Below are 288,358 nucleotides of genomic sequence, written 5' to 3'. Positions count from 1 at the left end.
AGCCCACAAAGGTTATGTAACTCATTCAAGGTCACACACCAAGTGATAAACCTCAATCAGGATTCAGCCAATCGCACTCTCTGTTCTTTGACCCAATGTGCTAAGCACTGGTCTGTACTAGGGAGCATCAAAGGGCAAGAGAGATATAATCCTTGTGCTTGAGAAACAGTGTAATTAGGAACGACAAGCCAGATAGACACGAAAAGTCCCAAGAAGATTTAAGAGAACACTAACACATACAAGTGTAAACAAAAAGGAAGCTGAGGAGCTACGCACAGCAGTGCTAAGTGAAGGCAAGTGAGTAAAGGAGTAGGCTGGGGGAAGCTCTGTGGGCGAAAGCAGTTCTGAACCATTTTGAAGAAGGGAGATGTGCTTTGGTGAAGGAAGAGGTAGAGAAAATGATATGCAAAAAGGCATGTAAGGCATGTCATGTGGGGCACCAGCAGGCTGGCCTGCCTGAAGGGGAGAAGGGGATGAGATTAGTGGAGGAAGCCATCAGAAGAAGGCTCTGTAAGATAGGGATCTCCTGTTTGGTAAACAGCCTGCCCTGGCAATACGAGGCAACTGCCATCTCATTTGGAAACGCAATACTGTACCTGGGACCTCTGGCATGGTTCTGATTATCAGGCCCCAGAGCCCTCTCTGGCGTCTCCCCACGGCTTGACCATGATCACCTTCAGTGAAGCCCTTCCAAGCATCCTCTGTGATCAGTTCTTGGGATATTATTTATCCTGCCCCAACAACTGACTCTTGGTGCTTCTGGTCTCTCCATGTGAGAGCCACATGAAAGAGTTCACTCCTGTGAGCTGTTCTATCAGTTCCAACCCTCGAGGGAACAGTCAGCAATCATTCTTCACCAGGAACAGCACAAACTGTGACCCCAAATTTACTAATGCATGCCAGGAGTCCAAATTTGGTTTGAACCTGCCTCTGGTCTTTTCCAGGACTTCCCTGTGGCCTCTAAACATGATCCATGGCCCCAGAAGCCAGGGCAGCTCTAATGACCTCAGAGTGCTCCTGGGCAAGACCCACGGTCCTGAGAGGCAACTCAAAATCACTGCTAGAGCCTGAGAGACCAAACTGCGACTTCAGGAAGGCAAGTCCGAATCCTTTCGAATGGAGACATGTGGAGATATGGAGGCAGATGTAGGAATGCAGCTTGAACAAACCAACATCTGGATCAGGGTAACCGTGGAAACAGCTATAGTGGATTGACTAGCAAAATGACAGGAAAGAGAATTAAGACTACACTGAAGGCTGGATGTGGGCAGTGAGGTAAACTCCTAATGGTGGTGGGAAAAGAATGGACTACAATAAATGCTGATGGCTTAGTTAGTTATCCATATAAAAAAACACATCTCATGTAACACACAAAGATAAACTCAAGATAGTTTAAAGCCTAAATGTAAAAAGCAAGACTTGAAACTTTCTGAAGAAAATACAGGAGTGCATATTATGACTTCAAGTTAACAAAAGTATCCTTAAACAAGACAAAAACCGAAACTACCCCCCCAAAACCCTACAAATCACAAAATAAAAGACTGATAAACCTGACTACAATAAAACAAAAAGCCTTTTTACACCAAAGGCACAACTAAACAACGACAACAACAACAACAACAACAACAGGCAGAGACTGGAAGATAACTGCCGCAGATAACAAAGGACTAATACCCAGAATATATAAAGAACTGCTACAGATCAACAGGAAAAGTCAAACAAAGCAATTTTCAAAACTGGCAAAGGACAGCTGACAGAAAATAAAACCCAAATGGTCAATGAATATATGAAGAGACACTCAACTTTACTAGTACTCAGGAAAATCCAAAATAAAAATGACATCATATCTCTTCCATTAGATTGACAAATATTTTAAACTTTAAGGATGAGGGATTCATGGCAGGCAAAACAATGGTACCCAAGGGATCCTGAGGAAGACTTCCAGGTTCTACTATAGGACTGCCTTTGGCTCTGTGTTTTAGTCAATATTTTTCAAAAATCAACTGATGATTATGAAATTTGCACATGATTCTGTGCTCTAGTGAATTGTTAGTGTGATTGTGCCATAAAGCAAATATTAACATTTTTCATTTAGGCTAAAGTAGTATGACAAAATTTGTCAGGGATAAGAAGCATTCTGACTTGAGATTAAAAAAAAAAGTCAAATACACAATTATAGAATGGCATTCAATTTTGGGAGCCATCTGCTAAAGGTACCCTACCAATTAAAGGTTTCCCCCAATAAACAGGATGAACAGGATGACTAGGAAAGAAGTCAAGTTATGAAGAATGGTCAAAAGAGCTAGTGATAATAATCCTCTGAGAAAAGATAAGAAGAAACAAAACTAAACTAAAAGGGGGCAGCTGGTGCTCTTCAAATATCTACAGATGAGATATAGGAAAGGAGTGGGCCTGCTCTCTGGTGCTGCTCCTTAAGGGAGACCCAGAACCAAAAGGTGCAAATTTCAAGATGACAGATTTCAGCTCAACACAGGGGAAAAAACATGAACAATTCTCAACCGTCTCTTCAAGAAAAGGAAACAAAGAGTTCCGTGTTTAAACACAGAGTATATGAACTGCCTTGGGTCTTCTAAAGGGTCTTCCTGACCAAAGTGAGTTGGAATGCCAGATCTTGCCGGTCCCTTTCAATTCTTAAATTCCGTGAGGACAGCAGGAGAGATGATGCCAATACCCACAAAACCCTATGAACACTCTTCAACTGGCTTTTACTATTTTCTAAGCTAAAATAGATAACCTTTAAATTGCAGGGAAACATTATTGACTTACATCCAATCTCTATTTGCTCTGAATAAACTGGAAAAGATATAGCTAAAAAAGTGATTCCAATCTCTACATTTCATGCCCAAGAGGAAATAAATGCAAAACAGCAGAGCAAGTATGAATGGCATGGTGGGAACTACCATATACCAAGTGGCAAATCTGTTTTATACTGAATTAGGAATTCAGACAACACACTTGAAGTCAATAAGGAACAGTTGATACACAAGTATAACCTGACAGCGTAGACCCTAGAAATCAGAAGTCCTAGCCCTGCCTAGTGTGGGGTCAATGGTGAAAACACAATCAACCAGAGACTGAGCAGCAAGTAAGCAAGAATCACTGCTGCTGATTTAAAAAAAAAAAAAAAAAAAAAGTCTGCAGAAGATCTAGGAAGAATTCTAAAACAGAACTGCTTTTTAAAAGTCCATGGAACTACTGCTCCCATCCCCACCCCCTCATATACACCCACTTTGCATCCGTGCTGCCTCTGACCAGCTGGAGCAGGGGCAGGGTTTTGGAATTAAAAGATCTGCGCTGAAGTTCTAGTTCCACTATTGTAGTAGCTGAGGGACACTGAACAAGTCACTTAACTCCCTGGTGCCTCAGTCTCCTCAACTATAAAACAAAGTACTGATAATCACAATTATTTAAAGGGTTGTAGATCCAAATGCAATATGAAATTGCTGTGCAACTCCTAAAGAATCATACAGAAGTTTGTTGTTTTTACTTTACTTAAAAGTAGTGGGAACCATCTGGGCATTTTCGCCTCACCCACTTTGCCTCTACTATATTTAGCCTCTCATCAGAAGGCAAAATCAAAAAAAGGAAAAACTGGTCTTGAGATAAGGTAATAGTTTTTAAACCCAGCTGTTCATCAAAATCACCTGGAGAGCTTGTTAAAAATAGAGCTGCTTGTGCCCCAAACCTATTGAATAAGAATCTCTAGTGATAAAAAGGTCTGGGACACTGAATGATCCTGGACAAATATGGGCACCTTTACAAGCACTAGGATCTCAAAAATAGAAGCTTGGCTATTAGCTCCTCTATAAAGTTCATCCTAATGCAGTGTTGTTTAAGTGTAAAATGTTTACTGTTTTTCATCTTTCTTTTTTCATTCATTACTCAGGTAGTTCAGGAGTTTTCAGGATACGTAACTTTAAAATGTTGATGTAATTCCAATGTACTTTCAGGAACATGGCAAGAGATAACTACAAGTTGGGTTCAAAGTTCCAGTAAAATTAAGATGTCCCATTACTATTGTGTCAGTTCAGCTATAATCATTAATTTCTGCAATTGCAAAAGTGAACTGCTGATGTGCACAGGATTCTGTGTTTCCTTTTAAAGACAATCACTGAAAGAAGCCTTACAGTTTAATCAGCCCCAAGCTTTTATTTCATACATGAGGAAAACAAGGTGAAGCAGTCTAGAACCAGAATTCTGAGTTCTGGTTTAGTCCTTGAGGGGAAAGGAGGCATATCAGAATATACTGCAGCATGGAATGAGGTAAAATCCCTGAGGGCAGGGCTGTACCGTCTGCACCGGGAATGGTGCCTGACATATAGTAGGTGCTCAATAAATATTCACTGAATGACTGAGCAACTGTATAGTAAAGGGTCTAACAGTGGTTGGCTAAATCTGGCCCACTCTGTTTTTGTTTAAAAAAAGGTTTTATTGGAATACAGTCACATCTATTTGTTTAAATATCATCTTATGGCTGCTTTCACACTGCAATGGCAGCACTGAGTAGCTGCCACAGAGACCGTATGGCCCGCAAGGCCTAAAATATTTACTACCTGGCTCTTGATAGAAAAAGCTGGTGAGCCCTGCTATAGAGCCCAAGGGTCTACAGAGTCTGAGTGTAGGTCATTTGAGGCCTGCAGAGGTAAGGAGTTCATTTACAGTCCACAAAATTGTTTGGGACACCATTTAGTATTCCTCCTCTAAGTTTACATGGAACTGAGCTACCTAGTTTACTCTGTGATCAGCTACCTGCTGCACTAATAATAGGCTGACTCTGTGAACAAAATTATTCTTAAGACTAAACTGGGTCACAGCCTCCTTAGCAACATCCTTTAACCAAATTAACTAACCAGATGAGACTGTACATCACAGATTAACTTCAAAGCACTACTCAGTCCACTGTGCTTTGCTATTGTAAAAGATCTGCCCTTTCTTAGTAACACGAGCATAATTTTTATGAGAATAGGGTACCCCAGTGTAAGACCAATTTTGTCATTTCAATACTATTACAGAATAGGCTCTATATTTTCACCTGCCCAGACCAAACACTTCATCAATAAAGCAAAAGAAAGAAAAGTAGAAAGTGAAATAGTAACTTAAAGAAATGAAAATGAAACATAAACTTAGAAAATGAAATAAGAGGATCATTATCCTTTCATTCTAATGCTTCAAAGTACTCCTTTAGTTGTGAATTCATTAGGGAGGCAGGTCCCCATTTTATTTCTTTTCCACGTTCTGGGGGTGTGTTTAAGTGTTTTCATCAGCACAAAACTACAGCATAAACTTGGAAGTTGTTAAAATAGAATAGGTATAGGTATACACTCCAAAAAATTGAAAACAGAGACTCAGATATTTGTACACCAATATTCTTAGTGGCATTATTCACAACAGCCAAAACGTGGAAGCAACCCAAGTGTCCTTCAATAGATGAAAAGATAACAAAACGTGGTATGTGTGTATATCCACAAAAGGATATTACTCAACCATAAAAAGGGATGATATCCTGATACATGCTATGACATAGATGAACCTTGGAAACATAATGTTAAGTGAAATAAGCCAGACACAAAAGGACAAATACTGTATTATTCTACTTATATGAGATATCTAGAATAGGCAAATTCAGAGACAAAGTAGAACGGAGGTTATCAGGGACTTGGGGAGGAATGGGAAGGTACTGCTTAATGGGCACGAGTTTCTGTTTGGGATAATGAAAAAGTTCTGAATATGGATAATGTTGATGGTTACACAACATTGTGAAACTACTTGATGTCACTGAACTGAACACTTAGAAATGATTACAATTTTAAATGGTAAATTAAGTGATAATGGTAACTTAAATAAAAATTAAATGATTAACTTTTAAATGGTAAATTTCTGTTATGTATGTTTTACCACAATAAAAAATAAATCATAAAAATCCAAACAGGATAGATATAACCCTATTTCCATATCACACCAAGTTCCAAAAATTCAGGACAATATGAATAAAGGATACTACCAAGAAATTTAAGTTATGAGATGCTAAACCAAAATTCAGTTTCCTTAAAGGTAATCTGTAACCAGATATGAATACCAAGTACTGTAATAATACTGAACGCTATCCGTAAAGCGATTTCTTTGTATAATAAAAACATTGTCTTAAGTATAAACCAAAATCAGAATAAAAGAAAAAAATCACAGTGTAGCAGCAACAAAATGTGGGTCAATCAAGAGTAGACTGACATCATACAGAAGCTGTGAGCTATTGATTAAACTTTGTCTGACGACCTTAACCCAGTGATGAATCCTTCTAAACTGCTTAAGGAGATCCTGTTTGTACTGCTAATTTACCTTCTATCCCATCGTACCACACATGTCAAATCCTTTTTTGTACGTGCCTCGACTCACTAAATTGTAAACTCCTGTGTGCAGGGGCCCTGACTCCCCAACCAGCTCTACCACCCCGGACCACACAGGTGGCAGCTTCTAAACAAAGTATTATAACCTGTAGGTGCGACTTTCCCATCACCTAGTCTACCCAGCTGGTAGTCACGGCCTCGAAGATTCCAGGAGGCATTCGGCCCAATGTCCTCAGGCATCAGGCCGGACCCTCTGATCGCCGTTAACCTCGACATCCCGCCAGAGATTAAGCACTTCCAAGCTGCCCCCACGGCAGCGCCCGAGCGGAAGGACTCAGCCTCCATACTGGCAGATGCCCGAGGCCCCAGCCCCGGGGGGCAGGCCTCGCCCAGCCTGGCTTCGCCCCAGCCCATGCCCGACGCGACCCTCACTTGTGTGTTTGCTGGTACAGCGGCTCCATGTTGCCGGCCCCGCCGGGTCCGCTCTGGCTTCCTCGGAACACGTAGTCACAAACCCGCTTCCGGCTTCCGGTCGCAGGACCCTCCCTCCTCTGCCGGCTAGGGCTGCCTCAACGCGCGCCCGACTGGTGGTGGCTGAGAGAAAAGAAGGGAAACGAGAAAAGAGGCCTAGAGAAGAAGGATAAGTGTATTCAGAGGTTCTGACTCATTTAGGGGACGAGGAAGTATAGATTTTGGCAAGACGCTGTCTTCAGCATTGAGTCAGGCATTGGCAAGGGCAGTCTTAGAATACTGACGTGGGGTCCTCAGAGCAAGGTTGGAGGCCCGCGATGGAAGGCTCTTCCCTGCTGGAGAACGTTAGGAGGGTTCCTGCTTGACTTCGAGTTAAACTGTTTAACTGTGGGCCTAGAGATTTCACTCTTCACTGGAGTCTGTGGCACAAACATCTCCTATTTAGTCCCCTACCCCATTTATCCATGTAATAAACCCACAGTGAATGAGTGGTTACCATGTATCATATGTGCTGTGGGGGAAACCGGTTCTTCCCGCCCTCAGAGAGGTCGAGATATAGAAAAGGAAATAAGATTTGTGTACAAATAAATATCTGCTAGGTGGAAGTCGAAAGAGACTGAGCCGAGCTAAAGTCCGCTCTGGTAGGAGATTCATGAAAGACTTAATGCTGGGGGTAGTATTTGAGTTAGGACTTGAAGGATTTGGTCACTTCGGCCTCTCCATGTAGACTTAATCCGTTTCCATGCTTCCAGGCTTATCTGCAGTTCCTCCCAAGGGAGGAGATGTTCCTCTTCCTTTGACAATTGATGCTTCTATTTTCCTGTATCCTGGATCCCACCCAGTTTTGTATCCCAAGAGACTGTCCACCCATGTATGTTGTTTCCCTAATGTTATTTTTCCCATTTATTCTAATGTTTATTAATAAGCACCTACTATTACCTGGCACAGATATTGGGGGGGGGGGGAGGAATACGAGTAAGACACAGCCCTCAAATCCCTCATCTCTCATAGTCTGTTGAAAGGGCTGATCATGTCATCAAGCTATATTATTAGGTAGAATAAGTGCTAGAATTAATACATAGTATCATTTATCCAGAGAAGAGCAAGAAGGGTTCATGGGCTAAATAGCGTATGAAGAGGGCCTTCAAAATCAACAGTTTTAGCAGTGTCTTGCACACATTAACCACTAACGCTAACTCTGTAAATGTTTATTTGTATGGGCCTGGTGGAGATGAAGCGGAGGGCAATGAGGCTGAGGAGATAGCAGGAGCAAAGGCAAATGGGGGAAAGAACATGGATCTTCTGTGGCTGGGTTTCGGGAGCTTGGGGCAATAATAATACTAGAAGGAAAGTTGGAGCCAGATCATGGGGTATCTTAAATGCCGGTAGAGTTAATCAGTAACTATTGGATGACAGAGAAGGGACACTTAGTATAGTTTGGGGGTTCAGGAGGGCTTCAAAGAGGAAATGATACCTGAAACTGAGTCTTGAGTTATTTATTTAACGCTAGTTACATCATTTCTCATGATGCTGCATCATCCTTCACGTTGCCCATGAATACTGACTTCCGGTGACCCATAGCTTGTTATTGTCCTTTGCTGATGATGACACTAATGGCAATTTTTGCCCAGAGTATACAGTAAAATAGAAATAATAATTCATTGTTCAGAATTTTGAAGTATAAATGTACAATAATATGTCTTTCAACCATGTATTTTCTTGAATTCTTTAGGCTTTAATCTCTGCTTTCCTAGAATATATCTCCTTCAGTGTTGACTGCACCCCTGACTTACTCATACTGAAACCAGTTGGCAGGGGAAAAGGATGGTTAGTCTAGGGGCCCATGAGTGGAACAAGAAGAAAAGTCCCACTCATGCACAGAATACATGGTCCTCACCTGGCCCTGCTTAAGACCAACCCAGTGGCTCATGGGGTTACTACATTGATCAGAAGAAAGAGAGGACATTGAGTGTAAAAGCCAGTTGGCAGAGTAATGGTTTTGAGTTGGGTAGATATGCTTGGCCACTTCTGGAGGACTGCCTGATGTGGTGCAAAGCCTGCAGACAGGATGAGGCGACCACCCTTACTAGGTAGAGGTAGGGATCCCCACACAGGGCAAAGTATGCGGCTACCCCCACTATTTTGGTGTGCTGTAGACCTGAGGCAGCCTAGTAGTGGTCAAAACATAGGCTGGCAAGAGCCATGGCATGGACCCACACAGGTGGCTCAAACCCAAGGCTCACTGGTGGACTATCAGTAGCCCAGAATCCTAAATTCATTCTGTATTCAATGTGAATGGAAATCACCCGAAATCGGCAAGTCAGTACCACTCTGGTGGCCTGATCTGATAGAGTGCCACAAAAACCATACTGTTCTGGCCAATAGAAGCAATCTACTTGTTAAGTTGCCCTGGACAACCCACAGGTATGAGCCTGGAAGCTTTTCAGGGCACCTGGTCAACCCCATGCATGGAGTGAAGAGTTGGAGAGTACCCTGAAGAAAAGAATCAGTCCAGAATGATCCCAGCCACTTAAGGGGGACTTAGAAAAACTTAAAATCATACTCCAAAGTGTGGGACTCCCTGAGGCCTGGGACCTGGGCCAGGCATTTTGCTTGCCTAGGTCTTAGGACAATCTTGTGTGGTAGAATAAAGATGGTTTCATATTCTTTGCTACTGCTCCCATTAAAAGATAGTCTAATTCCATTCCCTTTGAACCTTAGCTGGCCTTAATGATTTGCTTGACCAACAGAATGTGGCAAAAGTGAAATTCTGGGATTTCCAAGGCCAGGTCATAGAAGCCTTGCAGCTGCCACTCAGCCATTTGGAGCACTCATTCTGGTGATCCTGATTCACCTTGGAAGAAATTTGACTACCCTGAGGGCATCATACTGGAAAGGCCAAGTCTATACATACTCCAGTCAATATACCCAGCTAAGCCCAATGTTCCAGCCACGCCACCAGATTTGCAAGTGAAACCATCTTGTACCCTTACTATTAGTCTATCCATCAGCTGAATCCCACCAAGTGACCTCTGTAGACTCCACATAAGACAGAAAAACTGCCCAACTGAGCTTATGCCTGAATTCCTGTCCAGTGGAGGATATTTTAAGCCACTGATTTTTAGGGTGGTTTATTTTACAGCGATAGATAACCCAATCTCAAAAAGTTTATCAACTAGTTAGAGAGACAGGGTACAGGGATTATGAAAAGGTAACAATGCAAGACAACATATGATTGTGTAATGAGTAGTAAAGACAGTTAGGTTCTGTCATAATGTAGGGAAGGAAGAGATCCCTTTCAATTTGGATGAAGGAAGACTTTCCAGAAGAGATGAGATTTCAGCTGACCCTTGAAGTAAAGGAAGGATTAAGATGTATGGAGAGGCAGGCACAGGGAGTTCTTGGCAAGCAGAGAAGTGAAGTTCAGAAGCTATAGGTAGTCCCAAGCAGTCTGTGTGGTTCCTCTTGGCTTCCACAGTAGAAGATGTTGCAGACAGGAAAAATGCTTATGCCTCCATCCTGTGGCCATGGAGAATATCTAGAGGGCTTTGAGCCTTGGGTGATGTAATCAAATAATATTTCAGGAAAATCAATATGATAACCTTACGCTCTCTCCTTTTATTTGAACTTCAGGAAGTGTCCCGCAGTTCGACAGTCCCAGGATTTGGTCAGTTAATCCATAGTCAGACTGCTTGTTCCCTTTGTGGTATGATAGACTTCAATATTCTGAAGAGTATTTTTGATCTGTCCACTTTGATGGAACTTAATTCTTATCTCTGAAACCATTAATCTGTTGTGTTTCTCTGGTCAACTCAATCAGATCGAATAGAACAATTCTGTTATCCCTTCTGCCAAACCATCACAGCTCCCTACACTCTCCCTGCCCTGGTCTCTACCCCTCTCCCAGTGCACCTTCTGACCCTGTTTCCTCCTAAGCCCCCCTTCCTTCTATCTCACTTGTGCCTATGCTCACGCATTACCTTGCACAATTGAGGCCAGCTATAAGTATGTCTCACTTCCCCTCCCAAACCCTCAGAGCCTGTTGGGAGGCCCTCATCATTCCTTAACCACTCCCTCCCCTTTCTGATCGCTCTCTTCAATGTTGCCCGCAAAGATCTTTCTAAGACAGAGATTTTGTAATAGAGGAGAACAACTCTGACTCTGTATTGGATCTGTTCCTTTAGTTTTGACCACTGTGCCCTGTTTTCCTAGGCTTAGTCTTGCCAGCTCTGCACCTTTTGTAAAACAATGTTGTCTTTAGCCTGAAATAGACAGGAGAGCCTACTCTCGGGGCTCTGACCTTTAAGGATGTTAGCACTTCTGCTCTTATGTAGAGATGGCAAATTGCAAAATAGAGAACAACCTTTGTTTTGTTGGAGGTTTACAGGGACACCATGGCCTGACCCACACGGACGATGCAAGAACAAAGAATTCCTGCAGCAAGAAGTTTGCAACAACCAACCACACCCCCTCCCCTGTTTTTGTTTGTTTGTTTGTTTGTTTTGTATAAAAGGAGCCTGTGTTCTGACTGGAGTAGGATGGTTCTCCAAGACATTAGTCTGCCATCTTCTCTGTCTACCAGCTTTCTGAATAAAGTCGCTATTCCTTGCCCCAACACCTTGTCTCCCGATTTATTGGCCTGTTGTGTGGTGAGCAGAACGAGTTTGGACTCAGTACTCATGTCATATGTATGTTGAGCTTTTTGATAGCTCCCTGATGCCTAAAGAACATAGTAACAAATTCTTGTCTTGTCAGACAGAACCCTCCTTACTGGCCACATCTCTGGCCACTTCCCCCATCCTAACTAGAATAATTATAGTTCTTCTCACAAGGGCCTTTGTGTCCTCTGACCTTTGCATGCACTGTTCCCCGTGCTTCAAATACCCTTCCCTCTGCCTCAAGCATGATTAACTCATTCAAGTCTCAGCTCTGGTTTCACCTCTCTTGGGGAGTGTCTCTGACACCCAGGCTGGGTAGGAACTCCTCCCCCATGCTCCTCTGGCACCTGGTGCTCCTTCTCAGCCCTCATCACAAGTATCCCAATTCTCTGCCCACCGACTTGAGGACAGAAGATGTGTTTTTCATCCCTGTATCTACCTAGCTTCCAGCTCAGTGACTGGTATAAAGTAGATGCTTGTTAAGTATCTATTGCCTTGAAATGGATATTTATTTAATCAACTCACTCTCCTAAGTATTCTACCTGCCTGCCATTTCAGAAGCCCAGAATTATTTGAGAGTTGACTTTTAGGTAACTATGAACTGCCTGGATCAGAGGAGCCATTCTTGCTGAAAGACTCATCACTTGAAATCAGTGCAGAGTGCTGTACAAAGTACCTTCTCTCTAAGTGCGTTCACAGCAGTTTCTCATTCTGTGCTCATAACTACAGATCAGAGGCAGGCCAGGCATCACCATCCCGGTATTCTAGGCAAGCATACTGAGCTTCAGAGACGTGAACCTGCTTCCCAAGCTGACCTTGGGAGAGGGGAAATAGGTCCAGGCTGCAGTCACACGCTGCCCTCCAAGTAGCTACTCTACCGTCCTGCCTTTTTGACTCAAAGAGGGCCTTGCACAGATAAGTAAGACACCTCTGATGGTTTCTGCTTTAAACGGCAGCAAAACCCTGGTCACCCCTCAGTACCCAACGCCAGAGAAACATAATCTCACTGCCTCTGGGTTTTCTCCCCAACCCCTTCGATTAAATCTGAGCAGACAAAAAGGGTAACGTTTCTGAATTCAGAGGCTGCAATGAGCTGAGGAAAACAAGAATCTGTGGCCCCTTCCAGGACCCACCAGGTGGAGGGGATGTTGCCCCGGGTGCTGTGGGAGGTGGTGGGGGGCAGTCCTCCAAGGAAGCTGCCCTCCACAGAGAGTCCATCAGCAAATTGTCTCATGTAGCCATAACAGCCCGGAGCAAGACGGAGGGGCAGGGTTTTGTCCGAGGAGAGCCAGTGTATTGTAAACAGGATAAAAGGGGCTGCAAAGCCCCACTTATCACTGACTAATGTATCCCCAGGTCATTGGGGAGCTGGACCCCCACCAGCATCCCTGAGTGAGGGAAAGAGAATTCCCGATTAACCCCATTACCTGTGAGTAGAGCTGGGGCAGAGGTGTGGCCTTTCCTCTTGCTAGATTCCCTTGGTCATTAGGCATTTGTGGGGCTCAGCAAAGTTTCTAGGAGGCCCTCTGTCTGACTGGAGAAATGCCTTCTGAGCCCCTGCTCTTTGGAGCCACCTAGGACAAGGCATACATGTGGGCATCCTGGGGAGGAGAAGAGGTTTGAGGGAGCAGAGGTTGCAGGAGGCGGAGGGCAGTTGCAGGGGAGAGTGGAGGTCTCCTGCTTAACCATGGGGGAGAAGGAGGCTTGGGTGTCAGCTCATGGAGCAATGGATTGGCTTAATTTAGACTTGAGGGAGGGACTGACAGAGCTCTGTCTCTCTGGGCTCTATTGATCTCATTCATTCCTTCTAAACCCCTTGCATGCAGGTTAATTAGTAGATGAGAAAACTGAGATTCAGAGAGGTTAAAAGTTCCAAGTAAACGGTGGTAAGTGTCCAGCTGAGACCTGAACTCAGGCCTCGCTGACTCCCAACCCGGAAATGTCAGCGGCAGTTGGACCAGACTCACATCAGTATTCAAGTGTGAAGACTTCTAAGGGGATTCTTAGATCAAGTGAGTTCAGTTTTTCTCTCAATATACTTCACTCCTCCAGGGAGCCTTTCTGTTGTCTCTGTCTCTATCTTTTGGGCCCCCATTTTCCTGGACCCCTGAGCATGGGATTGTCGAGTTTGATACAGAGAGCCTGGGTTTGATTTTCTAACTTGGTCTCTTTGGCCAAATCAGTTAATTCCTCTGAGCCTCAGTTTCTCCATCTGCTAGATGGGAGCACTAAACCCACCCTTGGTATTTCACCAGGTTGAAGGAGGATTAAATGAGAAGGACTTTGCATGTGATTTGAGTGTTAATTATTTTCACAGTAATTGTCACGGGACTGCTGAGTGAATTTCTGCTTCCAGTTTTCACCCCCTCACCCACCTGCATCTCCAGGAATATTGCCTTCAGATTCACCTGCCTAAAATACCACCTAATGCACGTCTCAGGAACCATCAGTGGCTCCCTGCTGCTGCTTCATTGGCCTGGAACTCACCTCTCCAGGCTTACCTCCCGCTCCCAAACCTGGAGGAGCCCACCATGGGCTCGAGTCACAGATCCTACTTGGGGTGTCCAGACATACTGTGTGTTCTCATACTTGTGGGCCTGTGTGGCTTCTTGAAGAGATCTGTCCCCTTTTCCAAGCTGGCTCAGATCCCAACTCGTCCTCCAGCTGGCTTCCTGATCACCCATCCTATTGCACCCTCTCCACCCTCTTGTCTTTATCATTTTCTGCGCCTTAGCATTAACCTCCTGGGAGTGTTGGCTTTCCACGTATAATCAGTCTCCACATTAGACCATAAGCTTCTTGAGGACAAAGACCTGCTTGTGTCTTTCAATCAATCTGCTCAACGAATCTAGGCTAGAGAGGCAGTGGGCTTAAAGGGATGTCCTCAGGAATCCATCTATCTACAAGCCAGGAGAGAGTGGCCACCACGTGCGTCCCTGAGCAGTGCCACCTTGAGGACCTGGCTTCCAGGGGGGTTCGGTGTACATGCATGAGCTGACTCTAGCCATGGCGGGCCAGTGTGGAGCGGGGGATTGTTTTCGGCAGGTGGTAACTTTGCAGGACCTGGCCGAGAGTGCCAACCTAGAAGCCCTCTATTCTGCAGCTGCCGTTCCCTGAGCACACAGGCGCCTCTGTGCCATCCTCATCCATCCCCACCATTCAGTGACTCCTCAGGGCTTCAGGTGTAGGGTGGGAGGCAGGAGTATTGAGGAATTTTCCTTCCATGCCCTTGATAACCAATGAACTGGTGACGATTCAGCCTGCTCATCTTCCTAGAGAGAAACTGAGGCCCAAAGAGGGGGGTGACGTGCCCACATCACACAGAGTTCAAAGCCCAGCTGCATGTCCTGACTGCAGTCCAGTGCTCAGCTCCCTACCTCACACTGCCTCTTGGGTGACACATACAGGTCAAGGACCTGCAGACAGAGATTCTGGAAGTACAGGCCTGGGAACCAGGCCCCCATCGAAATTGCCCTCAATCTGCCAGAAGGTGGAGTAGGCCCACCCAGACTGAAAAGTTTCTAAGAAGGAATCTCTATGCCCCACTCCCAGGGCCCCTTGGTGCATCCTATATCCCCGCTCCCCCTGCCCCAAAATGAAGGCACTATCACCATAGCCCAAGCCACCTGGTCTAGGGCTGCCCTGCTCAGTACGCCAGCTGCAGGTCACACGTGGCTGTTGAGCACTTGAAGTGTGACTAGTGCGGATCGGCTTGTGCTGTAAGTGTAAGATAGCCACTGGCTTTCAAAAACTTAGCACAAAAAAATATAAAATTCCTCAATCCTTTTTTACATTGATTCATGTTGAAGCAATAAAGTTTTCGATGTCTTAGTTTTAATAAAATAGATTATTAAAATGAACTTGACCTGTTTCTTTTTCCTTCTTTCACGTGACTGCTAGACACTATAAGATGAAATCTGTAGCCCACCTTTGTAGCTTTGTGCTGTGCTTCTGTTGGACAGCACTGATCTAGAATGTACCCTTTGGCTTCCCTAGGAGACTGCAGACTCCTGAGGGCAGAGCTCTGACTTGGACAGCTCCTCATCCACCCAACTCACCCTGTCCCAGCCTGGCATCCCAGGGCTGGCACATGCTGATGCACAGATTGGGTCCCCAGTTCTCCAGATTGAATAGCTCCTCCACATGGGCTCCTCTGAGGTCCCTTGGATCCAAAGAGTCTCAGAATTAGGGTATGAGGGCAGTAAGGCAGGCTTTCTGCTGGAGGCAGAGAGGTCTTTGGGACACGAGGAGGCAACCCAGATACCCAGGGCACAAAGTTTAAGGAGGCACTCCCTCTGTGGGTGGCACAAGGGCTGACCCTAGGGGCTTTGCTTGCTGCCCACCCTGCTTCCAGCCTTGTCAGGCTCCTATATGGTCCCTTCAGGGGGACCCAGGCAGGAGCCACATCACCGAGGTCCACAGCTGGACTCACCGCAGTCCCAGGGTGGTCCTAATGGCCCCAGCCTCCCATGGGCAAAAGCCCCACTCAACTGCCACCAAGCCGGCCCCAAATAAGCCAGATCAAGCCGGAGATGCTCAGTAGCCAGGGCCTCCTCACCCCACCTTCAGTGCCTCCAGGAGACAAGCTGCACTAATGGCGATAATTTTGCAGCTTTGAAAGAGAAGAGCCCAAACTTGAGCCCTGGGGCTAGAGGAACGCTGTGAGGAGAGGGCCAGACAGCAGGCATCCCTCAGAGGCCTCCATCCCGCTGCAGGCCATGGGGCTAACGTGTCCCAACACTGACAGGCTTCCTTGCACAAGCCAGACCTCACAGAGTGAGGGGGCGGGTGAGGAGGGGGACAAGGAGGCTTGATAGGAGGGTTGGGGGCTCATCCATCAAGAACCGTCAAACAGCAGGGCCACAGGCCTGCCTGAACGTTTGGCTTTTTAAAGAGGCCTTCTGCAGCCCCCCCACCCCCAAAACCTTAGCCTCCTGGAATCAAGCACATTCCACTGGTGGGGGGGATTAGGGGGTCGGCAACCCAGGCTGGGCTGGCCCCCCCCACCTGCTCACCCACGGTGCAGGAGCCCATCTCCTATACACCCACTCCCAGCTGGAGCTGCGGTTAAGGGGCCCAGGGCAAAATAGAAATTGGCGGGGCCTTTCTGTCTGCCCCAGCTTTTAAGAAAATAGCACACACAGAGAGGGACTCTTGACTATTTTTTCTTTTTTGAAGTTGGGAATGCTGGCTTGCACTGGGGGTCTCCAAAGTCTTGTTTATGCCAAGAGCTGGGGCTGGAGAGTGGGAAGGGTCCCTCAGACAAGAGCAGAGGCCCACCAGTCCTCCCCACCCAGCCTAACACCTGCACCTGGCTTGCCCTCCTGAAGTACCAAGAGTCAGCTGGCCTTAGGGGTCCTGCATGCTCGAGGCCACAGCAGGCCCTCCCTGCCAGGTGGGACAAGAGCATGGACTTCCCCTCTCTCCTCCCCTCCCAAGGGAGCCCTGATTGAGGGTCTGCAGTCCTGACTACAGCAGGGCCAAGAAGAACCCAAAGCCTTGGCTCATTGAAGCATTAGAAAGGTCTGTGTTTGAATCTTGACTCAGCCCCCAATGCCTTTTGACCTTGGCAGGCTACCTGAAGTCTCTGAGCCCCATTTCCCTAATTGGTGTGCACCTAGTATACTCCTGGTATAGTAGAAAGCCATCTGGGCTTACTATCAGAGAGTGTGGGCTGGGCCAGTGGCTGCTATGCATCCTTAGGTAAGTTTCTTGACTACTTTGACCTTCATTTTCCTTATAAGGTTTCTGCAAGGATTCAGTGAAATCACATATTTGGGAGTACCTGGCACAATACATAGTGAGTTTTGCCATCAGATGGAATTCATCCTTTTGTCTCCTGCCTTCCTACTTCCCTTGGTACCTTCACAATATAGCTCTGGTCACATTCACTCTAACCACAGTGTAGCTGTGGCATAGTTTTAGACTGGGCTTCCAAGTGGTGGGCTCCAGGCAAGACCCTGTGACAGTGCCTAGCACACACTTGGTGCCCAGGCAATACTCTTATTTTTATTTCTTTAGCAGGGAGAGTTGCATATTTGTTCAGAGCATAACTCTGCAGCCTGAGTTCAAGTACAGGCTCTGCCACTTACAAGCTGGGCAATCTCAGGTCAATTGCTTAACTTCTCTGTGCCTCAACCTCCTCCTTTGTAAAATGGGCATAATGAGAGCACTTTCCTCATAAGGTTGTTGTGGGGTTTAAGTAGGTAATAATTATAAAGGGCACATGATACCTGCTATAGGAATGTTTTGTCAAATGAAATTTATCGACCACCTTCCTGGCCCAGAGATGCTCACCTTCCATTTTGCAGGCCCTGTCCTGTTAGTTCAGGGAAGTCCCTTCTGACCCTGTGTCTATTTTCTTATAGGACGGGGAGGGAGCCAAGCTTCAGTAGAGGCAGGGTGAAGGCCTTGGCTTCGCCATCGGTCCTTGCCTCCCACCCCTCCCATCAGCACTGGTCAGAAGCCAGGGCCTGCAGCTCCTTCTCTGGGCTGGCTTTCTCGTGAGTGGGGGCTGGGCTGGGCTGGGCTGGACCAGCTGCTCTCACAGCTCAGGAAGAGACCGACAGGCAGGGAACGCGCTTGTAACCGCCCAGTGGTCAGCACAAAGGTGGCTGCAGGAGGAGCTTCCTCTCTAGGAGGAAGGGAGAAGGTCAGCAGCCCACATCCGGCCCTGCCCATTCCTCCCAGATGCTGTGGAAAGATGTCCTAGCCATTTCGTCATTACTGGGCGGGGTCTTTCCTTCACACTGGGGCAGGTCCCTTGGAGGACTCTGGTCTGCAGGGCTGAGCACACACTCACAGACACACAATCCACCCCCCAACCCCCACCACATATGCACAGTCCTGGGGCTGTGGGGTGAAGCAACCAGTTGTTGACTTGGCTGTCTGCTCAACACTGCACTGGGCTGTCCCAGGCTGCAAAGCCCCACGTCTGGGTGCAAAGTGGGTTGTTGAGAGCGATGGCTTAGCTGTCAGGATTCATTGCCCAGGAGGTCAAGGTCATGGGTCAATCCTTAGTTAGGACCATGGATTTCCTTCTCTCCTAGCCACAGACATCACCCTGCACCAAAGCCTGCTCTCTCATACATGGGCAACATGTCCAAACGGGATCAGCTCATGACTCTGCAGAGGGAGAAAACTGTCTTCTTGCTGCTGCCCACTCTGGCTGGGGGTGGGTTGTTTCAAGCTTCATCTTCACAGGGGCCTTTTGGATTCTGGGATGCAGACTATCTAAGAAGGTCATCTCACTAGGACCACTTTGGGTCCCCTTTATCCAATGTAGAAACAGACGCTTTGGAACATGTGGAGACCAGCTCCAAGATCCCAGAGCTGGTTCCTTTGTGTCAGAGGTGGGCAGCTCCTGCTCTGCATGTTGGGAGGTGGGGGCCCAGGGAAGGGGCCCCAAGGGGACATAAGTGGAGAGAAGCAGAGGGCAAAGGGCTCTTTCTGAGATCTTTGCTGGGAAGATCATGGTTTTCCCGGCAGCCCCAGGCAGGGTTCAGGCCCATGTTCACGTGAAGGCTGAATGCAGGTTTCCTGAGTTTGGGACTTTATGCCTCTTTAATGCATTCTGACCTTAATCAAGGATAAAATGAGAACTAGAAGAACAGATGCTGGGATGAAGGTGCTGTGAGAAATGGTGAGCTCTAGCCATCTGTCCTTCCTTCCATCCATCCATCCATCCATCCATCCATTTGCTGAGCACCCACGATAAGCCAGGCTTGGCATTGGGTGCTGGAGATCCAGAGGTAAGGAAGCCATGGTCTTTACTTTCAAATTGTTTTCCAGTGAGGAAGACAACATTGATTAGGATAGAAGTACCTGGAGGTCCTGCCTTAAATGACTTAAATAACAAGGAAAAGTTATCTCACATGGCAAGAAGGCCAGAGGGAGGAGGCTCTGGGATTGGTCAATTTAGGGACTCAGTGGTATTTTTGAGAACTTGGGATTTTCTTTATCTTTCCTCCTGGCTACCCCCCAAGTGCCTGCCAGCTCACCTCCTGGTGTCAAATGTGGCTGCCACACATGCAGGTGCTGCAGGCCAACACTGTACGTAACTGAAGCTTAAGAGGAACAGTTTCTTCTCGCATCCCTTTTTAAAGGAGAGGAGGCCTTTCCCATAAGCCGCAGCAGAAATTGCCTTCAACATTCATTGGCCGGCATTTCATCACCTGCCCAGGCTCCAATTAGTCTCTGAGAAGCGATGACCACACCTGGCTTAGGTGACTCAGGATTTACCCCTGAGGTGGAGATCCCTTCCTCAGGTATGATGGCTATCCCGTCAGAACTGGGGTTCTCTTTACCAAGAAGAAGGGGGAGCTGTCTACTCACGGTGCCTGTTGGCAACCAGGTAAAAGATCCCAGGGTTTTGTGTTTCTTCCCCCACCTCAGGAGCAGTTTGGTAAGCCCATCCCTGCCTTTCTCAGCCCCCTGCTCTGTTTGTTTTTCCCTCTAGACTGATTGCTTGGCCACAAACTGTTCTTTGTTTGTTGTTAAAACTTGCCCATGTGAAAACTTCCTGCCAGAGTGATCTTTCCTCCCTCTCAGTCTTACAACACACACATACTATCTAGGTGTCCATTGAATTCCTCTAAATCCCACATCTGTATGAAGGAAAATTCCCATTCCAGTGCATTGTCCCCAGCCCAATACAGACATCCATTCCTGACCAGGTTTGCACAAGTAGGCACCTCTGAGCCTTCCATTTCTTCACAAACAATTCACAGGCAGACTGGGCTTGATCTAAAGCAAAGAGACAACACTTAACCTCATGTGCTCCACGTGGCCCATCAAGACGCAAGATGCTTACGAGGCAGTATTCAGGGAGGGAGGCTGCTTATCCAGCCGGGTCCACAGCAGGCACCAGAAGGAATTTCAGTGGTAAAAATCAGAGACAGTGCACTGTAGCTGGACATTGTGGAGAAAACCAAAAGATTTGTCACAAATGACTCAACCCCCACCTCATTGCCACAAGCATGATATAGCCCTTGGGATTCTGCTGTTCCCTTCCGGTTTCCCATCACAAGAAGTCTGAGAGAAGCTTCCTATGGCAGACAAGCTCACTAGATACAAAACTCAGTCCCTCATGCAGACCTGCTTGCTGTGTGTGACAGGGCCGGTGCCTACCTCGGATTTCCCCTTGATTACTCCCCCTTGCTGCCTTAGCTCCAGCCACCCTGGCCTTCTTGCTGTTCTTAAAACATGCCAGGCTTCTTCCCTCCACCTCAAATGCCCTCCTCCCTTCTTAGCTCAGACGCCAGCTTTTCAGAGAAACCTTCCTTGAACACCTATATAAGGAAGTCCTTTCCATTTAGTTTAACTGCATTATCGCTGATCAGAAGATACATTCTCTATAGATATACTTCTTTATGATCTGCCTCCTCCCACTAGAGTAGAAGCCCCATGAGGGACAGTCCCTGGACTTAGTCCCTCGACTATCCTAGAACACAGAGCTTGGCCTGTAGATAGTACTCAACAATGAATGAATTAATAATGTCTCCAGCCTGGACCACCTTTCTGGGATGAAATGAAAAAACAAACCAAAAAACAAAGAACAAACACAAATCTGCTTCAAAAGCGCCTGCTAGAGATTAGCTTTGATTGTAGTCTCCCCAGCCCGCCGTGTCCTGCCATGCTGATCATGCAGGAGTGAGGTGACGAAGAGAAGTTGATGTAAGACTCTCTTATAAATACTTTTCCTTCTCCTCTACAGGTGATTGCCCTTCAGGGGGCTTGAGAAGTAGAGAATGATGGGAGGAGGGCGTGAAGGAAACATCTCTAAGATTAACGATGCCTACGCACTCCAGGCACTGTGCTGTGTGTGTAACGTACAGATCACTGTGCCCATTTTCCAAATGAGAATGTTACCTAGTCTGAACTCGTTCTGCTCGCTGCACGACAGGCCAGCAAATCAGGAGACGAGGTGTTGGGGCAAGGAATAGCGACTTTATTCAGAAAGCCGGCAGACCGACAGGATGGCAGACTAATGTCTTGGAGAACCATCCTACTCCAGTCAGAATACGGGCTCCTTTTATACAAAAAAACAGGGGAGATGGTGTGGTTGTTGCAAACTTCTTGCTGCAGGAATTCTTTGTTCTTGCAGTCGTCCATGTGGGTCAGGCCATAATGTCCCTGTAAACCTCCAACAAAACAAAGGTTATTCTCTATTTTGTCAACTTGCCATAAGTGCAGAAGTGCTAACATCCTTAAAGGTCAGAGCCCAGAGAATAGTCTCTCCTGTCTATTTCAGGCTAAAGACAACATTGTTTTACAAAAGGTGCAGAGCTGGCAAGACTAAGCCTAGGAAACAGGGCACAGTGGTCAAAACTAAAGGAACAGATCCAATACAGAGTCAGAGTTGTTCTCTATTACAAGAACTCCAAGTCTCAGGAAGGTTGAGGGGCTTGTTCAAGGTCCCTGAACTAGTAGAAGTTGGAGTTGGAGTTTATACATTAGCGATCGCCCCTATTCCCTCCTCCCCCGAATCCTAGGCAAGCACTGCTCTATTTTCTGTCTCTATGGATTTTTCGGTCCTAGCCATTTCATATAAATGGAATCATATGTTGTGTGGTGTTTCGTGACTGGGTTCTTCTATTCAGTAGAATATTTTCAAGGCTCATCACGTTGTAGCATGCATTGGTACTTTCTTTTTTGATAACCTAGTAATATTCTATCATATGCCTGGACCACATTCATTTATTCATTCACCAGCTGGTGGACTCTGGGTTTTTTTTCCTTCTCTCCATTATGAATAACACTGCTATGAACATTCTTTTGCAAGTTTTTGCATAGACATATGTTTCAGTTCTCTTGGGTAAATACCCAGGAGTACAATTGCTGTCATATGGTAACTCTATGTTTAACATTTTGAGGAACTATCAAGCGTTTTCCACAGCAGCTGCAGTTCCCAGCAGCAGTGCCGGGGGGTTACAGTGCGTGAGGGATGCTGGCTGCTGTTATTATTACTATTGAAATACACAGTTGTCTGTCTCTCTGTCAAGCCTCCTGGATTTTGAAGTTCCACAAGGCAAGAATCCCCGGCCTGACTTTTATTTTTTGTTCGATTTTCTATCCCCTACACCTGCTTCCTTACTTTCCTCTTGCCCTCATCTCTAACTCTCCTCCTGTCCTGTGATTCCCCACAGTTCTCACCTGAGCCCTTGTCACATCCTGAGGGGTGGCCAAAGGCCCTGGTGGACCAAGGATGAGGCCAAGTCTCATGAGAACAGGCATGGGCACGGACCATGGTCAGTGTGGGAAGAGAACAGCCAAGCAGCCCACTTCCTGGGGAACCCTTGAACTGGGCAGTGGAAACCTTTGGGGCAGCAGACCAAGGCACCCCATGGGATTTTAAACGTACAATTTAAAAATCAGTATTACTAAGATTTCAGTTAAGAGCTTGGAACTTTTTCTGTGCATATTTGTGATATTCTGAAGCCCTGTGTGTTGGCTGGGGGAGGGAGGGGACGTGGAAAGAGAAAAGTCCTTTCATTTTCCTTAGGGTATCTCAACAAGGTCATAATACTGCCCAAGGCTGAAAAGTGTGGAGAAATGCTGGCCCTTGGGTGGGTGGGATGGAGAGGGTGTGATTTAGGGAGGCCCTGGCCCCAGTGACCAGTCCCTGATAATGTTCTGCTCTGTCTCTAGGGCATTAATGCTGCCTCCTCCAGGAAGTCCATTGATCCTACTCCCCAAAGTACTTTCTGGAAAAAGAGGGGACCACGTCAGGAAGCCAAGCCCTCCCTCTCTTGCTGGACAGGGCTTGCTTAGGGACAGACCTTGGGTGTGCAGAACCCACTTACGTGGTACATACCACCTCTTCTTTTCTCTTGGAAAGTTCACAGTGAGAATCCAGGACCCAAGTCAGTGAGGGACCCTTTGGTTCAGGCAGTGGAAGAAGTAGCCCAGGAATCTTTGTGGTATTTCATTGCCGAGCAGAGTCAGCAAAGAGAAATATTCCCAGAGCCTATCTGAGGAAAGCCATTCACTTAGTGCCACCATGAACTTACTACAAAGTTCCTCAACCCGGTATGTGTCCAGGGATGGACCACACGTTGGTAACTCTGTGGTTCAACATGCTGGCTCACGGTGACCCTAGAGTTCTAGTGTATGGCAGCCCTGGGTGGGCTCTTCTGGGGTTCTAGGTGCCTGTGTCCTGTGGGTCTAGATGGCTCCAGGAGTCAACAGTGCCAGGTAAAGGTAGCCCTGGGTTTCTAGGTGAAGTGGCCCTGGCTAATGGTAACCTCTGGTTCTAGGCATCAGCTGCCCTGTTTGTGACCCTGGGAGACAGTGGCCCTAGACTCTGGTAGCCTTGGGCAATCTAGGTGCTGGTGACCCCTGTGGCATTAGTGATGGAGACCCATGGTTCCAGGGGTTGGCAGCCTCTGGCACTAGGTGACCAATGAGTCTGTGGGCATTGGCCCCGGCTGGTCAGAGAAGAAGGGAAGAGGAGCTTAGCCAGAACTGCCCCGTGCCCCTGGGGTTCAGCACCTCAGCCTGCACGGTTAAGCCCTCGGTTGTGGCTACCTCTGAGCCAAACACTTAGAAGCACTTCATAAGGGTCCAGCCCCGAGCACAAGTTAGTTATTCTAAGTCACTGATGGGGCGGGGCTGGGGGGAATCCCAGTCAGCAGCCTCTGCACTGACCGGTGGCTGAACCCAGGCTGGGCTCCCTGCCCTGGAAGCAGGGCAATGCCTGGGGACAGATGGCCCCATGTCCTCTTGGCCTGGCCCCACAGGAGCCTAAGGCTACCTCCCAGTGGGCTCTGTCCAGGTACAGGAAGGCGCTGCCGCTGAGGAAGGTGGGATTCAGCAGGTCTGGGCAGGTCTGCTCTGCAGAGGCCGGGCCCTCTCCCGGGTGGCTGGGGCACCCCAGAGCAGGCAGGCGAGCACGTCCCCGAGGACAGGCCCCTCCCCGGGGGGCCCAGCTAATGACCCCGCACATTCCGGCCTGCATGGGCCCAAGAATTGGCTGAGGGCAGGCCCATTAGCTGGAATTCTCCCAATGCTCACACATCAGAGTGGAAGGGGGGAGAAGTGAAAAGTTGAAAAAGAGCTAATTATCGCTTTTATCAGAGCGGGTGGGTTGATGGGTCCTGCCTGAGGGCAGCTGGGGCTGCATTAAAGATTAAACGCCAGGTAGTGGGGAGAGGGGCTCGTCATTCCACAGGGAGGAGGCCGGCAGGCCGCCCTATGGAGACCTGGTGGCAGGCGGCAGCCTTAGATCTGTCAGCCGAGCCCGCTGTCCCAGCACCCACCATGGCCACATTCCACCAGGGGACCCCCGCGGCGCCCGGCACTTCCGCCCACCACTGTAGGGAGGGCAGCTGAAGTCCACCTCTGCTCCCTCAGGGATGAGGGGTCGGGGCAAGTCTAATTATCCAATTGGTAGGTTTCCTGGCACCTGTCTTAGGGGGACTTAAATGATTCCTGCACATCACCCGGTGACCTTACGTGTAGAACCTACATTGGAATTATATGAGGTCTGGCAAGGACTCAAGGTCAGGGAATCTGATCCTCCTCGTTATTACAGAGCAGGAGCCCAAGGCCCAGCGAAGGAAGAAAGGGACTCAGTCAATCAGGTTGCTGTGTGGTTAGCCCCATACAGTTCTAAGTCCCTTGAGGATGGGGCTGCGACTTTAATTGTCCTCTTTATATCTAAAGTATTGAGGTTAAGGGAACTGGGGTGACTAGCCTGGAGTAATCAAGGCCAGGGTGACTTCATTATGCCATTGAACCCAACAGTGTTTTGGGCGTGCTGGGTGTTCAATGAGCATTTGTTGCTTGTGTGGATGATAAAAAGATAGCCCCTAAGAAGTATGATGATCATTTGGAACATTCTTCAAATCTTGGGAGCTAATTCACTGGCTGTGAAGAACAGATGTAGGTGGGCACCATGATCCTGAGTTACCAGGACAAACCAAGGCACAGGTGGCTGAGTGCCACAGGCAGACTGACTGTAGGCAGGTGGTACCAAGGCAGCCAGCTCTGCCAACCCAGCTCTGCTAGTTTTCATTGTGTGTGTCTTGACAAAGACATCCACTAACACATTTCCGCCCCTACAGAGACCCTGGAAGCATGATGGCCGCTATCTGGCCCCACTAGGGATCCACAGCTCTGTCTGATCTGCCCTTGCCCAGGAAAATGAATTTGATTCCTTGCTTCTTTCTCTCCTCCCAGCTACTAGAAGCTTTCGAGCTTTCTAGAGCCTTTCCAGTTGGTTTCTTCAGGCGTCTAACCTCAAATCAGAATTTTATGCTATTCTCTTCCATCTCCTTGGTGAGCAAATCCCACGAATGACATGTCGATAATGACCTGTCAAAGTCAAGAGGCCCTGGCCTTCCCAGCACTTCCCAGACACTGTCCCACAGGGAGACACCCTTTATCCCCAGTGATCTGGTCTAGACCAGGCTAGTAGATCCTCTATAAATGCCTGGTGGGAGGAATGAATCTGAGCGAGAATAGATAGAAAGGATCTGGGTTTCATAAAGGACCGCAAGCTGAAACTACACTGGCCACATGGATGTTCTGAAGTCAACCCAACAGGATGCTGGATAGCTAGGAAAGATTTGAAGGTTGCAAACTGCTTTTTACTATCAGGTGCTTCTTAAGAAAGCTCAGGTATTCCTGGACTGTATACTCCAGCATGCTGTGGTTCTGTTACCGAGTCCAAACTTGTTCTGCTCACTACACGACAGGCCAATAAATCAGGAGACGAGGTGTTGGGGCAAGGAATAGCAACTTTATTCAGAAAGCCAGCAGACCGACAGGATGGCAGATTAATGTCTTGGAGAACCATCCTACTCCAGTCAGAATACAGTCTCCTTTTATACAAGACTAGGGAGGGGGTGTGGTTGGTTGTTGCAAACATCTTGCTGTAGGAATTCTTTGTTCTTGCAGCCGTCCATGTGGGTCAGGCCATGGTGTCCCTGTAAACCTCCAACAAAACAAAGGTTATTCTCTATTTTGTAACTTGCCATTTCTGCATAAATGCAGAAGCGCTAACATCCTTAAAGGTCGGAGCCTCGAGAATACGCTCTCTTGTATATTTCAGGCTAAAGACAACATTGTTTTACAAAAGGTGCAGAGATAGTGAGACTGAGCCTAGGAAACAGGGCACAGTGGTCAAAACTAAAGGAACAGATCCAATATGGAGTCAGATTTGTTCTCCTCTATTACAGTTCTTCAACAGAGCACTTACCACAAGCCAATCAATCTTTTGATTAATTGTATGAGTATTTGATTATCTACCTGCATCCTCCACTAGATTGTAAACTCTGTGATTACTGAGACTGTGTCTTTGTTGTTCGCCCCTGAATCCCAGCACCTGGCTTGGCACATTACAGGACAGTAGATACGTATTGAAAGAGAGAAGAGAGGAGAGAGGAAGGGAAGAAGGAAGAAGGAAGAAGGAGAAGAACTTTGGTAGAAACTGAGGTGGATGAGAGTCACAAGATGCTCACAGCCCAGTGAGTGAGAGAAGGGTGGCCGCACATTTGCCCACAATGCAGAGGGGTTAGTGCGAACGGAAAGGAAAAACAGTCTGATACTGGGGACTCACAAGAGAGTGATTCACTCTGGGGAGTGTGGGAAGATTTCTGTAACTGAGTCTTTAAGGCGGGGCAGGATTGAGTAAAGTGGACAAAGGGAGGAGAGTCATTCTCAGCAGGATTGGATGGCAGAGACACAGAAGTGAGAAAATGGGGCCACATTCAGGGACAGGGGAAGTGGCTCAGCTGAATGGGGTGTGGAGACACAGACTGTGTTGGCAGGGGAGGGCTGAGGAGCTCATCTGGAGATAAACAGCCAAGGTTTTCAAATAGAGGTGTGACATGTCCAGCCACCAAGAAATGTAAAGGGAGGGACTTTGAAACTCCGAGGACTGAAATTAACCTCCAGTAGAAACAGAGACCATTTCATTTAGAGCCAGCTAAGCTCTGGGGTCCCTGAGGCCCCGGCAGAGAGTGAGCAGAGCACAGAGAAGGGCTGGGACCCGCTGGCAGAGGGAGACTGGGCCACTCATGAGGACATTTCTGGTGGGAAGGCTGTAGGGCTGGGTGGAATGAGAGATATTCCATGGCAATTTTTCCCCTGGTGTTCTCTCCAGGCAACATGACATCCTCCCGACTGAACTGATGGACTGGAATGGGAGAAGGTTGGAGCAGCCCAGACAATATCCCACCCCTAGTTGGGTGCCCACTGGAAGCTTCCCAGCTCTTGGGGCAGTGCAGCTGGGAACCCTGCAGAGGGTGGAGAAATTAGAGGACAGGGTCCCCACTCTGCACATCTGGGCTCTGAAGACGTTGGTTTGAGTTCTGGTTCAGTCATCTTCTGCCTGTGACCTTGGCAAGGTGGTTTTCACCTCTCTGAGCCTCAGTTTCCTCATCTGCAAAAGGGGATGATTAGTCCCTGCTGACCCTGTGAACTACAGGGGGTAACGGGGAGCTTGGCAAAGGATTAATAGCCATGGAAGACACTTTGTAAATGGGAATGCCCTACCCAAAAGCCAGATGTGATCATAAACATGTCATACTTGAGTCACAGAGCAGGGAAGACCCAGAAGGACAGGGCTCTGCTAGCGGCTGGGACTCTGCTGGGGGCCCTCCTGTCTCTCCTTGGCAGATACTCTGCAATGGAGACAGACCTGAATTTCAATCCTGCTTTTCCCTTTCCGGCTGTGTCACTTTGAGCAAGGCGCTTGATTCCTCTACGCCTTAGTTCCCTCACCTCTACAGCAGTGACAGGAGTGCCTGCCTCAGGGGGCTGTTGTGGGGACTGAGACAGGCCTGCAAAGTTGGCCGCTGACAGCACTCACCAAAGTGCTTGTCTTCCTCCCTCCTGGCGGCCCTCCCACGCCCCTGCTCCCACTTCTGTCTCTTGCTGGTAGCCTTGGCCAGGTTCCTGAGGGATCCCCATGGCTTGGGAGATCCCTGGAGCTGGGGCCAGAGGAAGGCAAGCTGAGGTGAGGGCTAAGAGGAAACGCCACACCCGTGGCAGAAGGAGATGCACCCTAAGGCAAGGGCTGGGCCTGGTGGTCTTGCCAGGAGCCCCCAGGTGCAGGATTCCACAAGTCTGGGACTTTCTCAGACTGAGTGACCAAGACGCCGTCCTCAGTGTGGTTCCATCTGTCATAGACACAGGGCTGGGAGTCTATCCTGGAACATTGAGGCCAAGATTCTAAGACCCCCAGTTCTCTGGTCTCCTGAGTGCAGCCCACAGAGGGGCTGCTCCTTCTGGCCCCCACCCTTACTCCAGCCCCATCTCCGTTTGACTGACCAGTGGCAGGAATCCAGGAAAGCCCACCTGGGGAATTCACAGACCTGCATTCTTTCTATTGAAGCTTCCTCCAGCTGGGCAGCCATTGCCCCTTGTGGAGCACTTTAGGCAGAGCTGGGAAACCACAAAAATTTTAAGCTGAGATGAAGGAACGTAATGGGCTCTAATCTGAATTGACAGTAGCATTATTAGCCAGCCAAGGGCCGCGGGAGCAGCGGGATCTCAGGGAGGGAAGGGGGACAAAAGACAGAAGAAAACAGACAGACACAGGGATGGAGACTCCAGTGGGGCTGAAGTCATGTGAGAGGGGCTGCCCAGGAGCCTGGGGGACAGAGAATTATAACAATAGCAGTGATAACAATAATAATAACAAGAACAATAATAATAACAATAATAATAATAACAACAACAACAACAGCAGCTAATGCTTCTGTAGAGCCACAAGGAACCAGGCTCTGTTCTAAGCTCTCACATTAACGTTAGTAATCCTCACAATGTAGGTGTCAGTATTACTACCCCATTTTATAGATGATGTAAAAATTATGGAACAGAGAGGTCCATCAATAAAGAACACACATCCTGATTGGAAGGCTGGGGTCTGGTTGCTCCCACAGGCATTCTTCTGCTCTCTAAGGGTCAAAAGTCAAAGGTCTCGTTCAGGAGTCAATGAGATGCAACTCCCACATACTGGGCTGTGTGGGGCCCCTCTGTCCAGGGTCCAGAAGGGAAGAAAGGACATGCGTTCATAACCACCACCCAGGCATGGATGATGGGGGCCAGGTGAGTGCCAGGGAGAGGAGGGGCCAGGAACACAGAGGTCAGAGGTCTCAATTAGCCTTTATCAGTCAAAGGTCAGAGGTCCACGTAGCCAACCAGGGACTGGAGACCATGACCACTGATAGTGGGCAGAACTCTGCCAGGGCCATGACGAAGGGTTAAGAGGTGACTCCCACTTTCTTCCAAGAAGGAGAGAGGGGACATGGTCACCAGCAGGGCTTCCCTGTGGCTCTCTCGCCCACAGCTCTCCTGGGGTCAAGGCTTTTCCTCTCTGGCCCTCAGCCACCAGGAGACATGCTTCTCCTGAGGGAAGCACTTCCTGTCGGGCTAAGGCTGTCACACCCCAGAGAGCCTGATTCTGAAGGGAACACCTCTAAGTGAGCGGTGCACCCCCACCCCATCCTGCATCTAGATGCAGCCAACTTCTGACCATCCGGCCTCCCTGGAAATCAGATGTTCACAATTTTATTGATGTCATCATGGGCTCTATGTCCAGAACACAAAGAAGATCTCAGTTCTGCTTAGTGGGCTCTACTGAGTTGGAGGAAATGGTTTTCTTCCTGTTGCTGGGAAGAGCTACGCAGGCAAGCAGGGAAAATTTGAGATATGGGAGCTCTGCTTCAGGGCCCTTAAGTGGCTAAGAGGCCCCCTGGGGTCAAAGCCTGACCAGGTGAAACTCATGAAGGTTCCTTAACCCTTGCACACCTCAGCTCCCTCCTCTGTAAAATGTGGGCAGTACCTGTAGTTCTTCGCTCCTGGTAGAGCGGTTTTGAGGGTGAGGAGTGAGTTAACACACTGTTTGCGTTCACAGCACTGGTTCTGGTCGCTGTGCGATGCACCACCTTGGGCCTATGGCTGGAAGGGGATTCTGTTCCTTCTCTTCTCAGCATGGGGAGGTTGCTTGGTCTGTGATGTGAAATGAAAGCCATCCCCCACGTCAGACAGTCCAGGGTTCTTTTGGTCCTGTGTCTGAGGAGGAAAAGATTCTAGAAGAGCCAAGGCCTCCCCTGAACAAGGCACCCTGAGCTCAGGCCTTCTCTCTGCCTTCGTGCACCCGGGGCTGGATCCATGTAAACCATAACGTGCTGCAGCAGTGCTAGGAGTTCCTGTCGCCAAGGGACTCCCAGATGCCTGGGAACGTACCAGAGTCGGTGGTGGCACGAGGGCCCCCTCTCCCTGGACTCTGCCAGTGGCAGTGACCATAACTGGGGAGTAGCAACAGCAGTGGCCACCCTACTAAGCACATCCTGTGTGTCAGGCACTTTCTAGATTCACCCTCTAATGCTCCCAATGACCCTGCAAGGCTGATTTTCTCACCCCATGCTGTAACCTTCCCACTGACACCTACATCACCCGCCCCCTCAAACTCCTCACCTGGCCAAGACCTCATTAAGCTTTGGGCTGAAGCTGGGCTATGACTCCTCTGGGGAGCCTTCTCTTGCTTCCCCTGGGCCAGGTCTGCACACACTGCCCCCTCCGCCCCACGGTTCCCGTAATCACCTGTACTTACCCCTTGTCAACACTCATCACATTTTATTTTTATTCTAATTTTAATTGTTTATATTTTGAGGAGTAAGCAATGCATTCACATGGTTCAAAATCCAAAAGCCACAACAAGGAATACAGTGGGAAGTCTCCCTGCTCTCCCACCCCTGTTCCCCAGCCACTGAGTTCAGCTGCCCGGGGCGCCCAGGGCTGTCAGTTTCATCACACTGAATGGTGATGACTTGTTTATCTGTCTAATGTCCTCCAGGAGCAGGGACTGTGCCTGCCTTGTTAACTGCTTCATCCCCAGGGCCCGGAACAGTGCCTGGCATATAGCTGAAGTACTATGTGTGTAATCCATTTATCTCTATCTATCTCCTTGTCTGTCTGTCTGTCTATCTATCATCTATCTAAAAGATATCTATATAGAGCTTTTTGGTTTTTTGCTGTTTTAATGAATGAGGCTCCGAGAGGAAAGTTAACTTGCCTGCTTGGCTCTAACTTCCAAGACAGTGCTCACCCAGGAACTCTGTTTATCTGACTTTCAAAGGCTGCTTGTTCCTTCTTCTTGGACATTTGACCATCCTCTGTGAAATGAATCCTGATTTCATTTTTTAAAGTTTAATTTGTAACTCAGGACTGGAATAGCACCCTTCTATAAATTACCACAAAGCGAAGAGCCGTATTTCAGGAAACAGAGCATCACCACACTTTACAAGTCCCCCTGGTCCTGGCCCTAGTGCCGTATTCAGGATGTTATTGCTGCCGCTGCTGCTCACCTTGGGCCTCAGCCTCCTCATCTGTAAAATTGGAAGGGGCCCATAAGCTCTGCAGTTCTATGGATTTTTGTTGTCTCCTCTATTTTTAACCCTTCTGGCTAGTACTGCTTTATGCCAGCACTAAACGAAATGACAGCCATGACAGCCTTTTGATTAAAGCTAACGTTTGATACCAAGGCAACAAATGCATGAGGTGGGTCTGGACAGTTTTCTCCACACCAGTCAACCTGGCCACATCCCTAGCTCTGGCTCAGGCCGAGGGTCAAGCATGCACAAAAGCCATGGGTTCTCTGAAGGGTTGGAAGGAGAGGCAGCAGGGAGAAATTCATCCTGGGGAAGCAGGTGGAGCTGAGAGGTGAGGGCCACCTAGGGGAGGGTGGGTTGGCCCATGTGCCATCTCTACCAGGGGACAGTAGGCTGCTTTCCAGCTTCATTAGCTCATTCCCTGCCTGGGACTGCAGCAAGCAGCCCTCATTTTGTGGAAGCTCGAGGTTCAGACTTCTGCATAGCCTTGCTCTTGGTGATTGAGGCAGCCAGGGATTCTGGGGGTTGGGAAGGGGAGGCAAGAGGGAGTGAGGAGAAGGAAAGGGAGGAAAGAAAAATCAGGGAGCCCAGCCAGTGGGGAGCCAGTGCATCCAGGAGGGACAGGGTGCCAGGAAGCCTGCTATGGCAGGATGCTGCCGGGGAGGGAGATGGAGATGGGGGAACAGTACAGAGAGCAAGATTCATAAATTCACTTGTTCATTCACCTTTCCATTCATTCATCCAATAAAACCAGGGATGCCAGCGTTGTGATAATTGCTAATCAAGGTACAGGTATAAACAAAATACTAAGAAAATGTAAAAGAAAAAGCACATAACTATTTTGTGGATTGCAGGAGTGGGAAAGTTAGGGAAACAGGCAAATTTCACTGAAGATACTTAGGTCAAGCCATGAAGCAAGCAAAGGAGAAGCCAGCCCCCAAGTTCTGTGGCCCATCTCTTCCCAGACCTCCAAATCTGAGTCTGGCTGTTGTCCTCACTGGATCTGGGTCTGAGCTTTTCCACATACTTGCTGTGTGACCTCGGATAAGTGATCTAACCTCTCTGAGCCTCAGTTTTCTCAGTTGTAAAGTAGGGACGACATCCATTTGAAAGGTGGTCATGAGATTCAAATATGATAGTGCATAAGGGGCACTTTGCAGGGTACCTGGCCCCGGTACAGAACATGCTCAGAATGACCTGCTGTTAATATTGTCAATACCAATGGCAACAGCAACTCCATTTCCCCAACTCAGGGCCTCCGTCTTGGGCAGGAGAGGAAAGCAGAGGCTGTTCCCAGCATCCCCCATCCCTGGCCCCCCTGGCCCTTGGGGAAATATGAGAAGCAGAGCTTGAGGATCTAATGTGCGCCCCCCACGCCCCTTAATCCTTCCTGAACTTGGGGGGTTGGGGCGGCACCGCCGTAACACCTGCGCGGCTCTGACATCTCCTGCCTCTGGGCAGAGAAAGCAATTTCAGAAATGACATGTTGCCAACAAGCAGAAATCAGCTTCTGAATTAAAATGTGTCGGCGTCAGGTGACCCCAGGCTTGGAGGGCTGGCTGCTTGAAGACAGCTGAGATTAGGGCCTGTCAGCCAGGGGAGGGGCTGTGCGGGAAGGGGTGTGGGGACCCCAGGGGCTACTGTTGGCTGCCCTGGACTTGTTCGGACAGGGGGGCAGGAATTCGGACGCTGGGTCAGGTTCTCCTGCCACTCTGACTGGCCACCAGCTCTCAACTATCCGCTCTCTGTAGTGGGGGCAGGGCAGGGGAGGCCAGGCTCAGCTCCCCTTAAACACACTAATGGGCCCGAGAGAGCCAGGGAGGAATTCGGGCCCCACAGCCCCTGGGGACTCGAGGAGGGATGGGAGAAGAAGGGATAAGACACCTAAGAGGTAGTCAGCCTCAGCTCTGCAGGTATGCAGGGAGGGGAGAGAAGGAGAGGGGAGAAGAGGAAGACGAGAAGCCAGGTGACAGGAGAGGGAGGAAGGTACCATGGGCGACAACGAATCCTTCTGATTCCCAGACGCCACCTACTCCCTGTTGCCCAGGCCTTTGCACAAGCCATGCCCTGCACTGTGGGGGAAGCAGATTGAAGGGGCTGGTAAATTTCCAGCGCTGCTGTTTATTGTAGGGCATTGCTCATGGCAGGGAGCCTCTCTGAGTTTTACCTTCCTTCTCTATAAAGTGGGAATCGTAGTTGTTAAATGAGATGATCTGAGAAGCCGGCACCCAGGTTCCGGTGCAGTCAGCTGCCTCTCACAGCGCTTGACCTCTAGCGCTCCCTTTCCTCGTCTGTCTTGTCTGCAACTCCCCAAAGGCGGGGCCTAAGTCTTGTAACTGCGGCACCGGCACCGCAGCACATGCCCTGCACACTGTAGGCGGTGAGTCAGTGTTTGCCGAGTGAGCAGTTACATGAAGGGACCAGGTGTGAGATGTGTACGCAAAGAGTGGGAAGTGAAAGGGAAGGGAAGGGAAGGGGCAGGTGGGGTCCCCACTCCAATCACAGGTCATCCCTCTGGCCTTTCTTCTGCCCTTGCTGGCCAGACCGTGACCATATTTCCCCAATGGAAATCAGACATAGGGATCATTGCATGTGTCTTTAGGAGTCAGTAGGCAGTTTTCAACCTTGGGCCCATATGAGGAGCTCTGGGACTTGGGGTCACCACAGTCACGTTCCACAGCGTGGGGAGCCCAACAAGGACAGGGCAGGGCTAGGAGAGAGGGGGCAAGGGCAGCATAGAGGGAGGCTCTTTGCTGAGCCTCTAAGGTGGGAGGCAGTTTGGGGAGGCTGGAGCAAGGCTGTGTCATGATTTCAAGAGAGGAAATCTCCCGCCCTGACGCCCCACCAGTGCTGCTCTAAACGCCTTGCCCACCTCCTACAGGAATTTCACTGGGAGAAGGCACAGCTTCTCACCCCCTGCTCCGGACTAAGTCATCAGAGAAGAAATTCAGGAATTTGAGAAGGTTCTAGAAGGCAGTGGATATGAGCTCAGGCATGACAAAGGCCTGAGTTTAAGTCCCAGCTCTGCCACTGACACAATGAATATTTTAAGCTTCCTGAACCTCAGTTTCCTCATCTGTAAAATTGGGGGGGGGTAGCATTTCTTGCCCTGCAGGGTGATTGTGAAGATTAAAAGGAATAGCATGAGGGTAACAGAGAAGAAAAAGCTCTTCTTTAGAGAAGAATGTCAACTAAAAAATAGGTAAGGGATGATAGAATGAGAATAATCACCATTTTCAATTGATTTGGGTGAGGATCACCAAAGGATGCTGAAACTATTGGGTAAAATGTTGCTGGGCAGCAGGATGGTCCCACGGTCTCAAAGCATCACACCACAGATGAGTTATGAACCACAAAGGGCAAAAGGCAACTTTACGTGGGAGAGAGCTGGTGGAAACCACCTCAACCAAGTGATGAAATTCAACATCACCACCAATGTTGACCAACCGTGGCCCCTGGCAACGCGTGCAGGGAAGGACGCGCACCACCAAGTAGACCTCTTGCCAAAATGTTTAACCAGAATCGAATCATAAGGAAACGATCAGATAAATCTCAGTTGAGAGACATTCTATAAGACATCTGCCCTGAACTCTTCAAAATATCAAGGTTGTGAGAGCAAAGAAGGCAGGGAGACTATTCTAGATTAGAGGGTGTTAGAGAGACATGACAACAAAATACAATGCCCGATTCTTCAGTAGATCCCGGATCAGGAAAAAAGTTATAAAGGACATTTTGAGGGACAATTGGGGAAGTTAGAAGAAGGAATATATAGTGGATAACATTGTGTAAGTGTTAAATCTCTCAGATTTGGGAGCATGTTGTAGTTCTTAGATTTGTGATAAGATATTTAAGTGTCTTGGTGCAATGTTCTCACAAATGGGTCAACAAAATAAATACACATATATACATATATATATGTATATACAGAGAGAAAGAGTGAGAGCGAGCGCAAATGTGGCTGAATGTTTTTTAAAGCGGGGTCAGCACAGGTGAAGTATCCACGGAGTGATTGGCTCAGCAGGCCCTGATCCCCAGGGAGAGTGGAAGGCGGCACTGAGAGTGAAGGGGGCCCAAGGGCCTGTTTGGGAACCAGCTTATGGGCAGGAGCAGGGAAAGGCTCAGATGGGGGTGGGGGAAGGCTGAAGGCAGTGTGGGAGAGGAAAAACACAGAGTCTAAGAACTGGGTCTGCAGTGAGCCACTTCACCATTTTGTGCTTCAGTTTCCCTATCTGTAAAAAGGGAAGGGTGCCTGCCTTATGAGGTTCAGATGAGAAAAATATGAGAAATCCCTTGGTGGGCGGGAGCCGCTGCTGCATGTGGACACTTCAGCTCCAAGCCCAGGAACACAGGGTAGAAGGAACATGTGACGACATACCTGCAGGTGGAAATGCGGGTGCCCTCATGGTTGGACTGCAGACCTCCCTCCCAGGGGACACCATGTGGGTCTCAGCAGGATTGAAGAGCTAGGGCAGGGCAGGGACAAGACTTCTCTGGTCCCCTTTGCTTCGAAAGGGGACTATCAGATCCGCCAGGAGCAGCAGCTGCTTGAAGACACTTCCCAAAGCATGCTGGGGAGGCAGTGGCCAAAGGAGGGACTCTGGGGCTGGTGCGTAAACCATCGCATGGCCGTGCCTCTCATCTCTCCTACAGGACCGTAGGTCCCTGAAGGCTCCCACTTTGCCTCAACCTGCCCCCACCCCAGCCTGCATTGCTGGCCATAGGATGCGAACACTAGGCATACTTATCATTTCCCGGCGAGCACCCAAGTCTGGCCTCGTCTGACTTGGTGTATGACATTGGTTGGGTCACCTCCTTCCTCTAGGCCACAGCTTACCTGGAATCCGTAAAATGGGACACTCCATCTCTGTGCTACCTGCATCTGAGGGGAGGCAGCAGTACTGAGAGGCAAGAACTCACACTTTGGGGGCTGGCAGCTCTGTGTTCTAGTCCTGACACCATGGCTTGCTAGTGGCATCCAGGAGCCTTCACAGCGTCCATTGCCTTGACCGCGAGATGGGGTGGTTGTGTCCAACGTGCAGGGTTATGGCAGTAATCGAGACAAAATAGGTACACAGAGCTGACATGTACTTTATTGGTTTATCATCTCTCTCTCCCACTAGAGTGTCAGCCCCATGGGGCAGGGACTTGGTCCCCTTCACTGCCGCACCGCAGCACCTGGGAGGTGCCCGGTGCTCAGGAGGAGCTCCCTAAGCCATTGCTGATTGGATGAACAGAACAGGTGCTCCATATACGATAGCTCTCATTGTAAGTCAGTAAAATGTGCTGAGACAGAAAGCATTCGAAGTTCATGGCTGTTGAGAAAGGAAACTCTGAGAAGCAAGAAATACCCTTCAGGGCTGGTGTGGGTCTGTCACTCTGTCTGCCAGGCAGTGGAGGACACCAGGGAAGCTGGGCTTTTCTGGACCAGGGAAGAGACATGACATGCCCACAAGAGCCAGGAAGGAGCATCGTGAGTGAGGTGGGGGTACTGGGCAGCCCCATGCGTCCCGTCTGATAGGGGCCCCCTCTCTAGCTGACTGTGGCCGGGGGGTGGGAAATGCAGGCCCAGGTTGCCAGTGCAGCTGATTTTACAAGAGAAGCCAGAAAATCCAACGGAAAACAAATCATTTTTAAAAGAAAAACACAAATGAGAGCAAACAAAACCCATCTTTGGGCTGGGAGGGGTCCTGTGAAGTAGCCCAACCCTCTCAGGCAGTGTGCACGGGAGAGAGGGCCGGATGGTGGAGCCCCGGGGTGGCCTCCCTGGGTCCTTGTCTCTCCAGGCCTCTCAGACAGCCCCAGCCCCTGACACACAGCTGACAAGCTGTCCAGATCCAAAAGGCAGGGTCACATACAGCCAGGGAAGCAGCCACTTCCCTGGGTTCTTGGGCTCAGGGTGTCTCCAGACTTTGGAGCTCCCAGGCTTAGGGTAAGTCACCTCCCATAGTGCCTGGCCCATGGAGAAGTTCAGTAAATATTTACGGATAATGGGGAAACCAAGTGAGATTATAGGGACAAAAGTGTTTCTGAAGATCAAAAGTGCTTTACAAAAGCAAAGTGTGGTCATCCTCGTTATCAGTGTTGTCATGAGCGAGACAGTTTTACCAGAGCAGGAGGGGGGGCCTGGGACCTGGAAGAGCAGAGAATTTACAGTGACTTCCCAAGAAGGATCTGGATCAAGCCCATCAGAGCTCACACTTGGAGGGGATGCAGCTCACTGGCTCCTGGACAGACCCTGTCAAGGGACATGAGAGCCTACAAGACCCCCTCCCCAGCCACCTGATGTCCAGCTCAGTGGGGTCCCAGTCAGGCCAGGCTGTTTCTCCCCAGGTAGATGGCCTCCAGTAGACCGCACAAACCCCCGCCCCAGCTGCTGCCCATAAAATATAGACACTATATAAATAGCATAAATACTTTCTCATATATCTTAGCTATATAAATTATTCTCTTTTGCCCTAAAAACTGTATCTGTGAGGTAGACCAAAAATACCCTGTGAGTGTTTCCCTTAGAGCTGTAGAACGAGGGGTCAGTGGTCACTGGTCCCAGGGGCCACAGCAGGGCTGAGGTGGACCTTTGGGGATAACTGGAAGAGAAGGAGGTGGGAATAGGGAAAGAGAAGAGGGGAGAGGGCTGGACAGGAAAGACCCCATAGGCCAAGGCCCTCTGAGCCTGCCCTTGGCCTGGTCAGGGTTAGTGGCCAGCCATGGCCTTAGTCCCTCAGTCTCCCCTTTATCTTCCTGCAAACCCAGCATTGCCCACCATGGAGTTGGCATGCGGACGGCGTGTTGGTGGATCAGACCCCCTCTTCCTGCTGTCTTTTGCCCAGGGCTGAGCCAGGGTGGAGGAAGAGTTGGGGTCCTAGAGGAGGAGGATGGATCAGGCTGGCAGGGAGAAAATCTCCATGTAGTGAGGCAGTGGAAGAAACTAGAAAACCAGCTGTCTATCCTTTTTTCTCTTCCTGCCAAGATGTGGGCTAGCTGCTTGGGTCAGCAAAGTCAGTCTCGGGGGTGGTCGCAGGTCAGTTTGGCTTCTTATCAGAGCCTCTGCAGCCAAAGATCCTTGCAGTGTCCCTCCAGAGGCCGCCTGATCCACCAAAGACAGGGCAGCTTCTCGTCACCCTTGGAGATCACAGGGAGCCCCAGGGGCTTCTTCCTGGGGCTTGCACAGATGGTTTCTCAGCATTTGGCTGATTCTGAAGTTTCCTGTCTCAGCAAAGGGTCAGCAACTCTGGGTTCAGGGAGAAAGGAAGCTGACAGAGGGCGCGGCAGGGCCAGCAAAGCAGCCAAGGGCGTCCCGGAGGAGGTCACTTCCTCCCAGCTGGCATTGGGCCCTGCTCTGGGAAAGAACACAACCTCCAGCAAAGTGACCCCTGCAGAGTCTTGATTCTGAACCAGAGAGATGTGTGCTGCTGAGTGAGGGCCCTCAGCCTGGCAGGTCCAAGGGGTGTGCATGTAGGGAGGTGGGGAGGTGCCTGTGGGGAGTACGTGTATGAACCAGCTTCTCTCTCCTCCTCCCCAGGACCTTGGTAGCACTGGAGATGTCTGCAGGATCAGAGGAAATTAGCAGTCACTTCCGTTCCTCAGGTAAGAGCCAAAGTGAGGGGCCATTGGTTAATGAAGGGCCAGGCTTAGCAAAGACTTCCCCACGCCCATACCTCCAGGCAGGGCAAAACCCTGAATTAGAAGAGTAGCCGGAAGAGTAGAAGTGTAACCAAATCAGAACTCATAAACCAACTCTTCTGCATCACGAATGCCAGCTGTGCTGGGGCCTCAGCACGGGTGGACCCCAGCCACAGCGAGCTGACCAAAGTGGGCTCGAAGGGAGGCTGAGCAATTGAGGGGTCACTGTCTCCCCTGGCGACCTCGGTGTGCTATCTGAGCCCCACTCCGGGGACTGGCTCCTCCTACCGGCCTTGCATCCACTGGTGCTTTTACTGAGCAGGGCTGGGTAGGTGTGGATAATTCAGCTCTGGAGGTAAGAATGAAGGCTCCATGGAGGCATATTTTAAAAACCAAATTGAGCACACAAGGATCCAGGGCACACATCTGACTTAAGCTTTCCTTTCTCCAAACCACCTGGCCTTTCCCCTCATCTCTAGCACAGCACAGCCAGGGTTGGGGAGTGAAGGGTTGTGGCCCTGGGGGTTCACTGTGATCTGAGCAGGGCCCCAGGGCTGGCTGACCCATCCCAGCCAGACTCCAGCCTCTGCTTCTAGCTGACACTGCCTCCCCGGGCCTTCTTGGTCCGGAAGCTCACCTCCCAGCATCTTGCTGACTTTAGGCCACTCAACCCAAGAATCAAGATGGCAGGATATTCCCCTCCCTCCCCTCCAAATCCTCAGTCCTGCCTTCCTCTTGGTCTCCCTTGTTTCCCTCCACATCCTTTCCATTCTGCCTCCTGCTCCAAGTCCTCAACAAGGCTGGGGACCCTCAGGTTCAAGGACAAGGCCCGCACCTCCTGTTGCTGAGAGTTGAGGGAGGAAAGGCTGCCAAGGCCCAGTGGGGAGAGGAGTACGTGTGCACGGCACGGAGGTTGGTGAGTGCATGCGTGCTGCGTGTACCTGCCCGGAGGGGCTGGCTGCACAGCTGGGTGGACTCAAGGTGGCCCGGTGCCGTGGGAGGTCCTGGCAGTGCCAGGCTGGCATACTGGGCAGCGGGCCTAGTGCTTACAGGTATACACAAGCTCCTCCTGCACACACTGCTGGCACTCCACGTAGCAGCACCACTGCACCTGGCAGTGGCAGGAGAAGGCCACCAGGCGGCTCTGGGTGTCGTAGCCCCGCCCGCAGCACAGGCTACTGCAGCTGGCCTCCCGGGAGCACACCCTGCCCGCAGTGCCAGGGGAGTACTTGCTGGGCCGGCAGAAACTGGGTGAGTCCTCCATGTAGACCAGGTCCCCAGGCCGCGGGGCCAGGCCCTTGGTGGGGCTGCCCGGCTTGGCAGGTGCCCACAGCTCCAGGCGGCCCAAGGCCTCGTTGGTGGCACTGGACACCTTGACAGCTGAGTCGTAGCGCAGCTTCAACACCTGGCCTGTCTCACGGAATGGGGAGAGCTGCTTCCAGCAGGTGCGCACAGCACAGGAGCCTGACACACCATGGCACTTACACGTGGTCCTGAGGCCACTCTTCACAGCCTGCAAGGAGAGGCAGAAGGGAGACATGGTTAGAGGCCCAGGACCTGTGGCCCAAGCCTGCCCTAGGAGCACCAGCCCTGGTGGGGAGTGGCAGGAGGATGGGAAAGAGGCCAGGGAAAGTCCACCTGAGGGGGCAGACAGGACTCAAGCTGGCCCATGTGACACCTCAGTGCACACCAGCTCCAGGCGCCCCTTCCCCTGGCAGTCCTCATGCCTTGGTAAGAGCAGGGTAGCCCCAGCTTCAGCCCCAGCTCTTCCCTGGCCCAGAGTTCTTGTGGAGTACACAGCTTGCACAACTGAACACAGCAGCCCTGGTTTACACCAACTCTGTGATGAGGACACAGAACATGGAACTCAATTTCTTAAGAAAATGGAGCCCTTGCCTCTCCCAGCCTTCTCGTCCCAATAGACCTAGATACATTTTACCCTCCAGCCTTCCCTCTCCTGTGTGATCTCAGCTAAATCCCTTCCCCTCTCTGGGCTGCCTCTGTCTTCCCATCTGTAAAATGGAGGAGGGGTGAGGATTGTACCAGGTCAGTTTTCAAACTATGCTGGCAGACATCCAGGAAGGCTCTTCCTCGGAATGGAGACCCTTCTCCAAACATGTTCCTGTCTCACCAAGTCCCCATCCTGCTGCCCAGCCGCGGAAGATGGCCCAGGACCCTCCCCTACTTCCTGGTGCCTGGTAACTGTCCAGAGTAGATGCCCAAGGAATGTCGGTTGAAAGGATGAGGTTCATCCAGGAATGTCTCTGTGTGTGTTTGCTGGGGGCAGGGCAAGTCCTGGCTTCCTATCTCCTTGCTCCCCGGCCCTGTACCCTGGCTGGGAAGGGCTTTGGGTCACCTGGGAACGTGCTCACCTTGATCCCCACGTGGGTGTTGTGGGCGTCTGCCCGTGCCCGCAGGTCTTTGCTTCCTCTCTTGGGCCCCAGGAAGTTGTTCAGGAACTTTGTGCTATACTTGAGATTGTCGCCACACACACCCCACTGCCAGGCCTGCCGGCTTTCCAGGCCTGGAGAGTCATCGCAGGTGCAACGCTCCATGCGCCCGGCGCTGCAGGCCCGGGCCAGGGTGTGGGTGAGGGCAGCCGAAGACACCGCGTACAGAAAGGCCGTCTCCTTGAAACCTGGGCCGGGCCCCGGGGGGGGTCAGGAGGGAGGAGGAGAGTGGACTCAGAGGCTGCCCACTGCCCTCCAAGGACAGAGACGGTGTTGGGAGCCACCATAGTGAGCAGTGGACGAAGGGCGTGTGAACCTGAGGACACAGCTCAGGGCAGCCTCTCTGTCACCTGCCCCTTAAACTCAGGCTGCAAGTTGCTGTTTAAGTAGAACTTCCAGCTCCCTATGGAGTGTGTGTCCAGGTTCTCAGGGCAGCAGGACAGGAGGTACCCCCTCTAGTGATCACAGATGCAGAGAAGAGACTTAGGCACGTGGTAAGCGGTGAAACTGGGCTAAACCACAGACCTTGACTCCAAGCCAATATGGGAGCAAGTTGGACCAACCCATTTCTGAGCCCCTAATCCTCTGAAATATGCCCTGTGGGCTTCCCGTGCTTCCTCATGCCTCTCAGAGGTCATCCTCTGCTACCTATTGGGGAGTAGGTCCAGTGACAGAGTGACCTTGGGTCTCCCACCTTACTAGTCCCAGACTGACTATCCACCCACTTGGGGACTCTTGCACTTTTGGGGTACAGCCTGGACCTGGCCTTCCCCATGAGCTCACTACCTTCTGCCTGCTCTCCAATACACCTGGCGTGTTGGGGGACATCAGTGCTGCCCAAGACCCTACCCAGCCACAGAGAGCAGCTTGCCTAGAGGGGCGTGGACTGCTCCAGTCCACCATGACTGCCACTTTGTAAAAGCCCCTTGTTGCTTGGTGATACGGTTGCACGATGACCTTTTTGTGCCCTTGGGCTGTATGCTTTCTGAGGGCAGATGGGGTCTTGTTTGGCTCTGTACCTCCAGCATCCAGCATAGTGCCTGCCTCGCTGTGAGCCTCATCAGATGCTTAGTGAAGGGAGAGCTGGGTGGACGCATGAAGAGATGCAGGGAGACAGGGAAGGAGGGAGGGTGGGAGTGGAAGGGAAGGAGGGAATGATGGACCAATGAATGTGATGAACAGAGAAACAAGTGAGTGAATTAACAAGAGGAGTCAGCCAGTCTCATGTCACTTGGCCAACTATTAACTTCCTTCCACATTTATCTGCTCTCATACTTGTGTGTGTGTGTGTGTGTGTGTGTGTGTGTGTGTAGGAGGCTGAGGGAGGGAGCTGGGGGTCACCCATCTCATCTGTGAGCTCCTCCAAGAATAAGCGGTGCCTCCTCCCCTCCTCTCTCAAGCATGTCTTCCTTGCTCCCCTGCTCCCCAAAACCTGAGGGAAAAACTGGGCCTCATTAACTCCCAGGACCTTTCTTACTCAGGACAGTGCTGGGTTCACAAGGCAGTGTGGCCTGTGGACAGGGGCCTAGGGAATGGGAAAGGCAGCCTTCTCCCAGCCCTCCTCCTCCCAGTCCCCCTCCTCCAGGCCCCCCTCCTTCCAGCCCCCCTCCCTACCTCTCTTGAGCAGCCCTGTCCTCCCTTCCAGGCTGCAGTTCCAGCGCTCATGCCGGAACTGAAACTGGCACTCGAGCAGGCTGAGATGTGCAGCGTCCTGCAGGGTCTCAGCCAGGCCTGGCTCCCTCCGACAGAGCTGCTTTTGCCGGCGGGACAGCTTCAGGAGGTCACACTGCTTCAGGTGGGCCCCACCTTGTGCCGGGGCAGCGGCGGTGCCCAGCCCCGGGAAGGGCGTCAGGACCTCCCGCCCAGTCAAGCTAGAGGGGGTGAGAGAAGAGACATCAGTGACCCTTGGGGGTTGTGACAGTGGAGGATGAAAGAAGACAACCCCTAAAGATGTGGGGCAGATGAGGGGAAGGGGCCTTCTTGGGGGCTTCATTATTTGTCCTTCTGGGAAGGAGGCTGGCCCCATGGGGTTATGCCCCTATTTTACAGAGTAGGAAACCAAAGTGCTTATAATAATAAGGGCTAGTGCAGGATCTCAGATCCAAGTTTTTCAGAAGCCAGTCTCTGCTCTGCTTACCCACTTTATTTCCCAAACTTGCCGAAACAGAAAAAAAAATATCATTTGGGGGGCTTATTAAAAATACAGATGCCCAGGATTTATACTTAGCAATTTTGCTTCCATTTGTCTGGAATGGGGCCTGGAAATCTGTATATTTACCACATTCCCTAGGTAGCTGGGGAACGATCCGGGCAGTTTGGGAAATATTGCATGTAGCATTGGCTGCTGCCTGGAGGGGAGAGCTGTGTTCCTAGGAGGGAGGCAGGCAGAGGAATGTAGACATTGAGAAGACAGCCAGCCAGTTTCCCTGGTTATCCCTCTCTCCCTTACGTTATGTTGCTGCCCAAGTAATGTCATGCCTACCTAACTTGTTTCCGTAGTTCCCAGACAGATCTTTAAACATCTGGCCGCTCCATGCCTGTTACAAAGTGATGCTTGGGGAATACCTGAACGGATGGAAGCAGGGAAGGATAGAGAGATGGGAGGAAGGAAGGATGAGTGGATGGACTGACAGGTGGATGAAGGTGAAGGAGCTACATTTCCATCAGGCCATCAGCTCCAGACTTCTTGTTCTACTACATCTGAAGTCCACGGATTCTGGAGTCAGGCTGCCACGTTCTAAGCCCAACTGCTGCCTCCTAGCTGTGTAACCTAGAAGCTTTGATTTTCTCCTCTGGAAAGTGGAGAGTGATCTTGTCTACTTCGTGGGGCTGCTGGGAAGATTATATGAAAAGTTACTAACCACCGTGCCCTGGGACATGCTATTTCTCTTTCCTGCTAGCTGGAGTTTCTCAAAATTCTTTCCTTTTGCAAGATGCTTTACTGTCTAACCTGGGCAGAGTCTTCCCTTTGTCTAGACAAGGAAACAAAGGTTTTATGAAGAGGCAGCGACTATCCCGAGTGTTACAGCAGATCAGCAGCAAGGTAGGGGCTACAGTTAGAGCTCAACATCCCTCCCTCCAGAAGCAATCTGTGAGATGTTTCTCCCAGTTCAAAATATCTGCCATCTAGTACCCTAGTGGCCCTCAGCATGGGTAGAATATACAATATACTAGCACCCAAGCTGGAGGAAGCAGTCCCTTTCTGGAATATGCTGGCCTCAAGACCATGGTAAAAGAGCAAAGGTGGAACCAGGCAATGGCTTTTGAAGCTCCTGCTTGGATGGGACACTTGTCACTCAGGCTCGTGTACCACCAGCCAAGGCAAGTCCTGTGGCCAAATGCTGAGTGGTCAGAGAGGCCCTCATCCCCCAGGGCTAAGGGCATGGCTCTCTTGTTTGGAGCCACCTGCTCCAGCCCGGACATTTGGCTGGATGCCACACCCTCCCTGTCTGCCCCGGGAGGGTGTGGGTTCTGGCCAGGCCCCAGGTGCCCCAAGTAAGTGCCCGTAGATTCCACATCCATCAGGTGCAGCCAGCCTGCTGTGGAGCATAGCTCTGAAACCCCCGAGCAGAGACAGATGCTATCAGACTCCTCCCGGCCCAGCTTGGCCCTGGGCTCCCCTCCCAGACAGGGTGAGGGCAGGGACCCGTTAATCATTAATCTGGGGGCAAATGGGTAAATTTCCAGTCCACCAGGTCTACACCCAAACCCCTCCCTGCAGTCTGACAGGAAACCCTTACAGCTTGACCCTTGGCAGGTCCAGAGCAGAACCCGATGTCAGCTCCAGCCCAGGAGACCCCTCCCTGATGGGCCTCCAGGGTGGAGAGCAGCTCGGGGGCTGCAGGAACAAAGGGTACAGCAGCCGTCCAGCCCCTCAAATGTCTCCCTCCCCACAGCAGGGGCTGGTGTGAGGGACAACTTCTGTTCACATAGTTCCTGTGTTTCAGAAATTGGGACCTTCTGTGTAGCAGCTGATTGACAGATGAGAGAACAAGCAGAGAGTGATGGGAATTTTGGCCAACAGGGCTGTACATCCTTCAAAGCCTGTCTTAAATTTCATTTTAAGAACAAGAGCTTTTATATTATGATAGCTGTGTTATATAATGCTATCTACCACATTTTTGAGTGCTTATTACTAAGCCCTTTAAATTACTCTTGCAGACACCTGTTGGGTTGACTGCCTACCTGCTCCTTCTGTCTATATGGTTACCCTGTTGGCCGTTTTATACCACATGATCTTGCTGCTCTAGCCTGTTGATTGGACCAATGAGGATCACATGACCCAAGCTGGGCCAATCAGTTCTTTCTCTGAGAATTTGGAAATTGACTAAAGAGAGCATACAGCAGTTACGTTCTCTCTCTTTCTTTAGGTGACTGGGCTTGTAACTCAGGAGATAAAAAGAGAAAGCTGGTCCAAAGAGACAGAAAAAGAATAAACCAAACACAGAGAGAAACAGAGGTGAGAATGGGAGGGAGAACTGGGGGAGCTTTTCAGCCCCTGACCTCAGAGTCTTCCTGAGTCAGCTATGTTCTTGCTTGAGACACTCTGATGTGTAGTACAGTGTCAGGGCTGGGAGTCAGTTTGTCTAAGGGTGCCGTCCCTGATCACCACCTTCTGACAGCTGTGGAGTACAGTACATACCCCAGGCTGCACCTGTGAGCCAGGCTCAGCAAACACCTTTTCCCCCCATCAACAGGCACCTGTTTTTTTAATTTTGTGTAATAGACCCTGTGATTGATGGCCCCAGGAGTCCAGTATAAAGTCGGTTAATTTTATTAGCAGTAATGACACTTAGTAGCGATTAATGGTCAGGAAAGGCAGCCAACCGCACAGAAGCCTCAGGCTGCCCTGGGCCCTGGTCTGCCTAGGGATGCTCTTGAAAAAGGCCCCCTTGCACTGCCTCAGGGACCCCCACAGGGCCTAGGAAGACAACTGAGAGAACTTCCAGGACCCAGTTTCTCTTTTATTTGTTTTCTGTTGTGGTTTGGGATCATTTTTCCTTTGAAGAAATAATGCCATGACATCAAATTTAGAAAACATCTCAACTGATTTCCTTAAACAAATGCTAGCGAATGCCCTGCAGATGCCATGGCGTCTGCTAGAGATGGTTTCTTCTTGGATTTTAGAATTCTAGTTGCTCCAGATTCCAATCTGTTCCAGGGCCAGTGGGCATGATCACCTCCCCTTGAAGAAACTGTACTCTCTGGCACCCGGAGCCTGAGAACCTCACCCACCAGGCCCCTCTGCAAAACTCTCAGTTACGCATGTGTTAGCTGAGCTCCTTGAGGGTAAGATATACAACCAGAGAAGACTGAGTGAGCTTCATGAGTCTAATGAATCCAGACAAAATCTGGGGTTTTAATGAAGACACTGCTCCATAGTCAGATGAGATGCTATCAGCCAAGCAAGTGACCAGTGTTCTGAACCAAAGACCAGAGGACGGATAATCTGCGAACTTGCTAACTGCCCTTCTGGGCTGGCGGACAAGATCACCCTCAGGCCTCTGCCTGACTTGAGTGCCCCTGGGCTGCCTGGGGCGACCCCCCACCATAAGTTGCACCTGCTATGACCCAGCTGGTTTCCCCCATTCCTGCTTCCTGTTGGGCTCTCCCAGACTGACTTCCAGCCTCTCTTTTCCCATCAGGAAAGCAACAACCCCACGTGACCAGCTCCACTTTCCTCTTCTTTGCCTCCAGCCTGTACCCCTCTACTCTATACACCCTCAGCCCGTGGCCCTTGGCGGTCAGGTTGATAAGAAGACCGGTAACCCCCATGCCACACAATGAGATGCCTTTGGCTTTGACCCCAGAGCCTCCCCAGTCACTTCCCAAGCCACCTCGTCTCCCTCCAAAGTGGGAAAAGTCCAGGTGCCCTTAGGACTTCATCTCACATTCTACCCTCTAGACCTGCTCTGTCCACACCTGACCCTTCCGGCCCCTGCCTCCTTTCACACTGTCCAAGGCCCACTCAATCTACAATTTTGGCTAAAACTGCCCCATCTGGGATGACCTTGAAGGAAACAAAAGTAAGTTCTCCCAGGCTTTGGCGAAGCTTCCCAGCAGACTGCTTTGGTCTGTCGTCAACAGGATCTCAGGGACCACCAAACCCCTCAAAAGAACTACAGCCCACCCTGGAATGATCACCCACCACCTGTTGGAGTGTGGGAATCCAAGGACCTTGGGCCCCCAGGGCTGTTGTTGCCTGGGGTAGTCTGGTCCCAGGTCTGCCCTCACCCATTGGTGAACCCAGAGATGTCCGCTCACCCCTAAGCTCGTTCTATCTAACAAGTACACATTGACTAGTGGGAGATCATGACCAGAGCCAGACTGCCTCAGTTCAAATCCCACCTTTACCTGTTACTAGCTGTGCTACCTTGGGCAAGGCATGTCACCTCTCTGTGCCTCATCTGTGAAATGCAGATAATCATAATACCTACTGACATGGTTATTGTGAGGATTAAATGAATGATCATTTGTAAAGCTCTTAGAATGGTGCCCGGCATGCAGTAAGCTCCAGGGAAGTGTCGTTCTTAAGCATCTACTCTGTGTCAGGGGCTGTGCTGGAGGGAACTTGGCTGGATTCAGGAGCACTCCAAACTCTCCCCAGGCCCCAAGGGCTAGGGGAAGGAGAAGGCTTTGAGCCAGAGGAACAATCAGTAGCCGCTCAGGGACCCAAATCAGGACTCCTTGGCTAGTCCTGTTCTGCCTGTAGTGGGGGGCCTGGGGTGGGGAGGGGCAGGAGGGAGGTCTAGGGGGCAGGCCCAGCTCCCTGGGGAAAGCCTGGCAGGTGCAGAGCACTTCCCATCACCAGGGGTATCCTGGCTCTGCTCTTCCATCCCCACCCCCATCCTTGTTTCTGCTCCAGAGGGTCTGATGGTTCCAGAGGAGGCCGCCCCCACACTGTGGTGGGTGAGCAGGTGGGCGGTGCAGGACAAGACTGGCAATTCCCAGGGCACCAGGTCGTGCCAGCCTGTCTGGACCCTGAGCTGGAGGGTCCAGGAGCTGTGCCTGGCACCATGGTCCGTGCCAACTGCAGGTAGTTACCTGGGAACCAGGAAAGCCTTGCCCTGCCTGGAGCATTGGCCTTGGCCCCACAAAACCCTGTTAGATGATCCTGATAACAGGCTTCCGCTGCAGGGCCATTTGTATGGTAAGTGCTTCTTTTGTGCTTTCATCTCAAATATCTCAGTCCACCTTTCCCGCCCTCACTAAATCCCCCGACACACACACACACACACACACACACACACACACGCTCCCCCCCACACACACACTCACACTCCCCCACCTGTTGCCCTTTCCACTCCCCATGTCTTCCCAGCAGGAGAGAGCTAGCGAGGGCAGTGTCTGGCCCAGGAAGAGAGGGCACATTGCTCCAGGCAGTCCCTTTTCAGGGAGGGGGGCCCCTCAGCACCCACCTCTGGCCCCCTTCCCCTCCTATCATCTGAGGGACCCCGAGGTTTACATGCTGAGAAGCACACCCCTCCCTCCATCTCTCAGACTCCTTTCTCCTCGACAAGACTCGCTGTCCCCTCATACCTCCTCCAAGAAGATGTCCTTAGTGAGCATCCTCAACAGTTACCATTTTCCACCTTTACTCTAACTCCCCCTAACCACTCCTTTCACTCACTCACTCATTTATTTAAATAGCAATATAAAGGATTTGACTGAGTTTCAGATTGAGGCCAAAGAAGACCACTCACTAATTCCCTGTCTGGGTCCCCCTCAGTCCCTCCTGGGTCCAGCTGTCTTTTTCTCCCCACTCTTAGCCTCAAAACCCACCTCAGGGACTGAATCATCACACCTCCCCCTACCCCAGAGCCCACCCCAGAGCTCGTCCCCCACCCCACTCCTGGTGCAGAGAGAAAAGAGCCTGGTCCAGCTGTGGGCTTTGTCTCTCCCAGAACAGCTCCACTTCCTGTTTCACAGCCACCAACCGGACTGCCTGCTGAGGATGGCATCGTGGAGACGTGTGCTCACGAGCTAAGTGGGCAGCCAGCAGCCTGTCCAACAAGCGTGCTTTGCATCTCAACAATCTTGGGTATTTAGAGCATGGCTTAGTGCAACATCTGTGGAGGAAATGCTTCCCCCTTCCTCCCTCCTGCCTCCCTCCCACTCCACTCTGGCTCAGGCTGAAGCTGACTAGAGGAAGCCTTTGTCCCTGGCATGCATGCATCAGGTGGCACGGTGGTCACAGAGGGTACCCAAAGTCAATCCTGTATGGAGGAATCCCTTCCTTCCACGTGTCTGAGATTATAAACATCTCCCCCAGTTCCCTGGCTGGGTCCAAATGTACACCATTTGAATCACTATATTCTAGAGCTGGGGAAATCCAAGATCACCCAGTCCAGAGATTTTGCCTTGATGGCACCTGGGAAGGTATCCCAGAGGCTTCTAGGGGCAGGCAGGAGGGCAAGAGGTTTGCCAAGTATGCAGGTCTCTGTTTTGACTTGCCTGGTGCCCTGGAAGTTCACATAAGATTTTTTGGTCCAAGATGACCCAATGAGTTAGTGGCAGGGCTACGACTGTGCCTCAGGTCTCCTGATTGCTTCTGTTAAGACTGGTGGTCTCCGCTTTCAGTTTTAATGTAACACTTCAGGGAAGAAAAATCAGCCATCACCATAGCAAACATCTAGGGTGACAGAAACACAAGACAGGTAGGACTGAAGGGAAGGAAGCCTGGTCAGGACTCCTCTGGCCTCCTGGGCAGTCAAAGGGAGAGAAGGACTCTGGTCTAAAACTCTGTTTCTTTTTAGTCAAGAGTCAGAAATAAAGTGTAGAGAAGTGGCCTGTCAATCCATACTCAAGTGTGAGAGTCTGATATAATTACGCCAGTGCCTGAGGACATAACTTTGCTAAAACAGAAGGAAGCTCAAAGGAGAGGTCTGGGATCATGAGAAGAAGAGAGAAAAGGGAAGCCTCAGGGGAGGAATGGAAGGGCAGGAGAAGAGGGGAGCTGGAAGCCTTAAGACAAGCTTCCCCAGCTTCTTGGGTTCACAAACCCAGCCCTGACCCAGGGGACGAATAGTTTAGGGGGCCCAGGGTGGGGACTGCAGGGAAAGGCGAGTCATCATCAAGGCTATATCATCTTGGAGCAAGCAACACCCTCACCCCGTTCTGCTCTAACCATGGGATCCCGGCTCATGGGCTGTGTAACTTTGGCCCATTTTTTTCAACCATAGTAAGTTGACCAACTAACAAGCGTGGCAGGCTCTGGAAGAGCCAGGCCCCTGGGGAATGCCTTGTGTATGATCATCCTGTGATGAGGACAATTCTATTGTTTGCACATGCTCTAGGAGGAGACGTTCCATGCTGCAGACTCCACTTGTCCTCCTGCAGATCCCAGCGATGGCCCACCCACCCCCACACCCCTCCCCTCAGCTCCAAGGATAGCAGGAATCTCCTACCTGGTCAAGGAGCCACTCCCTGAATATGCCTAGTAGGGCCAGAGGGGTCAGGACAGCCCCGGGTATGGATGGAGTTGTAAGGGGCTTCTTTGGAAACAGAGCAGGGTCCTCCAGAGCAGGGTCCTCCAGAGCAGGACCAGAACAGCTTCCCACCTCAGACTGTCCTGGACTCAGAGCCAACCAGGGCTGTAGCAGAAGGTCCCTCCCCTCGGGCCAGACAGATCTCCTCCTTGTCCTCTTGCCATGGCCAACTTAGTCCAAACTCCATGCCTTTCTTCGTGCTGTCACTGCTACCTGGGTTTCCTTTCCCAGATCAGAAGCCCTCATGGATCCCCTGGACTCTTTTATAGCCACAGCCTTTTTCAAGAGTTGACTCAAGAAAATGTAGGGAATGGGGAAGGTGATCATGAGGCCCCATTCAGCTCTAGTAGGCTAAGATACTTATCTGCCTCTTCCAGGAAGTCCTCCTTACTTGCCAGCCCCATCCTACTCAACCATCCAATTTCTTTGTTTTCTCCCACTTTTTTGAATATAGTACCATTAGATCTGCATGGTTCACACTTTTTTTATTCCTCCTCAGGGCTGTACAGTCTCTCCAAGTAGCCTGGAAGCCCTTTGGCAGAGGTCCTGGTTTCTCACACACTGAGGTCCCCCAGCGCAGACACCTGCTGACTGCATACATTTCTCAGATGTTAACCCCAAGCAGAAAGTATAGCTCCAGGCTCTCCCTCAGCCTCTCCCACCCCTAGACCCATACCACTGGCCTCCCTGCCGCCTTAGTCCCAGGTTACAGGGGTCACCTAACGCCCCCCACTGCCACCAAACCTTCCCAAACTCAAGCAGGCTCTGGAAGGGTGTGGCTCTGGAGTAGCTTGCCTGAGGCCATGGCCTCCCCTGCCCTTAGACTGGGATGGGCAGCGTGAGCTCTCCCCAGTGCAAGATCTCAGGACAGCCTGGCCATGGTCAGTCAGACTCTGACTCCTCCGACCAGCTCAACCCCCACGGGACAGGGAGAGCCAGGCTGATTCCCTATGAACCTCAGTTTCTAGGGACAAGCTGGGCTTGGGCAGCCAGAGCCTCCCTTTGCTACACAGTGAGAACTTGGCCCAAGACTTTGTTTAGAACGGCTTGCACAACCTCTTGTGGTGACACGTGCTGAAAGTTTACTGCAGGTTCACAAAATTTTATCCACAATTCCAGACTCCAGAAAGCTCAGACAACTACAGTTTTTTTTTTGTTTTGTTTTTTGTTTTTTTTTGCCCATTGGTGGTGAATTCATATGGCAGCAAGACTTGACTTGAACCAAAGTGAGAATATTTATGGTCTTTATTTATCCCAACAGGTAAATGTTTTTCTGCAAAACTAATTGTGTCTGATTACTGGGGACTACCTATACCTTGCTAGGGATGTTATATTCTACGTGGCGTATGTATCATATGATCTTTCTAAAACTTGAAACTTCTTGAATTCTGAAATGTATCTGGCCTCAAAAGGATTGGAACTATGGGGAAAGCAAACCTTCTCTACTCTTGCCCTAAAACCCGTCTCTGGGGAATTTTCAGGACTGACTGAATATGGCGGTTCAGTTCTCCCTTGGCTCTTTGAGACTCTTTACCTTCCCTCTCTGGTCTCTCCAGTGAGAGGGTCTGGGCTTGAGGTGTCTGTCCCACCTCCCCGCTCATCTCCGCTGCCCCCAGGGTTCCCACGGAAGGCCAGGTGTGGCTGACTTCTGAAGTCTGATGGGAGCAAGTGTCTGCTCTCTGCTTTGCTTCTAGGTCTTATCCTGCCTGACAGAGGCCAGGTCATGACCAAGCAGTGTGTCCTTGAGGGAGTCAGGCAGAGAGAGCAAACATGATGGGGCAGAGAGGGAGGTTCTGGGGGAGAGGAAGGATCAGCAAAAGGGAGAGGGGACAGCCCACCCAGACATTCACTGTGGACTAGAAGGCAATGCTAGGTACTGTGGGAGGAGTCATCCAACAACAGGGCCCCAAGACTTCTGTTTAAAGGGAGCTATGCATGGACTGGAGACATAAGCGTGTAAACCATTGGGTAACAAGCCAAGAGTTTAAGACATGCAGTGCAAGAGATACCTGCAACATATGCCAAGTGAAAGGTGTCGGCTACAGGGTGGAGGGCTGCTCAGAGAGTCAGAGCTGCCCAGGGGAAGGCAGGCCTCAGCAGGGGATCAACAGGCAGCAGGAGGCAGGGATGGAGAGGTTGGCTCTGGATTCTAACAGACTGGATTTCAAATCTAGGTGCTGCCAGCCACTAGCTCTGTGACTTTGGGCAAGGCACTTGGCCTCTCTGAGCTTTTCTCCCCCATCACCTGTAAATGAGGATGATTATATCAGCACCTACCTCCTGGGATGCTACAGTGGTTAAATGAGATTATGCACAAAGTATTGAGCCTAGGAAGGATTCAAATTACACAGTGACTGGGATAAAGATGAAGAGAGGAAGGAACAGATGTCAAAAAGATGCTCCTTTAAGTTGGGATGCTCTAAGACAGACCACTAGGTTTCTCGGACTCCATATATATGGATAACATTTCAGCACTTTTATATACATAAAACCATCATAACTACCCAATGAGGTAAGGATTAGCCCATTTTATTGGTGGGAAAACTGAGGTCAGAGCAGCTAACTGATTTGCCCTGGGCTACAGTTAAAGTAGCTGGCTGGAGGATTTGAACTTGATCTGTGTGACTGAGTCCAGTGCTCCTTACACCACAGCAGGGTCTTGGGCTGCCTCCCATCCTGCTCAGGCTGATGCCCGGGTGAGGGTCTCCCTCACAGCACCTGGCCTACCTCCTCTTGAGCCCACCTTCTATCTGAGGCACCAGGACCTCTCTTCCTTAGGAGATTCCTTCCCCCACTTTGCTTCTCTCACCTCTGTTTTCCCATCCTCAGCCTCAGAAACTCCATCACCTTCCACTGAGGAGGCTGGTTTGACCCTGACTCTAGAGCCCAACTCCTCAGGGGTTACAGCTCAGCCAGAGACAAGCTAGTTTAAATTCCTTCCCCAAATACAATGATTCTTATCAGTGATGTTTGGCTTACAGTCTACCATCTCAAAGCAATAAAATTTATTTTACCCTTTCTTCCCTCCAACTCTGTTTTTCTCAGGACTCAGTCAATTCCTAAAACTGTTTTTAAAAAATCCAAATACATGAAACACTTAGGAATAGTTTTTTAAATGTTTTCAAGACCTGCACACTGAAAATTACAAAACATTGCTGATAGAATTTTTAAAATCCCCCAAAAGAGACATATGGCTGGTTTATAAATCAGTAGACTCAAAATTGTTAGAATGCCAATCTTCTGTAAATAGATTTATAGATTCAGTGCAATCCCGATCAAAATCTCAGCAAGCCTTCCTGTAGATATTGACAAGTTGATGCTAAAATTTATGTGGAAATTTAAAGGACCTAGAATAGCCAAAACAATTTTGAAAAAGAAGGACGAACTCATAGTACTTGGTTTCAAGTCTTACCATGCAGCTACAGTAATTAAGACTGTGGTACTGGCCTAAAGATAAATTTGTGGAACAGAATAGAGCCTGGAAATAAGCCCTAATATGTTGGATCAATTAATTTGCAACATAGATGATGATGAAAGGATCATCTTTTCAACAAATGGTGCTGGAATAAGGGGATATCTACCTGGAAAACAATAAACGTCAACCCTTACCTCACACCATCCACACAAATTAACTCATAAAAATCAGAGACCTAAGTGTAAAGCTGAAACTATGAAGTTTCTAGAAGAAAACACAGGAGGAAATCTTTGCAACCTCCAACAGGCGAAGATTTCTTGGATAAGACAGACAAAAAGCACAAACCATACAAGAAAAAGTTCAAAAGTTGTACTTCATCACAATTAGATCTGTCCTTCATAAGGTAATAAGAAAATGAAAAGGCAAGCTACAGATAGGGATAAAATATTGTTAATACTTTCTGATGAAGGATTTATATCCAAAATATGTAAAAAAAAAAAACTCTTACAACTCAATAATAAAAAGACAAAGAATCCAATGAAAAAGAAATCCAAATGATCAACACACACATGAAAGATGTTCAACTCACGATTCATCAATGGAAAAACACAAATTAAAACCACAATGAGATACTAATACATATCCACTGAAGTGGCCAAAATTAAGACTGATAGCTGACAAGAATATGGAGCAACTGAAACTGTCTTACATTACTGTGTAAAATGGTACAACCACTTTGGAATACCATTTGACCATTTCTTCTAAAGTCAAACACATACACATGATCCAAAAATCCAGTCCTAGATATGCATCCAAGGGAAATAAAAACATATGTCCACAAAAAGGCATGTACATGAATGTCCATAGCAACTTTCTTTGGAATAGCCCCAATGTGGAAGCAATCCAAATGTCCATCAACTGGTGAATAAATAAACAAATTATGCTACATCCATACAACGGAATACTACTCAGCAAGAAAAAGGAATGTGCTACTGATACATGCAATGACATGGATGCATCTCAAAAACATTATTTTGAGCAAAAGAATTCAGATACAAAAAGCTACATAAGGAGGGGGAGGTATAGCTCAGGGGTAGAATTCATACTTAGCATGCACAGGGTCCTGGGTTCAATTCCTAGCACCTCCTTTTATAACAAATAAATAAACAAACAAACCTAGTTATCCCCCCCCAAAAAAAATATCCTTAAAAAGAAGTCATAAGGTCAATGAGTGCATGGCCCTAAATTAGGTAGATTAATAGATCAAGAAAGAGTCCCATTTTTTTAAAAAATGGCATAAAAAAAAGGCTATATACCATATGACTCCATTTATATGAACTTCTACAAAAAGGCAAAACTAATCTAAAGTGACAGAAAGCAGAGAAGTGGTGACCTGGGACTGGTGGGAGAGTGTTGACTACAAAGGAGCAGAAAGGATCCTTTGGGGTGAAGTCACTGTTCCATACAAAAATTGTGGTGGTGGTTACACGGGAGTATACATTTGTTAACACCCAAACTATGCACTTAGAATGCATGCATTTTATTGTATGTAATGGTGATTTGGAAAAAATTAATACTGTGTTTTGCTTCTTCACAGTGATGACACCTCCACAACCCGAGAAGACGGTTAGAACCCCAGCAACACCACAAGTGGGCCTGTACTGAGTCATTAGTATGCCAGGTACCCTATCAGGTCCTTTCATTCATTGTCTCAATTAAGCCTCACACCAGCCTTTAAGGATGGGTATTATTATCACCCAAAGCCCCAAAATGCTAAGACATGTGTCCAAAGTCACAGCTAGCAAGAGGCAAAACTGGGACTCAAACTAAAGTCTGCATGACTCAAAAGCCTGTGCTTCCATAAATTTCTCTGTACTATCCCTAGATAGGAAAGAAACCCAAACAGTGCAGAGGTCACACATATAAAAAAGCACCACCAAAATCAACTGTAATTTTAAAAGTTTCATCCACAGGAACTATTTCTGGTTATAAAATTCATTAGGATGACTAAATGACTGGATTGGGTGACGACTACTATCATGTACCCAGCTCATCATATAATACAGTGAATGTTCATTTATAAAACACCACAGAAGTTAACATTTGCAGAATTCCAAGCCATCTGAGCCAAAATATGAGCTCTTGAGTAGTCCTAGACTTCCAGGACCAGTGGTTAGGGAACCTTAGGCCCCCCAGGTACTAAAGACCTTGGAGGCAAGTGACTTGACCATGGACTACACAGAGAGTGGCGCAGAGCCAGGAAAAACCTGGTCTACCTCCCATCCCACGGTCATTGTGCCATCCTCTTGAAGCCCACCTGATACCCAAGCAGGGCTCAGTGCATCTTGTCTCACTGCTGAGGACAGAGGAGAATGTTGTGGCCTCACCCATCCCACTGCAGCCAAGAGAGTCTGACAGAGTTAACCAAGCAGGGGAGGGGTCAACCCGGTACCCCCTCACCCGCTGCAGCTCCTTTGCAGCTGCGGCTCTCCTGGGTGACCACACAGCATTAGCTCTGGTGGCTGTTCGCCCAGACTGGAGGCGAGACCTGGTTTCTATCCTGCCTCTCCCATTAACTTGCTGTGTGACATAGGGTGAGTCACTGAGCCTTTCTGACCCTTGGTTTCCTTTTGGGAACTATTTACACCCATCCTGTATACCTCAAGAATGGGCCTGGGGATCAGATGACAGAGGGGCTGGATTAGAAGATGATTTGTAGACTGCAGTACTAGTTATGTTATTATCAGCATCAACAGAATTAACAGCATCAATATGACCTGCTGGAAGCAGGGAGTTAGACCAGAGAAGCTTTGGGGGTCACTTCCAACTCTTAAGTCTGTGATTCTATGAGTTCAGAAACCCCAAGAAGATTGGCCTCACCTGCTCTTCTCATGTTTGAATTTCCTTTTATCAGGATGCCAAGACACTTGACCTTACTATCAGAAGTGAGCCTTCACACACAAATGACCTGGGGCAGAGAGAAGCGCACTGCCTTCAGTTCTCACTGCAGTGTGAGTAACTGGCGTAGTCCTTCCAGAGAGCATATTCTGATAGGAAGATGGGAAATCTGGCCGGACTGAGTCACAAAAGGGCTTTCTCAGTGAGAATTCAGGATCAATCCTGTGCGTTCTCTGAGGCCAGACACATAACAGCATGAAACCGCAGTTTTAGTTTATTCTCTGAGCATTTGTCCTCCTTCCCAGACTGAGGTGGTGGTAGCTTAAGTGTACTTTGCCAGCTCTGTCCAGGGGGGGCTCACGACTTGGAGAAGGGGGCTCACACATGATCCCTCTCAGCCCTAACCCATGCCTGATCCACCATCTCCCTTTCATCTCCAAGGCTGAGCCCTTGCCTACCACCCCCAAATTCTAACCCTTGCACTGCCACAAACTGCTTTCTCTTCCAACCACATCAGCCTGGGTGGTCCTGGCCTATTGGAGCCCCTCTCCTCCCACCTCACCTGGCCCTTGCCCCATCCTCAACCCCCAAATCCAAGCAAACAAAGGGATTGTGGAAACCAGCTGGTATCCAAGAAGATGCAAGCACCATATGCCTTCCCACAATTTGTGCTCTGCATTTCAGTTCAGAAATCCCTGTCAGGGCTGGGATATCAAGGCAGTGTACCTGGTCTCCTTAATAGTACTAATTACTAGTATTAGTTGAGCATTTACTATGTGTTAGGCCCTGTTGTAAGTGCTTTCCATGTACTAACTCACATAATCCTCATATGAAATAAGCACTATTATTCTCATTTTACAGATGAGAAACTGAGGTACAGAGAGGTTAAGTGACTGGGCCAAGAGCACACAGCTCACAGGCAGATGGATTGGGGATTGAACCCAGAGTCTGTGCCCCGACCACTTTCTCCTGTTTGTGGATGCAACAGAAGTGCCTTTTCAAGCCTGAAGTCACTGGGAAACAAACATGTATGCACAGTACTCTTGAAATGGATAGAAAGGCTCAGTCATGTCAAGTTCAGCCCCTACTTTTTACAAAAGGGGACACTGAGGCCAGAGACTGAGTGGTCCTCCCAGGTCACCTGCAAGCTGAGCCCAGAGCTAGGGGCTGGACTGACACCACCCCCACCCCACCTCCTATATATTTCAGGAGAGGCCATTGCCCACAGCCAAGGCATGTTTTAACCAGGGGTCATGACCTGGAAATTAACCCACAGCCCTTATTCCAGCCTGTGTGGGACCTCTCAGACACTCTCAGGCCCTTATTCGCCCCTCCCTCCAGGTCCTCAAAAGCAGTCCCTGGCAGGTCACTTGCATGATTTGTTTTTTGTTTTTGTTTTTTGCCTTTTCTGGAGTCAAACTGTAAACCTCACTCTGACTTGGGGTGAGGATCACAAAAAGCATAATTGGAATGATTTAAACTAACAGACTGTACCTATTTGGAGCAGGCTTTGGGTGGAGGTCAGGAAAGTGCCTTCACACCAACGACCCCATCTCCTACCCCATCCCTGCGGTTCGGGGTCAGAGAAGGAGGCACAATTGCCTTGTAACTTGCTCTCCAAATACTGCCCGCTCCCATCCCATTCTCTCCCCAGTTGTCACCCCAACTCTTATCCTCCTTTTCCAATCTTATTTACCGCCTTCCCTCTCACTCTTTGTCATCTCCTGAGAATTCACCCCACGCTAGGCCTGCGATTTGATCGGGTTTTCCCCACGGACGGTTCCCTCTCGCATCTCCAGCTGACACTCCACACTGTCCGCAAGTTCCTCCATCCCTCTTGGGTCGGCGCAATCCCCTCCCCCGCCTGGGTAACAACCCACCTCACCTATCCACCCACCCTTTCGGGTCTCCGTTCTGGGGGGGTGAAGGCAGAGGGTGGGGAGGGAGCCCCAGGCAAGGACTGTGGCTGGACAGAATCCAGGACGGGGCCGACAGGGAACCGACTGAGGATCGGAGAGGGCAGGAGGGACGCCTTGGGCCGGCAAGGACAGGGCGCGCCCGGGAGGATGGGGACAAGATCTGAGACCCGTGCAGAGTCCGGGAGCTTGGGCCGGGGACTGAGGCCCGGTAGAGTGAGCAGGATGAGGTCTCGGACAGAGCTGGGTGAGAAGAGCGGCGGTGAACGGGCCCAGAGCTCAGACTCTAGAAGGTGCTATCTGCCCAGGAGTCGGGGAAGCCAGGAACTGAGCTCGGGGAGCGAACTCCGACCCCCAGGTTGGACCTAAGGTCTGAGTTCGAGATCCCTCCCGGGCTGGGGCCAGAGTAGGGAAAAGCTGGCCGTGCTGCAGCAGGAGGAAGGGGAGGCAGGCGGGCCGGGGCGCGACGGGCACTGACCCGAAGTAGGCGGCGGCGGCGGCGGCGGGCAGCGCCAGCAGGCAGAGCGCGGCCAGGGCCAGCGCGGGCTGGGGGCGCATGATGCCGGCGGCGCGGCGCCCTGTCGCATCTCCTTGCGCTGCTCGGCGCTTGCAGCGCCGCCACCAGCAGCCCGCGGGACTTTAAACCCGGGCGGGGCGGAGCGGGTGGGGGGGCGGGGCGGCGCTGGTGGCACCCCACCCGGGGCGGCGAGTCCCCTGTCTCATTGGCCCCGCCTACTTGCCCCGCCCCGTCGCGGGTGGGGCCGCTGGCCGGGGTCCGCCCCCGCCCCGCCCCGCCCCACCCCCAACTCTCCCGCCCACCCGCCCCAGGTGAGAGCTCACCTGACGCCGTGCGGGCCCGGGTACGCAGGGGCTGAACGTGAACCAACCTCCCTCCGCCCCCGGGCGTGGAGAAACTAGGATGGGGAGTTTCTGCCTACCCAGCCGGGGTGGAGGGACGCGCAGGATTCCCTCCCCCAAGGATCAAGGGGTCTGGGGCGTAAAAGGAGGGAGGAGCCTGGAGTCTGCGGAGAAGTCGTGCGGCTCTCTTGCCAGGTGGGTGCGGGTCCCTCTTCACTTCCGCTTCTCTGAAAGCAGGGTCGGGTGCGGACACAGAGCCGCTCTTCAGAGCGGGAAAAATGCAAGCCTAACGGCAAAGGGTGTCCGGGGCGGGGGAGTCCCTTGGTCAGAGCCAAGGAGGGAAAAGGGAGCCTAGTTTCTAAAAGGGAGACTGTCAAGGAGGAGGCCTCAGTGAGCATTGGCTGATATTCAAAAAACAAAAATCCAGATTCTCTAGTCAGTGGAGCAGACAGAGCTCGTGTAGGGGTGAGGGAGGAACCCGCTGTCCAAAGTGTGTAGATACAAGAACTTCTGTCAGACAGGACGGAAATGTCCAATGTTGGGCCACAAAGCTCTGTCTTGCTTATTCTTTTTTAAAGTTTAACCCCAATTCCTGCAGCGGAAGTGCACTGATCAAGGCAGTGGGTGGCACCCATCTAGGAGGGAGATGTGCAACAAATTACACAAGCAAGATTTAATATGTTTTTGAGAGTCTTGAACACTGGGTGAAATTAAACAAAACAAAACATAACTTGCACTGAATGTCAAGATCTGCGTGTAGAGTTTCCCAAAAAATCAACCATGCATGCAGAACATCAGGTGACAGCGACCTTGGCTTTGTGGACACAAATGGGCTGGGAGACTGATGGGAAGATGGGAGCTGCAATATTAACAGAGGAAGCCCCCAGCCATAATGAGCCTCTCTGAGCTCAGCTTCCCTGTCAAATGAGCAGAGTGATTAGCTAATCAATGATCTTTAACAGCTCTGCCAGCGCTATCCAGTCTCATGGTTCTGGTATTGAATGCATGGCCCAGTGTGGTAGGCAGAGACCTGAAGTCAAATTATGTCAATTATGAACCTCAGATATGAAATGGGGATGATGACAAATACCTCACAGGATTTTTGTGCTGATAAGAGTGATGCCAAATGCCTAGCAGGTGCTGTCACTCAGTATCAGGGATTATTATAACTGCAGGCAGGACCAGTAGTGTGCTGGTGCTTACAACAGCTTCACAGAGTGGGTGGGTGTCTTGATTTATATCATTTGCCAATTTCTGTGCTGTAAATGTTGCCACCATGGTTGATTTCAAGCTATCAAAGTGGCATCATCCCTGATCTCCGGAGTTAAGAGGTTTGCACAGGTGATTCCGCAAGCCAGTCCAAACTGGTTCCAGTGCACCACTGGTTAAGACCTGAACCAGGCTCAACATGGCTCAGAGAAGGGGAAGCCAAGCTGAACCAGTGTGAGTCAGAGAGGAGGAAGAGCCCCTTCCACAGGTCCCAGGCACCCTAATGGGCAGCTAAGTTCAGGCAGGTGAGGAGGGGGCTGCCCCAAGCTGCCCCTCCTGTCCTCATGCCCATAAGCACCCGCCATACACACAAAGACACACAAGCAAGCATGTGCCTGGAGAAGGTGGGGGGAGGGGGAGGCACATTCTCTGAAAGTGATACATTTTCAACATTTCATAAAAGTTACATGTTGACATCTGATACTTAAGGCTGTGATGCAGGGAAGTTGGAGAAAACACCAAAGATTCTCCAGGGACATCAGCAGTTGGACAGTGAGATACACATGGAAATATACAGATAGAAGTCCTTAAGCCTCCACCAGCCAATGGCGTGTACCCCACCCTGGGGCTCCTTCCTCCTGATGTTAGAATTATGCTGATCTCTGCCTGCTGGGGTGACCCCCAGCTTGCCCATGGAGGCTTCAGAGTTCTGCTTCTGCCTTACTGGTCAACAGGGCTTCACAGTACTGCCTGGCTGACAGCTCCTCTTGCCAATAATAATTCCAGTAGCAGTTCTGTGTGTGTACGGGTGTGTGGGTGTGTGTGCGCGCACGCGCATTCGCTCATTCGCGCGCTCCAGGCCCAGCACATGTCTCTCTGAAGCCTCATGTCCCAGTGAGGTTACAGCAATCATTACTTGCATCGCACAGATGAGTTAACTGAGGCTTAGGGAGCTTAAGCAGCTGGTGCATGAGACCCAGCTGTAAGCAGCGGGACTGGCACGCTGGTTGTGGCTCATGATTGGCCATGGCTGGCTGAGGGCGGCCCAGGCGTAGCCCGTCTCACAGTTGCCTCTGAACAACTCACCTTTATGGAGTATCATATACTTCCTAAGTGCCAAGCATTAAGGGCCTAGTCTGGAGGGGAAGATGGCGGGGAAAACAGATCATCTCCACAATTGTGATACTGTGGGAGCCCTGAGGAAGGATATGAGGGTCAGCACTCGAAACTTACAGCCTTGATGATTTGTTCCTCCCATCTCCCTCTCTGCCCTGTGAGCTCCTCGAGGTGAGGGGTTGACTTTTATGTCTTTCTGTATCCCCACACCTGGCACAGGCCCCAGCATATAGTAGGTGCTAGGTAATGTGTGTTGTTGCCTTATAACTTATAACTTAAGTCTATGGCCTTTTTATGAGGCTGTAGAAATAGAAAGTATCATTGTGACACGAAGCATGCTCACAGAAGCACCCCCTCCCATGGCCAGACACATGCTCCATCACACACACACACACACACATACATACTTTGACATTCTACAACACAAGTCCAGGCATTCAATACAGACTCCCCCACACCTCCCCCATGGCTGTCTAAATTCCTAGGCAGACCCACAGCTGCTCCTGGACCTACACGTTCACACAAGTATGCAAGAGAAGCATTCTTAGACATCCACATGCAGCTACCTGTCTCCATGAACCAGCCCAAGGCAGCCACGGCCTGGGGATGGAGTTCTTCTGTCTCCCTGCACGCGCAAGCACACACACACTTTGGAGGTCACAAATGAGTGACCGAAAGACTTGCATAGGCTGTATCCAATCCAGCTCCATACCTCTTCCTTCTCACCATACCCTGGCCCCAGACCAGGCTACCCTGCCTGAAGCACCCCCCACCCAGAGCCATTCATCCTTGTCTGGCCCCAGGTCCCCAGGGCAGAGGCAGAGCCCAGCACTCACACAGTCCTCGAGCTCACCACCAGGCCAGGGGCAAGAGGAAATGAGGAATTAGAGGGCTCTGTCCCTCTAATCACCCTCACAGCTGCCCTGGAAATGGACTCGACCCAACCGGAAGTGGGGCAGGCAATGCCCAGCAGCTCCAAGGGAAGGCACCAGTGCCCAGGCCAGGTCTGAGGCCTGGCGCTCAGGAGCTGGTCCTGGGGAGGGCTGGGCATAACTGGTGTGGGTGTGCTCACCTGTTCCTCTGCCTGTCCTCCCCCGCTCCCTGTGACCCAGCCTTTCTTGCTATGGCCTCATTATAACTAGTTCTGTTCTGACCACTCCCACCCATCCTATCCCTGCACATCTGAACTGGTCTTAACTCTCTCTCTCTTATTTGGCTCCAGGGTGTCTTGAGGTTTCACATTGGGCATCACTGTCCCCACTATCCAGATAGGACATGCGAGTCCAGAAAGGTAACTTCCTCAGCATCATGGAACTCATTGGCACTTGATGGTTGTGTACTTGATTTCTCCAGAAATAGGACTGAAGTTAAGCAGGGAAAGTGGGCCACAGAACACACATGGGAGACTCATAGCTGCACAAAAAAGACAAAAAAGATGGGGGCAAAAGACACCAAAATGTTTTTTAAAAAGTGGGTGCCTTGGAGGTAGGGAGCATATGTTAAAAAATGTTCTTATCCTCTTTGTATTTTCCAAATTTTCTATTGCAAGCATATTTAACATTTTTAATGAAAAAAAAAATTCTTATAAAGGGGAGGGGACAAATACACAAGAATAAATCTCTAGTGGTAAAACTTTAAGCACTGGCAGGAAAGATACTTGGGATGGGCAGGGGATGTTTTCCTGGACATCTTCCTATGACACCCATCCATCTGTTCTGTCCTCTCTGGGGGAGCTCACTCTAGAGCTGACGGAGTATACCTCACCCATGGCAATTCCAGCACAAGGCCCTCTCACCTCTGTTCCTCCCTCCCTTCCTCACTCTAGAACAATGATCTGAGTGGAGGTTGCAGGTAGGTGACATGATGCCTCCTTGCCTCCCACCTGCCTGAGACCCTTCTCCATCCCTTGATACAATAGCATCTTTGAACTTAACCAAGGAAGGCTGAATGCAGAGGTAGGCAGAGAAATAGCAATCTGGACAGAAAATCTCAATTTTAAACAGCCTGCTCCACTGTCCCCATAAGTTAACTCAGAAATGTCAGATGACATATTTATCCATGCTCTGCCTAGACAGTGGGCTCACCATGAATATGTGCAACTCCTGGGTTCCCACTTCCAGAAGTGTTAGTAAATAGTGAGATGACAGGGCAGGTGATGCTGAGCAGCATGTGTTCTGCCCTTGGCTGTTGTGAGTCCCCGTAGGGCCATCCCACTGGCAAAGCACTAATGGAAGATTCTACTTCGGGCTGTTTTACAACAGAAAGTGTTCCACACAAGCCACAGCCACTAATACAGCTCAAAAGAAAGGGAAAAAATGACGGAAGGACAGGGAGGAGGAAGGCAAGAAAACTTTCTTAAGAAATAGGAAAATCATCCAGAATTTACTATAAATAATGTTCTAAAATTCAACTCTGAACAGAGGCATTCTTAACATCTTTTTAGTGTGTTTTCATCTGAGTAACTTCTTGCTTTTGAAAGGGAAGGGTGAGAGGAAAGGGTTCCCACCTTGAAGTTTCGAATATTTCACTGGGACCTGGAGGAATGCAGCCCCCTGCACAGTTCCAGGAAGATGCCCACCACAGCCCACTTCCTCCAGGTCACATTTGCACAACTGCAGGTACCAAGAAGTTTGCAGGAAGTGCTTGTTAACAAAGTCATGACTAGCAGACAGGTGGACCACAGCATGTTTTCCTAAACTCAATGTGGGACTCCAGTGACCCAGCCAGAAGTCTTACTTTAAACTGAGGAGAAACTTAAATATTGATTTATCTCTGGGAAACAGTAAGCTCAGGCTTAACTACACACACACACACACACACACACACACACACAGAGTGATTAACTCCATTTTACTACAAAATTTCCATTTCATAGAAAGTATGATTATATTCCATTCAGGTTAACACACTTGGAGCACCTGGTGCTAAGCCCTGGGAGAAAGAGATGATTACTCCAGGTCCTGGCCTTGAGGAGCACAGAGTTTGCTGGGAAAGTCATGTACATAAGCACATATGGCATTTTGGCATTTCTGTATAAGTATAAACTAGCTATTGAGTACTTACTATGTGCTAAACTATGTGTTAATATAGGAGTATTAACCCATTTCATCCTCACAACATTTTACGGATGAAGAAACTGAGGCACAGAGAGGTTAAGCAATGCCTAGCTAGTAAGCTTGGGATTAGGACTCAGGGATGGAACCCAGGAGTGTTTCATCAATGAGCTGCAATAAAGAGAAGAAAGTGCCAAGTGAGATGAGAACCCAGGTGAAAGGATGGTCCATTAACTGCTCCAGGGAAAGTGTGTCTGGGAAAATACTGAGATGTAGTGGTATTTGAGCTAGATCTTACAGAGTGGCTTTTCTCAGTCCATCTTTCTTCACTTTGCCAAATGGTACAATCCATCCTAATTTGCCATATTTATGAGAAGGAACCAAGTTTTACCCCTGGTTGTCATTATAATTCTAAGAGATGACCCTGCAGAGCACCCCTCTGCTATACTGAGTTCACTTTTGGAATGAGAAGTAGATTGAAATGGGTGTTGGGGACTTTAGGAAATGCCTTTGAGACTTGCTGAATCTTGCCATTCTGTTACTGACTCTGGAACCTCATTTTCAGCCCCCAGATCCAATGTCAAATTCTAACAACCCCACCCCACCCCACCCCCGCTACCCACCTCCCGGGTTTAGCACTCAGGTTGTGCCCACCTTTCCCTTGCACGACGGGGCATTGTCTGTGACCCAGATGTAATACCACATGTGTCCAGTAGGGGTCGCTGACCACAATGGGATGGGACACCTGTAGATAAATGGAGACCCCTGGGTCCTAACTTAACTTTGTCCTTGGCTTTCTTTGTGACTTCTGTTTCCTCATCCACGAGATGCATATAACACTCCCTACCTGTCTTCCTCACAGAACAGTGGCTAGAGATGTGGGGATGAATGTGGACACCTCCCAGTGTGATTCAGAAGAGGCAGCTCCCATCTGACTTTCTCATAGCTCCTGTCTAGATGATTTCAAAAAACCAGTCATTTCATAACTACCTCTTGAGCATCACTCATTGTGCCAAGTGCATACAGAATCCAGAAATTATTTCTGCCTTTGCATAAAAGGACTTTGAATAAAAGTTTAAAACAAACTGTAACCCTGACTGTTGGAGTAGGCGCTCGCTCTCCCTGCTGAGCAGTAAAGGCAGCTTCCCCTGCCCTGGGAGAGATAATGGGGTGTGAAATGTCAGGACATCTACTTGTCCTGGACACCTGCTGTGGTTGGAAGTCTCTCCCACGCGATAACTCATCTCTTCCTCACGTAACCCGGTTTGCTCATGGGGAAACACAGGCACGGAGAAAGGAAATGACCTGCCTCCAAACCTGGATTCTAAGAACCTCCCCGCCAGCTAATCCCAGAAAGTGGGGTGGGAAGGGGCAGTGCAGGAGGACAAGTGGCCCGAGTGGGCTGGAGGTACAGAGAAGGGAGCACCTTCCTGTTCTAGCACCCTCGCCAGGCTGACACAGCTGAGGGCGGCCACAGCAGCAAGCCTTCTGCAGGAGCGCCCCCTGCTGGTTACTGGTGAGGCTGGTTACGGCGGCTGCGGGTGGAGCAGGATGCTCAGCGCAAGAGGAGCAGTTCTCTAGGGGACCGGAGACTCCCCCAGAGCAGAACAGGGAAGGCCCAGAGAGGCTGCCCCAACCTCTTTCTGTTGCACATGACAAAATGTGAAGCTCAGAGGAGGAGGTGACTTACTCAAGGGCTCTCAGTGTGCCAGGAGGATGTGGGTCTTTTAGATGTCCTGCCTGACACTACAGGGCCCTCCATCTCTCCCTGCTCCTACCCAGTGTTCCTGAGCCCAGGGGACCCCTTCCTCACATCCTGCACATGGCCGGTGACCATTCCTCCTCTGTTCTCCAGTCCCTACCCACCCCACAAGCCCAGCTCCTCCAGGAACCCTCCTGCACTGCAGCCCAGAGCTCTCTCTTCTCTTAAGCCCTAGTGTCTCCCAGGGCCGCGAGTTTAAATAACTTTCAGTTCTGGGACATGGCTTTGTCAGGTAGCTGGCACGATCTTGGGGACAGTACATAAGGCCTCTTTCTTTGGAATTTTCCACTCACCCACTCAGTCTTTCCTCACGCAGAGGTGCCTGGTAAAGGACCAGACTCTCACTGGCTGATGAATATTGATGAATGTCTTTTTTCTTCTTTCCACTGCAGAGCAGCCCAGCAGTGTCCATGGCCCTGGACAGTCAGGATGCCCATGCTGGCACTGGGGCTCTCCTTCTGAGCCGATGAGCAAGTCACTTAAAATCTCTCAGAGCCCTCATTTCCCCCTTTGTAAAATTAGGGATAAAGCTATTCTTTGGGCTGCTTGTGAGGATTAAATGAGATAATGTGTCAAATGTGCCTGGAACATTGTAGATGCTCAATACAATTATTGATTGATTGGTCAGGCTTCCAAGGAGCCTTGGGCTGGTTTCTCTGGCCTCATCCTTCTCCTATCTGGCACCTTCTTTCCTAGATGTGAACCTTCCAACCCTAAGCCTCCTCACCCCCTGCCTGCTGATGTAAGCAGCATCAGGGAGGGGGGCACACAGTGGCTATGGAAGAATCATAGGAAAGGAGGATGCTCTTAGAAGACAGAAAAGGCTGAACAGTGGGGGGTAATCATGTCACACTTCCAGGCTGATGCTTCTGTCAACATGGCTTTCAGGTACCTGGGCCTGCCTCTCTCACTTCCTCTGTATTGGCTTCTTCCCCCTGTGCTCTTTCTAAACATGTCTTTCTGCTTCTGCTTCCACTGCTGGTTCCTGCTTCTCTTAGAACTTAGAGCCCGCACATGGCCCATCATGGCTGCTGTGACACCTCTATGGTGCCATGGCTGTTTAGCTCTGGGGCCCAGTGGCATCTGCCATCTGCCATGTATCCTAACACGTGTCTGAGGCGAAAAGGGGACCCCATACTGGCACTTTCAGGACCTGTCAAAGACTGTGACCAGTAGGGACTGGCTGCCCGAGGGCTAGGTATCCACACCTAGCCCAGCTGGCTGTGGTCATGGGGACAGGGTGTCTGCTGCAAGCTTGGCCACATAGTTGCATGTCTAATAGGATAAATATTCAACACTGTTAATATAATATTTCAAATTCAATTGAAATTCATTAGTAAAGGAAACAACCCCTTGTGAACTGTTTTATGTGGTGTACAATCCCCTCTACCTGCACAGACCTCATGCCAAATTATCTGTTTGGTACCCAGATTTTTATGGACTGCATCTCCTTGAAGCTTGATATACTTACATGCTTGTTACAACAAACACTGCTCCAGGAAACAGTCTCAGGGTCCCCAAACTCGATTGATGGTCTTGGGAGAAGGGCTTTCCCCTTTCCCTAAATGATCTTTGGTGTCATTTAAAAAATAATTTTGTGCTGTGAAAACAAAAAGGTTTCTGCAGTTTCCTTCAGCTCAGCCACAGGGCTCCAGACTCTTCCTCTCCTCTGCCTCCTTCACTCCCCTCTCTCATCTCCAGTTATGAGGTCAACTCCAGCAAGGAGAGCAAAAGCCTGAACCTGCAGCCATGAACCTTTGAGAGGAAACAGCAGGAGAGGGGAACCATGAAGGTTTTTGCTCCTGTCTTTGTTTTTTCTTTTTTTTAATTGAAATACAGTCAGTTACAATGTGTTGATTTCTGGTGTACAGCACAATGTCCCAGTCATGCATGTACATGCATATATTTGTTTTCATATTCTTTTTCATTAAAGGTTATTATAAGATATTGAATATAGTTCCCTTTGCTATACAGAAGAAATTTTTTTTAATCAATTTTTATATATAGTGGCTAACATTTGCAAATCTCAAACTCCCAAATTTACCCCTTCCCACCCCTTTCCCCTGGTAACCATACGATTGTTTACTATGTCTGTGAGTCTGTTTCTGTTTTGTAGATGAGTTCATTAGTGTCCTCTTTTTTCTTTCTTTTTGTTGTAAGATTCCACATATAAGTGATATCATATGGTATTTTTCTTCTCTTTCTGGCTTACTTCACTTAGAATGATGATCTCCAGGTCCATCCATGTTGCTGCAAATGGTATTACTTTATTATTTTTTATGGCTGAGTAGTATTCCATTGTGTAAATATACCACAACTTCTTTATCCAGTCATCTGTCAATGGACATTTAGGTTGCTTCCATGTCTTGGCTATTGTATAAGTAGTGCTGCTATGAACATTGGGGTGCATGTATCTTTTCAAATTAGCGTTCCCTCCAGATATATGCCCAGGACTGGGATTACTGGGACATGTGGTTAAGTCTATTTTTAGTTTGTTGAGGAATCTCCATACTGTTTTCCACAGTGACTTCACCAAATTACATTCCCACCAGCAGTGTAGTTGGATTCCCTTTTCTCCACATCTTCTCCAGCATTTATCATTTGTGGACTTTTGAATGATGCCCACTCTGACTGATGTGAGGTGATACCTCATTGTAGTTTTGATTTGCATTTCTCTGATAATTAGCAATATTGAGCATTTTCTCATGTGCCTATTGGCCATTTGTATGTCTTCATTGGAGAATTGTTTGTTTAGTTCTGCCCATTTTTGGATTGGGTTGTTTTGTTTTTTGTTTTTTGGGGTTTTTTTGTTATTAAGTGGTATGACCTGTTTATATACTCTGGAAATTAAACCTTTGTCAATCGCATCATTTGCAAATATTTTCTCCCCTTCCATAGGTTTTGTTTTGTTTTAATTATGGTTTCCTTTGCTGTGGGCTTTTGCTCCCTTCTGATGATCACTGGGAGAAATGAGATGGGGCAGACAATGTTCTTCCACTTCTGACACCTGCTCATTCCCTTGGGTGGATGTCTCAAGGAAGATGTGATGTAAATGTGGAAAAGGCTGGCAGGGCACTGCCCACCCACCATAAAGCCCCCCTGAATGACTTAGAAACACCTATCAACTCCTCCAGGCACTTTATTTCTGACTGTCAGAAAATGGTCACTGCAGATATGCCTATGATGCAGATGATGCCCTCCTATGTGAGGTACCCTTTCGGAGTGCACAACCTGCACAGCTGTACATGGTCGTCCTAACAGCATCTACCCAGTCGTCCTCTGGTGAGTGGAAAACTGAGTCTTGTTGACCATTAGCTATCCCTCCCAACCTTCCCCTATGCACATTTCCAGCGGGGATACCACTACCTCCCACCTTTCTGTGTACCCAGCCCTTTGGCTTCAGAGAAAGGTGGGCTTGGTTGTACTTACTAGGAATGAGGGGCTAGGTCACATGGCCTCCCTGGACCACAAGTCCCTTACTTGTCAAGTGAGAGCGGCACCAGCTGTCATGTGGGGCTTTATTGAGGGCTGGATGGGAATGGACATGAAACTCACCAAGACCAGGGCCTGGTGCCTGCTGAGTCCTCAAAATCAGTCCCACCTCCCCACCCCCAATTTTTCCATTTATACCCAAATTCTGGCCATTGGAGGAACATCAGTATCTGGCTACATGGATAGGTTATCTCTGTAGCCCAGTCATTGCTGGCAGGTGGGGGTGGCGGGGGTTGATTATGCAAGTTGAGGGCTGCGAGAGTAAAACAGATGATATATGAAATACTTGCAAGAGTCCTAGACTGGGTTCTTCCTGAAGTGAAGGGTTACTCTGCAAACTGAAATCCTTACCCCTGGATTTCTTTATTCACACATCCAGCTTTTTATTTATTCCAGGGGGTTACTAAGTAGTACACCTGAGCATTAGAAGGACACGGGTCAGCAGGTGGCTTCCAAACAAGCCATCACCCTGTGGCTCTTGGCCCCTGGGCTCTCCTCCAGCCTGGCTCACCAGGGAGGCTGATGACTCTCTCCACCCTGGGTTTCCTTTTGTCAGTGAATTGCCCCAACATATTGAACATTAATCAAGTGTTAGGCACTGTGCTAATTCATTTTATTATCTTATTTATTCCTCCCAAGTCCTTCAAAAATTGACATTGTAATAGAGGAGAACAAATCTGACTCCATATTGAAGCTGTTCCTTTAGTTTTGACCACTGTGCCCTGTTTCCTAGGCTAGCTCGGCATCTTTTGTAAAACGATATTGCCTTTAGCCTGAAATACATAGGAGAACCTATTCTCGGGGCTCTGATCTTTAAGGATGTTAGCACTTCTGCACTTACGTAGAGATGGCAAGTTGCAAAATAGAGAATAACCTTTGTTTTGTTGGAGGTTTACAGGGACACTATGGCCTGACCCACATGGACGGCTGCAAGAACAAAGAATTCCTACAGCAAGAAGTTTGCAACAACTAACCACACCCACTCCCCTGTTTTTTTGTATAAAGGGAGCCTGTATTCTGACTGGAGTAGGATGGTTCTCCAAGACATTAGTCTGCCATCCTCTTGGTCTGTCGGCTTTCCGAATAAAGTTGCTATTCCTTGCCCCAACTCCTCATCTCCCGATTTATTGGCCTGTCGTGCGGTGAGCAAAATGGGTTTGGACTCGGTAACAACATTACGGTGGTACCTGGACTGTTTTTAGTCATTGACATTTGCAGTATTACATACTTCTCTTCCTTTCATGGAGATGATAAAACATAAAGCTATACAATGGGTGTCCTTGTTCTTTGCCCTTAAAACTCCATTTCACATAGAAGTGCAAAGAATAGTCTCAGACTTCCTTTTGGGTACATTCCTAAATATCAGACTCTGAATGAAATTCAAAGAACACTAGTTCTGGTTCCGAGGAATGCAGCTCATGTCCCTGGGAGCCCCAGTTGGAATTCCAGCAGCCCTGTTCCCTCTCTTTGTGCTTCTCTCCTGGAAAGGGGATGAGTGTTTAATATCTGAGGCGAATTTCAAGATCTGTGGTAGGGTGTTACTAACTGCCCTTAACCCCTGCCCCCCCCCCCCCGCAACAGTCATTGTCTGCGTCTCTCCAGCTGCTGTTCCCAGAAGCCCCAGCAGGTGTCACTGTGACCCTGACCATCCTCACAGGCCCCTCTGTTCTGGGGCCTTGCATACAACAACTTTGTGGCCTGGGGGGCACTCAGAGGTAGGATCTCACCTCTAAGGAGTCCCACAGGAGGGTCCTGTCCCAGAGAGAAGGGCCCTGTCTGCTTCACCCTCTCTCTGGACCATTTTAGGGAAGGGCTGTGGTTCAGTGAAGGTTCAACCTCATGGTCAAGGGGCTGAAGGTGCAGACAATGGAGAGTGAAGAGGGCAGAGGGGACCTAGACCCTCCTCCCGTCCCTCCAAGCTAGCTAGATCTCTTCTTCCATTTTGTTAGGAGATTGTCCCCCACCCTGCCCCTACTCTCCTTCAACTCCCCTGATCACCAGCCCTGAGCTTTGGGGATGAATCATGGCGACACCTGAGGGCCACTCAGGGTCAGGAATCACTACACTAATGAGGAGCCAGAAGGCACAAAGGAAGGTGTAAGTCAGGGAGGCTCCCTGGAGGAAGTGAGTGTGGACCTAAGAGATTAATGCATCTCTGACTCACATTAAGAACAAGGGAGATGACGGGCCAACCTGGGTGGCTCAGTACTGACTTGGGGGAGGAATGCTGATGGGTGAGTTCATCAGTGGCCATTGTGGGTGATGCTTCTCTGGTCAGGGTGGGCTTCCAGGGACTTTCCCTCCACAAGTCAGAGAAGGAGGAGCCACCACCACCAACTAAGAAAGTGTGAGGGGATAGGAGGAGCTGGCAAGGCCTTGAAAGGAATAACAGGATGCTGAGTTGTGAAAGGGGGGAGGGAGACCTTCCTTCAAGGCTAAAATTCAGTCCTCTGAATGGGGGAGGGGTGTGACCACGGGGAGGGGGGGAGGAAGTGGGGAGGAAGGATTAAGCCTATGCCCAGCCGTAGCCCCCAGGTGTGTTTGCCTCCTTGGGCCCTTGGCCTTTCTTGGTATAAAGAGTCAGTGACAAGCCAGGGAGATGGGCTTTTCCACAAAAGACCCTCAACACCTCTCCTGTTGTAGACCCCAAGCAGACCTCAGAGGGCCCAGCAGAACTTCGAGTCTCTGAATGGCCCATCTGTCCACCCCTAACACATCCCTGCTGCCCTACCCCAGCAGCCAGCCTGCCCTCCCCTGGAGGCCTTCATGCAATCAGTACCAGTCACCACCCACCCCTCCAGCCACTGCCCAGGACACCTCTACCTCCCCTACAACCCCCCACCCCATTCCCACTTAGAGAGTGGGCAAATTTGCCCTTTTGGTTATCACCTCATGGAGATTCGGCCCTTCTGGAAGCAGGTGGGTGGGACCTGGACCCAGATGGATAGGGACAGGAAAGACTTGAGAACTAGTGAAAACACACACTTCAGCAGGAACAGGATGCAGAGGAAGTTAGAGGAAAAGCAAGTCTCCCCATCAGGAGCCCTGGAGAGAGAGCATCTTGTGGGCAGGCTCACTCTCCTCCTGCCTCCAGGATTCCTGTGTTCTAGGCTGCCGGCTCCCATGGAAAACATCTCAGTGCATGCATACATTCAGAGTAAGAGATTTCTTAGAAGATGCAACAATTTCTCCATTTTGTTCAGAGCTGGCCTCTGCTGAGTTATTTCACTTGCTCGTTCACTCCCCCTGCCAGCCCCGCAGGGCAGCAGGGGATGCAGGGCTGCCCACTCCCTGGAGAAGGAAGCAGGTGTTGGAGCCCGGGCGAGCCTCCAGCTGGGCCCCTGAAGTCCGAATAGAACTTCCCAGATGACCAGCTAAGAAGCTGGGGTGGGCTGGCTGGCTGTGTCTTCCCAACATGAATACTCTGAAGCTTCAAAGGGGGCTAGGAATGCTCACAGGGCTAGAACTCAGACCTTCCAGGGGAGCAGAAGAAACTTTCTAGTTTGACTGTTACATGAAGCAACAGACGTGGCAGCCTGTTTTCAGGGGGCGGGAGAACACAGTGCTGAAGGAGCCCACACACCTGGGATCTCCCACTGGAGTCTAATAAGAGGGATGGAGGCTCCGGCCCAGCCGCCATGAACACCTAGCACCCAGCAGAGGACGCCTGGTCTCGCTTACTGACAGCCCCTCGGCTGAATGCACTGTGCACTGTGCACGACCCCCGTGGTGACGTCTATTGATTGATAGCCAGGCCCTGGGACACTGAGTCCTTGTGTTGCCAACAGCCCTCACCCTCCATCTACCCCGTAGCTGTGTGGTGGATGCTCTGTGGAAACAGAAGCAGTCACTGACCAACCGGGCAAGGGCCTCATCCCCAAGTGCCAAGGCACAGCCTAGAGTGGCCTGTTCCCCCCATGGAGTCTACGACAAGGACCGAGGGGCCAGAGTGCAGGTTTGGGGACTCATCAGCTCCCCAGCCCACCCTTCTAAGTCCCCTGTTGAAGATTCCTAGACACCCCCACGCGCCGATGGCCAACCCTGAGCCAACAGAATTTCCTTGACCTGACTTGGGATTCCCCCAGCCTGCCCCTCCCCGCCTCCACTGCCAGCTTCCTGGGGCTCCCTGGCTGGTGAGTTTCACTCTAGAGGTGATTGCGGCATTTTGGTGGCCAGGGCCACCGCCTTCCCGAGTCCCTTTCCATTGCTCTGTAGCCCAATCTCGTTCATCCATAACCCCTGGGAGCGGGGGCAGGGCTGGGGGCGAAAGGGGCTCTCTCCGGGCAGCAGCGGGGCCGGGGGCCGGGGGCTCCCCTAACTGCAGAGGCTAGCCTTACACACCCAGCAACACATGTCCCCCTTTATGGACAGGGCTTTCTCTCGGCGCTTAAAGGCAACTGTGAAAAGAGCAGGGCTGGTTCTGGCTGCCTAGCCGTCTCCTGGCAACAGGCCTGGCAGGAGGTCTTTCTTTCTCCCCCCCACACCTCCCTTCTCTCCTCCACCGCCCCCCTCTCTCTTTCCCCCCTGTGTCTTGTGTTGTGTATCATTAAAACTTCCCTCCCAGCCACTTCGAAGCCAACAACCAGACCCTTCTGGGGCCAGTTCCCTTGGGGCAGCTCAGCCAGCCAGCCCTCAGGGTGGGGGCTGTGAGGGGTCAAGCCCCCAGAGTCAAGGCTTTGTGTTCTGGGACCAAGGCTTAAACTCAGTTTGGTAACCTCCAGCAGCTCACGAGGGCAGCCACTAGAACCGCCCCCACCGAGGCACCTCTTCCTCCCCTTCCTCCCTTCCCTGCAGGTTCCCGGCTTCTGTTAGCGCCGTGAGCCTGCCAATAGGGCCACTGGGCACTGCCCAGCCTTGCTAGGGCCTCACAGGGCTGGACACCAACAACCCCTCACCTAAAAGGAGAGCCCCAGCCTGAGGCTTGCCGCCAGCTCTGGCCGGTGTCCAGGTCTGCCCTGGGCAGGAACACAGAGGGTGATGGTCACAGGGATCACGGGGAGGCAGACCACCCAATCGGTGATGTTGGGACCAGAGGAACTCCTCATTTAGCCGCTTGTATCCAGAGGGACACTGAGACCCAGAGAGGGTAAGTGTCTTGCAAAGGTCACACAGAGACAGGAGATAGTTGGGGCCAAAACCCTGGTTAATAGTCTCTCTCCTCTGGCTCTTTACGCACCTTACAGGAGGGAAACAGGTGGCTTTCTGAGACCGATGCAACTTCTGGGCGCTGACCTGCCTGTCTCAAGTCCCTCCACCTCCCCCATGCAGAAAGCCTCTGTCAGGCCTGGACTGGAGGCTCAGCCCGTCTGGACAACCAGGAGGCAGTTAAACTTCCTCCTCCACCCCTCCCCCGACACAAGGATCTGGGTCACAGAGGCCTGGTGCTGGGCCACACTGTCCTCCAAAGCATTCATAAGGCTGGATGGCTGGCCCCAAGTCTCCCATCTGGTACTTCAAGGCAGATATGATGTTGGGGTGATTCTCAGCTCGTGGCCAGGATGGATTCCAGGTACAACTCCAGTGCGCTCCTGTTCTGCCTGCTCTTGGAGCTAGCTCACTGCTGGGGCCTGGCCAACCAGCAAGTGTTAGCCCCCACGATGCCCTGACCACACAGTGGAACTTGCAGGGCACCCTGACTGCAAGCACTCAGCTCTGTGGTCCCTAGGATCCTGGGTTTTCCAGACTGTAGGCACTTCCAGGCCACCTGCACTCCATGGGCGCAGTGCAACCTGTTCTGCTATTTTCTTAACACTTTTATTTAAACTGATTTTCTTGACTCTTCTTTTTTTTTTTTTTTTTTGTCTTGACTCTTGTCTTTAAATTGATTTGCTTTCCCTAAGAACTTCAGTTAAAAAGGGAACTTCAGACTACTATGGTTTTCAAGTGTGATTTCTTTCTGACCAGAGACTATGGCTTCCCAAAGCTTCTTCTCTCTTTATTAGGAAGGGATCTTAGTAAGTGTTGTATTAGCACCAAACAGACTTTCTCCTCCCTCAACAATACTCAGAAGGAATGAAGGGAAACAGTGTAGGAAATATGAATAAATGAGCTTTCTCACCATGTGACTAAAAGCAATGTAACACCACACTTCATCTCGTGGGGTATCTGTGGTCCTCTTCTGCCTCTGAGAAACATGACCATTAGCCACGGAAATGCTCTCCAACTTCTAAACTTTGGCCACTTTATTTCAGACTTTCTTAAATTCTGGAGAAGGGTGAAAAAGATAAAAGTCAATAAAAGAAAAATATTTTGGTTATGCCACATCCTCTGATTTGGGATTCAGAAAATAATTTCTCATCTTAGCAGTACTCCCTTAAATGTGTAGAACAAAAGGCAGGGGGGACCAGGGAGGGTCAAGGTAGTGAGAGGTGAGGAGGATGAGGGAAAGGAAGCTTTGGGGCCATGCAAAGCAGGAGAGCTGGGAATGTCATCATTGTTACCATTGGCCTTCAATCATGAGACAGTCAGTTCAAGATTTTGCCATTGTTTGGTTACAAGTTAATAGTAATAAATCTTGGGGAATCAGCATTTATTGGCTACTATATGTTCCAAGCTCTTGGGGTAAATTATGCCATTTGACCCTGTGAGCTGTAAAATTAGTACATATACCCATTTGTCAGATAAGGAAACAGGCACACAGAAGTCTAGATAACAAGTGCCCAAAGCCACAGCTAAGCAGTGGAGCCAGGATTGGAAATTGTTCTGTCTGATCACAGAGCCCATGACCCCCACAGTATTATTCTGACACCCTCTCCCAAACCCGAGGCTATCTGGCCACTGGGGCCAGCGGGGACAGACCTGAGGAGATTCTGGCCCTTCAGGTGAAAGGGTCAGGCTGATGAACAGAGGCCTGAAAATGGTGGGTGAAAAGCAGAACTCAGCCCTCTGTCCCCAGACCAGCCTTCTACCAGCCCCTGCGAGCAGCAACCTCAGAAAGTGCTGTGTGGGTGTGGGAGAGGGGGCCTCTCCCCACACATGGGAGCCTGAGGAGGCCAGTGAATGGAGGGCTGAGACCACAGGTGGAGGAGAGAGTGTGGAAGGAAGGCAGGTGAGCTGCTGCAGTTTGTTTTTCTTTTTTTTTTTCTTTTTTCTTTTTTAATGGAGATATCATTCACCCATCAAGAAATCCACCATTTTTTAAAGTGAACTATGCAGTGGGTTTTGGTACATTCAGTAAGTTGTGCAACCATCTCTATTACCTAATTCCAAACCATTCCATCACCCTCAGAAGATACTCTGTATCGAGTAGCAGCTAAGCTGCAGGTTCTGAAGGAAAAGGCAACACCAGGTGGAACTATATTCTCAGAATAATTTTAAGCCCCACCTCAACTTTACACCCTCCCTTTTGTTATTTCCTTCTTCCCCCAAGCCATCTCGGAGTGAGTCTTCCAGCTCCAGGCTCCAATTGCAACCTCACTGCCAACCAGACTAAACCCCCAAACCAAGAAAAAGAGGACTAACCAGCCCTTAAATTAAAGCAATTCACTTTGTAAGTCAGTTAGCCACACATAGTCTAACTGCCCTATACCAGACACCATGGGCAGGAAGACACGGGTATCAGTTAGGAGGACTTTGGCTGCAAGTAACAACCTGAAGTAGCCAAAACAACAAGGAAATGTATTATTTCATATAACAAGAATTTCCGAGACAGGACTCCCCTGCTAATGTCTCAGCAATGGTGTCAGAGACCCACCTTATTTCTCTCTCTTTGTTCTGTTCTTCCTCAGCTAGTCAGCCTCATCCTCAGGTATCTTCCCTTAGGGCACAGGATGGCTGCTGCAGCTCCGGGAATCACACCCAGACACAATGATGTCCAAAAGCAGGAAAAAGGGATGCCTTAGTATCATTTTAAGAGCCACAAAAACCTTTTTAGACAAAAGTTTTTGCATCTCCCAGCAGACTCCCCTCATGTCTCATTAGCCTAAACTGGGTCCCATGCCTACCCTTAAATGAATCCCTGCAAGGGGAATCGGTTTCCATTATTGGCTTAGACCAATCAGGATTATCTGTGAGCCAGGTAGGGGAGAGGTAGATACCAGAATAAACTAGGGTCCCTGCCAGCCTAGAGGAAGAGGCCACTACAACCTAGATAGAAGCCTTTGCCCTCAAGAGGCTCAAGAAAGAGCTGCTGACTGTCATAAAGGAATGCAAGGGGCACTTACCCATTACTTAATATGTCCCAGCTGCTGTTTCAGACATCGTAGAAATCACTGAACAAGCAACAGCCCTTTGAAGCAGGTGTTATTATACCCATTTTGCAAGTGAGGAAACAGGCTCAGAGAGGGTAAGTAATGTGCCCAGTGTCACACAGTAAGAGGCAGCACTGGGGTTCACTGGGGTTGTGGTGGTGGCACAAGATCTGGGCTCTAAGATAACCACTCAGACAGAGGGTCTCTCCAGCCAGATACGTGAAACTCCATTCAGGCCTTACCTGGAAGCCAAGGTCAACAAGCAGAAGAGATGGGCTCTGCCAATGTGGGGCAATGCTGAACAAGTGCCCCTGGTCTGCCCAAGGACTTGCCTACACCTGTGCCAGCCACAGACACCTACCTGCTCCTGGGCCCCTGCTCATGAGACAGCTCTGACCCCCCTGCCAGCCTACTGGGCTCACTTCTCATATCCAGATTCCCTGGACCCAGAGCCACATACTGGGCCCATGTGAGTCTGCAGCAATGGCTGCTGCTGGCTGCCCTGCTTTATGGGGGAAGTAATCAGCTGGCAGAAGTCTGGAGGGTACAAACCAGAAATTTCTGCACCATCTCCAAGGAGAGCATTGGGCTTGTTCTACGCCATCTCCCTTATGTACCCCACAAAACTCTTGCCCTACAAGACCCCTGAGAAGAAAGGAACCTTCACAGCTCTTATCTTGGTTTTAAAGGAAACATTTAATCGATCATCTATTGGGTGACTGTCTCTCCCACAGATGGCAAGGCCAAAACCTGGACTGTTTTTGGCCATCAGGACTCACCCTGTGCTCAGTGAAAACGTACTGAATGAATAAGCCACCCCTCTGTGCACACAGAGGACCTCCTGTGCTCCCGGAGTCTCCTTGACGATGGACCACCCCTCCCACAGAGCTCAGCCCCAGGCTTTGCCCACAGCAGGCATGAAGTCGATGTTTGTGGGTGATGGGAAAAACAGAAACACTTTCTGGCCCTGGAGCCCGGGTGAGGGGGCCTTGGCTTGGCTGAGGTTGGAAACAGAAGAAAGGAGAGATGGCTCTTGGGTTGCCTCAGGGGCTGCCCACCTCCCCTACCTGGTTATGTGCCACCCACTGGGGAGTAGAAGGAAAACTGGAAGTGACAGTCCTGACCAAGAGAAACCACGTCAACCACACACAGCCAGCCATGCACAGGTCTGGTTCTACTTCCCTGGGGAAGGAGCACTTCCCTGGGCAGGAACTGAGCTTGGTTGAGCGCCCTAAGGCCCCAGGAAAGGCTAGCCATGTCTGGGTGGGGATTTAGGGCTCCAAGGCAAAAGCAGACAGAATAAAGAATGGAGAAAGACTGAAGAAGAGGAAGAAAGGGAAGAAGAGGGAGGGAAAAGGGGGCAGAGAGAGGGGTTACAGCACGAACCCACCAAGCCCCAGCTGTCCGTGCAGTGCAACTTCTTAACCAGCTGCCAACCCTGATCTCAGCCCACTTGGGGTAATGCAGGAGTCATCTGAGAGGGAAACAGGAGCCAAAAACCAGAGTTGGGTAGCTGGCCTGGGTGGGGAGTTCTAGGTGCCAGGTGCCAAGATCTACTAACAATGGGGACCCAAAGGGCCATAAGGAACTCAGACATAAGACAGTGGTCCCCTGTCTGAGGCCTCAGCCTCTGCCTCCTCCATCACTCCCTCATTCAGTCACCCACAATGTTTATAAGGAGCCTGCTCCATGTCAGACCCTGATCTGGGTGCTGGGGCTTCAGCAGAATTTAGATTCTAGAGTAGGAAATAGACAGCATTAAGTGGGCAACTTAACAGACATATTTGATACAAAATATATGTAATATAAGGTCAGAGTTAAGGGCTATGCAGAAAAAAATAAAGTGGAATAAGGCCCAGAGGGACTGAGCGGGGGAGCAGCTAGTTGTATGGGGGATGGGGGGATCTCTCTGAAGAGATTTTGAGGTGGGTCTCAAGTTGGGGTGTCAGATAAGATTTTTCTGGGTAAATCCTTCTGGAGCAGCCTCCTGGGCACCCGAGGAGCTGCTCAGCTGAGGCCGACAGGGGCAGAATTAGCAATCCAAGACAGCCACTGATTCCTCAGCCCCTAAGAGAAGACAGACACCCAGTATTTATTATTCACCATCGCGGTCTGGCATTCTGTCAGCACGATTCTCATTTAACGCTGACAACTCCCCACGAGATATAAAGTATTATCTTCACCTCAGATGGACAGAGGAGGCTCGGAGACGACAGGCAGCTGGCCGGTGGTGCCCCCACCCCATTTTTCTGTTGCTCCCTCCCTTTTAAAAAACTGACCCCAAATAATTTTCCAAGAAGCCCTTAGGGAACTAGAGATGACTAAGACGGGAGGAACTACTATGACAGGGAAAACCTTTTACTGCCCCTCAGGTGGCACCTGTGATCTTGGGGTGCGGGTGGGCCAGGCCAGGAAGGACTGGGTGACATCATCCTGCCGTTCGCAGCCTCCCAGATCTCGACACAAGGCTTAACCAGCCGCAGGGTCCCCTCCTGGCGGTTCGAGCGCGGGACCTCACATCACTTCCGCCCGCTTGCGTCCGGCATCTGGGGCCCGCTCTCCCAAGAGACCCACCTGGGTGGGGAGGAGAGGGGAGCCCGAAGCCACGCACACTTTATCCTCAGCTAAGCTCGGGGATTGCGAAGTAGATTAAAGGCATTCAGTCACGAGGATGCCTACTTAACCGGGATCCCCAAAGATCCGGGCTGCTCACCAACAAAGACTCCAGTTCCCAGCCTGCGGAGTGGGCGCAGGGCGGGGCGGGGCCACCTTCCTCGCCAGCAGAGTTTCTGCCTTATTATCAGCACCGCCGCCAGGGGGCGCGCCAGGGCCGGTCGATGGAAAGGCTGGCGGGCGGGATGCCTTTGTGCGTTCCATTGGCATTTGCTGCTCACCTCTGTGCTTACCCTGTGCAGGCTTCAGGCATTTCCAGGACGCTGCCTCTACAAGGGGCAGTTTAAAAAAATCTTGTTCGATTAATTCCTGCGCCGACCACTTATGCTACGGCCTGCCTGCCTCCAGGTTGCCCTCTCTGGTTGTCTAGTTTTCTAGGGGCCTCCAAGAAGCTCTCTAGAAACCGTTCTGCGGCTGCTGTAGCTCTTGGAGTCAAGTTAAAAGCTCATCTCCCCGGGCCTGAGACCGTGGAGCCGCCACGCTCACCCTTCGTGCGGTTCCCTGCGGGAGGTGCGTGGTTGCAGGCCTTTCGCACGTGCTACTTCCCCAGCCGGCAGCAGCCTTTTCCCTCTCCCTCCATCCTCCCCAGGCTGATCCCGGCGCCCACCTCCTGGGCCCCTGCAGCCTTCGGGCAGGTTCCAAACAGAAATGAAGCGCACGACCCTCAGTGGAAGATTTCCTCCTCCCTCCTCGCGACAGACCGGTAGCCCTCTGCGGGAGGGCTGGGGCCTGGCCGCCCAGTCCTTTGTCTCGGCGGTACCTCCGCAGGAGTCTGGGTCGAGCGGCATTGAATACACAGCGCTGACAGCGTGCCCAGGGGGAGCGCGTCAAAAGGAACCTCGGGGCAGCTAGGGAGGTAGGGGTGGGATGGGCATGGGCAGTCACCTGGCGGGTTTGAGATCCCCGATATCCACACACACAACACAGAGTGTTTCCCACGTGCCACCCCTCAGCCCCCAGTCCCCTTTCAAGAGGTCACCCTTCCATTCAGGCGGAGCCCCTGGGGTCCAACGCCCGGACGCCTCCACCCCACCCACCTGGCTGGCCTTGGAGTGAATTTAACCCTTTCCCCATCCAATGCAACCCACCGTGCGGTGCAGGTGCCTATGAGAGAGAGTCTCCTTTTGTGACGCTCAGCAGGGCCCTCCCCATCCAGGGCAAGGACTAGCTCTGTTCCCACCGGCAGCGTTGGAACGGCAGGAGGAAGGAAATTAAGCCTGTGTTGAAGGAAGGACACCTGGCAGGGGAGGGGAAAGGGCTCAGGAATCCCCTCCTCTGGGGAGATTTCAAGTTGGGGGAAATCCCCACACAGCTCCCATTCTCCAGGGCGTCTTAGCAGGCTCCCGTTCGGCCCCTCCGGTCCTCCCCTTCTTTACTTCTTAAGGCTGTGAGGCCAGCAAAAAGTCCGGGATTCCACCCTACCACCCACTTGTGTCCCTGTCTCTTTTCTATTCCCTGCCAATGATGCTCATGACCCAGAACCCCCAGTGTTCCCAGGCTGCCTGGAGGAAGCATCAGGAGACACAGTCCCTTCAGGGAATGGCCAGTCTTGCCTACACTGCCCAGGGCCACTGGCTGGGCAAGTCTCAGCCAACCCCCACCCCACCTGCAGCCTCGGGGATCTTTTGCCCCCATCTCCCAGAGCTGGCACCTGTGGAATCTTGGAACCCAGAAATGACCCCAAGAGGTCATCTAGCCCATCCCTGCCTCCTGGTCACACTGAATCCACAGTAGTGTCTTGGTGACCAGGGAAGGTAGCCATCCTCAGCTCTCAGAGGGACAATTATGGGGCTTCAGAGCCCCCCCCCCCAAACTGTCAGGCAGGATTTGAGTTCCAGCAGGCACATCTGATCAGAGAACCTGCTGAAAGCCCCCGTGGCAGAGGACCAGGTAGGAATTAGCAGGCCATGAGGGTGTGTGTGGAGGGCTGTCTACTCCTAGAGTCAGGGCTCTGGAGCTCCGTGGTCAGAGACAATGGCAAATCCACTGCAACCGCCTTTCCAGGTGAATCAGAAACAAAGTGCCCCAGGATCAGTCTGCCATGGGGCCATCTTTAAAGGTCCCCATCTCCACAGCCTCCAGTCCATCCACCATCCTGGGCAGATTGGGGTTTTCTCTTCACCTTGTTCATCCTTTTCCATCTCTGCCTTTCTCTCCTCCTTTCTTTCCCTTCTTTCTCCTTGGGCTCCCTCTGCTAGTCTCCCCTCTCTCTCCCCTCTCTCCCTCTTTCTGGCCCTCACTGGTGCACTCTCTCTCTTTTTTCACTACTCTGTCTCTCCCTTTTCTCCCTTTCCCTCCCCTCCTCTCTTTCATCCCTCCCTCCCCAACAGTTGAGCACCGGGCCAGGAACGCGGCAGAAGCCATGACAAGCCCAGGCGGCTCTCCCGACCCTTGATGCCCCCGGGCCAAGTTTTCCGAGCTCCCGCGCCCATCGCAGCCTTGCACAGAGAGGGCTCTTCAGATGGGCAGGGGCAGTGGGTTCAAGCTATGGGCACAGGTGGCCCACATCAAAGGCCAGGAATGTCTGGCTCCCTGGTGTGGACTTCCTCCAGCCATTCCCCTGCCTGGTGGAGTGGCCACCATCACAGCCTCACAGAGCTGGGGGTGGGCTCATTTGCTGCCCTTTCTGCCACAGTTTCAGGAGTCACTGTCCTCACCCACTCTCACTGAACTTGCTTTCTTTGCCCAGGGGCCCAGGGATGCTCCAGGGCCCCCAGTGCCTCTGGGAGCCTTGAATGGTCTGGGAGCAGGATTGGACAGGTGCCCAGGTGACAGCGGGTCAAGTTCCTCCAAATCTGGCTTCAGTTCCAGTACCACTCAAGCCAGACTTAATTCCTTGACTCTGGAGAGGGAGAGGGGAGAAAGAACCCACAGAGGCCTTGGAAGGACTTTTTTCATATGGCAAGGGGTGGGGTATGTGGATACATTTTGGTGTCCACGCAGGGAAAGGGGGCATTACCACCAAACTCCAGGTTGGAGCCCAGGGCCTCAGGCAGGAGAGTTGGGTAGGGAAAGGGTCTCAATGGCAGCAAGGTCCTCCAAGGACCCCAGCTGCTCCCTGCTGGGGCTGCTGCATTTCACGTGCCCCAAACTGTTCATCCACAAGATCCAAATGGGATTGCGGTCATCCTTCTGACCTGAGCTGGAGGCCCGGCCTGAACCCCTGAAGGAGGAGAAAGTGACCCGGCTCCGCCGGGCAGGAAATGCAACTGGCCGCTGGTGTCAGTTGCAGGAAATGCAAAGGCAGCAGGAGGTCCCGATACCGATCTGATCCCTGACAAAAGACTCAAATGACACTCGGATCTGTCCCCCGGCGCCGCCCGCAGCCAGACCTTCGAGCTTCCGCGGACCCTTCTGCGCGCCTCTCGGACACCCGGGAAGCGACCTCCCGCGGCAGGGTTGAGTGGCCGGCCCGCTCGTGGGCTCGGGAGGCTGGGAGGGTTTGCATTTCCCAACCCCCTCCACGACCCTCGGATCCTGTCCTGCCCGAACGAAGCTTCTGGAAACATCCCTGTGCTTTCTACTCTCGCTTCCTCACGGGCCCAAGTCCCAGGAGGTCACGGTTCTCCAAGAGAAAAGGAGCCACCCATTAATACCCACGCCAACCCGGCACCACGTGAACGCCCCCGTCAAAGCCCCAGCTCCCTAAACCTGGCTGGGGCGGGGGGCCGCAGCGGTCCCGGACGCAGAGGGTCCAAGGTGCCGTGTCCCCCCAAGTTCCCACTGTGTCCGGGGCGCGGGCTTTGCCCAAGTTTGCTGGGCGATGCCCTTCCCGGAGCCCGACTCGTGGGCCGGGCGGGAGGGGCGCGTGATTGACAGGCTGAACTACAGACTCATCTCTTACCTTAGGCCGCGGGCGCTGATTGGCTGCTCGCTGACATCCTCAAACCCGGCTGCTCCGCGCTGGGCTCGGGAGGGGGGTTGCTGCGGGTGGAGGTGCGCTTCTGACAAGCTCGAAAGTCATTTCCAATCTCAAGTGGACTTTGTTCCAACTATTGGGGGCGTCGCTCCCCCTCTTCATGGTCGCGGGCAAACTTCCTCCTCGGCGCCGCTTCTAATGGAGCCCCACCTGCTCGGGCTGCTCCTCGGCCTCCTGCTCTGTGGCACCAGGGTCCTCGCCGGCTACCCAATTTGGTGGTAAGACTCTCCTCTAATCTGCCCGCTGCCCGATTTCTCCGCGGAGCCCCTGGGAGGTGGGGGGCGCCAGCTGGGGGTGGTCTGCGACAGGGCTGGGGCTCCTTTCTTCTTATCTCCCTCCAGCCCCCCACTCGCCCACCCCCCTGGATTTTCTGCTGGTGTCGCCTTCAGAATCCAACTCCTGGCTTCTCTGATAATCACCATTTTCCCTGCTACTCGCTGCAGAGGCTGGAGGACTTTCCCCGTCTCAGAAGGTCTCTTATTCTTAGATCCTAACCCTCCACCCGTCCCAATCTGGGGGCCCTGAAGACCCTCCATTAGCTTGCAGTTGGGTTTCTGGAAATCTAACGATGTCCCTGGGGCCCAGCCACTCCTCTTCTCCATTTTGGGGTCTTCATGGGCAAAATCATCCTGTTCCTTCATTGCCACCCCCACCTCCGCCGGCGCCTCCATCAAGAGATTTCCCCACAATAACCCCCCTTTGCCTTCATATTTTAGACCCCAATGGCTTCGGGGATCCCCGGGGCAGGGGAGGGATTTCATCAGATTCTCCCCACTCTGCTCTAGATTAATCTTGAGCCTCAGAAGTGAATGTGGTATTTGCTGATCCGAGATGCCATTGAATATAGATTTAATTCATTTCTTGCTTGTCCATCCTGGCAAAAGCGGGCCTTCTTGAAAATGTAGTTGTTTGGGAGGGGGTGGGTTTGTTCTTTGACCAAAAACCCAATTCTCCATGTCAAATTCGTTCCTTTTGGAAAACCGAGGACCGAGGAGAAAGGGAGAGAGGGAGAGGAGGATTCCGTCCCTGAGAAATGCGGATACAAAAGACATTTTTAGTAAATAAGGCTGGGAAACCAGGCGCGGTGTTTTTGGGGGGTTGCATGTGTATGGGGGAACTGGCCGTGGAATAAACAGCCCTTTGGGAGCCTCAGTTCCAGGGAGTCCCCTTGTTTTCCAAGCGGTCTCATCGCCACCCAGCAGGTCCCAGAGGCCAGAGGGGAAAGACACACTGAAACCAGTTCTCTAAATTACACCCCGCCTCTCCTCAGTCTCCAGCCCCCTGCATTCCGGAAAACTTTAATTAAAGAATCTTCCCCTCCTGGATGTAGGAGAGCCTGGGCCTGGGGGGGGTGGGAGGTGAGGAGGAAGAATTTGGGATCTGTGAGTAAGCAGAGGGACTGTGGCCCTGGGATGAAAGTCAGAGAGGAGTGCCACCAGGATGCCATGCCACCTGCCTGTCCCCCTTTCCCTGCCTTGCCACCCCTGCCCAGCCTGAGATAGGGGGAGCAGAGCCAGGAGATTTGGGGGCCACACCTCGAGTCTGCCCCCAGCTGTTCGGGGGTGGTAAGGTTTGTGTCTGGATGTCTGGGGCCAGGATGGGGGCAGGAGTAGGGCATGGCCAGGGGTTTCTGTTTAGAGGGTGCTGAGAGTTGCTCCCAGGACAGACACCCAAGGGGGAAGTCTTTCTTCTGCCCAGACCATCCTTCCGGTGGCGGCAGGCTGGTCTGAGGCCTCCTGTACATAAAGAAGTCCACGGGGCGCCTGGGGCTGCCAGGGATTCCGGGTTGGGGGCTTTGCTGGTTGGGGGGATGGCTGCTGCAGAAACCAGTCCTGCCTTACCCACCCTTCCTCACCCTCTTCCCATCCCTGGGCCAAGGCCATGCTGTTCTTCGCTTTCTTAGGGACCCTGGGGTGGGAATGGGGGTGGGAAGAGAAGGCTGGGAGCCCTACAGGCAGCAGGAACCCAGGGGGAAAGCCCAGGTCCCCCAGCCTATGAACCAGATGAGGGCACTTCCTGGCAGTGCTGGTGGGGAGTGGGTGGGAGGTCTGGTGTGTAATGGTGTATTGGGGAACATCTAGATAGGGACCACCCAATGGGAAGATGCTGAAGAGATTTGGAAAGCCAGGACGTTGGCCCTAATGTAATATTGGACACATGGCTTGTCTGGAGGTTGGGGGGACTGGGATGCTGGTTTGTCCGAGCACAGGTGTGTGTGTGTGTGTGTGTGTGTGTGTGTGTGTGTGTTTTAGGTCTGTGACCCTAAGGAGTGTCATCTGTATACTAGTATGCCTCTGTGTGTAGGAGTGTCTGTGCTGCAACTGGGTGATGTGGATGTGAACTTGTGTGAGATGTGCTTGGGGGATCCGTGGCTTGTGACAGGGTGTGCTGTGTCTCTGCATACAAGTGTCAGCAAGTGGCTGATTGTATGTATGTGTGTGACAGAGAAAGTCTAGAAGTATCTATGCCCACATAGAGGTCAGCACCTGTGTCTGCTTACGATGCTGCATGGCTGTGATCATGACCGGGCATGTGAGTGTTGTGTGTGTGTGTATTTGTGTCTGTGTGTGCGCGTGTGTGCACATGCCTTCATGACAGTAAAAGGGGAAAGCCCCACAGATGGCTTTGTGAATGGATATTATAGCTCATGGCCATGACCTGATTGTGCTTGTAAGTATGAGTGTAGGGGCTGTGTCTGGGTCTGCCTGAGACCCTGTCCTCAAGTGTGAGTGACCATGGCTGGGCCCACGGCTATGGATATGTTTGCAGACATATGACCTATAAGTGTGAGTGACAACCCAAGCTTGGGTGCTTGGTGGGGTTCATGGTCCTGGAGGGACAGTCCAGCAGGAGACAGAGTTCTACCGAGGAAGTTGCAAGGGGCACAGCGAACTGAGACCCCCGGGCTGGGCAGGGTAGGGCAGGGGTGAAGGTGTGGAGCCTTCCTTGGCACCAGCTCATCCTGTCTGAGGACTGTGGTCACCAGCCCTCCCCTCCTTTCCCATCTTGTCTTAGAGCTTGGGTGATGGGTGAGTCACGTTCTCAAGGCTGGGGCAAGGGCCAGGGCTGGGACAGGGACCATAGAGTAGACAAGCCTCAGATTCCTGTTTCTACTCTGCCCCCGGGGCAGCCAGATTCCAGTCCTTCAGCCCATCACTGCCTGTCCTCCTTGGCCCACCCAGCTCACACATTCCCCAGGAGGGACTTCAAGGGGAAATCGTTCAGCTAGGATTTCTGTCTGTGCCACCCCTCAAGGGGGGCACCCACCCCCCAGCATCCTGCACTGCTCAGGCCCCAGCGCTGAGAGAAGGTACACCAGAAGGCCGAGCTACAAGGGGCCTCAGACAGCCTCATGGGAGGAAGAGACGTGCTCCAGGGCCTTGCAGCCAGGTATTGGCAGAGCTGGGACAGGGAGCCGTGGCAGTAGCACTGATTTCTATAATTCTTCTTGTCAGTCCCAGTTAGCGCTTGGTGGAGGAACTTGTCTTTCTTCTCCTTCTTGGGGGGAAAATGAACGATCTTATTAGGGCGCAGCCTAGTGCCTGCTGCATTCCAGAGGCAGAGGCACTGATGGAAGGGGCCTGTGCTGGGGGTCAGAGTGCACCCTGCCTCTGTGTGTCACACCCTCTGGGCCTCTGTTTCCTCACCTTTCAATCAGGAATCTCCAGCCTGTCCTGCTTCACAGTTGGGGTGAAAGTGTTCAGCAGAAGTCAAGTGCAGTGAGCTGGGAAAAAAGAACATCTGAGTTCTCTCTCCACCATCCTGGGACCCATTTTCCCACTCAAGTGCCTACCCTAAGTCCTGCCTCAGTTTCCCCATCCATCAGATGTCTCTCTGCCTCCCCTACCCACTCCCACCTCCACCCGCCTTTCAGAGGCTTGTGAACATGTTCAGTCAAACCCCATGGGGGTCAGCGGGCTGGGCCCAGGGAGGCACCTGGAGACTGCGGGGGAGGAAGGCCCCAGGCCAGGTGTTAACACTTGTAACAGGCAGGAATTACAGCTGGCTCGGCTGGGACTGGCAAGGAGCTGAGCCGGCTGGAGGCTGTTGATCCCACAGACAGACAGACAGACAGATGGTCAGATACCAGATCGGATGGATGGCCAGGCTTTAACCGGGTGGTCTCCCTTCCAGGACAGGCCTTACCCTGGGGGGATGCAGCGGGGAAATTAATCCAGGTCTCTTGGAAATGAGTTAACAGCCCTCCTGCCCACCCCACCCCCACTGTGGGCGGGGCTTGCTGTCCAAAGGGAGCAAAGTTGGTTGCTGATCTGTGTTCTTCCCATGGGACCACATTTTGCTTTAAAAAACAAACAAACAAACAAACAAACAGAAAAACCTCAGGTCAAATATTATTATAATACTAGGAGCCTGGAGCTGAGTTCTGTTCTTGGAAGAAATTGCGTTAATATATGGGGGGTAGTTATGAGGGAAAGGGTAGCAGTCGAGGAAATTTCTAGAATCTCAGAGCATTTTATCAACAGCTCTGGGCCAAGAGGTGAGTGATGTGTAGTATCTGGGCCCTGAGCATCACCCCTACCCCGGTTATCCTGAGGGCCTCTGGTCTGGGAAGGATCTGGGACAGCTGCCTGGTGGGAAGAAATTTTAGGGGAGGCCAAAGGAGGCAGGAGCTGGACTGTGGTGCCAAGTCCTTTCGCGAGCACTCTCCCCTCCATCCCTGAGCTTTCTCAGTGGCAAACTCAGCCAGACCCTGCCAGCACCCACACTTTCTGGCATCTGGATGCTTGCTTAATCACTGGTGAGGGTGGCGAAACTGAGGCAGACAAAGAGGGCTCTTGGTGGAAATCCCCAAAGAACAGACTCAGCCAAGCAAGCATCTCCCACCCTGCCCACTATAGAACTTACTGCTGATAAAGCTGAATGGTGCTTGGACAGATGCAGGACTGAGAAGGTCGCGGAAGGGAGTTGTGATCTTGGGGTTTTCTCTAGACTTTGAATAAGTCTCTCCTGGGTCTGGGCAGGAGACAAGGAGCCTGGGATGTGGGCAGGAGAGGTGTTTCTTCTCAGAGGAGGATGTAGCCAACAGACCTTTCCAGGCAGAGTGGGAAAAAGGAAGACCTTTCTGGCCTCAGAATGCAGCCAGCCCAGGGGTTGAGCAGGACTTGATCTTCCAGCCTTTTCCTTCTACCCTTTCATGAGCCACGGAATCCTCCTAAAGCCACCAGGGAGGGAAAGGACATTCTCTACCAACTGTTCCTTGCTGGGGGAGGAGGTAAGCCTCATCCCTCCCTCAAAGGTTAGGGCCATCCTGATAGTACATCTATACATTCATGTTACTTGTGTGCCAGGAAGTGGGTAGAGCTGGAATGGAGAGCTCTGTGTCTAAGTTCAGAGTTTACCACCAACTGGCTGTGTGACCTAGGATGAGTCCCTTTCCTTTTCTGTGCTTTAAGCCTCTGCCTCTCTCTGGGCTTCGTTTTTTTCTTGCCCACCTTGAGGGATCCCTTCTGCCTGTCAGTGTCTACATGGCTATGACAGGGGCCTGATTCACGGCTGTGAAGCCTGGAGCTCCAGGTGGCACCAGTGCCTCTCCCTAGAAAAGGCTGCCTCCCCTGCCCTTCCCAGGCCCATTCAGACAGTCAGAGCCTGCCTTAGGCAGCCCAGCCCTTTCCTTCTGCAGCCCCATCTGACCTAAATCCCAAAGCTGACTCCTCTACTGCTGTCAAGCCTGCCTGCTTGCACCTCCAAATCTCATTTTCCCCAAACACTCATGTTCCTCTGGAGCCAGCCTGCCTATGTTCATGTTTGTGTATTACCCGGGTAACCTAGGGCCAGTGAACCTCTCTGAGCCTCAGTTTCCCCCTCTGTAAAATGAGAACAGGGACTGCTTCTACATCATAGGGTTGTTGTGAAGATTAAATGAGTGAAATGAGAGTAAAGCTCTCCAGCTAATGCCTGGCCTATCGAAAATACTATATACGTATTATTTTCACTCCCTGCCTGCAAGCCTGTGGATCAAAACTTGCCTCTTCCAAGAAGTCCTCCCAGGTTGGCCCCACCTGGCTCTGTTTTCTCCTTATCTTCAGATCCAACTTGCCCCATTATACATGGTACTGGTGACCATGAGCCTGTTAGCTTTATTCTTAACTTGAGGAAGCTGGGCCAGGCTAACATAAGCTCAGCTCTTTGCCTGCCCAGCAAGCAAAGGGCGAGTAGAGAGGGCACTGTAGTCTCCCCTAACCATCCTTCCACCCTACAGTTTGCTGGACTCTTGCAGCCACTGCCATTTTCTTCCGAAAACTGGAGCCACCTCGGGCTGGGCGAGGGAGGGATGGGGGAGGCAGATTCACAGTAGTGGGGAGTGGGGAGTGGGGAGTGGGGGGAGTGGCAGTGGGGCTGCCTGGAGCAGCCTGAACAGAAGTTACTCCTCCAGGAGCTGAGAGATGATTCAGAAGGTGATTTATAGACGGAAGGCAGAAAGCTTGGCTCCTGGCAGAGGCCTGCTGCTTAATTACATTCTTTGGGGGGTGGAGGTATACACGGGGAGGCAGCAGGGGAGGGCCTTCCTCCCCCTCCCCCTCCGGGCCTTGTCCCTGTAGCTGCCCCAACTCTGAGCAAGGTCCCTCTCTCTCTGTGCTGCCTGGGGGAATTCCCTGTTCTCGGGGAGCAGGAAGAGCTTCTTGGGGTTGGAGAAAAAGGGACAGACTCCCATCTCCAGAGACTCCTCCAGGGGAGTCTGAGATGCAGAGGGCCTGGGAAAGATCACACGGTCTCCTCCCTGCTCCTGGGCAGGTGAATAGCTAACCCACTGGCAGAGGGTTTTTAGACTCCTCCTGTGGGTGAAACCCTACACTTTCCTTCTAGTGCCCTATCCCACTGCTGCTTCTAGGTCCTTCCTTCAAGTTCACTCCTTTTCTGTTGTTTGATTCTCAGTGGGTCATAGGCTAGGGGCCGGGGACCTGGCTGTGTGCTCAGAGGTTGAAACCCAGTTCTTCAGTGTCAGGCAAACCTGTGGTCCGTGGCACAGTGGCCACCTTAGATCCAGAAGGTTCTCCAGGCAGGGGCAGCCTTGTATTAGAGAGAGAGAAACTTTCCTATCCTCACTTTAAACTAATGTTTCATGGAGTCACCACAATTCAATGCTAAAGCTAAAATCACGTCTGTGCCGTTGACAAGCAGCCCCTGTTCCATCAGTTACTTGCCGGGGTGACGTCTGGATTCCCTCTGTGAAGGCTGACCCGCAGGGCAACCAGCCTGACATCCCTCGACTGCCTCTCAGTCCCCACGCAGCCTCCGTCACAGCTTTCCAACCCCATACTCCACCTCCAGCTCTTGAGGCTGGGAAGGTGTGTCGGGGCAGGGGTCGGGAAGCCCAGGCCCATGCAGCCTATTTATGTTTGCAGCTTGGTGTGTACAGCCGGCAGCAGTTGGCAGGGGTCAGGATGGGGACACTAGACAGCTCTCTGGTTCCCCCTGAGGCGGGCCTTCTCAAAATGGCCTCATTATGTGTGTGGAGTGGATTCCAGAAGTGTCAGGCACACCCATACATCTAGGGGAGGTATGTTTGGAGACAAGAGGGGGCAGTGTGGAGTGCTGGGGGGTTTCTCAGCAGCGAGTTAGGGACCTGAGACCTGGGCCTACTGCTCATTATGGTGTGATGTTAGGCAGGTCCCTTCACTATTCTGGGCCTCAATAAATAGGTGAGTCGGACAAGCTGCTGGCCTTGGACTTCCAGCTATTCAGATGATCTCTGTCTGTTTGGTGAGGGGGAGAAGTCACTGAGAGCTGACCTCAGGGCTGGGTGGCGACTGCTGAGCACAAAATTTTACACTCAAACACTGTGAGATCATGGATGAGTCCCCCCAGGCCTCAGTTTTCTCATCTGCAAAATGGGCCACAACAACACAACCCCTTCCTGCCTACCTGGGGGGCTGTTAAGAGTTTCAGGAGGAATCATCCTTATGAAAGGCCTTGAGAAGCAGAAAGTTCTTTCCAGACAAGTGTTCTATCATTGCTGGTCCTACCAGAAAAGAGGTCAAAGTGTGCTCAGGATGGACCCAGTGGGACTTTGAGTCTCAGCTTGAGGACTTGTATTGACAATAGAGAAGGAAGGAATAGGACCCAGACAGGGGAGTTCTCAGCTCCTTCCTGCGGGGGTCTCAAGGCTCAGCGGGGATCACGGAGGGGAAGGAGCAGAGGTTGGAGGCTAAGTGGTCACAAGGGCACCCAGGTTCACCGTTCACGAACCCTTCCAGACTAGTGCAGAGGTGGCAGGCCTGACCTGGGCTCAGCCAGCCACAGAGCAGGATTTCCAAGCAGGGACACAGTAGTGGGGGCGCAGGTAGAGGTGAGGAGGGTAAGGGTGAAGGGCCAGGAGCTAGAAGAGGCTCTTCTGAGGACTGAGGTTGTCAGGAAATCCTAATCACCTGAATAGGGACTAGCAAACTGGGAGACCATTCACTGAAGCTAGGCTGGAAAAACAGGAAGGACCCAGTTTGTGTGTGTGTGTGCATGTGTGTGTGCGCGCGTGTGCATGTGTGTGTGTTGGGGGTGGTGAGGGGGATGGGAGCAACAGGACCAAGCGCCCTGCCCCTGGGCACAGAGTCTCACTTATCTGCCAGAGCCAGCTGGGCCAGCGAGGAAAACCAATCTCTCCTTGCAGGGCCCATTAGGAATGCAAATAGGGGCTGTGGCAGTGGGAGTGAGCCAGCATCCTGCATCCTGTCCAGCTCCTCACCACTTATCTTCCTAACCTGGCTCTCTGAGGGTGTCTCTCCCAGCTCTAAAACCTCCCATGGCTCCCCACTTCTTGTCTGGCACCGAGGCACCCTAGGATTGGCTTCTACTCACATCAGTTGTACCTTTCAGAATCCCCCATGAGCCTCCCCAACATCCATCTGTGCCTGTTCATTGAAACACTGGACTACTGACCTCTGTGTCTATTTATGGAAATACTTTGCTACCTCCCCTTTCCCCTCCCCACACTCAACTGCTGAAATTCCATTTTGTCTTTGAGACCCAGATCAAAACCCTCTTCCTTTGGGAAGCCCTCCTAGATTCCCAAACCACTGCCCTCCAAGCAGGGAATATGTCATCACTCCCTTCCCTTTCCCTACTGGGACAGCCATCCCGCGCATTCCCACTGTCTTCCACCCTGGGCTATGGGGGTCTGATGCTCCTCTACTAGACTACAGATGCATTTTAGTCACCTTGTGCTCGCCTTCCCCGGTGCCCAGCATACGCTGGGGGTCAGTAAACACAAACACAACTCTGTGCTATGTGTAATAAGTACACTCTGTAAAGGCACATGGACAAAAGAGGTTTCTAACAGTGCCAGTTGTACATGTGAACCAGGGTCGTGAGCCGACTAAGGAACGGAATGAATTAAAACCTTGTCCCTTGGAGTGACCTGGGGCTCGGAGCACGTTGTTTCTGTTGACTTTGAAAGGGCAGCTAAATCTGGTTCCCATTGCTCAGCTCAGATCCCATGTGGCTAACAGTCCTGAGCTTCGGGGGTGCTCAAGGGAATCTAATCTGAGTAAATTGCCGTCCCAGAAGCTGAGGTGAGCCTTGGCTCCATGGTCTCAGTTCCCCTGGGATTATTTTTTTCCACCCCAGCTCCACTTGCAAATATTTCCTTTCGGTGTCCTATTTCTTCCCACGCAGACACCAGTTCATATTATATGCTTAGGTGTCTGAGTCTTTAGAGTAAAAATCCCATTTGGCAGGATTATTTCCCCATCCAGGAATGGGTCAGTATGTTTGTTGATGGTATGTATGCACCAGTTCCTATGCACACATCATGATTTGGAAGGAAACTTTGCCCATTTTACAAGTGAGGACTCAGATCACAAAGCCTGTGCTCTGAACCCATGACCTGTTGGGCCCAAACCTTTTTCCTTCTACCACTATTTAGACTCAAAAGTGGACTTCTTACATGGGCAAGAATTTACTCACTCGTATTCTACCTTGGTCCCCAAAGGATGGCTTTGAGTCAAGATACATGTGACCTTCAGCTTGAAACCTGCTGCTTTGGGTTTATTTCTGAACCTCTGGGAGGTCTCTTCTTTGGGGATATGTGCAAGTCACTAGCAAGCTTTCCACAGGTACGAAGCTAGCCATGTGACTGTTTTGTTGCCTGGGTGGGGGTGGAGGGAGGGTAGTGGCCTTGGGCAAATCCTGGGCCTTCGTTTTCTCACCTGTGAAACAGGGAAGAGATAGGGTAATGGCCTCTCACATTACGTCCAGCTACAAGATTTATCATTTTACTTAGTCCTTTATGCTCCTTTGCACCTGGTTCCCATCCTACACATACCAGAAAACAATTGGACAGAATCCTCTTTCTTGCCTAAACCAATTCTTGTGTTAGTATCTTTGATATAGATGAGTTTTTACTTGTCATTTACAATATAATATTCACCTTGACTTCTCTCTGAGGAACTAGCGTGATTTCTCCCTTCAGTTAAAGTGTGTTTCCCTTTATGTCCTGGCTGTTAGAAAACCCAGAGTCAAACGTGAGCTCCATCCTTGTATCTGTATCGACCTTGACTTGGCATATTTGTCTTCTGCTTCACCTTGAGCCTGACTTTCTGTTTTCAGTTTGTTACGCAATCCCACGTGTTTTGTGTTATAAGCTCCTTGAGGGCAAATGCTGTCTCCCATCCACTGTCTTCTCTGAGCCTGGCAAGTACATAGTACATGCTCAATAAATATTTGTTGTCTTTGGCATGAGCATTTGCTGTCAGCCACTTCAAGTTCTTTCTGGCAGGAGGCAAGACACATACAAATTTTTTCAAAAGTCTTGTTAGATGGGGAGTTGGTCCTGACCAGACAGTTTTGGGTCGCAAGAATGCCGATCAGTTTCTGTTTCTTTATCGTCAGTATTTCCCCCCAAGTCTACAAAAGCCTTGTCTGCGGAAGTCACCCTCTTTTCTTTTTTCCATGATCTGCTTCATTCTTCTTCTTTTTTAAAAAAACCTGTTTTTGATGGGGTGGGTAATTAGGTTTTAAAGTTTTCATCTATTTATTTTTTAATGGAGGTACTGAGGATTGAACCCAGGGCCTCGTGCATGCCAAGCACACACAGTACCGCTGAGCTACACCCTCCCCACTGCTTCACTCTTAACTTGAAGTTGGTGCATAATTTTCCTCTTGGGAAGCTCTCTCGTTTCTGGCCAATGGTTGTGTTTTGTTTTCCTCCTCCCCTGGCGGGACCTTCAGATCTGGCTCCTCCCACCTTCCCTTGCCCTGGAAGCCAGCCAGTGCTGTTGCTGCCGTTCTGCAGGTGCCTGAATGCCCTGGTAGCTTCCACCCTATCTCTCCAGCTAGGCTGCTCCCGTCTCCCACCCAGCCACTGTGAGAACTGCTGTCCCTGTGGGCACAGGTGGGAAGGTGGACGGAGGCCGGGCCCAAGGTCACACACGATGAGCACCAGGGTCCCTCACTGCCAGCCTGGCCCTTCCCATTAGCAAAACCCTAGAGGGGCCCTGTCTTGACCAGGGAGATGCCAAGCCCCCGTTCGTGGGATGAAGCCTCAGGAAGGGACAGAGACTGACTAGTGAGGGAGGTCAGGCTGGTGTCCTCTCAGCCTCTCACCTCCTCTCTGTGCCCCTGGAGACCACCCTCTTCAGCCCCTAGACTTCAGGAAGGAGAATGGCCAACCACAGGCCGCGTGCTCCTCCATGTTAACTGAAGCTTCTGCAGGAGAGATTCTGGAACCTTCCTTAGCTATCAGTAAGGATGGAGTCTATGACCTCAGCAGTCTCCTTGAAGCTCACACAGTCCCATGAGGTTGGTATCTTCATCCCCATTTTATCTGTGGGAAAATCCCAGCTTACAGAGCCCCCAGGCAAGGAGCTGGAAGCAAGTCGGGGAGGCAGAATTTAATGGCCAGCTAATAAATCATCTTATTCGGTGCGTGCTGAGGAACCCTAGCACACACAGTAACTCATCCTCCCAAGGGCCTCGGGGGCAGATGATCTTATCCTCATTTTACACATGTGGAAACTGAGGCCCCAAGGAAGCTACTCCGTTGCCCAAGGCTTCACGGCTGGTGAACCCCAGAGCTCCAACCACAGCACAAACCATCTGAAGCCAGGCACGCCTGGCTTCACAGCCCTTTCAGTGACACCACATCTTGACAGCCAGGAAGTTCCTCCTTAGGTCTGACTGCAGTCTTTCCTGACTTAGGCCAAACCCAGATTCTCTCATTTGGTCTTTGGGGGTCGTGAGCATTGTGGTAGATTTTCAGCTTGCACTTAAGGACCAGGGTGCATTGCTCACTGAGTCTTCCTTTTTCCAGAACAATCCCTCCCAGATGACCCAGTCTCCTACACACATTTAACCACCTTGTTCTCCCTCTTCTCTCTTCATTTTGCAAATGCTGTGACCCACAGCACTGCCGTTAGACCAGGGCAAACGGGTCCTGTCAGGCCCTTCAATTCAGAGGGTTTGACGCTGGTGTCTTAAGGCTGCAGCCCTCCCTGCAGGGCAAGGAATCTGGGGTCCAAGGGGTCTTACCCACAACTCCTCACCCCTAGCCATACTCTGGGTACTCAGAAGTACTCCCAAGGCACCCCAAAGTGCCTGGCTCAGGTGGCTGTGAGTCCGCTCCGGGGCTGTGCAGGCCTCTGCCTGGGATTCGTCCCATCAGGGCAGGTTGCGCAGCTAGTGCGTGTGCCCCTGGGGCCAAGAGGCAGGCAAAGGGAGGAGGCCTTGTGCAGGGCCTGGGGATGGGCTTGGAGGTTCAGATGGGGTGCCCAGTGTGGAATGGAGCAGGGATGAGCAGGCTGTGGGCTGCGGGCTCGGGGCGGCTCTCTCCATGTCACTTTTCTAGCTCAAAAGGCCATGGAGAACCTAGGCTTCCAGGTGGTGAATCACGGTATTTTTACCAAGATAAGCTGATGGGATACTTTTTAAATTTATGATTGAAGTATACCTACAGGAAAGTACATAAATGGTAAGCGTACCCTCACTGAGGTGGATAGAATATATTTTATTTAACAATTTGTTAACCTGACATGAAAACTTTAAATATTGGGCACATGGAGGATGAGGGTTCCTTTAGGACTCTCACCACGGGCCCTGTAAATGTTCCAGCCAGGCCTGGAGACTTGGATGGGAAACAGGGGTTCCTGGGGTCTGACAAGCACAGAATCTGGAAGAAGGCTTGCTTTCTCCATCTTTGCATCACCTTACACCCCTGCCTTAGTAGGTGGACTTCCTTATACGTCGGCAGCACTCCTAGCTCACGCGCAGTCTGTGGTCAGCTCAACCTTCAAGTCCCTTTTGTTAAACTGGGACCTTGTCTTACCCATTCTTGGCCTCAAAGGACCTTCCTTCGTGTTTGGTTGGTTTTGTCATTTTTAAACGGCCCAGCAGAAGAGCATTCAGCCAGCAGCACACTGACTGTGATGTTCCACCCTCCTTAGCCCGTGAAAAACCGAGTGACAGAGCCCTTTCCTAACTGTTCCCCCTAAGGCATCTCCTATCCCCACATTCTTACCCTATGACCTGCTTTCACTTGCCCAGGTAAGAGTGGAGACTTTAGGGGACAGCAGTCCTGGGCTCTAGATGGTTCTGCCTTTAATATCCGGGTGACCTGAACCTCTCTGAGCCTCAGTTTTCTCTCTGAAAGTGAGATTTATTGTGAGGAGTCAAGGCGATAACACACATGAGACTTAGCACAGTGTCTGCTGCCCACACTTTGCCATCACCCTCATTTTATTGTTTGGCTTGTTCTTATACCGCCTCACTTCTCCAGGCCTTTGCGCTTGCCCCTGCCTTCTTCAGAATGACTTCTGTGAACTCCATTTTGTTCTCCAAAGCACAGTCCAGGCACCGTCTTCTCTGTGCTGCCTTCCCTCACATCTGGCTTCAGCTCAGCCCCGTCTGGGTGTTCTATTTCATTGATTAGACTGTGAGCATCCTGCAGGCAGGACCCAGTCCGCATCACTTGTGCACCCACATCACCAAGGACAGCACAGGTCATACGGTGTGTCCTCTAAGACAGGTCATAGGATGAAGTGACACTGTTGAGAGTCACCTGCCTGTCGCAGACTTAGTCTGCAGCTCCAGCTAGATTCCCATCACCTCTGCAAGGCCCTCCTGGCTAGAGCTGAGGCACCTGTCACTAGTTACCTCTCCATGTGCATCTCTCTTGTTTTCCCAACTAGAGGGTCAGCCCCCAGTGGGCAGGATCCTGCTTTATGTGCCTTCTCATCCCTAGTGAGCCTCATATGTCACCCTGGATACTGTAGGAACGCAGCTGGGAATGCTGTGGGTTGGTTGGTTGGCCGGTGTACCAGGCTTCTTCCCAGGCAAGCTCGAGCCCAGCCTTACCGGGTTCCCGTTCTCTGGGACTGCTTTTCCCCTTATTCTGTGATTTCCCAGAGGGTCCAGTTCTGAGCTTCCAGCCTCTGTGCCAGAAGGCAGTGTGGTGTTCCAGAAAGAGGAGTCTAACCGGCCTTGGTGTGAATTTCAGACATGCTACTTAACAGCTCTGGAACTTAGAGCAGTTAAAAAAAAAAAAACACTCTGAAACAATTTGTTCATCTATAAAATGGGGTTAAAATTTTCTATCTCAGGGCACTTGTGAGGAGGAAATGAAATAACACTCAAGAACTGAGTTTAAGGCAAAGATGTATTGAATGAATTAAGGATGTTCTGTAGGTCATTCCAACGTAGCAAGGGTCATAAAATATTCTATCCCAGACCAGGCTTCTTTGGAACAGAAAGATCTGAATTCCTCAGGGAATGCCACACACTTAACATTGGTTTGTTCCAATGCATTAACCTGTTTGAAGAAAGAAGTGGGTGACAAGCACGTGGCAGAACTCTGTGACTCAGTGGACCCGAGGTAATGTAGACTTTGGCCTGACCTTGTGTTCTGCTGTCCTTTTCAGCCAAAATAATCACAAAGGCCTCCAGATTTCAGGAAGGGAAGGGCAAATCAAATGTGGTGGCTGTTGGAGTTTTTACTGGGGTTCCAAAGCCTGGTCTGTGTTGGTTTAATACTGCACTAGTTAATGGCTAGACAGTGGCCATTTCAGCCCTGCTCAGCACAGTAAGTTTGGTTGGGGCACCAGGAGGCCTGGGTTGGATGCAGGTGGACCCAGGGATGGCAGTCACTGTGCACAACCAACAGTTACTGTGCACAGTCAGCCTTCAGGGGAGAGGGGCTTCTGGACCATAGGAAGGGACATGAGGAAACTGAGGCACAGAGAGTTCATGTAATGCTTTTTGTTCCTAAAAACATTTTTGATTGCAAACTGATAAAAAATATACTTTTTATTATGTAATGCTCGACACACACGAGAGAGCAAATATACCATAAATACAGGATACAATAACAAGATGAAAATCTGGGCCTTGCCACACCCCTGAAGATCCAGAAGATGATCAAGGTCATTGCATCCATCTGTGGGCTCCTCCTTGCCCCATCCCCTTATCTCCCCCCACCAGAAATAATCATATCTGGAATTTTGCATATTTATTCCATCACTTTAAAAGAATGGTTTTCCCAGCTTGGAATGCCCAAACAATATATTTTTTATTTTGTTTATTTTTAGCATTATAAAAATGATGTTGTATTATATGCCTTCTTTTCTGTGATTTGATTTTTTTCCCTCTGTGTTATGTTTCTGAGTTTCAAATTACGTTATTGGATATTGCTGGAGATCCTTCATTTTCACAGTTGTATGGTAGTCTATCATCAGAATAGACCACAGTTTGTCTATTCCATCTCCTCTCAGTGTCTTGAGGTACACATGACGGGGAGTAGCTCATGGGGGTACCTACCTAGGAATGGAACTTTGGGGCTGCAGGACGTGTGAAAGTTCTGCTTTGCAGGTTGATGCTACACTAAATGACAGCTCTGAATGGGATTTTGAGTTTGTGTCGACACATAAAATGTGCATTTGGAAGAACATAACGGCCTGTGTCTGGTGGGTGTGGGGTCAACATCCTCCCTGACCTCAAGCTCCTCACATTGTCTGCCCGAGGGCCAGAGACCACCACTAGCCATTTGGTGACGAGGGCAAAAGTAGCTAACGGAGCCCCAGCCTTCTCTTCCTTGACTCATCTCTTCACCTCCACCATCTTCCCCTTCTGCTCTTAGAGGGCACTCTCACTGCCTGTGAACCCCTGCCCAATATCAGGACATAATGCCACTCTTCCCCGGAGTCCCCATCCCATCAGCCCCACAGGACCCAGGGCATATTTCCCTCCTGGCTCTCTCCCTGCCTTCTGTCCCCATGGGCCACCCTGCCTGAGTTACAGCAATAACATCTCTCAGGTACCACTTCAGGGAAGACCAGAAGGTGACTTCTTCCCCCAAGTCTTTATCCAAACACTGGGACTCCCTCCTTCTGAAGAAAAGCCATGAGCTCCTCAACACACATCAGAAACCAGATAACACTGCTGTCACCTGCTGGCATCTCTGTCTGCACTGGTCCTCACCCATCCTTCCTTCCTGCCCTGGAGCAAAACTCTATTTCCTCTGGCCTCCACTGTACAGATAAACCAAAAAGCTCTTTTTTATCACTCCTCCATCTGGCCATGACCTTCCTGGAAGTCTAACTTCCACCCTCTCTCCCAGCTCTTCCAAACACATTTTGGGCCAGAGTAGGAAGTTGCAAACTGTGCTTCTTACATCAGTGTCTCATAATCCTGCTAAGAAGAGCTTTTGGAGTCAAGCTTGCAGAGTGTCACGTGTTAATTCCAGCCTCTTGGTGTTTATGGTGCTTATTAGCATATTAGCATCTTATTAGCATATTAGCATCACAGAAAGGCCTGCAGGAATGATTCTTGTTTTCACTTGTTTAGTCTGTTTTCCAAAAATATTTAATCTCTCAAGTAACAACTACTACCTATTTGGAAAATGTGATCTAGAAGATTCTCCTGCCCCTTTCATATATCAGTTTGTCTTTGTGGTCTTATTCTTTTCAGCAATTGGGCTGTGATTCCTCTGACTTTTAAAAACCATCCTGAATCATCCTATTCAGTCCAGAGCACCCATCTCAGAGGATCTTGGGTTGAATGAATGAATGAATGAAGTGATCAGCCAATCAGCTGGTCATTCAGCTCTCTCCCCTTTCCTGTGAGGCTGGCAGGAACCAGGCCCAGATGGTCTTTATACCCCAGGGACATGGGTCTCTCTGGTCAGTGTCAGACCCCTGCCACAGTGTTTCTACACAGCCTAACCCCATCACCCCTGGTAGAATGCAGCACTCTCTTATAATTTTCTTTTTAGGTTTCTGTCTCCCTGTGAGTCTGGGAGACTCTGCAGGGCAGGGACCATGCCACATTCACCTCTCTGTATTCCCACAAGCAGGTGCTCAGTCCTCACCTGCTGAATGATGGCTCTCTCCTCTGACTCCTTCCAGAGAGCCAGTGGAGCACTGTGGTTAAGCCTGCAGGCTTTGGAGCCAGACTGGATATGCCCCAAACCACCCGGGTAACCTCAGGCAAATTAGTTAACCTTTGCACTTCAGTTTCCCTTCCCAGTGGGGGTGAAGAGAACAGTACCTTCCTTACGGGGTCATTGAGAGGATTAAATGAGGTGATATAGCAAAGCACACGTGACTGCGTGAAACAGTGCCTGGCCTAGAGAACGGCCTATGTGTTAGCACGTGTAACAATAGCAACAACCACCTATTGTGTCGGGGATTGTGATCAGGGCTTTCCCTACATCCTTTCAATGACTCCTCCCTCCAGCCTCTTTAAAGTAGGTGATGTTTACATTTTTCTGATTAGGAACTAAGTCCTCTCAAGGGGACACGAAAGTGGTGGTAGCCGTGGGACTAGGACTCAGATCAGCCAGATCAGCCCGTGGGAGGCGGTGCTGCTCACCACTCGGCGACTGGGCAGCTTCTCTGCTCTTTTTGCCTATGTCACTGAGGAGAACTTGATCTATTCTCTATCCTTTACAATTAGATATAAACCCATAGCAGGGTTGGGGTTTACATGCACGCAAGCGCATAACGGAGAGCACTCAAGTGAGAATGAATTACTGGAGAGGCCTGTGGGTTGCCAGCACCTTTGTGGTATACCCAGAAGACCAAGGTATGAGGCAGGACTTTGAGAATATGAAACTGAAGAAAAAAAAAAATCACCCTTGAGTCAGCAATACTGCGGAACAGGCCGAGAGATTCTGGAAGTCAGCTTGGTACCACGGCCTACAGCACCTTGCCCAGAGAGCTCTATGTGAGCCTGGAAAGTGTCTGCAGGCGGGACAGCTGGGGTCGCTTCTACCCAGGTACGTTACCCAGGTGAAGAAAGATTCCTGAGGTCAGCAGCAATGGATTAGGGGTGGTTAGAAAGGGGCATGGGGATTTGGGGGAGCGCATCTCTGACTTTTGAGATGAACACACTGGAATCCCTTTCCCCATGTGTCAGCGGGCCTTCTCAGACCCTGGAGGCTGACTCCATTCCTCTCCAGAAGTTGCTGGTTTAACTGTCTTCTTTCCCTACTGGCCACTGCTTTATTCTAGCGCCATCTGCGGTCTGGTCACACAACAGAAGTGAAATGTGGGGACCTTGGGAGAGGAGCGGAAGGTGGTGATGTGAAGGTATGAGGTTTAACAAGCTGTCTTGGTTGTGGAGCAGAGAAGGTTGGAGGCTTCATTCCAGGCAGGTGAGCAGCCTCAGCCTCAGCCTCAGCACCTGAGGACAGGCCAAAATGGTGACTGAAGGGTTGGAGGTGTGGTGAGTGGGGAAGATGTCCCGTCAGGTGTCATGAGGCAAAGGCACCCACAAGTGGAAGCAGCCAGTGAATCTGGCAGAGATGGTGAGAGAAGAGGGTGCTGAGATCTTTCCAGCCTAGAAAGAGGAGGGAATTCCCAGGAATCCCTGGACTGACTGGGATAGCAAAAGCTTGGCTAGTGTGAATCCGGTAGGATGTCAACTTTTAGATTTTTATCCTCTCCATGTGGTGCAGTGTGTTCTGTGATTAGAGGAGAATCTGAATTCCATAAAGGTCTGAAAGAACCCCTTCCCACGGTTGGCTGGATTCTCTGGCTCCTCAGCCATACAGGATCAGAGCGAACACCCCTACTGGGGCTATGGAGCCACTGGGTGTGAACGCTGGGTCCTGCCGCTTCCTGTGGGTGTTGTTTTGTGCCAGATGACTCCTAGCATTCCTTCCAGCTCTGAGGGGCTCCTTTCCCCCAGGTGCCAGCCCTACGTAGGGCCTGGGCCCCTTTCAGGCCCATAGGTGGTCCCACTTCACTGCCTCTAGGGTCTAAACTCATTCACTGGCACCTCAGGTCCTGGCCTTCTCTCTCTTGGCTCCTTGGGATTTGGTGTTTGAGCCACACAAATGTCCCAGAAATGCCCTTACTCTTCTTTGTCTCTTATAAAGATCCAACTCAGAGCATAGCCCTTCGAGGTCTTACAGATTATCTGAGCCATCCTGCTCTGTGTCCTCCTTCACTTTGTCTCCCTGTCTCCCCCAGGAGGGTCTGTGAGCTGGCTGGTCCTCTGTTCCTGTGTATTTGGCCTGTCCATTCAATTGTACTCTCCTCCAAGTTGAGGACCATGACACTGTCTTGTGCCCAGCCCATGTGGAGCACATAGTGGGTGCTGAATAAATGCATTCTGCTCAAATGAACTGCTTATCACCAGCAGGTGGGACCTAGACAGGGTAGCAAAATAGCAACAGTACAGAATTTGGGATCAGAAAGACGGGGGTCAAACCCCACCACTTACTGACTTATGGTCCCATGTCTGATCCTCAGTGTCCTCATCTGTAAAGAGACAATATTTACCTCCCAGGGCTGTTGAGAGGATTCACTGAAATGCCACTGATGCTTTGCAAACTGGAAGGTGCTAGAATGTGTGTCATCTACCCCGACCTCTCTTGGAAGAAGCCCTGAACTCATGTGCCCTGTTTCACACGCAAATTCCTCCAGCCCTCAGATGGAGGTCTCCCCCCTCCCCACCTGCCCCAAGAAGGCCCTGAGTGTGGGTCTAGCCTTGTCTGAGAAACAGAGTAGTAAACCTCAAATGTGGAAGATCCATGACAACATTCAAAAGAAAAAAGATCAGTAGGTGGAGGCTGCAGGATTTGAATTCACAGGGCTGTAAATCCAGAGAGCAACCTGAGTAGCAGGACAGACCTGAGTGTTCCCTCCGCCTCAGCCTGACATCAGCATGTTCCGTACAGACCTTGTCCTAATAAATATCTCACCTCATTTTTTTATTGGCCATCTCAGCACCACCATTTCCTAGCTGTGTGACCCCAGACAAGTCACTTAGCCTCTCTGAACCCATGTCATTCACATGTTAAATGGGGATAATAATAACCTCACAGGCTTCTTTGGTAAATTGAAAGATATATTCTATGTAAAGTGCTTTACATGGTTCCTGGCACTAGTCAGGGCTTAATAAATGTTAGCTATTATTAGTAATAATAATAACCATTCTAAGTGCCCTAGTAAATTGAGGGAACCTTCACTACCTTACTTTCACAGTTCAGTAAGTTACTTCCTCATGACCTTATTAACCACTCTACCCAAATAAATACACTCACATTATCTTATGCGCCATTGGCTATGCACCTGTAAAAGCCTTACCCTTTATTTCACTTACAGCTCTATGTGTCCCCATTACCGTAGCCCCCTCTGTGTTTTGTGGGCACCTCCTCCTGTTTATGGTACTCAGACCTTCTCATAGCCAGGTGATTCCTGTGGGAAACTTACCCGGAGCTATATGCTTTGATATTTTGCCCCTCCTGCTGAACACACATCTTATTTGTAGAGAAATTGGTAAGTTTTATTTTTCACTTTAAATGTTTGCTGTGTGCGTGAGAGAGATTTTATCTTTTCTGTCCAAGCTGTGTTTCCCTCAGAAGAAACATTTTTGTAATGGATGTGATTAGAACACAGGACGGAAAATATAGAGACGCCCTGTGGCACCAGCACTCGTCGGGGGGTGTACCTGGGCTGGTGGGACAACGGTGTGTGAAGTGAACAGAAGAGAGGGAGCGGGAAATGAGGACAGAGCGAGAGGAGGTGGGTGGGCAGGAGGACTCCACCATGGACACATCGGGGGAAGAAAGCATTTCTAGTGAGAGATGAGTGGGGTACTTGAAATCCTAGACAAAAACAAAGTAGCTGAGGGCAAGAACCGAGAAAGATGGGGAAGAAACTAGGAGAAAGGACTTGGTACCTTGACCCCCAAGAGTGGTGGCATCCTGCATTTCTGCAGAGAGAATTTCCACTTACTCACAAACATATACCACCCCACTGCAAGGCTAAGAAAAGTAAGTTGGAAATCAGGAAGAGGAGAACATAGGGGCAGAAAAACCAGTGGATACAGGACGGAAGGCTTGGGCAGGGGACTATCAGGCTAGGCTGTAGGAGGATATGATTTCTTTTGAAATACACTTTCTACCTTTTTTCCAGTGCATGTTAGCATGTGTTTTGTAAGGCACCTACAATATGAGCACGTGGCTGGCCGGCGCGTGATTTAGACCTAAGTGTGTGTAAATGGAGGGGCATGCCCAAACACTTTTTACTGATGTGTTGCTGGATCAAAAAAGTTTTGCTTCTGTGGCGGTGAAGATGGAGGTTTGTTGAAAGGCCAGGAGAGAGATGAGGAGGGCTACCTCATGAGAGGAAGTGGACAAGCTGTGGTTGGAAAGGATGGATTGGTGCCGGGAGCAAGAGGAGGTGAGGCCTCTGGGATGGCAGAGGACTGATGAGGCCCCCACCCCGTCCCCCTGTGACCATGGGCAGGTTCTGAGCCTTATCTGTGATCGAGGACAGTGTTTCTCCATCTTGCCTCCTTCTCTTGTAATGGAGGAAGGGAGGCCACCACAGAGAAGAACCCAGACCAATTAAATCCATGTTCTGGGAATGTGGCCTGGCATCGGTAGTTTTAAGCTTCCCTGGGGCCATTTGCAGCCCGAGTTGAGAACCAATGACCCGCCCCTCTGAGTGCTGGAACGTTTAGAGGTCCTGCAGGGGTCTGCAGTGGACCCGAATACAGCTCCTAATAGGTGCTGAGTAGACGCTTGCAAAACTCGGGCGCCTGCGGCGAGGAGGCCCTTGAGAAGAAGGGACGGGGTAGAGGGGAGGGGCAGTGAATGCAAGGACCCTGCAGAGGGATTGGAGGCAGGACTCCGGGGTGATGAATTTGGAGGGGCGCAGAGGACGATGTTGAGGCTCGCTCGGGCTGCCTCGCCTGCGGATGGGGATGGGGCCGGGAGGGAGGGGCAGCCACCGCTTTGAACTTGCGTGGAGCCTCCCTAAACAGGAGGGGGGCGGGAAGTCCAGGTGCCGGCAGGGCTTTATTTCACCTGCGCATGCTCAGCGCCGTGTGGGGACCCAGCGCATGGAGGCGATCCTGGGAATGCGGGGGAAATACCCGCCTTGAAAGGCAGGGAGAGGACGGTGCCCTGAGCGCCGAGCGATTACGCAGCGCCGCCCGGCCGGCCGGCCCCGCCACCAGCTCCCGCTGTAGCTCTTGCCCCGGGCGCACCTGCCGCTACCCAGCCGGTCTCAGCCCAGCGGGTCCGAGACTGGTCCATCCTCCGTGCTCGTGCGACAAAGGCAGGGTGCGAACCCTGCGTGGGTTGTGTCCAGAAGTCCCCACCAGGTGGTTGGAGTTTATGTTCCTTCTAGGTTTTATTATGAAAAATGTTAATCAAGAAAACGGAAAAAACAATACAAAGAGCACGCATATGCACGCCTCCTACTTCAGCTGATTTACATTGTGCCCTAATTGCTACTCCCTTCCTTCTCTCTCCTCCCTCCCCACCCTCCACACAGTTTGGTTTCATTCAAAGTAAGTTATAGTCATGACTCTTCACCCCTGCCTTTCCAAAATGTGAGGATGACCTACATGACCACATACAATTATCACACTTAAAAAATTGTTAATGATGACTAACGACTTAGATTTCCTCAGTTATCCTCAAAATGCCTGCATGGCTAGGATTTTCAAACCAAGTTCCAGTTATTTGATTGTTATGTCTCATAAGTTTATTTTAATCTAAAACATCCCTCCTCTCCTTCCCCTGAAAACACACACACACTTTTTAAAAGTGACTAGGACTTTTGGAGAATTTAGGCCTGTAGCCTTATGAATTTGTCTGGTTGCTTCCCTATAGTGTCATTTGGTCTGTTCCTCTATCCCTGAAAGTTACTTCTAAAGGCTTGCAGAGATTCAGGTTAAACATCTTTGGCCAGAGAACTTTCTAGATTATGCTGGGTACTTCGTATTGCATCATCTCATACTGTGCTATTGTCACACTCTGAGGGAGGTTTTTAATGATCCAGTTTCCTGGACTCCTCCCCAGAGAATCTGACTCAGCACGGCTGGCTTTGGAACCCAGCTGTCTGTATTTTTCAAAACCACCCCCAAGTGATCTGAGCACCATAGTGCCATGGCCTGCATCCCTGACTAGCAGCCAGTTAGTGAATCCATGTTCTTGGTCTTTGGAAGGGCATGGCATTTAGTGGAAAAACAGAGTCAATGGACAATTCAATGGAATGTGTTTAAGGTTCCCCCTGAGGTATATATAAGAGCTGGGAAATGCCCAAAGAGAACAGCTGAAACTGGACACATTAAGAGGTGATTTTAAAATTGGACCTTGATGGATAGATAGGAGCCCAAAGTGAATAAAAGGGCTGGGCAGGCTGTGTCTTGTCTTTTACCAGAACTGGGCTCGAAGGGTTCACTTTAGCAGTCTAGGAACCCAGGAAGATCCCAGCTGGGGAACCAGCAGACTTGGCTTCTTAGAAGAAGCAACCTAACCCTGTAAGGCCTTCATTTTTCTATCTGTAAAGTGGGAAACTAACTCCTGCCTGATATAACTTAAGGCTGAAGGAGTTGGGAAGGGGAGACTAAAATGAGCTGAAGATGCAAATACGGTTTAGTAAAAGTTTAACTTAGAATTCTGACCAGTGGAGTGGGAGGTGAAGAAACAAATGGCAGAGACCCAGGTGTGAAAGATGTCCAAGCTGAACTCATCTTCAAGGCCCAGCTCAAAGGTCACTTTGGAAGATGTATCCCTTGCTATTTTCAGTGACCCTCCCCTCGGCACTCCCATTCCTTGTGGTGACCACCCCAGAGGGGACTTCTTACACTCTGCCACTGGCCGAGGTCACCTGAAGGGATGTCTCCCTGGCTCTAGGGTGGGGCCCTCTGAGGGGGGTGGAGGCTGTCTCTATACACATCTGGCACATGATACACATGTCCTGAATGAAGCCCCAGCCTGCAGACTGGAACCTTCGAGAAGGAACTGTGTCGTGCAAGAGAGGCAGAGTTCTGGCTGGGTGGTCACAAGGCCTGGGCTGTACCCGCTGCACTGCCCTCAGCCGTGGAAGTGCCCTGGGCAAGTCGCATTGCTTCCCTGGGCTTAGTCTGGAACAGGACTAGACAATGCCCAGGGTCCCACGATTTGGACATTTTTGAGGCCTGATATTGTGATAGAATAACTAACACCTGTGACTGTTCCCAGGATGCTTCTGAAGCCTTTCCAGGGCATCTTATGTCCCACCTGCCACATGCATCCTTCAAATAGCAAGAGACTGGCAGGAGAACCTTGTTGCACAGACACATTCCCAGGCTTTTATCAAGCATCTGCCTTGTATTCAGTGAGCAACCCCACGCCAGAGACACCTAGTCCCACCATGGTTTCTAGAAGGCCCAGCATCTCTCAAGTTGATAAGACTGGACTCTTTTGGAGGAAACCCAAATGAGTTGTGACCCCCAAGCTAGTCGTTGAATGTCTTCAGATCCCAATTGCCTTATCTGTAAAACATGATCATGACCACCATCTGCGTGTCCGGAGGCAGAGGCTGGGCCGCAGATCCCAGCTCTGTGGGGTCAGAACTGGACTGAATAGTGTGACCTCATTTGGGCTCCCCTGTGAGTTCCCAGCTGCTCCGCAAAGCAAGTGAACTTGGAAGCGTTTCCCCCTGTGGCCACCTGGAAACATTTGTCCATCTAGGGTCTTGGTGCCCCTCAGGAGACCTTTGGGAGTCTGAGGAGTGGCACTGGGCCACCTTTCACTTCTCTCTGGACACCCACCTGGGCTCCAGCCGTCCTCCCAGGCTAATACCTGCCTGAAGGAAGGAAGATGTCCAGAGCTCACATGTCCTCTCAGTGCTGAGGGAGGACACAGCCCTGAGGACCCAAGCTGGAGCTGCTGACAGGCCAGAGAGGCAGGAACCCCCTCTGCCATTCTCCTGCCTTCTCTGCCCCCTTACCCCTCCACTTCTGGAAGGCCTCTTGTCCCCCTGCTTCCTCCCAGTTCTCACCCTCCTTTCCTCCTCCAGGTCTGACCATCCAGCTCTGTGCCCCGCCCCCCCAACCCAGTTTGGCTGAAGTGGGTGATCCCTTTCTCCCTCCCCTTCTTCACTCTGATTAACTCTACTTTTCTATGAAATTGAGGGGGGGGGAACCTCATGCTCACAACACAACAAAAAACAGGTTTAAACATTTTACAGGTTTCAACATTTTTCAAGCCGCCTTGTCACATCTTATCAGATCAGCCAGGAGCCTCAGGCCAGGCGCTCTGGGAGCTGCTTTGGAGAACAGAAGCTGTAACATTCCAGCCGAGGCGCTGCCCCGCCCTCCCTACCCCTTTCTTCCCTTCCCCTCCCCTCTTCTCCCCAAAGTAACAACCCACAAGGCTCCCGGGTAGAGCAGCGCAGGGCCAGCTCCTTGCCCCTCTGACTGGGAAAGACCCTTGGCTTTGAGTGTCCGTCCACAGTCTTCTCTTCCTCCCAGAGCTGTGGCCCCTCTGGGCTCTCAGGTAGTCTGAGATGCCCAATTGGTCCTGAAAGGTGACTTCTAGAAGTTGGGGAGCAGAGGGAAGTTGTCAGAGCCACTCACAGAATGTAGAAGTGGCCACTTGGCCAGGAGGTTCCCAAATTGTGTTGGAGAGTTTAGGGAGGGAGGAAAAGGTGCAGAGACACCCCCAAACTGGCTCCCATCCATGGCCAGTCCTCAGGGGCTGCTGCCAATGGGAGGGAATTACTTTTTATTTTGGTTTCATTTTTAAGGGCAATGTGTGGGTTGTGTCACCCACAGCAATGGAGACCACTGGTCTGGAATACCCTCCCCTCCCCCAATTCCCTCCATTCACACCAGGCTCCCACCTTCTTGTTCCTGCTACACTCATGGTGACCTTAGTCACATAGAACAGGGTGACAGATCCAGGAAGGGCTGATCAAAGTCCAAAGGCCTAGATTTCAGCCAAGACAACCTGAAGGAGAGGCCCAGACCCTGGGTCCCAGGGTGAGAGGAATAAGCTCCCAGATGGGGGTGAGGCTGGGAGGTCCCACCTTGAGCACAGAAAGGGGCCTCCTCATAGAAGGATGTGGCTGTGGATGAAGGTTTAGGATGCATCCAGAGCTCTCACCCATGATGAAAGTGGAAGAGGGAAAGAAAAGAGGAAAGTAAGGGTGTGGTGACCCTGTCCAGTGTGTTGGCTGTGCGCCGCCATGGGGCCCAGAGCAGGAGCACCAGGAGCAAGACAGACCCGGGAGCTTGGTGTCAGTGTTAGCTGAGCCAGGCCTCACCAAACTGCCTGCTGCAGAGTTTCAGGAAAGCCCTTCCCACCTCTTACCCTGAAGTTCTACCTACTCTGGTGCCCTTCCTCCCTCTGCACATGGCATCCAACATCCCCACCAGGAGGCTCCCTCATTGTCTTACCCTTTTCTGTGCCCCCTGGGAGACGAGGCCTCAAGTGTCATTCAGCTACCAGCTCCTGGACAGACTCCCAAATCTGAACATCTAGCCTCTGTCTTGCTCTTGGGCTTCAGCTCTGCGCCTCCTGCACTGTCTGGACATGGGTGCCTGCAGGTCTCAGCAGCCCCACAAACCTCCTCTTTTTTCCCAAAACTGCTTCACCTCTTACATTCTCTTTCTTGGTTGACAGCATCTCCATCTTTCTGGTTGTCCTGGCTCAAAATCTTGGTCATCCTTTCCTCCTTCCCGTTGTTTCCCTGTGACCCACCCTTACTCACTGCTTCCTCTCTACTCCCAAGGCCACTGTCCTGAGATCCACCAGCCCCGCTAACCTAGATTGGAGGTGCTTGGCCCCGGCCTCAGATAGGCTCACCCCAGACCCGTGAAACCTGCCCTCGAGGGATTGTAAGGTGCAGACAGGTCTGCAGCTCTCCTTCTCATGAACTCACCCTGGTATCCTGACTCCTTTCCCAGCCTTTGGTCTCCAGTGCCCACCCTCTGGCCCTGCTCTGCAGTTAGTGTCTAACGTCAATATTCCAAAGCCCAGCTCAGTAAACTTCAGTGGCTGCCCAGGTCACCAGAATAAAGCTTGGTACTCAGGTCCCCCTTTCCCTCCTCTGCTCCTTTGTGAGGTCCCTAGACTCCAGCTAGGGCAGACCCGCTGCTGTTCCCTCTCCCACCTCTTATCTGGGGCTATTCCCTGCCATGCCTGCTCCTCCGTCGCACCCTGGTCCCCACTGACTGGCACCTGCTCGTCTCTCTCTTCCAGGATACCCTTGCTCTCTGACAGGATGGTTACTTGGGTTGTAAGCTACAGGTGCCTGGGGACCCTCTCACTCATTCGTGGGACACACAGCACCCAGGCCTAGTAGGTGCTAGAGAAATGCTTGTTGGCCTGTAATTGACAGATGCCTCCTGGTCTGGGCGCCCCTTGGGTGTGGCTTAATTCATCTCCCTGTTCCCAGTGCTTGGCGCTCTGCCGGATTCAGTCATCACTTAAATGTGTGTTGAGTGAATAGACAGGGAATGAATTTGACCTGCTCTTCCAAGGGCCGGCACCTCCATTCACTTTACTTATCTATTGCCCTCAGGGGCCCCAGGCTGGATGGCTGGGATTGAGTCAAGATGGGAAGCCCAGCAGGAGGCCTCCCTGTGGTGTTGGGGAACTGCCCTCACCGGCTCACAAGCTCTCGCAGTTGCTCCCTCATTGACTCCTGGGCCTGGGTCCCAGCTCAGGGCATGGACCTTTCTACCCTCACCCTTCCCTTCCTATGTATAAACAAGGGCAGCCCCCTAGCATTGCTGGAGACACGGGAGAACCGGACGGCCCATCTCTGCCTGCTGAGTGAATGAGCCAGCTGCTGATGGGAAAAGTCCAGAGAGATCTTGATGAAAGGCATCCGCTGGGGCATCTAGGCCTGCTCTGTGGACCATGGGACCATGTGAGCCCTTTGGACTCAGAAGCAACCCCCCCCCCCTTGACTTGCACTGAGACGGGTTCCAGGTTGGGTTGGAAGGGCACAGAGCTGTGCTCAGCACCCATGGGGCCCACACGTGCTCTAGAGGGGATGAGTGGATAGGAGAAGAAAAGCGATGGCTTGTGAATCATGACCGAGGTCCCTCCTCTTGTTTTGTTACAAGCTTCCTGCCTAAGCACCAGGGTTAGTGGCCCTTGCCACTTGGGTTTAAGCTCTTTGGAAGTTCCAGGAGTTGGGTGCACCAGGGCCCACCAGACACTGCCCCTGCCCCTCTGAGTGCGTGTGCTCCTGAACTTGTCAGCCTCTCCTCATGATGTACACCACCCCTGAGTGGCCTCCTGAGCTAAGTAGAAAGGTAGTGGTCTTGAGTTCCAAGGCCAATGCTTAGATTTTTACTTTCTGCACATTTTCAAGACATTCCCCTCCTGGAATTTTCCATCTTGCCCTAGGCCAGAGTGGGGCCCCTCTGGACCCAGGAACAGGAAGGGTATCTGTCCAGTACTGTCCAGGAGCCAGCAGGTGGAGCACCAAGCATTGGGCTCTTATAGGGTTTCCAGAAACATGATGGTCACTGCAGGAGAGAGACAAATGAGGACAAGGGAGGTGGCTCTGACTTCTCCCCCTTTCTATCTCTCTCCCTCCCTCTCAGAACCAATGTGAGTCAATTTAAGAGACACCGGTTCTTTGGGTCAGAATCTTAAGGTGCCCTGTCTGGGGCTAGCAGAGATACTTGGGCCTTGTTATGGAAAAAGATGAGGGCAAGGGGACCATGACTCCAAGAAGGGCATGACTAGGGGAGGCTTGGCCATGGAGCTCACCCCAAGACCGGAGGGAGGAGGTGGGGACGCTACAGCCTTTCCCTGGGCCGCACCCTTGGATCCATCTTCCACAGCCCCACCCACACATGGCTTTGTGACCTGGGGAAATAACAGACCCTCTCCAGGCCTCAGTGTTCCCATCTAGAGGAGGAAGGGATTACACTAGACCAGTGATTCTTGGATTGCATTCTGCAGAGGGGCTGTGGGTTGGGGTGGGGGCTCTGGGCCCCTGCCTTATTCCCCTCACTAACGTAACTATTTTTAAGTGTACATTTCAGTGGTATCAAGTAAGTTTGCAATGTTGTCCAATCATCACCACTATCTGTTTCCAGAATTTTTCACCATCCCAAACAGAAACTCTATACCTACTAAGCTATAACTTCACCTCTCCCTCCCAGCCTCCTGGCTACCTCTGATCTCTTTTCTGTCGGTGTGAGTTTGTCTATTCTTGGTACCTCATATAACTGAAATTATACTTTATCTGTCCGTCTGTGTCTGGCTTGTTTCACTTAGTATATGATGTTGTCAAGTTTCATCCACGTTGTAGCCTGTTTCAAGGGTCATTCCTTTTTGTGGCTGAATATATTCCGTTTTAAGGATAGACCGCATTTTGTTATCCATTCATCTGCTGACGGACACTCAGGTTATTTCCACCTTTTGGCTGTTGTGAACAGCGCCGCCATGAAGCCTTCTGTACAGGGATCCGGTTGAGTTCCTGCTTTCAGTTCTCCCGGTCTATCCCCAGGAGTGGAATTGCTGGGCCATGTGGTGATTCTGTGTTTAGCTTTTTGAGGAAGTCCCCCTTTTTATCTGTTTTATATACAGGGGGCAGGGGGGAGGATGTATATTTGGAAAAAATGGCTAAAAAATAAGAAACACCCTAAGCTAGATGACTCCTGAGGCCCCTCCAATCTCTAAAATCCTATAACATTGGGAGAGTCCAGGGTTAAAAATGTAGAAAATTTGAGTGCAGGGGAGGCGGTCTGGTTGGGTGCGGGGCTCATTAAGGGGAGAGGGGTGGAGACAGCATGGTTGGTCTCCTTCCCTTCCCGTAACACGCAGTCAGCCTGCAGTCAGCTGGTTGTGGGGCAGGTCGTTGCGAGGTGGGTGGCAGAGTCTGTGGGTCCACAAAGCTACTGTCACCAAACAGAACGCGCTGCATGGAACCCTTGTAGGCATCTCACTACATATTGTGTGGGTAAGTCAACTCAGCATTGAGGCTGACCTGAATCCTTCGGTGAAAAGTTCCATCTCTGCCCTGTACTCATCAAGCAGGCCCACCTCCAGCCCTCTGGAGACAGAAGGGGCTGCGAGTAGAGGTGAATGTCTTGGTGGGGGTGGGAGTCTGATGAGACGGTGCACAGTATTTCAGCCCGGCCTGTTTGGAGGGGGGATTTCATCCTGAGGGGTCATCGTGGAGGTCCCACGAGCACCTGCTGGCACCTGCTGCCCATCTGCCTGGCTGCCGGTGTCTGTCCTCAGCCCAGCTGCCCGGTGGGTGGTTGGGGTGGAGGATGAGCTGTCCTTAGGGGAGGGTGGCAGGATCCTGGGGTCAGGCAGGGCCAGGAGTTGGGTATAAATAACCTCTGCCCAGCTGGGAAGGCCTGGCTTTGCCCTTCTCCCTCCCCCTCACCAGCTGCCGGTGCCAGGCGGGTCCCTACCTCCCTTGGGAGCCCAGCCATTGTCTCAGGTCCTAAACGTAGGAACTTCCTCAGCGGAACCAAGGAGTCTTGTCCTGTGTGTAGGTGGAACCTCCGGATGCCTGGAGGCCTGGGGAGCAGGGCTAAGGGGCTGCAAGATGGAGGAGGTGAGACTGGCCTTTCAGGGAAGGAGTTGTTTTTTTATTCCTTCCTTGGAGAATCAGAGAGTACCTCACACGTGCCTGGCCCTGTGGTCAGCCGAGTGTGCTCATGAGTGTGTGTGTGTGTGTGTGTCTGTGTCTGTCTGTCTGTCTGCTTGGTATAGTGGGAGGTGTTGAGGGAGGATGGGAGGAGACACAGCCTCCATCCTCAGGGAACTCACACTAGCACAGCCAGATGAAATTGGAAACAAATTAGTTCCTAGCCCTTTGAGATAAGAAGGTTTGAATAAGGCAGAGGAAAAACACAGATAGAGAGGTTACTCCTGTCTAGGGGCCCACAAAATCTTTAAAATGGAGGCAACCCAAGAATCGGAGGTTGAAGGATGGGTGAGATGTTTGCTGGGAGCTTAGGCAGTGGAGAGGCACTCTGGGTGGAGGGCTTGGCCTGTGCAGAGACACGGAGGAGTGAACCAGCTGGGCTGCTAGTCGTCCAGCAGACTGGACAAATAACTCAAGGCCACTCACACTTCGGAAGACAATGAGGCTCACGGTGTGACCTCTGTCAGGGGACTATACACTTCAGTAATGGGGACAAGGAGTTGTGAGTCAAGTTAATGCATCTGTGGTGGTGGAATTTCAGATATGAGCATGTGTGGGTAAGGAGGCTCAGGGTCAGGGTGGCAGGGCACGTTTGGGGGAGGGCAGCTATCCTGCAGAAATCAACCCCACAGCCACAGCCTCGTTAGCCCCAACACCAGCCTGTACAGCTAAACCTCCATCCCCAGGGACCCTTGCTAATTACCAGTAGGATGTCTAGATCTGAGCTGAAACCCTTGAATGGAGCATCCTGGAAATGTCCTTATGCCCTTGCCCTTGGGTTATTACCTTTAACACTTGGCCAGATCACTGACATCTGTTCAGCCACCCTGGTTAGGACAGAGCTGCTGGGAAAGGGGCCGGCTTTGCTCTGACCCAAGGCATCCTTCCCAGGGATGGATAGGAAGGGGATCTGAAAATTCTCATGTGTTCTGTCAGGTCAGGGATGGGGAGGGCCAAGGAATGAGGTCGATGACATGGCAGGGGATGAAGTGCTGGGGACAGCCCCTAGACACATGGGGACCACCACAGCCATCATGACTTAAGGGCTTCCTGTGTGTCAGGAGCTCTTTCTTTATCCCTCCCATGATGTCTGTTTTACAGATGGAGAAACTGGGACATGAGAGGTTAAGTAAGTGCTTGAAATCAGCAGGTAGGAAACAGCAGAGCTGGATTTGAACACAGGCAGCCTGGCTCCCGGTTGCACAGCAAGAAGGACACAGGCTTTGGTGGAAAGAACTCATCTCTGAGGCTGGGAGCTGTTCTAGAGGGTATCACTCTTTTGGAGTCAGACAAAGCTATGGTTTGATTCTGGTTCAGCCACTTTCTTGTGTAAGTTGCTGAAGTTCTCTGCCTCAGTTTCCTTATCTGTAAAACACAGATGACAGCACCCACCTCAACAGAACTCTTGTTGAGGATTAAATGACATAACATTTGTGCAGTGCCTGATATATAAGTGCTAAGTAAGTGCTTGTCGTTATGATTGCCAGTGTTGAATGTGACTGCAGAGAGAGGAGGAAATGCTTGGGTCAGAGGAGAGATCGCAGCTGTGCAGGAGGAAGGACTCGCTGTCAGGGCCTGGTGTCCTGCAAGGGAGCACAGGGGACCGTGGCATCTCCCTACTGGGAGATGTTTGGGGAGCAGCTCTGGCCTTTGCAGCCGACCAAACCCTGCCAGCCAGAGACCAGAGCCCAGGCATTCTGCTGCGCTGGGCAGGCCTGCCTGGAGCCCACTCGGGTGGGGGGATTGGTGAAATCAGGGACAGGGAGCCCCGTGGAGGCTGGGATGAGGAGTAGCCTCACCAAGTGGAAATGAAGAGCCAGCCGGCCTCACCTGGCTCTGTAGATCTGGCTGTGTGGCCATGGGCAAGCTGTTTCTGTTGTGGGCCTCTGCTTTTTCATCCGTGTAATGGGCTTTGTGCTCTCTAAAGTCACCTCTAGTAGGTTTTTATTCTGGTCCAGCTTAGCTCTACAGTGCCTGGGCCTGCAGAGATGCCAGCAGGTATAGGGCAAAGGCCAGGAGAGAGTGAGGAAGGAGAATAGGAACAGGGGATTCAGGGAAGGGTAACGGAAATGTTCCCAGGGGCCCTCAGGCCCTGGTGCCAGAGGTGATCATGAGATAGGTCTGCCCGGCTTAGAGTTTGCAGTGGGGCCTGGAGGCCAGGCTGAAGGAGAGTATGGGCACTGCTGGGCCAGTCCATACCTCCAGGGACAGGTGTGGTTGGAGGCACCTGTGGTGGGGAGACTGAGGAGGGCTCTGACCAAAGGAGGGGGACACTGAGGCTGGGCAGTGGGTGCCGGGTCCCTCCATGCTGCTCTGGGATAGTCAGGGACCAGGCCAGGGTATGAAGAGGGGGCAAAGAATCACTATGTTCCTTTAGGAGGGACCCTCAAGGCCCCACACTCAGAACCAGACCCAGGTGGGGGTATGGGGGGCAGCGGCCTCTGCCTGGCTCAGTTCCCCTCTCCAGCTGTCTGCATAGAGGGCTGTGGGTCCCAAATATGAGAGGAGGGAGTGGGACAGGTCTGGCCTTCTTCCCAGGGTGGGCCTCACTCCTCAGCCATCCGTCTCAGGGTGGCCTGATGCTGAGTCATCTGCACTGAACCCTGGCAGGGTCTCCCTCCTAAGTGATTGCAGCGCTGCTGGGGCAGCTGCAGGGCAGGGCTGGGCGTGCTGGTTAAGAGTGTGCTGGATGGCAGCCTGAGCTGGGAGGGAGGCTCAGCTTTGACACTGTACAGTCCTGTAGACTTGGGCAGTTTCCCAGCTCCCCGGCCTCAGTTTCCTATCTATAAAATGGGATGATGACAATGATAATGAAGTTCATACCTCACAGACTTGCTATGAGGTTTCCATAAGGTAGGAGACATGAACACTCAGAACTGGCCCAGCACATAATAAACCATCGGTATTTGATTGTCACCATTATGATGATTATCAGTTTATAACTGTAAACAGGGCAGGAGCAGGAGAAGGCAGCCTGCAAGGCCCTGTTACTTGCTGTGTGTTCATGTGCCCGTGAGGGCTCTGGGCCAACCAGCTCTATCACTCAGGTTCAGTCTTTAGGCCCAGGGTGCAGATGAGCCAGGCCTGCAGTCACTCCTATCCCTCGGGGCCCAGGCAGGCACTGCCCAGAAGGCAGGTGGTACTGGTTTGCCCCGTGCGCTCTGTAGTCAGATGGCCAGGTTCCAAGGAGCAACTCCTTACTAGCTCTGTGGCCTGGGCTGGTTACTCAACCTGTAAGGATAAGCACCTGGAAACAGGGCTGCTAGAATCATCCTCCTGTGTCATAGGGTCATTACAAGGATTAATTGAGGCAAACCCAAGGAAGAGGCCCAGCCCAGTGCCAGGCATGGAGGAATTTAGTCATTAGCCGTTAGGGGTAAGTCAGACCTGCAGGTTGCCCCTTCCTTCTCTTTGAAAGCGCTCAGTGCTCAAGATCTGGAAATGTCTGATAAACGCCACCATCCAAACCCCCAGACCTGGTTCCCCAATCCCTCCCCAGTGGAAAAAATGAGGGTCCAAACTTCTCCCTCTGACAGGGGAGCCCAGAGCTGGCCCACGGTGGAGGGCACCACAGCCCTCCATGTGCTCACCATGAGCACATAGTAAGAGCTATTAAATGGCAGATGTTGGGATCATCCTTGTGTCTGGTCCAGAAAGCTTTTGTGTGCTTTTCCCTGATATGCCCCTGGGGTCTCCTGGACCTTCTTCCCAAGGCTTCTGCCATCACTTTGCATGGGGGACTTGATGGAGGTCACTGCCAGACCAGAGCCTTGGTCAGTGCTGTATAGATAAAGAGAGGAGATGGGCCCTGATGCCCACCTTCTTCCAGTTCACATTGTCCGTGATCACAGGGCTGATCACAAATGGCCTTGAGGTCTACTGAGACCCTTGGATCATTTTGTCAGCTTCTCCCACAAAATGTCATTTCTGCTATTCCTGTGCTGCGGGGGAGAGTGGAAAAAGAGCACCCTGGTTGTATAGTGTTCTAAACTCTCGTTCCTCCTCCTCTTTCCTCTGTTGACTATAAAACCTGAGAGGTTGATAGAATATTGATTGAAAAAATGAGAGACAGAAGAGTGAGGTGATTTGACAAAGGTCACATGGTGTTGGGCGGGGGAAGTTGATCTAAGGTCTTCTCCCTTCTGACTCTGAGCTAACTTTCTTGACGCAAAGCCAAGCTCCAATCTTTGGTGAGAAAAGAGATGGAGCTCCAGAAACTTTAAGGTTGCTGCAAAGATGGTGACAGAGGCCGCTGGTGGGCAAAGGACAGAGGACCTGGGGAAACACTGGGAGGCTCTGGGCTGGTCAGGCATCTTCCCAGGGAAGAGGATGAGGAGCATGGCCGGGGGTGGCCTGTGTGTATGTGCATGTATGTTTATGTGCAGACACACACATATGTGTGCAAGCTCCCTGCTAGGACTGAGGCTTCTCTGCTTTTTCTGAGATGTGAGGGGGGATCAAGCCAGCTCCTGCCATTTTCATCTCTGTAGATTTGTTTTCCTTCTGATATATCATTGGAAGTCTCCATGTGGCCCTAGAAACATAAACTCCCAGCCTGACCGCTTTAATGCCCATCAGGGAAATGGGAAGGCCCCTAATACCATCTTTCCATTTAGGGTTCTTTTCGTAGTGTTGCATTTCCCACACGTGTGCCCCTGGGAGGTTTCTATTGGTCCCCAGGCGTCTGCACAGTAAAAATGCCCAGAGCAGAGGGCTGATTGTCTGGATCAGAATTCTGCCCTTTAGTGGAAATGTACTCCCAAGGTCAAAGGCAGCCCATTCAAGTGCCAGGTTTCTCAGGGCCATGGGTTCAGGGTTCAGGCTCCAGGCTCTCTGTGGCTCTGCTTACCCTGAGTGCTCACAAGGAAGAAATGATATCCACAGTGGGCCATGTGCTTTGTGCTTGCAGTGCCACTGCCTTCTGTCTGCCCGCAGGTCCCTGGCCCTGGGCCAGCAGTACACGTCCCTGGGCTCACAGCCCCTGCTCTGTGGCTCCATCCCAGGCCTGGTCCCCAAGCAACTGCGCTTCTGCCGCAATTACATCGAAATCATGCCCAGTGTGGCTGAGGGTGTGAAGCTGGGCATCCAGGAGTGCCAGCACCAGTTCCGAGGCCGCCGCTGGAACTGCACCACCATTGACGACAGCCTGGCCATCTTCGGGCCCGTCCTCGACAAAGGTACTATTTCGGGGCTGGGTGGGAGCGGGCAGAGGGGCTGGGTTGGGGGATGTCACTCCTCCACATCAGGGTGCCTCAGCTCTGACCCCAGGCCCCCCAGGAGAGGGCAGTAAAGCTGGTCACAACCTGCAGCCTCCAGAGAAAGTGGGCCAGGTCCCTCTCTGCAGTGACCTGGGCTTCACCCCTGCTGCCACACCTTCCCCAGGTGCTGCTGGGGGCTGGGTGGCCTTGAGCATCTAAGATCTGAGGGCAGGCTAGAAGGCTGCCACCTTCCTGCCATCCTGGCTGGCACAGTGGGTGGCCCCAGGCTTTGATGTGAACTTTTGTGATGTTTTCCCCCAATGCCATGTTAAATGGTATGCAAATCTAGCTGGGGGAGAGGGGTGAGAGCATTGCCACCCTTAGGTCCCTCTCATATAGAAAATTCTGGAGCTGAGGAAGCTGCCCAGTGCTGGTGGCATTGCATTGCCCCCAGGTGCTTCCATGTGAAGTTTCTGCTGGTCCGCATGCAAGCTGGGCATGCCCATGGATTGTAGTGGGGTTAGAGGGTGTACTGGCCTCTGGGTAACTCTCAAGCCATCTTGCAACCTGAGAGTCTCACTACTGTGCCTCACATGAGTGGGGTTCACATAACTTGTCTCTGGAACATGAAGGCACTGGGAGGATGAGGGGGGCAACTGCTTCCAAGAAGGGGACTTTGGGGCTGGCGAGTTCTGGGCTGAAGATGGGCAACTCTTTGAGCAATTACAGTGTCTAGGAATGTAATGATCCTAGCTCCTAGGAGCTGCCATTCCTTTTCTGCAGCAGCTTGAACCCTTCAGGCCATCATCAGGGCTTTGGCACCCAAATAGGTGAGCCCTGCTTTTCCTACTTTTAAAAGAGCTGCATTTACAGCTACAAAGAAAATCTGAGCGTCAGCCGGACCTAGGGAAGGGTTGAGAAGGGAGTGCCGGGGGAATAAGTAGGGGGACGCCAACCCCCGATTTTAGAGGGCAGTCCCCCTTTACTTGCGCCTCAGGTGCGTGGGGTGTAAGTCTGACCTATAGGCTATTGTCATGGGACAGAAGGGCAATTAGCGAATCAATGGATGATGATTCTGTTTACGCTTCTATTACCAAAGCTAATTATTCCTTGTTTACATAAAAGGGTTGGCCTCTAATTGGGGCCAAGTGGCGGCGGTTTGCATTTCAAACCTGATCTTGCTGGTGTGTCAGTCTCACCGCCTTCCGGTGCCCCACCTCGGGCCAGGTAGCGCTTAATCAAACAGCCTGGCGTCTAGACGCGCTCCCCAAAGCAAGACTCACCTTCTGATTGCTCTTCCCTGCGCAGGACAGTAGCCTGTGAAAACTAGGTCTCTGAACTTATTATCCCTTCACGTCTGTGTTTAACGTTTTAAATAATCGTTGTAGGTTCTGTGACTTGCTTTCATCTCTAAATTTCAAGCGGGCAGTTTTGAGCTGGGGGAGGTGGGTAAGATGTCACAGACACTGGGAATTTGAAGGAAGCTAAGCGGCCTGTGGGAAGAGCCCCCCCGTGCACTCGCGCTCCGCCTCTGGCGAGTGCCCCCCCCCACGCCCCCTCCCCGCTGTGTGGGCCTCCAGGGGTGATCTCTGCCCACCACTTCGAGACCCAGGGTAGCAGGAAGGCAGTCTGTTCTGGGGAGCGCATCCTCCGTGGGGATGACGCCGGGGACCGACTCCCCAGGGCTGGCCCGCCGGGGCGGGGCTGCACCTGGGCACGGGGGGCTCGGGGGTCGGCGGCCGGAAGGAGAGAGGCCGGGACGGCAGGGCGCGGGCGGTCCGAGATCGCGGTCCCCGAGCGGGGCGGGGAGGGGGCGGGCGGCCAGAGGGGCTTAGGCGGCTTGAAAGGGGCCCGAGGGCCGCCCCCCACCGCGCGGCCCGGCCCGCGCCCGCTGCGGCCACCGCGCCATTCACACGCCCTCTGGCCATTCGGCGCGGCGCGGGGGCGGGGGGCGCCGCTTCAATGGGGATTTCGCGGCCGGCGCCGGGGCCGGGGGCGCGGCCCGGCCGCGGGAGCCGCCCGTTGCTACGCGGTGGCGGCCGGCCCGGCGGCCCGGGCCCGGCGGCCGCATTATGCGGGTAATGCGGTGTGACACCGAGCGAACAAAGGCGGATTGAGCGGCCCAGCGGGCCCCGCCGGACGGGGACCGGCACAGCGGGGCTGTCAGCGCCGCTCCCAGGCTAATCCCCGCCCCGCCCCCGCCGCCCCCGCCGCCCCCGCCGCCCCCGCGTCCCCGGGGCTGGGAACCGAGCGCGGCCCCGGCCCGGGCGCCGTCGTCTCCAGCCGCGAGAGGCCGCGGGCTGGCCGGAAACGAGGCACTCGCCCTCGGCGCCCCCGCCCCCGGGCGCTGATGGGTGGGCAGCCCGGGCCGGGTTCGGAGCCCGGGCCGGGTTCGGAGCCCGGTCGCAGCGCCTCAGGCCTCGGCCGCCCCTGTGGCAGTCGGCCCTGGCTGCACGGGTCCAGGGCCCTGGCCGGGTCTGCTCCCACTCTCCTCCAGCCAGCCCGGGAAGGGAGACGGGGCCCTCGTCTGCAGGTGGCCCACGAGGACCCTGGGGGTTCTAAAGAGGCAGCAATGGCTACGAGGGGTTACCAGGCTCCCTCGTCTGCCGGGCTGCCATCTCCCTCTGCGCTCAGGACCAGAGCCACAGCCCTGGAAAGGAGGCATCTAGGCCAGGCCGGTGCTTTGCAACCTGCGTGGCCTTGGGCAGGTCACCTCCCTGCTTTGGGTTCCTCACTTGTAAGGAGAGAGATGGTTGGACTGCAGGTCTTTCAGGCCTTTGCCTCCCTAGTCGTCAATGTCTGAATCTGCAGAATGGGCCTGTAATAAGACTTTCTGCCTCGTTGAGGCAAGAGGATTAAATGGGACAAAGCACATGAAGGGCAGAATCTGGTGCATACCCAGAGGTGGTCATCATTATAATGAGGCTGAGGACACACGTGAGAATCTCTTGTTTTCCTTTGTTGAACCCTGGGGCAGAAGTAAGTGTAGTGCCCCGTGTCCCTCCATCCTCCCCGGAGGGGCCTGGCCTTCCCAGTCCAAAACCTTGGCTTTGTCTGGGTGGAGGACAGGAGGATGGGAAAGGGGAGGCTGAGATGCTGACCACAGCCCTCTTGGTCAGGAACTCTGGTGGCAGAGGGAGATTGTACCCATTTTATGAAGAGGGTAACTGAGGCTCAGAAAAGGAAAGAGTCTGCCCAAGTGCATCCAGGTAGAGCATGGGTGGAGTTGGGTAGGTTTAGGCTGTAGGTTCCCAGACCTCCCTCCCCACAGACCTCAGGCGCTCTCAGGAGTAGGAGGGCCCAGGCCCCTCCCAGGGTCTCCAGTTGGGAAGGTGGAGGGCAGGGGGGCCTGGGTCATGACAGCTCAGGGCCACATTATCTCTTAAGCAACCTGCCAGAGCTGTCATTTCTACCCCCATTTCTAACAGGCTCTGGTCTGCTGGTGTTAAAGCCCTGGGTTAACCAGCAGCCCTGGGCCTCAGTTTACTCATCTGTAAAGTGGGGAAGCCCACTAGGGGCTGGGCCAGAAAAAAGAGGGAAAGGCATCTTGGTTCCTTCCTTTTCCCTTGGGGCTGGTGAGCCCTTCTTCTCAGCTGAGGAAGTTGAGGCAGAGTGGCTGCATCTCAGGACCCGGCCTGAGCAGTGCCTGCCCACGTCCTCCCCACAGCCACCCGCGAATCAGCCTTTGTGCATGCCATCGCCTCAGCCGGGGTGGCCTTTGCTGTCACACGCTCCTGTGCCGAGGGCACCTCCACCATCTGTGGCTGTGATTCGCATCATAAGGGGCCGCCTGGAGAGGGCTGGAAGTGGGGCGGCTGCAGTGAGGACGCCGACTTCGGGGTGCTCGTGTCTCGGGAGTTTGCCGACGCACGCGAGAACAGGCCGGATGCCCGCTCGGCTATGAACAAGCACAACAACGAGGCTGGCCGCACGGTGAGCTGCGGCCGCCCTCACCCGGACCCTGCCCCTGCCCTGCCCCTCCCGGTGGCCCTTGTGCATTCTGGGCTCCCTGCTGTCTTTCCTTCTCATTTCTCCTTGGACTGTTCCGGGTCCCCACCTGAAATCCACCCCAGGGATGCGTCAGCCTAGGAGTGTGGTGCCCCATGGAGCAGGTACCCACCAGCCCATCCTGTGCACTTCAGCTTCCTGTGTAGGGCTGTGAGACTTGTGGACCTGGCTTTGAATTCAGCGCCCATCCCTTCCTATGATTGTTTCTTTCACCTAGGGAAAGTCACTTAAGCTCCCAGCCTCAGTTTCCCCATTTGTTAAACAGGAATTACAATCCTTATTTCCAGGGCTTTGAGAAATGGATGTGATTTCTGCCAGTGCTTAGGGTGTGAAGGGGAGGGAAACAATGATCACCATTGTTTAGGTCCAAGCCTCAGTCCCCAGTTGGTTCTCATCCTGGCCTAGGGTAGGAATAGAGAAGGCTCCAGGGATGGGAGTGGGTGGGGGCAGAGTGGGAGGCTCCCAGGTGGGGTGGGTCTGGGGACCAGCTGCTGCTCCTATTCCCAGACCATCCTGGACCACATGCACCTCAAGTGCAAGTGCCATGGACTGTCAGGCAGCTGCGAGGTCAAGACCTGCTGGTGGGCCCAGCCCGACTTCCGCGCCATCGGTGACTTCCTCAAGGACAAGTACGACAGCGCCTCAGAGATGGTGGTGGAGAAGCACCGGGAGTCCCGCGGCTGGGTGGAGACCCTCCGTGCCAAGTACGCGCTCTTCAAGCCACCCACGGAGCGGGACCTGGTCTACTACGAGAACTCCCCCAACTTTTGCGAGCCCAACCCCGAGACGGGCTCCTTTGGCACCAGGGACCGGACTTGCAATGTCACCTCCCACGGCATCGATGGCTGTGACCTGCTCTGCTGCGGCCGCGGCCACAACACAAGGACGGAGAAGCGCAAGGAGAAATGCCACTGCATCTTCCACTGGTGCTGCTATGTGAGCTGCCAGGAGTGCATCCGCATCTACGACGTGCACACCTGCAAGTAGGGAGCCAGGTAGGGCGGCCGGGTGGGGAGGCTGGGGGCCTTGGTGCAGGGAACTGGGTTTGCCCATCTCCTCTTCTTGACGACCTCATCCTATGTCTGAGCGATCCAGGACACACAAGTTTCCACCACCAAGGTAGGAAGCCAGGATTTCCCAAGCTTCAGTGGGTCCTTGGGCAGTGTCTTGTTGGATGACACAAAGCACAGATAATATCTGAGTGTATGCGGACGAGGCTGCAAGCAATTGATTAAAATTCGTATACAAGTTAGTAAACTGGAAGCCAGGTCAGTTTTTCACAAGGCTTCTAGCTGTCATTAGTGAGCATCTGTGGGGCCAGAGGAGGGACACTGTGGGGTTGGAAGCTAGGACACCTGACTTCTGGTTCCAACTTTGCTCTGAACTTGTTGTTCTTTCACTTCTCTGGGCCTCAGGTTTCTTACTGTAAAATGAGGGGGTTAAAACACTTGAAATAGCAGGCCAAAAAGTCTCCTGTACCCCTGGGGCAGCGTCATTTTGCATCCACCTTGAACTGAGAGGGCAGGTTTTTGCACAAGCATAACTCCTACCACTCTCAAGGAGGTGGGTGGGGGAAGCGGTGTAAAGCCCATATCCTGACAGATCTGAAGCCTGGGTGGAGCGGGGCGCACTCTCACCGAGTTTATGGATGGTGATGGGGAGGAGGAAGGAGTCAAGTTCAGAGTGACGGTGGTGAGTAATCAAGGGATCAAAGGCTGGTGGATTATGTTCCCAAGCTACTCAGAGGTGACCTGCGTGGGAGACACTGTTGCCTGGCCCTCAGGTCTATAGGTCCCCAGGATAGGTCAAGCTTGGCATGGGGTGGTCCTAGTCCTGGAGGGTTTCTAAGGCCAGAGTGCTCTTTCTTCCTTTTTTCTGACCTGGGAAGGAGCTTGGTTTATCAGTTCCGAGCCCCGGTCCAGCTTTCACCATTACCACCCATGTAACTCAAATAGGACAGTCTTCACACACCTGTCTCCTTGTGGGTCATCCTCTCCAGAGGTGCCGTGAGGATCAGAGAACACTAGAGACAGTGCTGGGTTCATTGCAAGACTTGCCTGCCTGGGTCATCGCTAGCTGGGGCTGTGTCGGGGAGAGTACCTCACTGGTGATGCAATTCCACACAGGGAACCTCAGAGTGGGGGGTGCACATCTATGCTGGCAGGGCCGGGGGCGGAGTGTGGCCTCTCTGCAGCTTGGCGGGGCCTGATGTGCTGGGGAGAGCTCTGGTGGAGCGGCAACTCAGCCCATCTGGGAAGCACCTCTGTGTAGCTCAAGTTATGTCCTGGCAGGGACAGAGTCCAGGAAGACAGCAGGAGGTGCCCTTTTTCTTGGCATCTGAATAAAAGCAGTGTGGGGAGTGGAAAGAGAACAAAGCTGGTCCCAACTTCACCACTCCCCAGCTGGAAGCCCACTGTCCTCACATCTGTACAGCAGTGGTGATGACGGGATCCCAGCAGAATTTTTGAGTTTCAAGCAAGCTAGTAGATGTAAGTGCTGGTCTGAATCTAGTACTTGGCCATGAAAGTATGAAATGCCATCAGAGAGCCACGACACGAGGGCATCATAGTGCAAGGAGATGGTGTCATCACTTGGGCAGTTCACCGCTTTGCAAAATGATGGGAGGAAAGTCAGTGAATAAGAGAGAACTCCCAAGCTCACTGGGGTATAACAGGTGGAAGGAGTGTTTGAAAACTACAGTGCCACCTTCCTCTGATGTCCACTCTGGCCAGAGGCAACAGTGTCCCCACTGTCAAACAGGACAAAGCTCTGGCCATTCTGAGAGAAGGCTAAAGGGAACTCAAGAGTTTCAGAACACTAATAAACACCGAGCAGAGCACAGAGGACTATTGGTCTAGCCTGCCCATTGCACAGACGGGGACACTGAGCCCAGGTCTCTGCCTTCAGAAAGCCCTGTATGTGGGTCCTGCAGAGGCCACAGCGGCAGCAGCCCAGGCCCCATCAGTGGTTCTAGGAGGCTCTAGGGTGTCACACCTCTTTTCCCCCTGAGCGGGCAGCTGAGATAAGCCATTTGCCAAGTGGGGAAGTAGGTGGGTTGGCCCTCAGTATCTAGAAAGTCCCCTGCCTGTAGCCTTAAACTGATCCTAAGAAAAATCAATACTCTCCATCAGCCTTCCATTCCCCATTTCTCAAGCAGTGGCATTTTCCTCAGTCTTGTGGAGAGCGCTACATAGATGTGGTTTCAAGATGCCGTGCCTGGGTAGATTGTGGCCCCAGGCCCACTGTATTGGGCAGTCTGAAGTCCTCATTCTGGGACAAGTGGAGAATGTGGCGCCCTTTTGACAAACACTGTTGAGTGATATTGGGCAGGTTGTTTTGCCTTTCTGAGCCCTGGTTTTCTCATCTGTGATCTGGTCATAAGAACTGCAACCTTACAGGATTGTTGCGTGGACTAGAGGTCATGCACACAAAGAGCCCTGGCAGCAGGGTCCAAGGAGGCAGCAGAGATTCCCAGGGCAAGTGGAACTGACCTCCAAGAGCGACTTTCCCGCCGGCTCGCTGCTGGTCTGGAGCTGCAGGCACCTTCCCTGTCCTTTCATCTGCACCAACACCCTGTAGGCAAGATGGGAACGTCCAAGACAGGCTGGCAGGGACTGCATGGAACAGAGCCTTTAGCCTTTCTCTTGGCCACCCTGTCTGTCTTGACAGTGCAGGTAGGAGAGAGAAGGGAGCCTCAGAGCTGGATGCCACATACTCAGGGAGAGTCCCAGTCAAAATGGCTTTCCATTAAGAGTCTTGGTCCTTCCTCATAGGGAAAACCTCTTTCCGCTGCTGGCAGATTTTGTCCAGTGTCTCAGGCTAACCGCTGATTTCCTGCCTTGCGAGTACCAGATTTATTCCTTGTTATTCAGATGCTGTGAGCGCTGTGAGCACAGTAAGCTGGAAATGGCTCTGGACAGGGTCAGGTGGTCTGGCCGACCCCGAGTCCTGGGTCTGTCACCAGCTTGCTGTGAGACTTCGGACATATCCCTTCAGTCTTGCTGAGTCTTTTTCTCCCCCTGTAGAAGAGTCTTCTACCGGCCCTGTCAGCCCTGCAAGGAGTTAGCTGAGGGTTGATTGGGAATGTCCAGGAGAGTCCTTTGAGCTTTAAATCCTTTGTGAGATGTAGATACATATATGGATGAATAAAATGTAGACACTGGTACTCCCAGCAGAAGGAATTATTCATAATTCAGTAGACTTCTGTTTGGACCGCTCGATACAAAAACAGTGTACAGGATCCTACAAAGTTGGGAATGGGGCCCTAGATCTGCACAATTTCTCCCAGTCTCTATGCCAGACAGGTTCCACACTAGGCTACATACCTGCTACTGGGCTTCCTGTTGCCCAAGCCCCACCTAGGAGGTGGGGAGGTAGGATTGGATCCCTGTGTGTAGACACTAAGGCCCTACTGCTCTGTAGGCCACGTGCCCTTCCTCAGTGGTAGACTCCAGGTAAAGGAGGGAGGACAGAGATGTTGAGACCCTCTATCAACAGCCCCTGATCTTTGCACGCCTATGAGCATCTCTGGGAAAACAATTATGTTCCTAATTCTTCCTCTTTACTTTCCAAAGGGCACTGGGAACGGGTGAAGTGTGTGGCTGGGCAGATTCACTGAAGTCCTATGGGAAGCAGGACCCAGAGCTGGGCTCAGCCCTCAGCATCAGACAGCAAGGAATCCGGACTGTTGCCAGATGCACGTGTGGTAAATTACCTGGACCCAACCCGCCTGCTGCCTGGGAGGCCTCCCTCCCTCTCTCTCATCTTAAGTTTCTCACCCCACTCTGGATGGTGTGTGGTTTTTAAAGAAGGGGCTTTCTGTTTAGTTCTCTAGGGTCTGATAGGAACAGACCCGAGGCTTATCTTTGCACATGTTAAAGAAAATAAAAGTGAAAAAACAAAACAAAACAAAACAACCTCTACTCCAACAGAACAGGCTGGGCTAATGTGAGCGCTCTGCCTGGTGGTGAAGATATCGGCGTGGGCAAGTTTCTGTTTCCCAACTGCCTCTTCTGGTGACATTCCAAGATGCCTGTGTGGTGGGAGTCAGGAAGTAGGACAAAGCCCTGCAGTCTCCTTTTCTCTGTCTACTCCCATTCAAATCTGATAGACTTTCACATTCTGATAAAAGCCATAGGGTTCGCTGGGATAAAGTGGTAGGGAGGCCCAAGGCAATCGTTAGAGTCGGGTTTTGAGTTTTGAAGAACCAGGAGTTCCGGGTGACCTGGTAAGCTGTTTGAAGAGCAGCTGTATGTTCTTCTCAGTCCCGTTTTCTCTGTAACCCTGTTCTGCACGAGAGGCTCTTGTGAACTGCAGTCAGATCTCAAAATCTTTTTCTACCATTCTGCAGTTTCCACCATTAATGCAGTACCTTTTTTTTTTTTTTTTTTTGTAGTGAAAGTTGTAAATAGGTTATGTGTTGGGGGTAAGCCTTCTCCAGCTCAAATGGCTTCCTAAAGAAAGACGTGGTATCTTTAGAAGGGGCCACTCTGTCCCTCCAAGCCCTGCTCACCTGCAGATTCTCCATTAAAAACAACTCCAGGTCAAGCAGTTGGACTCAGAGAGAGAGTAGCAATCTAGTCCTGAAGTTCCAATTTTGTGACTAGTGGATGGGGAGGATAAAAATGATTCCTTCGTTTCCTCTCCACTAAAAACACGTCGTCCTGCACCCTTTTCTTTCCTTGGCCTGTGTGAGGAAACGGAAATGCAGAGATCTTCCAGCCTCACCTGTATGCTGACCGCATCAATCCATGCAGTCACCAAGGATCAGGATTGGGTTTTCAAACTAGGGCAAGCAGTCACTTGCTCCCTTGGGTAAAGCATCTCACAGCTGAGTTCTCCTTGATCCACCTGGGTCCTCTGGAGTGTCTCAGAGGAAGCTCGCAAACTGGAGGCAAGAGGCAAGAGTTAACCCAACAGCTCTGTCTTGAGGAGATTCAGGAAGAAGAGATGCAGCAGAAGCATAGGATAGAACAAGGTGATTTCTTCCTTTCCCCTTCTCGGGTCTACCTAACACTCTCCTAAGACACCGGGTCAAGGATCTTCCTACTTGCTCAGGCAGCTTCTCCAAGACGATCGATTGTCTAGAAGTCAAGCCTGTACTCTTGAATCTGCTGGCACCGAGCCCTGCTAAAGATACACATCCCATCCCTTCTAAGAGAGTCTGAAATGCCCCTCCCCATCTCACCTTAGAAAAGTTTTAAATCATGTCAACCAGATAATGCTTGCTTTATATGAGAATTATTTCAGCAGAGTGGAAACAAATTTTCAAAACAGTCTTTTCATATCTATGTATTCTATATTAAGAGTGATAAAGTCATGTTTCTGGGGCATATTCAAGTAGCCGATAAGTGATTATTTAATAATAGTACATTGAGTGCATTGTAATTATTTGCGCCGTAGTCAGGTAATAGTATCCAACAGAAACTTCCTACCAACCTGCTGTATCCAAAGTTTTGTAAAAAGTTGTAGAAGTTGTTGATCTTTTTGATTTTATATTCAAAAAGTCTCTTTTTATAAATATTATTTATTATACAATGTATATACCTTTGAGTTAACTAAGATTATATATTATATAAATATATATATATATTTGGAGAAAATATATTTCATCATGCAGTCTTTTTCTGTTAAGTCATTAAAGACAAGGTAAACAAACTTAAAATGGATACATTGTACAGTGTGTGGAGTTTCCAGGTTAATGCTCAGGAGGTCAAGAATATCAGATTCTGAATGTGGGAGCCTCCACTTTCCCTCTGAAATTTAGTGGCCCAGATTAAGCAAGATCATCTGAGATGTCATGGACAGTAGGTCTGATTACTAAAGGACTTTCTTACAGGCTTACTTTATTATAAATCAGCTTCTAACAAAGAATTTCCAGTTTTAGAAATAAGCAGTTTGGGCAGTAATTCACTTCATAGACTCCAGCACTTCAAATGCACAAATTAATTGTCATAGACACTCAAAGATATGGTTCAAGGCCAGCAGACCACAGGGTTGGCCACTGACTCAATCCCTTTCTAACCCATGTTTTCAAGTTCATTTATTGGGAAAATAGGATTTTCTCTACTAAAAATGAGACTTGACTGGAAACAGCTCTCCCCTGCCAGCTCCTCTTGAGAGCTAAGCTACGGAAGGGATAGGCTGGTCGGAAAGAAGCAGTGGTGTGCCCTGAGCACACCTGGGTTGTCTGGAACAGGTGTCATTTGAAGTTTTAGATTGGTTTGGGCAACACAGACCCACCAGTGGGCACGCTCTAGGGAAGGGCATCTCTCCTTGGACTGGTGCTTCAGAAGGACTCACCTGAAGCTTATAGGTGACGCCTTTTCAACGACGAGATGCTATAATTCAGTTTTATGACGACAATCCTTTGGTCTTCAGACCTACCCATAAAATGTCACCTTGAGTTTGACACAGCTAAATGTTTTCTCTTCCTTTCTCTTTCTTCCAATTTACCTTTATTAGGGATAAGTACATTCATCTCACTTCAGAGAAGAACTAACAGAAAACTAGGGTGGTCTGCCCTGTGTGGTACAGCTGGGCTGCCTGTGCTCTAACCTGAGATGAGGGATGGCTACTAGACGTTCACAAACTTTACTTTGCCCGTGACGTGTCTTTATTTAGTACCTAAATAATAAATTGGATGTGAATAGGACACAGACCTCCACGTCTCACGGAGCTGCTTGTCTCTGTACTTCAGTTTTACATAAAGCTGACACCATTCTACCCCAGTATTTTGGGTACTTTTTCTTAACCTATAAAATTGCCAAATATTTAAATGGTCCCTATTCATACTCCACAAGGCCGTTTGTAAGCCTTTCTATGATTAATTATATTCTATGATTAAAGAGAATACAGTTTATAGCAGTGCTTAAACATTTAGTTTCTTCATAAGCATAAATACTAATAAACATCTAAAAAGATCCAAAAAAAAAAATCCAAAAGAAAGAAAAGAGACAATATGAGAAGCTATCTTTCAAAGCAGTACTATTTTATGAAGAAAGAAGGGAAGGAAAGTGTGAGAGGGAGTTCAAGGATAAGGTACAAACAGAGGCGAAAGGAAGAAGCAAAGTGAGGGGAACGATGATGGTGGTGGCGAGCGTATCTAGGTGTGTCTGTGCCGGGCCTGGGGGTGGGCTCATGTGCGGATGTGCACAGCTGACCCACACATTCACACACAGGTGAATTTATTTCAGCAAAATCATGGCTGCTACAGTGTCATCGGTTCTCCTAGCTCAACAGAGAACTTTCTAGGAGGCAAAAAATTATCTTACCATTAATCGCATACTCCCAACATGGTGTGACAGAGTCAGCTCTGTGGAGACTGTACGCTGGGAAAATTTCAAACCTGAGTCCTCCTTGCAAATTGTCTCCACTCCTTGGGATTCCTGCCGATCACAGGCGCCATCTCCTGCATCTTAATGTCACCATGTCTGCTCAGCACACGCCCTCTGTGGGCCCAGCTCCAGGACCCAGTCTCGGCACTGCTTGCCAGCCGATGAGAAACTTTGGATCATTTTGCAATAATTTCTGAAATTTACATGCTTTTTTGAACTCTCATACACACCTTTCCCCATCACCTCTTTGAAGAGGCTTATGGATCAAGTTGCCAGGCAAGGAAAATGAAATCTTGCTTTTACCTTCTGTGTTTGGGCCAGGCTGGTTGTTTATAGCTGACTCAGTGCTTCAACAGTCTGTTTACCAGGATTTGATTACTATACACACTTGAATCTACTTCGTGACTTGTTGCTGAAACTTAAAAGGGAGGCTGTTCACTGTAATTTTTAGGATATGAAAAGACAGCCTTAGAGCAAAACATATTTCAGGTTTAACCACTATTATCCAGTTTTTCTGTTATACTAAAAAAAAAAGTGTTTTGGTGAAGTTATACAAATTTAGAAAGGATAAAATAACTTTTTTTTTGAGATTTTAATTACATCTTCTGACAAAAAATAGCCTGTTAACAGTTCATCCATAGAAGAAATCTAAGGCAGCGGCTAGTGGACTGTCTCCCTTGCTTTATCACCAGGCCCTGTTGTAATCCTGAACACTCTCTGCCCAGCACAGGTGTTGAAGAGCTGTGGGATAGCTTCAAGACACTACCTTCTTTTGGGGAGGGTGTAGCTCAGTGGTAGAGCGCATGCTTAGGACCCACAAGGTCCTGTGTTCAATCCCCAGTACCTCCTCCAAAAATAGATAAATAAACCTAATTACCTCTCTCCCCCTAAACAAAAACAAACAGAAAGACTCTACCTTCTCAAGGCTATGCAGGGACCAGGGTAACCTAAGGGTCCTGCCAGGAAGGTGTGGACATCTGGGGGAACCAATGGACCCTGCTGTCAGAGGAGCTCTACACTTGACCTCTCTCACAGAGCCTTGCTGATTTTCTAGGTAGCCTTTAATCCTAACCTAAGCCAACTCTAAGGATCAGGTTTTAGCCTAAAAGATCTAATAGCTCAGAAACATGCAAAATGGGGAAGAAACCTCACTGAGAGTGTTGGAGTCCCTTGGTTTGTGTGCATCATAGGAAGGAATAATTCTACTTGAGAAACAATTTTCCTTTCTGGTTTATTGCTAACCCATTTGTGGCTCTGGTACACTTGAGTTTTTTAATAAGGTGAAGTAAATAAAATAAGTATAAAGATTTCTGTTGTACATTAACTTTATAAAATATGCTACTGATCTGTTTTTCTTTTAAATTAATTAAATTAATATTTTCTTTTTTTTGGAGGAGGAGATAATTTTAATTAATTAATTTAGTTACTTAATTAATGGAGGTACTGGAGATTAAACCCAGGACGTTCTGCATGCTAAGTAAAGCTCTATAACTATAACTCCTCCCATAACTATATTTTCTAAATAATTAAAATCAGAGATTTTAAAATAAAAATCATCCATCTCCTTACACTAAAAATCATCCACCTCCTTACTCCTTACAACAAAACTAGGAGGGGACTTTCTGAGCCCTCCTTCTTCATACATTCATATCAGTTACATATGCTGTTTTATACAAAATATTGGTCTACAGAATGTTTTCAAGTATATGTATTCTTTATTGCATTCCTTCATTTCCATTAAACAATATAATATTTATATTTTTCAATATAGTTTTGGATAAAACACAAAGACATTAACCTCATTTAACAAGAGACATAAGTTAATACAATGTTGTTCCTTTCATGGGAAGAGAAAAAGAGGCAAGATCTAAAACAGATTAGGAAATCCAGGATACTGGCCACCAGGAATCACAGAATCTCACAATACAATCCACTTAAAAAAAAAGCCACAAAATAAGCTAGGGATGAAAACCCAAAAGAAAGTAGATATGACATACAAGTCTACCAAGAATATACAGATAGCAAGATCTGGAGATAATTTACCTGCTATCACAGGGATGGATGACTGAACTACAGCCGAGTACCACTGCGGCAACAAGCCTGACAGGCAGTGTTAAGTACCTTCGGGGGCTTCTGGCTGCTTGTCCTTGAATGTTAAGCAGCAATGGGGAGAGACTGGCATGTTCCACAAGTCTCATCACCAAATACGATGGATGACCTGATTCAGTTTCTTCTAACTCAGCTGTAAGACAAACCACTGTTCTCCTTCCCTTTGGAAGAAGTGTGTGGAGGGTAAAGGAAATGTGTTCAATGCATTGGAATGGATACTGAAGGGCTGACGGGAGACGGCTAGAAAGTGGTCTATTTTTTCAGGAAAAATAGTGTTTTATTTAGATGTTACATAGTACAGATAATTTAAAATAAATGAAGGATACATTCTAAGTAAGTCATTAAGCTAAGGAAAAAAGAAAAGTGGTGATACTAATAGGCCTTTAATATTATACTAAGGGATTGACCCATTTAGAGTTGGACACTAATTAGTGCTGGGAAGGTTGTAAATGACTGTAATGACTCCCTTCTGTTTCGGGGTGTATGCTTTTTCCATACATATCTTTCACAAGTTTTTAACAACATCCACCAAGTGGTAATGATTAGCATATCTTACCACAGAGCAAATTACTTACATTAAGGGGATGTCACACCCAACACAGTAATAATCTGACTATCTATTAAGAAAGATTTCCTGATTGCAATTTGGAAACATCTCTGAAAATGAGAACAGCATCTTACAGATTCAGAGCCCTTTCTTCAGGCAAAGAAAACCAACTTTCTGGGAGAACCTTTAACCAGATATCCAATGACCTTTAGTGTTAGCACAGGGAAGTTGTAAAACAGTCCCCTTGAACCCATACCTCTATGCACTGCTCCTGGTTTACATGTAGAAAGTCTCCCTTCTAATAGGCCAAGTGTTGTTTTGCAACATCATTACATTTATTGAGAGTTTCTGGGTGGTGGTGGTGGTGGTAGGGAGCTTAGAATGTGTAGTGTTCACAGGTACAGTATGTCTCCCACATTTAAAGACTGAGGAGGAAGGAATCGGCTTGCATGGAAAGGTGGGCACAGCATTCTGAAGCAAATTCATACCTTCCACAAAACAACAGAATATCTCAATAAGCACAAGGAAGGGAGTTTTATTGCACTAATCATGCAGAGTGAGCATGTGTTGAAGGTAGGGAACATTTCACTTTGTCCAGTATCTTGAGTAAGTTGAGTGAAGATCCCAGGCCATCTTCACCTTGGTCACTTTGTGTTTGAAAATATTTCATTTTCAAAGTCGAGGGGGCTACTGTAAAAGAAATAACCAAAACAAACAAACAAAAAATAGATGAGGGTCTGCAAACAGCTGTTCATCGCAAAATCACACTGAAAGCTTCTTAATGGTTTTTCTATATTTTTCACTATGCATTTGCTATTAGATGAGCATTTCACAAAAGAAAAAGGTCACAGCTCCATGCATTTAAAAGCAGGTTCCAATAAATATGTACCATCGAGCTTTTTCCTGCATTGTGACAAGGAAGTTTTGCGAAGCAGGACAGGGAGAGCAAACCAACAGTACAACCCATTTCCTTGCTTGGTCTCTCAGACCTACAACACAGTGAAGAACTCTAATAAATGGAAACAAAGTTGTCCAAGAGAGGTTGAGAATTCAAATTCATATGCACTGTACAGCAACTCTTAGAATAGGCACGTGGATTAAGAGGGTGGTAAGTCTGGTTGACAGTTTTAAGTGTCGTATGTACTTACGCTCCTTCTTCTCTTAAAAGGGCCAAGAATTTTCTCACACGGTATTCAGGATCCATCTACATACATCAGAAGAAATAAAGAAGACAAGTTAATGGTGCCCCTAATAACTATGCACTTAACTTCATGCCAAGAAAATGCTCAGTTTTCTACTTCCTTAGAGCTCTGCTGAGTCACAGAAATGTGTTACTGCTCCTTGACCAGTATTCTGATACACAGCAAAGCAGACTATGTCACTCGAGAGAAGTGAATGGGATTTCCTAGCAGAGAATCCCTGTGCACGAGGTTCCAAGTGACCCAGGTGGTCTTCCACGGCTGCCTCGGCCAAGCGCTCCCTTAGCCAGGGCTGTGGGGAGGCAGCACTGAGGCACCAAGTGTGAGACCAGAGGTGGCCACTGATGGGGCACAAATGGCACTGAAAGCCACAAAAGTGAGACCAAAATGGAAGAAACCAATTAATGCTGATTAAACAACTGAAAATAGCTTATTAACTGTATGACTGACACGTTAGCTTCTCTTAGCCTTGGTCTCATCTCCCTTGCATAGTTTCTTCTTTGCAATTAAGGGAAAAAAATGCTGAAACTAAAAAGATGAAGAGTGGAGCTGTCTCCACTGATATGCTCTCTGGATAATCCAGGTCTCTCTCCTGTGACCGAGAACAGCATCATGAGTCTAAGAAAGGATGGGGGAGTTTTGGTTCAGGTTGTAGGTTCAGGTTGTTACTATTAATTAACCTATTCATTTTCATTTCACATTCATATTTCTACTAACTTGTTTAATTATATTTTATTCTCATTGGTCCACCAGCAATGTGAAGTTATCTAAAAACTGATCACTGAAAAGGTCTTTAACTCCTTAACATGAATTTTTATTGCAAGAAACACACCTAACTTTTAAAAAATGTTCCAGGGCAGGAGTCTGTTTCCCAAGAGGGAACTCCCTGCCCTTCAGGAATAGCTTTCAAATGCTTAGTGCAGCTGTGGGTAAATGTGCAATTGGATTCCCCCTCCAACCACTTTTCTTTCTTTCTTTCTTTTTTTTTTTTTTTTTAAAGATTTCTTCTTTTCTATCCCAGAAAAACATTGAACAGAAGTTTCAAATGTATCAAAGTTAAGAGGTCAGACTACAAAGGACTAAGAAAAAGTGTGAATAGCTAACAAGAGAAACATTTTTCCTCTTTGGGAATAGAATTACATATGAATCAATTGTCAAGTTCTTAAAAAAAAAAATGGGACTGGCTGGAGCTTCGTTGTAGTCAGCACTTGCAGGTCTTTGCCCATTAAATATATTTAATATGTGTGAGCAACGACTTACTGACTTGCCTGTAGCTATGGAATTAAAAGTCAAGAGAAAGGGAGGAAAAAAGTAATCTAGATAAATGACTTTATTCCCTCAGGTGACATCCAGTCAGAGCAGATCCTTGCACTGTGCAAGTTTTAACAGAATTGTGTATGGTGAATAGAGAGGTAACATGACTTATATTCTGCTCAACTACATGCCTCTTCACTTAGGCTCGGTCTCTCTAAGGCAGATCTAAAGAGAATTCACTCAGCTGCACGAAATCCATTTGACATGAAGGGGTTCAAACTCAGAGGCCTAAGAAGTGTCAGTAGCTGAAGATTAAGCCTGAGTGCCCCACTCTCACTTTCTCCCTCACACAGAAGAGGCAGTAACTTGCTCACTGACCTGCAGGCATCAAAGGAAGAGGAAGGGGTAGGGACTGGGGAGAAAAACCCACATAGTTTCTTCTGTGCAATTATTGAAAAAAAAATTAACCTGAAACTTAAAAAATGAAGAGTAGAGCTGACGAGCTGACAGATTTATCTTTTCCAAGGAAAGAGCCAATACATCTGTGTATGCACCTTTACCAAGTATAATCCTAAGCAAAGTGATTAGTCTGTAACTTTAATTTACTACTCGTAATGAAAAATAAAAAATTGGCTTAAAAATTGTCCAGCTGAAGGTTCAGTAAATTAAACTTTAAGTTTCGAAAGCCACAATTTTATTTTAAAATAAATTTACCAGCAAAGATTAAAAAGCATTTGCTTTGTGATTCCAATTTGTTATTGGTCCAAGGAACTATTTCAGAAGTAACTGTGAAACTTAAATTTCACATCTGCTACCCACAGCTCACACTGACTGAGCAGCAGGCCTGAGCAGTAATACACAATGCTTAGAATGCAGTCAGCCCCGCTAGGACCCGGGAGAGATTCATTCAACAGAAGTTTACTGAGTGTCCTACTTTGTGCCTTGCTGTGGGGCTGCGGATTTAGTAGTAAGTGAGAGCCAAGGTCCCCGAACTCAGAGCTTGGAAGAAGCACACATATAATCTAACTAGTATGTCAGATAAGGACAGAAAGAAATGGGCACATGGAGGGGTGGAGTTCCAAGAGAAGAAAGGTAGGTTGCCAGTAGATGTGAGAAAGTCCCAAAGAAGTTTCATTTTTTGCCCAGGCAGTAGTCTGGGGCTTAATTTTCTATGTGATCCTGGATGCTTCAATCCTACAGTAGTTTGACGAACGTTCTAGGAGCCCAGCCGAGGAAAGTACACAGAGCCTAAGTCTAATCAGTGCAGCTCAATTACTCTGTCCCTTGAAAGAGCCTCTCAGGCCCCTTTTGGTGTCTGTGCAGTAGCTTCCTGATCTCTGATGGACAATGCCATTGCCCCCTCCATCGATGACTGGCCGTGACCTTGGATAGCTCACTGACAACCTGTGGGACACTCAATACCCTCACCTCCAACATGAGGGAGCAACAGAACAATTATTCTTTCAAGTCCTTTCTAGTTCTAAGATCTAGTGACTCCCTAAATTAAAACTTAAGGTAACTTTATAATCTTTTCTTCTATTTTTGACTTTTAAGTAGTGGGAAAGAAAAGTACCAAATAAGTTACTGACTAATCTCAGAAGGAGGCTATTAATACCAACTTGAGTTTGGAAATAATATGAGAGAATTCTAACTTAAACCTTAGTGAGAGGAAATAATAAAACCTCTTAGTACATATCATGAAGCTTCTATGTCTGGATCATATGGCGAAGGAAGCATCTTACCTGTAGGGACATCTCGATCAACATTAGTAACTTCTTGATTCCTATCCAGACCTTCCTCCCTTTGACTTGCTGTGCAATTGTGGTGCGTTCCTTGTCCTTAAAGTTGCCCAATAGCTAAAAAAAAAAATAAAAATAACAAAAGTACTTCTATAAGTGCATCAACAACATTAGTTAATTCTCACATTCACCCTTAAAAGAACAGTGATAAGAACTACCTGACTGGTTCAAGCTGATGGGATTCTCTCAAGTTTTAAAATCCAACCTGACTTTCCTGAATCCATTAGGTGCAATTACGAAAATGAAAACTGGTATCCTAAACCCTGTTTTCTTATGGACCTTCATTGTAATTTAGAGATACATTTGCTGGGGGAAAAATAGCTCTAATCCATAATAAATATCAGTTAAAATTTTTAACATTCCTTTCTAGGAATAATCTGTATGTGTCAAAGCAGACTAAATATAATTCTCTTACCCAACCCCGGCACAAAAACTGCTCAAACAGGTAACCTGGAGACATTTATCATGTGAGTAATTTCTATTTTGATGGGAGTATGCCCCAATTGCATGGGTCTTGAAGATTTTAAGAAGCCTTCCTGACTCTTTTACTGCTGAACAAGTCACTAGATAATATTTTCTAACAGAGCTCATCAAGTCATTCATGCACTTTGATATTAATCAAAAGTTTAAAAGGATATATATATTTTAAAATTAAAGACTCTGTCATCCTCAAAAAAAATTTTTCCATATTATGAACTTGTTAATAAAGGAGTTCCTTTAACTTCTGCAGCTTTTTTGAAATGTCTAAGGTTTTAATCATTGTTCCAATTTACTAAATGCAAGTAATGGGCTGAATGCTACTATGAATAACTGAATTTTCTATGTATTGATTACTTTACTCCCTTTCGCCCATTCCAGGTTTCTGGTCCAGGCAATTTAAATGCATTACTCAGGCTAGGAACAAAGTAATTCATTCCTGGCCATCTGTATGCTGCATACACCAAGGAATGAGAAATTACTTCACTCTCACATACCTCTCTTCTTCCCCTAATTCCTGAAAATGATTGGAGGTGTATCTCAGGTTCCATGTCCTAGGTTAACATAGAAACTTAAACATTCAGTGCAATGTCTGTGGGCGCCCTTTAGCATTATTTCCAGCCCCGACTCCATTCTTTTGAAACAGTGTGTAATCTACTGACTGATTCTCACCTCCAAAGCCTCCAGCAGCTGCTCTCCTGTGGCAATGTTGGGCACATGGATGGTGGTGCTGAAAGCGTTAAGCATTTCCATCTCCTGGAGGACATCTTTGCGGCTAGTGGTCCCAATGATGAGAAGCTTGCGACCCTGATCACAGGGAGAAAATGTTAAAACACATAGGATGATTATTATATTATTGTTCCTGATTAGGAATTATTGTTATTCCTGATTAGGAAACTAGAGTAAGCCTGAATAATTTCTAGTTATTTAGTCACAGAAATTCAAAAAAGGAAGAAAATTCAGATTTTCCTCTTGAAAATCTAAAAAAATTATCAACAACGTGATTCTTCAGAGCAATACTTTTCTCAGAACATGATTCAGAAAGAGGCAGCTGCTCTTTCTCCTCACCCACATTAATAAACTAACGGATTAGTAAATCAGGAAGACACACAAACTAAATAGAAAGATACCTTAGTATATGTTTGTCATTCATTTTTCACAGCCAACACAGTATATGTATGATTGGGGAAAAAAAAAAAATGAATGAATGGAAAGTCCCCAACACCCACTTAGCAGGACTTTATTTTGCTTTTTAGAAGGAGTAGGGTAATAATAATAGCTTATATGTATGCAATAGTTAACTGTGAAAGGCATGGTGCTAAGTGCTTTACACAATTGTTTCATTTAAAATTTTAAAATTTCATTTTAATTTTTAAGCCTAAAATACACAAAAAATGTTTAAAACCTACACCAGGCTTAGGCCACCGTTCTGGATTCCCTCTCTCCAAAGGCAACCATTTTCAACTCTCCTAGTTTTCTTACATTTACTTCATCTTTAAATAAAATGTCACACTATTATTTTTAGATTTTTCTTTTCAGCTTTAAATATTACTGAATTCCTATTGTAGAAGATGGAGACAATATTAATTTTGCACTAGCCCCCACCCCCAACATGTCCCTTCCCTCATCCTTCCAATATAGTTATTTCACAGCATTTGGGTAAATCTATATTCAGTATTTATTGTGATTATATAAATATGATTTACGGCTAAGCCATGTAGTGTATTTTTAAATTTCCTTTCTTGGGCAACGTTTTGTTTTTATTGGAGTCAATAATGGCCACTTCCCCCCTTTGCTTAGATTACCAGGTACCTATCACACGTTCAACCCCAAACAAATACAACCACGGACATCCTTTCAATACGTTCAGACATGTTAGGGGATTTTAAAGTTTTGGGTGTTTGTTCTTAAACATTCCCTCCTGCAGTCCTGTGTTCTCAGAGCTCAGTCTGAACTGACTGTTCTCTAGATGGGCTGTTGCACAACTGTTAGCTCTAGAACCTTCCTCTCTCGTTAGAGGCCAGTATTCTAGCCTTCCTTTTCTTCATTTATTTCCTCTTTTCCATGGTACATATACTACAAAAGCTTCCTGAGAAAGGGTGTACAGGAGGTAAAAATTTTAAGACCTTGAATGTCTAGAAATGCCTCTATTCCACCCTTCATATTGTACACTCTACACTTGATCGTTGGGCTAGGTATAGAGAACAAGGTTAGAAATAATTTTCCCCTCAGAATTTTGAAGGCATTGTTCTACTGTCGTTTAATTTTCAGTGTTGCTGACTAGAAGACTGGTGTTATTCTGATTTTCTGACTTACTGTTTCTAACTTAAAAAAAAGCAAAAATTTAAAGGACTCTTTTCTTTATCTCTATGCTCTGTAATTTCAAAGGTATGTACTTTGAGGTCTTTCTTTACTCGTTTTGCTGGTACCAGATGGATTCTTTCTAAACTGGAAACTCCAATCATTTAGTTCCAGGAAATATCTTGGATTATTTTTTGAGATTTCTTTCCATTCATTTTCTTCCCCCACCCTCACCCTGAACATCATTAGTTGTATACTGGTCTACTCATTTTTTTCCTTTTTCTTTCTTTTTGTTTCTGGTTTTTATTTCTTTCTAATACTTTTTTGGGGGTTAGTATCAACTTTATCTTCCAATTTTTAAATTAAGTCCTTTCTATAATTTCTTTTATTTCTAAGAGCTCTTTCTTTTGAATGTTTCCTTTTTGAATTACATCCTATTATACTTCACGGATGCTACCTTATTTTGGATCTCTGTGAATACTGCAGATTTTTAAAAACGTCTTCTTTTCTCTGCTTTGCCTTTGTTTCCTCTGGGTTCCTTTTCTCCTATTTGTTCACTGGTGGCTTTCCTCAAGTGTCACTGGATGACTGTTCGTATTTAAGAGTTAAACTAATGACTGGGAGCTCTGGGTCTGAGGGCTTCATGATAGGGTGATCAGATAAGATGTGGCTGATTACTGGGGGGTCCCTCAAAGATCAGGATGTGTACATTTTTCCCAGAGAAGAGTCTTCCAGTCTCCTTCCTGAAGGCTATACAGCCTGATTTCCAGCATACTACATGGGAGTCAATGGGGAAAGCAGCTCGGTATCTCACCACTCAATAAGGAGACTGTCATTTACTCTTGTTTGCAGTGTGGCACCTCTTTAGATCAATCTTTCATTTAGTGTCCATTATAATCCTGAGAATTAAACATTAGTATTATCTCTATTTTACTAATAAAGCTACAGATTTAATTATTTGTTCAAGGATTAATAACTAATAAATGATGGAGCCAGGAATGGAAACCAGATCTAGAATCCAAAATTGTATACTGCTTTTTTTTTTCATGAAGAAAATCACATTTAAAAAATGTTTACTTGGAAAATGGAAGAGGAATACATTTTAAACTATGTCTCTAGATTTAAGATATACACTCGTGGCACAGATAAGCCTTTAATACAATCATTAAACCTACTCACAGATCTTAGAAACTCAGGACATTAAAGTAGATGAGGAAATACAAAATTATTATGTAAAAATTAAATGCAGGAAAAGATTTTAAGATATCAGGGATTAGATGCCAAAACCATTTTCATTTGGGTTTTGTAAATATTATACCACTATTACTACTAAGGAATGCTAGCCTTTTCAGTCTTACTCATTGTTTTTGTCCATCTACTGTGCCAAGAATGGATGATGCACCAACATAAACAAAAGCCTACCAAAGAAACAAAGCTGAGGCCTTCTGGTATAATTAGCCATTGGAGTATCAAATGGCTGTGCAAAGATTATGAGATAGAAGTACTTCTGTAGGGAAGGGTACAGTTCAAATGGTAGAGCACATGCTTAGCATACACAAGGTCCTGGGTTTGATCCCCAGTACCTCCTCTAAAGATAAATAAGTAAACCTAACTACACACCCCACCAAAAAAATAAAATAAATTTTAAAAAAAGTACACTTATGATGTATATAGATTAAAGGGTAATTATTGTTATTATTCAAGAAAACAACTAGCTAAAAATCAAACACATTGTCAACAGATCTTTACCAAGCTCCTAGGTGAATGTGGAATAGACCTTGTATATAGACTGATACAAAAGAGATCCTTACCATACAATATGGAAAGGTAGGGGCATCACGCACAGGATGTCATGGTAGAGGGAAGAAACATGTGGCAGAGAAACATCTTTTTTTATGGAAATGATACCTGAACTGAGTCTTAAGGAGTGGGTTCATTAGGAGATGAAGAAGGACATTCTAGCCAGAAGGAGCAGAAACAGATAAGTCCAAAGGCACAATACAGAAAATAAAAACGAGGGTGCTGGGGGTAATTACAAACACGTAAAGACATACAAACTTCTACTTTGTAACAGAAAAATGGTGCTTTTACACTCAAACTACTTTTCAACACAGAATTCTAGTTGTAAACTTGGGAACACATCCCTTAAGGTTCACAGATGCCAAAGGCCACACAGCCTGGTACATCTTCATTACAATGAAAGGTAACTGTTACTTTGCTTTTTCCCTTAGGTTTTTAACATTCCATGGTCCATACGTCAAACTCCCTCATCTTGCTCCTCTCTTACAGAGGACAACACTGGCCCGAGAAGAATGGCTTCTTATTCATTCCAGAAAGCTGGAACTGCCATTTTCCTAGTGCAACTTTCTCTTACGTTACCAGTGACTATGCTCTTTGGAGTGTTGAAAGACTGGGAAATGCAGAGCAACTTATAATAGAGACACTAATTTATGTTTTGCTTTTCTTCTTGTTTAACAAGACTGCAAACACTGCAGAGAGGTCACGACCCAGGCAAGCTCAGGCCTTGACTCGTAAAGCTCATCTTTAAGAAAACACTGAAAAACATTACTAAATAATTAAATTGTGCTGGGTCATTTTGTGTATTAATAAGTGGTAATACCCATGAAGAAGCTTTATCATGAAAAAAACAGCTCTGAATAAATTAATATAATAAAACACACTGGAGAACATTTTGGAGGAAAAGCGGCCAGCAGCATGAAATGGGAAGGCCAGCTTTAAAAATAAAAGCAGAGCTCAACCCAAGAGGGGAAATCTACCTTGCTAGCGTGTGGCGATGAGTCTGAGTCTGTAGCAACAAAACATGCCCCTTGATGGAAAGGAAAAAAAAGCAGAGCGATAACTTATTTAGAAAAAAACTGTTCCCAGCATACTCTTTACTGAGATTTTCTAGTCCTGAGGCAATAAAGAAAAGGCCTAAATAAAATGACTATCTGCCAATCGGATTATGATAAACAATGTTCCAAGGTTAAACAAGTATTAGTTAACTAATTCTCAGCACCATAAGAAGCAACTCAGGTGAAAACATTACCATGAAAAAGGCAGGGCTCAGTCAGGTGTTGATCCTTCAAAAAAACACTTCTTTACATGATGAAGAATGAGCCAAGTACTTAGCAGTACCTAAGCCTTTTGCCGCACAAAGGACTAACCAGATAATCCACACCCTTTCATAGGTCCTGCCCATTGATTGGCCCCAATAAACTGATTTGTAACAAAAGTTCGTGTGGAAGAAAGCTTTTTTTCCCCCCTTAAATAAAAATGCCACCAATATAATACTGCAGTGAAATGGAAGGGCTGATTTTAACCTGCAGACAAAAGTAAAGTCAGTTATGCAGTAAAGAAAGGCCAATTCTTTCCATATCATTCAATGCTGAGCCAGGGCAATACACCCTTGGTGAGAAGAATTAACTGTGAACAATTGGAAACCCTGAAATGGATTAAGAAGTGAGTTTGAAAGTGTAACTCAAAACTGCTGTGTGCTGGGGGCCTTAAACTTTATTTTCTGATTGTCAGCATTTGAGGGTTTTGTACACAAAAGTGAAATTTTTTAGAATCTAGAATTTATAGGCCTGGTAAGTAAAAGATAAAAGAGATTAGTGGATCAGACCATTAACCAGAATTGACTCTGTTCAGGTATTTGTGGAATTATAAGATTTGGTTCGTGCCTCCAAGGTGAGTACAATTTAGCTGCAAATAAATGTTCAGGGACAACTAGCAAGTAACACAGCAGCAAATACAGAGGAAGAACGGCTGAGGAGACACGGCACACAGGGACAGCTTCGTCAGCTTGGGGTCATGGAGGAAAATTTCTGTAGTACAGTAGGGACGCTGACAAGGAGGCAGCCCTGGAGGAGAAGGGACGGTCTCCAATGCTCCCAGTTCCTCTGTGGGTGATGGGGGCCGCTGAGCCAGAGCACTAGGGGCTGAGAACGAAGTCTTTTTAGAGAGATGGAGAGGAGGCAGCCATAAAAGGAAGACTCAGAAAGCTAAACTGAGGAAGGAGATTTCATATAAAAAGCAGCAGAAAAGTAAAGAAAGTGCTGGAGGAGGAAGAACTGAGATGACCTGGGCAGTGGGGCGGGCAATGAGAAAAGATGCGCTCTCAGCGGAGGTGCCCGGAAGGCCCTCACCTCTCCACCTGCGCATGGCACTTGGCCGTCCTGTCCACTGATAGCCCAGGCGCCATTGTCCACAGCTGGGCGACTTGGGCGAGATTACTGAACTTGGAACCTGCCTCCTCCTCAGCCATAAAAATGGGATTAGGAATCCTACCTACCTGTCAGAGCAAAGCAGGAGGTGAAGAATGCTCGGGGGCGGAGGCTTTGCCGTCACTGTCAGAGGAGGCAGGAATGAAAGGAAGTGGGAGCTTGAACCATGGTCTTGAGAGGAATCTGAAAAATCGTCCTTGGCCTGGGATGCCAGAAATCCATGACGTTGGGTTGAGGGGGCGAGTGGGTGTTGTGGGTACCCGAGAACTCCGCTCTTCCCAGCAACACAGGGTGCTGGCGGTGATGGTACAGAGACTGAGCGCCTTCTCCCAGAGGGCCAAGGCCCGCTCTGCGTTAGGGGAGATGGGGGCTCCAATCTTCAGCTTAACCAGGGTTGCGGTGAGGCCAAGACGAGGCCGGAAGCTAAACATCAAAAACCCCTCAGAGGAGTCTTGGCAGCAGGTGACAGCGAGGGGCCTGGGCAGGAGGCAGTGACTTCTGAGGGAGAAATTAGCTCAGGGCAGAGGGTGCGAAGCTTCCTGGTACAAGATGCCTCAGTCCGTCACTTATCCTAGCTTCATTCTTGAAATGGGAGCAATGGCTCATTTTTACTTAGTTATTATTCAATGCAGATTTTTAAAAATTCTACCTATTGTAGAGCATGTACAACTTAACCATTGCATTTATGTTCAAGTTTGCATCTTGTTTCTAGTCTGTCAACTCCCTGGCAGCAGGGGCCATGTTTTATTCATCTCTGTCCTTGCCCTTTCTCAGCACAGCACGCCTGGCACAAGGAAGACGCTCTGATGGTCCCTCTGCCTAGAATGCTCTTCCCTTATACATCCATCCACATGGATGTCTCAGAGTCGGGGCTTGGCTGGAGAGTCATGAGGCCTCCACATGCCCCAACCCCTATTTAAAACTACAACCCCCCTTCCTTGTCTCCCTTTATCCTGCTTTCCCCCACAGTATGGATCACCTTTTAACATACTATATACTGTAATCATTTACTCCTTTACTTTCTTCTATTTATTGCGGGTATTCCCTCGTGAGGACATTTGTGTCTCCCTGGTTTTACTGATGTATCCTGGGCTAGCATTGCAGGTTGCTGTGAACATAGTGGGAAGTTAGTATGTTTGTGCTGACTGACTGAGTGGTGATTTCAGGGTAGGTTTCAACGGTAGCAGATCATTCCTTCCTTGTTACATTTTCTCTTCTGGCCCTGGAACAAGGCACATTACACCAAATGTTCAACAGGAGAATAACTATCTACAGTTTCAGAGCGTCTATACCTCTGAGCCCCAAGTGTTGAATACTGTGACAAGTCAAGAGGTTTTACGAAAACCATCTAGAATGAATGGCACGCATGCTTCATTTACAATATAAACAGATGCAAAGGCTGTCATATCTCTTTCTTATAGCTAATCAATTGATTGATCAAGAGTTAAGCTATTCATAATACTGACTTCTCTAATAAAGAAAAGGTAACATTCACTAGAAGCTAAATCTAAGCTAGTAAGGTAAATATTATTAAGCATCTCCTACAACTCTTGGTTTCTCCAAACCAAGGGAAAAATTTGACTACTATTTAAAACAACCAGGAGTCTGGACAGTGAAAGGAGAGGAATGGGGCCTCTTTGCATATCCTACGTGCATTTCTGATTTCTCATGCTCAAATGTCTGTAACAACTTTTTTTTTTTTTGGTAGTTAAATATTTAAGTTGAATACCAAAGGAAGGATGTTTCAAATAAATCATGCTACAACTAGGCAGACAACTACACTTAGACTCTCCATTAGATTGTACCCTGAAGCAAATTCTTAGTCTACCGTCTTTGTAACCATCCTCCTGGTGCTGCAGGCAGGGCAGAGGACATTAAGGAGGGGAATTCATGATGCAGATTGAATATAAAATGAGAAACTTCACTTCAAATAGTTTAAAATAATTACTATAGGCAAGAGCAGACCACTCTGTGATGTTAAAGAGTATTTTAGTACCAGTTTGTGAAAAACACACTGAATCATCAGATTTTACACTCAGAGCAGCTCTGAAAGATTACCTAGTTCTCTCCTTCCCCCTCTCCTCTCCTGGCGAGTATGCAGATGGAAACCGGGGCAACCTTTTACATATAGGGAGGGAGCTGACACTGGAGTTCAGGCCTCACCGATATTTCCGCTGTGCTCTGCTGTCTGTTCTTATTTGTGCAATTTTAAACTTATATCAGCAACGGCCCATCTCTTAATTATGAGTTAGGCAGATATATCACCTAGAAATTACCTCTGAGCTCTTAGGAGAAAAGGTGAAGTAAATTAAGAAAATAAAGATGTACTGACCACGCACAGGGTTCTCAGTGCCAAAAGGAACGGTCTCATAGGTGCTCTCTCGGTAGGAACCTAACCAAGATGACCGCTGATTCATCAGCAACTCCAGACTCTGCAGCCTGGCACCCACAGTAGGCTGTCTCTCTGTCCCTCAGCTTTTAGCTTGATGTGCCCTTGCCCTAATATGACCCCTGTGCTCTAATCAGGTCAATTTTCTTCTTTTTCATTTAATTGCTACCTCCGTGATTTTTTAAAAAATGTATATTTTTATTGAAGTACAGTCAGTTTACAATGTTGTGTCAATTTCTGGCCCTCTGTGATTTTTATCCACAACATTCCTGCTTGTTAAAATGCTTTTCAGAGTTCTCTACCAGGTTGCAATTATCTCTTGGGTTCAAGATGTTTCAGCACTCGCCTTCTATTCACATTCTGCCCTCATTTAACCCTACGCAACACAGTTTACTCCTTTAGGCTCCAACTTCTCAGAACATGGATTCACTGTGCCCAGGTCAACACCTCACTTATCTGGAGGCCAATTTGCTGAACAATTTCAACTATCCAAAACATAGCCAAAACCCGAGACATATGCAAAAATCCTCTAAGATCTAGAACCAGGGGTAAAAACAAACAAAATAAATGAGGTTCAAGTGACTTTACTCACAAGTAGGGCCAACTTATCTGTTAGGCACAGTGGGCACAGGGGTAAGGGCCCACAAAAATATTCTAATTTCTTCTGAGATCAGAAGAAAAAAGAACTTTCAGGTCCAAGAAATTGTTTTAAACACTAACACTTGGAAAATAAAACTCAAAAAACAATTTTATGGAGAAAGGGACCCATGGGAGTTATAACGTGATCCTTCTCACAGGAAAGCTCCTCCAACTCTCATCACAGCCATTACTCTAAGTTTAAAAACAACTCAGGAGTCCTGGGGGCTGCCTTTCCCAGTTCACAGCTGACCAGAGCGGCAGATGAGAAGATGGGGAACTGTCAGAGGCAGGCAGCCTGACACAACTAACTTGGGTTCTGAAAGTGAAAGCTGATAGTAAAACCATTAAAAACAAGAAAAGTACAAAAAAACTCAAAAAAAAAAAACAGGGCACGCTGGGTCTACTTCCTGACTACCAGGGCAGAAGCTTCTACATTCCAACAGTTCTTGCATAATCACCATGTGATGAAGGTTTGTAATGATGATCCTTATTCATTAACATAGTGTTTATCATACTTCGCTTCAGATACCAAAGATACATGTAGCATTTTTCCCTCTTACAAGAGTGTAACAACAGTTGATATTTAAAGACCTTAGGCGTCAGTCATCTGGGGAAAATGAAGTCTCTGATTTCTTATGAATTTCTATTCTCCCCTCCAGTGACAATGAATATGCCATATAAAGCCCAAGATAAGTAACTGTACACAAGACGTAAGCTTAAATTCCCAAGTATCACTTACTATGTAAATAATAAAAATGTGCTAACTCTGGGCAGGCACATGTTCCCCGTCTCTCTTCACTGCTGCAGAGCTGGAATTCCTCAGCACAGCATGATGGTCCTGATGAATCTCTTTTTCGTGGGATATACTTACACTAAAAGATTATTTGATGTCTTTCTGAAGTTCAAATTTAATTGGGCACACTATATTCTTACCCACTAAACCTGGCAACCCTACTCAGCTGGGCAGTACCCACACCAGGGTACACAGCTCATGGGGTGAGCAGAGTGCGGGCTGGATGTTAACTGCTACTTGCCACTTGACCTTGTGCACAGCTTGTACACAAACTACACAACTGGACAGGTGGCCCTGGGTTACGAGCTCTTTGAGGGCAGGTACCGTGTCTTTTTCATCTTTGTATTTCCATAGTGTGGCATATATATATATGGCATATATATATATATATGGCATATATTCCATGAAGAAATATTTCAAACTTAGTATGTCAAAAGAAACAGTTTTAGATAGAAAAAAACTTCCCATTTCCCTTCCATGAAGCTTAATACAACTGTCACCATCTATCCTGGTCAGCCTCGGTCACACTGGCGTTCAACCGCCATGAGTTCAGCCTTGGAGCACAGCAATGAGCTGAATGCCAGGTGGGTCCAAGGACAACTGTGAGTCAGGAGGCACTTACTTCTACTCTCAGGATCACAGGGTGTCTTATAGACCAGGCCCTAAATTAAAACAGCCATAAAAGAAGAAACAAGACTAAAAAAATATATTATATACAGACAAGCTTAGATACAAAAGTAGATTCATTTAACTGTTAGTCAAGCAGCAAATTGGTTGCGAAGAATTTCAATTTTGACAGTTATGCTGCTGAGTTAAAAATGAGAACAACTGTATACGCATTAAATTTTTTCCTAATTATAAAGTAATAAATGCTTACTGTAGAAAATTTATAAAATATAAGGAATAATAAAGTAGAAAAAACCTACCTATAACCCTACCACCTAAGGTAGTGTAGTTTGTCTTTAAGATGGAGAAACAATAGAACTTCTTTTTACTTTTGTTTTTAATTTCACTCTTTTAAAAAATTCCATTTCTGTACTTTTTAAAATGAACATCATTTTATAGAATAATACTTTTTTTTTCCCCAAAAAACTTATTCCAGTAAGTTTTTAGGCCACTGATATAGCGGCAATCACAGAAAATAATTTTGGCATGCTTCCTCTGGCCCTTTTTTCTTTGTAACTGAAATCACACTTAGAGAATAAACGAGGATTAAGTGGAAGGTGATCTGATGTGATGCAGGCAGTTTCTGACACAGGCCCAGTTTGTACAGGTAATGGGTCACTAGCTGGGTGGCTGCTGGGTCTTCATCTCCCTGCTCTCCCTGGTATTTCTCCTATGATTACTCATGATTTTGGAAACTGGCACCCTTCTTCCACTGGCTCTGGGACTGGCCCAGGCAGGGTCTGCGGGAGCGAGGTGGCTGGCAGCTGCAGGGAAAAGAAGGTGCTTTGTCCTTTCCTGCTGAGCTTTCTAGGGCTGGTTTCCCCCCCAGCAGCCACCTGGAGCCTAGCTCCTTTGATATGGGTTGGTCACTTTGTTGGGTTTATATATATCTTTTCTGTGTGAGGAAACAGAGTCAGAGTTTTCTTTAAAGTGAGTAATAAACTAATGATTGAGATGCAGTTTACAAAGAACTATAATCAACATTTACCGTATTTCTCATGACTTAAGTATTACTACTGTTCCCACTTTACAAAAGAGGAAATTGAGGCTCAAAAATTAAGTGTCTGGATTCAAATTCAAGTCTTCTAACTCCCAAGCTCTTATTTATACCACCAAAGGCAGCTCTATGTGGAGTTAAGACCCACCATCTTCAAGATATCCATTCAACAAATATTATTATCTATACAACCTAAATAGGTCTGGAAAAGAAAAGAGAGGGAGAGAGAAAGAGAGAGAGGAAGGAAGGAAGGAAGAGAAAGAAAGAGAAGGGGGAGGAAGGAAAGAAGGAAGGAATGGGGTCTAGGCAGACTGTCTGGAGCTTTCCTTGTGAAAAGCACTCTTTCCATTCCCCAATGTGAGAGGTAAGCAGGATTGCCAAGATGAAGATGTGGTTACAGACCAAGTTGTGACTTAAAAAGATCAAGGCCTTGCTCCACCTACATTCCAATAACTATCAGGAATATTGATAGATTGTTCTGGACCCTTTGTAAGGTTCCCTTTATTGGCTCTTCTTACCCTACTACAGTTGTTATGCCACACAGTATCAACCCCTGGGAATCTCCAAAGATCTGTGTATTTGTTTTGGGGACAGGAAGGTAGGAGGGAAGCTGTGAAACACTATTCTGTTCCACTTTGAATTAGAAAAAAAGGAGGAACTTCAGTCATAAGCAACAGGTGGCTTCAGAGAAAAAGGAAGTAGGTGGGCCAGTCCCTGGGGGCTAAGGACAAATATAAGGGGTAGTGTCCTCAAGGATTTCACAAGGGCCAGAAGCCCTAGGCCCTGTTGAACTCTGAAATTCCTGTCTCTACTTCATTCTTCCTTTTATAATAGGGATCTCCAATCCCCAGACCAGAGTATTTATCTTGACTAAGGAAGCTTCTAAATTTCAGTGAATGAGAGATGGGGAAGCAGGGTGTCCCTGTTTTTTTTTTCCCAGTGTCGCAAATGAGGGAAGCTGTGCCTGGGCTTCCAACCTAGAACTCTGAACTCATTTGCCATAAAATTTGCTATATGTAGCAGTTATATTCTTTAGTTTTCCTGTCCAACATACTGAAAAGTTTCTGTGGACTATCTAAAGGTAACTCTTTTCTTAAAAAAACAAAAACAAAAACAAACCTGGGAAATACACTTCTAGCTCTACACAACAGTCTTAATAAAATACTAAACCCTTTAAGAACTTTGAAACAGTAACAAAACAGTAAGAAATAGAATCTTAGATGTCAACTTCTAGGCTCCAAGCAATGGGAACATTCAAATCATGCAAGACAAACATACATTGTTTTAAAAGGAGATTATTTTATAAACCAATTCTTTACAAATGATATTCTCGTGAACAATGGCATATTCCTACTTTTCAGTAACTCTGCTTTTCACAATAGGGCACTAATACCTTATATCTGTGTAGTCCACAGGTTTATAGAAAACTTGTATTACATTAGTTGGCCATCAATGCGGTACGTAAGGCAGGAAGAATTACCTTCACTTTACAGATGAAGAAATACACAAAGGTATTAAGGGACTAGTTCAAGGCTATAAAGCCACAATACGTCTGAGCTAAGACTCAAACTCAGGTTTTCGGACTCCAAGTCCAATACAATGAGTAAGTTGTGCAGAAAGGATACTCATAACTTTGTAACAAGATTCATGGCCCCACGGAAAACTGTGATGGTATAATCAACACCTCTGAATGCTGATGTCATGTCACAGTACTATATTGAAGGCAGTGGAGCGAGAAGACATTCTGGCAGTAAGAGAATATTTTGTCTCAGAACCACTAGCATTTCTCTGATGATTAAAATTTAGGTATTTAATTTTGAGTAATCTGAAAATGGTGCGTGTGTATGTACATATATGTGTGTATATCTTACACTTTTTGTATTTAAGGTGTATTATAGATGTGCTCTACCGAAAAACAAAACCAACCAACCCTATTCTGAAAACATGGTTTTATTTAGGAGATATTTGTAGCAATGTTTTATAAAAGGACTCATCAAATTTCTTTCACTTTTTTGATGTATTTGAAATTGTTCTACACATATATGGATATGTATATATTCAATTTACATAGAACTTTCAGAGACAATTACACTAAGCAAAGTACATTTTCAGGGAATTTTATACAGTAGCCATTCAATGTCACTGACTTAATAAATGGGAACATTGGGCTACTAAACTGCCGATCATCACACAGATTTTTTTTCAATAAAGTCAAAATGCAAAAGTCACCACATCAGTGATTACAATTAATGTGTCTGGCAAAATGACTAAACCTCTTTCCTAAAGTGGTTATATATCTTATTGAGTCATATTGTAGTCATTAGCCAGAGTTAATTTTGAACAGATAGACAGAGAGATATTCATGTTTAGGCCTGCATGATTTGGAGTCTCTTGCATTATCTGCTTATTTTGCTAAAGCAACCCAAAGCCTGAAGAGCTGCTTAATAACACCAAGACTTCCTAATAACATATCTGAAGTAAGGCTGTACTAAGATGCCATATAAGGATTACATAAAAAGCAATCCTGTCTAGAGACTGGTGATCTTAAATGAAACCTATGGAGAAACAAATATGTCTGCCTGAGTTTCCATCAAGAGTTTACTAACAGTCTTACTGGTTCACATGTAGCTCTAAGTCCTACTTCTTTCTTATCAGGTAATATTCCCAAGTGCCAGAGCGGTGAGGAAGTTACTTTTTCCAACAACTTTATTTTTTAGCTAAAACTGTAAGAACTGTTAGGTCTGAGTTCTACTTTAGTAATATAGCTATGAATTTGGGGTGATCTCTTGTAAAAGTCTACAGTCTCCAAAGAGTTTTCCAGCTGGTATGCTGTGAATGAATTATAAGCATTCTAAGATATCAATTCTCATCAGCCCTTGGGAAGGCTGGGCAGCACTTGGCGTGGCTGCACCTCTGGCCAGTGGGGAGTGGCCTCACCCATTTGCCCAAGTGCATCATCAGATGTTATCATTTTCTATATGCCGTGATATGAAAGAGGCTGGGAAACACTGAAGTGACAATGGGTCTCCATAAATTATAGGATTATTCTCATACATAAGGATGGGGTCCTCCAAAGTGATTCCCCAAAGTGTCAGGTACACCTAGTATTAAAGCAGTCAGATTAATAAGCTTAACTACTTTCACACTTATTGAGGAACCTGAAAAGTCCTGTCATTTTACAGCTCAGGAGTTCCTTTTCAGGCACTTCATTTTGTCTCTCAAAAAGAAAAAGAGAAGGTGCCAGAAGAGCTCTACGCGGAAGAGAATAAAGCCCTCGGTGCTGCAGGCTGCGCGAAGATTTACCTGGCCTCACCGCTTTCCTACTGCTTCTGCCTTGCCATGAAAACTCAGGCTTTCATCCTCCTGATCCTGAAAAGCACATTCCCCTCGACTTCCATAAATCTGCAAACCTTGAAAAGAGCCCCAGTGTCATCGAGTAAAAGAGATGGCTTTAGGAATCTCGCTGGAAGGAGGGGTGTCTTCAAGCCTCTCACTGCTAAGCCGGACATTTCCTAACACTGGACAAATTGTACGTCCAGCTCAGGGAGGGTGAACTGCAGTGGTCTTTTACCCTCCAAGCCAATTGTTAGCTTTTCACAGGAATCAGCAGGGAAGCACATGTGAAACCTCTGTGGTGATGGTGAGCACCCCCATGCCTTGTGTGACTCTGCATGTAGATGAAGCAGGCTGGGAGCTTTCTTAGCTACTGCTGCTGAGTTCTCAGAGCAGCCCTTTTCTCCGGCGTGGCTCCCTGCTGGGACAGCCCTTTTCAATTTTTCTATCCCCCCTCCATCTCTTCTCCTGCAGAACACAGGGAAACTTGATTGAAATAAAGACCTAGGGAACATGTTTTATTTTCTCCTGTTCAATCCATTTTAGAAAAGCTTTTAATTGGTTTTAAAAAGATGCTAAACAAAATGTGATGATGTTTTTCAGTCTTCATGAACTACAGATACCACTTTTTATACTTTCAAAGGGCTAATAAATCAATCATGAAATTAACTCTCCAGCTAAATTTAAAGCAAATCCACTGAATACCAGGTTCATTAAAAATCTATGCATTTACTTAGAAAAATTTAAAATTCAAAGAAAATTATCCTAGTAACTGAAATCTGACTTGAATTTTTAGTCCTACACTGAAAATCCAAGACCAAAGCAATCACAAAGGGAAAAAAGGAAGGCTTGTGAACCAGTTTTAATAAGCCAATTTACAACGAGGGAGGGGAGAGGGGGGAGGGGGAAGTAGAAAAGAGAGTATCTTGATACATAAGAACATAGTGCCCCTGAAGGGATTCTCTTATTTGAGCATGTGCACACATGCACACACAATTTTTTTTGTGAAAGCTGAATTACAACAAATGCAAAATTAAGGATTTTGTGACTGATATGATAACTGTATTGTATGCATGTACAGTTCCTCTATTTAAAGAAAAAGGCCTACAGCTCTTCTGTTCTCTTGAAAATGATAAAAATAATAGCTTTCTACTAGTCTACACATCTCTACAACATTCAGAGTCATATACTTTTAATATTTCACTGATTCACATCTGAAAAGCCCCCATGATAATGGTTTGGTAAACTGAATGCTTCTACTTTAGAGTGACAAATATTCTTGACACTGGATCAGCTTGAAAAATTTTCCCTTATATTCCTGAGAGAATACAAACTAATTTTAAAAAGCAAGGTGGTACAGAGAAAGCATATTTTTATTTTGTTAAATATATGCCAACTAGAAATATTTTAAACGTAACTTCTTCTGCCACTGATTCACTTATACAGCAGGTCATCTAGCAGTCCAGGTCAGTCACCAAATTCTGATTAATGACAGGCTGGTATTCTCTTAAAAGAGAATCCCTGCCACTTCCAATCACTAAGGCAACCAGATCTAGCTTTTACTTCTGAAATATTCCTATATCCTTCCTTTCCAGTCCTTAGAGAAATTCGTTCCACATCCCTATTTAATGATCCAACTCCTGTTTCTAAGATTTATCCCAAGCTGGGCCGTGTACCTTATATGCTCATTCCTTACATCCAGCTCTCCACAGAATCCTCCTTTCATCATTTAAGTAGCTTCTGAAACTATTTTTGGTAACCATTTTTATTAAGATATAATTCCACATAAAAATTTGCTGATTTAAAGTGCACAATTAAATGATTTCTAGCAGATTGCACAGATATGTGCAATCATCACCACAATCAATTTTAGAACATTGTCATCATCCCCAAAAAGCGGCCCTGTACCCATAAGCAGTCATTTCTCATTCTCCCTGTCCACCCCTCCAATCCTAGGCAACCACTTATCTGCTTCCTTATAGATTTGCCAATTCTGGACATTTCATATAAATGGAATCATACGCTATGTAGTCTTTTATGACTGGCTTTTTTTGCTTAGTATGCTTTCAAGGTTCACCCATGTTACATCATGTATCAGTACTTCATTTCTTTTAAATGCCAAGTAATATTCCATTGTATGTATATGCCACAGTTTATTTTGTCTGATGAACATTTGGGTTGTTTCCACTTTTTGGCTATTATGAATAATGAATGCTGCCATGAACATTCATGTACAAGCTTTCGTGTGGACATATATTTTCATTTCTTTGGGGTATATACCTAGAAATAGAATTGCTGGGTCGTATGGTAACTCTATTTTTAACTTTTTGAGTTACTGCTGGACTGTTCCCAAAGACTGCACAATTTAGCTATTCCCATCAGCAGTGTATAAGGATTCCATTTTCTCCATATGCCTGTCAACACTTGTTATTATCTGACTTTTTGATGATAGCAATCCTAATTGATATGAAGTCGTACCTTCTTGTGGCTTTGATTTGCATTTCCCTATGGCTAATGATGTGGAGTATCTTTTTGTGTGCCGATTAGCCATTTGAACTTTACTTATTTTTTAATGTTTTCACTTGAATCATACCTTGCCACATATAAACTATGGCAATACTAAATACTCAGTCTTGTCAAAATGAGGGGACACTCAAGAATATTTAAAAGAATAAATTAAATATATTTTTTGTTGAATAAGTTATTCATGAAGTACATCTGTATAAACCTCTGTGCCAGATGCTGCAATTTTTAAAAGCATAAGATAATGTTCCTTTCCTCAAGAGTCTTAAAATCATTTTTATAAAATAGAAAGTTATTCCTAAGTCTTGATTCAAGATTTTGCAAGTCATTTGTTAAATGTTCTATTTATTTCTATTATTATCTATTTTGAATGACAAATAATTTTCAGCTGGGGATGTCTCTTTGTTTAAACCAATACATATAGTATTTAACATGTAAAAGGATAAGCAGTTTAAAAAGTACCACTGAAAAATTATTCTTCCCTCTCCCAAATGGCTTTTAGCATAAATTCTTTTTAGCTAAAAACTTGAATATTATAAAAAATAAATTTAAATGTTTGAGAAAGTCTCCCAATCTTGAAAATTTTAAAACAATGATTTCACAAAAAAGGTTTTTTTATATCTGATAAATATATAAGTATTTACAAAACTTATTTATTGAAGTTATTTATTTTTATTCCAGCAACTTTAGATATATCTATTTACATATTTATTGAAGGAATCAAAGAAGGAAAAATATACTGACTTCTCCAATTTCAGCTTTAATATAAGCTAAAATTTCAATTACTGGGAATAACTGTTTATGAAAAAGTGATTATTTAAAATTTATTATTATTATAATTATTATTATTAATTTTTTTGGTGGGGGGAGGTAATTAGGTTTATTTATTTATTCTTGGAGGATGTACTGGGAATTGAACCTAGGACCTCACTCATGCTAAGCATGTGCTCTACCACCTGAGCTAAACCCTCCCCCTCAAAAAATGATTTTAAAAATCTTTTCACAGCACATATATGTAGTAAATTTTCAAGACTGTTGTAGGTTATGTTTCTTTTCAATAGTATAGGGAAAAAAACCCTAGAAAATCAAGACAAGTAACTTTATGTCTAACACATACACATATATAATTTTAACTGTTAAATTAAAAATTAGATTCACCAGCTTAACATTAAATATTTTCCATACAGCTTAGTTTGTATCTCTGACTTCAAATATGAGATTCCCATACAGACATTGAGATATTTTTCAGTTAGTGCTTCACCCCTTTGTATCTGTCTTTGATTGGCATTTCTGCACGCAGAATCGATCAAGGGAAGTTGTGTCTTGCATCATAGCCAAACATGCTCTGGCAGCCTCTACATAATTAACATATTTAACCAACCCTCATGGGTTAGTTTAAATGTGTTATGCTATCAAAATCACCAGTCTCCAAAAGCCACATCAGTAAAAATGCAACCACATGAACCAAGATCCTGGCTATAAACTCACTCTTCAGAAGTGCCACATGACGCAAGAAAAATAATTCAAGATCACTTGTAAAAATTAAGAACAAAACCAAACTCCCTACAAGACATAAACTCCTCAAATATAAATTCTTAGGAAAATCTATGAAATGATAAATGAAAAAGATGAAAACATGTGTTTAATCCTTCCTACATTAATATCATGTATGAATATCTCTCATGCGAGACAGAGTCGGGTATGGATGTGTAATATGATGGTGAACTTATAAAACAACAAAACAGAATACTAATTGAAACCGGGATTTTGAGATCTTCAGAAAACGAATGGAAAACTTCTCTGATTAAGAAAAATGATTAAGAAATTCATTTACCTTAAGAAAGAAGGCCAGACCAGATGACCTTTCAAAATCCCTTCAACAAGGGAATTTTATATGTTTATGATAATCTGTTTATTTAGAGAGTTCACCATCACATAGTTTACTGGAAAAACTGTGGAAATGTTCCTTATATTATTTTTACCTGAGGAGGCGCCTTTTTCAGTAACACAAGAAGAGCCTGTAATACCAGGTTAGAAAAGCGAGGGCCAATAGGGACATAATCTGGAAAAGAAACATTGCTGTGTTTAGGGATTCACTACACATGTGCACGTATTCCAAACATTCAGATTTTTCTTCATCAAGAGTAAATAAAGTCCTAAATAACAGTCACACAACTAATGATAACAAGAAAAAACATCTCCAATAACTTAAATGCTTAAAATAGTACATAAGAACTCATACCTGTAAATTTTTTTAAAAAGCTTCTAAATATCTATTTTGAGTTCATGTAGACATTGCTGATATTCAGAGACAGTTTTTATTTTTCTTAAAGGGAAAAAAAATTCCCAGGTGTATTTACTAGACATTTTCAAGAAATTACTGCAAACCAAGGCATTACAGTGAGCACACAGGCAACAAAGCATGATAGCAGTAAGTGGGTAGAGGGGAAAATGGCAAGGAATAATGATGTAAGTAAGGTGCTTCAATATAATTGAAATGATGGTAGAGCCACTAAGACTGGCCCTCAGATGGTGACAAACAGTGAACTTCTCGAATAAATTCCTGCTTGTTAGTCTTCTACTAACCCTTCAAGCAAGATTCAGGACAAATGCTACCTACTTAGCTTTCTCTGTTGCACATGCACGCTTGCCCTGTGCTTAGAGATGCCTTCAGGCATCAGCCCTCTGAAGTCAAAAGTGATCCTTCCATTTCTGAATATCCAGAACACACAGTACATTCTACTTTGTATTAATTTTTGCCAATGTATGTCATAAAAACAGCATCTTACTACTTATTTTTCTGAAACGCTAATAATTTTAGCACAGTGGTAAGGGCTCATCAAATGCTTACTGAATAAATGAACAAACAAGTACAGATAATAACTATTCATACAAATGAAAATATACTCAGAAGGCACACATTCCTGACATAGTAGTGTTGCTATGACCACACATCTCAATTGTGTTTAGATAAAGGAATTTACACAGAGCTATGAGTATGTGCCTAAAAGCTTTTAAAGAAATAATCCCATAAACTGAGCTGAAATGTATCAAAAATAGCAGACCAAAAACCCAAGTCACTAGATAAAACTATCAATTTAAGGAGACCTCACAGATATACCTGCTTTGCTTTGTAACAAACATTGCTTTAGGAAACAGGAAAATAAATGAGTAACAGAGTACACAATGCAAGTCTGAAAATCATGGGAAAAATGGAGTAAGAACAGTTAATGTGAAATTATTACTACACCATTGTGGACCCTTTAAGGAAGAAGTGGTTAGTTAATACAGGTCTGAAAATACTACCAACACCTGATTAAGTTACCAGTGGGTTCAATTTCAAACAAGTTTTTTACAGCATCTTGAGCCATTGTTATAATGAATTTATTTCAGATGTATCTATTCTTTGCAATGAAATAAAATGTAAGAGCAATAACGCTGTTCTGGCGTTTACTTGCAGAATACACCTCATGAGCTGAGTGCTGGGTCTGTCTCACTCATCTTTGTATTCTGTAGGTGTGCACTTAAACATAGGAGATATTTAATAGATATTTTTAAAAGTTACTGTAGAAAAGTTTTAACTTGCAGAATGTTTTCAAAAATACTATCTCATTTCTGTCTTCACAATTACTCTGCGGGACACGTAAGGGAGAGAATACAGTCTTTGTTTCACACGAGCAGAGAGCTTACAACCTCTGCACCAAGTGCTACAGCTCGTCTATAGGTTTCACTCCAATCCTAAACTCTTTCATTAGCTCTGTCAACGTTCACAAGTGGAACCTCTGAGCTACAGGCAGCACAGAGGTACCAAACAGCAAACATATCCACCAACAAAAATTACTAATCATTTGTTATGGGCAGGGAACTCTGTGGAACTTACAAAATAACATGAGACGTGGGCCCTTATATGAAAGCAGTTTATAATGTAGTTATGATCATAAGGCATATTTAAAACGAATACCATTGTTCACTTCAGATATGAGACAATGTTGTACTTCCTTATCAGCCGAAGAAAGGTATTTCTGTTGTCCCATCATTTATAAACATTTGTATTTGTCTCTTGTAATTTGTGAGACATTAGCTGTAATGTGGCAAGGATAGTACAAAGGCAAAAGTCATGACTCACCGAGTAGTCTTTCAATGTCATCCACAACTACACAGCTGAGCTGCGATTTGTATGCATCATCAAAGATCTAGAAGAAAGCAAAATCACTGATTATCTCACTGCCATACTTATGACAACTTCCAAGAAGGTAAAATTTAGTTAATTCTTGACCAATGCCTAAACAAAGCACAGTAAACACCAGTATTTCAGACTAGCCACAATTAGAATTTAATAAATAGGACTTTAAAACTTGAAGAGCTCTTACAATTTAAAAACCAGGAAACTGAAGCCCAGAGCAGTTAAATGACTTGCCCAAGATATCACAGCTGGATCATGGCCAAGCAAGGAGCAAGATAATGCTGTTTTCAGCTCCAAGAGCTGGCGGTGTCATACTGGGGCATGCTGAGGAACAGCTGAGATGAATCAACTCACAGATCCATCAAGTTTATCACAGTGGTCTCTCCTATCTATACGTCAGGAGCATGACTGCAGTGTTGTGACTCAAAAGCGAGCTGGAGCCACAAGGGATGTGCAGAATAAAACTGAATATCATTTTATTATAATTATAAGAATTATGGCCCTGTTAAAACAGGAATGACACTGAAAGCACAGAATCCTGTCAACTCAAATCAGACTATAACAGCCAACATGTTTACAAAAGAATTAAAGTTAGGTGTAAAGCATCAGACAGATGTATCTCTAGAACTAGACAAAAGATAACAGTATATTATCCTATGGTAGCCACTCCTTGGTTCACCGCACTTCCTTTATCCTGCCTTGGCTACTGTGGAATCACATGTGAAATGTGGCCTCTGTTACCTTAGCTTGAGTCTGAGAAACTACAGCAGAGCTTCCCCTCTGAGCCATGATGGACATGTAATATGAGCAAGAAATAAATTTTCTTGTGTTCAGCCCCTGAGATTTTGGGGGTTGCTCATTATTGCAGCACAACTTAGCCTACTGTGACTGATACAAGAGCGCATGGAGTCAATGATGCCCTCCTAAATTTAGGAAGTGATATTTAAGCTGAGACCTGAAGGATGAACAATCAGTAGAAAACAGGGGAAAAAGTGCTCTAAGCAGAGCGTACTGGTTATTAGGAGGCACAGAGATGAGAATGTTCAGGAGCACTGCAGGAACTAACACACAATCAACAAGAATTAAACTGAAGAGATGTCAGTGCTGGTGCTGTGTGTATGGGGAGTGGGGGGCGGTGAGAGATGAAGCAGAAGAGAAACAGAAGAGACAATAGAAAAGTTTACAGGCAGTTCCACTGTGATTCTTTGTTATTTTTTGAAGATGGGACCAATAGAGCAGCCAATGTGGTCTCCTTCAAATTCAGGCGATGTCAAAGAGTCAGTGAAAATAATGCTTTGCTCTTTAAAACACTTGTTCAGAACTCTACTAAAAGCTCTGAGACAAGCAGATAATCTGTCTGTCAGGCTGCAGGGTCGTGGGTTAGAGCCACAGGGGCCCAGCACATCAGGGACTGGCTGCTCACAGTGGTTCTACATTCTTCCTGAGACAGCCCTGTCCCTTCCCAAAGCTGCAGAGCTTGCACGGCTACAGGAACCTTCCTCAGGATACTGCTGGGGTCTACACTGATGAAAAACTCGGATGTAGTCTCACCAACTTATCTCAGATACTGCGATTCTCAAAGCATTACAAATCACTTCACAGCTGACTGCATGGACTACCTATAACATTTTAGAAGAAAAATACCTGTAGCAGTCATTTAATGTAGTTATTTTTATAGCCGGCTTTTAATGTACTAATTACCACCATGGGGAGAGGAGCACTCACAGCGAGCTCTCCTAACAACATACTAACCATGACAAAGGCTATGCAATTCCAGTTGTAACTTGACTAGTTTCAGTTGACTCTTCTCTAATTTAAATATACACACACCTTTCACTTCTTAAACACACTTTTTTTTTTCCCTTATGTAGTCTCTAGTGTAATATAAGGTCACCACTCCTCCCGGAATCCACGTTTTCTGCCTAGTCTCCTCAGCCCTTTCCATTCTTTACCGCCTGGCCCAATGCTAAATGAGGACATACTCAGATTCCACTGCCAAGTGTCTGTGATTAGCTACCAGACTAAAATCTAAGTGAGATGTTTACTTCTGAGCTGGGAAGTTCTAGTACACCGATACTTTAGGTAGATAAACCCCAAAAGGAGGAGAGGTACTGGAAGGAGAGCTACAGAAGAAGTAAAATTGTACAAACCACCCCGGCTGGAATACAGCAACTCAAGTGCCAAACTTGTCGCCGGTAACAGCACACAGCAGATATGCCAGACAGATAGACCAAATGCCAAAACAACAGTTAGCCAGGTGGGCTGCAGCTGGGGCTAATGGTTGTATCTTACAGACTCTTTGAAAAAATTAACTTAAATTCTGATCCTTTCATTTAGTAAGATGAAAGTATTATGCTCAAGTCTTTTCTTGCTGGAGAACTTATCAGAAGGGGGATCACAGAAGCTATCATGCAAACTAGTACACTTGAAAGGGGGGTACTGTTAATAATGATTGGAGTGTATGGTCATCCTAGTTCATCAGGGAGTTTCCGTTGAGCAGGTGAAATGATCAGAATATACATATTCCTAGAGTCAGGTGAGAAGTCTGAAAAAGAATAGGAAGAACTGAAGAAAGAAAAAGTGTGGAAAGGAGTGGCATCAGTTAACAGAGAAATAATGAGAGGTCTATTCTAGAAGGTGATGAACATCTCTAGAAAACACAGAACCCCATAGTCTATTTCTACCTGTAGACATAACGAGACTGTCATCATTAAACTCTCTGGTGCCTCCTCTCTTGTGTGCAAAGGCGGGTAGTGGGTCGTGAGACAATCTGAAATGTGGGGAGCCTGGACTTGAGGCAAGAGCGTGCTGGATGCACAGTGAAAGGAGGTGTGGGGCTCCGACCACAGAGGGCTTAGGGGTGGGTCTGATTATGGTCCTCAGGGACCCTGCAAGCTTTCAAGGCACAGAGCCCACTCCTGGAATCTTCAGACAAGCTGGGAGCCACCTGTGTGGAGGGGCGGGGCAGCAGCTGCAGGCTCTGGAGTCGACATGAGTACAAACGGGAACATGCCAGCATTAGCTCCACGTTGATCCCAGCCTTTCAGAATCACAAACCACAGCAAAGTGTGTTCTAAGTAGATTCTGTCCTCCATTTTCTATAACCTCTTTAGTGCTCTGAGCTAAGTGAAGCCAAATTCTCTGGTTCTTTTGGGGCCAAAGGAGTTCATCTCAATTCTAAAGTGGCTGGCATGGTGTTAGTGGAATTCGATGACAGTTGGAATTTGATGATTTAGAAAATCCCTAATGTAGTAAATCTGTCAGCAATTAGTTGAAAGCATACGCTAATCATATTTGGTAGCATATAAAAACGTAAATGAGCAAATTCAAATCGGTGCTATCAGTAATAATCTCTAGTTTCTAAAAATAACTTGGGAGTAGACCAAGCAAACATTAGCTGTCTTCTAATGAAACTGCCTCAGGAAGTGGACCTAAACTTTTGGCAAAGCACTAAAGCTTCCTGGAATGACCTTAAAATCCCTTATTTGTCTTCCCTGCTTTTCAGGAAAAAAAACTTTCATTTTCATGTAACATGAGCCATAAAGTAGGGTATTTTTAATAATATAAAAAGTCTCAAGGTCTGAAAGTTAAGTTCACCATCCTCCTTTGTGTGCCAAACAGATACAAGTGCCAAAAGCCAAAGTGTACTAAACAAAAACAACAAGTGCCCAGCCCCCAGCAGTACAGAGACCTACGGTCACTTCCGGGGTGTCTACTTCTTTCAGCCGATACATGCACAATCTTCAACAAATCAGCTACAACGATGTATTAGGATGTTAACCAAAAACATCCAAATTCTGTTGCTTAGTAACTGCTGTCAAAAGATCCAATTTCTAGCTCTGCTCTTTGTATGGACTAAACCATGAAAAGAGGAGGATTAGGCACCATGATTCTGTTCTGTGCAGACTACAATTTGCAGTGGGATTTATAGGAGGATATTCAAAGAAGATTATTTCTTTCTTGCAAAGCTGGTGGAAAGGAAAATTTCTTCCATTGATTTTCAGTCTTTTAAAAACAAGACTATATAATGTTATTAATAGATATAGTTTTACAAATCACTGACATTTTTACTCAATTTTGTTCAAACAACATAGTCACATCAGATTATTCTATTTCATCCCTGTATTGATTGTGCATTTGATAAGCACTCAGATTAGGTAATTAGTTAAAATCAAATTCTACTGCTTTGTTCTTTTGTTCATTTAATGCCATTAATAGAACTAGTAAAATAGGGTTTTTTTAAAAAAAACTACAGATGCAAAAATGGATAAAAAAATGAAAATTTTAAAATAGAATGAAGTTGGGGAAACAAAAATAAAATGGGAAAGAAGTGGAAGATTTGTGAATACTTCAAAAATCTCAATGGAACATATGGTATCCCCTCCAGAATGTGAGGATAATACCTCATACAGACTTTGGTAGTGTTGAGGAATTTATCTACAGAGAAAAGATTTATTAAGCAAATTAAGAGAAGCACAAGGTGAGTTTTGAATTAGTTGAGAATAAACTACTTTCACCTATTTTTAGCACCATCCGTATGTGAAAAAGAAGCAACAGCTTAATTGCAATTAAATCCTAGATACTCATTACAGCAAGCCTAATGGTCCTCTCTACTGACAAAAACTCTGATCTCTTGGTTTAAGTAATAAAATGGTATATAAAGATAGTCTACAAATTAACTATTCAGGCCACCTCTCTTTAACAAAAATTAATGTTATAATATTTCTGAGTTTCACAAAGTATTGTCATTGCAAAACATTTTGAAAAATCTTTAAAAGTGAGCATTTAGTCATTAAAAAGTAGCTGAAGAAATAATTAAATGCCAATCTTCTACCTATGAAATTGGCAAAAAAATACTTTTACAACATTAAGTGTGGGTGAGAGTCCAAGGTAACTGACTGACATTTTTTAAATTCTTATTTTTTATTGAAGTATAGCCGATTTATAAGACACTGACATTTTTACATGATAGGGTTGCAAGTGTAAATTTGCATAACTTTAAGAGGTGAGCTTTATAAACAGTATTTTTACGTGTTTCAATATCAATATTTATTTAAAAAATTTAAACCATTAATATTTTCACCTTAACAATCTCCATTATGAGAATTTATCCTAAGGAAATAACCAGAAATGTATGTGCAATAATAATGGTAAGTAAAAATAACCACTATACTTTACTGAGCACATACTATATCCCAAGGCAGTATGTGATACTGTACATAGATTACCATTTTGTTTAATTCTCACAATAACCCTATGAGGCTGTTATTTATACTATCTTCATTTTATAGATGAGAAAACAGAGGCTAAAAGGTTAAGTGACTGTAAGAGCTGGGAAGTACAGTGGAGCTGGGATTCAAATTCAGGTCTATTTGACGCCTAAGTCCAAGTTCTCAGTCAGTAAATCATGATGCTACTCTAAGAAAAATGTAACAAGAAAATGAGGGCAGTAACTGGTAGTTCCACAGAATATTGTTCATAATTGTGAAACAATGTGGAAACAGCTTACTGTTCAACAAAAGGGGAATGTTTAAATGGATATTATACAGCTATTAATTTAGCACAATATTAAGATACATTTTAATGACAGAAAAATTCCGTAATATATTAAGCGTAAAGAGCAGGTTTAAAGCAGCATGTCCAGTGTGATTCCCAATATATAATGTGTGTGTGTGTGTGTCTGAGTAGAGAAGAAGACTGAAGGACAAATACGGACTTCATTTTCTTTTGTGTTCTTTCCTGCATTTTCTAAATTATTTTTGAAATTAGGAAAAGCTACATTTTTTGGGGTAGGAGGGAAGCCCTTAAAAGGAAAGAAATATCTTCTCCAGAATGATACAAAATTATAAATTATTTGTGCTTTGGAAAAAAAATCTTCCCATCCTCACACTAAAAATGAAGGGAAGAGAACAATGGTGAGAGGTAGACTAGAACCACGAAAGAACAGCATTTACATATTTCATTTTCAAAAGCAAACTGGAAGACTTAGCACCTTTAGATGGGTTTGAGCCCTCAGGCTTTTGTCAAGCTATCATTAGGCAACAATGTGAAAACTATTTGCAGGGAAAGATTTTGCAATATTTCTAATATATTACTAAGACACCTATGCTTCATTCTTTTCTCTGGTCTGTACTTTAGTTATAGGGAATAATATTTTTCCCCAAGGAAAACCAAAAAAAGTCTTAATATGAATTTATTATACAGCTGAAGTAGAAATAATTTTTTGTAACTTTAAGGGTGCACAGATCCAGACAGTGAATCATGAATCCAAACAATTTTGACTAAGCTTGTATAGACACTTATTTTTATATCCCTTAGCCTTCTACTCATCTAAAACCTAACCTTGAAAGGCTCCAACAATTTAAAGATTAAATCATAAGTTATTAAGCCATTAATTTAACCATTTAAGCCTCTAAAATCAGCACATACTACCTTCCCCCACCTCAAGTCAATCTGCAAGAGATTGAAATAATAAAAATGATAATATCTCACACTTACAAAGTAGCTTTGATGTGCAGGAGCCTAAAATACTTTAAAAAAAACTTTATAGAAAAACTAGGACCATCCACCCACATCTCGGAGTACATCTGAGGTAGAAGCTGGCAGCTGGTGAAAAGCAATGGAGCAATTTACCATCTGCACAGAAGACTACTACTTTTGAACAAGTATAAGGAATAGATGAAATTATGGAAATGAAAATAGAATTAGCTGTTCAATTAAAGGGTAAGTTCAATGGCCACAGATTCCAAAGGCTATTATTTAAATTTTCATCAGAAGACATGGTTTAAGGGTTCCCTTTAGAGGGAAAGATACAAAAAACAAAGAAAAGCAACCCCTACCTACAGTAGGGAGGTTACTGGTCCTAGTGGTTCTGTCCAGATTTTCCCAGGAAGGACAGATACTACTGGCTCCACCTCAGACACACAATAAACCGACTATGATACTTAAGTTCTTTTTGTGTCTCGCAACATTTCCCTCTCTTTCACACTCAATTTCTAAGATCCTTACATAGAATATTTATCCTGACGTTTCGGTGTGCATAGCTGGAATCCTGCTCCAAGCTCTGCCTCCTCCACGCATTTCAAGCACCCTATACAAACAATTTCCGGCCGCCCGCACAAACATGAGGCTAACGACTCAAACTTATATTTTTTTGGAGTCTGATTTTTAAAAAATGTATTTTCCTCTTCAGTCTCTTCCCTAAAGAAAAACTGAGGCAATTCTATCCTACAGTTTTATGAAGTGAGGGCCTAGGAGCAAGGTGAAAGAACACCTGAGCCGTCTTCACTGGGGAGCAACTCCATCCTCAAGGTTCTTTTCCCTCATTCTGATTTCCTCACACATCTTTAACTTACAGTCACTTATCTCTAAAAGATCAAGCATGAAAAAAAGGATTTAAGTAAAATAAATACTTCAACTAGATACATAAAAATAATATTTCTTCACTGCCTGGGAGTATACAAAATCAGAATAACAATGAAAACACTGGCGACTGAGGTGAGACAGCCATTAAGAGTGTTCATCGTTGATTTCTGTTATTGTTTTTGTTTTCTGTTTTTAGTGAGCAAACTACCTATTCTCCTAGATGCCTTACATGGTACTTGCTTGAATGTGAGAGGGAGAAACCAGGTGACCTTAGAGTCCTTTCAGTGCTAGGATTCTATTCTATGTTGTCCTAACTTTCACCAATGGTTCAAAGCAGCAAAATTAAGAAGGTGACAAATGGCACTTGGAGAAAGGCAGAAAGACGAGGACGGCACTAAGTTGCCAAGCAGACTCTGATTATTATCTAATACAGCACCACCTTTTTGCAGGGGTTTTGAGAATATCTTTCCAATGATACATTTCTGTTCTTTCCCAAATGATACAGTCAACTTAATTGACCCCAAACAGTCTGACTTTGTACACTGATGAAAGAACTGAAAAAAATCCTAAATGAATTTGCTCCACTCTGCTCACTCTTAACTGTGATTGGTCTTTCAGTCCAGTTGATACAAACTTAAGAAATGAAAATCAATCATAATATATACTACACAAAGGATAATATGGAAAAAAAATTTACTCTAATTAACATGTATTATAAAGTTAAATACTATATCCAACAGCAACTGTTTAGTAGCTGTTTCTCCCCCAAATTCTGATAATTTAGTTATTCTGCATAATTCAGCATTCTGATGCTGATAATTTGGTGCTACTTGTGAAGAACATAATTGCTATGGCTTTTATATCTATACATGTACAAAGATAGATATGTATATATATGCACATGTGTACCCACACACACATATATGAGATAGGAAATTAAAATGAAAGTAAAAAATCTTGATACCTTCTTCATGGCCTGACACTTGGCTGTCTCAGAAAAGCCAATCATCTTATCAGGAGAACAGATCTTGATGAAGGGGAAGTTGGATTCCTCAGCAATCTTTGCAGCTAAAGCTGTCTTCCCACTGTGAGGAGGGCCTGCAGAAAGATATGAGCAAGTCAGGGGAAAAAAGCCAACCTAAGCAAAGGGGAATAAAACAAGTTTAAACTTTTATCCACAATGTACTGAGGTCTCAACTAGTTGCTCATTAACATTTCCTGACACAATTTTGTGGCAGACGGTGTTTTCTCTTATTTATTAGCAACTAAATTTAATGAACTGATTAGCATTTCTCAAACGTATGATGAAATACATTCCATCTTTCTTTCTCACATAACCTTAATCTTTCAAACTTCTGGCTAAACATAGAAAATGCACGGGTTTTGCTTCTTTAAAAAAAAAAAAAAGAGAGAGAATGCATTCAAATGCATATCAGTACTTATGTTGTTAGTTCTACCAAATTGTTTGTCTGACAAAAAATACAATCTTCTTAGGGGATAAAACGGGGGCAGGGAAAAACTGCCTTATTAGAAGCAAATGTGACTTAAAAAGCTAGAGTACTCGGGCCTCCTAATGAAGGCCACCAAATGTACACACTTCACTGTATTAAGACATCTCCTCCTCCTTCCTTTCTATGTAATAAAAGATGTGCCCCTCTTTCACCCATAAAACAACCAATCATTCTTTCCCATCTTCTCAGATTGTACCCTCTCCTCCATATGTTCCACCTCTTTCTCTTCCCTGAAGCCTTTTCCACAGCATTAAACAAGCCCTAGTCTATTGACAGTTTAATCAACAAAACAAAAAACTCTTTTGGGACTTCACAGCCCTCAATACTACATCTTCTCCCTTCAAAATGGAACCTCCCTGAATAATCAGCTAGGCTGGCTGTGGCTGCCCTCCCTCTTTACCTTCTTCCATCCTCAAACAAGCCCTAAGGATTCCACTCCCATTACATGGAACAGGTTCCCATCAGGGTCAGCAATGACCTCCATGTCACCAAATCCAACACTTTATCTGTTGGCCTCTGAGGAATATCTGATACAATTGATAACTCTCCTCTTTAAATATTTTTCTTGGCTTCTGTGACAGCACATGCTCTTTTCCCCCTCTTACCTCTCTGGTTACTCTTGCTCAATCTTCTTTGTCAACTCTTCCTGCTCTACTTAGTCCTTAATGTTGACATACCTCAGAGATCAGTTCTAGGTCCCCTCTTCTTCTCTCTTTTTTCTTTCAGTGGAAGTATTGGGGATCATACCCAGGAACTCATGCATGATAAGCAGGTGCTCTACCACTGAGCTATACCCACCCCCTCTCCCCTTTCTTCTCAACCTATTCTTTCTGTAAGTGACTTCATTCACTCCCACAGATTCAGCAGCAGTCTGCATACTGACAACTCATGAATGTACACTGTTAGCAAGACTTCTCTTCTGAGCACCAGACCCACATATCCAACGGGCTACTCAACATTTCCAGTTCAATTATCCTACAGGAATCCTGAACTTAACATGTCCAAAATGAAACTTGTGGTCTTTCTTCCCGAAATGTCCTTCTCCACTAGTGTTCCCAACCTTAGTAAAGAATACCATTTACCAGGCGGCGTATACTAGAAACCCAGGGATCACGTTTGATATCTCTCCCTGTATTCAACCTACTTACTATTTCTAAGCTTCAGCATCCCAATCTACAAAATAGGAAAATTAGCAGCATCTACATTCACAGGACTGAAGTGGATTTAAATGAGACTGTATGTATTAGTGTTAGTAGAGTGACTGGCAAATAGTTAAGAGTTCAAAGAATGTTAGCTTGATTATGTTTAATAATTAGTATTATAATAATAATTATTAAGTCCCTTTTATTCTACCCCCTACACATTCCTCAAAATGGTCTACTTAACTCCATCTCTCCTACCACCACATTACTTCAAATCACAATCAGTTCTCATTAAGACTAATACAAGTGCTTGTCACCATTGGTCTCTCATGTATTTTTGCCACTCTAATCCATTCTCTATCACAAAGCGGTCATGATGTTTTGAAAATATAAATCTGATCATGTCACTTCACTGCTTAAAACCCTACAAATGGCTCCCCATTGCTCCTCAGAGAGAGTCTACCTCTTTGTCACGGTCTCCAATGCTTTGCATGAACTGGTTTCTGTCTACTTCTTCAGTCTCATGTTGTAGCCAATCTCCCTTTGTGTTTCGGTCTCCTTCCTGCCCAGGGGTTTTTCACAAGCTGGTCCCTCTGCCTAGATCATCTTCCCCAGTTACTCTGCCTGCCCAGCTTCTCCTCATCCTTCAGGCCTTGGCTTAATGTGTTTTTCTCAGGAAGTCCCTACCCTCAGACCTTTGGAAGGGACTGGATTCCCGTCACGTGGACTCACTTTTCTGTTGTTCTTTTAATTATAACCATAAACAAATAATTGGTGAATAGAATGAATGTCTTCCTTTTTTGTCTACCTGGTAAAATCCTAATTGATCTTTCAAAGTGTAAGTTGAACACCACCTCTAACTTTCTTTGACCACCCACCTTAGAAAAATGACTTGCATTTACATACCCTTACACAGAGACACGGTAGTGAGGTATTTGTTTATATGCCTTTTACATGACCAGACTGAACTTTGTGAATTTCTTTGTATCTCTAGCAACTAGTTCAATACTTAAGACATAGTAAGTCCTCAGTGAATATTTATTTAATTGAACTGAGTACTATGTGGTATCCTAGTCTATTAAGCACCACAGAAATTTAGATTCAATCCTACAAGAAAACTAGTTGCTATCATTTATCAGTAAAATTCTACCCCAAGAAAATTTAAATTTGCGCACAACACTGGAACATAGACTGAATTACTATTTTCAGATCATGAATAGATTTAGGATTGAAAATAACTCATTTTTCTGGAATGTACTAAATGGTGTTGTAAAAAGTGCTGTTTTTTTTTTTTTAACTTTTGATGCCATCTCATCATTTTTTCTCACCTTCCAAAAGGACGCTAACCAATGGTGTGCGGTCACTGTTTTTAGTCTGTTGAACCAGCAGCTCCCCATCTTCTAGAACTCGAGTAACTGGATCACCCCATTTGATGATACCATTCATAATGTAACTTGCATAGTCCTCTTGGTTTGTGCCAAATGCCTATGAAGGAAAAGAACAGTTTAAAGTATTTTGAGCCTTAGTATTAAAAATTAAATATTTAAAGGTATAAAAGATGAGTGATAATTCCTACACACTAGTGCTATAGCAATATTCCATATTAATGTAAAAAGCCTGACAAGCAAAAAAAAAAAAAAAAAAAGAAAGAAAGCTGTTTTATAATTTTTCATTTAACTTTTTACCCAATGGGGGCAAAAACTGCTTTAAGTGACTTAATGAAATAAAAAATAGATTCTAGGCACAGATTCTAAGAGAACTAAACCCTCATAATCCTTGAGAAAGGGTATGTTCCAAAGTGCTTATTTCTGTAAGGAGTATATGGGTTGTGGCCTTCTGTTAAGAACATAGAGCAGAAGAGATTATGGATTTAGAAATCAGTAACAGTTGGCCCAGCACACAAAGATACTACCAGTGTCAGGGATTAAAGTGGGAATATGAAATGGTGACGTGGAGATCCTGTCCACTTCAGCTTGGCGGTAGGAAATATTAAGTCAACTTGGACCAAGATAAGTGTGTGTAAATGTAAGATCTAGAATGAGGCAGAAATGAGCAAAGGTAATGAAAGACTGAAGGGTTAGGAAAAGAAAAGCAACTGCTATATATAATAATTTTATTTGTATTATATACTGGGGCTTAAATCACATCCCTCTTCATTTCCAACTTCTAATCTTAAATTGTAAGTCCCCATTAAACCAGCTACCAAAAGCAGTCAAAAACTTTAGTGCTTATTTACTTAACTGAATAGCATTTTCATAAGGTTAGCAGGAGAAGAAATGAGTAGGAAAACATAATTCAATGTAAAGGTCATTTATCTTGAGAACTTCAAATTTTTAAAAAAATTATCACATCCCTCAAAAAATCAATTTTTCATTCCCCAATGTATGGAATAATTTTAAGTTCTTTAGAATCTGCACCTCATCGGAAGTCATTCTTTGTAATTCTGTCTCTAAACAGTACACAGTGGGTCTCATCACTCTATTGCATTGCCATGAAATCATTTTTCAGACCACTCTTTACTAGTGCTTTAACTCCTGAGCACGGAGTAATGTCCTTATTCCCTCGTCTGGATATGGTAAATCCAGTGGCCCCGTAAAAGTTATAAAGAGCCTAATAAATACCAGCTGAAAGGCCATTGCAGGAAATATGCAGACTGGCTGGCTTTTGTCTGTATTCCAGTTATACACTCCAAGCCTCACAGTAGCAGCATTAAGACACATGAACCAGAAAACAGTGACCCTCCCAAGCTACACAATATGCATGAGGTGTCCTTACATACCCTGTCATTTCATTTTTTGTTTTATCCCCAGACCCTTGGAATAAATAAAAGCTACTATTTACTTAATTAACTTAGTGAAGTTGCCCCTTCCTTGTAGCCAAATTATTTGTCATTAAAAAATCTTAAGACAGATCGAGGGAATTCGAGGGCAGGGTAACTTATAGCTCAGTGGAATAGCGCGTACATAGCATGCACAAGGTCCTGGGTTCAATATCCAGTATCTCCATTAAAAAAAAAAAGAAAAAAATTAAATAAACAAATAAACCTAATTACATCCCCCCAAACAAACAAAAACAAAAACAAAAACAAAAACAAAAACAACCCAAAAAAAGATCGGTTAGGCTGTGCTCTAATATTTTTGGTAACTATTAAAAATAACAGCAAAAGATTAAACCATTTCTACTGCTAAGTAACTTTTGAAACTAATTATTTTATATTTAAAAGTCAGTAGTCCTAAAAGGGCAGACAGGACTAAAACAAATTGTTTTTGTCTTTAAAGGAGTTACTTGCAATAAATAATTATTGCCAAGAATATATAAAGAACTTATACCAATCAAATAAAAATAAACAATACAACAACAAAAAAAAAACCAGAAAAAAGACATGAACAGCATTTCACAGAAGATTCTCATATGGCCAAAAAACATGCAGAGAAATGCTTAACTTCATAGGGTAATCAGTGAAATGCAAATCAAAACCAAAATGACATCCAATTTTATATCCAACTGAATTGCAAAAATTAAGTCTAACAAAACCGAGTGTTATTGAAGAGGCAGAGTAACAGAATCTCTTTGACATTATTGCGGGTGGTGTTTATTGGCTCAATCACTGGGAAAATAGTTTTAAATTCTTTAGTTTGAAGTTGGACATTCATATAACAACCCAGCAATTTTATTCCTAAATATTTATCTAGGAAAAATTCATTCAAGAATGCTTATAGCAGCGCTTATTTGTAATAACAAAAAACTGGTAACATGCCAAATGCCCACTGACAGGAAAACTGATAAATTGTGGTAGTCACACAATGGAATGCTATTCAGCAACGAAAATAAATGAGATATAGCTACAGGAAATCATATGGATGATTCTTGACAATAAAATACGTAATAAAATAGCAAGTCTCAAAAAATTATACATACCATATTTTATTTTACACACTGCAGACTAATGACAACAATATCTCATGAATTAAAAGGTTAAGGTTAATCCAGATCTGTGCACCCAAGATCCATTTAAGAAAGAAAAACAAATGGACACACCTCTTTAAGAGGCTGCTCTACAGTCTGTTTTTGTATTAACATAGGACTCCAAAAAAATGGCTACACAAACATTAGTGGTTGTTTCATAGGAAAATGGGTCGATGACTTTATACTGTATTCTAAAACTCCAACTGTAACTGTTGAGTTTTGAGTATGTTTTAAGAAATTTTTAAAAGAATTTAATAAATTAAGAAAAACCTTTTTTAAAAAGGGCACCTTGGGTGGTTACAAGCTTTAGAAATGACAGCAGTTAGAGGAACCAGAGGTACTGAGCAAGAAAAAGGGACGCCTTGGAGGAGGTTGGGGAAGGTAGAGAGAGAGGAGATGAGAGTTTAAATATCATAATAATATATGAAGGATGGATGAATTAGGAGGAATTTAGGTTTCTGCAGCTTCAGGTTGTATTAGAAGCAATGAGAAAACTAATTACAATTCAATATAAAGAACTAATAGTTGGAAAGTTTCAAAATTGAATGGTCTGCCTTATAAGATGGTGAGCTCCCTATCATGAGAAATATTTCAGTAAATATAGGTTAATTACTCAGCCATTGGAGTTACTCTACAGATGTTTCTTATGTTGGACATTTCCAATACTGAGATTTCCTGATTTTTAACTACATATGATACAACCTTCCACAATAAATGGGTAAAATGGTACTTATTTTTCTCCTGAATTATTATTTTTCGGTTTATATACCACTCAATATTCATACTCACTGGTTTGATATCATTCTCCAAAGAAGCAAGGAAGTCCCCTCTCGTCACCTGCAGGCTCTCTGCTTTCTCCATGTCCACTTCTACTTTAGTACTGGCCTAATTAGGAATGAAAGCAAACTGTAAGGACTTCCAAGATTTAAGAATATTTTCAGCCTAAGAAATGTAACACCTGAGAATTTGAAAAGCTTATTTTCACAGACAAAGCCCATCTCTTTCAAATTCACAAATATATATATATATATATATATATATATGTATATATATATATATATACATACATACACACACACACACACACACACACACACACACCCTTTGCCTGAACAATTCCACTTATAGGTGTTTATCCCATGAATATATTCACAAATGTATACAAAGTTACATATACCAGGGTATCTACTACTACAGTAATTTGTATTAGCAGGAGACTGGAAGCAAATTAAATGTCCATCAAGAGGGTGCCCATTAAGTAAATTATGACACATCTGTACCAAAGAACATTAGATAGCTGTTTTTTTCAAAATGAGGCATGAGGAGGAGAGAATATACAGAGAAGGTCTCTACTCTAAGAATAGTGGTTCTCATCCTTGGCTGCAAATCACACACACACACACACACACACACACACACACACACACGCCCAGCCCCAGCAGGATTTTAATTTAACAGTTCCAGTAGAGGGCCTAGGCATTTATATTTTTATAAAGTGCAGATGGTTCTGATGCTCAACCAGGTTTGTGAACCATTATTCTAGGGGACCAAGGACCTGCAACTTTGATCTGTACTCATACTTTGTGCTTGAGAATCTATGTGGTGGCTCCAAACACTCTGCTTACTGCACCTGGAGCTAACACTTAGAACAGACATCTGGAGAAGCATCAAGGCCTTTATCAGCACTTGGAGCTGCCTGGGCCTGATGAGTGATTGAGATACCAACACACATTTTAATGTGACTGGGCTCACTCCCAATAGCGCAAGGCAAGTGAGTCTAATTTTTAAAGTGGGTACTATGGATTTTTAAAAAACATATCTTCAAAAAAAATCTGACTATAAAACAAAAGTATGTTAAGCAATATCAACCTTCCAAAGATTATTATAAAATATGAGTCATATTCCTTTAGGAACTAACTGCTGAGACAAATAAAATGACAGACATTTTGTAAAAAGTCAGCGTTATGGGATAAAAAGAACACTGTCAGAAAACTGGATCAGGATAGCAAACAACACATTTATTTATCTCTCTTCCTGCTCCCAATCCCATGAAATGACAGAAAGTGAGAGAGAAAGGTTTAAAAGCATGGAACATATATCCAGAAGTTTTAACACCAATCTAGGAGGAGTCTCAGAAGGAAAGCAGAGAAAGAATAATAGAGAAAAAACAAAATAAGATAGAAGAAGAAAAAATCTACAGCTGAAGAAAGGTGTATCTTTGCATTTTAAAGATTTCAGTGAGTGCTGATCAGGGTAAATGAAAAGGAACCCACAGAAATGTAGACACACTGTTGTAAACTATCAGAGCAACAAAGATGAAGAGAAATTTCTAGAACCCTTTTGAAACACAAAAACAGGTCACCTGCAAAGGAGCAAGAAGAAAGGCTAGAAACTAGAAGACACTGTGATCATGTCTTCAAAAATACAGCTGGCTATCTACCTTAGAAAATGATTCTCGCATGTACACAGGAGGCGCAGGCAAGCATTTTCATAATAGTATTATGAAATACTATTATGATTTCCTCTTAGAGTGAAGCTGAATTCAAATAACAGAAACATACAGCATTTGAAGGGAAAAACTTGCCCATTTTTCAACATTTGCCCAAAAATATGATAGATTTCAGAAGTAAAGTTGATGTGAAACTTGTCTCTTTACTATTAAGAAAGGACTCACCTAATGAATTAAAGTGAATTAAGATGGCTGGGGGACAGTTATTTGGGAACAATTTGTTTTTTGATACTCCAGGAATTTTAGAAGTTACCTAAGAGTAAATAATCAATATTACAATTATATTTTTCCTGCCTGTTCATTAAAATAACTTTTCTAAGGACTTCTCTAAGCGAAGTTTTGCTATTTTTTCAAAATTGTAAAATCTTATTTAAAAAATCTACAATTCTGAATTTTTCTCATTTTGAAAACCTTTTCCCATCTGTCTGAATTAGTGCAATTTTTTCCTGCATTTTATTTATAACAGCTAATCAATATAGAAGAGGCAACATCTTTCAGCTTGTACCTGAAGAAACTAATAAACTTGTATTTCAACACTAGCAAATATCTAGTGGTCACCCTTAAATTTCATAACCTTTTAAATCTGACCTTTCAAAGTTCTTATCATTCCTCTTAAATTAAGGGTAGAATGACCTTAATCAATCAAAATTCTACAGAAAATAAGTAATAATTTCATTGAAATTCTGCAAACATAAATCAGCTTTGATTCAGTTGCAAAGTGTGTGTGTGTCCTCAGCTTATTTCCTTACAACAGATAAGAGCAGAAGAAATTTGGGTTATGAATCTTCTCTACCTGAAGCAGAAATTCCTTTCAAGCTAAAAACAACCAAATGTCACATGAATTTTAATTGACCACAAACATGGGTTCAAGCGCAAATGACATGAACATCAGGTGTTTATGATTGGATTTTCGACTTGTTTGAGAAAACCTGAAAAAAACAGTTTAACAGGGAAGACTTGTTTAGTTTATTCTACCTGACTTAAGCCTAATTCTTTAGAAAAGGAAGCAAAATAAGAAATAAAGGCTTTTTAAATACAAAGAAGGAACATCATAACAAAGTTGAATGTTGGTTTAAGTTTTACACCAACTTTAAATCATAAGTTTCAAATTAAATACTTATTCATCAGTCACAACTAGTAAAGCAAGAACATACACAGCAATAAGGACACTAAACCTGTGCGCCTTTCGTTCACCTGAGGAAGAGTCTTGTTGGGAAAAGAGTTTAAAGACCTGGACCTTGCAGATTTTTAAAAATGCAGAAAAGAAAGTAAATATTAATATCGTTTCTTTTTTTGGGAGTGCAGTTAGTCTTAGATCTCTCCCTTCCCTGAAGTACCTACAAAGTCCCCTGCATTAGACATTCCATTGATGTTCTAAAAAATTAAAAGCTGTCTGGTACAAAGGTGTTGATCACAAGCCTATATGCATCACCTGAAGTTTAAAGATAATTCAACCACATGGAAAAAGTGAGGGAAATAATGTCCACTATTTGCACTACTTCTTACTTGCAAATCTAAAGGATAATATATTCTGTACAGCGGTAATTAACATTTTAGCCTTAAGTTAGAAAAATTATAACTGCAAATAGTCAACAAAAATCAGAAAGTCAGATACTGAAAAGGATGTATATGATATCCTCTCAAATCAGCCAATAGTAACAAAAAATGGAAATAACAAACGTTTATATAGTTTGTAAGGCACATCCACAAACAGAATTTCATTTCATTTTTACCAAAACCTGATGAAATAGGTAGTTATTTCCTCTTGACAGATCAGAAACAAAATGGTGAAAGAACTGTACTGCATAATCACACCTTCTGACTACAAAGTCTGGGGTCATCCCACCAGTCCTCACTGCCTCATGTATAGATAAATCCAGTACAGGCTTAAAGAAAGCATGTTTCTTGACAGTGGCTCAGAGACATTTTAGGATAAGATTATTGTGATAAAAATGACAAATGACCAAGAGAAAAATCTGGTGGCTAGTGCACATGAAAAATCTGGTAACTAATAAGCTACTTATTGTGGGTTATTGTGGCAAGAAGCACTGATGTGGTCTGAGGCAAAAGATTAGTATGGTGGGGAGCAAATGTTACATAATTTATACAATTTTTCTTTAGGTCACCATCACTTCTTACTAAGACATTTCTTATGGCAGGGAGAAAGGACAGATAAAGGAAATGGATGGATTCGTTCAATAAAGGACTCAATATTATATTACTGTATTTCTCACACTATCTAGCCTTTGGCATTCTTTTTTTTTTTTTTTTTTTTTTTAAATGCAGTAGTACTAGTATCCTTCTCCCACTGGGTTGCCAGTATTTTAAAGAGGTCTGCCACTGTGTCCAAAGTGGCCTTTTCCAGTATGGCATTCTTGTGTTAGACCAAAGTCAATTCCACTATGTAGGGAAACTATGACTTGTGAATAGAATTTGATTCACAATACATATACAAGTTTACCAGTTTAAAAAATATTGTATAGCACAGGGAACAATATTCAATATCTTGTAAGAGCTTATAATGAAAAAGTATATGAAAAGGAATGTAGTATAAATGTATAACTGGACCACTATGCTGCATACCAGAAACAAACACAAAATTGTAAACCAACTATGCTCCAATTAAAAAAAAATTTACTAAACACCTACCATTTTCTCAGTATTTGGAACTATTTGAGATACTGTGGGAGATTCAGAAATGAGTAAATATGGACTTAAAGTCTAGAACAGGGGTTGACAAACTTTTTCTGTAAAGAACCAGACAGTAAATATTTTAGGCTTTGTGGGCCATGCAGTTTGTGTTGCAAATACTCAGCTCATGAAAGCGGCCACAGACAATACATAAATGAATGATGTGGCTGTGTTTGAAAAATACTTTGTATATAAGAACTGGTGGTTGGCCAGATATGGCCCATGGGCCATAGTTTACCCACCCTTGGTTTAAAACCATTGACAGAGTATACCCAAATACCTAAAACATACTCAACCTGACTGTTAGGTTTTTATTATTTCCTGCATGAATTGTTATACAAGTTCCCCTCTCTTGTCTTGTGTCGCTAACCTCACTCCCCTAAAACACTCCACTCGACACAGCTGCCAGGGTGAGCTTATGTTTTAACACTATGTCACTGCTATTCTTAAAACTCTTAAATGGCTTAGCACTACTCACAGAAAAAAAGTCCAAAATTGTAGAATAGACTACACTGTATAGCACAGGGAAATATACACAAAATGTTATGATAACTCACAGAGAAAAAAATGTGACAATGAGTGTGTATATGTCCATGAATAACTGAAAAATTGTGCTGAACACTGGAATTTGACACAACATTGTAAAATGATTATAAATCAATAAAAAATGTTAAAAAAAAAAATAAAGAAAAAAAGTCCATACTTCTTAGCACAGTATAAAAGGCTCTTTGTGCTCCATCACCTGCTTTAGTCTGCTGACTTATCCCTCTACCTCCCCTTCCCTACCTTTTTATGCTGAAGCAATAATGAATTACCCTAACACACCATGCTATTGTGTGTCTCTGTTCCTTTGCATATGTTGTTCTCTCTGCCTAAAATGCCTGACCCCATCAGGAGACACATCCACTCAGAAATTCCTCTGTGAAGGCTCCTCTCACCTGACAAGCTGACCACACCTGACACCTTTTCACTTCCTCACCTTGCACGTACTTTCTGTCACTGCATGTAGAGGATTAGACTGTGAGCTGCTCAAGGGTAGGCAGTTGGAGCATTAACTCCTAGCACAGTGCCTGGCATATAGTAGGTGCTAAATAAATCTACTGAATCAGAGCCAACAGAAGGTATCATAAGTGATACATTACTATTTCAAGAGAGAAGCAAATACATCATTCTTGAAAGGGAGAATCAGAAAAAGTTTGAAGAAAGTGGCGGTATATGAGCCAGGTATTTAAAAAAAAAAAAAGCTAACAGCAGAGAACTAGAAAAATACATATCTGATGACTGGTAAATATTTCAATTTGGCTAAACTGTATAGAGAATAACTGGGAACACATCAGGAAGGTCAGTTTAGGGTCATAGCTAAAAAGCCCTTGAAGACCAGGCTAAGACATCTGTACTTTGTTCTGTAGATCATGGTGAGTCACTGAAAGTTTCTGAGGAGTAGAATGATATGAAACAGGAAGATTAATCAAAAAGAAGATGGACAGTGGCAATGAGAACTGAAAGATACTGCCAAGATAGAACTGATAAAATCTGGCAAATAACTTGATGTTGGACACAGTAGAGTGGTAGGAATCAAAGACAATCCTGGAGTTTTAAGTCTGGGCAAATGGGATAAACAGGGAAATAGGAGCTGGAAGGAGAGTAGTTTAAAACAAATGTGAATTTGGTTTTGAAATAATTAAACTTGAGACCCGATAAAGCATCCAGGGAGAGGTATTTGGTATAAATCTGTAAGAGAGAGAGAGAGACGTTCAAGAGATGAGACATACATCTGGGAGCCATCTACCCACAGGTGACAACTAAAGCCTAAAGAGGAGGGAGGGTATAGGATCAAATGCACTTTATCAAACTTTATTTACCAAAATGAAAGTATCCTGGTATGTATTTCTACCAAAGTATCAATAATATTATTGTACTAATTGGCAAACATGTCCATTTCCCCGACTCTGTATTCCTTGTGGGAAGAGGTCGTGCTTTATTAACATGTCTCCAGCTTAATATCTTGAAAATAGCAGACATTTAGTATGTGTACTGAATGAAGCAGCCCCCATAATTCTAGCATGTAGAAAACACATCTTCCTATGACATATTATAAATCAACAAAGCACAAACTTTAAAAATTCTTCAAAACCTTCATCTTCACGTGTCTGTATCAAATGGTAGCAACCTAAGGCAATGGGGCAGTGGTTACCATGGGGCAGATGTCACCATTATCTTTTTTCCAGCTACTCTGAAGATTTAGCAGTTGACAATTAATTCCTACACCTTGTCTATTGCATCAAAAGTCAGCATTACCCCAGCTCTTGGTATGCTTGAAAGGAAAGAAACAATGCTGGCAAGGGCTTCATAGGGCTGCAGACTCCTAACCTGTCGGCTGATTTTACTGACCTTTATGTGTCTGTTCATAGCAGTGGACTGTGCTGCTCGCACCAGACCCTCCAGTTCAGCACCGCTGAAGTTCTTGGTCTCTACAGCCAGTTCTTTAATGTCTACGTCAGCAGAGAGTAGCTGATGCCCTCTCATCCTTGCTGTGTGGATGTGAAGGATCTGTAGTCGACCCTTCTCATCTGGTAAGCCTGATAAAATTGAAAATAAAATAGAGATGATTATAATCCCAATGTTTTTCTTATAGGTACTCAAGCATGTAAATGTCTGCTTCTCATGGTATATGACTTTTCAACAAACATTAAGTTATATGACGTTGCTCCTGCTAATGAACTCTAGTTACAATCCCCCTCCTCCCATCAGTGACAGTCTGTTTACCTATCTCCATTTTAACTTCCAGTCTTCCAGGTCGAAGGAGAGCCTCATCTATCAGATCTGGTCTGTTGGTCATTCCTGAGCACAGATGTTAAAACAAAACAACACTCAAATTATCAGAATTCAAAAATAAGGTAAAATGTCTCTTTAGTATATGCAAGGATAGTAATTTCCCTGACAAGCTAAGAGGACATTTTATAAAGGTCAAATAGAAAACCAGTCATTCTCAAAAATATCATTTGTTCTTGACCTGTTCTAATGAAAATATCTGGGACCTTTGCTTTAGTAATTTTGCTACTGTACATACCAATGCAATATGAATGTAATGAAAGGCTCAAGTATTTAAAAAGAAAATTTTAGGTTCAGAGAGGGTAAGTAACCTATCAAAGTGAGAGAGGGGCAATTGTGAACATGACCTGCCTGACCCCAAAGTCTCTTCTCTTTTCTGTGAGCCGCTGATTTTCAACCTTGATATATAGCAGAATTTTTGTTTTGCAAGATGCTCTGAGGACCGTTGGCAAAGGCCTACAGGACCCAATTTGAAAACCACTGCATTACACTGTGATGCCTTTTTCATCTGTGAGCTCTAGGTTTAAAGCCATGAGTCACTAAAACCCACCTTTCATTTGTCCTATTAACGCTAGACATTAAAAGAGTAAAATTCTTCAGTATCACTTGATTCTAATTTGTAAACATTCATAAAACAGTGTAATGACAAAAAACACAAATCTTAATTCAGAACCTATGTAGCTAATGTTTTTGAAATCATAGTACTTTTTTTCTTTAATCAAGCAAACATACCAATGACTAAGATGTTGTTCAGTTGCTCCACCCCATCAATTTTGGACAGCAACTGGTTGACGACGGTGTCGTGAACTCCTGTGCTACCAGCCATGCTCCCTCTCTGCTTGCAGATGGCATCGATTTCATCAAAGATGATGATGTGCAAACCACTGTTGGCACCAAGCTAGTAAGGGAAGAAATTACATCAAAGATCTTAATTTGAATACATTATTAAACAAGCTAGTCGAAAAAGCAAAACAAAGTTTTCACTCCATTTGACTAATAAATTTAGCAAGCATAATCATGGTTGCTGCCCTCTTGAAGGTACTGGCACTGCAGTTTCAGAATTCTGCAAACTGAAAAGGCATTCTAGAACCTCAGGTTTTATAGCCATAAAACAAAAATACACATTATACACTGATTAAAGAGAATAGCCTATCATAACTAACTAGTCATTCACATATATTAATTATCTCTCTCTTTGAAAGAACTCTTAAGTATTTCTTAAGTCAATGAATGGCAACTCTCTCCCATTTTCCCTGAGTTTTGGTAAGAGGACAGTCCCCAAAAGCAGTAGGTTTAATGTTTGTCATATTCTATAGCTAAAGAATAACTCCACCCAGAGGTCGACTGGGAATTGGGCAAATGGGAGAAGGTACTGAACTTGATTCATATTCAGTTGTATCATATGAAAACAGATTGCTTCTTCTGAACGGCAAAGTGAGAACAGAGACACAGTTTATAAAAAGAACACAGTCAAGCGAGTACTGTTTCTTTTACACAGAGATTTCTGCTTTAGTCTAGTGGATATAGAGTCATCGTTAAAAGAAATCAGTTTATATATTTTGTGTTTTTAATAGATGCAAATACTTTTAAATGTTAATAATTGATTAGGTTAAGTTAACATGGACTTTCTAACAATTTATATTTAAGTAATTAAGTCTCTTATGAGGAACCAAAGGGGAAGTGCATTGCAGAAATTTTTTCTTAAACAAAAAAAATTAGGACTTAGCAAACCAAAACAAGTAAAAATGAACAGAACCTAAATATGACATGATAATATAAATGATGGGCATAATGAGATTCAAGATTAGGTACGGCTGGTACACACTAAACCTGTGGCAAGGATATCATCTTTTTTTTTTTTTAAATAGACTTAGAATTTTTATTTTAAAAGTATTAGATGTTAACTGAGCAAAAGTTGTAAAACAAATAAAAATAAGTTAAAAATAAATTATATCACTTAAAGATAAATGCTGTTAACATTCTGCATACTTATTTCTATGTTTTAAATTTATTTTAATTAAAAACTTGGGAATCCACTGCATCTTGCATTCCCTTGAACATTAATTATTTTTTGAAAGCAATTTAAAATTGTTATTTTTGGCTCTAATTGCAAAATACATGAACACTATAGAAAACCTGGAAAAATATCAAAGTGTCAAGAAATCACAATCATCCAAAATTCAACTAGCTAGAAATAACTAACATTATAAACTTGGTACTAACATAAAAACTTTGTAGTCTTTTTCAGTCCAGCTATTATTTTAAGCCCTTTCCCATGCCTATAAACACAGCTATACAATATGATTTTTAATGGCTCCATAATACTTCATTATATGACTGGGTTCACAATTTAACTCCCCAATTCCACATTAATTCTTTCCTGTCACATATTTAATATTTTCTAAGTGTTTAGTATTATAAAAGTTGTTGCAATGAATATTTTTATACTTAAATATTAGACAATATGTAATTACTTCATGAAGACAAATTATTAAAATGTATGCTGAATGTTTTAATGCCTTTGAAATAGGCTTTCAAATACTTTTCCAGGAAGCTTTTATCATTTTATAATACTCCTACCACAGAATATGATAGTGCCTATCTTTGTATATCCTCACAAGTAATGAATACTAGAAAAATTTAAAAAGTAAGTCCCAACTTGATAGATGAATAATGGTATTTTTCAGTCATTTTTAACTGGCATGTGTCTAATTACTGATTAGGCTGGCACTTTAAAAAATCGTATCTTCTTACCACTGGTAATTTTTCTCTTACTATTTATTCGTGTCCTCTGTATAGTCTTCTGTTGGGATTTAAGAATTTTTATTGATTTATAAAAAAGCTCTTTATATATTAAGGGTATTATTATATTTGTTATAAATATTTTATTCCAGTTTGCCATTTGTCTTTTAATTTTACTTATGGTATATTTTTGAAAAAGAGCTTTAAAAGTGTATTTTTACTATTTAAATAGCTAACATTATCAGTTTTTATTTTTATGATGTTTTCCATCACTTTTATCCTTAAAATCCTCCCCCATTACAGATACTGGTGGTCACCTACATTTTCTTCTCTTGTAAACATTTTTACTTTACATATAATTCTTTAATCTGACTGGAGTTTTTTTTGTTGAGTTATAGTCAGTTTACAATGTTGTGTGGAGTTTTATTTTTGTATATGGTACAAGTGAAGTAAGGACTCAAGTAATTCTTCAAAGAGTTAACTAACTTATCCAGTACTGTTGACTAAATAATTCTTTCTTCATCGACTGAAATGCCATTTCTATCAAGCTTCATATTTTTACGTATGCTAGATTATTACCAGCCTATACTACGGACTACAGTAGTAGTTTGGGCAAGCCCTTTCCTTCCACACATTATTATTTTTCATAATTGTCTTGGCTACTTTCAAACATGTTTACTTCCAGATGATTATTAGAATCATCCCACTAGAGTACAAATAACCTTCTTCAATTAAAAACAAACAAAAAAGAAAAGTAAGAAACAAGCAAAATATCCAGGTTTGACTGGAATTTGATTCAATCTCTAAATTGGCTTAGGAAGTATAAAATCTTTGTAGCATATTCAGTTCTTAAGAAGAATATGTCTCTCCAATTATTCAAGTCTTTTATGTCTCCTAACAAAGTTTTGTAGTTTTTGTCATATAAATTCCTTCATAAAGATTTCTAACCATTCATGTTTTTTGGATGCAACTGTGAATGGAATTTTCCATTATATTTCAGAAAGAGTATGTATGAAGAAACAATATTAATTTTATATATTTATTATATACCTGGTTACTTTACTCTCATTTCTAATGTCTAAGTTTTCTGAGTTGATTCTTCTGAATTTTCTAGGTAGATAATCACATTATCTACAAACAACTTTGTGTTCTCCTAAATAACAGGTATACTTGTTTTGGGGTATAAGACATTATTCCTGAACAAAGACATACAGAAGGAGAAAGAGAGGGTCTAGTAGATAAGCAATTTAGAAGCATATAGGGCCCCCTGAGCAAAAGGCTAAGAGGCAATCCAGGCCTTATAAAAGGAATAAAATTTACCTAACATGAGAAGCAGAAGTTATAGTATTATGACAGGGACTGAAATCCAGAAGCAGGCCTTTCTACTGAAACAGAGGTGATCACACACACACACTGCAAAAGCAGAATACTCTTTATATATGATGATTTTAAATCTGCCTGCCTTTAGGATGGAAAAGAATTGTGTAGTTGGAAGGTCAGTGAGAAACAATGGTACATAAATCTGTAAGAGAGTTTTGGTGATGGGAATGGTGATAGCTAAAAAGCAAAGGCTAAGTTTGATTACTGCCTGCATGTGGAAAGGAGAAGTAACAGCAAAGATAAGAAATTACACTGTAGTTATGATAAGAAAGCTGCAGAAGAGGAAAAAATTTTAAGTTTTTACCATGATAAGATTAAAATTTTAACAGGACATCTAATTAGAATGTCCTCCAGAGAACAAGAGAGACACAATTGAACAAGAGGGTAGAAAGATCTGAAAGTCATCCACAAACAGTCAGGAGGGGTACAGTAGCAAGCTAGATTCTGTTAAGAAGATGAATCACATAATTAAGCTGGAGGAATATAAAAGCAAGACAGAGTCTGAGCTACAATGCCAGAAGGTGCCTCCAATAAAGGCAACCCAAAGAAAAGGAAGTCAAGAAAACATGACAAAGATGAAAGATGAAATGTTATATCAGAGGTAGGAAGAAAAACAGTTCTAAAAATGACCTGAAGGAAACTGGATTGGATATAAAACAAATTGAATATATAAAGTATTTTTTGTTGGGGAGGGAATTTTTGAAGTATTTTTTAAAAAGAAAGAGAAAACACTGTATGATCATGCAATTCCACTCTTTGGTTTATAGCAGCTCTACTCATAATTGCACTAAACTAGAACCAAACCAAATGCCCTCTAGTAGGTGAGTGGATAAACAAACTGTGGTACATCCATACAATGAAATACTACACAACAGTAAAAAGGGATACTTGATACAAGCAATGACTTGGATGACTCTCAAAGGCAATATGCAGAATGGAAGAAGCCAGCCTCAAAAAGTTACATGCTATGCTACCATTTATGTGACACTCAGAAAGACAAAACTATAGGGATGGAAAACAGATGGGAAAACAGTAGTTATCAGGAGTTATAAGCAAAAGGATAACATGAGGCAATTTTGGAAGGTGATGTAAATGCTCTGCATCTGGATTTTGGTGGTGGTTACGTGAAATCATACACATGTTAAAATTATAAAACTGTACACCAGAAAAGTCAGTTCTACTTCAGAATAAATAAAAGATACAATATCTTATAACACTTACATTCTATTATACATTATTTAGCATATTGTTCATTCTTTAATGCATTCCTATGCAAGATGACAGTCATGTGTTTATCAAGGTTTCCAAAATTTAACTAGGTTTCATTATTTTTTTTTCTAAACTTCACTTACAAATTGTTCTCCTTCCATAACTGTTTTAAGAACTAAACTAAAATCTGAAAAAAATTTAATTTAATTTCTCAATACTGTTATATTTATTGAACAGGTATCTAATGATAAATGAGAGCTTGCTGCTTAAAAAAACAAATTCAACACCAAAAACTATTTACCTTTCCATCCGTAGAAAAGACAGAGAACGAGGAATTGGAACTACAACCTTAGCTTAGCCAAACACTTCTATATAGTAGACTGTTAATTCTTGCTGTCTTTAATGAAAAACAAGGACATTCCTGTTTGTGACTGAGAAGCTGCGAGATTCTATATTGTTTTTATAAGACATTTTTATTCAAGGTTGTCTGTCAAAATAGTATAAAACAAAAAGTTGTTATATGAATTTTGCTGTCAATGTGCCTTATGTTGCCACTGGAATCATAACTTCCTTCTCAGTCCAAACTCAAAAATCATCTATGTGGAAGGGAAGCCACAGACAATAAGAACACTTGTTTGATTTAATGATCACAGAAGCAATCTTCCCTAAACATTATTCAGTACAATTCTGACCTTTTCAGAACCTTGCTAATCTTGTGACCTGTCATCAGGTCCCTTCCCCCAACCTAGTGAGTACAATAACATCAATTTCTACAGGTGTGTTATTTAAATAAAGCAAGTTCTTATTGCAATAAATTAATAGGAATCAGGTAAGGAAGATGTCAAGATTAATGTTCATAGATTAATAAAGCTGAATCATCAATAAACCCTTTACCAAAGAGTTTAAAGTTCCACAGTGCAATCCTCTTCAACTCTAGACTTCTAGCATCTGCAAAGTCTTTCCCCATAGAAACAGAGCGGATGCTGTTGAGCCCCTGGCAAAAGCCTTGGAAAATGGCTGTTCTATATTTAACTAGTTTGACCTATATGCAGGTGTTCATCTTTGTCAGCCTGGACTGTCCAGAATCACAAAGGTGATGCTTTTCTTTATTATGTAACATATATATTCTCCAAGGGGTCATTAGCTGAATACACTAAGCCATTTCTGGATGTAAGGATTGAGAAAAGTGTATCAGAAAAAGCTGGTTATAAAGAATATCTACCTAGAAATTCTTTGCCAACTCAGTTTTATTATTAATAGTGTCATACTTAAACTGCAAGTTTAAAAACAGCACCTAAGATCCTATGCAGCCATATGGAAACCATCACAACAGATTTTATAAAATGCTTCTCATCCGCACCTAATGTTTAACCCTCAGTATACCATCAGGGTCCAAGAGAAACACAATTTCAGTTTTTAATTTTCTTTGTTAAGCAGTTTTAACTATTTACAAAGATTGATATCTCGTGACTTTTTTCTTCCTTACCAGTCTTCCACAGAAACAAAAAAGAAAATGTATTTTTAAAAAACAGAATAAAACTCATTCTATCTTAAATTACTTTGTGGGTCCACTGGATCTTTTTATAAATCTAAGCTATATTACACTATTTCAACATTCTAGAAATCATGTTATCATTATTTGTCAACTATTCCTAACTGTGTTAAGAAGATTCCTAACAATGCTAAAAAGAAAATGGAAGAATGATGAAACTGCATAGAATGATGCAATAATGAAACATCATGATCACATCAACGTTCAGTTTTCTTATTATGTTCCCCAAAGTATTACATCTTCTCTCAAGAAGGCATAGAGACAAGAAGTCTGGAGACACTATCCACCATCTTTGTTGCCTGATTTTAGCTTTAACTAAACACAGTTGAGAATCCAGATTTTTTTGTTGTTGTTGTTCCTTGGCCATAATGGCAAAGAAAACAAAATCAATAGAGGAAAATACTTCACAAGTAATAGATGAATCTAAAGATGAATATAAAAAGAGAAAAAAGAGTGATATAGCAGCACTCAAGACTCTAAAGGAGATGGTAAATGGATCATTGTAAGTAAAATCTCAGACTATGTGCCTTCAGATAACAGTATCCTACATAAATTTTCCCAAATTTAAGAATGACTGAATAATATATTTCTAAGGACAAAAAGAAAATATGGCATTTTCATCCAGTTACTTATTCAACAGAAAGTCTTCATTGTGCAACCTCATTTTTCTTTTTTTTTTTTTTAAGCAGTTGATTTATAATGTTGTTAGGCCATCTCATTTTTCTAAAGGGACACACAGAAGTGTTCTTTCATCTTTTATTTCATCTGTGCATCAAAATTTCCTTGATATGGTTTCTAGTAGACAGATGCTGAAGGCAGGTATTAGAAGAACCAGAAGAAATAGGTGGTATATTAAGGAGTGTGTAATGACTATCCTCTCTTCAAAAAAATCATAAGCCAAAGATTTAAAAAAAAAATTCAAGTATTTTGTCTTGACGATGGAAGTAGAAGAACCAGAAGTAATGATAAGCTAGAACCCATTAGAGATGTACTGGAAATTTAGAATCAGTATGTACAAGTTCATGCAGGACAACTGATGAACAGTTAGTACATTCAGAGGCTCCTGCCCATTTTGGGTATATATCTACTGATCGACTGATCAATCAATCAATAGATATCTTCAAAACCAGGAAAATATGGAATAAAAATTTGGTTTACTATATCTAAGCTCTTATTAAATATTTTAAGTCTTTACTTCCCTTTTTTAATTTTTCACTTTTTTAATTGAAGTATAATATAGTCAGTTACAATATGTCAATTTCTGGTGTATAGCACAATGTCCCAGTCATGCATATACATACATATATTCATGCTCATATTCTTTTTCATTAAAGGTTATTACAAGATATTGAATATATAGTTCCCTTTGCTATACAGAAGAAATTTGTTTTTTAAATCTGTTTTTATATATAGTGGCTAACATTTACAAATCTCAAACCCTCAAACTTATCCTTTCCGAACCCCTTTCCCCCAGTAACCATAAGATTGTTTACTATGTCTGCAAGTCTGTTTCTGTGTTGTAGATGAGTTCATTAGTGTCCCCTTTTTCTCTTTTTTTTAGATTCCACATATAAATGATATCATATGGTATTTTTCTTTCTCTTTCTGGCTTACTTCACTTAGAATGATGATCTCTAGGTCCAACCATGTTACTGCAAATGGCATTGCTTTATTATTTTTAATGGCTAAGTAGTATTCCATTGTATAAATATACCACAACTTCTTTATCCAGTCACCTGTTGATGGACATTTAGATTGTTTCCACGTCTTGGCTATTGTATATAGTGTTACTATGAACATTGGGGTGCATGTATCTTTTTGAATTAGAGTTCCCTCTTGATATATGCCCAGGACTGGGATTGCTGGATCATATGGTAAGTCTATTTTTAGTTTTTTGAGGAATCTCCATACAGTTTTCTATAATGGCTGCACCAAACTACATTCCTACAGGCAGTGTAGGAGGGTTCCCTTTTCTTCACACCTTCTTCAGCATTTATCATTTATGAACTTTTGAATGATGGCCATTCTGACAGGTGCAAGGTGATACTTATTGTAGTTTTGATTTGCATTTCTCTGATAATTAGCAATACTGAGCATTTTTTCATGTGCCTATTGGCCATTTTTACGTCTTCATTGGAGAATTGTTTGTTTAGTTCTTCTGCCCATTTTTTGTATTGGGTTTTTGGTTTTTTGTTATTATTAAGTTGTATGAGCTGTTTCTGTATTCTGGAAATTAAACTTTTGTCAGTCGTATTATTTGCAAGTATTTTCTCCCATTCCGCAGGTTGTTGTTTTGTTTTGCTTATGGTTTCCTTCGCTGTGCAAAAGTTTTTAAGTTTAATTAAGTCCCATTTGTTAATTTTTGCTTTTATTTCTATTGCCTGTACTTCCCTTTATTTTTATGTTTAAAATAACTTATAAATCAACTTAAAAATAATTTTTTAAAAGGAGTTTTTCAACCCAGATAGTAAATAGTAATAAGTATTTTTCTTGGTATACTGAGTGGTAAAAAGATATTTGAAAACAAAAAATATTCTAGTATTAGAGATGAACTATAAAACTAAATTGGTTCTGGGACTATCTAAAGAGTTGAGGTCAGTTATTAGACTTGCACTAATCTACCGAGACCCAATGTAGCTGAGATGGCTAGAGACCTGAATATGAACAAGAACTTAATGGGATATAGGGAAACAGGGGAGGAAACCACCTTGTGTAAAACTGAAATGATTAAGCACCAAGCAAGTAGACTTGAAGCAGTAAAAGGGTTGTTACAAAAGCAATGTTTAAAATTTATTTTTACCATCAAAAAATAAGAAAAAGTAGGAAATGACAGGGTAGATTAGATTTAATAAAGCATATTACTAGATTAAAAAAATACATGTTATATTTCTGGATGATTCATAGTGATCCATGTAAATCTATTCATTTTAACGTCTAAGATGATATTCCATTTACTGAGAAGAATCAAGACATTTCTACCTTCCCCCCATTACATAGAGTGTAACAATCAACATTCTGGTACATGTCACTGTGCACAAGTATAAGAGTGTTTCTTTAGGGTAGCTGTCTTGAAGTAGAACTCATGGGTCGTGGGTCATGCATCTTCATTTTTGTAAGTATTTACAAATTAGTCAAATTAAGCTGCAAGGGATTACCCACCTAATGTATTTTTCTGATTTATACTATGACTAGCAGTGTATATGAGGCCGTTTCTCTACAACCTCACCAACTTTTGGTGTTATTAGCCTTTGTAAATTTTATCAGGTTGTTTATAAGATGGGTTCTCTTTTATTATGCACTTTCCTGAGCATTGCTTCATTTGTTTATCTTCAGTTGGGTTCTTCCTCTGAGAAATGCTTGTTCACATATATGACCTTTGCCAGTTTTTTTTTTAATTGCGGTATTTTTCTTATTATACAGAGTGATTATAGAGAATTTATTACAGAAAATGTCAATTCTTTGTAGATTATATGCACTGCAAATATCTTCTCTAGTTTGAGATACTTGGATTCAGTGTAATTTGTCACAGAGAATTTTCTTTATATAAATGTAGCCAAATTAACAATTTTTAAAACGGAGTTGATTCCTATGTCTCTATTTCTATATCTTCTCTAGTCTCAATTCTTAAAGCCTTTTTGCCTTTTTTTCTTCTAAAATTTTTCTCTTGTAAGTTTCAGTTTTTTGTGTTTTGCAAATCCACTTTGTAATTCTGTATGAAGTGAGACAGGGATTGCATTTTATCTTTTTCCAAACAGAGCACCAATGATCTCAGCCCCATTCATGGAATAGTACATTCTTTCCCCACTGATTTGTACTGTCACTTTTCCTATAACAAGCACTTCCTGTGTTCTACTCTGTTTCCTTGGTCTGTTTTTGCATGACTACATAAAACTGTCTCAATTACTATAGCTTTCCAGTAAGTCTTAATATCTGAAGAAATAAGTTTTCATTATTCTCCAAAATTTTCATGACTCTTCAGGCATTAGGAAAAAAAAATCATGTTGTCAAATTCCAAAAAATTCCTGTTAGACCTGACTGGAAAAGCACTGAATTTACAGATTAATATGGGCAGAATGGTCATTTTTATGATAATATATTCCCATGTGAACATGTTCTATCTTACAATTTATAAACTTTTGAAAAAAGATTTTCAAAAATGTTTATCATTTTTCCCTTTAATTTTGTTAGATTTAATCCTAGGTACCTTATCATTCTGACTGCTGTTGTAAGAGAAATTTTTTTTAAAGTTACACTCTCAGTATCTTCATACTCTGTTTTGAGTCTTGTTACTTTTTTTTTGCCTTCTAAAGTATTTTAGTTTTCCTAATTCCTTCCCAGCTCTTCCTCATGCCTTGGAAAAGTTGAGAACTATACACAATTTTCACATATACATTTGACTTAAAGTTTTATTGTAATTAACATTACTATTTTCTTCCTAAATAATACAAGGATTTTACATGAATTCAACCCACTTCCCATGTTTTGTACCATATTTTAGTTCTATCCTTAAAAAAAGAAACAAACATATTGATCATTATTATTCATTTATACAGTGAATGTTTATTAAATTTACCTCTTTTAAAATTTCTTACTGTGAAATATGGCATACATCGAGGGAAAGTTCCCCAAATGTGAATGTATGCCTCAAGGAACTGTCACAAGATGAACATCCACATAACTATAAGGAGAAAGAGAGCAGTGCCAGCATCCTGGCAGCACCCCTCCCCACGGTGCCCCACAGGCAACCACAATCTGATTTTTATGGCAATTATTTCTCACTTTCCTTAGTTTTACCAACTAAGAAGCATGCATCATTAAACAGTATGCGTTAGCTGAGCTTTATATAAATGGAATCATACAGTCAGTATGATCCTTTCTCATCTGGTTTCTTCTGCTCAACATTTATTTGTGAGATTCACAACTATGTATGGCCATGGTCTATTTATTTCTATTACAACGTAGTACTTTTTGTATATTTACATGAAAATTGTAAGTTGATAGTTACTCTCTTTCGGTTCCTTAAAAATGGCATTCAACTGATTTCTGGCTTTCATCATTTCTGTTGAGGAGGCAGCTGCCAGCTGATTGTTGCTTATTGGAAGGTAATCTTTATTCTCTAGCTGCTTTTAACATTTCTCCCTCCTTTTTTTTTTTTTAACCCCAGCAGTTTACCAATGATTATCTGTAAGAGTAGACTTGTTTGGTATTTCTCTTTCTTGAGGTTCATATCACTTCTGGAATCCATGGACTGATGTTTGACATTCTTCATCAGTTTTAGAAAGTTCTAAATCCTTTTCTCCTCACTTTTTGCTTTTGCCCCATCCTCTTTCTCCTGACCTTCTGGAAACTTAAATATGTGCACTAGATCTTCTCATAATATTTTCCATCTCTCTTCATTCCTTTCATCCTTTGTCTCTGATTATTTTTGTCTAACATCTTTCAGTTCACTAATTCTCTCTTCAGATGTGTCTGTTGTTTAAACTTGAGTTCATTTACTGAATTTCTCATTCCCAGAATTTCCATTTGATTTAAAAAAATAATTTCCAGTGCTCTGCTAAAATATTCAATCTTGCTTCTCTTTAAATGTGATAAGTATAGTTATTTTAAAAGTCTGTATTTGAGAATTCTAATATCTGCTGGCCCAATTTCTATCATCTTTTGTTTCTCTTTGTTCATGTTCTTTATGTCTTTGTATATCTGATTGCCTTTGATTATAAGCCAGGCATTGCATTTGCAAACTATAGAAATAGTTTATGGCCTTGCATGCTACCTTCCTTCAGGAAGGATCTACAGTTCTGCCAATGCCTGCAAGCACTAGTGATTTAGGAACCCTAGGCCTAATTTTGGAGAATGACAGGATTCAATGGTGATTTGTAGGAACACGTCTGCTTCTGGTTAACCCTTGCTCCCACAGCGTAGCCCTTCAGGGTCCCAACTCAAAATGAGGCATGTTCAGCAGGTGTCCCCTCTTTATGGTCCATGGGCTCTAACCTCTGTCCCCCTTACTCCCATTTACCCCTCAAAATGGCTGCATACCTGTTTAGCAGCTCCCTCCAGAAATGGCTATATCTCAGAGGAACAGTGGCCCCAAACACTGGGGACCTTTTTTCCTGGGCCTCTAGTCTCCCTCTAGATCTTGTAAGCTCTTTGATGTTTCCAAGTAAAAAAATTTAAATATTTCCTTGAGCTTTTCTAGTAGTCTTCAGTGGCAGGCATGATTCAAATGACCTAATCTGCCACTACCAGAAGTAGAAGTTTCAGATTTTATCTACAGTTTCATTGCTCACCATTGTTCTTGTATCCACTGTTTCCTTCTGGGTTCAATTTCCTTCAGTCTCAAGTACACCCTGCTTCACATTCTTACAGCAAGCTTCTGTGACTAGTTAGTTCTCTAGACTTTGCCTGAAAGAATACCTATATTTCATCTTATTCCTGAATGAGAATTAAGCTAGGTATAAAAATTAAAGTTGACAGTTATTTTCACTTCGCTCTGTAAAGATATTATTCCACTGTTTTCTGGTCTCTCTTGCTGCTGTTGAAAAGTTTACTGTCAACATAATAGATATCCCTTTGTATGCCATCATTATTTATTCTTTGTTGATATTAAGATGTTTCTCTTTTTTTTCTTTGGCATTCTCCAGTTTCATTACAATGGGTATGGAAATAAGCTAATTTTTATTTATCCCATTCGGGCTCATGGTGCTACATGAATCTGAGTATTTATGTTTTTTACCAATTCTAGAAAATTCTTAGTCATATCTATCTTAGCTTCTACACTATTCTTTCTGTTTGGACTTCTTGTTTTAACTTGGTTTTTTCAGTTTCTCTTTCATATTTTCCATCTCTCTACCTCTCTGTGCCACATTCTGGGTGATTTCTTTAGAGCTGTTCTTCTGCTTATCACTTCTCTCTTCAGCTGAAACTACTGGCTTATGTTTAACCTAGATGCTGAGTTTTAAATTTTGATCACGACATTTTCCATTTATTTAAGCTATTCTAGCTTCCCTTGTGAGAATCTCTTGTGTCTTGGGTTTGTTAAGAATATCCCTTATGGTTTGCTTATATCTAACAACCCTATGTGGTATCATTAGCCCAGGATTCATCTCAAAATTAATTTCTTAGTTGTGGGTTCCATATCATATACCCAGACAGACCACACAGGTGGGGCGTGGATGTGTGTTAGTACTTTTTTTTTTCCCCCCAAATCCTAAGTATGAGTCAAGGATCCACGGTTTAAAATTCCCATGGGAGTTCCTCAGTTCCCACTCCAGAACCCAGGAAGATAGTTAAATGTTTTTCTTATTCCTCTGTGCTGGTAGGGAGATATTTTCCAGTCATTCTTTTCATGGAGGACATAACCTCTTTAAAGTGTTCAGTTCCTAATCCACACATTATGTAGGTTCAAGGATTCATTTTATGCCCTCTAGTGGATGCTAAAATCCCAATGCATACATTAACAGAAACAAAAGCTGCAACTCATATCTTTACCACTCTAATTTTCAGTTTTGTTTTAATTTCTGAAAACTTACTTTTCTTTCCTGAGAGCTCAATTATGCATTTAAAATTATTTTACTTCTATTTCACCCAGCATTTGAAGGTGTCTGTAGAAGGATGGTTTTCAAGTTACCTAGTCTACTGTATTGTCAGAACCAGAAATCCCATGGCATTATTTTTAAACTTCCTTTTAATGAAACAAATATGTTAATACTAGTATATTAGTCAAGGTTTTCCAGAGAAACAGAATCAATAAATCTACAGATCTATCCTATTGGTACCTGAAAATAGATACACTGGATCTAGATCTAGCTCCAACTATCTACCTAGAGATTAATTATAAGGAATTGGCTAACAAGTATGAGGGCTGACAAGTCCCAAGATCTGCAGCTGGCAAGCTGGAGACTCAGGAGAGCCAATGGTGTAGTTTCAGTCCAGAGGCCTGCAAGCTTGAGAGCCAGGAAGAGCAAGTATTTCAGTTTAAGTCTAAAGGCACAAAAAACTGAGGTCCCAACTCAAGGCAGTCAGGCAGTAGGAAATTCCCTCTTACTCAAGGGAGGGTAAGCCTTTTTGTTCTATTCAGGCCTTCAACTGACTGGATCCCATGTTAGGGAGGACAACTGTTTCACTCAGACTACAGATTCAAATGGTTCCCCTGGCCCACTCACAGCAGTGCTTAACCAGACATCTGGGCACCCTAGGCCCAGTCAAACTGACACATAAAATTAACAATCAAAATTAGTAAACTCTGGTTTGATTTTCAATTAATTTTATTTTTTCTAAGACCCAAATCAAGCTTTCCTTTGAGACCTAACAACTTACACCTGTCACTCTACAGCTGAGTTGACTCAGTGGTAAGTAAACTAGCTTTCTGCACATGAAACTTACATAGATATAATTCTCCAAGTCCTTTTATGGATTTAATTTCTCTCTTTTAGTATAAATGAGTTCAAGTCTCTGGAAGTGATGTGGAATAAAAGTGTTACTTAAAAATATATTCATGATCTGTTTTTGCAAAACCTTTGGCCTATATAATCATCTACCTTTGTATTAGGAACATATAGGTACTGACATCTGCTCTTATCATGTAAATCTCCCACAATTCCAGGATCAGTGATGTAATTTGGTTCCAAATAAATTTTACCTGCAATTTTTTGCAAACTGTAGATCACAATAACAAGTTTTCCCTGTAACTCTGGGTTTCATTCGTCATATAAGAAATAACAAACTTTTACTAAATTATATTTAGATTAACATTACCCTCCTTTGCTCCTCTTCAGCGTCAGCAAAGAGTTTACGAATGTTAGCCTCTGATTCTCCCACGTATTTGTTAAGGATTTCCGGCCCATTGACCACTTTGGGCTCTCTTGCATTCAACATCTTGCCAATCTGTCGAGCCAAGAGAGTCTTACCACAACCTGGAGGCCCATATAACAGGATGCCTTTAACATGTTTGCAACCTAAAAAGGAAAAGAAAACAGTCTTACATCAACTAACTAAAATCTGAGTAAAACATCAAAGTTTTCTCTCTCCTTTCTTCTTCATAGGCATGTTAGGAAAAATATAATGATGGCATTAACATATATTAATATCCAAGTGCCCTAAACAGAACAAGAATGAACAACTGAAGCTTTTTTAAAGTAGAAAATCCAGAAACAACTCCCACACCAGTACCAATAGTTGAGTGGGAAAGATGCCAATTAAAGATCTTTGGAAAAGTATATTTGAACTATCATTTAGAACAAATACTTTTAACTCTGAAAATGCCTCTTTGACCTAAATACCTAGTTTGGAATTATTACTTTCTTTTCATTATCCTTTGCTTTAAAGTCAGGGAAAAGAAGAAATCTGTTTTTAGGCAAATCCAATCCAACATAAATCTATTGTGATACACAGGCTATGGAAACTATATCTTAGTCATAGAAATTACAGGTCTACCTGTCAATACAAGCACTTGAAGAAAGGGCAAACATGTCTGAGTTGGGTGGGTATGGAGCAATCCCAGGATCCAGATGCATGTTACAGACTCTGTGGACAAAGTTGACTGTCCTACTTCATGTGACTATGCCAAGTGAAGCACATGATCTCTCTGAGCCACCCAGATGAAAATGAGGCTTCAGAATGGTATTCAATTCTTTTCATTGCTAAATGCCTTAAAGGTATCATTAACAATAGCAAAACAGCAAGACTGATGATTAAGACCCCACAAGATTTCTTCAGCCAACTCTACATAAGCATTTATTCCATTTCTTAAGATGAACATGACCTCTGAGTTCTCTTTACTCATTTACTCACTCTAAGAATTTTCACTTTTCTAGCAGTTTCACAGTTAAGATACATGCCTCTTGAGTTTTTCCTTTATACTACATCCTGTAAAATAACGAACTATTAGATTTCAAGTGTTACACTCAAAACTAAAGGTGAACAATTTTTTCTGGAAATAGAATATAGTTCTTTTCATGGAAAATGTCCTCATTTGGAATGAAAGCCTTGAAAATCATATTTTTAAGACAAGAATTATGACAATACATTTAGTGATTCACATAAAAGAAATCACAAGATGCAACCAACTCTACTAGAAAATTTTAGATTCTGAGGAGGAAGACCTTCTGGGTTGCTAATACGGTCACTGCTTCTATCTTGATTTCAGAAAAAGACTCCCTTTCAAATCCTTGAAAGTAATGAGATCTGTGCTTATAATTAGGCTTATAGAGACAAGGGGAACTTAATGGAAACCCTTGAAGGCTTAGAGTCTTAACCCTTCTTATCACAGAGTAAATTTCTGTCCTAAGAACTGTGGCCCATAAAATGTCTTTGCCCTGGTCCCACCGTTGGGGCATGAGTGGTAAAGAAACAAGGGGATAAATAAGTCTTGAGCTTCTCCTAGAGGTGAACACCACCAAGCACTGCCAGCATCCAAGCCACTGGGAAGCAACTAACTTTGCAACCTGACTCCTAATATTCCTCTCCAACCCAACTGCTGTTACCATGATTTGAAACTATTCACATAAACTATAGCAGAGGCAGGTGGTGGTGGTGAAACAGGCTTAAGGAGAGGAGAGCCAGGAAGGAGAAAACAAAGACTTGCTGAGTACCTATAAAGTACCAGGCCTCATCCCCATCTCTAGCCTCTTAACCTTCTCCAAGTTTATCAACTTCCTTCTAACCACACTTCCTTCCATATGAAACCCTACTTTCTTTCAAGGACTCTCAACTTCTCAGCCTTCCTATACTTCTATTATATATACCCCACAAGCTTTGAACATACTATGGCTTTACTGCACCTACACATTGGCCACAGAGCATGACCAGAGAAAATTACACCACTGTGCTGACTAATAGCCAAACAATTTCATGGTATCCAATTTCAGTTCTACTCTCAATATTACATGCCACCCCTTACTTATTTCTGTTAGTTCATCTCCCATTCTCCTTAGTAATTATCCAGATCTTCACTGTTCTTCTCATGTGCTATCCCATGCCACTAATTCTTAGAGATGATTTATATCCCTATTTTGCATATTCAAAAAAAAGACTATCAGGTATGAGCTTCCTTCAGCTCCCTGCTTCTTTATCTACAAACTTATCTACCAATATATCCCTTCTTAACCTCAAAATTGGTTCTCAGAGGAGGAGTTTCCTTCCCCTCCTCCAAGGTTTAAATGGCAATTATTTGTTTATATACCTTCTTCTCTATCAGACTGTGAACTATTCAAGGGTAGGTACTGTCTTATCAATCCTGAATTGCAAACACCCAGCATAATGCCTAGTATATAATATATACTCAACAAATGGCTGAATAAGTAAATTGTTGATTCCTTTCCTACAAAACTCAGAGAAAATGAGGGAGAGGAGGCGATTATAAAAAAAATATTTGAAGCTCTTAATTTATGAAGTGTTTGCTTTCATGGCTGAACTAATTTAAATACTTAAGAAACAACTTCGCAATCATTGGGACTTTATAAATTTGGCAAAACAAACTACATAAATACTAGAATCTTAACTCTGTAACTCTGTTTTTGTATGTGGAAAAATGCTCAGTTTAATGTGCTTGGAATTAAACTGACTCAAATCTTATAAAATAAATAACCCATAAAATATTACCATGAAGCTTGAGAGAAAGAGATAAAAATACATATCCATGGAACTTATCTATAACACAGATCTCTGAAATTGCAGAATCTATTCAATATAACATCAACAGGAATGCCACAGAAACTCTAATCTGCATTAGAACCTTAACTTTTTTAGGATCTCAAGAAAGCACATCAGAAATATACATTGACACGTGAAGATTTCAAAATCCACTTCCACAAAGGAAGCAGTTACTTGAGTAAACAGTGGAAATGGGACTTTGTTATTACTATTATTATCACAGCCTTTTCTGACTTATTAAATAATTTTAAATGAGTCATTAAAAACTCTTCATAAGTAATTCCATTCAACAAAAGTGTATTAAGCTCCTGTTTGGACTAGGCATGAAGCTAGGTGTTAGGGACACAAACATGAAAAAGGCAGTCCCTTCCTGCAGGGCATTTCTGATTTAGTAGGAAAGACAAAAATAAAAATAGGTTATCTACAATATAATATGACATTATCAGAGATGTGCATGAAATGTTTTTGGAACTTAGCTAAGAGAGACTGATTCTGCCAGGGTAATGGCAGAAAATTAGAGATGGACACAGGGGAAGAGATAATATTCAGTCTGGGCCTTGAGGGACAGTTGGAGGTTCATGGCTGGGCAAGGGAGAGGAAATGGTACCCTACAGAGAGAGACTAGCATGATGAAAGGCACAGAGGCACGAACGTAGAAGCTGTCCTCCCAAAGCAGCCAGCAGTCACCCGCTGTGGCTGGGAGTCTCGGAGGTGAGCGCCCGAGGATGACGCACTTGACACCATGCTCAGGAGTTTTTAATTTGTTTTGTAAAAACCCTGAGGTTTTTAATCAGGGAGGATACATAATGAGATATGTGTTTAAAAACTAACTGTGGTGACAGAGGAAGAACTAGAGAACAAAGATCAGAGGGTGGAAGTCTAGTTGGAAGAATGGTCTTAACCTTTTTCTGGGGACACTGCCTCACTGGCTCTCTCTGGGTTTTTGCCAATTAAGCTTTCATATTCCTCCAAGTCCTTTGGAAGCACATGAACAATTGGGTCCAGAGGCCTTAGAAGGCCACCTCCCTACTGATGCCCCAGCTTTCCCCTGAGCTTCTCCAGGACATTAAGGCCTAACTGTGATGTCAGGGAGCCTCTGATCTCTGGCTGCTGGACTGTCTGACTGCTAAGCTGTACTGATTGCTGTTCCTTTTTTTTTTCTTTATGTCTTACATGCCCCCTCACTACTCAGAGATCAGTTCCCTGGGCTAGAGAACTAAATAGCAAAGGGTAGGCATAGAAGGAGAAATCGGTGGAACTGACTGTTTAAATTGCCATATTCTCTCATTCGGTCTCTCAGTTTCTTTCCCATGAAACAGTCTAATGGACCTCCCCAGAAAAACGTCCATGTACAAAAAATCTGCATGCAATTTTGAGGAAATTCTTAGATCCTCAGAGGTCCAATCATGGAATTCACATTAAAAATCCCTGAATGTACTACTGAAATAATCAGATGAGACACCTGGAATGGAAAGAGGCAAAAGTTATAAGAAATAGTAACAGAAAAAGAAAGGAAGGAAGATATGGGAGATATTCATCAGACCTTAGAGACCAAGTGAAAGTAAGAGAAAGAGGAGGAGTCAAGGATGGCCTTAAGGCACCTAGCCTGGGCACAAGGGGAAAATGATAGCAACCTCAGAAAATAACCAAAAAGTTAGCAAGAGGAAAGTAGAGGAAATCATAACTTTGGTTTTAGCTATAAGGCATTTGAGATTCAGGCAGTAATATCCATTAAAAAAAAATACTTGTTGAAAGCTCAGAAAGCTCAGACAGCAGAACTACTGGTTCAAAATTTCTGAATGCCTACTCTGGGCACATGAAAAGCCTCAAAAAGCTTTAAGCAGAGGAATGTGACAATAGAGACAGAAGCTCCAGAGATACAGAATGAGGCCTGGAAAGAGAACACTGGATTTAAAAATCAGGAAGTTCATGCTGATCTGGGCCACTGGGTACTGAGGCCAGGGTCAGATCATTGCAGGTTGAGGTGGGAGAAGGAAGCTAAGCAGCACAGGCAGGGACAGAGATCACACTTTAAGGAATTCTGGCAACACAGAGGAGGGATTTAAGGAGACAGCTGCAAGGAAACCTCTTCTGAGACTCGTTAACCAAAGGGGAGAAGAGGAAGTAAGCTTAGGTTATGCCTGTTGGTTCTGTATACTATGTGAAGTAGGGTCTTCGGTCACCTGTTACAAAGTGAGGGATGAGAAGACAGTGGGAAACATGGCAAAGGTTTGGAAGGAACATGGGGAAGTAAGGAAATGGGTGGGGAAATGTGCCTGAGCAGACAGATTCTGTCAGGTGAGTGAACTCAGCATGTGAAATTCAGGTCACTGAGGAACTCTCCTCTTGGCTGTAATTACATAAGCAACTTACAGTGTTAGGTAAGGGGTAGATTCTTACTCAATTCTATAAATATAAATTTTATCAAAGCTGGCATAAGAATCTTGAATTTTTGGTTTTAACTATCTCTTTTTTCAAATCTTAAAGTTTAACAAAATGAGATAAATAATAGTGTTAAGTTAATTTAATTTGAAGTCAACCTGTTTATAGCTCAAGTCTATTATCTAATTTTCCACCCCAAAAAAATCAGGGTCAGGTCAAAACTATCACAAGATCTGTTCTTAACATTTTCCCTCCATTTTCCACAGTTTGAGGCTTTAATCTTCATTTCTAAGTCATTCGCATCTTTTCTCCTTCCACTGAGAACTATTGTGGGCTAATAGTCTAATCAAATATAGTTCCAAAGCATTTCTTCTCTTCATTTCCTGTGTTCAGTTACTTAACAGCTCATTTTATCAACTACTCCTGTTAACCATCTTCTTACAAATACCTACTTTTTATTTGGATAAGACACAAATATAACAACTTTTGGCTATAGTAACATCAAGGAAGATGGTAATGAAAAGTACAATACAAAATAGCCAAAAATTTATATATTTGGTTTTGAAATTTAAGCTGCTAATTATATTGGAATCTAGGAGTAAATGAAGTTACGGGATATCATATTCTTTCATTCATTCAACAAGTGCTACATTTGGAGGTGGGAAAACAAATCGGTTCTCTTTTGATTACTTCTATTTTCTCAGTGAAATAAAGATTCCAGATCATCAAGAAATACTGATTCCAAGAAATACTGAGGGCCCAACTTGAGATTTGGTTCTTAAATTTAAAGTGTGATCAAACACCATGGTTTTGTGTTTTTCTTAAGCCATATTTACCAGTCTGGGAATTGATACAGAGTAGGCGAGTAGCTGAGAAACACCGTAGGCTCTGACACACCTAGAAGATGAGAAGCAAAGCTGTTAAGGGTGTATGTGAGGAGGGTAAATGCGACAGACCACGGAATCTGGGCAAAGAGGGAAGAGAGGACAAAAGGCTGGGAAGTGACAGAGTAAATTAAGGTCTGGAAGGTCTCATCGGATCAGACTTGCTGGAGTGTGGGTGAGGAGGGATGCTAGAAATAAGCAAGGGAAAAAGGGGAGGTGGCTAAAGAGCAAGATGCTGAAAACTAAGATCCCCAAAGTGATGGTTATTGGTAATGGCAAAGTATTGGGGATGACCAAAGAGTGAGTGGCTGAGGTGGAGTGAAAGAAAAGTTAAACGGAAATGAGGACTCCAAAGAACTGAGGAGATAGATTATTGAACAGGTCACCAACAGGGATTCCAAAGTCACCAATGAGACACAGATAAATAAAACACAATGAAGATTACAGTCAGAGGACCAAGTAAGCCAGACAACTTCTTTCCCTGGCTCCCCTGTTCACTCCTCCCCAGCAGGGCTACTCCTGTTCGCCTCTATGTTGTTCTCCATGTGTTAAGAACAATAAAAAGTATTAGTATGTACTAATATATCATTATGTAACAGCTATTAATAAATAGTAATTAATAAATGTATAAATAATATAAACTATCAAAGAAATATACACAGCAAAAAGTAATGCCATTGTTTACTAAAAGGATTTAAGTGAACGTGACACTGGAACCTCACTGTAAGATTATATTCTGTAAAGAATTTAGTATAAGGCTTGTTTGTATCTCATTATAGAGCCCTTGTCATAAAGTATTTTTAATGATTTCTTAGAATGTGAACCACAAAGCTACATTTCAGTTATATTTCACAATAGATTTCTGTCAAAAGGATGAAAGTATGACTTGTGGTCAGATGCCAGATAGGTGAGGATTGACTGGATTAAGTGCATTAGGAAATAAATCAAGTGTAAAACCTCTAGAGAACATTAAAAATTACTAAGAGCCCCATTTTTCTGACCAGTGGTTCTCAGATTTAGACTTCCAAAACTAGCTAAAGAACTTTTTTTCTTAAACTGGAGATTAGTGTCATCAGTGGGTTGCTTGGTTTTATTTTGCAAGGTAAAGATTTCTTTAAAAAAAAAAAATCAAACCTGACATCTTCTATCACCACCACTTACCACTTCATATTAAGAAAATATACTGTAATATCAAAAGGTAGGATGAATATAATCTCAGACTAAAGGACAGGTTTTTTTTTGTATTAAATAAACTCCAAAGTGGAGGCTCTAAAGTCAGTTTGCCTAGATTCAAGCCCTGGTTCTTCCACTTACTAGCTGGCAATGATAAAAGAAACCACCTCAGAAGATTATTATGAAGATTATGTATAATGCACATAAGGCACTTAGAATACTTCTTGGCACATAGTAAGAGTTCATGAATATTGACTTAATTAATATTAGCTTATTTTTTTATCGTCTTGCTATGGAGGAATGATGAAATGGAACCCAATTCCCAACTGTTATGGGGACTGTAAAGCTGGAAAATAAACGACTATTTTGCTTGTGACATTCTTTCTGAGACTGACTCTTGTGACCATCTGGCCCCTTAAATACTTTATTTAAAATGCTACTGTCACTTGAACACTGCGAGTTATAGCACCCATTCCGCTGATGAACCTTACCACATGAACAAACACTGTCATAAATGATTTCACAAAGATTTTACTAGTGTTTTCAGTAAGCCAGGGCTCGGGAGCTTTAGTCTCTCTCCCAGGTGGATTACCATCAGAGTCAACCCTATCTGCTTCTCTTACGCCTTAGGCAGAAGCAATTTATACCTATTTCTCAAGCTTTCCAGCCTCATTTAGGGTCAATATGTAGTACATCCATAAAAACCATGCTACCATGGCTATCAGCTCCACATGTACACACCCTTCTACCATCCTTCTGCCCAACCTGTTCTATCCTAAGTATGTTTCTTTTCCAAAGTTCCCCTTATCTTCCCAACTGCACCCACTCTCACAGTCCTTAACTACCAGATATTAGAAAGCTGCCCCTCCTCTTTCTTAGGGGGTACACACCTCACTCTGCTGACACTCATCTGGGATGATGTGGTTCTATTGAGAACTGGTGCTATTTCTGGGTACTTCACCCAAAAGGGCATTTGCAATGCTAGATTACCACTGCCCATCCTTTCCCTCTGAGTTTGAGGTAGATTACTATGATATGGACTTTCTCACCTTAATTCTAACTTCTGCTTTCAGTTGAATTCTCCAACAATGTACAAAATTTGGAATACTGTTTGAGCCCCAGGTGTTCATATTTAGTGATTATAATCATACAAATTTTGGAGGGGAGAACTTTAAGGTGCGTGCTATGCAATAGCTCGAAATGATTTCTGATCTAAAAGTCTAAACAGAGTAAGACCTCATCCACTATAACAAGGCCTATGCAGCCCCTCTAATGAAAATGACACATGAAAATACGTACGAGATGTCTAACATGCTAATTGTAATCTCTTTTCATAAAATGGCTCAATGAAAAATACATAGCCTTGTTTCTGCAATAAAGAGAATAAATAGTAATGCTTCCTGCTTAAAATCTTTCAAATATTACCCATAAAAGTGACAGATTTGTATCTCTTCAATTAAAAAAAAAAAAAACAGTGATTTTACTTTGTTTTCCTGAGATGATGTCAGAGGCAAGCTACACTGAGGAAAACCTGTCAGTCACCTTTTAGGTATCCAAGAGAGGGGAAAAAATTAGGGCAAACACTAATTTTACAGAAGAGTAAGCAGAATGATAATAAATTAGGAGTGATCTCTGCCAAATCAGCATCAGGATAAGGAGTATTTCATTTACTTTGTGGGAAACATGATCTATAAAGAGAGAGAAGTGTGAAGTGGGTTTTGTGATGTTTAAAGGGGAATCCCAAGTAGCTTCCAGTTCATATGCAGACAGATTTGCCACGTCTGCCAAAGAGGGAGGCTATCAACAGACTAGTGGCAAGTCAGGACATATTCACAAGTCTTGCAAGTTTCTCTTTGCAGTTGTGCAAACCAGATTTCAATGCTTATTTTTAAATAGTGCAGCACATGCAGAAAATACAATCACAAATTAATATTAACACTTGGTCTTTTGTTTTAAAGTTTGCATAATTCCAACCTCTCCTAGAATCATGAGTATTTTCTTAGTTCTATTCAACTTACCATTTTCGTAGTACATGATTATTTATGTTAAGAAATAGTTTTGAATTTTGAGATCCTCCATGCAGTGAGGACTTGGAGCATGACTTAAATCAACTCATAATATAGGAGGGCCTTTTGTTTGTTTCAAAGATTGTTAATCAGCCTCTAAAACAAGTCATCTACATTTGCTTAGCTGTACGCTTATCGAATCTTTAAGAAAAGGAAACACTTCAGACTGAAAACACAACTTCTGACCCTACTGGGATCAGGTCTGTGATCATCCATTCTCTGGGTATCATTTTGTCTAGCAGAGACTTGCTCTTGCCCCATCAACTTTAAAATGCCAAGAGCACTTTGAGTTCCGTTACGATAAAGTGAAAATTTTAGCCCTGTGCCCTGAACAGCAAGCATCTGTGCAAGATGCCTACCACCTGACTGGTCTATATCCAAATTAGTCACCAGAGATTCAATACAGATCTTCTCATTAGATAGCCTAGAACTAAAGATGGGGGTATGTGTAGCAATTCTCCACACTAATCTCTGCTGACACCCCCACCCTTTCATACTCCCTCCTAGGGTGTGGCCTGGTATTTCATGAATTCTTGAGGACAAAGATCATGCTTCTACTACAGCAGGTCCTGCCTTGCTGACACCTGGCAGCATGTACCTTTATTAGTTTCAGAATTTTACAGCTTTTCCTTTCTTCTTTTTCCCTCTGTCTCTTAACTCATTTACCTGCTGTTCTAAAAGGCCTCTACTTCAGACAGCTAATGTCTCGTTTTTTCTAGCAGACGACTTATTCTTTCTTCTCCTACACCTGGAACTTCTACTGTATCAGTTCATGTTCTTCTGTTCCTCAGAAGTCACCTCCTTAATGCCACTTAGCTCTGATCACATCTAAGTCTGTCAGTATCACCTAGCTCTGATCACATCTGGGGTTTCTATTCTTCCATATTTACAGTAGCAGTTGTCAAACTTTAACATGCACCAAACTCCAGTGGAACTTGTTAAAATGCAGATTTCCAAGCACTGCTCCTAGAAATCTGAATTCATTAAGTCTGGGGTGGAGCCGAGGAAGTTGAATATTTAACAAGCACCCCCAAGTGATTCTAGTGAAGGCCAGAAGACACTCTGAGAAATATCATTCATAGGGACAACTGAAGCTATGTTAAGCTGCCTTCTAAGAGTTCCTAGGCTTCTATTTTATTTAGTGCATACATCCTATAGCCTCAATTAAATCACAAGCTAATAAGGATACTTTTTAAAATTCCTTGACAACTTGTAGCTGTAGGAGAACACAGACCTATTCTAACAAGATAAAAGTTATCAAGAATAAACATAAGATTTCTGTATTTGAGTACAACTCGGGGAGATACAGTTTTGTTAGAGATGAGTTGGGGGTTTTATTCAACAGTATATTTGGTATGAACCAAAAAAGAATGTGGATGTCAAAAATGTTGATGCAATTTCAGTCTGCATTAAAAAAAAGTCTGATGTTTTGAACAAAGGATGGATAGATCTGGTCTGTTGTATAACAGGGACCACATTTGCAGTGCTCCAAGTTACTCTACTGATTTCTGAGTTTCACAACTTAAGGCAAATACAAACAAATGTTAAAATTTAGAGAAATGTGAATAGGCTGGTAGAGGGCTAAAAATCAAGTTATAAAAGGATTGACTGGAAGAATCAGTCAAGTTGAGAGTTTTAGCTTAGAGACAACATAAATCTGAGAAGAGTTTAGGTCTGGAAAGAACAGCTTTCTTCACATACCTAAAGGGCTTTCTTAGGGAAGTAGGATTATCCTTGTTCTGTATAGTCTTAGGGGAAGAACTAGAGTTTGTAGTAGAAGCTATAAGGATGTGTATGTCTCACCTTAACGACTCAAACCAACAATTGCCAAAAAAAAAAAAAAAAAAGGGAATGCAGTGTTCAGAGAGAATGCGTTTCCTGTCATTGAAGGAATTCAAGTTTAGCCTAAGGAACCTGGCAGAAGTTATTTAGCAGAAATGGCGAGAAAATTCAAACAAAAGACAAGTGTGTGAATTAAATGACTTTTAAGATCCCCTGCAATGCTGAGATCCTACAATTCTCTTGATATTCTCTGATAGAAGCAGCTAGTTTCACAAAGATAATGAGCTTTTAAATAAATACTCCAGGATGGGAACAAAGGAGACTGAAGTCTAGGAAGACAATAAAGAGGCTACTGCTATAGTTCAAGTGTAATTTACTGAAGCTATGAAAAAGATAAAAAGAATGAACCAAAAAACAAAACAGAAACAAAACTAGGAGTACTCAATAATGGACTTGAAAAAAAAGCATGCACACATGAGTATTGCCAACTGATCTTTGACAAAGGATCAAAGGCAATACAATGGAGCAAAAACAGTCTTTTCAAAAAATGATGCTGGAACAACTGGACATCAACATGCAAAAAAAAAAAAATTGATCTATGCACAACTGATCTAGACACAGACTTTATACCCTTCACAAAAATTAATGCAAAATGGAAGACCTAAACAAGTAATTCTCCAATGAAGACATATGAATGACCAATAGACATATGAAAAAAATGCTCAATATCACTAATTATCAGAGAAATGCAAATCAAAACTACAATGAGGTATCACCTCACATCAGTCAGAGTGGCCATCATTCAAAAGTCCACAAATGATAAATGCTGGAGAGGGTGTGGAGAAAAGGCAACCCTCCTACACTGCTGGTGGGAATGCAGTTTGGTGCAGCCACTGTGGAAAACAGTATGGAGATTCCTCAGCAAACTAAAAATAGACTTAACCACATGTCCCAGGAATCCCACTCCTGGGCATATATCCAGAAGGAACCCTAATTCAAAAAGACACCAGCACCCCAATGTTCATAGAAACACTATTTACAATAGCCAAGGCATGGAAACAACCTAAATGTCCATCGACAGATGACTGGATAAAGAAGTTGTGGTATATTTACACAATGGAATACTACTCAGCCATAAAAATGACAACATAATACCATTTGCAGCAACATGGATGTCCCTGGAGAATGTCATTCTAAGTGAAGTAAGCCAGAAAGAGAAAGAAAAATACCATATGATATCACTCATATGTGGAATTCAAAAAAAGAAGAAGAAGAAGACAAATGAACTTAAAATATAAAACAGAGACAGACTCACAGACATAGAATACAAACTTGTGGTTGCCAGGGGAGGTGGGGGTGGGAAGGGACAGATGGGGAGTTTGAGATTTGTAGATACTGATTGGTATATATAGAATAGATAAACAAGTTTATACTGTATAGCACAGAGAAATATATACAAGATCTTGTAGTAGCCCATGGTGAAAAAGAATATGAAAATGAATATGTGTATATTCACGTATGACTGAAAAATTGTGCTGTACACCAGAAATTGACACAACATTGTAAACTGACTATAACTCAATAAAATTAAAGAAAAAAAAAAGGATCACAGACCTAGATGTAAAACGCAAAACTATAAAACTCCTAGAAGATAACATAGGAAAAAACCTAGATGACCTTGGGTATAGTGGTGGCTTTTTAGATACAACACCAAAGATATGATCCATGAAAGAAAGAACTGATAAGCTGGACTTCATTAAAACTAAAAACTTGCCTGTGAAAGACAATGTCAAGAGAATGAGAGCACAAGCCACAGACTGGGAGAAAAAAAATGCAAAAGACACATTTGATAAAGCATTTTTTCCCCCAAATAGACAAAGAACTCTTAAAACTCAACAATAAGAAAACAACCAGATTAAAAAATGGGCCAAAGACCTTAACAGACACTTTACCAAATAAGATATACAGATGGCAAATAAGCATATGAAAAGATGCTCTATAGAATATGTCATCAGAGAAATGCAAATTAAAGCAACAGTGAGATATCAGTGCACACCTATTAGAATGGCCAAAACCCAGAAGACTGACAACACCAAAGGCTGGTTAAGATATGGATCACAGGATTTCTGATTCACCGTTGGTGGGAATGCAAAATAGTACAGGCACTTTGGAAGAGAGTTTGGCAGCTTCTTACAAACCTAAACATACTTTTTCCACTTGGTATTTAGACAAAGGTGTTGAAATCTAATGCCTACACTAAAACTTACACATGGATGTTTACAGGAGCTTTCATAACTTCCAAAACTTGGAAGCAACCATGATGTCCTTCAGTAGTACATCCAGACAACAGAACATCATTCAGGACTAAAAAGATATGAGCTATCAAGCCATTAAGACATGGAGAAACCTTTAAATGCACATTACTAATCTGAAAAGGCTACTATATGACATTCTGGAAAAGACAAAACTACGGAGAAAGTAAAAAGATCAGTGGTTGCCAGGTATGTGTGGGGTGCTACAGAGGATTTTTAAGGCATGAATATGTTCTGTATGATACCATAATGATGGATACATATCATCATACATTTGTCCAGACCCGGAGAATGTACACCACCAAGAGTATAAACTATAATGTAAACTATGGACCCTGTGTGATTATGATGTGTCAAAGCAGGCTCATCAGTTATAACCAAGGTACCACTCTAGTGGAGGATGCTGATAATGGGGGAGGCTGTGCACGTGTGTGGGAACAGGAGTTATATGGTACATGCACCTTCCTCGGAATTTTCCTGTAAGCCTAAAACTACTCTAAAAAAAAAATCAGTTAAAAAATGCATAAAAAGCAAAGGAATAAGGGAAGAAAACATGACTCCAAGGGTCTAGAAATAAAGGTAGCTAAGAAGAGATAACTATCTGTGTGATGGGAAAAAATGCTTAATAAATGTAACAAAGTTTTGAACATTTCAAGAATTCATTTCAGTAAGAATTCTGACAGGAGACGGGGAAAGCATCTGGAGATACAGTCAGACATTACATACAGTAAAGGGATCTAAAAATATGACTAAATCCTTAGATAAAAGGAATCAGCCTCCAGGAAATAGTGACGCTTATTCCAGAGAAAGGGTAATGTGGCTTCACATCCAAGTTGTGAAATACAGAATAAAAGACCCAATAATAAGTCAACTCATTTAAAATGCTGAATCAAGAAGCCTGAAGAGCACCAGACTGGGAGTGAGGCGACCTGTATTCTAGTCCCTACTGTGACTCTGGCTTAAATAAATTATTTACTCTTCTGGGACCCCAACTTCCTTGTCTATAAAATAAGAATGACATAGCTTTTAAATAAGCTTTTCTCAAACTGTTGTTTCTTGGAACATTAATAGGTATATCTTTGTGGCAATATGTTTGCTAAGAAAGTTTAAGTAAATTTGGAAAATGTCAGACTACATAATTTCTAAGGTCTCCTACTCTAACATGGTCTAATTCTGATTCAAACATATAGCTACCTTGACATATTTAAATCTACTTTATCTACAGATACATTATTTGCTTTTGATTATCTCACAAAGAGGAGTATTAATGCAAAATGGATGACAATCCTTTTGAGAAAATTTATACCCTGAGAGCAGCAACTGAGAGCAGAAAGCAAAGGATCTAACAGGAAGAAGGGCAAACACTATTTGAGAAAGGACTGGATAATTAAAGTATTAAGTGCAGACAATGTCTTTTATTCTGTTTCCGTCTATCCATCTAAATGATCTTTTCCTTCAAATTCTTAGATGAGTTGCTAAAAATAGAGTTAGCTAACTACAAGTTCAACCCATTCAACTCTTAAAAAAATTCATTTTTAGGAAAAATGGAGAAAAGGATTCAAACTTTTGATTGTGGCAATAAACTATTACATTTCTTCTCCTTTAAAAAAAATTGTGGGGGGGGGTAATTAGGCTGGCTGGCTGGCTTATTTATTTATTTATGTATTTATTTATGTATTTATTTATTTATTTATTTATTTATTTATTTATTTATAATGGAGGTAATGTGGATTGAATCCGGGACCTTATGCCAGCACACACTGTACCACTGAGCTATACCCTCACTCCCCTGTCATCTTTCTTTCTTTATGTTACATACAGTATCCCACATGGAGCCATTACCACATATAAGATGAATCTGAATTTTGAACAGCTGAGTTCTATGTCATTTAGTATGACATATGGTCAGCCTCCTACAGTCGGATAAAGGAAGATCGGACTACCAGGAATTTTAACTCAGTAAAGTGAGTCTTCCTATCACTCTTTTTCTAAGCTCCTTGCAGCCACAGGTGGTTGCTTAAATGAAGAGTTACAGAGGAAGTCAAAGTAACCAAGCAGCAGACAGAAAGGCAAGAAGAACCAATAAAGAGAAGTTTTGTAGAAAGAGAAGTCCAGTAACACAAGAAAGTGTCAGGAAAAAGCAGTAGTTGTGGGTCACCATGGAAATGTTCCTGGAATGTGCTAATAATGTGCAATTTGGATAATTCTCCTATGTATATGTGAGATTTGACTGAATACATCTAATGTGTAGATTAGCAGCACACTAATTATAGGTTTATCCTATAGTAACCATTCATTATCAAAAGGCTCTTAAGTCCTCCTAAGTTCTCTCCCTCATGACAGAATTCTAGGTAGATTTTTAAAAATCAAAGCACTTCTAAAAAAATTATATCACTGTGGATAAACTCAAGCGAATACTTGTATAGACAACACAGGAGTTCGACCTACAGATGTGTATACCTTGATATATCAGTTTTCAGTCACTCTGGAATCAGTACAGGACTCAAATTATTATTTGCCTAGAAAAGATACTGTATGAAAAAGCCAGAGGTATTAGCGAAGAACTCTAAGTCACAAATGAATCTTCGAGTACTCAATCTATTATCTACATTAGCTTCCAATTTCAAATTTTATATTATTAGTAAAATGGTACATGGAAGGGATTTACTGGTGTCTTCTCTAAATTCTTTGAAAAAAACAGAAAGAGCACTATGTTAATTATTTAAAAAGCGAAAAACAAAACCCAAGTTTCTTGCAGGTTTTTTTTTTAAATTATGAACATATTTTATCAAAGGTAGATTGCTCAAGTAACAAACCATATGGAACTCCAAGTCTTCTTTGAATCACGGTAGAAGCACTCTCCTAAGCAGTAAGGTGTTACGTTCTGGGCAGTTTTTTGCTAACACTGTTGTTAATTCTTCCAGTTCCCTTCCTACCACATCCTATTCTCTCTGGTGTCTATGAAGATGGTGGCTGTTTTCCCAAGTTCGTCTATCACACATAAGAAGAAACTGACAAGATTTATAAAAGGATGTGGTAGAATATTTATCAGCTCTTCTCTGATGGAACATGATAAAAAGTAAATATAAATCAGCCAAAGTATGAGTTCACAAACTAAAAAAAGCCCTATTTCTAGGTGTCCCCTTGACTACCTTATCAACAAACACTGTTCAAAACGGGTAATTACAAAACAGCATAAGACGATCATCCAAGGCGTTAACTGTTTTCAACAGCAACAAAAGTTTAAGATAAGGAGATGTATCTAAAAATTTGATTAAAGGGAATGGATTCAGATTTTTGTCTTTAATAAAAATACCTTTTGGCAATATAATCATACCAACCACCATCTACATAGTGTTTCACAGTGAGCAAGGTACTATGTTAGAAAACTTATACACTTTAATGCTACCCTGACAATAAACCTATAAAGTAAATAATTTTGCAGGTGAGGATATCAAGACTCAGAGAATTTAGGGCCCAGGACCCTTAAGTATTTAAAAGGCCCAGGGCCATACAAGTGGTAAGTGATGATGGCAGACTCAAAGTCTGCCTTGTATGCCCGAGAGCCTCTTCACTGCTGAGGAAGAGATGCTAATTTACCAGTACAGGGCTTATCTCAATACAATTTTGCTAATACTATTTCTCTTTAAAAAAAAAAAAACTTATCTATATGTTCTTTCATGGAAAAAGCCATGATATACTATTAAGTAAAGAAAAAATTCACGTAACAGTGACTAGTATGATCCTATTTAACAGAAAAATAAATCTATTATTAAGTACACATAGTCAAAAATATTTATGTGTATAAATGCTAAGGCAAAGGTCTGAAAAGAATCACACCAGTCTCTTCATGGTGACTACCTCTGGGAAAGGGTGGGTAATTAGGGTGGGTAACATGAAGGGAGATTTCACTTTTCACTCTGCCTGTGTTGTTTTATGAGGATCCATTACTCTTATAATTTGTAAAATAGAAAATGCACATGTTCACGTGTGTGTGTACACACACACGGTTCTGACCTGATGCCCTGACATGTGAACACTTGTCACGGCACTTTTATGTAAGAATGGCAGTCCCCTATGAAGTGGATGGTAGGTAGGTGACAAGTGCCTAAGCAAAGTATTTTCCCCTTCTATTTTCTGTAGTCTACTTCCACTTGGGGTCAATACAAGAGGTCCTTCCTAGACCAAGAAGGAATCTAAGAGGATCAACATAGACTTAGTAATTTTTAAAAGACATGGCTCAAATCTTTACTCCTTCAGTGCAGCTGCTGCTTCCCAATAATGCCTAGTTTGCCAATTTGGTTCACAACGTGCCTTCTACCTCACACGATACTGCTCTGGGATGTGCAAATATAGTGTTATTCCCAAACACACTGTAAACATCTTGAGGGCAGGACTTGGGTCTAACTGTCCAAGCATTCTACAACTGAGATTAATCAAGTTCTTGGCATTTATTCATTTTCTGAAAACTTATGCTATGAGCTAGGTACCAGAACAGGAGCAGAACATTTACCAGTGACCAAATAAACAAGGTCCCTTTCTTGCTGAATGTATTGTATGCTTGTGGGTGTTAAGGGCATGGGGGCCAGGGGGCTGGAATATAGCATAGCAATTATGCTACAATAATGCATAAAAGCACATATGGAATTATTGGAACACCTAGGAGGAGCACTAAAGTCAAAGCATTCTGAAAAAAGTGAGATCAAACCTAAGGCCTAAAGGATGAACAGGAGATGGGTGAAAAAATGGTGAAGAAAATACCCTTGGACATAGAGGTAAGAGACAGTGGCATGGAGAATTAGAGGCACTGAAAATAGCTCAGGGTGGCTAAAATCAGGACCATTGAGGAGGGGGCACAGGCTGAGAGAAGAGGTGGGAAAGTCTGGCAGAAGCCAGATCACATAGGGCTTGTTAGCCATGGAAGGAGTTAAGGAGAGCTACTAAAGCATTTTAACCAGTGGAGTGACAGGATCAGACTTGCCTTTTTATAAAAATTGCTCTAGTTACGGTGTGGAGAATGGATTAGAGAAGGGCAAGGCTGAAGGCTTAGGGAGCAATTCAGGCAAGAGATAATGGTGTCCTGAAGGAAGGCAGTGGTGGGAGAGATGGAGGGAACTGGACAGATTTGAGATACTGAGGAGATGGCAGCACTGACTGAAACGGGAGGTGAGGGGAAGAGAGGCTTTAAAGAAGGTGCTCAGCTCCTCAGCTAGATAGAAAACAGAAGTATATTTAGGGAGGGTTGAGGGGGCAGCTGAATGAGTTTAACTGTGAATTTACTGTATGATCATGAGTTAGCCAATAGGTTATGCTGGAAAAATCTAGAGCTCTAATTTAAAACTGAGATGGAATTTGCAAATCTGAGAGTTATTGGCATAGAGATACTTAATTGAACCTACGGAAATGGATGTGATCAATTTGGGGGAGAAAAATTACAGAGTGAGGAAAAGAGTAGGTCTAAGACAGACCCCTGAGGAAGGACACAATTTAAAGGACACAAAAGAGACTGAAAAGGAACAGCCAGAAAGGAAAAGGAAGATCAGAAATCCTTGGAGTGAGGGAAAGTAAAGAGGTTATTTCCAGAAAGAGTAGTCAACAGTGTGCTTCTTAAATATGTGCAGATTGACAGAAGCTCACTTGCATTAAATAAAAACACAGCAATTCTTCTGCTCTATCTTCAATTCAGCTTCCAGTTTCTTTTCGTGGTGATGAAAATACATGCAGTGATATTCTCCACTCCCTCCAAGCTAGGTTCTCCTGATTTCCTTATTTCTGACATTTTCTCACTGAGATCTGAGTCTCACTTCCAATTCTGCAACCACAGCAACTAACCACCAAATTCTGCCAATTTCACCTTTGTAACTGTTTCACATTTTCTTCCCTTTCCCACTGCCACCACCCTAATCCAGGTTCTAAATACCACATAACTGGAGAATTATAGTCTACCCCTCTCCCACTATTCCATCTTTCACCTCCTCTCTAGAGTGATGCTTTTCACACAGAATAACCATATTAATTATCCTAAAATATTAACTTTAATTGCTTTATTCCACTGCTGTAAATTCCCCAATGACTTTTCATTATAAGTGTTTGTTCAAAAATTACATTCATTTAGCAAATATTAATGTAGGGCAATGCTTCTTGAATTATCTATGCTAAGGTCCAGGTTTTTCATTTTTTTGGTTTTTTTCTTTCTAGGTTCCAATCTACCGTAGACCAATATTTCTATAAAATACAATTTTAAAATGTTGTGGTAATGTTAAATTGCTAAAAGAAAAAAAAAGAAAAAAAAAGCTTCTAAATTCTTATGCTCAATTTCAATATTTATCTTATTCTGGACTGGTAGCAATGGTTCATGGTCCAGCAATGATGATCCTAGATCACATTCCAAACAGCTCTGATGTTGATAATACATGAATAAAAAGCCATTACAGTTCTGCCTTCAATGCAGGTTTGCAACGCAGGGCTATTCTGCCACTCAGGGGAGACATTTTTGATTGTCACATAGTGGGAAGGAAGGAGATACCGGCACTGAGTGGACAAGAGGCCAGAGATGCTGCTAAACGTTCTACAAGAACAGGGCAGTCTGCCCACAACAAAGAATTATCCAGCCCAAAACGTCAAAAATGCCAAGGTTGAGAAACTCTTCCATACAAGTGTAATACAAATAAGTAATGATAAGGCATTAAGAACAGAGCTATGGTCTAAGTACATACAAGGTGCAGGGGAAACGTAAGAGAAGTGCCTGAGTCAGTCTGGAAGGTCACATGGACACTACTCACCCAAACTAACTTTTAAACCTCATTTCCTGCTTCTTCCCAACAGCAGCTCTGCTACACTGGTCAAAGTTGTGAATTCCATACCTTGTTTAGTCTGTCACTCTTCCCAGGATAGGGACAGTGATTCCTTCCCCTCCTTCTATCCAAAACCACTCAGCGCTTAAGCTCTCAGTCAAACTCTGGCTCCTCCATGAAGTCTTCTGTGATCTTCTCTCTTAAAATTCCTAAAGGACTTATCAACTAATACCACTTGTTTTGGCACTTTATCACCTACTGGCTTTTGATATCACTTGCTAGGTTATGTTGTTAAACTTCTAAATGATTATTTGATTTGTTATAACATTTAGGTGCCATCTCTAAGTTGACACTTCACTTAAGACATAGCCTGTGACACACCTATAGCAACCACTTCCCTCCTGTGTTATGCTACAATAGGTGCCCCAAAACACAGGAAGAAAGTGGACTGGAGTTATTAGGTATTACACACCGCAGTCCTACCACCAACTCTTCATGCTTCTTGAGCTCATGACAATTTGAATATATCAGGTTTCTAGAAAAGCAGTTTATTTATAAACCTTAGTGTCTCAGAGAGCTCATTCACTCTCACATATTAAGCACTTATAAATCTGAGATTTTTGAAAATGCCTATAATCTTAAAAAGAAGAAAGGGAAGGAGAAGAAAAGCAGGGATGGGGAGGGTAAGAGGAGGAGGAGGAGGGCAATGAAGAGGAGGAGAAGGAGATGAAAAGGAGGATGATGAAGAGGAAGGAGGAGGAGGCAGTTTAACTCTTTAGCAGAGGAAAAGAGGCCAGAAAAGTTTAAACAGTTCTCTTGTCTGATATTTAAATGCAAAGGTCAGAGTTTTGCAGTTATTAATTATCTCTACCTATACTCAGTATGTAGAATTCTGCCAAACCACCAAAGTACTGGATAATTTCTGAGTGCTAAGGCTGTCATTTATAAGTGCGTATAGGAAATGGTAGGGGGTGAGGCTAGACCTACAGATTTTCAATGTTTTAGCAAGTCCTCTCTTCCTTTCCAGCCCCCGCTCCTGCAAACCTATCATGTCTAAGTTCTCACAACCTTTGTATACATGGAAAGCTTTGTAAATTTCTTCGAGAATTAGACAGGAAGGAAGGCAAACATGGAACTTACGTGTATTAAACATAGGATATACTCTGATATAAAATTCAGCACTTTACTGATTACTTGATTCTTAGCTTCATCTCTTCAATGTCCAGAGAGGCAGTTCAGAATACAGACTCTGGAACCAGGCATCCCGATTTCCCATCCCAGCTCTGCCACCTACTAGCTGTACAAACTTGGTAAGTCATTTCCTTCTCCTCCTTTAAGGATTCCTGAATGAGGAGAACCAAGTTCTAGTCCTAGTTCTGCCTGTGACTTGTGCCTCGGCCTGCCTGCCTGTGCTTAGTGACCTGGGGCCATAGTTTCTGCATCTGTAAAGAGAAGGAGCCAGAGGGCTGTACTAGATTCAAGTGGTTGTCAACCAAGGGTGATTCTGCCCCCAGGGGACCTTTGGCAACATGTGGAAATATTTCTGGTTGTCACCACTAGGGTTGGGATGGGGAGAGCTACCTGGCATCTAGTGGGTGGACGCCAGCGATGCTACTAGACATCCTACGACACACAGGACAGCCAGCAGCTCACGCCAAATAATTATCCGGCCCCAAATGGCAATGGTGCCACAGTTGAAAAACCCTTGGTTCTAATCCCCTCAAAGACCACCTCAGCGGTCCCCAAATGAGAAAGCCCATCTTACTGGTTTTACATGATGGATTTTCCCAAAAGAAGAACAATATAAGAGTTAATGACATGGACTCTGAGGCCAAGCTGCCCGGGTTCAAATCTAACTCAACCGCTTACTAGCTAAATGTCCGGGACCAGTTATTCAACCTTTCTGAGATTCAGTTTCCTTCTTCATAAGATGGGGAACAATACAGCACCGACCTCATAAGGTTGTTGTGAGGATTAAGTAAGTTATACATGTAAAGCAATTAGAAGAGTGCCTGGTCCTATATAAGTATTAGCTAACACCATCATCACCAACCTAAATACGGAGTAAAACAGAAAAAAAACCTCAGCTGTTTCACTTTAGGAGTTGCATGAAGTTAGATTCCTCGGTGGAAAGGTTGAAGACTGAACAAATTCAAGCACAGCCACCCATATGTCAGAAACTCTGCTCTCCTTCAAGTCACCCTTCTCCCACTCTTTCCTCGCTAATGCTTCCATGGCTGCTTCAAGGCTTGGATGCAAATGTTCTGACGGTTTGGAGGGGATACAAACTGCTTGTACCCATTACTATAATGCAAAAGTAATGGCAGGAAGTAGTTTGTTTTACATCAAGAAACTGTTTTTATCTTCCAGTAGAAAAAGGACAGGCACTTCAGCCCACACTCTGTAAGGAGCTGCCACCAAAGCCCTCAAAGTGCAGGCCTTACCCCCGAGCTCTTCTCCTCCACAGAAACTTCATGAAGACAGAGGGACACACCTGTTCCCCTGCTCCTGGGTTGTGGTGACAGGGGAGCCACCATGAGACAGAAACAGCTTGTGATACTATCTGCTTGTTTTTCAATTACACAAGTAAAAATATAATCACAGTTAAAAATAATCACAGAGTCATAGGTACACAGAGTAAAAAAACAAAAATCTCCTGTATTTCCCATCCTAACTTCCCGTTCACAGAAACAACTTTTTTCAATTAAATGTGTGTCCATATGGACTTTTGTAATGCATTTACTTTTTTAAATTAAAATAAACACATCTGTGCATTTAGAGCTACATCATTTTCAGATCTGCTTTAGTCTACTCCATAATGGGGATGGGAGGATGTTGCACAGTTTCTGTAATCATTTTCTTCCTGGTGGACATTTTGGTCCAAACTTAAGACTTCAACTTTGTTGTGACCTGCGTGTGGATTTTGTAAGTAACTCAACTGTAGTTGCCGGCAAATCTAACCCACTGGTGACTCTACAGACAGCTCCACCTCTCCAAAAGAAAGAAACAATTCTAAAAGTCTGTTTATAAATAAATGTTTTAAATGCCAACTGAATTTACATAGTTAGACTCTGAAAGAGAAGCACAACTACATGATTTCTATTCAAATGTAAGTAAATTAAACTTGAAAAATTAAAACCAATGGAAAAATTAATTCAAGGTTAAAATTTTCAGTTTCTAAAAAGGCCCCCATAGTATTTTTTCAGGGTGTCTTCTTTAATCTCTAAATCCTGCTCTAGAGGTTTTGGAAATCACATGGTCATAAGCCATTTTCTTCTTCTAATTAAAAGAAAAGAAAAGAAAAGAAAAATTCCCCAACCTGAAGTTAGAATTAGTAAATTATTACATTCTTTATATTCAAGCATTATCTATAAGTACTTTGTGGAAAAGCAGAAGGTGGAAGTTTTTGCATCTCTAACTAGTGAGCAATTGCTTTCTTTTCCTTTCCTAATAAATTACAGGCAGACTTGAACAGATGTCAGGTTGGCATTCAAAATCTAAAATATAGCTGAAAAGCAAGTTATGACTAATACAAGGAGAAAAGATGAATGTCAGAAAGCTTCATTTTTTTTTTTCTTCTTTTTTTCAAATTTCAGATAAGCTCTTTAGCCTTAGGGTTCCTTTTACAGAGCCCTGGAGTTCGGCTAGATGTCTTAACCCCCATTTAAATTGCAATCTCTCCTCATGAGTGGGGGTGTGAAAATGCATTTTAAAAGTGTCAGTGTTTATGTTAATCTTAGCAAGAACTCCCTCTCCCCCAAATGTGGCATGTACAAAACCTTAGCGCCCTTTCTTCCGCTGTATTTTATTTGCACCGTTCTTAGCATGTGAAAGACGTCTGCATGTGACTGAAAGGCTCCTTATCTTCTCGGCAGCTCTACTTCGGAGTGTAACTGCAGTTTCACTTGTGATATCGGAAAAGAGTTGCTTTCCTCTAGAATTTCAAAAGAAACCTTAAAAATACAGGTTGAAAATGGGCTTAGAGAGGGAAGCACAGAAAAAGGGACCAAAAAGAACACAGTCTTAGTTTCAAAGAAAGGAGGCAGAGGACCATAACCAGTGGCTTTCCTCCACACTGGGCAGCCTGGACGCCTGCTAGGTATCGGTCCACCCAAAGGCAGTGTGAGGCCTGAGGCCTCAAGTCCCTACACCCTTTTCCTTCTAGCTCTAAAACGGGTAACTTCTGCCAAAGCCCCTTTCCTTGGATACATGTGAACCTGGTCCTAAAATGACATTAACAGACGGTAATTCTTTAATAATGATTCCACTGTCCTTTGAAAAGGATTTGTTGCTGTTGTTTTTGCTCTGACATTTACAGTTTAGATGTAATTGCCAGGGATGCCGGAAAAAATGAAGTTTCTTTGTAGAAACTCTACCTTTTTCAACAAAAGAGCTGTAATAAGAACTGAGGTAATCGATCAATTATTTATTCAGAGACTCTCACCAAACTGCAGGCAAGGGGATCAATGTGGTAAATGTCTGAACAGGAGTATTATGTGTATTCGGCTGACACCCAAGTATGCACGAGGACTGCTGAGTTTATTCACCGATTCTTCCACATGCTGGTTTTTGATGCCCACAGTTCTATCCTGGAACCCAAAAGGTGTTTCTGGTATCCCACAGAGTAAGGATTTAAGGTCTTTCCTAACCAAACAGGTTCCATGGTGGCGGGTGGAGGGCATTCTAACTAAACAGCTGTTGGGAATCTGCTAAGTGCAAGGTACAGGTCTAGTTTTCTTTGCTAATATTTTCAAGGAAGAGCCACCCCGTGTGGGTCTGGGTGAGTCCAACTGCTCCAGACCAGGAAAAAGTAAATAGTTATACAGATTGAAACAACAACAAAAGTCTAAACTGATACTCCCTCAAAGTAATCCCTTTTCCCACTTCTACATGTGACCCTTCTTCATTGTCTGTAGGGCTGAATGTGACTGCTTTTCCCCTTTAAGGCCTTCCTTGATTTTAATTCTATGAAAATATAGTAACAAAAACAGGAAGGTGTATACTATGTACTTGAAAGTACTTCAAGAGAGAAACTAACATCTGGAAACTCTAGGACACTTTATTTCACGTGTATTACTTCATCTGGTCCCTAATTTTTCCGCATAATTGTGTACCTCTGGTTCTTTAGTCTTCCTACATCTTGGTCGCAACATTCTGTATATATCTAAACTATATTTGCAATTTTGAAACGCAACATGAAGTTTTACAAGCAAAAGGAAAGAACTATATTACCTACAAGCATAATTATCAGTCTCATAAACACAATGACAGAAGAGAATTCTAAATTTATCACTTTGTGAACTTGCAACTTTGATATATAGGCAAAAAGGTCCATTTAGTTAAGATTCCTGTTTACAAAGCAGACATAACTCTAGACTCCATGGTAAAGACAATGATTTGGTCTCAAGCCAAAAGTAAAAATGTTCTCTGCTTAAAACAAAACAGCCCCATAACCTACATAAATTATTCTTTTCTAATCACTATTTTTTTCCCACCTGAATTGATTTAACCTATCATACCCAGTGTCCAATGAGATCCTACTACCATACAGGTTTATTTATTTAATTAACAAAGTGTGAGGAAAAGTTTCAGCCAATTTTGTTCCCACATGGCACAGTAAAAGAACACAGAGTACATATAAAAAGGACCCATGTAATGTTATTTTATATTCTACTTAATGTAGTAATTTGTACTTTTATATACCTTTACCAAAGCCTAGTGAGAACTTTATAACCATACTGTACTTAGAGTGCAATGAAGTATTCTACTATGTAATTCCCCCGAAATTCAAAGGAAAAAAGAAGCCTCTAATGGAAAATAAAGAATGACACGTGCACAGCAAGAGAATTATTTCTCAGCCATTTACCATAAAAAAGTAGCATAAGGACACCGAATCTTCCTTCAAAATAAAAAAAAAGTCTTCCAATTCAGCTGAAAAGCCAAAGTACCTTTAGACTTACTGTCTCTTAAATCATACTGGTAACACGTTTCTTGATGGCAAAAGCCATAAAGAGAAAAAATACTTTAAAAAAGAACTCATTTATGCCTAACTAAATCAGTGTAAAAATATTAGAAAAATAAATCCATAAAAAAGGTTCTGGATAACAGTACTCACAAACAAAATGGAAATAAATGGCCCTTACTAGTCAAAAAGCACATTAACAACAACAAAAAGCATACTATATAATTCAACTAATTTCCATGTGGATTGCAGAAACAGATTAAATTCACTCAGAAATCCCAAATTTGTTCTGATTTAACTTCAAACTCTTCAACAATTGTCAAAATCACAAGCTGACTGAAATGAGTTTATTCTTTTATGCATTATTTTCTCAGCATCATACAGAGACCCTAATGAGCAGGGTTTGGATAATGTACAAAAAGGAAACTAGTATCTGAATAATTGAATCCTCAATAGCTTCTAAGCCATGAGAAAAATATTTATAATATAAAGATATAACTTATAGAAGCAGTTATTTTCCTCCTTACTGGCTGGAGAGTATACACGTTCAATGAAACATTAGACTCGTTCTGCACAGGGCTGAGTCTTTAAAACTAGTAAAAATATTCCACAAGAGTAACTCAGAATATTTGGAATCACCCTGTTCTCTCTGCTTGTACCCAAAATATATTTAAACAATATTTCCATTTCTTGATTAAAAAGCTTTATGGACTTTTTGTGCCTCAAAATACGTATTACCAAGATAGTGAACAACTACATTTTTTACTATTTTCCAAATTAAAATTCTGTTTTTTATGGACTTGGCCTTTGTATCTTTTAGATAAAAAAAGCATGTTATTGCCATTTCAAGGCGTCTAAAACTCAGGTGATGAGGGTCTCTGTCATTTTCTCTTAATCCAATTCCAAACTCGACCTTTAGCCAGTGAACAGGTGTGTGCTGCGCCTGTAATTCATCAGAGTGAGCGTCCAGGCAGAAAAGCTACCAACAATAGAGGCTGACAGAACCAAGCACTTAGTGCCTAGAAAGTAGTTCTCATCCCCACCACGAGGAATAAATTTACTTTTATCTCCCAGTAGCAATTTAAAGATAAAGGATGATGGAGGTGAGGGGAGTAGTATATTTGTATTCCCTCCACTTTTTTTGGATACTGTTTTTAATACTAATAGTCTGGCAGAGGCTGTTATGTTATAAATTCCTTTCTCAGATATTCTGCTGCTCACATTCCAACCCAACCTATGATATGGATATGAAAACAGTCATGACAGCATTTCCACTAGGGCAAATAAAACCATTTCACACACAGATAAATTAAATAAACCTTCAAGAAAAAGGTGATAAATGACTAGTGCATTTCTTTGTATGCAATATGGAAATTCCGATGTATATCCTGCATTTGTCCTTTTGGACAAATTTAAAACATGCCAAATATCCATTTACTAGGTATGAAGATACACTAACTGCGTAATACAACAGTAAAATAAAAAGAAGCAACAGCTAATTTTAGAACAATGCCCACAGTCTAATAGATACTGACTACTCAGCAGGATAAATCTGACCCACAGTGAATCTTTAGAGTCAGGTGAAATTTCTAAATACGCCATATAAAAAAAATCATAAATAAATTTAAAAAATGTAATTTCTAAATATGTTCTGTAGAAAAAACATACTTGAATAAATAAATAAGATAGAGCAACCACAAATAAAATTAAAATGTAACTTTAAAAGTTCTAATACTTAAAATTTTTTAGAAAACTTTTTTTTTAAGAAGTTAAAACAGAAAAATACTTTGACAGCTCTGAAAAATAATTTCTAAACATTATTGAAAACAGACTTCATCACATCCTTTTTTTTAAACAATACAAGATTTTAATCAAACTTCCCTTTTAAAACTCACCCATCTGTTCCACAATCTCTGGAGGAAATACTCGGGAAGCAAATGCTCGTCGAAAAATATCTGAAAATTCCTTGTCCAGACCTCCTATTCCCATTTTTTCAAAGTTCCAGTCAGGATTGATGATAGACTGGCGATTTTCCTTGGTTTTGGCTTTGCCTGTGTCAAACAAAGATAATCAAGTGGGACAAGAACTTCATCACTAAGGGTAAAAAGACAGAACTCCCTGAGCATCCTCAGTGAATAGAGAAGCTACCCTTATCCAAAGATGGACAACATGTTCTCAGCTGATTTTCTAATAAGGATGAGTTTTACTATGTTCACTACTTTGTCTCATCTCCATTTAGGGTCAGTGAAACACTTTCAAAATGACTAGCTCAACTCATGCTTACAGTCCATTTGTAATCAATCCATGGGAGTTTGGTCTTAACCTCTAATCCTAACCAAGTTAACTAACTTGGTTGATTAGAAGGAGTATTATGGGCATAACCTGATGAAGACAACACTTGCTGCCAGAAATGCAACTGAAATCTAGCAGTCCCTCAAGGTTCCTGAGGCAAGGTTTAAAAATACATATATTCATCTAGACTAAGCTTATAATTGGGACTATAACCCTTCAGCCTGAAGAGATGCACTAAGTCTGATGTCTTATTTTCTTTTTACTCATTTGCACACAAAAGTCTAAAATCATCCTAAAGTCATTAATGATTTCAAAATTCATGTTTTCAAATTCATTGGCAAAGATGAAAACGATCTAACTTAAATGTCATAGTGCCCCCTAAAGTAACTCAAGAGAACCACATTCACTATCTCAAGCACAAAGAATAAAAGTGCCTTGGTATATTCTACTACAAGCAAAAAAAGAAAGTAATAAAGTAATTTTTTTTAATCAGGGAAGAAAAGGTCACATTAGAAAAAGTTTATCCTAGGTGGTAATTTTATGGTTAAGAGTTTTGGAGACATTTCCCTTAAGAAGCTACAAAAAAATATTTTTCTTACACTCTACTGCCCTCTTGTGGCCAAATTTACTGCATGCTAAATCACTACACAATTTTATTTTCCAAATGGAAAAAAAAAAAAAACAAAAACTATCACACGCTTGCATGTATTACTTAGAAATATCCACACTGTATGAGAGTCAAGTAACCTTCTTGGGATAATATGCCTTAACAAAAATGTGTATACAATATAATATACAAAGAAATCACTTCAGAAATGTATTGGATCAATAATAGGAGATTATGATTTATCTTACATCCATAAACTATATACAGTGATTAAAAATTATATTGTAAAGTTTATTTCTTAAGATGCTTGAAATATGTTAAGCAAAAGAAACAAATTATAAAACAGTACAAATTACAATCAGATTTTTAAATTTAGGTTGTGTGAGTTGTTTTTGAGTGTCTATCCAAATTTTATGAAATATTTTATTTTGTAATTAAGGAAAAACAAGGGAGGAATGATAATTTATGGATCAAGAAAAAAGGCTACACATTAGATGTTAAATAACTTTGGATATAATGGTGTGCAACCATTGAAAATCCTCTGCCTTGTTACTAGAGTAGACATCAACATAGTTAAATCAACCAAAAATAAGAATTACTATACAGTTAATGGCATCATTGCTCTGATGAGTTACTATTTTTAGAGACCAATCTGCATTACTTTAAAATAACAAGAGTAGGGCTGACGTGCGAGAGTAGGACTGAACGCTGAATCTGTTGGAAGATTCTCTTTACCTGCACCTTCATCATTTAACTCAATCACCAACCGAAGTGATGTTCTTATCACATTTAACACACAACCAGCCAAGGGACATTCTACAACATAACTGACCAGTTCTCAAGGTAGTGAAAGACAGTGAAAGTCTGAGGAACTGTCAGAGACAAGAAAGCATGGAGAGTAAACCACTGAATGCAATGTGGGATCCTGAGTCAGATCCTGGAACAGAAAAAGCCCACGGTGGAAAAAAACGGGTGAAATCCAAATCAAGTCTGTAGTTTAGTTAGCAGCAATGTAACCATGTTAATTTTGTTTTGGCAACTGTACTACTGTTATTTTAGATGTAACTTCAGAGGAGGCTGGTGAAGGGTACACAGGAACTTTCTAAACTATTTTTTTGTAAATCTTCTGTAAAGCTGAATTTACATCTCAATATTAAAAGTTTAAAAATTAATTTTATCTGCATCTTTCCCCTTATTTTTAGTGTAGTTACTGGGAAATTAAAAATGATATATGTGGCTCATATTACTTTTTTTTTTTTTAAGACAATGCTGATCTAGTAAAGGTTTACAATTTTTTTCTACATCAGCACATCTGACATATGAAATAGTCCACGATTCTGTGATGAGCCTTCTCAAGAGAGGTGTCCCTATTCACCTGAAAATCACTGTAACTGAGTCACATACAATACAGTGATAGTCCCAGTTTATTCAGAATCTTCTAAAAACTGTAAATCTTACCAATAAGATTGAGTGATGAATTTTCTGCTTTTTCAAATGCAACTTGACTGTTTCCAACAACCAGTCCTACTTCAATCTATAGAGAAAGACAATAATTAGTAGTCTAATAGCAGACTTCTGGACTTCTCAAAGCAAGGTTTCCAAAAACAAAGGGGAAATGAGGTCTCTCTGAGCAAATCAAATTTTCTAAACTATCAGCTAAGTTACACTTACTTTTAACATAACTACCTTCTACTATTCCTATTTCATTTGAATGCATATATCTTTTGATAATACCTGTCTTATTATTATTATTCACTTACAACAAATATCACCACATTCAACCAGGATTACATTTACAAATTTCAAATTAGTATTAGATCTGTAAATAAGTATATTTTGCACTATATTCTAATAATATGCTGGATATAAAAGCATTTTTTTCTCTCTCCTATGTTAAAAGAAAGTATGTAATATGAAAGAAATCACCAAGGAAGAGAATAGCTGGGAAAATTAGATGAATTTGCACAATACACATCATAAAAGTTATTAGAAATTAAACATACCTTCTGTCTTTTACCTGTCGCAGGCTCTCCCTTCAGGATGCTAGGATCCATGGCTTCAATGTCCTTTACCAGTAAGCCAAAAAGTTTTTCATTGAAGCTAAACACAAGCTATGTAGAAAGTAAGGGGGAGGGAGGGAAATCACTTCATGACATGATAGATTGATTTTTCACATCACCAGTGCTTTCCAAATGCAGGCAAGCAGCTTTCTGCATGTATCCCTCCCAAATCTTCCCAGGCAAACTAGCCAATGAGAAGAAAAGGAACTAATATTTACTGAGTATTTGCTAGGTACCAAACTCTACAGGAAGTGGGAAGAATGGCATCATGACACTTTTGCAAATCTCTTTAATGTCTTGCTTAATGGAAGACTGCTGGCCCCTCATGTCTGCTTCAGCAGTCAATGCGCTATGCTAGCACATATCACGTAGTCTGCATAACTCCACTGTACTACGCTTGTGACAGAATAACAGGAAAAGGGCACATAACATCTTGATATTATTATAAAAATAGTTTTGACTTCACAAACCCCTGAAAGGGCCTCAGGGACCCCTAGGGGTCTCTGGACCACACTTTGAGAACAGCCACTAGGAAACTATGGTAGGAGGAAGGAGTTAGGCATGATTAAGAAAAGTCACAGAGGAAGAGCAAAGGTAAGTAAGGTCAAAAAAGCAATGACTATGCGTACAAACAAACAGCAATTTATGAACCCATTCATTTTTTAAAGTAAAATTAAAAAAAAATTTAAAAGAACAGAATTTCTTCCTAGGAGGTTAAACAACATATTAACTGAAATCCAAAAGGGAGCAACATAAACAGTATTTTCAAGAAGAGAAAATCTGAGCTTCAAAAGCTCCATGAAAAAAGCTGAAGATATGTATATGTATGTATGTGTGTGTGTGTGTGTGTGTGTGTGTGTGTGTGTGTGTGTGTACATATATATATATAATTTTCTTAAGATTTTCAAAGAAGTTCATACCCAAAAAAGTTAAGAATTACTTTTCTATAGAAATTTGTCAGTAAAAGAGACATCTAGAGACAAAATAAATGTCCCACAATAAAAAGGAAGAAATTTGAGACACGAATGTCTGCAGTGTTACCATCTATGCAGAGGGAAACGCTGCTGTGATTATGTGTGACACTGCAACGTAAAAGCTACTTTGGAATTATTCTGAACAGCCTGCTAGAGGTTCAGCAAATAATACCGCCCTCACTTCTTATCACTCATCTTAGATATACCTGTTCATATGCAAATTTCTTCTCAGGTTTTAAAAGTAGAATTACTTTCAGACAACCAAGGAGATTAGAACACGTCTATGCCTTGAGGAAAGAAATAAAGGAAAGGTGAACCCACCTGCTGCCCCACTGAGAAGGCCTGGTTGTTGAACTGCTGAATGAACTCTGCCGCCATCTTATCGGTGTCATAAGGGTTGGAGTCGATGCTTTTTTTCTGCAGGAAGTCAATCTCGATGGTCATCGTGCCGATACACTGTTTGGCTTTGTCAAATGTATATAAGGACACTAGGGGAAAAAAAGGTATTTTAAAAATCACAGGGACACCAGATACTTGCTGTGTTTCAAGTAACTAAGTTTCACATAAATGAATCATAACAGAACTTGACCAAAAGGGGTCTTCACTGGAGGGACACATAAGCCCAGATTTTAAAAATAACATAGGCATAGATTTATTAAAATAACAGATTTAAAAAAAATTACCACTAGAGGTGTTCTTCCCCTCTGAATTAATTAGAACATATTGAACAGCGCTCTCCTCTACTTTTACCCCTCACCCGACACTTTGGGGGTAATCACAGCCCTCCGCACAGAGGCTCTGCATCTCCCTCCTTCTCATTAAACAGAGGACAGAATGACAGTATGGGAGGTCCCAGGGGAGTTGGCATAGCATTGCTGTTTCCAAACAAGATTTCTGTTTGACACAAGGAAGAGCTAAAGTGAGAGGTATGTGGACTCTTTTGCCTTAACAAATTAGAATGTAGGTCCAAAAAAAAAAAAAGCTTGAGAAAAAAAATGTTTAGTAGACGGATTTGCTCCAGAGCAACTTAAGAGTTTGACATTTTTTTTTTAATACTACAAAAATATTTACTGAGCACCTATGATATCCAGGGACTGACAGTAAGTTCTACACATACAATAGGAAAAAGATCATGTTTTTATCCCATCTTTGTATTGCTTATTATATTCATGAACTGTTTAAATGAAACAGCAGCAGCAAAACCCCCACAGTCTCCATGCTAATAACAAAAAAGGTAAAAACAAAGGGACTTCGGAGTCTGTGTTTCAATAGATTTTGTTGGTAACTAGAAGAGTCTAAAATCATGTAGCTCTCTGTGCTTTGATTTGTCACATCTGTAAAACAAGAAGACTGGACTAGATAAATACTTATGGTCCTTCCATATTTTAATTCTGCTCTAAACTTAGATTGTACAGTCTAGCCACTTGAGTTATGTCCAAGGATTCTGTAAATTCTTTGAATAAAATTGCTTGTTTAGTAATCATATTTTTATATTTTGGTTTGCCTTCGTAAAGGGGACACACATATTTTAAAGATAAACACTTTCAAAAGCAAAATAACAAAGAAAGCCTGGGCAAGGGTTGGAAAATTCATTGAAGATCAATGAATAAGTTCCAGCCTTGGCTGAGAGTTTTAGCACACTCTTCTGACTCCACTTCCGGGTGTTTTGTTCTTTTGTAACATTTCCTAGAAAGTACAGGTTATATGCTGAGTAACTTTCCTAAGCAACAGAGCTTAGCTGTTTCCTCACATAATGAAGATATTTATAGGATGAAATATTTATAGGATAAAAATGGGTAAGTTGATTCAGTAATTCCATTTCCAGGTGTCTGTCTCAGAAAGACTCTTGAACATTGCCTACAAAGAGATCTATAGGATGGATCATTGCAGCATTATTTGCAATAGTTAAACATGTAAAAAGTGCTGATCTGTAGGGAAATTATAAATAAAATGTGGCATATTCACAATGCAGAATAATGTACAGCAATTAAAATTAAAACTTGATGTATATTTAATAGATGGATGGCCCATTAAAACTAATATTGAATGAAAAAAGTATACTTCAGAAAGATTTGTACAGTATGGTATCATTCTGTGCATTAAAGACTCCAAAGAAATTTCATAATGTCATAATGCATATACACGTATATATACTTATGTATGTGAATGTGTGTATATATACATGTACATACGTGTATATATGTGTATGAATCATCCTTTTATCAAGAAATTCAAATAAGCGTATTAAAATATAATCATTACTGACTATACTTTTCAAATGCATTTTAATTTAAGGTCAATGTTCCCAAATAGGAAAGACCAAGCTGTTACAACAATTTTCGAATGCTAGCTGTTGCAACAATTTTCAAATGCTAGGGCAGTACCATGGACAGTCTCACAGGCAGCACCATGGTCAGCACCATGGTCAGCCCCAAAGGGCCAGATACCCTGAAGGTTTTAACCAGAAGCAAAGGGCCAGAAGGCTGAGAATGTTTTCTTATTTTATGACTAATAGTAATTTAATGTCAAAGACTAATAAAAATATTTTTATAAGCAAACAAAATTATAACCAATGCTTTGAATACACAGACATTACAAAGACAGGTAATGGTTCAAAAATGTGTTGATTGAACATCGGTCTTGAATACTTAAAATATGGCATTTCCAGATAGAGAGAAGACTAAACGATTCTTCCAGAAGATTCCCTCAGACTAAAGTCACTGACTTGACAAAAAATTCTCACCTTACAGACAGAACTCCTGTTCCAGAATCTTTGAATTAGCGCTCTCCTTCATACCAAGCCTCCTATCCTATCTTTGCCTACATCTCTACTTATACTGAGCCAGCCGTCTACCTTTATGGCTACATCATGACATCACTCAGGACCCCAAACCCTGCCTGGTCTCAAGCTTACTCCACCTAGTCCTGCCTGAACACTTGGTTTCATAGTTTTGTGCATCAGGTCTGTTTGATTTGCCTTTTAAAGAATTGACTCTACATTCAAGATAAGCATTTCTGGTAGCAGGAGAATGCTTTAAATATAACTTAAGCCACAAAACAAACTGCTCATCTCAGCAAGATTTATAACCTTGAATTTTCACAACAGAATTTATCTACATTAAAAGTTAAATTTAAGCATACTCTTAACCCTGTATTTACAAAAGTTTTAAGGAAATTAGAAACCTAAGCTACATACACACCTATGTTCTCATTAGATTTAACAAGTGTTCATTTTTATTCCCGCCAGTGTCTACACATAGGGAACCCTGGCTTCACACACTGACCTACTTCCCTTTGGTGCTGAACTCCTCCACTGTCTCATTTTCTCACTATGCTTCAGGTGAGGCAGCGACAGTTAAGGGAATCACTTATGTCAGTGTTTCCCAAAATGTGGCTGATAAGAACTACTTAAGGGTGATTGTTAAAAACACAGATCCGTGAATCAGACTCCCCAGGGGAGGGGCCTGGGAATCTTTCTTTAAAAAAACGAACTCCCCAGGTGTTTTTCTCAGACAACTTTGGAAAGCACTAATTATGCAATCTTCTCTACCAGCTACCTATATCTAAAGTAATTTCGTTTATTTTTCATCCCCAGTCAAAAAGTTTTAGCCCTCAATCCTACTTCCACAAAAGAAAAGGCCAAATAAAGATAATCCCAATATTTAAGTTCCCTCTAACTCAGGAAAAAAGAAGTGTAAATTGTCCTATTCCTACACAAGGAATAGGATACTCTCTCCTACCACTTCACCAACTTCTCTTCTCAGGCACCTCCACTGCAGACACACTAGCAGTGTGTTCCAGGCAACTGCTTTAAGAATGTGTCTTCTTTCAACCAGATCAAAGTTATTGTATCTTTGACTATCTTCAAAAGCACTGGATCTAGAGGATCTGAACATTGCCCATGGGAACAAGGAGAACAAATAATGCCACTTCTAGTCCACATCTCCAGCATTACTACAAGACAGAGAATACATGAAACTCAAATACTTGAAGAGAAATATGTAACTAAATTAGACAGCTCCCATTGTGGGAAAAAGAAAGAAAGGAGAGCAGGACACAGACAAAATCACCCCTCAAAGTGGAAGTACAACACCAAAAGCCAAAGTATTACTCATAGGTTTGGGACGTGGTAATCCATGACTCCAGGTACAGGGAAAGGACCTGAAAGTAAGTAGGACTGGAAGTGGCAGCATCAGAGAATCACTGGAAAGAATCAGACAAATAGAGAAGGGAAGGTGTCCTTAGAGATGCGGTAGTTAGTGAAGGAAAGAAGGTAGTAAGAGAGGAAAACTAAAGATCTTGCAGAAACAAAAGAGAAATGAGCCATGTCAACCAACTTCTCTACCTCTCCCTCCAGCTCATCATTATTACTTACTAAAGAAACTGCACTTCTCTATACTGACAGAAAGGAATGCTCTTGGACTAATGATTCTGTCTACAAAATCATGAGAAATAGAAAACAATAACTCCACCAAGTTACTATAAGGAAAACATAACAAGTAACAAGATATTGCAGCATTTCAGCTGAAGTGTCTTCCCCCAAAAGATCAACTATGAAATAGAAAATATATATAACACTTTAAACTAAATTAAGAATCCTCAAACAAGAATTTAGACACACAACAAAACATCTGAAATCAGAATATTAAAAACTAGTAACAGAAATAGACAAATAAAGTAAATGCAATGACAGTTTATTGAATGCAGGAAAAAAAACTGAAGGAAAAGACAAACTATTCAGGAGTGAGCAATAAATTACAAAGTGCCCATGGGAGAATACATTCGAATTAATATTTTTAATTAAAAATTTTAATTAAAAAAATTTAAATTAATATTTAATAAGAGGCAGTGAAAAAAGACAGGGAAACTATCAATAAAATAAAAATGAGATAAAGAATTTTAAAAGAACAGAGAGAAAGTAATTAAAATGGAAGACAGGCAGAGAAGGTCTGAAATACATATAACTGGAGTGCCTGAGAAGAAAATCAAAACAAGTGGACCAGAACTAACATTCAAAGACCATAGTCCAAGAAAAATTTCTAGAAAGAGAGAAAACTTAAATCTACATATTGAAACAAACCATCGTATACCTGGGTGTTGACCCAGAATGAGTAATTCCAAGAAATATCCTAATAAGGATATTAGGCTTTAAAGACAGAAAAATCCTCAGGGCTCCCAGCCAGAAAAATCAAGTTACTTATAAAGGTAAGAAAATTAGACTGGCATCAAACTTCAAGAGTTTCATACAAAGCAAGGCTATTGTGATACAGCATTTTCAAGAAATTCAAGGAGAGAAAACAAGCCAAGAATTTTATATCCAGCCAAGCTGTCCTTGAAATATCAAAGATACAGAAAGATAGTTTGAATATACAAGAACTTAGGAAACACTGTAAACATCTACACTTCCTGGAGGAATCTACTAGAAGACAGGTTATACCCAAACAAGTAGAAACTGGCAAAAGGACTGATCATGATCATTTGAGAGACTTAATTGTAGAGTGGAGACTAAAACAAGTGTGGGGTCATATGTGGAAGAACTGCATGTAAATATCATGCTCTGACAACACACAAAGAAAGCAACTAACATGTACAGCATGGTGACTATAGTTAGTAATACTGTACTGCATAATTGAAGGTTGCTAAGAGAGATCTCACAGGTTCTCATCACAAGAAAAAAACACTTTTTGTAACTATCTTTGGTGACAGATGTTAACTAGACTTACTGTGGTGATCATTTCACAATGTATTTAATATTTGTATATCAAATAATTATGTTGTACACCTGAAACTAATATAATGTTACATGTCAATTATTACTCAATTCAAAAAAAAATTGCTTCTTCCACTAAAAAAAGATTTAAAGCTTGAAAGGAAAAAAAGAAAGCAATAACAAAATGGGAGGAGAAAGGGGAAGGCAGAATATGATGATTAGCTGTTGTATAGGTAATAGATGAGAGTCAAAGAATATCCTTTAAAACTGACAGGACGTATTTTTTAAAAGGTTAAATAAGAAAAAAAAAGGAGTACTAAGGGCACTAGGAGAGGTATAAACGCAGATGTAAACACTAAAATGAAAATGCAATCATTCCTAAATACCAGTATAAAGTTTTGTCCAACTATTTTATTTTTTTAATCTTTATTTATTTTTTACTTTTTTCACCCACCTTTCTGGGGAGGAGGTAACTAGTTTATTCATTTTTTTAATGGAGGTACTGGGGACTGAACCCAGAACCTCAGGTATATTAGGCACGCGCTCTACCACTAAGCTATACCCTCGCCCCTCCCCCAACTTTTTTAATTAAAAAAAATTTTGGGGTCAGGGGTTAATTAGGTTTATTTATTTATTTTAGTACAGATACTGGGGATTGAACCCAGGACCTCCTGCATGCTTAAAATTTTAAAAATAGCAAGGAAGATACACCACATAGAGAAATACAATTAAAACATAAAATGATGGAATTGAGATCAAATATAGCAGTATAACTGTGAATTCAATAACTGAATGGGCTTAATTAATCTATTAAAAGAAAGATTTTCAAATTAGCTCATAAAGCAAAACCCAACTCTGTTGCATATGACAGATACAACTAAAACACAGTGGTTTTAAAAGGCTAAAAGTAAAGGTATGGGCAAAGATATAGTAAACAAATTAAAAACAGTAAGAAAGCAGGGATTGTGGTCCTAATATCAAAGCATAATTCAAAACATATTAAATAAGATAAAGGATGCTTTATAATGCTAAAAGCCATAATTAATAATAAAAATATAGTGATCATGAATACCAAATAACACAGAAAACTACTATGTAAAGCAGAAACCACAGGAGATACAAGGAAAAATAGAAAGACACTAGTAACAGTTGACTTTAACACAAGACTTCTCTTAAGAGCCTTTCCTTCTTGTCTCTATCATGTAATGCCTTCCGCCTACTTCATAATCATTCTCAAAACTCCAGTGCCTGGAAAGATTTCTCTGGCTAATTTTCCAGTCTCCAATCAATTCATCCACTCCTGTTCTACCTTAGCACTTCTACATACAGCTCCTAATGGTAATATTTGTGCACATATTTACCATGTACATTTTCTGGGAGCTGTGGATATTCCTTTCCCCAGTAGGCTGCAATTTCTAGGCAGAATAGCAAGCAGATAAAGAGGTAGCTACCATAACTAGTTACTTTCCATTCCCATAGATCTAACCAGTATTATGAATGGGACGAATGTTTAACGACCTGACAACCAGTAACAGAAAATTATACAGATCTCCACAGCTATGAGAAAATTATAAGGAAAATCTACCTCAGGTAGCTAAAAAAATATACCTACCTTCTATTTCTTGCCCAATAGAAAGTCCAGCCCATTTTCGCTGTAAAATAAAAGAGAGAGAGAGAAAAAGACACTTAACACCAAATCTATCAAAATTAGAGAAATGATAAAAAGAGGAATTTCTCTTAATTTCAGGAACACATTCCAAGACCAAAACATGCTGTGCTGTTAAGCGTTGAACTGTGTCCCACAAAAAGACACGTTGAAGTCCTAGCCCTGGCACCTGTGAATGGGACCATATTTGGAAACGGTCTTTGCAGGTGATATCAAGTTACGATGAGGTCCTATCGTATTAGGGTAGGCCCTAAGCCAACAGGACTGGCCTCCTTATAAGGAAAGAGACACACGGGGAGAAAGTCATGTGACAATGAAGGCAGAGACTGAAGTGATGCATCTACCAGTCAAGGAGCATCAAGGACTGTCGGCAACACCAGAAGCTAAGTATGGAACAGATGTTTCCCTAGGGCCTTCAGAGACCTTGATTTCAGACTTCCAGCCTCCAGAACTGTGATAGAATAAATTTCTGTTGTTTTAAGCCACCCAGCTTGTGGTACTTTGTTACAGCAGCCCTAGGAAACATATGCTATAGTTTATTTATATCTGAACATCTATCCCAAAATATATAAAGCTTGCCTTTTTACAGCAAAGCTGGCATCGCTGAGTAGGATGCTCCTTTGCATAATATAAAGCTCCTGAAGGCCTCTGTAGTATGAGATAATATTTCAGAGTTCCAAATATACTGTGGTCAGTTATATTGTTTGATACAGTATCACAAAAAGAAAGATGTTCAATTCATGAAAACTAAAATAAACTCCTCAGATAATCCACACTGAAACCCAAGCAGGGATTCGTATCGTTAGATGGTCATGACTACTCTTTGTGTACTGGACAAAGGAGTGCCAGGCATTTGCAACCAGATTTTAGCGTCTCTCCAGGTCTTGACTGGTGACAACAGCAAGAATGTACGGAGGCAGGACAGACTGTTAGGCAGGAATTCAGGACTGGCTTGGTATAGATTCAAAATGAGTAATTACTGATAACACTCCAAAGAACAGCAAGAAAAATAATTTTTGGCTGCAAATCAAGTTTGTCTGCTCATCTGAACATCGTGGATTTTGTGGTGGGTGGTTAAAAAGATGCTGCGTTTTGAATACATGCAACAAGTGTTCTCCCTTCCAGCTTTGTCACCACAGGTCACTTCTCCCTCCTCTCCGCCCTTCACCTCTCTCTTCTGTGATACCCCATCCCATTTCTGGCCAACCAGAAATTTAGTAGCACACTGGTCAAGCCCAGACTTTGGGTCGCAAAGCAGTCACATTTAGGTTTTGTACTTCAATCCCAAAAACAGCTTCAAGACAATAATAACTGTACCTATTGTTTGGGGCTGTTGTGAGAAGTAAATGAGAAAACACATGCAAAAGTACATAGAATAGCACTTGGTCTACAGTAAATGCTGAGGGAAAACTTTTTTTTAAAGCAGAGAGTCAAGGAGAAATATTCAGAAACCCCATTTCTGACCACCAGGATCCCAAATATAGCTCTGTAAAAGCTGGCAAATTCTAGAATATCCTAAACCTTTGATCTATAGAAACTAATGTGAAAAGTAGTCCTGATATTAGAGGGGCATCTAAACAGAGAAAAGAGGAATAGTGAGTGAAGATTTCCCATAATTTTTGAGGGATTCAAGAGATTTTAATTGTTCCCTAATGAGTGTTTGATCTCTTTCCCTAAACCTCCAGGGGTGGGGACAGAAGTCAATGCTTATTAGCATAATACAATGAGGTGGGGCTGCATTTGCGTTGTTCAGGACAGGGGACCAGCAGGATGAGAAAGACGACAAGGGAGGAAAAGATACAGACTGGAACTTGTGATGCTCTTACATTATGTATTACGTGCCTGCGACAGTGCTAGGCAATTTCCCCTACACAGGATCCAGCAACAGTTATAAATGTAACCAAAATCCTTCCATTCCTTATGGAAGCCCAGCAAGTCAGGTTGTAATCTGAGATAACAGCTACTTATATCATTTTCTTTAACATCATTGCATTTTAAAGTCACTATTATTAGATGTCAATTTTACAAATAAATGCTGTTTTTATATGTTTTCTGTTGCACTGCAAGCTAACATTAAAATAATTTGACTCTTTATCCTATAGCTAACTGATATCACTGAATTTTTTTAAATTGGGGGCAAAAATCAAGGCAATAAAAGACTGACAGAGTAAAAACTGGCAACTAAAAATAAATCTTTAGATAACACCTAGATGGCTTTCTTCAATATAAATCATTATACAGTTATAGGGTGATGCCTGCTTTAAATGAATTGATTCTTCCAAGACTTCCAAGAACAGAAGAGAATAAATTCACATCTGAGTTACCTGAGGTAAGCTGAATGCGATGCTCCCTGGAACCACAGATGGGTGGGTCCTCAGTGTAAATGTGTACCTGTGGTTGGGGGAGGTCCTCACAACCACATGCCTAGAAGACAGAAACACAGCCAGTATTCCATGTCAAAGGACATAAAGAACATCAATTCCAAATGTGTTCATTTCCAACAACTGTCGCTTGATGAGTATCAGGTGGAAACACGGCATTCTATGAGTCCTGAACAAACAGGACCACAAATTTCATTTCCAAAAAGTGTCACCAGTTCAAAATGTTTTCCAGGCATAAGGACCACCTTGGGCCAAACAGACATTAAGCAGAATCAGGACTAAGTTCAAGGAGTAGATACCATCCACAACATCGAACTCATGACACTTCCAGTTTACGTAAAACTGAAGACAGTGATTTAGAATCCTTGTTAGCAAGTAAAAAGTAAGATGAATCCCCTCTTCTGAGAATTACTTCATATCCTAACTAGAATAAAGGAAGGAGGACCAAAGAGAGAAGAGCCAGGATATAGAAGTCAAAAAAAGTTAGTTTTTAGGATTATTCAATAAATCTCTTTGCAGATTCCCAAAACAGCTTGAAACAACAGCCTATAAAATTTAAAAGGTGGTAAAAATAAAAAATTTTCACAGAATACATCAGCTTTCATACCGATATCAATATTTACTATTTCAAAGCATTTTTGTGCTAATTCATCCTGCTTGGACATTACCTATAAACAGATGAAATAAAGTTATTTCATGATAATCTCCTACACTAAGAAACTACCAAGGACCATGTATGAGAGAGAAGCTTCAAACTGTTACAACAGCACTATCTTTTTAAAAATTATCTTTTAGAATGCTATAATTTTAAAAATATTGAAGGTTAATGTTTCTATACATATCATTTTGTCAGCAGAACATAAGTTTCTTGTATCTGCTATATTTTAAGTAACCCCATCATGAATACCATGAACATCTGACATGTAAAAGAATTCCATAAACAAATTCTCACAGTGATCATCTATACTCCAGTTTACATGTAGAAAGCTCTGTGTTCAACTTAGTATCATAGAATTTTTAGGACTGGAAACAATGTTAATACAATCATGCAGTATAGACCTTTACTCTGAAGCTGGAAGCCACAGATAATTAGCAATTCTAACTGTGAAACGTGATTTCTCAGATAGCTTTAAAAACAGAAGAAGGCTCAGTTAAAATCCTGCCTCCTTGTTCCTTATTTTATCCAGTCTGCCTTCTGGTACAGCCCCTTCCTCCCTTCCTTCTACCAACATCAGAAGCATATGGACGGCACGGAACTTCATAGCAGGGTATTTAGAAGTTCTGGCAGTGGGTGAAGTGAATCAGTTAAAATAAGTGACAGTGAAAAATGCTTGTAAAGATTCTACGATTGCTATGTATATTCCAATTTTCATATTTTCTGGATTATCATAGTAATGATGATCAAAATAGCTAATACTTATTGAGGACTTATTAATGTGGTAGGCACTGTTTTTTTGTTTTTTGTTTTCTAGTATTTTATTTATGTATTATTTAATTATTTTATTTTGGTTGAGGGGAGGTAATTAGGTTTGTTTATTTTTAGAGGAGGTACTGGGGGGTACTGAACCCAGGATCTCATGCATGCTAAGCATGCACTCTACCTCTTGGGCTATACCCTCCCCCCGGTAGGCACTGTTCTAAGTGCTTTACTTGTAACTCAATATCCACAACTACCCTGAGGAAGATATTATCATCCCCATTTTACAGATCAGGACACTGAGGCACAGTCAGGGTAAATAACTTATCCACAGTCACCCAGTTTGTAACTGGCAGAACCAGGATCCAAACTGAGACAATCTGACTCCAGAGCCAAAAACCTAATGACTACGCTATACATGATTCATACAATTTTAGCAGTATGTTTACTTCTGCTAAGAAAAATCGATGGAAAAATAAAGCTATATTTAAAAAACTATGTATGATTTAGAAAACATTATATTTATCAAAATTTGACACAATAAAATCAAACATATAGCTCCTTCTCATCTCTTCCATTTTCCAATTCAGCAAGGGGAATAAAGAAAATTATCCTCAAATGTTTCCAGAGAAAGTAAGGACTCTCTAGAAGTTTCTTAAATACCACTTAGCAGGTCAGAAGAAAACAAAGCGAGATACTCACTGGCCAGACTGGAAATCCTTTTCATTCACAACTGCACAGTTAGTTAAAGATAATTCATCTGTAGGACATCTTGCAGCTTGCATACTCTGTAAGAATCAATGATTAGGAAAATAAAACTGTCATCTTTTATTTTTTCAAGACTATTTTATGCCTTCCTGTCCTCTCTTCCCCCATCACCTGTAGTAAATTACCTACTGTTTCTGACTCCCAGGGCCCTTCCTCTGTGATTAGCAAACCCTGCCTGTCGGAAACTGTTCCTTCTCCATTCCATGTGCTTCTGGAGGCCCACCAACCACAGCACACATGCAATCACACAGAGTCCTATTCCATCCATTTTATATAGACAGGCACTAGAAGAAATGCACTCTCCATTGTGTCACCACCACATGAAGGAAGACTTTCTGATCTAAAAGAGTAAAACTATCACAGAGAAAGCAAAGGTGACAGAGACACAGACAGACACTGAAACTCAGACCTGACAACAAAGTTAAAGCCCTTGAGACCAGTTCTGAAAGTTGGTTATGAGTCAATAAATTGTTTTTTGTTCAAGCTTATTTGAATTGGTTTTTTATTTCTTGCAAAGAAAAGAACTTTGACTGATAAAAATGCAATGAACTGGATAAAGTAGATCATGAAAAAGTATCTCTTCATAAGAGATCTCCAGTGGCTATGAACCATATTCCCTACAGACTAAGAAAAGCTATCCTCCACATATCTCCCAACAAAAATAATTACAGGGCACATTTAATATAAAACAGCAATTAACAATCTTTTTGAACAACAGCTACTAGGAAAACATCTCTTCAGATAATGTGTTTAACCAATAATCCTTCCACCCATCCTCTAGGATTTCCTAGTTAGTGAAATATGACACTCATAGTCTGTTTATGATTAAAGTGCTCTTTCTTCAAATCTCAAGCCAAAGCTGATGTTTCTTGAATTTGTCTCCCAAATATGAATTTATAGAGGAAAATAAATGACTCTTTGCTTTATTTTTGTTTTAACGAAAAGGCTAATTTATCAGTATAGATACCCCAGTTGTTCAGAGCAGTGGTCTCTAAAGTGGGATACGTGTGTCTGAAGGGTTTGCAAGACAATCCTTTGGCATGTAAGCAGAAAATATTAATACTTCTATTCATATTTATTTTATTTTTTATTGAAGAACCCTACACTAAGTTTATATTCTGCCTCAAGATACAACCTAATGACACTAATAAAGTCCTCAATCTGCCAGGCCTTTAAAAATTAAATATTCATAGCAAAAGATAAACTTGTATAATTTTTCCACCTATGTTTAAAGTGACATGCTATTCAATCTAGCAATTCACAAAGTTGTATTAAAGTTACATAAGTGTTGAAACTGCTTTCCTGAAAGAAAAGACAAGAAGCTATGAACCACAGTAAAAAGGGCTGAAATGATTCATGGAAGACAAAATGGTGACAAACTAGTATTCTTTTATTGGTAATTATAGAGTCAAAATCTCTTAGAAAACCCTTAAGAGCTGAAGATATCAGGGCATATTATAGGGTGTGGGAAGTCTGTCACATATTTGGATCAAAATACAGAGATTTCCTTCATCTTAGGGTATTTGCAAAACACACCAAGAACTACAATTTTGTGAGTTACAAAAGGAAAGATGTAGTGAAAAGGATATAGTCTCAACTGTAAATGAAACAACGTGCTTTATGGGGAAACTGTAACCACTCATGGAATGGTTGTTTTGACTGGAATAAAAAGAATAATTCCAGAATAAAGTTATAAAGACAGCACGTTATGTGAAAGCTGCTCAGTGCTTCATTCACAGGTGAACTATTGCTGCATATTAAGTCAGAGCCAAAGGTGTGCACAGCGTGCTTCAGGATGTTACCGAGGTCAACTTTATCTAAACAAGACCCGTACAATACAGAATCTTTCCTACACTCCGTAAAAGGCTAGGAAGCAGTGTCAAAATCTTTTTTTTTAAACCATATAGAGATTCACTGGTTACCAAAAGGAAAAATGCTACAACAATACAATATTAAAAAAAAAATTTCACTTTGCTCCTATAAGATAAAATGTTTCAAAAATGTTAGAAACTGCTTTTCCAGAACAAAACAAAAAGTAAAAAATACTTGTGCTAATTAATAGAGCATTTCAAAAATGGTTACGTAGAAACATTTCCATTGCTAAGTGTTCTGCAATTGAAAACAATGCATATTACCTAAAAACAAACAAAAAATAAAAACTCTCATATCCGCATGCTCTATTTAAAAAGGTTGAAACAGAATTTTGTAACCTTTTAAAAAATCACCAAATGATTTTTCAGTGATTTTTTTTAACCTGTTTATTAGTACTATAAAAGTACAATACATTCTGTGTAGTCTGTAAGAAAAACTAACAGATAACAGAAATTTATTGGCTACATTTCACACATTTAAATAAAACATTTCCATAAATGGTAGATAAATCTGGGGGAAAATAATTATGATTTCAAAAGTACAGCTAAATTCTCCCATTTTAATCTATGCTTTGACGGCCATTAAAATCAAGTATCAAAGAATATAGAAATATACTTCTGAATAGTTGTACCACAAAATATTAAACTAAGATTTTAAAAAATAGTAAAGCATCACTTTGCTTTCTGTATTATTAATAAATAAAATTAAGACTGAGAATTTCCTACATTCATCTTTAGCTCATCCTTTCCCTTTTTGTATGTTTTACTATGTATGTATACTACGAGTGTATCACTTATAAATCAATAGATATATATATTGGGGATACATCATCAAAACATTGTTTGCTTATGAGATTTATGATAAACTGTCTGGAAATCACTAATTTAGAGTATGATACAGGTAAGGTCTAGGCTATAGCTAGCTTTCTGAATGAGACAGCATTTTTTGGTCCACAGTCATAGTTTGACCAGCCACCTGACCAAAATGTACAGAACTTTGTTTCCCACTTACCCTGGGGTCTCTTTCACCAATAAGCTTCTTTCTTTTATATTCTTATCTCTCCCCTAACTCTGAGCCCCTTTGTCTAGCCAACTTATTCCACAATTTTTCAGCTCAGACATTGCATTTTCTAGAACATGTTCCTAGACACCTGCCCCTCCTGATAAGATAAACGTCGAACGGAAGAACTCAAGTCTAGTTTTGTTGTTTGTTTACATGTTTATGTTGCATAAAAGACGTAAGTTTCTCAAGGACCTAGAGTATCTTGATCATGTCTGTAGTTCCCAGGGCTGGTATAGGGCCCAGCACACAGTCAGTGCTCATCAAACATTTGTTGAATAAATGAACTTATGGATCAATAAAAATCTATCTCCCCTGCAGAACAAACAAGTCAAAGAATATGTACACAAAGGATATTTCAAGGTTATTTAGGAAGCGATATAATTTAATTAAAATCATCTAATAGTTCAAAATTATACAGAATTGATGTAGCCAAAGTTCAGAATTGATGTAACCAAAGTTATTGAAAAAATTTACAAAACACTAAGTTAAACTTTTCATTTGTAAATTTGTTTACTTGTCAAAGAGGTGGTGGCCTTTAAAGAAGAGTTAAAAATCTGCAGAAGTCATCTGGCTGGCCAACTGAAACAGATGCTGTGAGCAAAAGGCCTCCCTACTGGAATCTAGAAGCATCTGTGTTTTCACAGTGAGCCAAGCAGGGTATCTCATTTTCTCATCAAAATAAAAGTCCCTATAAATAGTAGCTGCTTATTTACCACAATAATACCAAGGGAAAATTCCACAATTTTTCTAACATTGACCTTACCTCTAGGAAATAATGATAAAAGTCCAGCCACTAGGGCCACACAGCTATTATGAAATGAAAATACAAAACTGATAGGCAATTCTACATAAGTTTAGTTATCTGAGTTATTATAATGTTTACCTGTCTGAAGGCTATAAAATGTTTTCATTAACAACTTGAAATATAAAATTTTTTTTAACTCATTGCTACTCAAAAGAATGAAAAATTTCAACAAATCTTTAATGGAAACTTTTGTGGAAGTAATTATACCATTGCATACCATTACTTACGTGAAAACTTTCAAAGTGTGGAAAGAATTGGCTTTTCCTTAATAAAACAATGACAAAAATTGGGGGGGGGGGTGGTAATCAGGACTCCTGGGCAACCCTGCATAGTTTTCAAAATTAAATAACATAATTTCGTCCAAAGTCCCACTTTAAAAATTGGATCCTTTAAGTATGTGCTTTACTGTTTACCAAAGAATTGGGGAGGGGTGCAAAATAAACAGAAGAACAAAGCATGTAGCACCTGAGTGAAAGACCTCATTACAAGTAACTGCAACGCTCATGAATCCACTGGTCTTCTCTGTGGTGCTTCAGGCCCAGTTGCCTCTGCCTAGAGTCACAGATCCCCCCACAGGAAAGGGAAGTAGGACAGAAAGTATGAACTTGCCCTCGGCGGACAAGTCTCACTCAATTATGTCTTTTCAGGTGATCTTTCCTGAAAAATAACACTTTAGAACTACACTGTTCAATAAAGTAACCTCTAGCTACACATGGCTATTAAAATTAATTAAAATGTAAACATTCAGTTCTTCAGCTGCACTAGTCACATTTCGAGTACCACACGCGGTTATCAGCTATCACTGCAGAAAGTCTCCTGGGATGTTCCAGAACAACGCGAGAAAGAACATCAGTAATACCCGTCTTTAGGCCTATGGAATCACTTTGTGTTAGAAACCCCTGAAATAATAATTTCTGTTAAAATTCGGAAGTCCTATGTAACTAGAAGTGATGGGTAGAAGTAAGCTAAACTTGCATGTCCAATAGTAATCGCTCAAAGAGCCTGCAGGGATATCCTTCACATTATCCATCTCAGACCAACAACTAGTCACATAAGTGAACCTCTTCACATCCTTTAGGGCCTTAAAATTTTCTTTACAAATTTATATTGAAAAAGAAAAAAAAAAGTGAGTTCCCATTTTGGTCTTGAGAGAGGAGGGAAACACAAAGAAAAATGTAAAAGGCTGACAACGTTAAGTACTTGCAAAGATGTGATGTAGTTTCTTATAAGGGTAATGTGGCCCAGTAGGTCTATCCCTTGGTTTTTAGTCAAGATAAATGACAACATATAGCCACACAAAGACTTGTACACAAATGCTCACAGCTTTTTCATAATAGTCAAAAATTGAAATAACACAAAGATCTACCAACAGTTGAACTGATGAACAAGTTGTGGTATAGCCATACAAAGGAATATTACCCAGCAATGGAAAAAACTACCTACTGATATATGCAACAATATGAATAAACCTCAAAAACATAATGCTGAGTAAGCCAGATGCAGAAAAGAGTTCATCCTACATTATGTAAACCTCATCTTGTAATTTGATGACATCCTAGAAGAGGCAAAGTTAATCTAGAGTAACAAACACACACACACACACGCAAAAAATCAGTGATTGCCTGGGGTTGGGGTGAAATGAACAGCAAAATGGCATGAAGTAATATTCTGAGATAATGTTCTGTTATCTTGACTGTATTTTATTGTATATAGGTTGTACCTCACTAAAATTGAGAAATGATGTTCTGATTTTTTTAGTGGCTGGGCAATCTCCAATAATTCCCATTGCAAAGATAGGATAAATGTTCAAACTAGAAAATATAGTTTAGGTACAAGGTCAAAGTGAGGTCCCCACAGTCATGCAACAAAGACCTAGACGTTCGTACATTTGTACTCAGGTACATCCCCTGGAGGAGAGAAAGAACTAGGTCTGCAGAACAGACTCAGTTCACTTCCCAACCAGTCCCCCTTATCCCAGCTGTAGGAATAACAGAGAACTAGGAGAATGGCCAGATCTACCTTTAAAAGGCCAGTCTAAGGTTGCTGACCATATTGGCCTGCTAGTCTTGGGAACAAGATGTGAAAGAGAAAGTATAAAGCCTACAAATCCTGGCATGAATGTCCCATACTAACCATCAGATTGGCAATTCTTCCTCCTAAGAAGAGTAAGTAAGATTTTTTTTCCTTGTAATAATCCTTCTGCTAAGAAGCAAAGAAATTTAATCTAAAACTCCACTCTCCCTATGGACAGGAATGGAAATATGAGAATGGAAATAAAAGAAGAAATGCACACCCACCCACACATATACAAGAGGATTAAATGAGGTAATTCTTACTTACTTGATGTAGTAAATACTCAATAAATCTCAACTATTTTTATAACTATCTTAAAGATATTCAGTAAAGAATTATTTGTAATAGCTAAATAAAATCACAGCCATAAATAGGAGCATGGTTAAAAGTATCACAACGATGCAGCCATTTAAAACGTCAAGGTACCTCTGTATGTACTGACAAGCGAAATTGTCCACAATATAGGGCTAAGTTTTAAAAAAGATATAAAGCAGTATGTAGAGTAAGTTTTTTAATAAAAAAGATACACACTAAATTGTTAACAGTAGTTATCATTGAGGTGAAACAAGAAGATGTAGGTGAAACACTCACTTTTCACAATCCTAAACGTTTTTTACAATAAATAACCCTTATCTTAGGGAAATAATTTTAAATAAAGAGGACTTTTATGTACAAAGTTGTTCTCCACAACATCACTTTAAGTGATGGATCAGAAGCGAACTAAAAGTCCTATTTCAAAGTGATGGTTATGTAAACTAAAATATATCCACTTAAATAAATATCATATCCTCATAATATTCAAATCACAGGATTATATGAATTTTACTTTACAGTTTAATTTTAAGTATAGCAAACCAACTAAAAAACACACTAAAATGTAAAAAACAATTGTGACTGGATATGGACTATGAGTGATTTATTTTCTTCTTTTCTGCATTTTCCAATTTAAAAAATATACATAGGTGTTACTTTCCTAGCCAAATTAAAAAAATTTTATAAAGTTAATTGATAGTGTATTTCATTTCATACCTGTTTGTTTCTGCATAGACAGTGATGACCTTACACATTAGGAAAATTAACTGGAAGGACATGCATAATAGAAGGACACTGTCATTACTCATGAAATACAAGATCTCATTTGTTTATGTGTGTTTTTACTTCATAATTAAATCACTGGTTAAATCTAATTTTCTTTGACAACAAACAGTGTGACAAGGATTTTTGTAAATAAATTAAAAGCATTTTTAATAAACTCAGTAAGAAATTACAAAATATGGTCTGAAGCACAGAACCTTTTGATAACTATCCAAAGAGTTAAAAATTTATTTATACCAGGCAGGTTAACCAATGACTCAGCATCAAAATAAATACTAAATCATAAGCCAGTTAACTGAATTCTTGGCTCTGTGAATAAATTTCCTCTCCAAGACTGCATTAATTTGGGAGAGTTATCAATACCTCGAAATAAATTACCTTAAAATTTGGAGAAGTACTTGGAACAATATTTAGCACATAATAGGCTCTCAATAAATATTTGAATTTTTAAAATTTTGGAGAAATATATCTAGAAAGTTGAAGGAAATGAATGCCTGTCTCAGCAGATAAATATATACATAGTTGACCCTCAAACAACAGTAGGGGTTAAGGGCACTGACAGTTCCCACAGTCAAAACCATGGTTCTGCATTCATGGATTCAACCACCTCTGGATGGAGTAGCATGTATTTATTGAAAAAAAAAAAAATCCACGATCTTCATGTAAGTGGAGTCAAGCAGTGCAGTTCAAAACCCATGTTGTTCAGGGGTCAACTGTAATTAAAAATCTGGCTATAAATAAGAAAGAGATAACAGATTCCATTTACAACAGAAACAACAAAATTTTACGTGTAGAAAAGAAGTTTAGCAAAAAATGTGTGGGACCCATATGAAGAAAACCAACAGAAGCACATAAAAGAATATCCAAATAAATGTAGAGATATATGATGTCATTGCATGCAATGACTCAATACTATATCAACTCCAAATTAACCTATAAATTTAATGTAATTATAAGCAAAATCCCAGTGGGACTTAAGCAAATTCAATCTAAACTGTAACTGGCAAAGTAAATCCAGAAGGCAAAATGAGACGGCAAAAAAAATTTTTTTTTATTTGTGAAAGTAGCCAAGAAAAATTTAAGAATGAATGAGGGAGACTGCCCCTACTAGACATCAAAACATGCTATACACAATAATTTTTAAAATGTAGTATTAGTACAGAAACAGTTCAATGGCGTAGAACAAACAACCTAGAAATAGAACCAGGTGAGACCTTAACATACGAGATTTAGAATTAGCGGAGGAAAGCTGAACTATTCACTAAATGGCACTGAGACAACTGACTACCCATTTGGTGGCTTGGGGGTGGTATTAATAATAATAGCTAATGTGTTTTGAGAGCTTATTACATGCCAGGCACTGTTTTAAGAGCTTTACACACCTGCAGGCATCCCAGCCCACAATTCTCTTTCTTACTGCCAAAACCTAACATTATTTGCCTCACTCTAGCTAACATTTTTGTTTTCTCATAACACAGGAAAATTACTTCTCTCTAAATGATTTTTTTAAATATGACTCAGTCTGAATTTTGTACACTTAGAGAAGAGAAAAAAAATCAAATTTTCAGGTGAATAAACTAAAGATGGTGTGTTTTAATGCTACAAGCTACCGCCAATTTGATTCAAGTACATAAAGGAGCTTCTGTTTGGTCACATTCAAGGATCATAACATTCTAGTCTTAATTTTACAGTACCAGCTTAAGGCACATATCTCAAATGTATAGGGAGATAGAATCTCTCACCTGTAGGTCTGATCCCAACCTGTCTATCCAACCTTTGCTCTTTCGCCTCTTGGGTCACTGCCAGTAAGCCTCTCTCCATCCAGAGACATGTCTACACCTCTCATAGTCACTTCAAAAGCAAAATTCCCTTAACTCTCCTACTTCAGATTATCAACCTTTTGTCTCTTCACTTTACAACCAAACTTCTCAAGTCTCCCTTCCTGCCTCCTATTTTCTCATCCTATGGCAATCTTCTAAAACCATCCTTTGAAATCCTCTCCAGCAACCACTTTACTGCAATGGCTCTGTCTTCCAAATCACTAATGTCTTTCTCATTGCCAGATCCAGTGGTATCTCTCTAGCCTCAGTATTCACTTTAGTTTGTTTCTCTGGCTGTCCTCATCTCTGTTAACACCATCACTGTCCTTTCAAGTCCCTCAAATTCATAATTTCAAGGTCATTTTTCCCTTAATCACCTAATACACGCACATGTGCACATACATACACACAAGTGGAGCCAAGACCTGTTAATTCTACTTCTGCACTGTAACTTGGATTTGATTTCTCCCTTCCATCCTCACAACTGTTGATCTAATTTGGCCTTTATCACCTCCCTCCAAACAACAACAAAAACCCAAAAAACAAAAACTTGCAATAACCTAATCAGTTTCCCTGACTGATTTCTCTTCTCCAATTCAGTCTTCCCTCTGCCACCAGACGTTACCGAAAACTAAAAATGTGATTCTTAAATAACAAAGCCCAAACTCCTTACCATTATACTCATAACCACTTAGGCAGAATCTACCCTTGTTTTTCTGCATCATCTATGTTAGTGTCTCACCCTGACCCCATGTACTTCAAATTCCCAACTCGGCACCTTATTTACACTGTCTCTTTTGCCTGAATTCCCAATTCTAAACCCCTTCCACCTATGGATATTTTACTCATATTGCAAAGCCAAGTTTATGAAACTCCCTGGTTCCTAGTAAGACTGGGTATTTCCTATATCTCTATTATTTGTGCTTCTTCAACAGTCTTATCACTACATATCACCAGCTGCCTTAAACTTTATATTTGAGCACCATGACTCTAAGCTCTGGCATGCCAATATATGCAACATTTAGTTGAAGTGTTTATTAGCATTTTTTGAGATATACTTCTGCTATGGTCTCAATGTTTATGTCTTCCCAAATTCATGTTGAAAACATAATGCCCAAGGTGATGGTATTAGAAGGTGAAGCTTCTGGGAGGTGATTAGGTCATGAGAGCAGAAGCCTCATCATTGGAATTAGTGCCTTTATAAAAAAGGACTCAGAGAGCTAGCTTGCCCCTTCCACCATGTGAGGATACAACACGAAGTCTGTGACCCAGAAGAGGGCCCTCAACCATGTTGGCACCTTGATCTTGGACTTCCAGCCTCCAAAACTGTAAGAAATAAATTTCTGTTGTTTATAAGCTATTCAGTCTCTGGTATTTTGTTACAGCTGCCTGAATAGACTCACATGACACAAAATTCATCATTTTAAAGTGTACACTTCAGAGGTTTTTAGTTTATTCACTATGTTGTGCAATCATCACTACTGTCTAATTCCAGAACACTTCCAGCACTCCAAAAAGAGACACTGTACCTATCAGCAGTCAGTTCCAATTCTCCTCTCCCTCATCCCTTGGCAACCGCTAATCTACTTTCTATCTCTATGGGTTTGACTATTCTGAACATTCCATATAAATAGAATCATACAATCTGTCATCTTTGTGACTGGCTTCTTTCACTTAGCATTATGTTTTCTCTTTTTGAGGGGAGGGGTAAGTAACTAGGTTTATTTATTTTTTAATGGAGGTACTGGGGATTGAACCTAGGACCTTGTGCATGCTAAGCATGTGCTCTACCACTGAGCTATACACTTCCCCCTGCATTATGTTTCCAAGATCCTCTATTTGGAGTGTGTGACATACTCCACTCCTTTTTGTGACTGGATCATATTCCATTGTATGCATAACCTACATTTGTTTTATCTATTCATTACTGATAGACATTGGGTTATTCCCACTTTTTGGTTATTATGAATAATGCTGCTATGAACATCCAAGTACAAGTTTACGTGACCATATATTTTCAATTCACTTGGTTATATAGCTAGGAGAATTGCTGGCTCATTCTATGTTTAACTTTTTGAAAAACTGCCAAACTGTTTCCCACAGTGGCTTCACCATTTTACATTCCCACCATCAGTGTATGAGGGTTCCAATTTCTCTACATCATCACCAACACTTTTTTTTCCAACTAAAGCCATCCTAGTGGGTGTGAAGTTAATATCTCACTGTGGTTTTGGTTGGAATTTTTCTAATGACTGATGTTGAACATCTTTTCACGTGCTTATTGGTCATTTGCGCATCTTTTTTGGAGAAAATCTATTCAAATCCTCTGCTCATTTTTAATTTGAGTCTCTTTTTATTGCTGAGTTGTAAGCATTCTTTATATATTCTGGACACTAGACCATTATCAGACATACGATTTGTAAATATTTTCTCCCATTCTGTGGGTTGTCTCCTCACTTTCTTGATAGTGTCCTTTGATGCATGAAATTTTTAAATTTTGATTAAGTCCAATTTATCTATTTTTTCTCTGGTTGCTTATGCTTTGTGTTGTATCTTTAAAAACAGTTTAATCCAACGTCAAGCAGATTTTCATCTATGCTTCCTTCTAAAAATTCTTTGATCCGTTCTGAGTTCATTTTTGTACATGGTGTGAGATAGGGGGTCCAAATTCATTCTTTTGCATGTAGGTATCCAGTTGTCCCAGCATCATTTGCTAAAAAGACTATTCTTTCCCCCACTGAATGGTCTTGGCACCCTGTTGAAAATCAATTAACCACAAATGTATGGGTTGGTTTTTTTTTTTTTTTTTTGGACTCTCAATTCTATTCCATTGGCTTATATGACTATCCTCTTGCCACTGTCACATCATCTTGATTACAGTAGCTCTGTAGCAAGTTTTGAAATCAGGAAGTATGTCCTCCAACTTTATTCTTTTTCAAATTGTTGTAGCTAAAATGACTTTGCTAGTTCATATGAATTTTAGGACCAGCTCACTCATTTCTGGCAAAAAGGCAGTTGAAATTTAGATAGGGGTTGCACTGAATTTATAGATCAATCTGGGGAGTACTGCCATATTAACAATATTAAGTCTTCCAATCCATGAACAGATTTTCACCTATGTTTCCTTCTCAGAAGATGTCTTTTCATTTATTTAGATCATTAATTCCTTTCAAAACGTTTTGTAGTTTTCAATGTGCAAATCTTGCACTTCCTTAGTTAAGTTTATTCATAGGTATTTTGTTCTGTTTGATGTTATTGTAACTGGAACTGTTTCCTTAATTCTATTTTCAGATTGTTCATTGCTAGTGTATAGAAATGTAACTGATTTTTTGTATATTGATCTTGTATCCTACAACTTTATGGGATTCATTTATTAGCTTTAACAGTTTTTTTCTAATAGATTCTTTAGGATTTTCTGTACATAAAATCATATCATTTGTATATAGATACAGTTTTTTTTTCTTTCTAATCCGAATGCCCCCCTCCCCCTTTTTTCTTGAAAAGCTGCCCTACCTAGAACCTCCAATGTAAGGTTGAATAGAAATGGTTAGAGCAGACATGGCTATCTTGTTTCTGGTCTTAATGGGGGAAGCTTTCGGTGTTCACCACTAAGTATGATGACAGCTGAGGATTTTTTTGTTAGTTGAAATTTATTCGTTGAACTGAATTTTGAGAGTGCCAACTCATAAGGTTGCTGTGAGAATCCTAACAAGAAAAGATCTGTGAAGGTGTTTTCAAAACTGTAAAACACCATTCATTCCATTTAAGATATTCTTATTTAGTAACTTGGTGCTCTTAATCTGAAAAGTTTACTCTAAACGTTCTTAAAAATCAAAGCAATGTTTGTGAAGCTTTTTCTTAAAAAAACAAACAAACAAAAAAAAAACCTAACATCCTGATGAAAGGTTTACACCTATGTTATTTTTGAAGGGTAAAGAGGGAGAGAATTTTTGGAGAAGGAATGAGAACAAGAATCCAAGGCTTAAAGCCTCTCCCCAGTTCCAACCACTAAGTCTCATACCTACAGACTCCTCCCTTAGTGAGACACAGGGCATTCAAGAAAGCAGAAAGTAAAAATGCAAGTTAGGCAAGAAGCAAGCACAGTACAGAAGTAGGAACACAGAGTGTTAAGAGAAGTTAGCTGTGATTCCAATTGTTCAAAAGCAAATAAAAAAAAGTGAGACACCTGAAAATATTAGAACATCTCATAACCTTTTTATCTTCAAAGCAGTAAAATCTATTGACTTACATCCATACTAATCTAGATTGCTGATGTTAATTTGAGTCACTATAATTAAACATGTTAATTCATGATGCAAGTGCTGGTAATACTGAGAAGTTTCTCACTTAATTTAATAAATTCAGCTTGATAATAAGTATAAGCATTATATAATGGTATCATATATATTTTTATTTAGAACTAATTATTTATAAATAATTGAGTAGGAAATTGGCTGTTGAAGGCAAAAAGGAATTACTAGCCTAATTCTATTCAATGGAACAAATATTTAGTGAATATTTATAATGTCCCAGGCACTGTGCACCATGCAGGGGATGCTCAATTAACAATGGATTTTTGACTACTGAGTAAGACCAAAATATTCATTAAAAAATGTAAGATATAAAACACCATGAAGCAAATACCATGTACCTACCACCTAGTTTAAGGGAAAAAATGACCATTCTTTAAATCAACTGTTTACTGAAGAAAGTATACATTCAAAAAAGTACATACATTGTAAGTGCTTGGCTCAATGAATTTCTACAAAGTGAACACACCCAGGGTAACCAACACCCAGTTCAAGAAAGTGAACATTACCAGCATCCCATGCTGCCCCCTCCTAGTCACTAGCCCTTCACCCCCAACCACAGATAACCACCATCTTGTTTTCTACCACCAGAGACAGAAATCAGTCAGATTAGTTTAGCATGTTGAAAACTACATAAATGTAATTATATAGCACATATTACTTTGTGTCAGACTTCTACCCTTCGATATTATGATTGTGAGACTCATCCATGCTGTTGCATGTAGCAACAGTTCATTCATTTTCCTTGCTTTTTGGAGTATATAATTATATGAATATACCACCATTATTTATCCATGAGTTGTTTCCAGCTTTTAATTATGAATACTGTTGCTAATAACATGTTTGTACATGTCCTTTGAATAATACACGTATGCATTTCTATTGGATAGCTACACCCCTACACATCCACCTCCTCCAGCAGAATTGCTGGGTCATGGGCATATGCGCATATGTTCAGCTTCAGGAAATTTTGCCTATGGCATACAATGTGGTGTTTTGATACAAATACACCTTGTGTAATGATTACCACAATCAAGCTAGTTAACATATCCATCACCTCACATAATTACCATCTTGGGTGTGTGTGTGTTGAGAACACTTAGGATCTACAGTCTTAGAAAATTCTAGGAATACAATATTTTTTAACTAATTATAGTTACCATGCTATCTAGCATTTCAAACAGTTTTTATGGAAATGTGAGTCAGGGTACCTAATTTACTCTACTGCAAGAGATAACTATGCTGTCTTATAAAAGTCTGAAAATTGGAATGGGGGAAGGCATTAAAGGAATGAAAAGATAATAACCCTGAAATCTGGAAATAACAAGGTTGAGTACACGTTTGGAAGGAAATCTGGGAGAAAAAAAATCTTCAACAATTTGTAAGAAACTAAATTGGAGATCTCAAAAACCTGTCAATAGCTCTCAATTTTAGCATACATCAGAAATCACCTGAAAACATGTTAAGCAACTGCAGGGGGCAGACCTCCTGAGTTTCCAATCTAATAAGCTGGGTGGGGCTGGAGACTCCATGCTTCTAGCAAGCTCTGAGGTGATGCCAATTAGCTGGTCTACAGACCGCACTTTGAGAATCATTGTACTTAGAGAAATAAACTTCATAAAAACAGAAATAATGACAGGTTAATTTCCTTCTACCACAGGAGAGAAAAAATGTGGAAAAAAGGCTGCAATAATGCTTCTGCTCCATTTCATCATTTAACTTGATAAATATAATTAAGTGTATTTTGATGCTTGATAATTGGTAGATTGATTTGAAGCCTATATAAACAAAAAGTTATCAGACTCAGCATCTGCAGGTCGGAAAAAAGGACTGCATCAGAGGCCAGCAGCTGTTTAAAGTTAGATCTATGCTATATTATTAATGGCTTTGATAACAGAATAAAACAACAGTAGAGTATTCAATAGCTTGGCAGAGAACATAACATTAAAATTCCAACTACATTGTCAAAAACGATAATTTATTAAGGTATTGAGAAATAAATGGTCATTCATCCATTCAACAATCATGTACTAAGTACTACTTTCATGCCAGGCTCTGTTCGAAACAGTAGAATCTAAGTCTGCTAGCTTATCTCACAAAATTTGGTCAGTATAATTCTCTAGGAGAAGAGCAACTACGATAACTAAATTGTTTTAATCTCCCCATACAGATTTTTTTTGGAAGACCCAGCATTAGTGATAATTTCTATTTTTGTTGCTCATCAAACCAAGTAAGAAAATGTTGGTTCATATGCACATAATACTAAAAACACTTTACAACTTTTAAAAATCCAGTGAAATTCTAAAATTCTCTTTATTAGTGGTTTTCTAAAAAAAAATAAGTGAATGTTGGATTTCAAAAAATGACAACTTATTTCTTACTTTAATAATTTACTCCATTACCAAAGATCTATATAGCTAGTACAAAATATATCAGAATTTTAGCACCTCTTTCCAAATTTAGCAAAGGACTAAAACATCCTGCATTACTCATAAACAGCTGGTGCTAACTCATTTGATTTCAAATCAATAGAGCACAAAGTTGCAATAAATTATTAGCACTTTTTGGCTTAATGTCAAAAAAAAAAGTAAAAGAAAAAAATCAGCTTCCTAGAATAGATCCGCTAAATTTTATTGAAATGATCATTGTGTATGCCCTTGTAAAATAAGAAAACAATGTAGGTCAAAATCAATGGCAATAAAGATTAAATTTAAAGACAAGAAATGTTTTTAAAGGAGGAGGGATTGAATTGCACCTTAAATTCATCTGGAAAAGGGCCAAAAATGCAAAACGAAGACAATTAAGAAGGGGGCTAACCCTACCAGATAGCAAGAATAACTCTGAAGTTAAAGGTAATAAAAACAGCAGTACTGGTACACATATAGACAAACAGTAATGAAACAGAATAGACTCCAGACTTAGAGTGGATATAAAACAGAGATACATTACAAATCAGTGGAAAAAAGGATGGACTCAGTAAATATCAGGACAATTGATTTTATACATATGGAAAAGATAAAATTAGCTTCCTAATTCACACCAAACACAAAAATAAATTCCAGATGAATTAAACACCAAAGTGTGAAAAGCAAGCCACTAAACCTTTTAAAGGAAAACCTGACTTTTAAAAGAAAGATATCTTTTAAAACATACAAGCACACTAATCATACAGGTTAAAAAATGAGTAATTATAACTACAATAAAACTTAAATCTAAAACTCTGCAGACAGGAAAAGATCACCATTGAACAGCTCAACAGAAAAAATGGACAAAGGATAAATAAAGGTAATTTACAGAAGAGGAAATTCCAATGACCAATATGAAAAATGCTTGATCTCACTAAGTAATCAGGAAAAAATGCAAATTTAAACAGTAAAATTATTTTACACCTATCATATTGTAAAAATTAAAATGTCTTCAGCATTAAGTGCTGGAGAGGACATGAAGGTACTCATATTCTGACGTTAAGAGTGCAAAATTGGTATAACTAGGTAAAGATAAAGGTAACTGATCACTCAGAAATTCCATGCAGCAATTCTACATAGGGTATATGTCCATGTCTCTAGACACATAATCTAAAGAAACTCTTACATATTATGTAAGGAGACATATACAAGAATGCACACACCAGGAAAATTAAATTGAAAACCACTTAAGTTGTCCTCTGATAAGAAAACAGGAAAATGTGGTATATTTACAAAAAAGAATACCACACAGTAAGCAGAGTTAACTGGCTCTATATAATGCCAACATGACTACATTTCAATCACCATTTTAAATGAAAAAATGCAGGATGCAGAAAGAAATATACAGTAATGACACTATTATATGCATTTTAAAGACACACAAAATAATATACTAGTTATGGGCACAAGCATACATAGATGTGAATAGAAAAGATTTACACCAACTTTAGGACAGTGGTTATTTCTGGGAAAGGTTAGTGGAATCAAGAAGAGATACAAAGGGGATTCAACTGGATCTGTAATGCTTTGTTTCTAAAAATTAAAGATATAAAGCAAATGTAACAATATGTAAACAATTTTATAATCTGGATGGTGAGCACAAGGATATATGTATATGTTATATTATTTGCTATACTTTTCAGTATGCTTAAAACTTCTTAAGGTATATATGAATTGTACTTGTTTAAAATGCATAGAGCTAGAAAGTTATAGTCACACAGGCATTTCTAGTTTTCATCACAAAAAAAAAAAAAAAGAAGTTAGAAATTATGAGTTTAAATCACCAAAAAAATGAAGGCAGTGTAAGGTAGGTCTCAGAGCCCATTCAAGGGTATTAATACTGAAGTACGATAAAGGATCTATTAAGAGATTTTTACCTAAAACACCATACCCAGAGTATGGGCCCTTAAGAACATTTTAACAAGTGACAGGTGTATTGTCAATGCAGGTGTTTCCAAGGGTTCACTGTTCCACCAGTTCAAGAATTCTCAACAGTAAGATACTTTCACCTTACATCTTTGCACCTTGACTTAAATACTTGAAAAAAGAATATATCCATCTTAAACATAAATTCCTCTGGGTTTCAGAAAGAAGAAGCTATTTGATAGTGCTAGAAATAGTTCAGTTTTTCTTTCTAAAATGTATTGCATTTGAAGATGTTTTATAAAATCTCCACTAAAGTGATATATAAAAACAGTAACTACTGCATATAAGATTGCAGAAAGTTGATACTCTTTGGACAGCAAAACTCTGATTTAGGAAATGGGACTATGAAACATTTTATATTATTTGTTTTGACTTATGGTACTGCCCATGAGCTGTCCCTGATTTATGACTTGTGTTCCAAAATTTCATCTGAAAGCCAGTTATTTGGTAAAAATGTCATTCACTCATAAAATGTTATAAATGGCTAGACTTCTGGACTAGGCCACAAAAGATTCTTCACTATGCTGGTATGAAATATACTAGTCTGCCCTACTCGAAATGTTGGATTAGGTAAATTTTACCTCTAACATCTTTATAAACCCCTTTCAATTTCTAAGCAAGTCCTTATTTAACGTCATCTTACTCCTATTTCTTAAAACAAATGACTTCAACTAGGTATAAGAACTTATGAAGAGAGTCCATTGGTTTTATTTGTATTAATGTATGTATATTTTCAGAAAGGAACAGCTAAGTCTCCAATAAGTAAGATTTCTGGAAATTTTAAAAGACAGTACAAAAAAGTTCAGGCAATGTGGAAAGCCTTTCTTCTTCTCTCTCTCTCTCCTTTTTTTTTTTTCCAGGAGTGGGTTGACCACATGAGGGGCCTGGAAAGCAACACCAGAGTAGCTTTACTAAGGAGCCTCTTCCTTCCTAGAGTCAGCTCTCCTAAGCTATTAAGACTACATTTCAGATTCTTTCCTGCGCTTCTGATTCCATGATTCCAGAGCAGCTGAAGCATGAAAGTTCTGAAAGATGGTATGAAGGCCTAGGGCAGTGGCAGCCATCTGTATATGGAGGTCATTTATAAGTAAGAGTCTATGTTCAATGTAAGTAATAAGAATTATAACTTCAGAACCTACTTATTACCAGCAAAAAATTTTAAACAGCTGAGAAAATCTATTACCTAATTGAATCTTTTGAAAGGACAAAAGGAACCAGATCAAGTTTAAATTAACTGATCATGTTATAAAATGTAGCCAATCTGTCATTCCAAATTTTTCTCATATACAATAATGTATAAAGCAATGACAAAAATTATTTTTTAGGTTCTTTACTTTTAGGATTAGAGGCTTTAAAGTATTTTAGGGATTAATCAGGTTCTGATGACCTAGATGCTATATACTGAATAACATCACACATTTCATTCAATTTCCCAGATAAACTAAATACGAGGCTTTCTTTTTTGGCCAAGAAAAGCAAAGGACAAAATATGCAGGTAACTAATGTTATCAACAGCAACAGTGATACAATAAATCTTCAATTACAGAGTGAACATAAACACCATTTACAAGATGATGTCAGAATGCCAAAATTAACTAACCAAGATAGCTTTTCTCCCACAAAAAGGGAATACAGAACTCATTTTAAGAGTATTAAAACAAGGCTAACTCCGTTAAACATGGACAGGTAGTTGTTACACAATTATAGCTATAGGAAGAAAAGATAAGACAATCAGAGATGGGCCGAGTGTTCAAATATTCCAAAAGGTAGAAGGTAGTTTTTGAAAATTAAACTTTTGACAGCAGGCTCTAAAAAGGTAAATCTCCTTTTTCATAGCCTTGCAACTAAGTTGTTGCACTGACCTGAGTTCAAATTCTGACCCTGCTTCTTGCTGGCTGTGAGTGAATCTGGCACAAATCCTGACAAGTTACTGACCCCCTCTCGCTGAGTAAAACAAAGTTAACCTACCTTGCAGGGTGGTTTCGTCAAGACTAAGTGAGATACACTTGTAATTAAGCAATGGTAGGTGCCAACAGCATATTGGTGTGTGCCAGCCCAGAGAAGGGCCTCCAGCAGTATGCTCAAGGGCTATTTCTGACCCAATCTTATTCTACCTTTTATCAGTGACTAGAATGGAGATACAGAAGTCATGATTATTAATCCTACAAATCAAACAAAACTGGAAGAGAGGGCTACTATGTTGCATAGTATGAAAGAATCAAGAAAACCTTCAACAAGTACCCTGCCCAGACCTAAAAAAAAAAAAAAAAAAAAAGAATTGTAAATGGGATAAATGTAAAGTCTTACACTTAGATTCAATAAAATTGCACAATACCAAGAATGTGGGCAGGGGGGACTGAATTTAAAAGAACATGAGAGTTGTAATTGACTATAAGCTCAGTATGGGCCGAGAGTACGATTTATCACAGAAAAAAAAAATACAAGTTTAGCCTGTGTTAATAACGGTAGTGTCCAGCTTAAGAGAATAATTTTCAAATATATTCTTCACTGATCTCTCTGTTAGACTCTTGAGCACATTTTAGAAAAAACACTGACAGAACAGAACATTTCCAAAAGAAGGTAACCTAAATGATGAAGGGTTTGGAATACAGGATATTTGAGGAACTGGGGATGTTTAACTTTCAGTAGAGAAAATCTGAGGGTATGTACCTGTTTTCAAAGAGCTAAAGACTATCATATGGAAAGAGATATGCAGCTCTAAACAGCAAAAATAGTATCGATGTATAAAAGTCATGTGGAACTCCATATAAAAAAGACCTTTTTAACATGGCACTAAAATGGGCTAGCTCTATGGCAATGCACCCTCTATCACCAGAGTATTAAAACAGAGGTTAGATTCATTTTCAACAAAAATGTATTGAGCACCTAGGTCCCAGACAGGTGTAACACACATATGATGATAGTGAGTAAAAACCTAACATGGTCTCTGCTTCCATGGAAGGTAAAGTCTAATAACCAAACTAATAAATTTTAAATGACAGATAGATAACTCTCTAAGGAAAGGAATACCTTTCTTCAAGAACGTATTAACAAAGGATCCTGACTCAGTGCGGGATCAGAACAGGCCTCCCTTGAGTAGCTGAGTGATCTATGAGTAGGTGGTAAATGGCTGGGGGCAGAACATCACAAAAGAAACAGCACATGCAAAGACCTTGTGGTAAGAGGTTCAAGGAACTGAAAGACTTATATAACCTGAGTATAGAGAGTAAGGGGGTGAGTGAGATGCAGGAGGGGAACCAAAAAGGGCGTTAAAGGCCCAGTTAAGGATTTGGTTTTCTTCCAAAAGTAAGGAGATGCTACTGAGGGAGGGGTTTAAGTAGCAAAGGGCATGGGTTGGAACAATCAACCTGGTGAATGCCACAAGGAGACCACTTGGGAGCTTCCCTCCAGGGAGGCCAGGAGGATAGTAGTTTGGGAAAAGGAGGTGGAAATTAAGATGTAGAGAGGTGGACAGATTGGAGAGATTTTTAGGATGGTAAAATGACAGAACCCATGTGACTAGTCCAGTGGGTGATCTGGATATAGTTTAAAGCAGCAAAGCCCAAGCCAGATTCTTCAGCCCTAATAATACCCTCTTTTGGAGGAAAGGGGGAGACAGAACTCAGTGATGAATTTTACCTGGGGGCAGAGGATATGGTGAGAGAGAAGTATAAAGGATGACCCACTCCTAATCCCCCAAGGTTTCCAGCCTATATAAATGAGTGACTGCAGTGCCATTCACTGAACTAGGAAACAAAGTAAAAGAACTAGTTAGGTGGGCTAAGACTATGGGTTTAAATTTGAACAAGTCGAGTCTGAGGTGCCTTGGTTTTAAATAGTTTGACATATTGATCTGGAACTTCTAAATAGGTCTGGATTGGCAGTAAAATATTGAGAATCATTGGCATATAGATAGTAGTTGAGGTTCAGCTTAGAAGAGATTGCCTGGGGAGAAAATAAACAGTGAGAAGAGAGCCTTGAGGAATATCTGCATTGAATAACACAGTAGAGGAGGGTGAGTCTGCAAAAGAAAGGTCTGGCTAAAAACAGGAGCAAGCCTTCAGAGAAGCCATGGGAAGAGCATTTTCCACGAAGGAGGCAATGGTCCACAATGTCAAATGCTGTTGAGACATCCAGTAAGAAAAGGAATGAGAAATGTCAATTAAGTTTAGGGACACATTTCAGTGGGATAATAAGGCTAGAAATCAGACTGCAGTGGGTTGAGGGGTGAGTAGGTGGTAAAAAAAAAATGGGAGACAAATAAATGTAAACAACTCTATCAAGATTTCTGGCTGTAAAGTGGGAAGAGAAACGGTGACAGCTGTGGGAGTGGAGAGAGGGTTTGTTTAAGATGGGAAAAGCCTGAGTTTGTTGTTTAGAGGGAGCAGGTGAATACACCAGAGTGGGGTACTTTAGAAGGTGGGAAAAGACAGAATCTGAAGCTCAGGTGGAGAGTAGCTGTAGATAAAAGGGGAGGCTATGGGGAAAAGAAGAGGAAAAGGACGAGTTAAATGACCTTTAAGGTCTCTTCTCATTCTGGAATCTCATGACTTAAAATTTCCTTTACAGAGGATATTTGCGTTTATACATAATCTATGCAAACTTATTCAAATATTCCAGTAGAAATAAATCAGTCAAGCACATCCTTATCCCCTAATGACGCAGTTAATGTCCCAGGTTTCTGACCTGTGTAATCTCTGAGCAGGATCCATCCTCAGAGAGGTTTTTGCTCAACACACACTGCAGTATAGCACAGAACCAGCCCTATCGCCCCGCGCCAAACCCATACTACACCGCGATCTGAGGCTAAAGGAGGAAGTAAAATTTAAAACCCTGAAACTACAACATATCCTGCTGCATTCTAAACGACTGTCATTCGTAAGTGCAAAACGCGACACCCCAAATCCAGCCCCACTGCAAGCTTAAGGCATTTCTGCCTGATCCGGCAGTGACACGTTTCCCCCCACCCCACCCCGAATGACCGGGGTTTAACACTAAAAGTCATTTGCACCCCCTCCTCCTTTCCCAAGACTTTTCCTTGTGAAGAACCAGAAATGGGTTCCTAATAGTCCTTGCCACAGCCCTCCCCTCCATGCAGCAGTTATTCCAGATACCCCGCTGTTATTCCAGAGGCTGCACCTAATGAGCCTTCGCAAAGGGGTGCAGAGAAACCCCCCAAGACCTCAGACGGGGCTGGGACGGCGACGATCCTGCGGCTACCTTGAGAGCAAGGGGGACAAGCCTCAAAGGATTGAGAGGGAGAATTAAGGGAGACACAGGAGACCCGGGTACCGAGGGGGTCACCTCCCCTCGAGCTTCCAAGGGGATGGAGTTTCTGAGGAGGACTAATCCCCTGCCACCGTTGCCCCTGCCCACCATCTCTGCCCTGCCGCCCGATCCAACGCTCCATTTGCTCAGACTCACTCCCCTCCCCTGGGGCTGTCTGAACCTCCAGGTGCGCGCGAGCCCGGCCCCCCAGCCTCGAGCCGCAGCTCCGGGGCCGGCACTCACCCGGCCCGCCATCTTCGCGGACACGTCCAGCTCAGCCGCTGCAGCCTGGCGCTCGGCAGAGCCCGCCCCCGCTGCGCGCGCGCCCGCCGCCCGCCCTCGCGCAGGCGCGCAGCCGCCTTGACGCCGCGCGCGTGCCCGGTCGCGTCCCCGGCACCCCCGCCGCCCAGGGCGCGCGCGGGCTCGACGGCCGTCAGGGGCGGGCGGGGCGGTGGCGCCATTTTGAATGCGAGCTGCGGGGATGGAGGCGGGGGTGGCGGAGGATCTGACTGTCCTTCTGGAGAGTACGTGTTAGCTGGTGACTTTCCGCAGGGCTCCTTTTGCGAACCTCATCAGAGTTGGCCTTTTGCGTCCGACTTCGTAGTGAGGACCTTCATGCTTTTAATCTCTGAGCCCCTCCTTATCTCTTTGCCAGCTGCTGTCTGCCTTTTATAGATTTTAGCTTTTTACTTGAAGACCCACTTAAATGTGAAAATGTATAAGCACCCAGCGCGGGTACAGCCCTTCCCCCAGAGAAGATCAGTAATGAATGCTGGTTCTGAATTCAAGTTCTGCATGAATTCAGGCCTTTCTCTTAGGGTAGACTTGTTCTCCGAGCTCCTGGAAATGATCCACCTTGGCGTTTATATTTAGCTTATGTGTAGCCTGAAAAACTCAGGTTAAGATTTTCTTCAAATGTGTTAATGAACTGTGATTTATTTTTGTGTTTTTATTTTTATGTATTATTTTATTAAATATATTTATTTACCATGGTGATTTGTATCTCTTAACAACCTTTGTCATTTCCCAGTGTTCGTTTTAGACAGCATATATTCAGTGGAATTTGAATAAAATATGCCCTAAATTCAGCCTTTTTTAAAACCTTGATGTTTCCTTTCTACCATACCATTTCCTTACTAAGATCTCAGGATAGGTAGTAATAACAGCATGCTGCAAGAGAGATTCTCCCAAATAGATTCTCTGATGCTTTTATTCCCCCAGTTATCTTATATTTCTCTTCATATTTACACAATAGGAAATGATAGGCTATGTTGCCTTTCATTTTTTACAGTTAGTTAGAAAAAACAGTTCTTCTCCAACAAGAGGAAAGGAAAAAGAATTAGAGCTTGGACATGCTTCGAGATTTGAAATGGAGAACTAATTTTAAAAAAAAAATGACCTGAGGGGTCAGGGACAGAAGGGAAAAATCATGTGAGTTTCATAAACTCTCACAGCGTACCTGAGAACCAGAGTGCTCTGTTGAACAAATCAGGTGTTAACTAAATCATGGATCAGAGAGTTTATCAGGAAAGACAGGGAACTAGCTGAAGCTGAACTTTGATTTATTAACTTGGAAAAGCAATGAAAACAATTAGAATAGATTAGGAAGTCAGAAGGCATAGATTCTCATCATTTTCCTTGCTCTGCTACTCACTGGTCATGTCCCTTCACCTCTCTGCTCCCCAGTTTCCTTTTCTGGAAAGAGAGCTATAGTTAGATGAGCTTAACAGGTTGTCTTACATTTTTTATTTGATACTTTGGATGTATAAATCAAAGACATTTTGCCCCCAAAATTACCAGATACAGAAGATGACATTGGCTCTCAGTGCAATGATCTGACATTATTTTCAAGGCAAGAGAATAAGCAAATGTATCTGTCTTTACCACTGCTTTGTTGTCTTGTTTTTATAGGTAAACTGGATTGCAAGTGAGAATGTCTTCAATCCCTCCAACAAGGTGGAATGTTTATCATCTAGGAAAAATAGGCTTGCTGGATGCTGGAGAGGTTCCACTGTGTCTGCTTACAAGTCTGTCTACTCATGATAAGGGAATCTTTGGACCCCCTCGCAAATGGCATAAATTCAGTAGAATCATGTGCGCAGCCCTGTGCAGGGTCTACCAGAGAAATCATAAGCAGACCTGAGCTCCTGCCCTTGAGGTGCTTTGCATCCAGCTGGAGAGGGAAGGATTCTGAGACATTGCCCCAGGTTGTCACACGTCTGTGCATCCCATCTGTGCCTTGCTCTAATATTGAAGGTCATCTTGGAAACAGAGTAGAACTGAGTCTGCATCATTTTCTGAACAATCTTGCAGTTATAGTTGATAGACAACAAATATTTTTGCTGCCCTAGATTCATTCCCCTTTTTTCTGGTCACAGCTCCCCGGTTCATGCAGCCTTGAAAGCATTGTCAGACAAGGTACCCTGCCTTTCCCTGGCCCAGGAAGGAGTACAGAATCCAGGTTCAATCAATCAAATGCTCTCTCTCCCAAGAAACTACAATCTTTTTTAAATTTTATTTTTAAGTTTATTTTTATTTTTCGAGGGAGAGGATAGGTAATTAGGTTTATTTATTTATTCTGTGGAGGTACTGAGGATTGAACCCAGGACCTTGTGCATGCTAAGCACACACTCTAGCACTGAGCTATACCCTCCCCGAAGAAACTACAGTCTTGACCATCCTGAGGAAGAAAGACAGAAAATAGCAACAGCTGATTGACCACAATGGTGATATCTTGAAAAGACCATCCACTAATTATCTAGACCCCTGGAGTTTACCTGATTTCTGTCTTTGGCAAAGTCTGGTTGTGTCTCTTTGTCTTGCTTTCTGTGAGTTAGTCATTCTTTCCCTTCCTCAAAAAAACCAAAAACACCGCCCCTCCCAAAAAAAACCCCTCAAAACCACCCTCAACTTGTCATTAATCCCTGACATCCTTTTAATATACTTTCCTTTTACAGTGAGGAAATAGGTAAGATGGCTTACAATGATTTAAAATTAACCTAAAGTGTAAATGACTAAGGTCTTTTTCTAAGGTCTGGGAGACTTTTTCAGGGGAGAGGAGGTGGATTAAGTGAGACTAGGGATAGGTCCAGAGAGGGAGGCAGTACAAGGCACCTGAAAGATGAGGAGAGAAGTTGATGAGATGATGAAATGGAGGCAGCAGTACCTAGGATAAAGAGCAGTAGGCATAGGAGGAGAGGGGTGAGGGTTTGACCAAGGTTAGCTCTTGCTGAACACAGCTACTGTGTGACCCACTGTGATGGTTAATTTTATTGACTTGGCTGGGCCACAGTGCCCAGAAACTTGGTCAAATGTTACTCTGGATGTTTCCATGAGGATATTTTGGGATGAGATTTACATTTAAATCCATGGACTTTGAGTGTGGGTGGGCCTCATCTAATCAGCTGAAGGCCTGAATTGAACCAAAGGCTCATCTCCCCAGAACAAGAGGGAATTCTCCAGCAGATTGCCTTTGGACTTGAACAGCAACACTTTCCTGAATCTCCAGCTTGCCAGTGTCCCCCATCAGATTTTTGGACTTGCCAAGCCTTCACAATCACATGAGTCAGTTCCTTAAAATAAATTGCTATATATACACATCCTGTTGGTTCTATTTCTCTGGAGAACCCTAATTAATGCACCATGTTTCCTGTCAGTGACAAGGAAGTGATTCCAGGCTTTGACATAGTGAAACTTGGTATCACCTGCTGCTCCCTGTTAAGCAACCAGCATCTGTAGGTGGAGGTCTGATTCAAAGACTTGAAGACTCCACGGATATAATTCCATGTTCATATTATGTCCCATTAAATGTCACTTAATAAGTGCTCCATTGGAATGGGGCTGAGTAACTTTTGGACCCTTTGGTTATGACAGTTATGCTTACAACTTACCTGAGGGGGGGAATAAATTTCTTCTGTGTTTTGAAGATTTAGAGCAATATTAAACTACATAAAAGTGAAATGATTCACTGTAATCCAGTTTATTTAACAAAGCAATGCAAATTTTGATTTCCACATTAGCCAAAGGAAAGCGACCTTTAGTCTGCGGAAACTCGAAGGTTAAACAAATGGCGCTGGCGACAGAAAGGAGTTTTTAGTCACTTCAGGGTGTGGGTTTCAGAAATCTTTCTGCAGGATTGCATGCAGGTGTTTCAGGGAACAGCCCTGTGCATTGAATTCACCACTGCATTGTAAATGTCAGAGGGCATCCTCCAGGGGCTGTGTGTGTGTGTGTGTGTGTGTGTGCGCGCATGTGTGACAAGTCCCTGAAGTGCCCCACTGCAGAAGATGTCATTGTGAAGCAGACAAAGGTGGTCTTCATAAGTCCTTTGATACCCTTCCCTCTGCACCTCCTCCTCTCTTTCTGAAGTTCTTTCAGCATTAATAACCTAATGTACTTCTCTTTCCAGGAGTGTACACAATTTAAGAGAATATTGCCAGAAGAGCAATAAGGAAACAAATCTCTAAGGGCAAAATTTCAGAGACTGTGACATCTCTATGTGGATAGTGATCCTTATTCTTGCCCTTCCTGTCCTAACCCACAGGTCAGCCACCCAAGCCCTAAGCCCAGGCTTTCAGGGAGCCTTGTTGAAAACTTCCTGTTATGGCCCCATCATAGCCAGTTTTACGAAGATGAAGTTGCCATCTGTTTGTTTACTGTTAGAGAAACCTATTTCCCAAAATTATGGATAAGGCTAGAGAACAGAGCAAAACAGAGAAAGAATATAGAATTTTAAAAGAAAGGAAGACCAGCTGATGCAATGCAGCATTTTAGCTGCAGTCAGGTTTTTTATCATTGGGTTATTGTTTTGTTGTTGTTGTTTTGAAGAATATGTCTTTTCTCTTTGGAGGATCAAAGACAAACACCTTAGAGTCACAAAAATCAATTCATTCTGGAAAGTGTGAGTAGGCAGGAGAGATGATGGAATCCTCCGTGGAAAGGAATGATTGTTGCTATGGAAACCTGACGATCGTTTGGTGCCAGTCCCAATGCACTTGCCAGGCTGCCTAACCCTGCATAACAGCATCGTGGGTCCAGAGAGCTGCCTGCATCTCTTTGAAAACGAATATTCAAATACTCCTCTGATGAGCTTTTGTGCATCTCCAGAAAAGGAAGTCAGAGTCTCCTGGGAGGGCCTGAGTTGCCTAAGAACCTTAAGACACTATAGGCCCACAAACCACCCTGGGGATGACTGTATTTTCTCCAGAGGGCTCCTGAGAAAAAGTGAAGGTGTGTCGTAAGGTTTCTCCTAAGGGTGAGTTTACTGGAGACGTCTGTTCGTAGGGCAAGGAATATGTATGACAGGGCTTTCCAAGGGAGGAAGACATCTCTTGAGCCGAAGCATGACCAGAATAGAGGGATAAGTTTAGTGATACTTGGGGGAAGGTGGTCCTGGTATACTGTGTTACATGAAAACCTAAATGTTTTCATGTGAGAATTAGATGAGATAATTATCACGGTGTACCTAATACATTTAGCACCTGACCCAGCAGTTACAAGGCCGATGCTAGCTACCACTACCAAGAGTACTATGATTATCACTAATACTAATAACACTATTAACCAATCTTAAAGTCTAACTCAGGGGCGGGGAGCTATCTCCAAATAAGATGTTTCTCAGAGTGACATTCTCTCTCTGCTTCTCCCAAGAGCACTTTATACTTTCCATGCTGTACAAATAACATTATTTTGAAGAGAAGTGTTTTCTGTGAAGAAAAATACCCCACTTGATCAGTGTCACCCTAAGCAATTTATGTTTATGGAGTTGCCACTGTTCATGCTTGTTAAATTTCCCCTGAGCAGCTATCATGGTTTCTGTCAAACTCCCTTCCTAATTGTCAAAATGTTGTATTAAAAAAAATAAGTTAAGTTTTGCATTATAAAATCAGTACATTTTCTCTCAATCACTTAAAAAAATCAGGACCTTAACTCCTGATTGCAGTCACTAATGAGTTAGGTCTGTTTTTCTTCTAACCTCCCCCATACATTACCCGTGCATATTCTTATTTTAAAAAATACAGTTCTTCCTCAACTAACAGTGGGGTTATGTCCCAATAAACCCATCATAAGTTCAAAATATATTAAGTTGAAAATGCATTTAATACACCTACATCATTGCTTAGCCTAGCCTACTTTGAACGTGCTCAGAACACCTACATTAGCCTAAATTTGGGCAAAAACATCTAACACAAAGCCAATTTTGAAATAAGGTGTTGAATGTCTCTTGTAATTTATTGAATACTGTACTGAAAGTGAAAAGCAGAATGGTTGTATCGGTACAAAATGGTTGGAAGAATATTAGTTGTTCACCCTCGTGATCATCCCGTGGCTGATCCACCGACCTCAGGGGAGCTGTGCGGCTTGCTACTGCCACCCAGCACCATGAGACAGTATCTCACGGCATATCAGTAGCCCAGGAAATGATCAAAACTCAGGATTCAAAGTATGACTTCTACTGAATGCATTCTGCTTTCATACCATCTTAAAGTTGAAAAGTTGTAAGACCATCATAATTTGGAGATTGCCTGTTTATATATATGAAATATATTTGTATGTAATGAAACATAAATAATATATATAAATGTATGTGTATATATGTAGCTATATGGTTGTAATCCTTTAACTATTGAGTGCCACATATGTTGAGACTTTGTTTTATTCACAGGAATGATGCAGAGCTTGTGAAAATAATGCATATTCTCAGCTTGTGAGGGTTGGAGGCGAAAATCTCTATTATTATCAGCCTAAACATTCCTTCTGTAGGTACAAAAAATGGTAGGTAAAAAATCTTATCTTTGCTATTTCAGCTTTTTTTCAGGTTATGATGACTCCACTCAAACAAACTTCATAGTTGCTGGAAAAACCATTTTATATCTTTTCTTGCAAGTCATCAGGATACAAATAGATCATTCGTAGTACATGAAATAAAAATACTAGTAAAAATTTGAGGAAAAAACAAGTAATCAAAGAACCAAAAGTTAAAACAATGTGAGATACTTCTTCTTGGTTATCAAATTGGTAAACAAAACAAAACCACTAAAAACTCTCTTTTTAAGAAGAGCTTACCAGATAATGAAGTAAGGATGACTTTCACTTGGTGGGTAGGAATAAAAATTTGTATAATCTACTCAGACAATAATTTGGCAGATAATATATATCAAGAGCCTTAAAATATTAACATTTTTAAAACTGATCAAGACACTATGGGGTCTTCCTGGGACAGACCCCACCCCCATGTCCTCTGCTTGTCTTTTGTCTGTCGAAAAACTTTAAAGAATAAATTTAATTAGAGAAATGAGAAAATGCAGAAACAAAGGAAAACAGTCTAAGAAGACAAAATAATAGTAGTTTAGCCATTAAGCAAAGTCAAGGACACTTGGCTCCTTTTTGTGGGCTATAGATAATATTCTGAGCCATATCCATTGAGCTATTTTGTAGATACTAAAACCTCCCCAGGTGAAAGAAGTTAACTACATGATGACCAGACTGTAACCATGATATAAACTGCCAGAATTCTGAGAATTGGCCTCCAGGAAGTAGGAGCAAACCGATCCTGGAACTGAAGATTAATTGTACTGAAAACAAACAAGATGATGCTGAACCACTGCATGACCAATTTCAAGATTACTGTCAGAGCTGACTGTGCTGCTCTGCAGGTAGTCCCCTCCCTCTGCCTATACACCCCCGAAACTCCCCTTTAAAAGCTCTTGCCCCCAATTGGCAGGTGGGAGTTAGCTCTTGGACATGAGTCTGACTTCTCCCCACGTTGCCAGACTCTAGAAAAAAGCAACCTTTCCTTTCCACCAACACTTACCTGTCAAGTATTGACTTTAGAGCAGTGAGCAACCAGACCTGAATTCGGTAATATTTTGACCCAGTGATTGCACTTTTGGAATTCTTTTTTTTTAATAGCAAGGAATGCAGAAAGAGAAACAAAAGATGTTCACTATAGCACAATTCATAATAGAAAAACTTAAAAACAATCTACATATTGAACTATGATGAAGGAAAAATTCATATGCTAAGGCAAGTCAAGAAAAATTTAAACAAAAAAATTTCTCTGCCCTTTGGCCTCCTCTCTCCCCTCTACTGTGTATTGTGTATCTGCATTATGCATCTACCAAACCTCCCCATCGGCAGAAATACCTGCTAAGCCATAAAAAGCAACCTTCTTCTAGCACCAACAAAAAAATCCTTAGGAGATAACCTTCCTGCTTACTCTTGTAAGGGGCCACGATGACCTATGACCCACTACTCACTTTGTACATGTAGACCTGGATTGTGTAAACTGTCATTAATATGTTATTAAATGTACAGCCCTCTGTCTCAAAAATTTTATGTAACTTTGCATTGACATTTCATGAGCGTAACAGTTCTTGGAGCTTTCTGAGAGGCTGTTCCTGGGTTATAATCCTCAATTTGGCTAGAATAAAATTTTCTGTTTCTTTCTTAGATCGATGGACTAATTTTTTTCATCCACAACTACGTTAAAGTGATTAAATAAACCAGGGTATACCCATATGATGGGATATCACACAGCTATCAAAAATGTTTAAGAAAAATGCTCAACAATCTGAAAAATGTTCAAATTAAAATATTAAGTGGAGAGGGGAGGGTACAGCTCAAGTGGTAGAGAGCATGCTTAGCATGCATAGGTGTAAGGTCCTGGGTTCAATCCCCAGTACCTCCTCCAAGAATAAATGAATAAATCAACCTAATTACCACCCCCAACAAAACAAACAAAAAATATTAAGTGGAAAAAGGTAAAACTGTATGTATGCATAATCTTAAATATGTAAAAATTGCATGGAAAAATGCCTGGAAAGAAAACAAGCAAAATGATAATAGTGATCATCTCTGGATGATAGAATGATGGATGTGTTTCTTCCTCTTCCTCTTTTTCCGTCCTCTCTTTCTCTCGTGGTGAGTGGGTTCCACCTCCCCCCATTATACTTTAAAAAATGACTATAATTTTTTACAGTTAGAAAAAATACTATAATTTTAAAGGAGCCATGTAGAAAAACCTCTCATAGATACTTATATTTCCCCTCATATATACAGTCATTGTGACCAGGAAAGTATTTGATTAAAAAGATTAAGGTGTCAGACAGACCTAGGCTTAAAATTCTGCCCAGCTAGTTTTCTCTTTGCTATGTGTAAATGATAGTAGATTCCAATTCAGGGGGCGTTATAGTTATGCACATCAAGTCCTTGACATATTTCCTGGCATATATCATATGTTCCATAGATGTTAGTTTTTCTGATTATGTACCTTTGTGTACAGTTATATACCACTTACTGGCATTTGTATACTTTTTAGTGAACCAAGTTGGCATTCCGGGGCTGAGTTATTGAGAGCATTTCTCAGGAAGTGAGGACTGTGGTTCTGTGCGTCTCAACGAAGGTGCAGGTGGCTAGTATTTTCCCCAACTGTTGAAAATCTGTTTAAAAGCAGGGCGGCAGTCCAGCTTCAGACTGAATAGGAAACCTTCCTTATGCCTAATTTCGGTGTGGGTGTCTGGGTGTTTCCCACACAGAATAACGCCCCGAACTGGTTTCTACTTTTAGCTCAACCGTGGCAAATTTCCTTAAATATCAGCATGAACTTGACCCCGCCCACATGCGCAGCCAGTTGGTCCGAATCCTCCCGGGGTTAGTTCAATCCATGGATTTTTCTCCGAGTTGATTGGTGGAGCTAATCGGAAATCTTTTCACATTTTTGATTGGTCGCACGCAGCATTGGGGCGTGGCAAATGGGCATGTTTCGCCGGGGCGCGGAGAGCTGTCGTTGGAAGATAAACCCGGCATTTCCAGAGCTTCTTGCGGTCGCCTAGGTCGCGAGGGGCGGGCCTCCTCACGCCTAGGCTCTTATTGTCCTTAACATTGGCCAGACTTGTCGTCACTCACGGAACCTCGAGCTCATTGGTACAAAAGCTCCAAGAGGCGGTGGGTGATAGGTTGGTTACTGTTCCCGCCCCAAGCCTGTCGCCATTTTGCACAGGGGATCCGAAATCCTAAAGGCAGCGGTATTGGTACCCCTACAGTTTGGTGACAGGTGAGTCGCGGGCTGGGGAGGGAGGGGGGCTGCGGCATTCAAGGCCTGGTTGGATTTCCGCACCTTCAGAGGTCGGGAAACCAGAGTGAGCGGGAGCCCTGCAGAAAGGGGTTGGACTCCCTGTGCCTTCTCCGCCCTGTGTAGGGCCGAGGCTACGGGGATCGAGAGAGGCTTGGCTCGTCCACTTAGGGGCCGTCCGCTCTCCGAGGACCTGCAGGTCGAGAGGAATCGGCCTGGCGGCCGGTCAGCAAGAACACTCGGAGGCCTTCCCCGGGACCCGGCGCGCGTGCCCGCCCGCTGGGCACGCCCACTTGGCCACCGGCTCTAGTTGGTGCACTGGAGATCTACCCCCAGTTCTCCCAGATGGTCAATTGGTGCTGGTGGCAGGGGAGGGTGAGCATGCCAAAGAGGCGCGAGGGTCAGCGACGTCTTCTTCCAGAGGGTCTCCAGTAGCGCAGTGGGCTCTGAGCGCCTTTGGTAGATGAGTAGGAAAAATAGGACAAGAGAAGCAGGAGGGAGAACCTGGGAGGTGTACTGTGTGTGGTTAGGAGGAGGAATCTAGTATTTGCTTCAGTGGACATCTAAGTGGGAAATACTTTTTCTCCCTCAGCGTGTTCCTCACTGTTTTTCTCATCTGTGGGATTTGTCTTTTTCGGAAACAAGACACAGAATCTTTAGTTTTGTCGCCCAACAAGATTTTGAGTACTGCAATGCATTGGACTTGTGCATACTTTCTATATGGACTTTCTATGAATGATTAAAGCATTCATCATCATTTTTTGGTTGTAGCAGTTCACCTGTACCTAATTTATGTACAGGATAAATGCTCTGCCCCTTTTCTTAGGTCTTAGAATGGAATGATGTGTACTTGGACATCGTCCATGAAGTTAAGCTACTGTGGGAGACGGTTGAATTTCAGAGGTGGGGCCTCTGGAATTTGGTGACCTCCCCTCTGAGGTCCAGATGGTCCGGATGAATGAGAGATGGGCTGTTCTTGTTCCATCTTACCCCTGCTCTGCCCAGGAGTAAAGTTTTCCTATGGTTAGCAGTTTAAAAGGAAACAAGGGATTTTTAAATTTCTCTTTAAAGAATTTTTATAGACTTCCAGGAGCAAGGTTAGATTTGTAGACAATACTACTTTTAAGTCTTTATTTAGAATGTCAAGCTCACACTTGAAATAGGCTGATCTGTTAAGGTTAAAGACTGTAAATTTTTCTGCAAAGCTGATTTTTTACTGTTACCTTCCTTCATAGAGTTTATCACATACTCTACCAAAAATAAAATTGAACATTTAGAGGTAAATATAGTGATTATCTTTTGGGGAGTAATGATTGGGAAGGGGCACAAGGAGATCTGGGTCACTGGTAACCATCTCTTTTTGATCTGGTTCATGACATTTCATTGAAATGCACAGTTATCAGGTATGTTTATATCTGTATGTAAATTATGTTTCAATAAAAAGTTTTTAAAAATTGAGGGTAACATGATGGCCCACACTGGCCGCTATGGTATCTTCTCAACTCTTTGCCTAGTTAATTTCTTTGTTCACAGTGCAGTTTCCCAATAATGTATTTCCTCACCTCTGAAATTTTTTAGTTTTTTTTTCTGGGTATCGATACTGTCTGCTAGACAAAGGCAACTACTAAATTTCTAAGAGATACTGAGATTTAACATGCCTTAAAGACTTTGCTTCATGTTGTATAAACTAAGTTGGTTCTCCACTTCATACATTCTAATTTCAGCAGTTTAGGTATTTGTTGTGGCATTGCTTCCACGCTTAAGGTGGCTAAAGCCTGCCACCGTTGAAACTGTGCTTCCACATAACCCACTTGGATGTTACCATGGAAGAGAGAATTTTCTGGCAAGGTGTCAAAAGGCTGAGTTGAGCTTCCCTTTGAAAACAAGAGTCTCTACTCCTTATTGGCCAAACTATACTTAAAATTGTTTAATTTTCACTAGGAGCCACCTCTAATAGAGACTTGTATTTTATGTTTGTTGTTTCTATATTTCTGCAAAGAACAATTACTTAACTTGCCTTTCTTTCCCTTCAGGTAACAGAGTTCAATTACAATGGGGAACGTTTTTGAAAAACTGTTTAAAAGTCTATTTGGGAAAAAAGAGATGCGGATTCTTATGGTGGGTTTGGATGCTGCTGGAAAAACCACCATCTTGTACAAATTGAAGCTGGGAGAGATTGTGACTACCATCCCTACAATAGGTATGTTAACGACCTGGATAAAAGCATTTTACACTTCAGTGTGTTATGTTTTTACCTGCTTCTTATATTATTGAATATTTCTTTTTGTAAACCTTGTCCACCCCAAGAGTATACACTTTTTGAAGCCAAAACCAGGTAATATATTCAATTCCCTAATTGCTCCCTGGCATCTCTGGCACAGTGCTAGTTTTACTGGGGAGTCATATGAACACATTTACGTGGAACAAATTTAACCCTATCTGCTTGGCAAAAAAGAAAAAGATAATGATCATTAAAATCAGTCTTCCTTCCAGCTGGCCTTTCTAAGTGGAAGCAGCTCTCCACACCAAGTAGGCTCTCAGTGTTTAAAGATGCGGTGTGATTTTTTTTCCCCCTTCACTCTGGCTTATGCCAGCCACTTGAGCTGGTGGTCAGCAGAAGAATCTGATTTGTTTCAATGCTGGAGGACAATCTGGCAGTGTAGTCATTCCTGCAAACCAGCACTGTGTTTTGCGGGCTATTTAAGGCTTTTGCAAAGGCAGTTTTGATAGAACTTAGTCTTTGCCTTATGAGCTGCCTCCAGATCCTGCACAAGAATAGGCTCCCCAAGTTGGCATGCGAACGTCAGTAGTGTTCTGAATGTTGGATCAGGCACAGGAACCAACGGATCAACTTCCCACTTGGGCAGTAGCTTCAGAGATTGCAACATTTGAAGAAGGAGGAAGCCAGATGGAGGAAATGTTCATACCCACAATTTAAAAACTGTTATTAGTCCCAAATGAAAATAGCATAATTGCTTGGTTTTCTCCAATCATAAAAATAATCCATGCTTCCATAATGCCATACAAACAGAAAAAATATAAACAAGTGTTAAAAAAACACTGTGCTATTAAGATTTTGGTGAACATCTTTGTGAAATCATATGCATTCTGTTTTCCAACTTACTCTGCGTTAGACAATGTGTTTGGATCTTTTTCTGTGTCATTTCCTCTCTGTGGAATGCCTTCCTGCCTTCTTCCTTTCTCCCACCCATCCCCCCTTTATGTAGCTAATGCCAGCTCATTCTTTTGGCCTCAGTTTAAACATTATTTCTCAGGGACACCTTTCCTGACTCTTTGGACTGGTTTTCCCCTGTTACAAGTTTCCATAGCAACCGAACTTCTTAGTAACTCGCAGCACATTTGTCACTGCTTGCTCACTGTCTCTCTTCCAAAAGTGTAAATAAGAACAGGAATCATGTCTGTCTTGTTCACTACTGTCCCCAGTAACTGCTGAATGAACTGAATACTGCTCCTGTGGTAGATTGTTAAACTAATGGCCCCCAGTGAGTCATCCCCCAGTTAGCCACACCCGTCTGCAGCCTCCTTCCACAGCAATGCAGAGCTTGGCCACATGACTTGCTTTGGCCAAGGGGACATCTGGAAATGTGATTCACACAAAGACTTGATATGTGCTTGTGCCTTGGAGCTTGCCCTTTTGAAACATTACCACCCACATAAGGAAGCTGAATGCTCCTTGAGAATAAAAAGGCCACGTGGAGAGAGAGAAGTCCAGCCTAGCCCCCAAAGGACTTATAGCTGAATGCACCTGCAAGAGGAAGCCCAGGCAACCCACAGAATCGGGGAGGAGGAGAATCATTGTTCTAAGCCACTAAGTTTTGGGACTTAAATAATAACCAATGCAGTATATATATATATACATGACTGCTGTATGCTAGAAATTGATACATTGTAACTGTACTTAAAAAAAATCTTACAATACAGTGCAATAATTATGAATATTGTGAATATGTCTATCATTTTTTAAGTTTTATTCGTTAAAAACTTTAAACTTTGACTCCATAAAAAGAATAACTGATACAGATCAACATCAAATTTTAATAACTAGATAGTATTCTATTATGTAGCTATATATTCAACGAATTTTCATTGATGGATAATTAGGTTATTTACAATGGTTCTATGTAAACAGTGCTGAAGTAGGCATCATTTAAAGATCAGTCAAATGTGGTTGAGCTCACTAAGGAGACCAAGAAGGTACAGCCATAGAACTAGAAGGAAAATGGGAAGCCAGGCAAGAGTTTCAAGAAGGGAATGAGCAGTAATGTCAGATACAAAATCAAATTACATAACCGCTGGGAGAGCATTTGTTGGATTTATTGGCGAGATGACCTTGCTGACCTTGGCGAGACCAGCAGTGTAACGTGGTGAAGCAGAACTGGGGTGCATTGGGTGAAAGGTGACAAAGTAGATGCAGTGAAGGTAGCTAAACTTCTAAGAGAAGTTTGACTTTAAAGGAAAATAGGAAGTAGTATCAGGTGAAGATGTGGAGTCAAGGAAGGGATTTTTTGGAAAGCTGTAAAAGATGTGAGCATGCTGAGAAGAACAGGTTGGAGATTTCAGATAGGAGGAGAGAACAGCAAGAGTACAAGGTTCCAGACAGTGTGGGTGGATTGGATCCAGCACATGGGTGCGTGGAATTGGCATTAAGTAGTTAGTTGCCCCCTTCCGTTGTTCCAAGAGGGAGGGAGAGAAGTTTGGTTGAAGATGTAGATAGGGTTCTCCATTGTGTGGTGGGAAGTAGAATTAGTCCTACTGATGGCTTCTGTTTGCTCTGAAGTATGTGTAAGATCTGCTAGAGGAAGAGGGGAGATGTGAGGTGGGAGACTGGAGAGAGCAGAGGAGGTTTGAGACACCTGTCGTGACGAATGGGAGAACCAGCTGACTAGCACATTCTGTTTTGTAAGCTATAGATCTTTGACTAGCAAGCTGCTTTGTAAATTAAAAATACTGTCCAAATGTTAGCTGAAATTATTTTGAATTGTTGAACCATCTAAAGTCTTCATTAAACCTTTTCTCCATCTTCCCAATTTAGGTTTCAATGTGGAGACGGTAGAATATAAAAACATCAGCTTCACAGTTTGGGATGTTGGTGGCCAGGACAAAATCCGACCTTTGTGGCGACATTATTTCCAGAACACACAAGGTGAAGATTATCCACTTTATAGCCTTGGAATCATTTCTGTTAAAAGCATCTAGAGATGGATGCTTGAAACAGAACCTTGTGGTACTCTGCTTTGCTTGGACTGCCGGGCATTCCTTCTCTTCTGATGACCCACTTCTGTTTATTGGGGCGATTTCTTTTTGGGATTTGGTTCCTGCCTTCCTTGAAAAAGTACTTGGGCTTTAATGCCTTGGATAGGAATCTCCTCTTAATCCAGAACATTTAGAAAATGGTTATCCTCATGAATTTCATCTTTTGGTTAACTGAAAGTTATATGTGCCTTAGATGAAGTACCAAGTTTTGAAGAATTTGAATTTAGTAACCTCTTTTAAGCCTGTTGAGAATATCTAAAAAGTATACCCGTGGAAAGAAAGAGATGAACAGGGATGGCTGGAACCCCAGATCCCAGCAGCCTGTGTGGCCACAGTCCCTCCCTGCTGCCCTGTTATCCTACAAGTGCACAAATAGGCACAAACACCCCAGATCACTATCTTATTTCCTTATTATTGGTGTCTTAAAAGTTGGGGTTTTAATGTGTCCCTCTCCCCCATCAATCTATTTGATTTTTTTCCCGTTGGATAAATGATACCTTACAGAATATTGCCTATTAAGATATCCATGAGCTGTTCGTGTAGTTTTTGCACCCTGATTCTCATGTGGAATCATAACCATATGGCGTCTACATACTACTCCTTTTAGGATTTATTTGGAGTCTTCTAATTTTGAAGATTCTAGTGATGATGATGTTTTCATTGCTTATGTTTCATGGTAAAGACTGATAACTTGTTGGTCTTTTCAGACCAAATACCCAAGTCAACTGTCCCTCTATGTTTTAGCTATTACCTTTGACACTTAACTCCATTTATAGCTATTTTCTCAGCCTGTAGATTTAGAATGTCTTTGCTCAAAATACTGCATTTATCTTTTTTAAAAATCACTTTTGTTAGTGGAAAATTTAAAACAAAAAAGAAAGAGGATACATAACGGACTCCCATGTACCCGTCTCCAAGCTTCAACATTACCAACCTTTTGTTCAGAGTACGTTATAGCAAATGCCAGACATGATGCCTTTCACTCATACATCCTTAAGTACTTACTTAAAACTAATAAAACCTTTTTTTAAGGTAATCTCCATGCATTATCACATCTCCAAAATTAATATTCTTTCTTTAGTATCTGGTACCCTGTCCTTATTCACATTTTTCCAGTTGTATCAAATACGTCCTTTCCATATTTGATTTGTTTGCATCAGGAATGAAAGCTTACACATTGCATTTCATTGTTGTGTCTCTTTAGTCTCTTCCTCTACAATAGTTTATCCCTCCATTTTTTTCCTGTCATTCCATCTGCATTATTAGCTGAAATCTTCTAAACAAAGAATTCCTTCATCAGATATTTGGGTTCTCTGAAATATAGTTTATATAAGAAAGGCAGGAAAAATGTTTAATTCTTCCCTTTATTGATTTTCAGAGAAACAGCTTGATACCCTAGCAACTTCCCGTGATGACTCTTTGATTTTTATATCTTTGTGTGTCAATCCATTGTGGACAGTATACTTTTTGATACTCAGAATGTCCATTTAACCTGGATTGGCATTTGCCATATTGGCCAAACTATTGCAATTCCTCACCAGTAATAAAACAAGAAAATGTGGGTTTGAACCACAGCTCTGCTGTGAAATCTCGGGAAAGTTAAGTAACCTTTCCTGTCTCAGTTTCTTCATCTGTAAAATGGAGGTGATACCTACTGCGCTGGATCATTTGGCTTAAATGAGATTAACTTTATAAAAAGCTTACTTCTATGGTTGGAAGGTAGTAGGCACTCAGATAGGAGCCTGTGATAGTCTGGGTTCTCCAGAAAAACAGAACTAAAAGGATGGATGGATATGCATACATATATATTAAATACATACATATGTCTTTCTGTATGTATATATGATTGATTATAAGGAATTGGTTTACATGGCTGTGGAGGCTGAGTTGTCTCAGGGTCTGTAGTTGGCAAGCAGGAAAACTAGGAGAGCCGATGGTGTAAGTTCCAGTCCAGGGGCAGAAGATAGATGTCCCAGCTCCGAAATAGACAGAGAGAGTGAATTCTCTCGTACTCCTCTTTTTTGCTCTATTCAGGGCTTCAGTGATTGGATGAGGCCCACTCCCATTGTGGAGGGCAGTCTACTTTACTCAGTGTACTGATTCAGTTGTTAATATCACCACCCAGAAACACCCTCACAGACATGCCCAGAATACCGTTTGACCAAATGTCTGTGGCCCAGTCAAGCTGGCACACAAAATTAACCATCTCAGACCAAATTATTTGAGGCTTTACGTCCTCATTCTCTGGCAGGATTCCTTTTGCCTGCCCTACTAAGAGTTGTCACACTCAGCAAGTTGAAATACCTTTTTGTTTTTAATCTTCTATTTATAACAAGCCTAATTTTATCGAATTTCAGTAACTATTGCTTTGATGGTGAGGAACTGGCTTATATTCTAGGACCTTGGGGTGGGTAATTGAGACTCCTCATGAAATTAGCAAATGGGACTGTTTGAAGAATGGATTTGCTGTCTCTTGATTGGTTCCAAACATTTCAGCCATTGGTAATTTTGGATGTTGTCCCTGTCTTTCCTGCCAACTTCCCAATAGTCAGGCTGTCTCTTTTAATTTAAATTTTCTTCTTTATCAGTATGTTAAGTAGGACAGACTTAATGATAGCTTAGCTCTCTATTAAGACACTAAACTGTGTATAGATTGGAATTTGAACTGTTTATGTCATTTCTTAGTTGACTTATCATATAGAAGGCATAAAATGGTCCGTTAGTTCTGATGTGGAAAGATTTTTCTCCTTGATTATGGGTTTGGACATTTTAATTTGTTAAATGGCAATATATTTACATGGTTCAAAATTTTAAGAGATAAAAGTATACAATGAAAAGTCATCTCATTCGTGTCCCCTAACCACCCAGTTCCCCTCCCACAGACAACTTTTCTTTCTTGTATATCTTTATGTATATACAAGAAGCTTTAGATACATATTCTTCCCTACTTTTAAAAACAAATTGCAGTGTACCATTCATGTGTAAATTTACCTTTTCTAGGTTCTCTCAGTGTAGTAAGTGTAGTAAGTGTAGCAAGTTTGATGCTAGATTCTTTTGTTTTTTACATAAGGATCTAAATAAAAACAATATCAAATGGGACCTAATATTTATAAACCCTTATTTTTATTAGGAATGGCAAAGGGATAATATGTTAGCTTCCACTCTGTCAGTTTTGCATCGGAGACAAGAATCTCCTCAGATTTCAGGATAACATCATTTGCTTATTTATGATCAGAGCTCAGAACTACTTACTGGCAGCCTGTCAAATCTTTGGGGGGAGTTTTGAATGTTCTGCATTTTTTGGTCTGATATGACGTAACAGGCATGAGATTGACTCTCATGTAAGCCCCAAACATTCAGCAGCTGTGGGAGCTCCTGTCCTCCAGAGTGAGCTGCTCCAGAGCAGCTGGTCAGGCAGCTGTCGGGCGGGCCTGGGAAGCACGGAGGGAAAGGGCCGAGGGCCAGCACTGACTTTCCCTCCTAGACATGCTGGTGAGATCTCATTGTCAGAAGGACATCTTATCCCACTACCCTTTTCAGGCCAGCAGGGTCCCTTCTGCAGTGTCCCCATGAGCTGTGACTTAAGGTGGGCACAGATATCTCCAGGGACAGGCGTGCAGCCCATCTCCAGTTCTGTTGACTCTTTATCACCTTGACCCCTGTGGTTTTACCTGCTGGTCTTCCATCTACTTACAGAACTACAGAAGACAGGCTGAATCTCTCTTTATGTCATAGCTTTTTGATATTTGAAGACAACTGTCAGTCCCCTCAATGAGTCTTTTCTCCAGGTAAAATATCCCAGTTACATAAATTCTTTTTCATATGACATGATTATCTCATTCCTTTTCTGTCCTAGTCATTCTTTGACTCCTTCCAGTCTGCCTGTGTCTTAGAGTCCAGCCCCGACCACCTAACATTCCCAGGATGTTCTGACTGATGTACAGTAGAGTTGGCTTTTTATTGCCCATATTTCGGAAACTGAGCTACTGTCACTACTGTTGATACAGCCTACAGTCAAATGAGTTTTGTTGGCTGCCACTTCCCATTTTTGTCTTACAAAGGGTTTATTGTTGGCTCACTCACTCCCAAGTTGTTATTACCATTAATGTCACAGAGACTACTGCTAGGAGAGTCTTCCCCATCCTGTGTCTGGATGGTGTGTTGGATTCCTCCTGGGCTCCTCCTCTGGAGATCCTTTTGGCCCCACCCCTTCCTCCAGCCAGTGTGGTGTGACCAGGTCTGTGCAGGTTTCAACCACCTTTGCTCAGATGCAATGTGGTGGTCCCTTTCTTCAGCCTGTCTCTTGCTTCCTGGGATTTCTCTGCTGCTATACAGTGTGGTACGCTGCAAAGACTTCTGATACCAACTACCTGGAGTTGGGCCAGACTTCACAGGTTAAGGGCACAAGACTCCCTCACTTCAGACACCAGCTACAAATTCGGGGCTCCCCAGGTCACCCTCACTTCTGATCAGCTGGTTACAAATTTGGCAGTTCCCACTGTCTCCTCAGGTTTGATAACTGATTAGAATTATTCACAAGAGTCAGGAAAGCACTATAATTAAAATTACAGTTTTATTATAGCCAAAGGATACAAATGAACCAGCCTAAAGGAGAGACGCATCAGGTGAGAACTGGGAGGTGCCACACAGGAAGCTTGTGTCATCCTGTTCCCATGGAGTCAAGATGCTTTACCCGCTGGCACATCGATGTACTAACCAGGGCAGCTTATCCGAACTCTGATGTCCATAGATTTTTATTGGGTCTTCATTATGTAGGCATGACGTAGAAATGAAATGATTAAAAATGAGC

The 288,358-nt window shown here is 43.7% G+C and overlaps 5 protein-coding genes and 1 long non-coding RNA gene across 8 annotated transcripts in view; 3 read left to right on the top strand and 3 right to left on the bottom strand.

Moving 5' to 3' along the window:
- The window catches only part of GOSR2 (golgi SNAP receptor complex member 2), an 18,779-nt gene extending 11,869 nt beyond the window's left edge, over positions 1 to 6,910 (bottom strand). Inside the window, exon 1 of the mRNA XM_006194419.3 lies at positions 6,795 to 6,910. Within this exon, the coding sequence (XP_006194481.1) occupies positions 6,795 to 6,823 (29 nt within the window). The 5' untranslated portion in view covers positions 6,824 to 6,910. The remainder of the gene's footprint in view (positions 1 to 6,794) is intronic.
- A 29,991-nt stretch (positions 6,911 to 36,901) lies between these two features.
- On the bottom strand, positions 36,902 to 60,222 carry WNT9B (Wnt family member 9B). The gene is made up of 4 exons (XM_032457186.1): positions 60,099 to 60,222; positions 43,518 to 43,774; positions 41,826 to 42,091; positions 36,902 to 40,966 (listed from the first exon to the last, which is right to left on the bottom strand). Exons 1-4 carry the CDS (start codon positions 60,176 to 60,178, stop codon positions 40,493 to 40,495), a joined length of 1,077 nt encoding a protein of 358 aa, XP_032313077.1. The 5' UTR covers positions 60,179 to 60,222; the 3' UTR covers positions 36,902 to 40,492.
- Positions 39,142 to 51,273, top strand: LOC116656767. 2 transcript variants are annotated; one of them, XR_004311693.1, is made up of 6 exons: positions 39,142 to 39,268; positions 39,353 to 39,417; positions 43,549 to 43,698; positions 44,403 to 44,946; positions 46,274 to 46,362; positions 47,065 to 51,273. It is a non-coding gene; the product is annotated as an uncharacterized LOC116656767 (long non-coding RNA). The 2 variants fall into 2 exon arrangements; XR_004311692.1 differs by having other exon boundaries at positions 46,274 to 51,273.
- A 25,638-nt stretch (positions 60,223 to 85,860) lies between the features above and the next one.
- Positions 85,861 to 132,630, top strand: WNT3 (Wnt family member 3). Of its 2 annotated transcripts, none has more exons than XM_032457185.1 (5): positions 85,861 to 86,109; positions 121,687 to 121,928; positions 125,617 to 125,882; positions 126,465 to 126,940; positions 130,532 to 132,630. In XM_032457185.1, exons 1-5 carry the CDS (start codon positions 86,030 to 86,032, stop codon positions 130,761 to 130,763), a joined length of 1,296 nt encoding a protein of 431 aa, XP_032313076.1. In that variant the 5' UTR covers positions 85,861 to 86,029; the 3' UTR covers positions 130,764 to 132,630. The 2 variants fall into 2 exon arrangements, with proteins under 2 accessions (XP_032313076.1, XP_006194480.1); XM_006194418.2 differs by having other exon boundaries at positions 126,465 to 126,952; positions 130,532 to 130,668.
- Positions 132,631 to 135,988: 3,358 nt separating this feature from the next.
- Positions 135,989 to 268,574, bottom strand: NSF (N-ethylmaleimide sensitive factor, vesicle fusing ATPase). The gene is made up of 21 exons (XM_032457184.1): positions 268,446 to 268,574; positions 245,441 to 245,526; positions 243,265 to 243,364; positions 240,887 to 240,926; positions 233,886 to 234,052; positions 232,534 to 232,641; positions 231,989 to 232,064; positions 229,527 to 229,682; positions 201,382 to 201,581; positions 186,477 to 186,642; positions 185,679 to 185,753; positions 185,304 to 185,491; positions 178,502 to 178,597; positions 175,075 to 175,231; positions 172,058 to 172,191; positions 163,672 to 163,738; positions 161,528 to 161,607; positions 142,351 to 142,485; positions 141,145 to 141,258; positions 138,098 to 138,153; positions 135,989 to 137,639 (listed from the first exon to the last, which is right to left on the bottom strand). The coding sequence occupies exons 1-21, from the start codon at positions 268,455 to 268,457 to the stop codon at positions 137,594 to 137,596; spliced, it is 2,259 nt and encodes a 752-aa protein (XP_032313075.1). The 5' UTR covers positions 268,458 to 268,574; the 3' UTR covers positions 135,989 to 137,593.
- A 9,458-nt stretch (positions 268,575 to 278,032) lies between these two features.
- LOC102507577 (ADP-ribosylation factor 2) overlaps positions 278,033 to 288,358 on the top strand; it is a 14,357-nt gene continuing 4,031 nt past the window's right edge. Inside the window, exons 1-3 of the mRNA XM_006177351.3 lie at positions 278,033 to 278,256; positions 280,308 to 280,474; positions 283,328 to 283,438. Of these exons, the coding sequence (XP_006177413.1) occupies positions 280,327 to 280,474; positions 283,328 to 283,438 (259 nt within the window). The 5' untranslated portion in view covers positions 278,033 to 278,256; positions 280,308 to 280,326. The remainder of the gene's footprint in view (positions 278,257 to 280,307; positions 280,475 to 283,327; positions 283,439 to 288,358) is intronic.

The sequence above is a fragment of the Camelus ferus genome, chromosome 16, assembly GCF_009834535.1.
Source record: "Camelus ferus isolate YT-003-E chromosome 16, BCGSAC_Cfer_1.0, whole genome shotgun sequence".
Taxonomy (NCBI): Eukaryota; Metazoa; Chordata; class Mammalia; order Artiodactyla; family Camelidae; genus Camelus; species Camelus ferus.
This window is presented reverse-complemented; position numbering and strand designations above follow the sequence as displayed.

Excerpts from the sequence above, each read along its gene's own strand:
- WNT9B (XM_032457186.1), bottom strand. The coding sequence starts at position 60,178 with ATGCGCCCCCAGCCCGCGCTGGCCCTGGCCGCGCTCTGCCTGCTGGCG. Across the intron at positions 42,092-43,517 it reads GACAGGGCTGCTCAAGAGAG|GTTTCAAGGAGACGGCCTTT; the intron begins GTAGGGAGGGGG and ends GGCCCGGCCCAG. Across the intron at positions 40,967-41,825 it reads ACACCCACGTGGGGATCAAG|GCTGTGAAGAGTGGCCTCAG; the intron begins GTGAGCACGTTC and ends CTCTCCTTGCAG.
- WNT3 (XM_032457185.1), top strand. The coding sequence starts at position 86,030 with ATGGAGCCCCACCTGCTCGGGCTGCTCCTCGGCCTCCTGCTCTGTGGC. Across the intron at positions 86,110-121,686 it reads GCCGGCTACCCAATTTGGTG|GTCCCTGGCCCTGGGCCAGC; the intron begins GTAAGACTCTCC and ends GTCTGCCCGCAG. Across the intron at positions 125,883-126,464 it reads ACAACGAGGCTGGCCGCACG|ACCATCCTGGACCACATGCA; the intron begins GTGAGCTGCGGC and ends TCCTATTCCCAG.
- NSF (XM_032457184.1), bottom strand. Across the intron at positions 163,739-172,057 it reads AGTGTCAGGCCATGAAGAAG|ATCTTTGATGATGCATACAA; the intron begins GTATCAAGATTT and ends GCTTTCTTCTAG. Across the intron at positions 137,640-138,097 it reads CTTTTAAGAGAAGAAGGAGC|TAGCCCCCTCGACTTTGAAA; the intron begins GTAAGTACATAC and ends TTTCTTTTACAG.